The 286,311-nt window shown below is 50.7% G+C and overlaps 2 protein-coding genes across 7 annotated transcripts; one reads left to right on the forward strand and one right to left on the reverse strand.

Annotated features, from left to right (window-relative positions):
- Positions 1 to 8,451: 8,451 nt before the first annotated feature.
- Positions 8,452 to 182,386, forward strand: NRG2 (neuregulin 2; the record flags this gene model as incomplete). Of its 6 annotated transcripts, none has more annotated exons than XM_080804012.1 (11): positions 8,452 to 9,220; positions 147,778 to 147,949; positions 152,897 to 153,015; positions 160,252 to 160,372; positions 166,307 to 166,383; positions 171,539 to 171,562; positions 175,366 to 175,468; positions 177,570 to 177,693; positions 178,022 to 178,149; positions 178,948 to 179,175; positions 181,382 to 182,386. In XM_080804012.1, 11 exons carry the CDS (start codon positions 8,452 to 8,454, stop codon positions 182,133 to 182,135), a joined length of 2,619 nt encoding a protein of 872 aa, XP_080660138.1. In that variant the 3' UTR covers positions 182,136 to 182,386. The 6 variants fall into 6 exon arrangements, with proteins under 6 accessions (XP_080660138.1, XP_080660140.1, XP_080660139.1 ...); XM_080804014.1 differs by lacking the exon at positions 166,307 to 166,383 and adding an exon at positions 166,760 to 166,818; XM_080804013.1 differs by lacking the exon at positions 171,539 to 171,562.
- A 5,164-nt stretch (positions 182,387 to 187,550) lies between these two features.
- On the reverse strand, positions 187,551 to 241,823 carry PSD2 (pleckstrin and Sec7 domain containing 2; the record flags this gene model as incomplete). Its single annotated transcript, XM_080804478.1, is given in 17 exon segments — positions 187,551 to 187,760; positions 192,053 to 192,196; positions 193,525 to 193,669; positions 194,595 to 194,752; positions 195,182 to 195,252; positions 195,428 to 195,618; positions 196,708 to 196,751; positions 198,668 to 198,757; positions 209,407 to 209,465; positions 210,194 to 210,306; positions 214,202 to 214,282; positions 217,099 to 217,293; positions 217,703 to 218,167; positions 219,701 to 219,751; positions 219,753 to 219,785; positions 221,244 to 221,668; positions 241,788 to 241,823. Coding segments are annotated over 16 exon segments (2,424 nt in total). The 5' UTR covers positions 221,618 to 221,668; positions 241,788 to 241,823.
- Positions 241,824 to 286,311: the final 44,488 nt, after the last annotated feature.

Here is a 286,311-nt window from a genome sequence, read left to right on the forward strand (position 1 = left end):
GTGTCCTTTACGTGTGGAATCTTAAAACAAAACAAACCAAATCAAAATAAAACAATGAAATTCAAGTCAGACTCATGGAAACAGAATAGAATGGTGGTTGCCCAGAGCTGGGAAGTGGGGGAAGTGGGGGGAGTGGGGGAAGTGGGGGAGAGATTGGTAAATGGGTACAAACTTTCAGTTATAAAATGAATAAACTCTTAGGATCTAATGTATGCATGGCAACTATAGTTGATTACACTGTATTATATAATTACAATGTGTTAATAGAATGAAACTTAAATATTCTTACCCCCCAAAAAAGGAAATATATAAGGTGGTGGATGTGTCAGTTAACTTGATTATAGGTATCCTTTTATAATGTATATGTGTATCAAACTATTGCCTTGTACACTTAAAATATCTTACAGTTTTGGGGAAGAGCAAGATGGTGGAGGAGTTGGATACCTAAATATCATCAGGTCCCAGGAGTTCAGCTAGATAGTTAACCAAACTGTTCTGAACACCTACAAACACAACAGGAAAGAGAAGAGAAGAAAAGCAGCAATTCTAGGAACAGAAAATCGACCACTTTCCAGAAGGTAGGACGTGCGGAGAAGTGAAGCCGAGGTGATGGGAAGATAGACTACGGGGGGGGGGGGGGGGGCGGGAGGGGACGGCTCCCGGCAAGCGGTGGAGCAGCCAAGCACAAAACCGGAACTTTTAGAAGTTGGCTCCACTGAGGGGTGTGGCTCCAGAGGCTAAGCGGGGGGAGGAGGTGGAGCCCTCGTGGGAACAGTGTGGTCTCAGGACCCGTGGGGTCACAAAAACCTGGGGGTGCCTAGGTGTGACAGAGCTCCCAGGTATCAGAGCGGCGAAGCCGGCTGTAGAGACGGAGCTGAGAAGTGGACTTTCAGCTCAGGGTTACCTTAAACCATGATCTGGGGCTCAGTTGGGCCATTGCTCTTCAAAAAGGGACCCCACCAGCAGCAAATCCTGGGAGACTCACTTTCCTTCTCCGGGAGGGCTGGTGTGGGACTGTGCTGTAGGAATCTGTTGGGTTTGGAGACTCCAAACAGGACTGTGTGCCAGAGGCAGAAAGGCTGGGTCACAGGCCGGGTGAGTTCCAAGCACAGCCGGAGACCAGGGAGACGGGAGTGATTGAATGCTTTTCTCCAAGGGCGCACTGATCAGTGGGGCCGTGAGCTCTCGGCCGCCATTGGGATTGGGAGGCCGCCATTTTCATTCCCATCCTTCAGAGCTCTATGGAAAGCGTTCAGGGAACAAAATCTCCCAAGAATGAACCCAAGCAGACTACTTAGCCTGGCCCCTGGCAAGGGTGGTGCAATTCCGCCTCGTGCAAAGACATTTGAGAATCACTACAACAGGCCCCTCCCACAGAAGATCAGGAAGAACATCCAGCCAAGACCAAGTTCACTGATAGAACCGCGGAACTTCAGAGCAAGGGGAAAGCAACACATAGAATTCATGACTTTTCCCCCATGATCCTCTAGTCTTCCAAAGTTAAATTTTTTTAATTTTATTTTTTTCTTATTCTATTTTTAAAAAATTTTCCTCTTTCCTATTTTAATGTTTTTTAAACTATTTTATCTTACCAATACCTTTAAGAATCTTTTAAAATTTTCATTGTTATAGTCATAGTCTATCCCTTCGTTGTATTTAACTTTATTTTCTATATACATATAGGTTTTTTTTTTTCTTTAAAATTTTGGCACACAGGGGCACCTGGCTGACTCAGTGGTTTAAAGCCCCTGCCTTCAGCTCAGGTCATGATCTCAGTGTCCTGGGATCGAGACCCACATTGGAGGGGGGGGTCTCTGTTCAGCGGGGAGCCTGCTTCCCTTCCTCTCTCTCTGCCTGCTTCCCTGCCTACTTGTGATCTCTGTCTGTCAAATAAATAAATAAAATTTAAAAAAAAAATTTTGGGATACAATTTCTTCTAATAGATCAAAATATACCCTAAGTCTAGCACATGGCTTTGTTCTAGTTTCCAGCCTGATCACAGTCTTTCCTCTTTTTTTTCCTTTTTCCTTTTTCAACCAACTCCTTATCTTATCAATTCCTTTTTCAGAATCTTTTAAAATTTTCATCTTTACAGTCATATTCCATCCCTTCATTGTGTTTACATGAATAGCCAGAGGAATGTTGAAAAAGAAAACCAAAGTCAGCAGCATCACAATTCCAGACTTCAAGCTCTATTACAAAGCTGTAATTATCAAGACAGTATGGTACTGGCACAAAAACAGACACATAGATCAATAGAACATAATAGAGAGCCCAGAAATGGACCCTCAACTCTATGGTCAACTCATCTTCAACAAAGCAGGAAAGAATGTCCAATGGAAAAAAGACAGTCTTTTCAACAAATGGTGTTGGGGAAATTGGACAGTCACATGCAGAAGAATGAAACTGGACCATTTCCTTACACCACACACAAAAATAGACTCAAAATGGATGAAAGACCTCAATGTGAGACAGAAATCCATCAAAATCCTTGAGAAGAATGTAGGCAGCAACCTCTTTGACCTCAGCTGCAGCAAATTCTTCCTAGAAATATCGCCAAAAGGAAGGGAAGCAAGGGCAAAAATGAACTGTTGTGACTTCATCAAGACCAAAACTTTTGCACAGCAAAGGAAACTGTCAACAAAACCAAAAGACAACTGACAGAATGGGAGAAGATATTCTCAAATAACATATCAGATAAAGGGCTAGTATCCAAAATTTATAAACAATTTATCAAACTCAACATCCAAAGAATAAAAATCCAACCAAGAAATGGGCAGAAGACATGAACAGACATTTCTGCAAAGAAGACATACAAAAAGGGTACCTGGGTGGCTCTGTGGGTTAAAGCCTCTGCCTTTGGCTCAGGTCATGATCTCAGGGTCCTGGGATTGAGCCCCGCACCAGGCTCTCTGTTCAGCAGGGAGCCTGCTTCCTCCCTCTCTGTCTGCCTGCCTCTCTGCCTACTTGTGATCTCTGTCTGTCAAATAAATAAATAAAACCTTTTTTTTTTTTTTTAAAGAAGACATACAAAAGTCCAACAGACACATAAAAAGTGCTCCACATCACTCGGCATCAGGGAAATACAAATCAAAAACACAGTGAGATACCACCTCACACCAGTGAGATACCACCTCACTCCAGTCAGAATGGCTAAAATTAACAAGTCAGGAAACAACAGGTGTTGGTGAGGATGCGGAGAAAGGGGAACCCTCCTGCACTGTTGGTGGGAATGCAGGCTAGTGCAGCCACTCTGGAAAAAACTATGGAGGTTCCTCAAAAAGTTGAAAATAGTGCTACCCTATGACCCAGCAATAGCACTACTGGGTATTTACCCTAAAGATACAAATGTAGTAACCCAAATGTTTACAGCAGCAATGTCCACAATAGCCAAACTATGGAAAGAACCTAGATGTCCATCAACAGATGAATGGATAAAGAAGATGTGGTATTATATATACAATGGAATACTATGCAACCATCAAAAGAAATGAAATCTTGGCATTTACGACAATGTGACTGGAACTAGAGGGTATTATGCTGAGCGAAATAAGTCAATCAGAGAAAGACAATTATTATATGATCTCCCTGATATGAGGAAGTTGAGAGGCAACGTGGGGGGTTTGGGGGGTTGGGAAGGAAAAAATGAAACAAGATGGGATTGGGAGGGAGACAAACCATATAGACTCTTAATCTCACGAAACAAACTGAGGGTTGCTGGGGTGGTGGTGGGGGGGATAGGGTGGCTGGGTTATGGACATTGGGAAGGGTATGTGCTATGGGGAGTGCTGTGAATTGTGTAAGTCTGACGATTCACAGACCTGTACCCCTGGGGCAAATAATACATTATATGTTTATAAATAAATAAATAAGTAAATAAGTAAATATCTTACAGTTTTGTCAATTATACCTCTCTAAAGCTGAGAAAATAAAGGTAAATGAAAGAGAGAGAAAACAAACAAACAAACCAAAAAAACCCTTCCAAATGTGTGAGCTTGAGTTTGTGATAAACCTTGGCCCAGCCCTTGACTTTGTGATCTTGGGAAAGTCACTTAAATTCTCTCAGTGTCTCAATTTTCCTCATCTTTTTGTAAAGTGATGCTTATACCCCTTGGTCTCTGGTGGCATAAATTTCAAATAGTCTGCCACTGGTGGAAGTGGTTGGGAGAGATTAGAGCCATCTCAGGTGACCACGTGGTGAGGCAGAGGGCTGGTGCAGTGGCACACACAAAGCAGGTATTTTGGCCATGGACAAGCCTGCATGGCAATCCCAACTCTGCCTGTCATTTGGGTGAGTTATTAAATCTCCAGAAGTCTCTCCAATTTGTAAAATGCAACGTTGTTGAGATACAGATATACAAACATAAGCTCCTGACAGACAGTAGGCCATTAATAATGGTGGCTATCATTATTTTTATTATCAATTACTGAATCATGATGAATAGTTAGCAGGTTCAGAATATGAAGGTTTATTTTCTAAAACATGCCTACTCATTCCCTAGGGAAGAGCCAATACAGAATTGGGTTATCCAGCTAGGAAATTAAATCCCATGTTTCTCTATACTGAATGTTTGGGGCTAATTCCAGAAGCTTATCCTCATACACATCACACCTTGAGAATACCTGGACAGGTACTTCTCTTCTCCTCAGAAGCCTCTGCATTAAGTCACCACTCCTGTGACCACAAGAATTCTGGTAGTCTGTTGGGATCTCAAAATTTACCTGTTCTAAAGAGGGTAAAATTATCATGCACTAATTCCCAATGCTTTTTAGCATGAGAATCTCATTTTTTAAAAAAAGATTTTATTTATTTGACAGAGAGAGGTAACACAAGCAGGGGAGTGGGAGAGGGAGAAGCAGGCTTCCCGCTGAGCAGGGAGCCCAATGCAGGGCTCGATCCCAGGACCCCAGGGTCACGACCTGAGCAGAAGGCAGATGCTCAATGACTGAGCCACACAGGCACCCAGAGAATCTCATTTTAAGGTAAAAATAATTTAAAGGAATCCCCAAAAGTAACAGTTCTATTTTAAGTAGCTTTTGATTGAGAACATACTTGATAAAAATTTAGTAATGGTGAGAAGTTAGAGGATCCTCCCAAACTTTTTTTTTGAGTAGGTAGTATACGAACCTGATGGAAAATGCACAAGGTACAAAGGGAACAGTCCTTGCACTCCACGCCTCAGTCACTCAGTGTCCTTCCCAGAGCCAAGTGTTGTTTCAATTTCTGCTGTGTCCTTTCAAAGGTCATCTATGCTTTACAAATACTTACATATTTATCACTTAAAAAAGACAAAAATAATAGATTTTTCCACTGTTCTTCATACTTAACAATGTCTTGTTATACTTTAAGCAGGGTACGTGAAAAAAAGAGAGAAGAATGTGCATTTTTATTCATCACAGTGGCATCTGCTATTGAAAAGTTAGACTGCATTTATTAATATACAGAAAGTCCAAGTGTACATCAATTACAGAGCACCTAGAGATTCTCAGCTCTAAGTTTGGAAACCAGTAGTATAAGAAAGTTATCAATAATATTCAACATTAATTTTGGCCCCTACTTTGGATCAGGCATTGTTCTCAGCATTTTATATTTGTTATCTCACATAATCCACATCCTTCGAATCCTTCTCTTTCAGCTTAAATGTTATCTCCTTAGAGAAGCTTTCTATGATCCAAGGATACCTTCTCTCTTCCCTTTCCATTATTCCCTATCATTTCATCCTGTTTATTTCCTTCAGGAGATGAACCACTCTATTTAATTAGTTACCTATCTATCTGCTTGTTTACTGTTGTCTTCCCAACAGTATGTGTTTTACAAGCAAGGACAGAATCAGCTTGGCTCCTTGCACTATATCCAGTGGCCGGTACCATGTCTCAGAGGAGCCATTCATTGGATATTTTTTAAATACATCATGAGCAAAAACCAACTTGATGAAGTAGACCCTATTATTATTTCTGTTATACAAATGAGGAAACCAAGGCCCAGAGAGAAAAACAAGCTCATCCCAAAGTTAGTAAATGACAAAATTGGTTTGAAACCCAGCTCTGCTTGACCCCAGAGCCCAAGCTCTTTACCACCATTCTGTTGTCAGAAATGGAAGACTGAGTACAGTCTTGGCTGTGTGTGATCTTGAATAAGTCACTTTTCCTCCCTTGGACTGTTTGCTCCACTGGAAAAGGAGAGGGTGGAATTAACAATATTCCTCACAGAGGTGTTCTGTGATGTAGGAGATTGTGATCCATGAAAATGTAAATGGGGACATTGAAGGGACCAAGAAGACAGGCCAGATGCCTGTAAGAGAGATAGATGACTTCTGATTCTTTTCTTCCTTCCCTCCTTTCCTCACAGAAGATTTGCTGATCTTTATTCTATGGCAGGCACTGTGTCAGACATCCCTTTGGATAGGGCTCCGAAGACTAATAGGACATGGTCCCCGCTGTTAAGGGACCTGGCCTGATGGGTCTAATGCAGACCCACTAACAGCTGCTTTTAGTGTAGGTCAGTGCCATAATAGTAACATGTATGAGGCACGTGGTTACACGGAAGAGGAAGGGATTAATTCCATCATGTCATATGTACAGTGCTCAGAATGGAACTGGATGTAAGGAAGGGAGGGATGAGGTATAATGCTGAGCTGGGCCTTGGGGGAAAGAATAGTCTTCCAGATGGACAAGGCTAAGGTGAGGCTTCTGGACACAGGAGACATTACAGGCAGAAACACAGGCACATTGTGCTGGGTTCCTAGGGTAGGGGGTTGGCTCCCACGGTGCAGAGCTGGTTAGGTAGAGGGAGCCCAGACTCTTCAGCCTGGACTGGACTCCTGAGAGCAGAGGCATGGCCAACTCATATTTATATTTTATTTTTAGCAGGATGACTCTGACTGTGGTAGGACAGGAGGAGGCTGATGAGGCCAATAGTGGGGAAACTGGTTAGGAGGTTTTGCAGTGGTTCAGGTGAGAGATGATGAGCACTTGGAACCTAAGGCATTCACAGCAGGGTGGGAGAGGAGCTAGATACATTGGAGATTTTTTTAAAAGGTAGAACAGAAGGACCTGGTGATTGATTGGATGAGGGAGAGTAAGAGGAGACTAAGGGACTTATTGGAATGGATCAGATGGCCAAATACAAAACACCGCCATGAACAGTTACAGGGAATTTGGAGTGGTGTGGGAGAAATAATGCTGTTGGCTTTGGATATATTAAGTTTGAGGCAGCTCTTAGACAGCCAGCAGGAAAGGTATAGCTGTGTCCTTCCTTTACAGAATAGCAGTCCAAGCCTGAGCCAGACATCCCTGGGCCCATTTCCTGCTGGGCCCAGGCAGGGATAAAATTCTCCAAGACCTGAGTAGAATTCCTGAGCTCCACATCCTTCAAGGATATAAGCTGGAAATTGAAAACTCTCTAGATCCTTATTGATAGGAGGAGAACAGATTGTGGATTTGCTTTTTAAAGTCGGACGTTGGCTCCAGTGGATCCAACTCTCTTCTCCCTTGCAAGGACCAGACTTTAAAACAAAAGAAACCATTTCTTCTGGAGCAGCCTCTGGCCCTGACAGACTCTGGCTCTCGAGTTGGCTCCCAAGAAGCCCCCACTTGCTTTAGGGAACAGCTTTTCTAAAGAAGGTGAGGTTGTACGGCGTGTAGCCCGTCCAGCCTGGCCGCTGCTGAAAGCCCAGAGTCTTGGGCACTGGACCCTCGCCCAGCCTCAATGGGCGTCCTCAATGCAGAGAAAAGACTTCACGTAGCCCTAACTCTTTCCAAAATGACGCGTCTGGAACCCTTCTCCACCTCAACTTGGATCCCTAGAGCTCACTAGGCGGTGGCAGGGCCGAACACGTGGGCCCCATCAGGGACCGGCCTCTAAGGTCCTCCCCGGGAAGGGGATAACCTAGGAGGCGGAAGGCTGGCCCGCCACACCGATCGTGGTAATCTCCCCGGCTGCTCCAGCCCCTGGCCAAAGGCAGGGGCACGCCCTGTGTCCCACTCCCACGTTCATAGGACGGTGCCAGGATCCCTTTTCTCAATTCCGCCCTCTCCTCCCGCACTGTCCCACTGTCCTGCCCATAAATCGCAAGAGCAAAGGTAGCAGGATTCCTGCGGGCCGCGACACCGGGCGCTAAAGCAGTGCAGTCCCGAGCTTCCCCTGCAGAAGCCGCGCTCCTCACTCGGTCCGGGTAGAGGGGGCGCGAGAGAGCAAGTGGGCGGGCGTCCTATTCTCCGCATCCTCCTCCAGGTCCTGGCGCGCAGGGTGGGAGCGCCGCGCCACTCCGCGCTGCGCATCGCGGCCGGCTCGCCGCCTGCCCCCTGCCCTAGCTGGGCCGCCTCCCCCGGCTGCCGGTGGAGGGCTACGAGGCGCTAACGTTACGCTGTTTCCGGTTTTCTAGCGGGCTCTGTTTCCCCTCCCAAGGCGGCGGCGGCGGAGCGGCGGAGCCCCCCAAATGGCCTGGCCAGATGCGGCAGGTTTGCTGCTCAGCGCTGCCGCCGCCGCCACTGGAGAAGGCTCGGTGCAGCAGCTACAGCGACAGCAGCAGCAGCAGCGGCAGCAGCAGCAGCAGCAGCAGCGAGAGGAGCAGCAGCAGCAGCAGCCAGAGCAGCAGCAGCAGCAGCAGCAGCAGCAGCAGCAGCGGCAGCAGCAGCGGCAGCAGCAGCGAGAGCAGCAGCAGGAGCAGCAGCAGCAGCAGCATCTCCTCCCGTCCCGCTGCGCCCCCAGAGCCGCGGCCGCCGCAACAGCCGCAGCCCCGCAGCCCCGCAGCCCGGAGAGCCGCCGCCCGCTCTCGAGCCGCAGCCGCCGGCGGCATGAGGCGCGACCCGGCCCCCGGCTTCTCCATGCTGCTCTTCGGTGTGTCGCTCGCCTGCTACTCGCCTAGCCTCAAGTCGGTGCAGGACCAGGCGTACAAGGCACCGGTGGTGGTGGAGGGCAAGGTACAGGGGTTGGCCCCGGCCAGCGGCTCCAGCTCCAACAGCACCCGCGAGCCACCCGGCTCGAGTCGGGTGGCGCTGGTGAAGGTGTTGGACAAGTGGCCGCTCCGGAGCGGGGGGCTGCAGCGCGAGCAGGTGATCAGCGTGGGCTCCTGTGCACCGCTCGAAAGGAACCAGCGCTACATCTTTTTCCTGGAGCCCACTGAGCAGCCCTTAGTCTTTAAGACGGCCTTTGCCCCTATCGACACCAACGGCAAAAACCTCAAGAAAGAGGTGGGCAAGATCCTGTGCACTGACTGCGGTGAGTCGCCCCCTCCCTCTGCTGGAGAAAGGGGGGAGGGGCGAGGTGGTGGAGAATGGGGGTGGGGCGGGGAGGTGCTGCAGGTGCCCAGGCCTGGCAGTGCCCGGCTGCTGGGGTGGGGGGGTGGGGCCGCCCCTGGGCAGGGCACCTGGCGCGGATGGGTGAGGTGGTGGGGGTTGGGGAGAAAGAGGATCAGGCTCAAAGTGTGCCAGGGGCGGGGGGGCGGGGGAAGGCGCTGGCCTGTGCCAGCAGCGATCTGCGGCTGATGTATGGCATGTAGAGCTGGAAAGCTGCCATCATAGCCCAGTAGCGGCAGGAAAAACGGCGAAGTCCGGGTGGTGCCGGCCCGAGGCTCGGTGAGTCAGGAGTGACCCTCGGAGGCCTTGCCCGCTCTGCTCCCATGGGCCTGCCTGGCTCCGGCTGGCCAGGGTCTGCAGGAGCAGCTGGGCAGACTCCCAGGTCGTGAAGGTCTCCGCTTACAAGTTCTCCTAGGGAATGACGGCCCCCGCCCCCTCCTTCCTCTCCGGGGCTCCGGTTCTGCTCATCCCCACCGCTGGCGCAGGCAGAGTTGGACTTTTTCTGCTACTGTTTTCCGTCCTCCATGTGGCTTGGGGTGTTTTTTCCTCCGTGATTACCTGTCTTTTCTAAGCGGTTAGCCCAGTCTTCTCTTACCCTCCAGGACCGGGGAGCGGACACCTTTTTTGGCCGTTTCATGGAGATTTGACTAGGTCTGTTGATAGGGATGACAATGAAATAGAGTAACTTACTTCTGCTGAATGCCGTAAGCTCAAGCTCTGACATCTTACTGGCAGGATGTGTGGACTGCATCTGCCGTCTTCATGATGTTGGGGCTGCACGGGAATGCAGGCGCTCAGAAACAACGCTGAAGTGTGTAGATCTCTGTAGCCGAGAGTGGAGGTCTCCCATGTCCAAAGTCAAAGAAATATCTGTTTAAGAGCTTTTGTTTCTCCTCCCTGAACGCACTTACTTCTTAGTAATATATTTCAAACCAAATCGCCCCCATACTGGAATATTTGGTGTTGGCTGGTCTTGGGCTTATTCCTGTTGGGGCTTCCTTTTGTCCGGTCTCAGGCTAAATTGGGTGCTTGCTGTGTGACTCTGGGCTGTGTAATCACTGAATTATGACAGATGTCCCGGAGGTCATCGAAGTTGGCATGTTTACCAGGTTACCAATTGGTTCTAGATAGGCTTTGGGAAGCAAAGAACGTGGAACAGCTCATGGGAAGTTTTGCTGCCCTCACCTTTTTAGATCAATGCCTTTTTGCGTTTTGGAAGCCTTCCTCCTCCCTCCCCCTCCCCCACCCCTGTCCTTCAAGAGACAAAATTTTAATTTAGTAGTAGTGGTTGCATATCCAGGCATTATGTTAAACTGTGGCCACTTTAATCAGAAGAAGCTTGAAGTATCTTAATGAGGAGGGAGAAACTTGGGTGGTAAGAGTGATTTCTCTCTCTGACATTGTTCTGAGGAATACTGTTGACTGCTCCTTCATGTTGGTTTTATGCTCTTCCCTGTTTTATGATGACAAGTTGAGAGCAGTTAAGAATTTCTGATTTTTTGTTCTGTTAGGTATTTTATGTGAGATCCCATAGGGAGCTGTGGAACTGTATTGTGCAGCGGGAAATAGATAGTAAAAACATTTATTGAACCTTGTCCAAGGACAGCTTCTGTTTTGGTTCTCGGTGAGTTGCTCCCGCCTATGTATGCACAGTGCACATCACCACATAATCCCTGGTCTGGTCCACTGAGACCCAATGGTCTTTGTCAGATAATCCCCTGTGTTCCTCCACCTACTTTCCCCCTTCCCTCCTTTGCAATTATACCTTGTTTGTCTTGGTGAGAGTTGAGGAGTTGAAGAGTTGAATGTAGAGATCATGAGAGATGTGGGGGTCAGAGATATTTTCTACTTTCAGGTTATGATCACCTCATTTGATGGAAGTGGCATATGTGGGTCTAGTTCTCAGAAAGTGCCCAAAGAGATCCCTTCTGAAGAGAAGGCCATCACACGCTGTAAATTGTCAAGAGACAGGAATAAGCATGGAAGTAAACACTTCAGAATGCAAACAATTTGGCTTTGAGTTGATAGCACCTAAGTCGGTGTCAGTTTGTGGAGGGGGGAGCTTTATGTAAGGGGATTCAAAATTAAAGGACATATTTGTGAGAGGAAATTTGTGGAACTGGGAATTATGTGCCAGAAGAGCGTAAACTGCATTTTCTTATTTTCTACCATGGGGTTAAGGAAAACATGCCCTGGCGATGGTATATTAAATAAGGAAACAAAATCATCCTAACTAACCACAACACCTTCCTTGTGCTCAGCAGGAAATAACTAACAAATTCATTTTCTGTTTTCTATCTCTAAAGAAAGCCCTCTGGGCCACAGGGTCATTGGGAACATTTTCTCCTTGGAGCAGATTTGCCCATTGCAAAATAGGGAAACTGGCACTCAGAAACTGTCATCATGCCCGTTATATTGAGCAACTGTGGTTGAATTGTTACTTTGTTTAGCCAGTTTCAGCTCTGAATGTGTCTGGATTCAGAGAGCTGTGGTTCCTGGAGAGATCATCTAGAAAGGTGTGTTAGCGTGGGTTAGGACTTTGGGACAATGTATCCTATGGAGGGATTTTGAGTTTAAAAGTTAGCACATGCCTCAGTAGCATCAATGAGGGGTCATGCTGGACCCTTTGTAGAAGGTCCTCACGAATGGCTAATTTCACTGCTACTGTGTAATATTGATTTGAAGCCTGTGAAGTCTGGCTGGAATAACAATATCTGTCAGAGGGGTATTTTTATAGATCTCATGTGTATCATTCATCCAAAATTACTACCTCTGGTGGTAAAGAGTTGAGTAAAATCTTTGCATTTCTAAAAAGCTTGCATACAGGGAGGTGTTTTCTGTGCCTTTTGTGGAGAGGAAAAAGAGGAAAAAGAGAAAGCAGTCTTCAGGATTGGCAACTCTGTACAATGCTATAAAAGCATCCTGTTCTGCAACCAGTTCTGCATTTTAACGATGGTTGCACATATTTTGGTATAATCACACCCTATCTTGTTGCTTTCCTATATATATGGTTTTAAGCTGTTTCCTTGTTGCATAGACACAGCAAATAGCTTAAGGAAAAAAAAAAGATCATTCTTCCTTTAGGACTTTCTGATTTACAGTTTTCTTCCAATGTATAGTGTTCTTTGTTGTTAAAGATGGAAAAGGTGTATTCCCCCGGGGGGGGGGGGGTGGTGGTGATGGTGGTGGTGGTGGTGGCTTTACATCCTTTAGGATAGTTTTATTTAATTTGACAACCAGAATCACATATTAGAGGAAGGTGGTTCACAAAATTCAGCATAGCAAAAGCGACTGCATATTTTTAAAATGCTGTTTATTTAAAGAATCTTTTCTTCCCCAGCCAGCTGGAAACCCAGCTGTGCTGCAGCTTAAAGATGGGAAAGTGAAACTAGTCTAGAAACTGACCATTCCTAGCTGTGAGGAGGAGGCTTGGCCATTGATTTAGGGGTAGAATTACCATGATAATATCATTAGTTCTCTTGGTGCCTCCTTTCCTTAGCCATTGCAATTCTTGGGGGCGGGAACCATATCGTATCTTTGAGGTCTTTTTCCTACCTCTCCAGCCCCCCTCCCACCATGTTGTTACTGTGTCTGATGTGTACAGGGACTCTCAAGTGTCTTTTGAAAGGATGAAGTCAAGTGAAGTTAAAAAAGCAAGCCTCCCGATTAATACTAAAACAATCTTAACTCTCGGATCTGTGACACCAAGTCTTAGTTCTGAAAAGCTGAGTTTGATGATAGCCTTTACCTGTCGCTATGGGAACCTTTTTTCCAAAGGAGTTGTTATCAACTAGAGTACTTAACCACAATGTGCTTAATCATTGTGCTGATTAGTGTTAATGGGATTTGAGCCACGAAGACTAAAGGTCTTGCTGGAGAGGACCCTCTTTTTTTTTTTTTTTTTTTTGAGAGTAGATTACCACTCCCTCACCCTCAAGACAAAAATAAAAATAAAACAACTCTCCATTTGAATTAACAAATATTTTGGGAGCTAGAGAGGGTGTTATATTAACTAACTAGGCAACTAACTTCTTGGTCCCAATCCTCTTTTCCATTTTTCATCATCTAGGACGTTTTCATTCTATTTCCTAATAGCAAATGCACCATTAGGGTGTTTTTTTTCCCCTTTCTAAAATTGTACTTACTTTTCTGAATGTGTTATATATTTACATGCCTCAATCCAGAAAGTGCATATGAATATACGGTCAAACGTCTCCCTCTCACTCCTGTCCTCAGCTACCTAATCGGTAAGGCAATTGAAAAATAACATATTCTTGAAATGTGTATTTCTCTAAAATCAAAATGTTTGTCAAAGTAGTCTTAGGTTTTTCTCTTAACAGATGGAGAGTGTTCATTTTGCCATTAAGTCAATTTTATGGTAAATTCTTCCCAAGCAATATATATATGTATATATTTGTATAGGTACATACATATATATGTATCTATCTACACATAAGTATATATTTGACTTAACCCAAGATCTTAATCACTACCCTACCTCACAAATATAACCGTAGGCTCAAGAATGAAAATACCAGGTGTTTTTCAGATACTTTGCTGTTAAGAAGTTTTGTGTGACAGGAAATTTTGGAAGGAGTCTTCACTGGGATGCCCAAGAGAGAGATGCAGTGATTTGTCCCTGAGCTTAGGGCAGCCCCTCTGCCCGTACAGCGATTCTTACTGTTTCACTCTCTCAATAACCTCACAGCAGAATCCATGTGGAAAATCACATGCTTCCATATGTGCAAAGAGAAAACCCCATAGTGCGTGATTGCTTTGATTTTCATTTAGAAGGCAAACCCAAAGACTTCAGTTGCTGATGAAGAGTTTGATTTTGACTGTATTCCTATAGGCTGGTACAATTCTAGGGGGAATTATCCACTTGAATCTTGCTTTGAAGTACGTTTAAGATAATGGATTTGAATGCAGTGTTAAAATTTCAGACTGTCAGGGAATTGCCACTTGAATACTGAGGGGAAAAAAAGGCAACAGTGGAAAGTTTTAACCCTCTAAATCCTGGTGGCTTAGTGGCATCTGGCAATTTTGCCCACTGATTTGGAAAAGGAATGACAATATCAGTGAAGTTTTTCCCTGTGTCATCTTCAAAAACTGGTTCTGGGTTCTTTGTTTTGAAGGCCTGACGTGGTGGTGGTATAATTTGAGCCAAAGGTAAGAGAAATTTCGCTCCAGATTTTGAGTTTGGATGCATGCATATGAAATGGGGATTTTTGTCTTACTCGTTTCTAGTAATTAACCCTCCTTTCCCACTCACATACTGGAATTAGTATATAGAAATAAAGTGAGTTTATGAATTTCAAGAGATGATATAGAGAACGCTTTAGTAAACTGAGGAAGGTAGGTGAATTGGCTGGTGGAAGTGTTGAATTGTGATAGGTTTGTGATAGACTTTTATTTTTTAGAAGATTTTATTTATTTATTTGACAGAGGGGGAAAAGAGAAAGAGAGAGAAAAAACAAGCAGGGGGAGGGGCAGAGGGAGAGGGAGAAGGAGGTTCCCTCCTGAGCAAGGAGCCTGGTGTGGGGCTCCATGTGGGATATTGGGATTATGACCTGAGCCGGAGGCAGATGCTTAACCAACTGAGCCACCCAGGTGCGCCCCTAGACGCCTTTAAAAACAACAGTGCACCCAGGTGAATCTTGGTGAACTAGAGCTTGGTGGAAGGCTGTAGGAACCGTAGCAAACCTAGAGGCTGATTAAAAGGTGTTAGGATGACCTGCGAGAGGACATCTTGTACTCAGTCAAAGAGCTGGGAAGCTTCTGGGATCTGGGATCAAAAGACAGAGATTCACATTGACAGAGAGCATTTGTTGTTAATCAGCTGTGATATTTTTCAATAATTATGAAATGAGGTTAAGTTAAGGAGCTTTCTTTCTCTGGCTAGCTGCCTCTGGCCAAGTGTGGCATATGAGCTCCATTCTGCAGCAACGTTCCCTTCCCACTCTGCTCGGAGTGAGCTCCAGGTAGCCTCTCCAGGGACCTTCTCTGGGACAGAGCTGGTTAGTTCCTCCCTGTGCCTCTGCTCAGGACCTGCTTGTGCTGCTTGCCTCCAGAGCTGAGCTGGATGTGGTTAATACTCCATTTACCCTTGCAGATGTTTCCAGAGTGGCAGAGCGTCCTAGAGGTTTCCATCTTCCACTAGCAACACAGACCCCCAAGATGTGGTGTTCGGGTTGCTCTTTATCCTGCCTTCAGAAACAGAATCTTTAATGCTCCTCTTTTGCTCTCACAGATTTCCTGCCTTGTGCTGATGACATTGGCTTCCCCCCTTCTCTTTCCCTCCGTGATCTGTTTATTCAGACTGAGGATCTGTCTTTGTCCTTTAGGCTAGGATGTTTTACTTGGTCTTGATCTTGATATCGGTCCAACTAACAAAAGCCAAACTGAGCTAACATTCCTCTGGACTGAGTGAGAGGGAAAGTCACCGCATGGCTGAATACCTGGTCCAGCCCCTGGGAGAGTCAGGACGTCATTAATTCGATTATGACAATGATGCCTTTTGGTGTCCCTGAAGTCGTATTACTAAAAGAGCTTTGCTTCAAGTCCATCTTTCAAATGTTTGCTTCCACAAATAATTCAATGTAGGTGCTCTGCTTCAAGAACGAGGTGTTTCGGGTAGTTGTATGAGACACAGTCCCTCTCATCAAACAATTTACAATCTGGAGGTACAAAGGAAGAGTGCCACTTCAATCCAGAATGTGATAACTGCCATGAGACACACCATCAGGGGACTTTGGGGAGCAGGGGAAGCCTCTCAGAGGAAAAGAAGATCATATTTAGAGGATTAAAGGAGAAGTAGTTAGAGATGGGATTCTAATACTCAGAGATAGTTGAGGTAGAGGTGGTTTAGAGATAGAGAGGGATGAAATGATTGATTAAATTGATTGCATGGGGAGAGAGCCACTTTCTCTTCCGCAGAGGGGCATACTTAAAGTATACAAAATAACCAGAATGACAGGGAGAACTGGATAAGGAGTCTGGAGAGGAAGATTAGGGTAATATTTTCGACTGTCTTGAATGCTAGGCTGATGACTTTATTTGTAATTCTGTAAGTAGTATTCGAAGGCTTACGTTAAAAGCAATTCAGTAATGTTTTGTAGTTACTGGTGGATGGGTCTTGCACATATTTTGTTAAATTTATCCCAAAGTATTTCATGTTTTCCTGATGCTACCGTAAAGGGTATTTTCGTTTAGTTTTGCTTGCCAGTTATTAATTGTTAGCATATAGAAATGTAATTTATAAAACAGTGATTTTGTATCCTGTGACCTTAAGACATTTGCTTGTTAGTTCTAGTAACTGTTTTTGGTAGGTCTCTTAGGATTTTTTTCTATGACTACGTTGTCAGTGAAAAAAAAGACAGTTTTCCTTTTCCCGTTTGCCTTTTTTCTTTTTTGCCTTTTCTTTTTTTTTTTCTTTCCTTATTGCACTGGCTAGGACTGCCAAGGACAGTGTTGATTAGAGTGGTGAGGACAAACATCCTTGTTCTAGCCATGGTGGAAAGGATTCAGACTTTCACTATTATGTACAACGTTAGCTGAAGGTTTTTCATAGATGCCCTTCCTTAAAAAAATTTTAAAAAGTCTACTTAGTGTGTCTAATGACCAAGAATTTGGGCTCTATAGCCAAATGCGCCTGGATTTGGAAACCATCTTCTACATTTTCTAGCTGAGTGATGTTGGGCAAATTACTTTCTGAGTCTTAGTTTCCTATAAAATGGGGATAATGATAGAACACTTAATAGGATAGCTGTTCCTATTAAATGAGATAATACATGTAGAATGATTAACATAGGGCCCCAATAATAAATGTTTAAAATAGTTAATTATTAACAAAATCTGACTAGACCAATGTGAGCAGGAAGCCTAGTAAATGAAAATTTTAAGTTCTAGAAGTGGACTGAAGGCAGGCAAGGGGAAAATTTTCACCAACAACTCTATTTTTAACCCATATGTTCCTATTTATCTCCACTTGAGAGCCCCTGGGCTGGGCTGGTGGGGGTGGTGATGAGAAGGGCGTGGGTTATGTGTGTGGTTTCAGTGTAGGGAAGTTCATGTGAGTTTAGGGTCTGAATGCTGGTCCTGTGAAGTCCCAAGTAGGCTATCAATCTTCATGTATCCGTGGGTCTCTGTTGGTCAATATTCTGAGAAGCCCACAGATAGATACTGCTGCTCTGTTTCACAAATGGGATGACTAAGGTCCATACTCCAAGTTTTCTTAGGAGGAGCTGCTCAAAGTCCCTGGAAAATAGCTGGAAATGTCCATCTCTCTTTTTCTTCCTTCCTTCCTTTTCTTTTCTTTCTCTCTTTCTTTCCTCTCTCTCTTGCTCCCTCTCCCTCTTCTTCCCTCCTTCCTTCCTTCCTTCCTTCATCTTTCTCTTTTTTTTTTTCCCAAAGAAAGCAGGTTTCTGGTTCATCCTGCTTTGATTTAGGGGTTTCCAACTCTGGGGATAGGTTCACACTGCATCATTCATATTCTTTCTTTGTTTCTATATTGGGTTGCTGTGGATCTCATGGCTGACCAGGGACAGAGGGGTACAGGTGTGGGCATATAACCTGTATTTTTGGAGTTTGTGGGACTGAATTTTAATTTTACGTAATTGATTGATGTGTGGAACCTGATGAAAGTATGAATTTTTGCTCCTTAAATGTTTGTAGGACAGAGACTCCTTGCTTTGGCTTCTTCCTCTAAATATTTGTTGGGTATTATTAACCCTCAGATTCTGGGCTTGCCACATATCCCCAAGCTCAAGTTCTCCTGTTATTTTCTCATTCTTAGAGTCTTAGTATTTATGGCCTGTACCACGTATATGACACTTATCATTTAATGCCATGCATTGTTAATTACCTTTTGATGGGCCAGGTCAGTATCTTATATCCTTCCCCTGACTGGAAGATCTTTGGAGGGCAGTAACTTAATGTATGATAAAGTAAATATCTGAGTAATGGCTATTGCTGAGAAAGAAGGGAGAGCGGGTATTTTTGCTTTCTCTACTGCCCAGTTTGGCCCTAGATAAATTTCAGGTTTCCTCAGATGACAGCCTAGACTAAGTAAGGGACTAGAGCAACCATAGAAAGTATCCTCAGACATTTTGATAATAGGCAGAATTTGGCTTCTCTGTCATGTTTCTGTTCGGGTTTCCCCCCCCTTGATAGTTCATAGCGTTTTGCGGGTAATTCTTCTCTTTTCTCGAATTTTAGAATTATAACTGGGTGGTTTCCCTCACACATGTTAATATTTTGGCTTGCGTTTCCTTTCCGTCTTTTGGTTAGTTGGCATTCTGCAAACAATTCTCCAGTTTCACTTTGCCGTGGGAGCTTTTGGGATGTTCCCTGTTCGGGTTTCTCCCTGGAGTGTCCAGTTGGACACGGTTACTTGGAGCTGCTCATGCTGCAGGCTGAATACCTTGAGACGGAAGACGTATGGCCGGGTGTCATCTATAGTAAGCGGAGACCACAAGTTAGGCGTTGTTGTACCTCTTTGCCTCATAGGCAGCTTGGCCGCTTCTGGAGGCCAGGACTGGTTCTTACGTTGTGGTGTTATTTCCTCAGAGGGTGGGGAGGGGGATCCTAGTGTTTCTTCATGTCTCTCTTTGGCATGTTCACCCTCTACCATATCACTGAAATGAGGCATTGTCTTCCATCTGCTTGGCTAATATATTGGGTAAGGGTTGGGGTGGCTTTCAAGGGGAGGTGCTCCTCTAGCTCAGAATGCCTAAGGACCACCCGTCACCGCTTTGCACAAGGCCATGGCATGCAACTCCCTGGAGTCAGTCCCTTCCACCCGTGCCTGTGGCCAGAAGTATAATCTCAGTACAGGGCCTCACTACAGCTCCTTAGGCCGGTGATGAACTTGACAAACACTGCGCCATTGAGGACTCTCTTTTGGAGGAGCTTTGTGTGGTTTCGGAGAGGAGAGTTTATTTACTAGTCAGGACGGAACAGGTAGATTAAGGAGATCTGACATGTCTGACTTCCTGTCTCTGAATGAGAGAAAGAACAGCAGGCCTGCCTCCGGTGTAGCTTTCCCAGGATGGTCATTGGTTGGTTGGATCTCAGGGGACAAAATAATAAAAAGAAGAATTTTTTTTTTAAAGGAAGAAATGAATCTCGGACCACAATGCGATCCAACTGTCCAGAGCGAAGCTAAGGAACCACAACCAAAGAGTTTCTTTCAAAGGGCACTGGGGCTTCCAAAGGCAGCCTCTCTGCTTACTCTTGGTTTCCTTTTCATCGTTCATTCATGTGGATTTCCTTCTGAGAACCTCTTACCTGGGGTTTCCAACTCTCCTACCTTGCCCTTCTATGCTCCCTACTTAGGTCTCCTGTCATACTTGCTTTTTTGTCATCACCGTAATAGCTGGTCCTCAGTATTCCCCAAAACCAGAGAAATTTCCAGAAATTTCTAGTGCAAACTTTCCAACACTTCCTCAGACTTTAGGTCTGATGGACCTAGTGGAAAGATAATGAACAAGGCCTGGGACGGGGACCTTGGGGGCTAGAACTGCTTATGACAAATCTGGCTGAGTTCCTTTCAGGTCCAGTTCTTTTAGGTAAAACATTTAGCTACCACCCCCCTCCCCAAGAAAGCCTCTCCCATATTCCAGTTTTCATTTGCAAAAGGGAATGCTTTCTCCAAAAAGGCTAGTAACATTCACGAGGCCCCCTAGTGATGTGCATGTTAAATTGTCTTGGCCAGGTACTGGTTTTTGGATGGCACTTCCCAGAGCTCGGCCCAAGTGATTCAGGCCATTATTGGGAAGATCCTAGGATGTGGAGGCAGGTGGAATCATAATCTGGGCCAAGCAAAACATTACCACTTCTGAGAGAAGCTTCTTGCTACTGGGAAAGAATCTAACTTGTAAGTTGAAGGGAGGCACATGGATGGCCCCCAGATTAGGAGGGAGCTTCCTGTCTTTGTTTCTCATTATGCAAATTATCTGAGTAGGTTTCTGCTGTGCGTGGTATGCACTAACAGGGCAAGTGGGAGCTGGAGCTGAGACTAGTTCCCTTGGGAATATTGTTTTCACCTCTGCCGGTGATCCCCCCCCCACCCAGCTTTTACTTTGCCCACACTAGTTGTGGGCTCCTTGCTTCTTCCAGCCTCGGGGCCTCTGGTGAATGAGCCTTAGGCCCGGAGCTTGTTGTACAGAGTATGGATTAAGGCATTGGTTTTAGATTCGTCTGTGAAGGGATCATGTCAAGTGGATAGAAGGTCCCAGAGGTTTGATGGTCTTCACTAGGCCAAGCTCACAAACTATATTTTTTTAAAGTAAGTACACAATTTTACTTTTCTTGTCTCTGAAGTTAGATAATAGCCTAGTCATTCCAGAGGAAGAGTGCATGTTGTCATTATTATTATTATTATTATTATTGGATTTTATTTGAGAGAGAGAGAGAGAGCGCACACACAAGTGGGGGGAGGGGCAGAGGAAGAGGGAGAAGCAGACTCCCCGCTGAGCAGAGACACCCTCCAACCCTTCCCGCCCCCACCCCACGCTTGGGGCTTGATCCCAGTACCTGGAGATCAAGACCCGAGCCGAGATCAGACATGTCACCAGCTGAGCCACCCAGGCCCTCTGGTGCATGCTGTTATCAGACCAGGAAAGTAGAGAGGCACAATAGTGCTTCTCTGGCCCTGTGTCTCAGAGGGTGATCCTCTGTGAGTGCTACTCTTTATTCTGTGGGTCAAAGATTCCTTTCTTTGGAAGGCTTTCTGACTGACAACTGTGAGTTTGGAGAACGGGTCATGGCTGGATTGCCGTGGACCCGTTCACCCTTAAAGACTGAGGCTGAGCTGTGGCTCCCGCCTGTGGTTCCTCCAGTGATGTGTGTGTTCTGTTTGGTTCTTTCCCCTCCCACTTCCTTCTGTTCCGTCACTGGCTCTTCTTTTGACCCCTTGGAAAGGGTACAGTTCCTAAGGGGCTATCCTTGCTTCTCTTCTCTTGACGCAGGGAGTCAGTGCTGAAGGTTCCACCATGTACGGCATCGTGGTTAAGAGGCCACGCTCTGGAGCAGACTCTGAAGGGTGGAACTCAGCTCTGTGACTTCCCAGCTCTATGACTTTGGGCAAATTTATTAACCTCCTTTTGCTTCAGGTTCCCCAGCCATAAAATGGGGCTAATAAGAATACTTGACCTCATGGAGTAAGGTTTCAGGGAACTCTTCACGTAAAGTGCTCTGAAAAGTGCCCACTTGGAGAATGAAATGGCAGGCTAGCTGGAATTCCCGTTAGTGACATGTCTGTTGTTGTGGAAAGAAAATGGCTTTGGATTCATCCTGATATTTGTTAAAATCCTGGCTCTGTTCCTCACAAGCTCTGGAGACTGGGGAAGGTCACTTGATTTTTCTGAGTCCCCCCATTTCCAGCTGCCTGGGGCACATTGTTTCAGGCCTCTGTCTCTGCCTGATGAAGCACCCCAAAATGCGGTGGCTTCACAAAGCAACAATTCTTTGTCATTATCTCTCACAGTCCTGGGGATTGACTGGGCTCAGCTAGGAGGTTAGTATCTTTCATGTCCTTTTTGGTCACAGGGTGGCTAAGCAGTTAGACGGTAGCTGGGACTGGGTCACTTCAAAGTTTCCTCTTGACCTGTCTAGAAGTTGTTGCTGGCTCTTCTCATCTGGGAGCTTAGCTGGGGTTAAGGGCCAAGGACTTTGCCTGGGAGGATCCCCAGAGGGGGCCAGGAAAATGCTGAGTCGTCTTCTATGATCTAGCCTCAGAAGTCACTTCTACCACATTCTGTTTGTGAGAAGAGAGTTAGTTACTAAGCCCTGACCAGGTTCAAGGGGAGCAGACTTAGACTACTTCTTGGTGGAGGGATTGTTGAAGACTTTGTGGATATGTTTTAAAACCAGTACAGTCCGCTTTCTTTTTTTCTTTACTTTTTATAATTTATTTGAGAGAGAGACAGAGACAGAGGGACAAAGGGAGAGGGGGAGGGAAGAGAATATCCCAAGCAGATTCTTTCCTGAGCGTAATCTCATGACCCTGAGACCATGACCTGAGCCGAAACCAAGAGTTGGAGGCTTAACTGACTGTGCCACCCAGGCGCCCCTACAGTGTGCTTTCTGGTCACGATCTATTGATATGAAAAATACGCTCATCCTCACCCCAAATCTTACTCCTTCAAAAAAGGCTCATCTATGCTGGCACCAGGCTCGGGCTCGGGGGCCAGGGTCTCACCCTCTAAATCAGGTGTAGGTGCCGATGGGGCTTCTCTAAGTCAGTTCCTTGGATACAGCAACTTGAGCCTTGTTCCTCTTGACTTGAAGAAGTGAACTATAGAAACAAGTTCTCTGACTACCCTCCCCGCACCCATCTACTGTCATACAATGCCGGACTAGATGTAGGGGAACTGCTAAAAATGCCCCCTTTTAAAAATTGGTAATATGTAGGGACGCCTGGGTGGCTCAGTTGGTTGAGTGGCTGCCTTCGGCTCGGGTCATGATCCCAGCGTCCTGGGATCGAGTCCCACATCGGGCTCCTTGCTCGGCGGGGAGCCTGCTTCTCTCTCTGCCTCTGCCTGCCACTCTGTCTGCCTGTGTTCGCTCACTCACTCTCTAACAAATAAATAAATTTTAAAAAAATTTAAAAATTGGTAAAATGTAAACATTGTAGAGAACTTGAATTTTGAGATAATTTTAAGCTTACAGGAAAGTTGCAAAAATGGTACAAAGACACTCCTTTGCCCAGCTTCCCCAAATTATGCAACCACATGAATTTATCAAAACCAGAAAATGAATAATAGTATCGATGTAATACTATTAACTAATCTATAGACCTTATTCACGTTTGGCCAGTTGTCTTACTAATGGCCTTTTCCCAGTCCAGGGTCCAATCTAGAATCTCCTATCACCTTCAGCTGTCATGTAGATATTCTAGCTGAGGTAGATATTCCCATTTAGAAAGGGGGAAAATTGTGTCCACTGGTACATTTCATGGTTCTGAGATCCAGCCCGGCATGTGAATAGGTTCATGTCTGGGAATGATTCTCCACTATTCTTGGTTTGATCCTATGGGCTCCACGTTTTGCCCTCTAAATTCGCCTTCCTTTTCCCTGAAATACGGCCTGTGTCTGCAAGCTAAGGACTCGTCTCAGTGTTCTGTGTTCTTTCAGGTGATGGTCAGTCAGGTGCAGCCCCACGAGGAAACCCAGGAAAGGCACAAAAAAACAAAGGTTGCTAGAGTCACTGGTCCTAGAGAAGGGGTCACCACATGCTACACGGGGTCAAGAGAACTTGCCACATTTCGGTCAGATGGCACAAGACAGAAGAGCACAGACAGCATTAGGCCCGAGACCTTATTGGGATTTCCTTGGGAAGAGAGAGCCAGGGGAGGTGAATTGTTGAGGACTGGTTAGTGTGAGGAATTCTGGTGGACTCTAAGCTATAGGGGTGGTTGGTGCCTGCCTGCCTGGGCCCTGGTCCTGGGATGATTAAGGGGCAGACAGAAGAGGGATGGCTCTGCATTGGTTATTGCATATCAAAGGCTTGCTCCTGATTGAGTGCTTCCCTATCTCTAAGAAGTGGCTAGCCCTGATGGTGCAGTCTCTCCAGACAGAAAGGGTTTTTCAGATGTCCAGGCATCCTATTACATAGAAAAGGAAAACTCTATAGAGTACACTCAGCCAGCTTCCTACTTATAGATGTTTGGGGACCCAAAAGCCTTTTCATTTTGTAGTGCTTGGTCCCGGCTAGTACACTTCTTTTTAAAAATGTGCAGTTTGCCTATGAATCTTACTGGAGCTCACTACTTTAGATGAAAGTCACACTCTCAGATTTTACCAAGCTAAGCTCTTCTCTGCCTTGAGCTCCCTGTGGGCTGCTGTGAGATGACACCCTCAGATTAGTGGAATTCCTGTTCTTGAATGGAAAGGACCTGGGAGGCATGTCCTTAAGATCCTTAAAGGGCCTTTTGTTTAGCTCAAAGGTTCTTTGGGACGTAGCCTTTTGTCCTAAACTGTATAGGACATCCCCGTCTTAGGTAGTGACATTGATCTAGACTTCCAAACCACTGGGAACCTCAAAATCCATCGTCTTTGGTTCCTTTCTTATCTTCATCCCCTATGTTCAGTACGTTGTCAAGCTCGTGACAGTTTTTGCTACTGCAAAGTTTCTTCAATCCAATTCTTTCCATTCACGTTGCTCTAGTTGGGTACTTGTACGTCACCTAGACTATCACAGTCACTGCTAAATGGAATTCCCCATTTTCAGAGTCTCTGCTCTCCTCTATCATCTCTCCTGGAATTCGCTTTCTAAAACAAAGTAATTACGTTTGCCCAAAACAGCAGTCTTCATTAGCTTCTTACTGCTTAGAGAATAAAGTGCAAATGCCTTCACATGACATGTGGGGCCTTCCACAGTTTGACTCCATCTGTCTTTAAGCCTGCAGCCCACTCTGCTACCCTTACTCTTTGCTGCAGCCAGGATGGACTGTTCTGAAAATTCGGGAAACATTTTACATTTTTCTTCCTTAGCGCTTCTATACATTCTGTTTCCTTGGCTTGGTGTGCTTTTCCTTTCTTTCTCAGTCAGGCGCTAGCCTCCTCATCCTTCACAGTTCAGCTCAGATTCCACTTCTCCTCAAGGCTTTTTCTGATCCCCTCAGTCTGAATGAATCATGGCATCCTTTATGTTTCCATAGCCGTTCGTAGCTCTTCTGTAATCGTACCGGTCTATTCTATCATTTAGTGTAGTCAGATCGGGAAGCAGCGCATGTGTGTGTGGTCCCTAGACTATGAGCTTCTTGAGTGTGAGATGGAACTGCAGCAAAGGCTGTCTCTGACTTACTATTTTTGTGTGTGCCTTAGTTAAGTTAGATGGCTACCAATTGTCTGATGACTTGAAGAGAGAATGAATTTTACTTTAGGATTAGAACTGGCTATTAGGGAAAAGAAGGGCCATCTGTACCCCAGTGTTCATAGCAGCAATGTCCACAATTGCCAAATTCTGGAAAGAGCCAAAATGCCTTTCAACAGACGAATGGATAAAGAAGATGTGGTCCATATACACAAAGGAATATTACTCAGCCATCAGAAAGGATGAATACCTACCATTTGCATAAACATGGACAGGCCTGGGAGGAGATTATGCCAAGTGAAATAAGCCAAGCAAAGAAAATCAATTATCAAATGGTTTCACTTACTTGTGGAACATAAGGAATAACATGGAGGACATTATGAGAAGGAAAGGAAAAGTGAATTGGGGGAAATCAGAAGGGGGAGACGAAGCATGAGAGACTGTGGGCTCTGAGAAACAAACTGAGGGTTTTGGAGGGGAGGGGTTGAGGGGTTGGTAGGGCCTGGTGGTGGGTATTAAGGAGGGCATGGATTGCATGGAGCACTGGGTGTGGTGCGTAAACAATGAATCTTGGATCACCGAAAAAATAAAATAAAATTAAAAAAAAAAAAAAAAGAACTGGCCAGTAGAATAAGCATCTGGTTCATGGAAGGAGATTGGCCTGGGTGTATTATACATTGGCAGAGATACACAAGGGGGTAAATTGAGGCAGCTGCTTCAGATGCAAATAGGGGTTGGTTTAGTTAGAGTGCTATGCCAGACTCTTGACTGTTCTTGTTGCTGCTGTTGATAACAAAACAAAATCTCTGATGTGTGGCCTAGAGTCTGTGTTTTATTAGCCTCTGTGGGAAACGCCTTGATTGTTGGGCATGCTAATTACTAAGTACCTGAGATTGTTCAGGGATAGGAGAATTTGGCTCTTTTGTATGCCAGCATACACCACGGTACTTGGCATGTTATAGGATCTCAGTAAATATTATTTGAAGCGAAGAGTGAGTGGAGAAGTGACTTCTCCTCAGCGACTCTAGGGTACCTGTGTGTGCCATTCCCAAGGATCCCCGCTTGGAGAGCCAGTTCAAAATCGGCCTAAGTTAAGAGAAGGCTCAGTCCTCCCAAGTGATTTATTCAGGATCCTTGTGATCCTCAGAGCTTCCTGCACTGCCACCGACAAGTGAGGGGACACTGGGGCATTCAGATGTAGACATAAGCGATCCGTGGAAAGTGAATGGCAGAACTGCGATCGAAATCAGGCGGTCAGAAGGGACAGGAGCTTCTTTTAGGCAGCCAAGAGGAGAGTCTGGGCTGTGTCCTTAGTCCAGGAAGAGGAGACTCTTCAGGCATTGTCAGCTGTTTAGTGGTTGTTTTGCTTTTAAATGATGAAAGCCCTTCCTGGAAATCAGTGTTCCTGGGCCCAGTCTCAGCCCACTGCTTTCCCCATGACCTTGTGCAGCCTGTGCTTAAACCCTGGGCTTTGTCTTGAGCTGACAAATGCTGGGTTCTCCTTCGGCTGTGAGAACTGGGGTGGAGAGAGTGTTACAAGCCAACTAGGTAAGTGGCATGGCATCAAAATAGAGCCTGCATGGGTTTCTAGCTTTTCTTTGGAAATTTTAGCAAAATCCCAGACTGAGGGACAATCTGGACGTCTGCAGTGCAGAATTTCTCCCTGGAAGCTGGACTTCCCTGTCTGCCATTCTGAGTATCAAATCCGAGCAGCCTCGCTAAGTCTGTGATTGTGGTAATTGGATGGGAGGGGTTGGGGCAATTTAGGAAGATGATGGGGGCCTGATCTCTTCCTGACTTTGAAATCCACAAAGGGAAGAGAAATGGGGAAAATTATAAATAGTTGATCAGAAAATGGGGAGTGCCCCTCCTAAATTAGGACAGCTGGCTGAGTGATACAAATGTTTTGCTGCCAATGGCCCTCAGGACCAGATGCTGTGAAAACAAAAGTTCAACTCTGGCTTTGGGCAGCTCTCTCCATGCAGGGAGGGCAGTGTAACCTCTTCACTGCCCTTGCCCAGCCGTGGGTTCCTCTGAGGAAGTCTCAGGGTCTGGAGAGAGGGGACTCATTGGGTCCAGGTTACTGGATTCCAGGGGAGGGGTAGTTCCAGTTGACAGGGGCCTCAGGGCTTGTGGGTTTTTCTGCTTGACCTTTGGCTTGTCCTTGGAGACTCTGCTGGCCTGTTTTTGGGAGGACTGGCTCAAGGTGACCTGCCTCTGTTCCTTAGATAGGAGAGTTGGCCTGCTTGGTCTCTCCCTATCCCCGAGAAGCTGATTTCGCTACAGGACTGGGTGAACCATATGGCAGCCCAGATTACAGGGATTGTTGGCGTTTGTCAACAGAGAGAGCAGGCTTTTTGGCTCTAGCAGATCCCCCAGGTAGGGTTCCCACGCCATCTGTGAGCACAGCATATAGGATCAGCCTGATGGGTATACAGTCCCATGCTCATTCACTCCCTGCCTCCTAAACAAAGCGAGAGGTAAGTTTGCCATCAAATATTGGCTAATAGATACATTCTTTAGCTGCTTTATTGTTAGTTTATTTGAAGGAAGCTAGAGAGGTCTGGTAGTCATGTATCTTACTCTTGAGAGGTTTATAGTCTAGTTGAGGATATCAGATTAACATGAATCTAGAGGATGTGACATAAAGCAAAAGATACATAATAATTGCAAATAGGGAAGATAGACTATAGAATTCAGAAATGGGGAGGATCCGTTGGGGCTGAAATTTTCCAGAACAGGGTTAGGCTTGGAGGTTAGTCTTGAAGAATGAATAGGTTTGGGGGATTTAGGAGGATAAGGGAAAGGCTTCAAGGCCCAAAGAACAATATGAACAGAGGTAGAGACAAGCAAGACGTCTTTACAGGACCATGAGGAGATTAGTGTGGTTGGGGTAGAGATACAGGGGAGATAAGATTAGGAAAGCAGGGCCAGACCAGATTAAAGACGGTCTCCAGAGACAGGCTAAGGAGCATGGACTTGGTTCTGGAGGTGATATGGCCCCATTGTAGGTAGCGGTGCAGATATGATATGAAGAGAGGAATGTTTGCAAGTACATTGTATACACAAGTCAGAGTAGACTGGAGTTGTGGAGAGATATATGTTCCAGAGATCAAGGAGGGAGTTATAAAGTCCTTGAAGCCATGGAAACTGGGTGGGGGGGGGGAAGAGGCAGGTAAACTATGTTGTTTCTTAACAGAATCTGTAAGATTTGATCGGGAGCTGGGTAGCCCCTGGGAGAGGGGTCAAGGTTGAATCTTGGAAAGCTGGAAAAATAATAGGGCCATTGACAGAAATGGAGAAGTTGTGAGGAAAAAGTCATTTTAAGGAGGAAAATGATGAGTTGGCAATGATTTTATTTACTTAACAAACAGTTCTGTGACACTATGAACTTGGCACTGTACTAACCACTTCGTAAGTGTTAACTCATTTAGCTCTCATCAAAACCACATAAACGCAATACTTTGCTATTATCCTCTTTATCACAAAGGGGAAAACTCAAGCATGGAAAGGTTAAATAATTTGCCCAGCATCACAAAGCTATCAATAAATGGTAGAGCAAGCATTCTGAACCCAGGCCATCACTCTAGACTCCCCCTTGTTAATGGGAGACCCAAGTAGAAACTATAATAGGCAGTAGGACATCAAGTGCTTGTTAAATGCTGCTCTTGTGAAGAATTCTTTGTAGGAAATGTAAAAATGGGGGCATGACATGGTTATATCATCCAGGAGCTGGTACTAGGGAGGGAAAGGCACTTGCCCAGTCATTGTTAAGGGGCACTATGTTTAGTGCTATGAGAAGGGGGCACATTAAGAAGTGGGGGACAAATGCATATGTGGTTAAGAGATACCAGAAAAGACTTGAACAAGAAGGAGATGGGATTGTAGATTGTAGATATACCTTGAGAGATGGGTCAGGTTGGACTTCGATAGTTGGTTGTAAGGGAAGACCATCCCAGATAGAGAGCAAAGCTTGAATAACATCATGGAAGAAAGAAAGTTCAGAATGTATTTTGGGACCAGCATGGGCCACAGCACTTAGCTCAATAAATGTTTGCCCTGGGATGGGAGGAGGTTTAGTGGGACTACAACACAGAATTGGACAGAGAGGACTGGCTCCCTGGAGAGAGGCCTGGAGCCCATGAGAGAGGAGCGCACATTGGAGACATCCGAATTCCAAATCCACAGCTTACAAATGAGGAGCAGGATAGCTGATGCTATGAGGACAGAGGACTCCTGGAGGGAAGCAGAGAGCTGAGGATGGAACCTTTTTGTTTTATGCATGCGGATATGTCAGCTAGTCTTCCTTTGGGATGAGCCCGAAGAGTTCCTAAAAAGAGTCCTCGTTGGCTTGTGGGCTGTGGTTGTTTGTGTCCTAGATTGGGACACCATTTCTGGCTCTTGGCCTCTGCTCTTCCAGGGTCTCCGAGCCACCCGGAGTAAGTGCATTATTTCTCATTGTCACAGTTCCCTGAGTAAATGTAGACCGGGATCCTAGGCCCTTCCTGTCTGGACTGAGGAAGGAATGAAGATATGACACCATAGGCATGTCATGGGTACAGAGGTGACATTTCAGGGACACGCGGCTTCACGTGTTGTAAAACTTGATGTGGTTGAGATTGTGCTCTCTCATGTCATGGGCAGTGACTTCCAGTATTCCGTAGCCCCTGAGATCTTCAAGGATCATTCTAAGGAAGACAGTGTTGAGTAGGGACAGAACTTAAAAACACCGAGGTCAGGCACGACTTGTGGACAGGCTGGGAGGATCTAACCTCACGCTTCATCTCATGAAAAAGACAGCACAGTCCTAGGAGCGAGATGTCACTTTGAAGTACCCGATTTGCCACTCACTAGCTCTGTGACCTTGGGACAACTGACCTTTATGAGCCTGTCTCCTTAACTGGAAAATAGGGTTAATGGTATTGGCTTTTCTTTCCTAACAAGGGTATAAAGCCCATCTGTGAAAGTGCTTTGAGCTTACAGAGTGCTCTATGAGAATGTGCTGTTATTATTACAACTATAAGCCCTTTGCTCAGGGCTTAATGATTTAAGATTAATGTCCTGAGAGGGCCTTTTGCATAACCTCTTCATAGTCCCTCTGCCAACGACTGCAAGGGCAGGGCCACAGAGGGGGAGTCTGAGGCACGGCATGGAGTGTTTCCTCGGGCAGATGTGTCCGACTCCATCTGCCCCGTAAGGCACTGCCCCTACCCTGAACACCCAACATCTGGGAAACGGGGCTGGACAGCGGATGGCATGGTGGATGGGAGGAAACCATCTAAGTCTTTTCTTGGAACCAGCATGAGCCACACACACAAACTCTTCTCTTTTTTTTCCTCCCCGACACAAAAAGCTCTTTTATCTCAACCTTTGCTTGAGAAGATCTCCCTGAAATGCATGGGGGCATTGTGCTGCCTCAGCGTTCCCGACCCCTCACTGCCCTTAGCATCTCGCCTGGTGTCATGGTCAATCCTTTCTCATGGCCCAGAGCTCTGCAGGCACAAGTTTGGCTGGGACACGTCTCTCCTGATCTTGCCGCGTCTCCTGCTTCTTGATCTCTGACGACAGTTTTGCCATCATTTCCTGCTTCCTCCAAAAGTGGAAGGCAAGATGCTTTTTGGCTCATGGGATGGTTTACATTACCCTGGGCTGGACTGTGTTGGGCTCTGGTGAGTTAGCAGCTGAGGAGCCGGGTCCCCGATCTCTGTCCCACAGATTCCTAGCCTAAACCCTTCCCATCCCCGGGACAACCAGCACACCCTCCCTGGAGCTTCTCTTCCCAATGAATTCTGTTCTGTTTTCTTTCACCCTTTGGAAAAATCTTCAGATTCAACTGCAAAGTCAGCTCTGCTTTCTTAGTGCCGGCTCTTGTGGTTCCAGTCTTTTATTTATGGTGTGGGGCCGGACTTCCCACCTGTCCCAGGTCGGGGTGGGGGGACAAGGAGCTGCCGCCCTTCTGGCTGGCTGCTGCAGGCTCCCGGGAACAGGCACCGCCAACTTGCAGTGACGAACGCAAAGGCTCAGCTAAAGGTGGCTGAGAAAGAGGCTCTGACCTTTCACAGACACGACTTCGTTGGATTCTCCCGACAACCTGCGAAAGTGGCCTTCTCTTCCAGATATTACATCCTGGAGCCAGAGGCTCAGGACCCTTGGCCTCACTAGTTAGGAGGGATGGAGCTAATCTGAACCCAGGCTCTTCAGGCTGAGCCAGTCTGGAAACAAAGAGCAGCGATAAGGGGATTACTGGCACTTACTGATTACCTGGCTATCCCCCGCCCCAGCTAACATGGAGATGCAAGAGATGACTCGATAGGGTTCTTTAAAAAGTTCTGGGTTTTTTTTCCCCCTGCCCCATTCTGGGAACGGCTGGTGACTTGGCCCCTGGTTGGAGCTGTCCTGGGTGGCTCAGCCTCTGATTGGCCCTCCCGCCTCTGCTTCCAGAGCCTCCCGATTCAGGTCAGATGCTGCGTGGTGCCCTAGAAATAACGGGGTTTCTAGCCCAGCGTGCCTCCCTGGAGCCCCCCGGCCTGCTAGGCCAGCGTTTGCAGCACCTGTCCCCCCTGCCACCTGACCCCCCCAGCTGTCTGTGTTTATTTCTATTATGTCATTTGCTTATTATAGGCAGTCTGCTAAGTGTCAGCTATCATTTCCCCGTGGTTCCCCTGCATTTTCTTCTCCCCATCCTCCCCAGTGCTTTGGAGACTGTGGGCGACAGGGACCCAGGAGGCAGCATTCTAAATAGGTTCCTTGTAGGGTTCTTCATTAGGAATTAAGCTTTTCTGTTGATTTTCCCTCAGGGGCGAGCTTTTGTTAGAAGCCTGGCGTTGTCAGTGAGGATCCTCTCTGTGGTCCTGAGAAGCAGCAGCCTCAAAGGATAGAAAAGAGAGCAAACTGCAGGTGGGAGGGCCTTTAGGGGGAGGGGTGGGGTTGGAAAAGGGGGGGTGGTGGTCAAGTGCTGACCCTGGATCTGGCAGCTTCTGTGTTTTGGTCTTCTGCTTCCTGTGACCTTGGCAAGCACTCTTCCTTTTAAATCTTTGTGTCCTTGTGGTGTTTCTGCACTTTGCACTAAGCGATGCTTACTGAATTCTGGTCCCAGAGTCATAGCCATAGTTACAAGACAGCTAACTGGAGAAACTGCCCCAGAATCCAGGCCTGGGGTGGGGAGAAGCTGGGAGGTCAGGTGCCTGGGCAGAGACTGAGGAGGCATCGCACTCTGGACTGCAGTGTGTGAAACAAGGGGTCCGTCTGTTAGGCCGCGGGGCAGCCTCTGTCCCCTTCCAAAGTTACCTCGGGAAGAAGTGGGGCTGTTTTTCCCTCTGAACCCATCCCTCTGACCCCTCTGTCTGTATGTCGGTGCTTCAGGACTTCTCTTCTATCCCATCGCCGTTTTCAGTCATTTCCCTGGATTGGACCTGGTTACACGTGGGCCATCTCCCAGAGATCCCTTGGCATCTCCAGCAGACCCCTTGGTTGGAAGCAGTGCCCATTTGGCCTTGTTCTGACTCAAGCCGAGGGCAGAGGAGGGTGCGTGTTTCGGACGAGGTGTCAAGATGGGGCCCGCAGAGGTTGTTTGCTTCCTGGGGTCTCCATTGCTCACTAGCCAGCCGCACATGGGCCTCTAGCTTCTGGGGATTTTCTCTAGAAAGCATTAGCAGGGCTGACTTGATGGCTGCGTGTTTGGAGGGTTGAGGAAAAACAGTCGTGCATACTTCCTCGTCACCCCTTCCCTCCTGAACCACAGAGGAGCCGCCCTTGGTGTCCAAGGCCTGTGCTGCCCCCGAGTCCATCCCTCCCACGTTCTTGGGATCCACATACTGTCCCCTTTTCCTTCTTTTCACTGTCCCTTCTCTGGCTTCATCTCTGCTGAATCCTTTCTATCCACTTTTCAACATACTGACGTCTCTCCCATCTACAGCTCCTGCCCAGCTTTCTGTTCTCTCTTCTGCCAGACTTCTTGGAAGAACAGTTTCTACACCTTGTCTCTGTTGCACGAGCTCCCCTGTCCCCCTGTTTGGCATCCTTCCCAATCCCCGCCCCACTAGAACCGCTCTAAGTGAATTCCAGGTCCCTGAAACTCATGTCCACGGTCCTTCCCCGTCTTATCTCCCCTCTCAGCACATTGACCCCAAGAACTGACCCTGGCTTCTACTGCCGTCACCCTTACTTAGTTTTCCTCCTCCAGCTCTGGTCATCCCTTCCCAGTTGACCGGGTTTCTCCGATTTTCAGCCCTTTCCTTTCCACCACGTTTTTGAATGTGGGAGTTCTTCAAGTCTCCATCCTAGGTTCTCTCTGTTTCCCCTACTCTCTCTCTGTACGCAGCTTTCCTGCCTCTGGTGAGTGACTGCCAGGACCCTCAAGGTCATGTGTTTAGCTGGAGCCCTTTGAGCATGAGATTCTATTCATCTTCTTACTCATCTTCTCTATTTGACATGTCACAGTGATCTCAAACTCCGCCTGTCCCAGACCGCACTCATAATGTTACCTCCTTCCCGAACCTCTAACAGTGTCTCCTTGTTTAACCACTTGGACTTTCTTCTTTGTCACTGGAACACAGCACCTACCCCCCACCCCCCACTTCTTGTTACTTTCCCCTCCTCAGTCTTTCTTGAATCTGTCTCTTCACTGACATCACTCATATCTAATACTGTTTGTCTTTCACCTATTTTACGAGAGTTGCTTCATTACAGGCCTTTAAAATATTTATTTATTTATTTATTCGTCAGAGAGAGAAAGCACAAGCAGCGAGAGCAGCAGAGGGAGAGGAGGAAGCAGGCTCCCCTCTAAGCAAGGACTCTGAGCAGGACTCGATCCCAGGACCCTGGGATCATGACCTGAGCCGAAGACAGGCGCTTAACCGACTGAGCCACCCAGGCGCCCCCATTACAGGCCTTTTATTAGCGCTTTTTGCCCCTTAGAGTCATTCTTCACATAGTGGGCTTTTATTTCTTTTCAATTTTTTTAAAAATTAAAAAAAAATTTTTCCCTCACATAGTGGGCTTTTAAGAACAGATGTCTAGTCAGATTTCACTCTGCTACCCCTTCAGTCCCTTTCTTTAACCATCACATATATGACAGCCACATCCCTCTCATGTCCTACAGGCCTGTGTGGTCTTGCCTATGTGGACATCACCAACGTCATCTCCACCCCCTTCTCTTCACTCTGCGCTTGGGTCACACTGGCCTTGACCAGATGTGACTGCTGCCTCAGGGCATTTGTATGTGTTCTTTCCTGTCTTGGAAATGCCCTTCCTTCCATCCTTCTGCACTCTGCTGAGATGTTACTTCCTTCAGGAAGGCTTTCTGAAACCCAGACTAGGCGACAGGTAGGCCACATCTGCTCACAGATGCCACTATCATTTCCTGATCCTTCTAGTACTTCCTCATGGTAATAACCAAGACATCATTTGACGTGGGATATCTATCTCCCTGCTAGACCATCAGCGTCTGAGGGCACAGACTGTGTGTGTCACGTTCAGACAGTCCTTGCACAATGCCTGGCGCAGAGGTGGCCCCAGGATTGGTTCTTCTTATGGATGAATGACAGCTGAGCTGGGGAGGAGGGGTTAAGATGAATTTGCGGGGAGCTGTATGCAGACAATGTTGTCCTCCCAAACTCTCAAGTTAGAGAAGTCCCTAATAGTTCAGTGTGATAAGAATCACATAGTTAGCTTACCTGGTTCAGAATATGGGTTTTAAATATGAGGAGATGAAGGCCCAGAGAGTGAAGTCACTTGCTCAAGGTCAGAGAATGAGATAGTGAGAGTTCAAACTCCTCCCGCCCAAATTCCAAGTTGGCCCTCGCTCTCTCCTGCACCACCCCCTTCCTACCTCTCATACAGGTGACAGCCTGTACGTTCCCCAGTTGCTGAGCAGGGCTCTGGAATCAGGAAGGCAGATTGTTTCCTCCCTGCAGTGAGTGAGGGTGGCAGGTGGGAGCAGCACCCCCCTTCCCCCCACCCTTGCCTGTCACTCCCCTCCCCCCAGGGTTAACAGTGAGTGATGGGCTGCAAAGGCATCTGAGCAGAGGCCAGCCAGCCCTACCTGTTGAGATGCGAAGCCCTGGAAGGAGAAACACAAGGGATGTGTTTGTTGAAGTAACTTGATTTTCCAGTTTATAGGTTATCAGAATTTGGGGACTGGAAGCCTGACATTGGAGCTAAAGCTTCTGGGAGCCTGGTTTGTGGCTGTGACTTGTGGGTTCACTGTGCACCTGCCTGGGAACCCCAGCTGTGTGGTCTGAGGCTGAAGCCTTCATTAAGGCAAGCGTGGAAGCGCGTCTGCAGTGAGACGTCCCTTCCTCCATTGCGCTTAGCTGCCCCAGTCCTGCTCATCACTGAGAGGTCTGTACTGCAAGATCTAGAGAAGGAAAGCTCCAGGCTGGGAGTGCAGGAAACAGAATACTTACAATATAAACTGTAGAATGCTGGCACCTCACATTTCCAGGTTCCCCTCACTCATTTTCAAGTTTTTTTTTTCCCCTTCCTTTTTTTTTTTAACCATTAAATCTCCCTGACTGTCCTAGGTATGAGGATGCAGAGGTAAGTCACATCTCTGCCCATGGGAAGCTCATAGCTTAGTGATTGGCCTTTCATGTAGTCATTCACTCATTCATAAAATATTTGGTAGGCATTTGTCACGTGCTACACGTTATGCTGGACGTATTCACTCATTTGGCAATATTTGAGTTCTTCCTGTATCTCAGGACTCCTTCCAGGTGTTTGGAATATTGAACAACAAGCATCTCTGCCCTTATGGAATTTACTCTCTAATGGGGAGAGACCGATCATATAGACTATCTGTAATAAACCAGTAAATTGAATAGTGTTTAGAAGGGGTAAATATGATAAAAAGGAGGGAAATGAGTAGAAAGGGAGTGCATGGCATGGGTTGCAGTTTTAAGCAGGGTGGGTATGATAGACCTAACTTCCAAAAGTGACATTAGAGCGGAGACTTGAAGGAGGCGAGGGAGTGAGACATATGGCTATCTTGGTGAAAGGAATTTCAGGCGGTGGAACCATGCTTGGCATATTCAGGGAACAGCAAAAAGGTCTGTATGTCTGCAGCAGAATGAACTGAGGTTAGAGAGGCAATGGGTGCCAGATCACATAGGGCCTTGTAGGCCATTGTGAAGATTCGGGTTTTTCTTTTAGTGAAAACCAGACCCACCAGAGGGTTTTGAGTAGAGGAGCTGTTTGATCTGATGGATATTTGAAAGGGATCACAGAGTCTCCCATATTAAGAGAGACTTTTGGGAGCAGGGGTGAAAACAGTAATCAGGAGGTGACTGCAAACTTCTCGGAAAGAGATGGTCGTGGCTCTGTGTATTGTGGAAGCAAAGAAGGGGATGTGAAGAGGTCGGAAGCTGATAGAGGAAGTGGAATCAGGAGGGGTTTAATTTTATTATTTTTTTATTAAGGTGGCATATACATAAACTTGACTCTTTTAACCATTAACAAGCATATAGTTCAGTGGCCCTAAATACCTTCACATTTTTGGGCAACTATCACTGCCATTCATTTCCAGAAATTCTTCATCTTCCCACAATGAAATTTTTTTTTTTTTCTTTTCAGGAGGAGAGAATTTGTGTCATGTTTCTGGGCTAGGTGGGAATGATTCAGTTGAGAGGGGGAAGTTAATGATGTAGGAAGGTGAGGGAGGGGAGATTGTTGGAATGATTTCCTAGAGTGGGGAGGGGCTGAGATCTGGAGTACAAGCAGAGGGGTTGGCTCCGGGACCACAAATAGTTCATCTCAGTAACAGGAGGGAAGGCAGAATTGTGTGTGTGGGTACCAACAGGTGCTGAAATGCTGTGGTGAGCCTCTGTGAACATTCTCCTCTGGTTCTTCCCATTTTCTCAGTGAAGGAGGAAGCAGAGTCATTGGCTGAGAGGATGGGGAAGAAGTATTTCAGGTTTGAGGAGAAAGAAGGCAGAAAAAAGTCATCTAGGTGAGAGGATAAACTAGGGAGTTGCAGTATAACTGTAGGATCCACTATAATAAGGGCCCATCTTTGGGTCATGGTCATGAATTTAAAGGGAGACCACCCTATGTGGTTGTGGGCTCTTCTCCAGCTGCATTCAGTTGTGTGGAAGCCAATACTGGGTTGGATTTAACTAGGACTGTGGTTTAACAAAGTGAAGAAAGGGAATTATTATAATAAAGATTGATTATGAATGTAAGCAGGGAGAGAAGGGAAGAGGGGGCACTATATTCACTCTGAGGACCAGTGAAAAGATGGTAGTATCAATGGGCTGGAGATTCTGTTAGGATAAAAGACTTGTTGGGATGCCAATCCTAGAGGCACTGAGCTGGAAAGTGGTTGGAGAGTGGGATGTGTACATTCAAGATCATGGAGGGGTTGTAATTTCTGGTGATGACAAGGATTACAGTGGGTGAATGAGTGAGTCGCTAGAGAAGAGAAGAGGACAAGGTCACTGGAGGGGAAGAATGCAAGGAACCCAGAAGCCAAGATATTAGCAGGACCACTTGCTCAGTGTAATGACATTTCTGAAAGTTAAGGTAGGACTAGTATACATACACATATATGAATAATAGACATGTGTTCTGCCTCGAAGAGCTTACAGCCAGAGCCCAGGAGATAACCAAGTTGAAGGCATTGACAACATAATGTGGGAAATACCATGACTGGAAACATGCCAGGAAGGGCAGCACAAATGGAGGACACCCAAGCCCAGCCTTGGGGGCTAGAAAGTTTTCCTGGAGGAAAGAGGTCTTTGGGGGACTTTGAAGAATAAATGGAAGTTAACGAGGGAGAGAGAGAGGAAGAAGTACTCCAGAAAGGGGGAACAGCATGGGCAAAGGGCTAAATATGAGACCGGAGTGTGCTGGGGTAAGTGAGAGAAGATCTGTGACTGCGGGTCCAGGTGCAGTGGGGCCGGATGAGATTAAGAAGGTAAGGGAATGGAGTCATCATGTTGGGCCTTGGGGGCTGCGTAGGGAGTTGGGCTCTATCCCATGAGCAGTGGGAAAGAAGCAGATGGACTAGGGGATAGAAGCTGGTGTTGAGGAATGCTTAACAGATGAGAGAACTTTGAGCTGGGCCCTCATATGAGCTGTCTGTGGCTGCATAACAAATTACCCTATAACTTAGTGGCTTAAAACAACAAACATTTTTTTCTTTCCTTCTTTCCTCCTCCTTCTTTCTTTTTCTTTTTTTAAGATTTTATGTATTTACTAGAGAGGGAGAGAGAGAGCATGTGCACGCACAAGCAGGGAAAGGGGCAGAGGGAGAGGGGGAAGCAGGTTCCCCACCGAGCAGGGAGCCCAACACAAGGCATGACCCTGGGATCATGACCAGAGCTGAAGGCAGATGCTTAGCCGACGAGCTGCCCAGGTGTCCCCAACAAACATCTATTTTCTCGAAGTTTCTGTGGGTCAGGAGTCCAGATGCAGCTCGGCTGAGTCTTCAGACCCAGCAGTTTCACAAGACTGCAGTTAGAGGGGCGGCTGGGGAGGCATTCACTTTGAGACATGATGGGAGCCTTCCACACTCACTCTCACAGCTGTCCGTAGGATTCAGGTCCCCCACTGGCCGTTCACCACAGACATCAGTTCCTTGCCACATGGGTGTCGTCACAGGCTAGTTCACGACATGGCCCCTGACTTCCTTCAGAGCAAGCAAGGGAGAGGGCGGGAAAGAGTAGGCAGGTTTTAAGTTGCAGTCTTTTTATGACCTAACTACAGACATTCACGTATTGCTCCTTCCGCCGTATTCCATGTGGTAGGTAGGAGTATGTCACAGCCCACATTCAAGAGATCCTAATATGAGGAGGCAAGAGCATTAGGGGGCCATCCCAGGGGCTGCAGTCACAGACCAGAAGGACAGCTAAGCCGTGGCCAGAGAGAGATGAGGAACAACTCAGAGAGGATGGCACAGAAGAGTTTTAAGGAAGAGGGAGTAACACAGGCAGTGACATGCAGGCACACAACGCACTAGGTGTCCAAGTGGTGGAAGATACCTCTGTTAAGACCCATTGGAAAGTGTCTTGTGTGCTATGCTGAGGAGTTTGTTCTGTCGTCTTCCTACAGGGAGAAAGTCCCTTGAAGGCTTTATGTAGGAGAGTGACCTAATTAGCTTTTGGTCTCCAGCTGTGTGGGGGACCTTTGGGACTGGGAGGGACGGGTGACCGAGAGCACCCTCCAGTGGGTGAGAGGGCCTGCATCCGGCAGGAGGCCTTGAGAAAGCAGGTGGGGGGCAGGAGAGCCTCCCCATGGCCCGCTCTGCAGCAGCAGCACGCTGAGATGCCACTCGTTTCTCCAGGGGTCTTTCACGACAGGGGAAGCCTCACAGTAGCGAAGGACTGCTGAGTTTCCACTCCCGTTGGTGTGGTAAGGGCTTTCATCCCCACCTTCCCCCCTTCCAGAACAACCTCCCAGGACTGTTGGGTCAGGCAGCATCAGCCCAAGAGAGCCCTGGGCTCCAAGTTAGAGTTTGGCCCCAGCAGGGTTCCTGGTGCCTGAGCGACACAGTGGCATTAATGCACACCGCAGTGAACTCTGCAGGGGAGGGAAGTTTGTGTGCCCTTTTGCTAGGATCTCCTGGGAGAAGAGTAGGATCAGATTGGAGGGTAAGCTCTAAGTGGTGCGTGAGTGCCAGAGAGAATTGCTATGGATGGTCCCAGGGCTGTGTAATTGTTCAGCACACATCTCACTCAGTCCTCACAACAGTCCTAGGAAGTTGGTATTATTGCTATTATCCTATATCTAGATCCTCTATTTCCCCTACACGGGGAAGTGAGACTCAGAGATGTTAGGTGGTTTGCTTAAAGCCACACAGCGAGTTAGAAGTACAGGCAGGCCTGTCTGACTGCAGAGCCCATATTCTAACCCTATTACCTTACCCCTGTCTTCATGCTTTTATTTATTTGTTTGTTTTTGAGCCCATCAGTCTTCAGTCTTGTCTCTGATCCTATCATTTGTCAGAAGATTATTGTTCCTCTGCTGCTGGGGTAAATAGGCTATGCTTCTTCTTTGTAGGTTTTAGTTTGGCATTGAGTGCTGACCCATCTGGAATTGATTGTAGTATATATAAATTTCATTTGGTTGTGCTCCCTTGGTCACAAGTTAGATTTTCCGAAGCTAGCTCAGGTAAAGATGAGTTCCCCGTGCGCCTGGGGGGCTCAGTTGGTTAAGTGTCTGCCTTCGGGTTAGGTCATGGTCCTGGGGTCCTGGGATCGAGTCCTGTGCCTGGCTCTCTGCTCAGTGGGGATCCTGCTTCTCCCTCTCCCTCTGCCTGCAGCTCCCCCTGCTTGTGCACTCTTTTTCTCTCTCTCTCTCGGTCAAATAAATGAATAAAATCTTAAAAAAAAAAAAAAAAAAGAAGAGCTTACTAAAGGGAACTGTGAAGTGTTGAGGAGTAAGGGATCTCAAAGCAATCCATAAATAAGGCTGATCTATCACAGGGCTGGACCTTGCAGAGACTAGATCAGACCCAAACAGCATGTGCCCAGCTCAGTTTCTGGAATAAACTAGGTGCTCACTAAATATTTATTGAATAGGTGTAGCGAAAGTTGAGAGGCCCACTGTCCAGTGAGAGGGGCCTGTCGCAACCCAGTGGGCCACAGCCTTTTGGTTTCGGCTGGAATCAGGTTCTCTAGGCTCCTCGAAGGCTATGGCAGTAGCGACACTAGAGGTTCACACTTGTTGTGGGACCCAGCTCTGATTTCCAAACACACCTCCTGCCTAGACTCAGAGCTTGACCTCAGTGGCTGGAGCCAAGTGGGAGACATAGATGACCTTCTGCCCACTGTGTCTGCATTCCTGCATGGGTCCCTCCACATCTGTTCTCATGTGAAATGTCACCAGAGAGTAACAGCGTCCTCTGACATGACTGTGATCTCCCAGCACTAGACTTCCTGGTGACTAGAAGAAAGGAAGGACTAGAGGGATGGAGGATCTGGGTTCAGGTGTTGGCTCTGTCAGAGCTGTATGACTCGGGCCTGATACGTCGCTTCTCTGGGACTTGGTTTCCTGATCTGCAAAGGGCAGAGTGTGATTGAGGTTCCCCCCTGCTCTTGAGTCCTGTGAGTTGCTAGTTGGGGCCCAAGATCACAGGGAAGGAGATGCTGGGATCACATTCGTCTCCCCTGGAAACCCATCCATAAGACGAAGCAGGTGACGCCTTTGATGGAGGACAGTTCCCAAGAGGGGTAAGAATCTTTCTCAGGGTTTGGGTGAGACTCTCTCCTTTTTGAGTACCCCTAAAGACACTTGACAGCTAAGTCTGGCATGGTCAGCTGGGACTCTCGAGGTGCGGGAAATGAGGACGCAGAGGAAGGACATGGCGGACAGGCCTCCCCTGCTCTCGCTCTCCGTGCGCCACCTCTGCCCCCTGCCTTCCCTGGGCTCATCTCATCTGTTTGAGTTCTTGATCCTGAGCTATATGTTCCGTTGGTGTTTGTTATGGCTCTGGAGTAAAATACAATTTATTTTTCTCCAGCTGGAAGTGCAAGGTTGCTTAACATAAGTAATAATGTCCTTGGTGCTCTGCCCTCCGGGGTGCGTTAACTGCCAAGTCCGATCCTGTTTGAAGCCGGAGGCCCTACCACTTCCACAGGTTGGGGTTCCTGATGTATTTTTGAGCTACCTGAGCTTTTCCAAAGTGCATTGGTGAAGGAATTGCCTCGTAAGATGCTAAGCAGCAGTTGTGCCCTGCCCCTCCTCCCCTCCAGTTAGGACAACCCAGAATGTCTCTAGACCTGCCAGCTGTCCCCGGGGGGCAAAATCGCCCCAGTTAAGAACCACTGTCCTCAAGCTACTACCGCACGCATGCTGGTACCTTGTGACCCAAGCGAGGCTTTTGAGAATCCTGGTCTTTGTTTTTGGTTTTACTTCTGACTCAGCGAAGGTTCTGGGGCGATGAGACTCTAACTCTGTTTATTCACCTATAAAATGGGGCCGCCCATTTTCCTTATCAGGATAGTAATAGATGTTTGTTGAAAACAATTTAGAAGCAGCGTTAAACTATAAAGAGGACAATCTAAAAAGATTTGTCAAGCATCTCAACTACCTAGAGATAACTACTATGAAGTTGTTTCCTTCCTACATTTTTAATTTGCATACCTCTCCCCTCCCATGTCACAGAGAGACCAAATCAGGATCATGTCAGAATATATGGCAAACCGTTCTTGGGAAACATGATTCCTAACAGACACATAGAAGGCCATCTTATGAATGCCATGTATTTTATTTAATTTTTTGGTTTATGACATGTATCATGTCAATTTCTTATGGCAAGAGCTAATACCGGGATAGCAACCTCATGCGTGAATCTTTGTGTGGAACTCTGATTTCCCTTGGATAATTCCTAGAAGTGGAATTGCTGGGCCAAAGGGTGGGAACATTTTTAAGGCTTTGGGTGTATATTATCCAGTTGCCTTCCAGAATGGTTGTGCCATTTCTTACCAGCAGTGTATGAGAGAGCCAAATTGGGGCAATCTGTACTTAAAAAAAGCTTTCTTCAACACCTCAGGCTTCTGCTGAAGCTGAGCAATCCCCATTTTGTTTGTGATTTTGCACAAGAGCCCTAGAAGCACAGTGATGGTCTGCTCTCAGGGTACAGCTGGGCAGAATGTGCACTGACCAGGATGGGTGACAGATGCGTATCTTAGAATTACGGACGGAAATAAGACCAAAGACAAGAGGGCCCACAGCCATATGAGAATCCTGTCATTTTGGCCCCAGGCCATTCCTGGCCCCAGGAATGGGGTGTTGTGCACCAATGGCCTTGTCCTAACCAGTGTTCTAAAGGGACCGCTGATTTTAGAGCCTCTGATCTAGACACCATTAGTACATGGTTTTCTACAGTAGGAGTCCAGTGGGCTATGTGTAAGGCTTAGAGGGTCACATCTGAGGTGGAGCTGGCTGGAAGGAATTTTACTAGTGTCAGTGTTCCCTCCCTGCCTCCCTCATTCCTCCTCCCCACCCCACCCCTAGCCTCTTAGAGGCATTCTGGGCACTCTTAGTAAAAGAACATGCAGAAGGTGTAATTTCTCATCTTGACATGCGCCGGAGATGCTTGAGATGCTAGGGTAGATGGGGCAATGGGGTGGGCATGTGGCACCTGAGATATTGGGTCTGTGCAGTTGTAGGCATGACCTTAATGGCCCTTCCGGTCTTGGCAACCCAAAGCACTCCTGCCATGGCTGCCTCTGTCTACGAATGTAGTCACTGTGGGACTGGAAGGTAAACAGAGGCAGGCAGTGATGCAGTCAGAGAGAGAGAGACAGACAGACAGGTTTTGAGACCAAGCGCTTGCTCCTTTGTTATAGGGGCAGACGCCTGGAGGAAGGTTGGCATTGGCTCTGCCCCACCCCTGGGGTGAACGCGTCTGGGCAAGCACCAGCTTCGAGTCTTTGGCCACCTTTTTCTGGCCAGTGGAAGAGAAGGTGAAGGTGGCTGGTAACTGTTAACTGGTGCTCATTAATGATGATTTCACCTCCGTCAGGGCCTTTGGTATTCATGGGAGGAGCCCTCTTACGTGGGAAGAGGGATATTTAAAGCTTGGGGATCTTTCCTTTCAAATTCCTACTTCCGCCCCTAGGGAGCTCAAGGTCTAATAGACCTTTTTTGGGGAGACCCACCCAAGGCCACATTTCCTGAGATGGTGTCAGATTCACCTTGCTCTACAGTAAAACCAAGGGCAAGGTGCCTGAAGTTAAGGGGTGGTGTTTAGTCAATGGTAAATCTAGAGACATAATCTGTCTTTTAAAATTTTGTATTTTGAACTGGTTTTAGACTCGTGGAAAAGTTACCAAAATAGTACAGAGAGATCCCTGTACACCCCTCACTCAACTTCCCCTATTATTCACATCTTACATAACCGTAGTAAAATTCCCAAAACTAGGAAATTAATATCGGTACAATACTGTACACTGCAACATAGGCCTTATTTAAATTTCCTCCGTTTTCCATTCAGATCCTTTACCTGCTCCACGAGCCTCCCTAGGATCCTACCATGTTGCCTTTAGTTCTTATCACTCTGTCTCCTCTATTTTTTTTTTAAAGATTTTATTTATTTATTTGAAGGAGAGCATGAGAGGGGAGAGGTCAGCTGGAGAAGCAGACTCCCTGTCAAGCAGGGAGCCCGATGTGGGACTCCATCCTGGGATTCCAGGATCATGACCTGGGCCAAAGGCAGTCGCTTAACCAACTGAGCCACCCAGGCACCCTATTTTTTTTTTTTTTTAACAGTGTTTCAATCTCTGCTGGTTTTTTATGATCTTGACATTTTGGGTGAGTGTTGATCAGTTATTTGGAACAGAAATGAGGTTGTGTCCTCAAGTGCATCTTACAGGGGATGGTAACCTGGATCACTCGGTTAGGTGGTGTGTGCTGAACTTCTCCACTGTAATGTTACTATCTTTCCCTTCATAGTCAATAAATATCTCAGAGATATACTTCAAAACGATGCGTGTTCTTTTGCTCTTCCCACTTTTGACTGCTAATTTTGGCATCCATTGGTGGATCCTGTTGGCAATGGTTGTTTGTGGTGTTTGCCTGATGGTGCTTTTCTATTTTTGCATTCATGAGCTGTAGAATACTATCTACTCTGAAGCAGAGCTAAAGACATAGTCTGGATGGCATAAATTATTCCTTGATTAAGTCTTCATTCAAGGGCAGTAGTTCTTTCCAAACCGTGATGTGTTTATCTTTATACCCCTGTACATTAGTTTCCTGTTGGCACTCACAGAAAATTTGCAAAAATAGTACAGAGGGTTTCTGTACACCCCTCACCCACTCCCCCGTATGGGAAGACATTACGTAATCACAGTAGAATTAGCAAAAGTGGGAACTTAGCTACTTTATAGGAAGGCTATTACAACCACTAAGCAGGAGAGACTGGTGGCTTGGCCCAAGTGAGTCATGGGGGAGGAGCAGAGAAGTGGCTGGAGTCGGAATATATTTCAAGGTAGGACATACAGGCTTCATGAAAGGACTGGACCCGGAGCAAGAGAAGAGAGGAGGGGGCACTTTGGCGCCGAAATGTTTGACCTGAACAACTGGTCCTGCCATTTTTTGAATTGGGGAAGATTACAAGAGCCTGCCAGACGGTTGCGCCCATCAGCTGACAAACTCCCCTTTTCCCATCACCTCCCCAATTATCCACTTGATCCAAGCTGTCATTTCTCGCCTCGTTGTTTTAATAGCCTCCAAACTGGTCTCTCTGCTTCCACACTTACCCCCTCTTCAGCTGCTTCTGCACACAGCCACGAGATGGACCAAAAAATGAAAAATAAGCCAGCTCAGAGGATTCTTCTGCTCGGAGCCACATCTGGCTCTCTTTGTCACTCAGAGCAAGGTGACTAAAGGCCCGCGTGCATGTGCTGGTCCACTGTCTCTGACCCCAGCTCTGCCTTCTCCCCTCATTTCTCCTCTTGTGCTACTCAGGATCCTCCCTGTTGCTTTCTGAGCCTGCCAGGCTTCTTCCAGCCTCTACACCTCGGTATTTGGTGACGAACTGCTCTGGGGTTGTGTTCGCTGTCTGCCTCCCCTAGACATCTGCAGGGCTCTTCCCTTACTTCCTTCATGCTTTAGATGTTACCTCCTCAACCAGCACTTCTCAGACCATCCTCTCTGTCGTAGCGTCTCCCGTGTCACTCCCTGTCCCTCTTTCTGTTTTATTTTTTTCCTTGGCTCCTACTATTACCTAACATTCCCAGAGATTTCTACCGATTCACCCTCTAAATGTTGTCTGTCGCCTTCCATTAAGTTTACGGACTCCAGGAGGACGAGGATTTTTGCTATGCTATATAGTTAAGCAGATAGAAAGATTTTAAGAGCTGCTCTCGGTCATCACGTTGTTTAGAATTTGTTTGGGGTAATAAGATACCCATGTGTGAATAGATGACTAATGGTACCATCCTCATGAGATATCAACGTATATTAAGTACGATGTAGGGCTCAGTGGTGGGGACAAGGGCAAACAAATATGTAAGACAGCTTCTCCTTGCAAGCTCTTCCAGCCTAGTGGTGATGACCCAAAGGAAGAGCTCTACCAGCTGGGTGAGCCAACTACCCTCTGTGCAGTGTGGATGCCACCTGAGCAGCAGCGGCAGTGGGGACGGGGGCTTTCGTCTGCAAGACCAGCAGCCACAGGCTTCATGGAAGGTCTCGCCGTAACATCTTGGCTCTAGAAAATCCAGGGAGTCCGAGCAGTCTCCTGTAGCCAGTTGACGGGGTGCGAGGGTGGGAAAAAGGCAAAAGACGAGGCTAGCAAAGTAGGTCACGGAAAGTGATGAGGGACCCTGAGTGCTGTGTTCAAGTTTGAACTTCATTCTGTAGGTGATGAGGAGACTTCCCTCTCTCCCCAACAAAGGGCCGGAAGAGGGGATTGGCGTGGTTCCCTGTGACATGGGAGCACATCCCATGACAGTTAGAGAGGACAGAAGGTAGGGAGGGCAGTCCAGGAGCTCTCCTGCAGTAATCCAGGAAAGAGGATGAAGCCCAAAGGACAACAGAAGGTGTAAAAAAGGAAGAAGGGAATGGATTGGAGACCCCTTTGAAGGGAGAGTTGGTACATCTAAGTGAAGATTTATGTGGGGGGTTATGGGACGATTTGCTGAAGGTAATGGTGAGGCTTCTGACTTGGGTGACTGGATGGTTCTCAGAACACGGGAAGGTAGGGCTAGAGGTTGGGAGTGCAGGGGTGGGGAGGGTGGAGGCGATGGGAGAGAGGAGAAGGCCCAAGTTGTCATCCTGGGAAGTCTGCCCTGACCTCTCTGAGTCCCCTGATGTGTGGCTTCAGAATTTGTATGGCTGCTGAACCAGAGAGATGTGAGTCTGTCTGCCTGCTGACTCCATGAGCCCAGGTCAGAGCTGCTATTCTCCCTACTGCCTCCAGGTTCAGAGCTAATCCTGGAAGCAGGCAGGAGGAGGTGTGGTGCCTGGGGAGCATCTCCGGGGCCTTTGAAGGAAGCCAACAGGGAGCGGGAAGGAGGCTTGCAGTGCCTGGGAGCCAAGTTCAGCTCAGCTCTATTTTGGGTGACAACATTTACAATGTTCCTTCACCCAGAATCATTCCGCCTGCCTGCCCGCCTTCGGTGTTTCCAGCTGATGGGTTCTCGCGCCTACTTAACAACTGGCTTGGTTCAGAGGCTCCTGGGCTCATTGGCTGCTGCCCTTCAGACCCCTCACTGTTCAGCAGGATGGCCGAGGCCCTGGGGTGACCAGAATACCAAAGTTGGTCACCCCAGGCTCTTCAGCAGGGGAACTGAAAGAGAGGTGCCAAAGCTGGAAGCAAAGACAGGTGGGGAGGGCGAACGTTGAGTTCACGCACCGAGGTGGGCAGGCAATTGACTTGAATTTCTGTGTTTTGCTTCCTCTGAGAGACCAAGTTATGGGGAGAGGATATGCTTGCTAAACGAGAATATTCTGTGTTTCCACATCTCTTGTTTAAGAACCTCCTGGCACAAGATCTGGAGTCTGCTGCTGTCCCAGATTATCCCCTTATCAAATCCGTGGACATTTATAGGTCATGTTTAGGGCTTTGCAGATAGGATGTGCAAGGGACAAGCATCATTCTTTTGTAATTAAAAACTTAAGGGTGTTACACATATACACTGTAGGAATATGTGAGAGTAGTATAAAGAAAAGAGTCAGAGTGGCCTGAAATCCCATTACTCTGAGAGAACTATGGCTAATGATTTTGATCACCATCTTTTCCTGCACACCTATGTGTGTATTTTCCTGTGTGTGTGTGTGTGTGTGTGTGTGTGATACGTGCATGTCGCCTTTCCCCAGGCTTCCTCGAATGGGTGCAGAATGGGACACACTCTCTCAGCTCCAAAGTACTCTCACCCAGAATGTACTTCCCATGTCGTCTGGGAGATTTCCCTCCTACGACTCTCCTCCTTTTTCCAAAATGAAATCATGCTCCTTGTAAAAGACTGTTGGTTCTTCCAGGAAGGGGTGATTTTGGCAGAGCTCAGCATGGGATGGTGTGCAGTGGGGAAGATGAAATTGAAGTTGTATCATAATCTCGCCTCCTGAATAATGATTCCAAGGAGGCACAGAGCACCAGCAATGTTTGGGTCCCTTCCCTCCATGTTCGAGCCTTGCTTGGGAGGACAGCAGTGAGCTACATTCGCATCCAGTTGAGTAACCAGACCTGGTGGTGAGCAGAGAGCCAAGAATTACGAGAAGGCTTTTTGGAGTAATGTGTCATCCCTTGAATAAAAGATGCCAAGTCACCGCAGAACTCTCTAACCAGCTTGTAAGCACCAGATTCTCTGCTGATGTTTTTGGTGTGGATTCACCTGAACCTGAGAGGAGGACTTGGACATGGATAGTTTATTTGAGAGGAAATGTCGTGAAGCAGGAATGAGGGGACAAGCCTGAGTGGGAGACAAGGCAGGAGAGCAGGGAAAGCCAACACAATGCTATAGTTCTTGGGGATCCTACTATGGCCAATGGGGACTCAGTTCTAGGACTTTCTGGATACCATAGAGTGCCTCGTGGAACTATCTGCTGGCAGGATGCATGGCTGGGGCATTTACCCACTAGTTCCCATTTTCCCTGACTGAGCATTGTCCTCATGTGTCAACAAAGGCCACAAGGGGCTATGTGCTTCAGGTAGGACCCTGTCAGCAGGAGGTAGGCCTGAGCACACACAGAACAGGAGGGCAGAAATCAGAGGTGGACTGAGGGGGTGTGGTGTGGAGCTTGAATGGCTTCTGCTACAACCTAGAACTCTAGAATCCTTCTTGGTTTCACTGATGTGAGCAAGTTCCCTCAACTTTCCCCTGACCTATCTCCTCTTCCTATCTTCTCCGTTCTTCCATGTCTCTGTTCTTATCCCATATTCCCAGTGACAGTTTGTTTCTTTGACTCTGGATGGTGGATGGTATTTGTTTGTTTTTTAGTGGCTCCCAAATTCTGAAATCGTTAGCCCTAATTCTCATTGAGCCTTGTCAGGAGCAAGGGTTGGGCCTTCTGAGAACCTCTCCCACCAGGGGTGGTGGGGCCTCCTGAGGTTCCCCACAAGGGACTGAATTCTCCACTTCTTGCCGCATCACTGCTAGAGACCAGACTTGGAGGAAGACAGGGATGGGGAGAGTAGAAGGGGGAGACAAGTTATCTTGAGCTGCTGTCCTCGGCTGGGGGAGGGGGCTCCATTTCGGCTATGAAGCAGTTACTGTGGGATTCTGCTGTGGGACTGGTCCGCCAGGAAATCCTACCAATACCTGAGTATACCTGAGATGGAGGGATGGCTGGCCTTCCAGGGCTTTCTTGGCTTCTCGTTTGGTTTAAATGTTTAAGTATTGACCACAGTGAAGACATTTCTGCAGCCCTCTGAGGCTTTTTTAGAACCACATTCTGACCTGTTAGCTTTTTTGTGGGCAGTATTGGGATTGGTGTGCCATTCTTTGAGCATAAAAACTAGAGGCCCAAAGAGATTAAGTGATTTACTGGAAGCTGTGTCATTTTTCCCTGGTGGCAGAATGCTCTAGAACCTGGGCCTCCTGGCTTCCTCCTGAGTTCTTGACTCTCCACTCCCTACCTCCTACCCCAACCCCTGCCCACCAACACAGAAACACAGGGTTTTACTCCTGGCTCTAACTTCAGACCTCTAGCCAGATTGTAGCTCTGTGGGGACAGGACCTATGCTTTATTCCTCACGTAACTCACTGCTCTTAGCCCAGGTCCAGGGCAGCACAGGCATTTAACAAAAACTCCCTCATGTCCCTGGACGTAGAATGCTCTGAGTCAATGAGCACCAAAAAGGGGGACTAACTTAGGTCCCTCACCATGTAGGATCTGGCCCACCACACAATGTAGGGCTGTGTAGAGGGAACCCTTGCCGGTAGTTCTGTCTTCTTGCTAAATAGGATTCAGCTGCTACCTTTTTTGGGTACTTTCATTTCAGGTTCTGTCAAGGGCAGAGGGAGGGCACCCTCATGGACCCCTGAGCTCTTACTCCAGGGGGCTGACTTCTACCTGTCTCTGCTGTTCGGCACGTGATGGCCCACACAGAAGAATGGCTCTGCCGCACCTGTCCTTTGCCCAGGATTCAGCAATGCTTTGGTCCGTTAATATTTGGGGCGGGTCTGCTTTGTTAACCTCTGTTCTCCTCCCTCCTTCCCAAAAGCGCATGGGAAGTGCTGATTGGGGACGGAGGCAACTCACCGCTTAGACAGACACCCTTAGAGCAGTGCTGGCAAACCAGGCATTAGATGGGCTTTGTGAGATCACTCCATTTATTCCTGCTGGTCTTTGAGTTGTCAGAACTGTGAGTGGTTAGGGCCAAGGGGGTGAGGCGGGGTGCTGAGCTACAGCAGAGCCTTTCAATGGGAAAGGAAGGGTGGGCTCTTTCTCCTGTTTCTCATGCCCAGGGACTATCCATTACCCCTGATTAAAATTAAAAGAGATCCTGCTGCCACCTCCCCTCGTGCCCCCCCAACACCATTTCCCATCAGACTTTTAAATGAAATAATTTAACAAAGATTATTGAGGTCCAGTTGCAGGTCCCATCGTTTGTGGACTACAAAGAAGTGTTCAGTGTGTTCTCTGCCTTGGAGCAGCTTCTGGTATAATTGGAAAGACAAGGACACACGATGAAGACCAGGCCAGGCGGGTTTGGAGTGCCAAACGAAGGGCACGACTGCTGAGCAGATCAGAGTACTTGGAAGGGAGAGGAAGCACTTTGGATTGACAGGGACCAGAGAAGCTTCCTGGCAGAAAGGAGATCTCTGGTCCCTGAAGTCACACACTTTTCTTAAAATAAGTGTTATAGGTATATTCCTTTGGAGTAGGACTTTATCACACATTTTTAACACATTCACCACCAACAACAATGTTAGGTTGCTAGGGATGAGCTTATTGAGTTCCTAGGTAGTCACCGTAGTATTGTTCATAATAGCCAAAGATTGGGACCAGCCTTGAACAAGGGGACATTGATTAACTAGACGGTGGTATCTAATATTCCCCATGTTGTGGAAAACCAGGCAACCATCATGCATCATTTACGCAGAATTTTACTTATTTACATCAAAAAATGTTCAGTGGATTGCTCAATGAAAAAAAATTAGGTTCTAAAGCAGTATGTCCAGTATGAGTCCATTTTATGTTTGTTAATGTAATAACGTGTTAAAATATGACCGTTTCATTCATCTTCTTTTTGCTTATCCATTTTCTGATTTTTGCTACATGAGCATTAACTAGTAAATAACTTCTGATGTATCCCTTTTTTTGAGGTAACAGAGTTGGAATGTCCTATAGCCTTTGGGGGGACAGGTCCACGAGGGTCACATGTCCCTTATTCTGTGGGGACAGGCCCTTGGCTCACACTGGTCCTCAGTTCCTGAAAAGGCAAGTTAGCCAGCTGGGGATGGGGGGCACTGGTTCAGAGAGCCATGCCTGGGAGGAAGTGCAAAGTGTTCGCTCTAGTTATGGAAGCTTGTGTAGTTCCTAGGCACGCGGCCACTGAGGCTGGGTTGCCCTGTTGGCCTGTGGGGGCGCCATATTTTTTAAAATCCAACCCTCTTTGTGCTTTGTATTTTTTTTTTTTTTTTTTTTTTTTTTGTGCTTTGTATTTTAGTCAGGGAATCACTGCTGCCCACTGTCTAGCTAATTATGGTGCTGGGAAGAAAAAGGTGCTTTTGAAAGTCTGAGCCTCTGTGGGAAAAGGTTACGAGACGAGAGTGACAGAGTCCATCTCTTCGCAGCAGCGGTGGGGGACAGGGTCTCTGTTCCCGGAAAAGCTCCTTCAGATGACCTATTTGGTCTAGACTCTGTTTGTATTAGCAATAGCTGTCATCTGAATGTCACATTAGGAGATTGGGTGCTTCCTTTTCCTTCCCTTTCAGCAGGTTTGAGATTAATGTGTACTGTATTCTAATTTGAATGCTCATTAGTGTTTCTAAAATCCCCTTTTTATCACCTCATTTCCCCAAACTAAAACCTTCCCTCTCTTCTCATTGCCTCTAGGCTCAAGTCCAGGCTCCTCCGCCCTGCATCCAAAAGCCTTTCACATTCCCACCTACCCCCGCTTCATACACCTTATTCTAACCACTGACCTTCTTAAACCCTCTGTAGTTCCTCAGAGCCAAACCATTTACACACCACAGCCCCCAGTATATTTGCATGCTGGCTCCTCTCTGCCTCATCTCCAAACTGTTCTTCCTTTTGTTAAAGCCAGTTAAAACCCTTCCTTCCCAGGCCAGCCCCCGTTCTCCCTCCCCAAGTCTTCCCAGACCCCTGGGGAGCACAGTGATCCCTCTTGGGCCAAACACTTTCAGCCAAGGGTTTGTACTGCTTTGTCTGGCATATTTTTAGGAAACTGTGGTAAAAACCAAATAACGAGATTTACCTTCACAACCATTTCTACATGCAGTTCAGTAGTGTGAAGTCGGCTCGCGCCATCGTGCAACCCATCTCTAGGACTTTTTCATCTTGCAAAATTTAAACTCTATCCCCATTGCACACCAACTCCTCGTTTCATTTTGCTTGGCATTTTATCAAGGACCATGTTGTTATATCAGAGGTGCTGAACTATTTCTTTCAACTAGCATTCAGTGGGCACCAGTGTTCCCGGCAAATCCTTAGAATGTTCTAGGGAAATATGAAACTGGAGGAGATACAGCCAGCAAATGTGAAGAGTTCACTTTATCATTTGTGTATGTCTCCTCCCTCCCTCAGCAGGTGGTAAGGGAGGGACCTTCCTGTGAGCCACAACAGATCCTTTTTTTTGGAACAAGGCAGACTATTGTGACTAAATACACGCAGACCTAAATACATGCAGGAACTCGGGTTCCTGTGATACCCATGATAGGGCTGGGTGTACCCTTACTCCGTGTTATTTGCTAATCGCACATGCTGGTGCTGATTCTTGAGGATTCGAGCGGTCTTTATGTACTTTTTTAACTAGACGGTGAATTTTTTTCAAGGAAAGAATTTTGTGTGTTCTTTCATCATAACAAGGTTACTTTTATTATTTTGTCTTATAATAAACACAATATGCGCTTGTCAAAGAAATTTTTAAAAACCAGAAAACACAGACAGGCAAAGAACATCAATACCAGTAACAAATAGAGTTTTACTGTCCCAGAGATAACTGCTGCTAATTCTGTACTTCTGTCCTTCCAAATTTGACTTTTTCAGACACACATACAGATGTACTTTTTAGCCAAAATAAAATAGCATCACGGATACGTACTTCTTTGATCAGCTTAATATTCATGGCTTGAATATCTTAATCTGTCAATAAATTCCTTTAACATGCCAGGCACCAGTTTAGACATGAGGAATAAGCAAGGAACAAAACTTGCTTAAAGCTTACATTGTGAGGGACGCCTGGGTGGCTCAGTTGGTTAAGCGGCTGCCTTCGGCTCGGGTCATGATCCCAGGGTCCTGGGATCGAGTCCCACATCAGGCTCTTTGCTCAGCAGGGAGCCTGCTTCTCCCTCTGCCTCTGCCTGCCTCTCTGTCTGCCTGTGCTCACTCTCTCTGACAAATAAATAAATAAAATCTTAAAAAAAAAAAAAAAAGCTTACATTGTGGGTTGAGATGAGGAGTAGGGCCAGGGGGAGTGACAGTAAAATGGACAAATGAACAGAATAATACCAGATGCTGATAAGGGTTGTTTAAAATGCATGAGAGTAACAGAGGAGCTTCCTATGTGGAGATCAGGGGAAGAACATTCCGGAAAGAGAACAGCTAATATAAGGACCAAAGCTTGGGAATTAACTTGGCTCGTTTGAAGAGCCAAAAGAAAGCTAGGGTGGCTGAAACAGTGAGGAAGAGGGAAATCTGTGTATTGAGTCAGAGAGGTAGCGTAGATGGAACTTTTGATAGGGTCCTTGTGGGGCCTGGTAGGCTATGGTGGAGTTTGGATTTCATTCTAAGGTCAGTGAGAAGCTGTTGGAGGAAAGGGGCCTGTTTTAGGAATGTTGCGCTCCATAAATGTAATTTATCTCCTCACCAGATTAAAAGAGACAAAAACCCCACATAATCATTTCATTAGATTCAAAGAAAACTTTTGATAAAAGCCAACACCCAGCAGAGAAGAACAACACACAACGAGTGATCTTGTGTCTTCACCAAGTGGGTTGTGAGGGGGGCAGGGGGCAAGGATTCCAAAGACCTATTTCAAAATTAGGTAAATGCATGTTACTAAGTGAAAGAACCCAATCTGGAAAGGGCACATACTGCGTGATCCAACCATGTGATGTTCTGGAAAAGGCAAAACCAGGGAGGCAATAAAAAGATCAGTGGTTGCCAGGGGTTGGGTGGGGAAAGGAATGAATATGCAGAGCACAGAGGATATTTAGGGCGGTCAAATACTGCGTACGATACCATAATGATGAAAACCTATCCTTACACATTTGTCCAAACTCATAGGATATACAACACCAGAGTGAGCCATCATGTAAACTACAGACTGTAAGTGATAAAGATAGGTCAGTGTGGGTTTATCACTTTAACGAATGTTCCGCTTTGGCGGAGGATGGTGATAGTGGGGAAGGCTGGGCATGTGAGGGGGCAGGAGGCAGACGGGGACCCTCTGTACCTTCCCCTCCATTTTGCTAGGATTCTAAAAACTGCTCGAGAAAAGGAAAGTTCATAAAAAAATAAAAACTGAAAAGATTGAAAAAAATAAATTGGACAAAACTTGGGGCACCTGGGTGGCCCAATTGGTTGAGACGCCTGCTTTTGGTTTTGGCTCAGGTCACGATATCAGGGTCCTGGGATCAAGCCCCACTAATAGGCTTCATGCTCAGTGGGTAGCTTGCCTGTGGATTCTCTCCCTCTCCCTCCCCCTCTGCCCCTTCCCCCTGCGCGCTCTCTTTCTCAAATAAATAAATAAATCTGAAAAAAAGATGAGGCAAAACTAAACCATAGTGTTTACAGAGTCACGTTTTGGTAATAAAACTACCCCTCAGAAATTAAGGAGGTGATTATGAAAAAGTCAAGAGAACAGTTACTCTTAGGTAGGAAGAGAGAAGGTCTATAAATTGAAGAGAGACACGTGGTAGGCCTTTGGGGTGGTCGGTTTTGTCTCCTTTCATGAATGGTGATTACAACGGTATTAGTCTTATAATAAGTAAACTGTATATTTGTTTTGTGCTGTTTTCTATATTTGTGTTATTTTAGCTATTAAAAAAAGTTTTAAAAAACTCAACAGCCACCCATGATAAAACGGGATAAAAGGGAACTTTTTTCCACCAGATAAGAGTGACTATAAAAATACTAGAGTAAACATTTTCCTAAATGGGGAAATGTTGCAAGTCTTCACTTTAAGACCAGGATTGAAGCAAATATGCTTGTTATCGCCAGTGCAAAAATTCAAGAAAAAGAAATGAGAGGCATAAGAATTAGAAGAGAGGAAACAAAAGTCATTATTTGCATATGTGTCATTATTTGCAAAGAAAACACTGAACAATATACAGACTATTAGAAACAGAATTTGGCCAGTTACCTTGATATAAGATTAATATGTGAAAGTCACTTGCATTCTATATATCAACAACAAGCTAGAAAACATCAAGAGAAGATGCACCCAAAATACTGTCAGAGAACTTTGAATACTTAAGAATAAATCTAACAAAAAGTATACAATTATCCATGGCGGGGGGGGGGGGAAGTGTGTAATTTCATTAAGAGGTATTAAAAAGAGAACAAAATAAATGGAGGGAGATACTACTCTCCTGGGCTTGAAAACGTGATACCATAAAGATGGCAATTCTTCACTTCTCCTCTGTTTGACCTCCAGATTCCAGTGAAAACCCCAACAGGGTTTTTCCTATTATTTGATAGGGATTCTGAAATTTTAAAGACAAAGTGGAAAGAAAAGACTTGCTCTGCCAGCCACCAGGACTCAGTATGAAGCTAAGGTGGTCAAGACGGTGTGGTCTTGGCAGGAGAATAAACAAAACCACCAATAAAATAGATCACAGGGCTCAGAACCAGACTCACACAGTTAGGGAGCTTTGGTGTATGACAGAAGTAGAATGTCAGAGCAGTAGGAAAGTAAAAAACTGTATAATAAATGGAATTTGAAAAAAATTCATATGCAAAAAGGTGAAATTGGATGCCTGCCTTACACCATATGCAAAACATCAACTCCAGATGGTTTAAGGATTGAAATATAAAAAACCCCCACAACTTTAAACCTTTTAGTAGGTAACGTAGGTGATTCTCTTTTAGAATTTGAGTAAGGAAGGATTCTTAAATAAGACACAGGAACTATTGACTACAAAATAAAAGTAGACGGGTTTGGCTCTAGTAATATTAAGAATTTTTATATATCAAAAGACACCTTAAAGAAAGTGAAAAGGCAATTTATAGACTGGGAAAAGGTCTTTGTTGCACACACTGTCAGCAAAGGATTAGTGTCAGGGATGCACAGAAACCATATCAACATATTAATAAGAAAAGGTATTTGAGGTAGCGCCTCAAATTGGGGCGCCTGGGTGGCTCAGTCAGTTAAGTGTCTGACTCTTGATCTCAGCTCAGGTCTTGATCTCAGGGTTGTGAGTTCAAGCCTGTGTTGGGCTACATACTGGGTGTGGAGCCTCCTTTAAAAGAAAAAAAAAAAAGCCCAAATGATCCAGGTTTTTAAAATGGGCAAATGACATAACAAGCATTTCATAGGACAGGAAACACTTGAGATCAACAGGAAGAGATGTTCAATGCCATTAGTGATCAGGGATGTACAAATTAAGATGACAAGTAGAATATTTTTAGCACCCATTTGGTTGGCAGAAGTTGAAAAGTTTTATAATACCAGGTGTCAGAAAGGAACTGCAGCCACGGGGTCTTCAAAATTCCTGATCAAGTGTAAATTGTTGAACAGTTAAAATTCAACATTCACGTACCCTGCAATGCAGACATTCTGCCGCTAGGACTATATCTAAGAGGAACTCTTGCACATGTACAATAAAGGACACGGACCAGACTATATTGTTTACAGTAATAAAAACCTAAAAAGTCTTCATGCCTATCGATGAGAGATTGAATAAACTAGGTCTATACAAACAATGGAATATTAGACAGCAATGTAAATGAACTATAGTAATATGCAACAATAAGCATAAATTTTAGTAGAAGATTTTATCTTATTATTGCATGCCACATGATGTCCTTTTTTATTAAATAGCTTTAATAAAAACATACATAGTTATGCGTTCTTATAGATGCAACAACCCTGAATATAAAGGAAAGCAAAGGAATGAGGATTCAGGATGAGGGCTGCCTAGCATGGGAGGAGGTAAGGAGATAGGGTTGTCTAGGGAGCCAAATGTCTGGATAGATGTAGATGATCATCAAGTTCCTAGCTTTTACTTTAGGTAGTAGATTTATGAATGCCTGTGTTACAACAGTTATCTACGTAGCCGGTCAGCAAGGTAGCCAGCTCTGGCTGCCATGTGGAGAATGGGTTGAAGGGGGTAAAAGTAGAGGCAGGATGACCAACTGGAGGCTGGGGAAGGGTGGTGCCTTGTGCCTGGATGGTAGCAGTTGCAATGGAGAGTAACAGACAGGGTCAGAGTATATTTGGGAGGTGATAGAGGACTTGCTCTGATGGCTTCGAGTGGGGAGGTAAGGAATATTCTATTATATGAAGCTACCAAAATTTATTTAACAATCAGCTCTTGTCATTTCGATTGTTCATAACATTTTTGGCTCCATGAAAAGGTCTAAAATGAATGTCCCTGCAGCTTAGTCTTCATATATCTAAATTAATTTCTTAAGTGCACCTTCCAGAAGTGAAATTGTTATACCAAAGCATATGTGCATTTGACACGGCTTATGATACGTATGACCAAGTTGCCTTCCTGAAGGGTTGGAGTGCTTTGACTACCACCAGCAGTGTGAGGCCATACCCATCCTTCCTTTTTTTCCCTCCATCCAGAGCTCTGTATTCAGAGTGGTCTCACTGGCAGTTGAGGGAACGTGTACTGTCCTAGCAATTACCGCTGGAATGATTTCTGTGGTTGTTCAGTCTTCCTCTGGCCTGGATCCTTACCACCCAGAGAACGTTCCTCTGCTTCCTTCGGTGGCCATTCTTAGAGCTTTGGATTCCTGCATTGGGTCCTTCTACGGAGCATACAGTCTAGGATATGAGATGGCATAAGCTCTTCCTTGGGAAAGGCTCTTTAACACGTGGATCAGAGAGAACTCTTCCCTTCTTTGATGCCTAGAGTCTTCCACTCAGACTCTGCCTACCCCCAACCCTGAAAGAGTCCTGGGGATTTCTAACAAACCTGGCAGTTTTTCTGAGTCATTTGGGTAAAGGTTAAGCAGGCATATAAAAGAATTAATCAATTAATTACTCAAGTTCATGTCCCCTCAGAGCATCTGGAGCTGCACTATCCAAATATAGTAGCCACTAGCCACTGGAGGCAATTTAAATTAATTAAAAATAAATAATTTTAATTTCAGTTCCTTGGTTACACTAGACATTTCAAATGCTCAGTAGCTCATGTGGCTAATGGTTACCATATTGAACAACACGGATCTGGGCCATTTCCATCATCATAGAGAGTTCTATTGAACAGCATTGCAGAAGCTGGGTTACTCAGGTTATGTTCTCAGGGGTCCTTTTATTTATTTTATTTTATCTTGTTTATTTGGTGGGGGAGAGAGAGAGAATGAACAAGAGCGTGCATAAGAGTGGAGGGGGGTGCAGAGGGAGAGGGAAAAGCAGGCTCCCCGCTGAGCAGGGAGCCCCACTCTGGGCTCAATTCCAGGACCCGGAGACCATGACCTGAGCCGAAGGCAGACACTTAACTGACTGAGCCACCCTGGTGCTCCTTCTAGGGGTCCTTTTAAATGTGGGATTGGAATGCTCAGTGAGGGTAGGTGGAAGTAATTGGTATCAGCATGACTTACTGAATAGATAAATCCTTGCTGATCTGGAAATCAGTTCTTATTATATCTAGGTTCTTTTTACTTTTTCCTCTTTGTCCTTGACCTGGGGACTCTAGTTCTGTGCCAGTTATGTCTTAAGAACTGTGTGTATGTATATTTTATAAGAGAAATCTGATTGCTAGTTCATGACATTGACTGACCTAGGCCAAAGCCATTTTCCTCCAGCGCAAGAGCCTGGAAGGGAAATCCCAGGGGCAGTGCCTGACGTGCGGGCAGGCCGTGGTTCTGCCTGGGTCTGCAGTGGCTGGAGGGAAGAACATTATGGTGGAGCCAGGGACTCTGAGTTCTTCATTCCTTCCTGTCACCTTGGTTTCTTCTTGCCCAGAATGAGGATGACACCACTCCTAAACATTCTCGAGTTGCAAGAAAGGGGTGCTTAAGGGTGATGGAGCTCCAGATTCTGTCTTCTTTCTATCATTCTGGGGCCATGGTTCATTAGCATCTGCCTCTGTCCCTTCCCAGTGACCTAAATATAGCCCTGGGAGCCCCAAACGCCATATTCTAGTCTTGGCTTGTGCACTGACTCATGGTATGAGTCTATGTAAGTCACTTCCCCTCCCCTCCCAATGGGTCATCAGGGGTGGAGGAGGGATAATGGCCCTGAGTCACCTCCCAGAGAGGAGCTAATTAGGGCTCATGGAGGCAAAAAAGTGGCAAGTTGAAAGAGCAATGGAAGGAGTGGGACCCGAGTGGGGCTCTGAGAAGGGGCCTGGCTCTCTCGCTGCCTGGGCACTCTGCCTGCTCAGACCTGGATCCATGGTTAGCTTCAGAAGGGCTGTAAACCTTCCCGAGTGAGGTTGGTTTCTGTGTGGGCACATCCCAGAAGACAAAGGTGGAGTGCCTCTATGCCCAAGGAAGGTAAGCTGAGCAAGTGTCCAGGCTGGAAGTCAAAGCCTGAGTAAGTTACAGGAATATGGTCCTCTAGGGAGTGCAGCAGAAGGGTCATAAGCTAGGTCTGAGGACACCTGGGTCCGGATCCTGCTGTTGACCTTCAGCTGCTCTGTGACACTGGCTGTTGCTTTGTTTCTCTGTGTTTACTGCACTATCTGTAAAATGGGTTCACTCCCCCTGTCCTAAATACTGACAGTGGCTGTTACGGAAAATAAAAAGAATTGAACAAAGAGTAGCATTTTTTGTTTTCCTTTTTTGAAAGTATAAATGCCCATTGTCAGAAATGTTGAAAACCCAGAAACACATCGTGAAAAAAAGAAAAATGATTCACAATTTTACCACGCCAAAATATATCCTCTTGGTAATTTTCCTTCCAAATTATTTTTCCATGCATATATTTTTTTTCTCCTTACTAGATCTTAATGTTATAATTTTACATATTACTTTTTCTCATTATTATTATTATATGGTGATTATTTACCCATGCCATTAATTGTTCTTCAGGAACCTGAATTTTAGGGACACCTGAGTGGCTCAGGAGGTTAAGTGTCTGCCTCTGGGTCAGGTCATGATCTCCAGGTGCTGGGATCAAGCCCCACGTCGGGCTCCCTGCTCAGCAGGGAATCTGCTGCCCCTTCTCCCTCTGCCTTTCCCCCCTTCTTGCATTCTCTCTCTCTCTCTCTCTCAAATAAATAAATAAATAAAACCTCCCCCCCCCCAAAAAAAACACCTGGATTTCAATGGGTGATGTTCTATCATTTGAAAGAACCAAACTTTATTTAACAAATACCCAAGTGTAGGCCATTCCAAATATTTCCTTATTACAAATAAATGCTTTGTTGAGCTACTTTGTATATAAATCTTAGTATTCATTTCTTTCCTTATAATAAATTCTTAGAATTGAGGTTTTAGGGCCGAAGTATAAAGCTGATACAGTTAAACACACACACACACACACACACACACACACACACAGAAGGTGTTGATAGGAATGGTGGTGAATTCATGTGGACTTAATATCCTCATGTATCTATTGCAATTGCGGAATTTCTGGGTGTGTGAGGTAGATGTCTCCATGACCCTGGTGGGGATCTAGAAGTGGGGATAGAATTTTACAATAGAATTAGTGCCCCCTCCTCTCTTGTAGAATTGTCTAATGCCAGGAAAACAAATCACTGATGGTAAGAAAGTTTTCAGTACAAGAGGGCAGGGATTTTAGGCCACATACCCTTAAAAAAAAAACCAACAAACACACTTAAGTGTTTGAAACTCTGGAGTCCAGTCAGTACCCTCATAACTTGTTAATAACATGAGCAGGTCACATTATTTCCCGGGCTTGGGGAGACGAATCCTTAACCTCTGGGACATGAGGGAATGCTGGGGACATGTACTGAAAGTGGGTGCGTGCGAACTCATTGAACCACAACGTGGTAAAGGTTGTTCTTTTGCCTTTCTCATCACTAGATGGAGGGCTGACAGGCTGACAAGACAGACAGAGGTGATGAAAACAAGTTATCTGAGGGACCAAGAGGGACGTGAGGCTAGGGAGCTTCAGGCGGAATGTCCTAGAGCTCCACATGGAAAATCCTTCCAGAGCAGAAGCCTCCGGGTGGGCCAGGCCTTTCAGCTGGGCCTGGCACGGGATCCACTCTGTGCTGGGGACCATTCCCGGACTGAGACACTGATGCCTCCCACGAAGCGGAAACCTTGTCTTTGGACACTTGTTACCTTGGGATTCAACTCTTTGGGAGGCAGCTTTAGTGCTTTGTCTGGGCACACTCACAGCCACCTTCCCTTTTAGATCTTAAGATAGGCTGGCTGCTGCCCTGTGGGAATGGGGCAGAGGAAAGGAGGAGGCCACTCTGACCCATCTGGTTACCTTCAGCACAGAGACTGTGAGAGTCGTGACAGAACATCTTGCCTGAAATGGATCCTCCCTGTCCACAGGAATGTGCACCCCTCCCCAGTCTGCAGCAGCCAGAGACCTCGTGTCATAAACAGAGGCTGTGGTACGGAGCAGCCAGGCCAAGTTAATCCCCAAGACGTCAGAGCTTGGCCTGGCAGAGATGGGAGCGGGGCTGATAAGGCCTCATGAAGGGGAGCGTGAGAGCAGAGGCGTGGCGCTCAGGCTGGTGTGTACCCCTGTGAGGGCGGTTGCTGACTGAGGCAGATGATAAAAGCCCACCCAGGGACAAGACCCCTTCTCAGCATATTTAGAGTACCGCGCCAAGGGGCCGCTCTTCAGAGCCCGTGCCCCAGCTCGCTACACCGGGGGAAAGCAAGGCACCTTGCCGGGGCTGGGAGGAGGATAGTATCTGAAACCCAAAAAGAAATGATACTGGCATTTACTGAGCCCACCCTGAAGCAGGGGACAGGTAGATCAATCCTGATACATCCCAACTCCCTGAGAACTTGAACCTGGCCATGCGGTCCTGAGGGGCGCTCTGCTGGTCCCCCTGCAGCTCTTTTGTTCTCATTGACTATGACTAGAAGACAAGCCGCTGAGGAGCACTGTGAGCTGCTATAAATGGGTGGGGTCATGTGGTGCAGGCTAGGAGCGCTGTAGGAGTTCCGGAAAGGCAGAGGTCGGTGTGGGCTGAAGCGATTAAAACAGGTTTCACAGAGAATGGGGCCAGGACCTGGATCCACCGTGAAGAGGGAGGGAGGAGGCAAGGAGGGCCCTTAGTGGGGATGGGAACAAACAGGACAGCAGTGAGGGGTCCTGGGTACCCTGGATGGAGCAGGAGGCTAGGGGTAGAGGAGCAGTGGGAGGGCAGGGAGGGAGCCAGATTGCAGACTGTTTAGAATTCCAGGCAGAGGAGTTTCAACTTGATTCTATAGCAAATAGAGAGTAGAAAGAACCCCTAGTGTGAGGAAATGTGGGAAGCCATGCCTTGCTGATTACTCCCACTGAATTAATTCCTTTTTGCCCTCAGTGAGGCCTGCTAACCCCCTCAAAGGCCTCTTCTGAGAGCTGAGCTGTACGACTCTGGCTCCGTTATGCTCTGTGGCTGCCTCGGCCTTGGGGGAAGTTGCAGACCCTTCCTTCTCCAGCAGTGCCTCCGGACCCTGCTCTGGTCCTCATTTTTCTCCACACTAGTGTCTCCTCCACGCTGGTGGCCTGGGGCTTGTCAGCACTGGGGGCAGAGGAGAGAACAGACATACTGGGTACTTGCCCTGGTCCAGGCTCTGTGCTGGAGTATGGATCTGAGCAGGACCCAGCCTCTGTCGTCAGAACTCACAGTTTGGTAGCACCAGATGAAGTACCACACCAAGAGAATGCTAGGCAGCTGCCTGCCTCCAACGCTTAACAGAGTCTTCCTCACAGCACACTGGAACCATGGAGCCCTCGATGAAGTCGTGGGAGTTCTGAGACCTGTCCCTTGAATTCTTTACTTCTGAGGCACCTGGACTAGAATCAGAACTTCAGCCTGACTCCACACAGCTACCTGGGCTCTCTGGGTTAGCACCCTTGTGTTGAGGGAAGCGGGGAGGGGGCAGTGGCATGACTGACACCATCCAGCGAGGTAGGTGAAGGTTCTAGAAGAGTCCCACTCGAAGGCGATCCAGAGCAGGGAGGGAAATGGCTGCTGGGAAGACCAGTGCTCTCCCCCATGGCTGTGTCGGGTGGGTGAGCTACACTTTCTGGTCTACAGAGTCTGTAGCCCTGGGTTTGGGAAGAAGGGGTCAAGCCACCTCTGGGAACAGGGATGGCCAAGGGGGCATGGCCCAGGCCGAGATAAGCAAGGCTGTCAGGCTGGGGCTGGGTGTGAGCCGTGGCCACAGCTCTCTCTCTGCCAGGGCTGAGAGCACATGCAGCGAGCCCAGCCTGAATCCTGCTGGCTCCCCTCTGGGCCCTCATTTCTGGATCAGTCACACCACAGGAAGCCCTTCTGGGGAGCTGCTGCCGCCACTGTGGATGCTTCTGCCAACTCCTCCCAGCCACGGCCGCACCCCAGGAGCTATGGCTTAGCGTCTCCATCCCTCTCCGGCCCCCTCCGAACAGCATCTACAGAAACCTCTTTTCTGCACAACCGGCTGCTGGTGGGGGGTAATCAAGTTGGGAGCTGCAGAGATTTCAGCCATTTGGGAAAGGCAAGTAGGAGGGAGATTCCCCAGGGAAAAGGAGCCACCTGGCGAGCCCAGAAAGTCTGGGGAGAGGAGTGCTAGGAGGAGGAGACAGGGAAAGAAACTGGGAGGCCAACTGTATCGAAGCCAAGAGACTGTGGAGGTTGGTGTCGGCATTACGTAGAGTCCTTCTAGTCTGAAGAGATGGTTTTCTCCCCACAGTGACCCTGCCTTTCAAAACCAATCTTTCCCCACAGAGCTCTTTGGGATTGGGGGTGCCAAATGGCAGCCAGAGAACTTGGACTTCTCTTGGAAGATGGATGGTCTTCCTGTTCCTCCCCACTTCAAGGCTCTCTGCCTAGGAGTAGTGGCCTTGGGAGTAGAGTGGCTGGCCTGGAGGGACTATACTGCCTCCTGCCTTGTTCTGGGAGTAGAGCTTCTTTGCCTCTTCTTTCCTGTGTGTCTGAGGGTCTAAGGGTCTACTTTCAAGAGGTTCACTTTATCTTGGAGACAGCCTTAGAAGGAGGACAACAAGGTAGAAGGAAGATAGAATGGGGGCACCTGGGTGGCTCAGGCAGTTAGCCGTCCAACTCTTGATTTCAGCTCAGGTCTCAATCTCAGGGATGTGAGTTTGAGCCCCATGTTGGGCTCCATGCTGGGCATGGAGCCTACTTAATAATTTTTTTTTAAAAGAGTGAATATTTGGGGAGATACAGTGAACATGCTGTGAATTAGAGAAATCCCCCCAAATTTCTGGGGCTGACAACTGTTTGGCTCGATCTGAAGCCAGGGCCCCGCCTCAAGTCAGGGGAGAGTTAGGCTGCCTCACATGAGTGTCCCTGGACCCCCCTCAATGGCTGGATTCTTCCCCGTGTGGGGAGAGTTCAGGGGCTACTGTTACCAAACCCACCCACCGCCAGATGTTCAGGGAGCGGGAGGAAGGAAGATAGAGTGATAAGCAGAAATGTCCTGGGAGGTGGCTGTGTGGAAGGGCTGCGCTGGTATGTGATGGGCCTTAGGATTCTGTTTTGTTCTGACTTTCCTAAGCTTTGTAGTTTTCCATAAAGTATTCTCACATATAATCTCTTATATTAGTTATATAATATTGCATTACAAAATTACCTCGAGGGGCGCCTGGCTGGCTCAGTTGGTTAAGCCTTTGCCTTCGGCTCAGTTCATGATCTCAGGGTGCTAGGATCGAGCCCGCATCGGGCTCCCTGCTCATCAGGAAGCCTTCTGCTCCCGCAGCTTGTGCGCTCTTTCTCTCTTGCTCACTCTCTCTCTCAAATAAATTAATTAATTTAATTAAATTAAATAAACTACCTCAAAACTTAATGGTCCCAGATAGCAAAAAACACTTATTAACTGGCAGTTTCTGTGAGAATCTGTGAGAATCCAGATACAACCAGGCTGGGTGGCTTGTGGCTCAAGGTCTTTCGGATGGGGGCAGTGCTGTGGGCATCCAGCACCATGGGCATCTCCATGTCCAAGTGGGGCTGAAGGGTCTGCTTCGCAGCTCATTCATTTGTCATCAGGAGGCTTTGGGAGATCTGCTTCCAGGCTCACCCAGTGAGACTGTCCACAGGGTTCCCTTACACCATGGCAGCTAGATTTCCCTAGGACAAGAAGGAAGCCTGGTCTATTTATACCCTAATCACAGACCTGACATCCCATCACTTGCCATTTTCTGTTTGTTAGCAGCAAGTCACTAACTCCAACGAATACCTATGGGGAGAAGATTATATGAATGCCAAGAGGTGGGATTATTGGGGATATTTTATTTTTTCATTTTTTTAAAAAAAGATTTTATTTATTAGTGAGAGAGAGAGAGAGCGCGAGAGCCTGCGCAAGCAGGGGGAGGAGTGGAAGGAGAGGGAGATGCAGACTCCCTGCTGAGCAGCGAGACCTATGCAGGGGCTCAGTCGTGGGACTCCGGAATCATGACCTGAGCCCAAGGCAAACGCTTAAGCAACTGAGCCACCCAGGCACCAACTGGGGGCATTTTAGAGGCTACCTGCCACACCTCTCGTGTCAGCCCCACAACACCTCTACGCTAGGTAGGGAGAAGTGGTCCACAGGTAAGGAGGAAAGGAGCTTGGGAGGGGAGGGTCTCTGCTCAGGACCACAGAGATACTACACGATAGATTAGAATTGGACCTTAACCTTTGTTTCCATCTGACTTCCAATTTAGTAGTGTTAACCGGATACCTAGCTGCCTATTCATCCCATTGCCTATTGGTATTCCTGCTTGGGAATGGGGACAAGCTTGAGTTGACTGAGCGTTCGGGTCTTTGGCACTGTGCGGCTGGCCGCTTGATGCTTCCTGGCTGTTTCCAGAGTGTCAGGAACATGGCTCGCAATCATAATCAATTTCCTTCAGTAGCGGGCACAATTTCTCCTATACTCCCCCCCCTTTTTTTTTAAGTAAACACTTTATTTTAGAAGTTTTAGCTTTACAGAAAAATTGTAAAGATGGTCCACTGGGCCCCATATATTGCCCACCAGTTCAAGATGTTATTTTTAACATCTTACGTTTGTTACAATTAATGAATCAATATTGATGCATTAGTAACCAAAGTCCATCCTTGTATTCATATTTTCTTATTACTCTTTCATGGTTGAGCCAGGCGCTGGGCTAGACATTACCGCGATGAATTCTTAGACCAGTCCCGTAAGGTTGGCACTGTTATTATCTCTATGTTGCAGAAGAGGGGAGCGAGGCACAAAGAGATTAAGTCAGCCGGCAAGATCGGTTAAGAGCACAGAGACAAACATTTGAACTGTGTTCTCTCTCACTCCTGAGTAGCTCTTAACCATTTATACTTCTCTTCCTCCCTCTCATTCTCGGATTCCTGCTCCTACAGAAGGAATTGTACATGTAAGCACTAACATCTGGCTCTACCCTTAGGGCCTAAGCTTATGGGAGCGATAAGAAGATGTCAGGAGACTGACAGTCTTGTAATGACCTCCTGCAGCCTCAGCCTTCTCATCTGTGGAATGATAGGATTAGATAAATGAGCCTGGGTCTCCTCTGCCTCTGACTTTCTGCAACCTTGTCGGTCTGTCCAAAAACCTTCGTCCAGGGGATCTGGGGGCTTCCAGTGGGAAAACTGGGGAGGAAATGGGCCCTAGCTGCTTCCCTGGGCACTGAGTGTCTCTGGCATCTGGGGAATGAGCCTGAAGGTTAGCAGGATAGATTCGCCTTGGCATAGAATCGATCACTTGGCTGCCCTACACGGGAAGATCCCAATGCTTACATTCGAGCTTACTGCCCCTCCCTGCTCTGAGAGCCTTCCAGGCTAAGGCTTCTAGAGAAGCCACTCTGGGCAGTATTTTTTCCTGAAACATCAAAGAGACCCACTTTTTGAGGAGCATAAACTCTACACAAAGAATTCACGTATTCAGGGGTGAATACCCCTGAATACCCCTGGGTGGCTCACTGGGTTAAGCATCTGCCTTCGGCTCAGGTCATGATCCCGGGGTTCTGGGATCGAGCCTCCCATGGGACTCTGTGCGCAGCAGGGAGTCTGCTTCTCCCTCTCCCTCTGCTACTCCCCCTGCTTGTTCTCCCCCACAACCCCATCAAATAAATACAATGTTTTTAAAAAAAGAATTCAGGTATTCATAAAAAGGGTGACTTGTCGGGATCCCAGAGGCAGCCAGAGTGGTGAAGAACACAGACTTGAAAGTCCTATAGACCCAGCCTTCCTCTCACAAGCTGGTGACCTTGGACACGTCTCTCAACCTATGTGTCCGTTTCCACATGTGTAATGTAAGGAAAATATAAGGATAGCTACCTCAGGGAGCAGTTTTTCAGATTAAATGTAATTTATGTAAAATGCTTGTTACTTAAGCCCATGATAAATACTTAATAAATGGCAGTTATTTTTAGGATTTGTTTGAATAGATCTATTTTACTTGCAGCTCCAAAAATTATTCTTTTTTGACTCTGGGGTCTGGTGCCCCTTGGGAGTTCCAAGGAGTTAGAAAGAACCAATTGCTGAGATGCCCTCCAGCTCTGGGATGTGGAGGGCTTTACTGGAACGTGCTGAGGTGGGGCTGGGGGGTGAGGCTCTACTGAGCCCCACCGACTGTTTCCTTCTCCACCAGCTGCAAATAAAGCCTGAAGCCTTGGCCGGACAGTCCCGGCCGCATCGTGACTGCCCCAGCCAACCTGCCTTGGCTGCCTGAAATTCCCCAGATGGCCCTTGGGCTTTGGAGGGCCACCCTCCCCTGTGTAACGAGGTGGGCAGAACTACTCACAGGGTTTCTCCTGCAGTGTACCTCCCAGACATGGCACCTGGCTCTGTGTCAGCCTCTCTGACCTTGCTCGAGTGCTATATACTGGCCTGGGGTCCTCGACCTCATGCCCAGGAAGGGTAGCAGACAGCAGACAACATGAGGGCAGGACCAGAGCCAGGGTGGAAGCCTGGGCCTAGCTGGGCCACACAGCAGGGTCTGCTCCTCGAGTGGGAGGCTCCCATCTGTGCCTCTCCAGCCCTGGGAGCTAGTGGAATAGGGACAGAGGGACCTCACTGCAAGTTCTCTCAGAGCCAGGAAAGGTGTTTAGACCAGCTCTTTTTTATTTTCCTTCCTCTTCCTTTTTACCAGAAGGTAGAGCATCAGAGAGGCTGGACCTGATTTTGGTTCCAAGTTCAAGATTGCTTGGGTTAGCATTGCCTGAGTGATTGCAAGAGGTTTAAGAAGGAAGAGGTACAGGGACGTTCCTAAGTTACTGAGGGTGGCCTACGCATTCACACACATGTAGTGTGCATGATAAATAGACATCCGTGACACACACGAGGCACTTGTGTAGCCGCATTTTCCAGAAACGTCTTTTCCAGAGATGGGTTGGCTGCCAGCCCCCATAGGAGGCCCGCAGCCCACATACAGACCAGGAAATGGGTTTTCCACATCCAGGGAACATTTACGGCATTGAAGGAGTCATTATCTGGGTCTGTCCCCTTCTGTGTTTAGGGTGGAAGTGACTGGGACCTGTGAGGTGGCCGCAGAGGCCCTCTAAGGGCAGGAGCCCCTGGCCGGGTCCCTCTGGAGATCTGCTGTCCCCAGGCTGAGTGCTGAGAACAGTGGGTCCTGAGGTTGGGGTGGAGGAGTAGGTCATTTCTGAGGCCTCTAGCCCATGTGGAGAAGGGGTGGGGGATGGCAACAGCTGAAGTAGAGGAGAAGTTCGGGGTTTTAAATATTTAATAATTTAGACCTTGGCTGGCAGAAAAAAAAACTCCTGGTAAATTATTATATTAAGAAATATGTAATTTTGACCCTCATTGAAAGTGTGTTTGTCCTGCTTCTGTCCCCAAGCCCTCAGGAACCCTGCCCCTTGCTCTTTTATGGTCTAGATGGCCACTCACAACCCTCAGATCCGTGTGCTACCAACTTAACCCAGATCCCCCTCTTGGCTGGCCCAGGGCCTTCTCCCCTTCACCGGTTTGGTTGAAGCGTTTTGGAATACCCCATTGCCTTCCACAGCCGATTTTGTCCCCAGTTTGCCAGGGACAAAGAGATACCCACCTTGGGGGTGGGGGGAGGAAAAGAGTAAAGGGGGAAGCTTGAATCGTTTTCACATTATAACCTCTTGTGGCAGTTTTCTCAATGAGGAGGGGAACCTGAGTGAGGAATTGGGATGAAAGCTTTTGGGGTGAGGGCATGTATTTCTAAAGCCACGGGATCATTTCTCCTTCGTGAAACCTTTTTATCCCCCAGACCACACCAGGCCAGGGAGGACTGTATATCTGGGAAATGCTAGCTTCTAATTTTTCTTTTCCTTTTTTTTCAATTTAAAGTTTTAATTTAAGAATTACACAAGAGGGGCGCCCGGGTGGCTAAGTTGGTTAAGTGTCTGACTCTTGATCTCGGCTCAGGTCTTGATCTCATGGTTGAGAGTTTGAGCCCCGCGTTGGCCCAGCATGGAGGCTACTTTAAAAAAAAAAAATTTTAAAATAAAATAAAATAAAAATTACACAAGTGCTTAATTGAGATAAGTTAAGAAGTATGAATGATGAAACAGAAAAAAAACCCCAGAACATTCATCATCTGACACCCCCCCAGTGCAACTGGAAACGTTTTGGAGTAAATTCCTCCAGACCTTTTGCTGTGTTTTAAAGACTGTTTTTAAAACGGGGCAATACTATACCTACTGTCTCATAGCCTGTCCCTTTTTTCATATAAAAGTATGTAGGAACATCTTTCCTTGCCAACAACCGTCATTTTTATGCCATCATTTAAAAAAGTCACATAGTATGTCATGGTATCATACAACTATAATTTGTTTTGTCAATTATTTATTAGAAATTTAGTTTTTAATTTTTTGTTATTCCAGTTGTGCTTCCAGATGCCTTTTTTTTTTTTTTTTTGTATATTCTTTCTTCTTCAGGATGAATTCCCAGATGGGACTGTAGGGACTAAAGATGTACACCATTGAAGGCTTGTGATGCTTGTGGCTAAATTACAAATCGGAAAAATCATACCAGTTTATGATTCACCACCCGTGTTGGTCTATTTGTGCACACCTTACTAGGTTTCCTTTATTCCCTTTAATATCTGATATGCAAAATGTTATTTCATTTTAATTTGTTTTGATTACCATTTAGACTGAACATTCCATTTATTAACCTCTGTGTTTATGTCTTCGTGCATTTTTCTCTTGAAGTATTTGTCTCTTCTTACTGTTTTACAAGTTTCTTCCTTTAGCAAGTGTGTTAACCTATCTCGTTTAGCAAATGTTACACACAGTAGTTTTTCCAGGTCGTCATTTGTGTTTGGCTTTGTGACATTTTTTTGCCATGAAGATTTACCTTTTTTTAAAGTGGTAAACATCTTAATATTTATTTTAGGGCTGCCTTTTGGTCCATGGTTAAAAAGACTTTTCTGTTTCTGTGTTACGTAAACATCCACCTAAGTGTTCTAGTGTTTTATTTAACATTTAAATCTTTTAACTATCTGCAATTGGTTTTTGTGTGTTCTAAGAATGGTATTTTAAAAATCTTAATTTTTTTATGCCAGCACCTTTTTGGACCATCCATCTTTTCTCTCTTAATATGAAATTTCACTTGCATTCCATATGTATTTATAATATGACATTTTAAAGATTTTATTATTTGAGAGAGAGAGAGAGCATGCACGGGGTGAGGGGCAGGGAGAAGGAGAGAAAGAATCTTGAGCATACTTTGCAATGAGCTCAGAGCCCAACATGGGGTCCAATCTCACAACCCTAACATCATGACCTGAGATGAAACCAAGAGTCGGACGTTTAACCAACTGAGCCACCCACACGTCCCTATAATATTACATTTTATACAAGCAGTGGCACCCTTAATGAAGACATGATTGTTCCTTGCCTTTATAATATATTCTACTGATCAATCTATTTGGATGCCTCATCCACACTTTTTTTTAAAAGATTTTATTTATTTATTTGACAGACAGAGATCACAAGTTGGCAGAGAGGCAGGCAGAGAGAGAGAGGAGGAAGCAGGCTCCCTGCCGAGCAGAGAGCCCGATGTGGGGCTCGATCCCAGCACCCTGGGGTCATGACCCGAGCTGAAGGCAGAGGCTTCAACCCACTGAGCCACCCAGGCGCCCCTTATCCATACTTTTAAAAAAAAAAATCCAGTTGGTTAACATACAGTATAATATTAGTTATAGATGTACAATACAGTGACTCCGCACTTCCACACATCACAGCAAGGGCAGTCCTTCATCCCCATCACCTATTTCACAGCCCCCCTACCCACATTCCTTCTAGTAAACATCAGTTTGTTCTCTATAGTTAAGAGTCTATTTCTTGGTTTGTCTCTCTCTCTCTCTCTGTGTTTCCCTTTGCTCATTTGTTTTGCTTCTTAAATTCCATATGTGTGAAATCATATGGTATTTGTCTGACTGACTTATTTTGCTTAGGGTGATACTCTCTAGCTCTGCCGTTGTTATAGCAAATGGCAAGATTTCCTTCTTTTTTACGGCAGAGTAATGTTCTACTGCATATATATACCACATCTTCTTTAACATTCATCAATCCATTGACATGTGGCTGTTTCCATAATGTGGCCATTATAGATGATACTGCTATAAACATCGGGGTGCATATGTACCTTCAAACTAGTCTGTTTGTATCCTTTGGGTAGATACCTAGTAGTGCAGTTATTGGATCATAAGGTAATTTGATTTTAACTTTTTGAGGAGCCTCCATACTGTTTTCCAAAGTGGCCATACCAGCCTGCTTTCCCACCGACAGGCTTCCCCTTTCTCCACATCCTTGCCAACACCTGTTGTTTCCCATATTGTTGATTTTAGCCATTCTGACTGGGGCAAGGTGGTGTCTCGGGGTGGTAGTTTTGATTTACATTTCCCTGCCTCATCCACACTTTTTATATTATTGTAGCTTTATAGTACATTTAATTATTTAGTTATTTAAAAGATTTTATTTATTTCAGAGAGAGAGAGCACAAGCGAGCACAAGCAGGGGAAGCGGCAGGCAGAGGGAGAGGGAGAAGCAGGCTCCGCGCTGAGCAGAGGGCCCGATGTGGGGCTCGATCCCAGGACCCTGAGATCATGACTTGAGCCGAAGGCAGAGGCTTAACCCAATGAGCGACCCAGGTGCTCTTTAGAGTACATTTCAATATGTGACAGTGCAAGTGCCCTTTTAAAATTTTTCTTTGCTTTTCTCAAATATTTATTCTTCCGGATGAGTTTGAGAATCACTTATGCCCTTGGGATTTTGATTGGAATGGTGTTAAATTCAGAGATTAACTTGGGAAGCTTTACATAGTAGAGCACTACAGTTTTCTATCAATTTATGTCTTTCTGTTTGTTTCCTTTAGCAGAGTTAGAGCCTGGTTTCCTGTTGGTAGATCCTGTACATTTCATAGTGACTTTATTCCTATCATTTTATAGTTTTACTGACACTGTTCGTGGAATGGGTTTTTTTTTTTTCATCCTATCTTCCAAGTGCACATTGCTTATATACACAGGGATTCTTGATTTTTGATGTGATGATTTTGTAACTGGAAGGGAAACATGCCATCTTCCGGTTTTTCCTTCGGTGGGTTTGTGCCAAAGGCGTGTTTGACCTAATTTAAGGCTATTTAATTTCCTTCTGGATCTGGGCCCTAGCTCCTCCCTGTCATTCCCCGCAGTTGCAGCACAGAGTTTGGGGAAGGAACGGCCGGCACAGTTGGCTCCTTGTCAGCTGCCTCCTGAGGACGGGCGTGTTGGGAACCAGATGCCCACCACATTTTCTCCTGACTCTGGCCTCGGCCATGTGGACGCCGGGGAAGAAGGGACTTAACCATCTAGTGAAAAATCGGCGCACGCGTCCAAGCTGCGGTAGGCAGAGAGACCCTGGAGGAGGTAGTATTTAGATTACATTTGGTGCCAACCCTGGGAGCTCTCAGGAAACGCTCCAGGGCCTGTAAATGCCATACGCTTGGCATCTGGGGTAGCTGAAGGCATCTGAGGTGGTTTTGACTGTGACTCAAAGGCAGGGGCGGATCAGCTTCTTTTCTCATCATGTTGGAGAAGCTGGGGTCAGGCCGACTGAATGGACTCCAGGATGGTGCTGGTGCAGCTGTGTGCTCCCTCTGAGGAGGAGGGAGACTCGGCGACGTTCAAGATGCAAGGCAAAAAGGGAAAACTGGTTGTCCTCATTTTTATGTCTGAAGCAAACAAAGCTGAAAGATTTTGTGGAGAGTGTTAAGGAATCCCTTCAGGTTTTACACATTCTACTTTGGTTAAGTGTAAAGACGGACAATGCCATTTCTGTTTGTACCGCTTGGGGTTATTTCCCAGTGATGAACCCACTTTCAACCCTCTTACCTTTGCCCCCACATTCCTCCCCCCTCCCCACCGCCTCACCCTCTTTTCCTTGCTCTCTGGTCTTTTCTGCATAGGCTGATGCCAGAGAAGACCCCAGAGCTACCCTAGAGAAGGTCAGCCAGCAGTGGGATACAGGGGCTAGAGTGGTTAGCAAAAGATGGGGAGGGATTTGGGGAGGGGAGCACAGATGTGGACATGGACATGGATGGCTAGAGTGGGGAGTGAAACTTAGAACTCTGATTTGGGGCAGGGGCCCAATAAGGCTTGCCTGCATTTTCTGGTGCCTGGCTCTGAGTGTCCCTCTAGCGGGAGGTGGGGACATTGCTCTGGTCCTTATGGCCCTATAAAGGCCATCTACTTATAACATGGAGTTTTAACAGCCTGGCCTTCAAGGTCCAGTCATGTGCCCAGACCTATCTGGGGCCCAAACCAGGTCCTTTTCTCTGTTCCCTTTCCGTTTACCACCAAACCCCACTGGAAATCCATGTCGTTCTCCCAGTCTTCCAAAGAAGGAAACACCACAGCCTTGGTTGGTATTTTACTCCACTATTTTGAACCATCTTGTTCCCAGAATGTGCTATATTAGAGCTAGCATAGTCTTCTTACAAAATAAAACCGTCATCCTGTGGCATGACTTAGACAATGTGGAGAACAGACACCTTTTTTTTTTTTTTTCGTAGAACCCTTTAGGGACTTGAAAGACTAAGTTTGCCTTTGAACTTTTGCCAGCACAATTAAGTAAAAATCATATTTGTGAAGTGACGGGAGCACTGCCTGGCGCCAAGTAAAATCACGTCGGTTGTTTTTATTTATTGCCATTATATGTACTATTGGTCTTAGATCACAATAGCACACCCAGTTTTTGATATTACTTAAGTTTGCATGTCAACTGGAGGTAGAGAATGTCCCAATAAGGACAGAAAGGAAACGTGTTCCTCTCTCCCTTCCTGTTTGAAAAGCAAAGGTGGCCTAAGCCAAAGGCCATCACCCATTAGTCAGGGTGGGCCTCGAGGCTCGCCAGCCCCCTAACGTCTAAAATCTTTGAGGGCAAGTGTTACGTCTGACATTTGCAAACCCTGTTACCTCGCAAAGGGCTGATTCAGTAAATTTATAAAGAAAGGTAGAGAGGGAGAGGGATAAGCTGTTGTGACATCTCAGCCTTGGAAGGCACAGTATGATCTCTGTACAGAAAATAGCCTTCTAGCTTCTCTGCCAACTAGTGATTCTGCCTTGCTTGACTGCAACTACTGCCTGAAAGCTCACTCTCTTTGAAGGCTGCTGGGGGAGGTGGGGGGACCACCTCTAATTCGTAGGACTATTCCTTCTATTGAGATAGAATCTGCTTCCCCTTAACCTCTACCCGTTCTTCTCATGTCTGTCTGTTGAACTATGGGCATACCTTTAGTCCTTCTTCTAGGTAGCAGCCCTACAGATATTTGAAGATAGCTCTCATTCCTTACTTCCTGCCAAATCTAGAATTTGCTTCAGGAAAGCTGTAGGAAACTTGGTGTCCGTCATAGTGGGTTATGAAAAAAAGCCTAGCAAGTTGGCCCTGATCTAGGAGATTCAATGAGAATGGTCCTTTCTGACCACTGCCTTGGGGTGGGGGTCTACTCCCTGGGTCAGAAGACCATGACCTGTCCTCTGAGCTTCAGCACCTTCCCCTCCTTCTACCCCAGGTCCGTCCGGCAGCATGTGTATCATTCACGATAGCCTTAGGGCCATACAGCTTCATGGTCAAGGATGCAGGCTTTGAAGCCAGATTACCTGGATGGGTGCTATCTTGGCCCTGCCAGTTAGTTAACCTCTTTCTGGTTTGAGCGCCCTCACTTGCAATGTGGGGTTAATGCTCCCTACCTCACTGGGGCCTCAGGGACTTAGTTTGTGCAAAGCACTGAGCACAGTGCCTTGCATCTGGTAAACACTCAGGAGACATTGGCCAGTACTATTATTTTTACAACTGGAGCCCTCCTGCTGTAGAGAGAATCTTGGGTAAACTTCTACATTAGCCTTGCCCAGTATCCTCTGTGCTTACCGGTGTCTTTGTCACTCACCAGACTGGGAGTACCCCTTGGGGAAAGGACATTTCTCATTCATTTCTGTTGACACAGTGCCTGGCATATATTAAGTACTAGAGGAATGTCTGACAAATAAAAAGCCCTGGGTTTGTGTTTAGACTTCCGTTCTTACCAGCTGTGAGACTTTGGACAAGTCATTTAACTCTTTGGGGCTTGAATGTTTCCTTGTACAATGTGGAAACACTACACACCTCTCTGGGTTTTGGAAAGGTTAAGGGAGATGACAGATGTGAAAGTCTTTGTTAAAGAGGAAAGTCCTAAGGGAAAAAAGCCTTACTCAGTTTAGGTTAATAGAGCTTAGCTCCCTGGGGGCCGGGACTGAGTCTTGTCATTTACTCCCTTGGCAATCTTCACAACGCCTTATAGAGAGTAAGCCATTCTGGGTACTGGGCTGGTTGCACAAAGGAATGGGTGCTTGGATGGGTGAAGGAACTGAATTGAATATTTGAGCCTGTTCCACTGTATTCTTTAACCTTTCATGTAAATGAACTCTGTTTCACCCCCAGATGACTGTGAATCCTCAAGAACCAGGGTCATGCCCTCAGTGCCTACATCCTTCATATTCTGGCCTCTGACAGCAGGCAGCCGAGGGGCTGAGTGAGTCCGGGTAGCCAGCAGTTGGGGCTGATAGTGTGTGTGTGCACGCGCGCGCACACGCACACCTGCGCTCCAGATCCTCCGCCCCTGCTTTCCACCAGGTGGCAGGGCACCTGTCGGAGCCTTGTCTCCAGCACCTTCCTCCTCTCTCCACCAGGTGGCGAGGCAGGCTTTGCATCCCGTCTTGTACTGCCTTCAGGAAGTGGGCTCCCTCCTCCTGGGCAAAGGCGACAGGGAAAGCCCAATAGGGCTGAGGGTGCTCCTGGAGGTCTCCTGCTTCCCTCTACACCTAGGCCCAGCTGATGCCTCTGGTGCCCCGTGGGGGCGATGGAGCCAGCTCGTGGTGGCCTTGCTCATCAGGGTGACATCTAGAATACGGCTGGTTGGGAGCAGGCCCTAACTGCAGGTCGGCTAGACAGAGATCTCCTGCTGTGGATAGGCGGCTGCTGCTCCAGCTCAGAAGTCCCCCTCCTCCCTTTTCAGCCTTCCTCCCCCTTTCCAAATCCCTGCAGGTCTTGGAGGGCAAGCTGCTGCTGTCTTCTCTGGCCCTCCGTCCTCGGTGCTGATCTACCGGATTCCTGACTTCACGCAACTCGGATAAAGGCCAGTCCTGCGGCAGGCTTACTGGATGGGACATAAGACAAGTTCTCCTGGGCTCTTCGCTGGGGAAGGTGTTCAAATCCTGGGCTGCTTCTAAACTCTTGGGGCTCCAAGTCCCAGCTGCCCCCCTCAACCAGGACAATCAAGGGCAGGGTTGAAACGTGTCAGAAAGCTACATGATAGGCTGGGGCTGATCTCTGACTGGAGCTCAGGCTTTCCTCGTCTCCGAAGGAACTTAAGTTACCAGATTCTCCTTGGAAGTGTCTCTGCTTTTCCTCGCACCAGGTCACCAATGGTCTCCCAGGCCCACGTCATACACAGCAGGATATTTTTGGCACTTTTGTTCTCTGGCCTGGTAGGAGGATGCCTTTGGCCATGTTGGCCTTTGTGGACTGCAGGACATGGAAGAAGGGTAGGGCCTTGTTTTTCATCTTCAGTACAGAGACTTTCCTGACCCAAGGGGAGTGATCTATAGCCCGAGCCTGCCTGAATGGACTTCTCTTCCTCTGCCCAGGAGGAATGCTTCTCGGGCCTCTACCGCGTGCCCAGGGCTGAGCAGGACATGAGCTCAGTGGCAGTGTTTCCTGGAGGTGCTTGGAATTGAGGGAGGAGGCTGACTCAGAATCACCTGGGCATCTCCCATGGTCCTGGGCCCAACACCACTCTGTGCCTCCTCCCCACTCCAGGCACTGCCATTCACTGTGCCCCTGTTCCCATGGGCTGGCAGGGTGGAAGCCCCTCTCATGTTGCCCAAGGGACTTATTTGTTGGGTCTCCTGCCAGCCGTTGGGGGTGGAGGGTGACCTCTCAAAGCAAAGGATACTGGAGTAACCTATTCACCTGGAGCCATTGGCGTGGCCTGGGTGACCCCATCTTTCTGAGCAGCTCCTGCTCTCCTGCCTTCCCTTAGACATGGAGGAAAGGCTACCCTCACTGAGCAGCTGTGCTGAGCTTCCATTCCTGAGTACTTAGGGAATTTTCTAAATCCCAGGTTACATTCTTTTACTTTTTTGCTTACAGCCCCTCGGTGGCTCTCCGCACCAGCCTCCAGGGCCTCCTGCTTGCCTTTCCAGCCCTGCCCGCATCCCCTCACCATCACTGGCCACACTGAACCTCCCTTCTCTCCTAGTGGAAGCCCCATGGCCTTTCCCTTCTAGACTCTTCCATGCATTCGTCCCTCTTTATAAAATCCCCTCCTTCCCTTTTCCTCCCTCTACCTTTGCTGGCTAATTCATACCACTTGTTAGAGCTCATCTTAGAAATCCCTCCTCCAGGAGACCCTCCCAGCTCGCTACAACTGGCCTCAGCCCTCTCTTCTTGCCTCTCTGATGACACTTGTCACACTGAGTTGTAACTGTTTCCTGATAGGTTTTCTTACCAAATGCTATGTCCTTAAGAGAAGGGGCCAAGGTTTTGGGTTTTATTTTCAAATGTGGTGGAGGTGCCCTCAGCTTCCAGGGTCACATAATGGATGCTCAGGATTGATTTGTGGAATCTGGTAGGAGCTGATGGGTGGATGAGGAACAGGTAGGCCTTCCTTGGAAAACTACCTTCCATTCCCAACCTGGATTATCTAGGTCTTTAGGTACTTTGCTCCTGTATTTCTGGACAATGGAGTTTCTATGGGCAGAGACCATTCATTCATTCATCCATTCAGTAAATATTACAGACCCCCTCGTATGTGCCAAGCACCATGCTAACACTGGGACGTAACAGTAAAATAAGACACAGTCTTATAAGTTCCTAAACTCACAAAGCTTATATCTTAGTGAAGGAAACAGATAACAAACAAGCAAATATGAAAACACAATTACATATAGTGATCAGTCCTAGAAAGGACTACAGAGACTGGTTTGGGTGCTAGGACAATCATAGGAGGGACTGTGCCCCCAAACCTCTCTCCCCCAGGGGGCTAGCACGCCTCTTCCTCTGCAGAGACCTTGAGCCCCCAGAGTCCCCCCCTCTGCTGGGATTACATCAGTGTCATTCTGTTTTCATCCAGAACTATGCTGCTGAGCACTCCCAGGACCTCTTCCTTTTAGCACTGCCTGCCTATGGGGTGAAGGACTCTCCAGGGTGGGAAGGCAGATGGGTCTGGGCAGAAAGGATAACCCCTTGCTTTGCTGTGGGAGGGCCTGGACTCATCAGCAGAAGGGGCAGGGTCCTTCCATCTGGGGTCTGGTTAAGTGCCATGTTCAGGCCCTACTGACACACTGGAGCAATGGTGGGGTTGGTGTGGGGCTAGCACGAGAGCTGTGGCCTCCTGGTGGCACACAAAGCCACTGCTGCCAGTGCCACTGGGAAGCCTCATGTCACTGAGTGGGCAGAGGCCAGGCCAGGCAACACTGTCCCTCTAGGCCTGCTGGCAGCTCTGTGGGCTTGGGCTGCTTTCTCCTCCGAACAGTCGTTTGCCTTGTTGGAAAACTGGTGGCCTGTGCTTGGGTGAACTCATGTGAAAGAGTTGGGGTGTCCCTCTGGGGTGCTCTCCCCTGGCTTGGAAATTAGTGCTGATTACTGGGGTTCTGGGGTCTTAGCGGGGAGCATGTGCTAGCCTGTGTCCAGGGCAAAGGGAACTTCACTTGGAGCAGGCGGGGAGGCTGGAGCAGCCACCTGGGCAGTGGGGTTAACAAGGAGGCGGCCGAGCTCCTGCCCTGGGGCAGGGCTGACGAGGCCACCACCATCTATCCACGGGGTCCCGGCATCGAGGCACCTTTGTTTCCCCTTCAGCCGGGAGAGTGGAGGCCAGCTGCAGGGTAGAGGCTCCGAGGGCCTGAGGCCAGAAGCACTGCTCTCTCCCCGGGAGACACAGTGGCGTCTCTTGACACTCAGACATAAACCATCCCTGCTGGCATCAGCTTGGCTTCTGCTGGCTCAGGGTGGATGGGCCTTGCTTTGGGGAAGGGCCCTCCCCACTTCCTGGTCTGGACAGGACCCAGCCAGTCGCTAACTTCAGAGACTGCATGGAATGGAGGTGGAGAACTAGAGGTTCCATAAACTTTGGGGACCTCCCAGATGCAAGGGTCTGGGTCCAGCCTCCTTTGTCCTTTGGTCCTGTCCACAGATGCCTGTGCCAGAGAGCTGGTAGGCACTCCGGGATTGTACACGTGATGATGTTTGTGCCTGAGAGAAAGGGCATGTTGATGGTAGCGTCTGGAAACATGAGATCGTGAGTGCTTGTGCCCATGACTGTGTGTGTCTCAGCCTCAAGGGGATTTCTGTCCCTTGAGGCTCTGAGTGCCTCTGTGAATAAGACCAGGCTGGGATTTGTGTTTATGACCATCTGGTGTGGGCACCCACATGTGTGCGTGTCTTTGTTTCTGTGGAACTAACCACACGTTCTCTCTGGAGCTGCTTCTCTAGGCCAGGAAGGGGACACACGGCAGAGTCCCCAGAGAGGAGGGTACACAGGGCAGGGCCAATGTGGGAACTATGCCTTCCCTCGATCTGCTTTCCATCCCATCCTTTCTGGCTCTCTCACCCTAGTCTTGGCCTGAGGTAGGGGAGGGGAGGAGAAGACCCTAAAAAGACTTTGTGACCAATGGTCCTGCCAAATTCGGGGGCTAGGCATGGCTGGGCTCATCTGAGAGTCAGAGAAGTGAGAAACTGGGCAGCAGAGAGAGAGAGAGAGAGAGAGAGAGAGAGAGATCAGTTCCTGGAACAGAGCTCCTTTTTTTTTTTTGCCTTGTTCTTTTTTCCTGGCTTGGAAATAGGTCTTCAATCTGAGATAGGAGAAAAGGAAACAACCAGAAAAGGAACCAATTTGAACCAAGATGAGCTGCTGGATGCGGACCACACCCCCACTGTTGCTGAGTGTTCTTCCCCAGATGCAGTTCTGCCTGGGTGGTGGGCAGCGGGGGAGCAGGGAGCGGTGTGGGGAACATTTGACTGCCCATTCCCCACTGGGCCAGGGAGAGGCAGGATGACAGGCGAGATCAGGGGGTGGGCTCTGAAGTCAGGCAGACCTACAGTTTAGCAGCCAGACTTCACGTCCGCAAGTCTTGACTGCTTCTTCTGTGCCCTACACGATGATTGTGAGGACACAATGAGAACACACACACTGGACAGCACCTAGCACGTTGTAAACATCAGTGGTACACATAGGGGTGGAACTCGGCTCTTCTCATATATTGGCAGCATAGGCATGAAGCTGAGGACGATTGTCGGCAACATAGATCGTAACTAGGACTAGAGGTAGAAGCAACCGTCTATACCAAAAGATGCCAGCAGAGATGCCAACCGGGCTGGGATGGGGATGGGTTTACTCACAGGGGCTGGTGCCTGTACTTGATATGTAAACACGGGTACACACTCATGTGCGAGGTTCTGAAGATGCAGAAGCACTGGGAGGGATAAGGAGGGAAGATACCCGTGGTGTGTGTTTGTTTGTTTGTGTTATTTATTTTTTTGGATACCTGTGTTTCAAAAGTAAGACTATGGCCTGAGAGGCTCTCGAGATGACCTAAGCAGCCAGTGTCTGTCCATCGTGTCAGCTGGTTAAGGGGGTTCAGGTGTGTCGGGAGAGGGCCGTTTGGGATCTTTGTCATGGAGGTCCAAGTGTTGTGCTCTTCTGGAAACCAGTGGTTTGTTTGCTCATTGACTCACTCTCCTTTTATCGATTTGATGGCTGTGGAGCCCTTGGGGGTATGCTGTGTCATACCCCCGTGCCGTGTGGGCCAACAGAGAAGGAAACTTGAGATTGGAACTGGGGAAGAGATCTGGGGGTGGGGAGCCCGAAGATAAACTTCTAGTCCATAGAGGGCTTTTAGAGGACTCCACCTTGCCTACCAGCCGGAGAAGTTGCGGATCGAAGCCGCAGCAGGAAGGATTCAGGCTAGATTTGAATTTAACAAATACTTAAAGAATAGCTTCCCGACGTGGTCAGGCATAGTCAGATGCCCCATATGTTGGGATCTGGCCTGCCTGGGGCAAGCGGTAGAGTAGGTGACCTCTTGAGGACCCCTCCACACCCGGCGTCTAGAATATTCCACCAGCTTGGTTGCTGACTTAGTGTAAGACCTTGGGGAGATGACTAAGCCCTAATGAGCCTCAGTTTCCTTCCCTGTTAAATCGTGATGGGAGTGTTTCCCTTCAGTTCCTCCCTGCCTTCCGGGGCTTGGGAAGGTCAAGGAGCCCACCTCTGTAGGGTTGCTCACATTTCTGAAGAAGAGGCCCCTATTTCTAACTGCGGAGAGTTTCTGTGAGCTGACTTCACTGGCTATCCTCACACTGCACCCTGAATCCGTGTGCTCCCTTCACTGCCCAGGATTCCCAAAGTGTTCTCCCATCTCCCCTAAGCCTATGTGCCTTATAGGAACAGATCCTTCTGGACATGCCAAGCAACTTCCCTCTGTTTCTCACTGTTGCTGTGACCCCTGCCTAAAATGCTCTCCCCAGTCTGCTTTAAACCTGCTGGGTTTTGGCCAGCCGTTTTTCCATTGGAGGTCCAGGTTTTACCCCCCTGCATCCTCCATAGCTGGTCTCCAAAATAGCATTCCTCTTTCCATGCTTGCTTTAGCTATCCCCGGTCCTGGCCATCGTGTGTGCCACTGGGTCTGCTCTTGGGGCTTAGCAGCACTGATGGAAGGACGGTCGGGAACTGGGCTTGTGCACAGCAGGAACCTGAAGCAGGTAGAGAGGCGGGTTGGGTCCCCAGGAGGTGAAGGACTAGTTCTTGGGACCAGAGAAGTAGGTAGATTGGAAGAGGCCTGCTGGCGACCCTTGCTGCCCGTGCCTCCTGCCATCTGGCCTTGTGGCTCTCCGGTGACCTGTTGCTCTTGGGGTTGGTTAGGAAAGCCAGAGCTCTGGTAAGGGGGAGATACTTTGGGAGGACAGCTGGCATCTGCCTGGGGCTGCCTTGGCCCCACGTCATCCTGGGACTTCAGAGAATGAGTTTGCAGGTCCCGCAGGCCAGGGCTAAGGTGGGGACTGAGGCTACTGCAGAGGCTTCCTGGAAGTGGAAGGAGCTGCCAGGGAGAGAGCGCTCCTTACAGGGGGCTGGGGACATCAGCTGCTGTTCGGCCTCACCAGCCCCCCTTCTACCTCCAGGTCCCAGAGGGACCAAGAGGCCAATCCCAGTCTAGAAACTAAAGTGCTGATACAAACCAGGAGTGGCCCATCAGGAGCTCTGGAGGGGGGCTTATTTATGAAAGCTTCCCTTCCCCGCTCAGCCTCCCGTTAGAAGCTCCCCAGGGGGAGGGAGGAACCTGCAGCATCTGACCAGATGTGGAGGTCACAGAGGGAGTCCAGCGCATGCTGACTGTCCCCTTCTGGGTCTCTGTCCCTGGGCTGGTGAGAGAGGGAGGACCTGGCCTTGGGGGAATGTTTTCTCCTTCTGGCAGCTGCAGCCCAAGACCATGGCTTCCACATGTTTCTAAGCGGGCTTGATTGTCCTCCGGAGTGATGGGTCACACACATATCAGAGTCCTGGCAGAAGGGGACAGGGCATGGGGGGCGCCATGAGGGTGAGGGGGGCTGGGATTCTCCGGGTGACCTGGCAGTAGGGGTTCAACTCAGAGAGAGGAGGCCTGCGGGAAGCTTGCTCACAGCGGATGCACTAATATAATAGGGCAGGTGAGGGCACTAGCCAGGGCTCCCTCTTCTCCCCAAACCGCGGACCCACTCAACAACACCCCCTTCCGCCCCTGGCGAGGCCTAGAACCGTAAACAGCCTGAGTCAGAGCTGGACAGCAGCTTACGAGCGTGCTGCTTCTGTCATTAGCCGTAATAGCAGCATCTCAACCAGCTGCTGGTGCCTTTCATCCAGGCCTCTCAAAGAACTTGACAGAACAGCAAAGGGTTCTATGATCCCCATATTACTAATGGGGAAACCAAGGCCCAGACGAGCCTGGCAACTTTTTGAGGCTTAACTGGAGGAGGTGGCAGGATGCTACAAACGGGCAGGTTCTGTCCGGCTCAGGAAGGAGTTTCTGGGTTCTCACTGGGTTATCCACTTGTTTATTCTTTCTTCCCTAAGTTGCCGATGTCGAACAGCTACCAGCAGTAATGAGAGCTACAACGTGCATAGCACTTACTATGACCCAGCGGAGGGAGGTGCTGGTATTATTTCCATTTTACAGATGAGGAAACTGAGTCATAGAGAGGTTAGGTAACTTGCAGGTCAGACAGCTAGTAAGTGATAGCGTCAGGATCCAAACCCCAGAAGTCTGGTGCCAGAGTTTTAACCTCAGAAATATATTGCCATTCTGGATCGTACCTAGGCCAGGCCAGTCGTGCCAAGGCCGAACTCCAGCCTCAGCTCTGAGGAGAGGAGAGCCCCTGGGAAAGTTGGTCTGGGGAGTGACGACGTCCTGGGAAACTCAGCCTGAACCGCAGTTATAGGGACGTTGTAGCAGAGGTTCCTGATATGACCTTGTTGCTGGTGAATCAGAGCCTGGGACCCAGGGAACGGGGCGTAACCTCACCAACCCCTCTGCCTTCTCCCTCAGTGCCAGCTGTCCAGGAGCTTGTGGGGGGGTGAGGGGGTTGGAGCTACTTGGGGCAGTGGTGGGTACAATGAGTGTGTTCTTGGAGGAGAGCCAGCTGCCTTCCCCATGTAAGACCGGGAAGGAGTCTTTGTCCTTGTCTCCGACCCTCCCGGCTCTGATGCCCACCTTCTTCTCAGGAAGGTACGGCCACGCACAGCCCCAGGTGGCTTCCCGTCCTGGCTGCCCAGAGGCCCAGAGACCCTGCTCCAATCTTCTCTGCAGCCTTTCTGGGGCTGGGGGTGACAGCGGGATAAAAGCCAGCCTGGGGATCAGATTCTGCCAGAGCTTGCTGTGGGGGCTAAGACAAGTCATTTATGCTCTCCGAAGGGCCTCTGTTTCCTTACCTGTGAAACGAGCATGTGAGTCCAGTACTGTGCCTAGCAGCCTGATTCTTGGATGTCCAGAAGAGAAATCTCTTGGGAGATGCCTGGGCACCCTGCAGACACAGGCAGTGGGCGGGGGTGGGGGCAGGAAATACTGGGAAATCATGCTAGGCAAGGCTGCTGGCCATTTCTAGTGCATGCTTCCATTTCAACTATTTGCAACTTTCTGAAAAGTTCATGGTTTGGGGATTTGTATTTTTTTTTGGTCATTTTTTCCATATTTGGTCATGGCCTGGAGCAATGATTTTTGGAAAGATAGAGTAAAAAACCCCTTCAGCTGTTTGTGAGCATTGCAAACACCCACAAAAAAATATCCTTTTTCCATTTAGAAGAAACAACAACATAGTTCTGTTTTCTTTTTCAGCTCAAATAACTCACAAACAACTCCAAAGACTTCAAACTTGGCTAGTAATTAATCCTTAATGAAGGGGACTGTACAGTGTGTGCTTTGCAAAGTTGGGGAAAGAGTGGTTTCAAATTCAAAAAATTACTGATGCTTGAAAAAACTCAGCATTCTTTTCTTGCTTGCTGGCCCTCATCCCTAGACAGCAGCCCCCTCTTCATCAAGCTAGAGTGGACCCCAAATCTAGAACCATAGCCCCTGTGGGAGTGATTCTGGAAGGAGGTGGCCAACCTTCTGCCTGAAGATGCCGACCATTTCGTTTCCTGCGCAGGGTGCTCTTTGCCTGTTGCACAGACTGATGGACTGAGGCTGAGCAAAGTGGGAGTCAGGCCTCACCCTGCTTTGCAAGATGAAGGGAGCCGGTCTTTGGAAAGCTTATGTTTGAGGTCCTTATCCCAGGAAGTTTCCAGGAGGTACCTTATAGTCTAACAGTCACTAGTTCCCGAGTCATGGGACCCGCCGGGGGAAGAATCCAGAAGGGCCGGCCTCTAAGAAGGGAAGTGATGACGGCCCACGTGCCTGGAGGAAATGGGGGGCTCTCTATTGTGTGAGCAGGGGAGCCCTCCCCCATCAAGCCACATCCCTTGGGCTCCATCCAAAAACCATCCCAAAACATCCAAAGTGTTGGGGGCCTCTCTCCTTTCAGCTACCCCTCCCTCAATCCCTCTTGGCTTCTTTCAAACTCTCTCTAGCCCCACCTACTCCAGCTTGGAAGAGGACATGCCAGTCTTCTGGCATGCAGTCTTCTGACTGCTCCTGCTCACTCTGCTATTATCTGTACATCCACACCTGCCCCAGAGGGCAGCGAGAGCCTCGATTCCTGGAAACGGGCTCTCTTCATCTTGCAAACCAAGACAGTGACTGGAGCTGGGTGTTCTAGGAGTGGAGTTCCTGGAGTGGTGTTCCTGGAGTGGAGTGACAGGAGGTGGCCGTGTGGAAAGAAACTTGGAAGCCTGATGCCTGAGACCTAAGTCCGCCAGATCCACCACCTGCCTCCCACCTGTCCCTGACAGACCTCTCCTGTCCTTGGCTTCCTCACAGGACTGGTGCCCGGGTGGGGCTGCACCCTCTCCAGAGCCCCCTTCAGGCCCAAGGATCTGACTTGGCCTCTTGCTCTCAGGGCTCTCGATGTGAATGGGCATCCAGATATATGCATATGTACACACACACACACATGCACGCACACACACACCAGATTTTTTTTTACTGATTTTGGACATTTGGGGAATGGGGACCTGTGAGTTCCTAACCCCAAGGAGCGAGAGAATAAACCGATTCTGGGGTGGGCCACATCCAGACATAAGGAACCCCTTGGCCAACCCCCAGAGTCCTGCAGCTAGGCATCAGAGACCAAGGGAGTTAAGTGGGCAGGGGCCATGGATAGAAAGAACCACAGAAGGTTCTGCCAGCTGGGAGAGTGGAGGATGGACCCTGAACTTGTCTACCAGCCAATGCCAGGATGTCATTTTCTCACATCTGGTCCCACATCTGGAACCAGCCAGATGATCCTTTCGAAGTGCTGATGAGGCCTGCCCCGTTTGCCTCAGGGAGAAGGCCATTTGGTGACACTGTCTCCAGACCTCGTCATCTCCAGATGGTAGCCCATATTTCAGCTGGGATCCTCTGGGCACACCCACGGGACCCTGCAGCTGGGAGTGGTTCACGGCAACTGCCTGGAGCAGGGGCTTTGCCTTAGCCCCTTGTCAGGCACTAGAACCTATGGTACATTTCCATTTCCTGCTAGGCAGCTGTTGGCCTCCCACCTTGCCTCCTGGAACTCGCACATTCTGCCTGCTGCCATTCTGGCCCTTGGGGCCCAGCTCCCTTAGCCTTTCCATCTGACGGCCATGTGACCACGGCTTCTAGCTGTTGACCTCTGACTGTGGAAAGCAGAGGAGATCTATGTCAGGAGAGGCCATTCTTCCCCACCTCTCCGTCCCTAGGACCCAGCTCTGGCCCATCTGGATCCTCCAATTCTCTCCCTCAGCTTCACAGAGGAAGCAACAGGAAGCAACAACCTCATACTTTTGAGAGGTCTGCCCTATGGACCATGGAGGAGAGGAAACAGGAAGATCCTGCCCTCAAGGAGCTTAGAGTCTTGAGAATGAGAGGGGGCTTCAGAGGACTGAGAGCCCTTAGTGAGAAGTCATAGTCATGTACTTCATGAATGGTATGCCTGAAGGTCCAGAAAGTCAGAGATGGGAGCGGGCACTGTGAGTTGGGGGTCAGGGGAGGCTTCCTGGAGGAGGTGTGGACTGGTCAGGACGAGACAGCCTGGAGCCTCCTAACCTGGCTTCTAGTGGTCCCCAATTACTGTGTTAGGGCCAAGGGTGACTGGGCGGCCTCCCAGGCTGACAGTGGTCCCCATGAGCTGGGGAGAGCCAAGTGGACACAGAAGGCGCTGTGGATGGGCGGGAGAGTTGCCGAAACGCACACGTTTGTTTCTGGTTCTTCTTGGTTTAGGCTCCATTCCTCAGTCTCCCGAGTCAGCCCTGAGGTGGGGTGCAGCGCACTCCTGTCTCTGTCTCAGCCTCTGCTCCGCCTTTGTGGTACCTTTTCTGGACTTTCGTTCGCATTCCCAGGTGTGGCCTGATTCTCAGTTGAGAGAGGAAGAAACTGAGTGTCAGGGCATCCGAGTACTTGTCCCCAGGCTGCCCGGTCCCACCCCCCTCTCTCGGGTACAACAAGCTCCTGTTACACCAACCCCCCCCACAACCATCCAGCTCCATGTGGCACAGTCCACGATCTGTTCTAGGAGCCTCTCATAGATACGTACTTCTTTGTAGATCGAAAAAAGCCATGTGAGGAGGCAACAGATTATGGATCCAAGACTCAAGTCTCACAGATGTGAAACAGTTAAAATAGTTCCAGGCACATATGACGACGGCCAGAGTGAGCAGTGCGGCCCCTGCCACGACTCCCTGTTGCGCACAGGCCTTGGCCCCAGTGTCCCAGTCCAGTTTACTCGGCCTCTCCAGATCCCGTTCCTGCCAAATCTCTCTGGCCTCTGCATTCCCGGTCTTTCTCCCTGTCATAACCCTAAGGAACTCACGGCACTTTCCAAGTCGCTCTTCCTCCCTCCCCTTATGCTGTAGCTACCTTCTGCAGTACCTCTCCTTCTGTGCACCTGCAAACTCCTATTCAGCTTCTAGATGCCTGCTTATTTATCACCTCCTCCAAGAGGCCCTCCCTGATCCTCAACGCTGGTCGTACTTCTGCTCCCATAGTGCTGTGTGTGTAGGTACCCTGAGCGCAGCTCCTGCACACCACTTTGTAACTGCCTTATGCTTTTCTGATTCTCTCTGGACTGTAGGTTCTTTGAGGGCAGGACAGTAACCATCCTATTCCCCATTTGTCCCCTGCTGCCTAGCATGGTACTTAGCATCATGTAGGACACCTGACACATACTGTCGGAATACAAGTAAGCGGAGCTGGTGAACACACGAAGGAGGGGGATGATAGTCATTGGTGGGAGGATGAGGGAGGTGGTGCTATATCAAGAGAGTAGATCCTGGGCTCAGACCGAAAGGAGAATGGAGAGAACAAGGATCACTCTACTGATAGCTAATGTTTACTCTGTGCAAAGGTCTGTTCCAAGCACTTTCTAATTTTATCTTTACAAAAACCCTATGGGGTGGGCACTATTACGGTCTGGATTTAGGGATGAATGGAGTGGGAAAGGGTAATAATCATGAGTTGGTAGAGACAAAAAGGCATTTTATGTTAGGAAAACAGCGTAAGGAGAGATACAAAAGCACTTGGTAGGACACATGCAGGGACCTTCATGGAGTGGCTGGAGCCGAGGACTTAGTTGAGGAAACCATGGGAGTGAGAATTGATGAGGTCCAGGGGAGCTAAATCACAGAATTCTTTACATTTTGGGCTCAGAAGTTTGTCTTGATTTAGGCCTTGGAAAGCCACTGCCACTCTCTCAGCAGGAGACTGGTGGGGTTGGATTTGGCCATGATGTTGATGAATGAACAAGAAGGGAAAAAACAGGCAAGCCAGCCAGAAGGAGGGCATTGGCATACTCCCCTCCCTTCCTGTTCCTCCGACCATTTGGATTCTTCCCTTTCATCACTGCCCACTCTAGGTGCTGACATAGGTGGCCTGGGGACCCCAGCGGCGGGCCTCCCGCGGCTCCAGACTGCCTCCTCTCTGGCTTGGCTGAGGCTGGCTGCTCAGGGCTGTGACCGTGACCTGGGCTGGGCTGGATTTCTCCTCCACAGTCACTCCTGCTAATGAGAAGCAGTTGTGCTTGCCTCGAGCATGTAGGAGGTAGAGGGAGAGAGGATGGCCCAGCCCCTTGCTCACTCCTGTGGGTCTCCCCCACCACCCTCTGGGTCTCATTCTTCAGCAACTTCTAACTAGTACCTCCTCTTTCCCCCCAGGTCAGCAGCCTGCCTGCCCTCAATGCTGGTCCGTTCTTTCAAGGCTCTCTTTGGGGTTCCAGGACAAAGATGCTGCCTGGGGGTGGGGTTCCCGAGTGGCTGTAAACCCATCATCGGGGATCCCTGTCACAACTTCCTCTTGCTGTCTGCCTCTTTCTTTTCTTTCTTCCTGTTGTCAGATGAAAGGGCTTCGGCCACATGGGCTCTGAGGTCCTTCTTGTTCCCATGTGATTTTTCTCTTGCATCCTTGCTTTCTCCATTTTCCCTTCTCTACTACAGTTTCTCAGGGGTCTGGGACCCCCTTAGCTGAAGAGAACATGTCTTGTCCTCTTCTCATCCCCTATCATTTGAGACTCCTCCTCCAGGAAGCCTGCCGTGACCACCCTGTCTTGTCAGTGCTCCAGAAAAAGCCCAGGCCCAATGCCCCTGGGTAGGAAGGCAGTCCAGCCTCGATATCCAGGCTTTGCAACTTCGTGGCTCCTCTGGACTGTTCTCTCAGGTTGGGGAGGGTGGGGGAAGGGGTGGAGTGCAGATGGGAGTGGGGATAGTGGAGAGGGAATGAGGACACAAACATTCCAGCACTTTCCCTGCTGGAAGCATCCAGAATACCTAGTTTTAGGAAGGCTGAGGAAAGAGGCCCAGAGTTGTTCTCTGGCTCACTTCTAGCTCTTCCCGGATGCAGGCGCCCCCTTCCCTCAGGTCCATTAACCCTTAAAGCTCAGTCATAAAGCCTCCTTTGGGCCCTGACCCTTGCTCTGGGCTTTCCTTAGCTCCACTGCCCGGCTGGGAGCCACCCCTCCCCGCTCAGCCCGCCAGGCCGCACAGGCCTGTGCACTGCCAGGGCCCAGGGTTAAGTGCTAGCCAGCCCAGACTCTCTCCCCAGCTCGCCCCTACCCCACAAAGTGTGTCAGAGGCCTGCTGACACCCCTCAGGACCCTGCTCTTTCTTCTTTTCTCCTCCCTGAGGCCTTTTTTTATGGCGATGCTGTGGACGGCGCACGTCTTCCAGAGTAATATGTTCGGGATTAGGCCGCACAATGAGGTTATGACTCCCTCCTGTGCAGCCCCCACCCAGGGGAGCTTGCCCTACATCTGGTCGGTGCACATCTGGCTCAGACTCACAGCTGGCCAGATGTTGCATCCCTCTGAACCCAGACCTGCAACCTGCTCTGCTAGTGGCTGGAGCTGCACGCGAGTGCGCGCGCGCGCGCGCACACACACACACACACACACACACACACCCTTCTCTTTGGAGCATGAAGGACTGAGATCATCTGGTCTCCAAGGGGAGCTTGACCTTGGTGCGGTGATTCCTCCTGCGCCTGGTGGGGCAGGCGGGCTGTTGGGACACATCTGTGGAGGTATGCACATATCGGGTTCCCTGCTTCCAGCCCAGGCAGGCTAGTGGGAAGGACCTGCTTGAAATCGGGCTTGGAGTCTGGAGCCTTCCCCCCTTGGCCACCCCCTCCAAGGCCAGCTGCTCTCAACCAAACCTGGGGCACTGCTTTGGAGGCCCTCCAGGCCCTGAGCCACACAAGCTCTCCTGTCTCATGCTGAGGAGCCCCCCTGTGCCTTCTGGTGCTCACCCAGCTTCTTCCCACCCTTGTCTCATTTTCCTCTCTGCCACCTTTCGGAGTCCACAGCTTTTGAAAGCCCAAAGGCACAGAGAGAGACTAAGCACCTTAGGCCCTCAAGGGGAGGGCCTCACTGGGAGGTCATCTGCCAGGTCTGTTTGCCCACTGGTATTGGCAGAGGCTGTCCAGGCAGATCCAGGGAGGGAAAGGAGATGGGCAGTGACTAGGTGCCAGCTGTGTATCAGACACTGATCTAGGTGCTTTCAATATATTATCTGACTTAATTCTTGCAACCACTTCGCAAGGCAGCTATTAGTGTCTCTGTTTTACACATGATTGGGAGGCATGGCTCAGAAAGGTTAGATCTCTCACCCAAGGTGACATGTCTAGGAAGAAGCAGAACCAGGATTCTAAACCTAGTCTGTGTGACTGCAAATTACGTGCCCTTGTGCCATGCCATCTCCCTGGCAACCTCACCGGTGAGTGCCCCTAGCCATCCGCAGGTCCTCCTTCTTGGCTGCTGTAGTCTCTGGATCTTCAGCAGCTGAGACACTGAGGCTGTGAGCTTTGGCCTTCCTGCCAGGCCAGGCAGGGCTGCCGGGGAGCTGGGGGGGGTGGGGGGCAGGGGAGTGTAGCAAGGGGTGCTGGGCTGAGGTTGTAGTGTTGTTTGTAACCAGTGGGTTTTCTGCCTGGTTGGTCAACGGCCTGGGGACTGAGGTCTCACAAACACAATTAGGAGTTGAGAAAACTGGGTGGTGTAGGATGAAAGGCAGGCAGATGGACCAAGGAGGCATCTGTGGGGAACTTGGGAGCGTTCCATGGCTGTGGGGCAGAAGGCGCCTCATTAGAGGGAAAGAGAGGGCCACAGAGCCCAGGCTGCTATTGTTGCCTTATCATTCCATCAGCCTCCAAAGGGCTCCCAGCAGATGGAACATTCCAGCAGCACCTCCTGGGGGCCCTTCTTCCTGACCGCAGAATGTGGGACCCTAGAGGGACAGCAGTTGTGGGGGAGGGGGTGGACAGGCAGCCTTCAGCTTGACCATGACTGACTGGGTCCCATGGCAGCTCTAGTACTTGGCTGCCTTGGGCTTGGAGAGCAGGAACAGTGGCCTCACCCCTCTCTCACCTGATCCCAGTACACAGCCACAGACATACACACACACACACACACACACACACACACAAATTCCCTCCCCACCCCCGCCCCCAAGTAAAACCACTGTTCTGTATCTCTGCCTGCCTGGAACAGAACTGTCACTGTAGAGACGAAGTCGAAGCACAGAGAAGGCAAGTGACTTGTCCAAGGTCACACAGCCAGCAAATTCACATGTTATCATCTCAGTCTGCATCCAGAGCCCAGCCCACCCTAGGGAGACATCACAGGGCAGTGGGAACAGCACAGCCTAAGGAGTCATCATCCAGACGAGATTAAAAACCCAGCCCAACCTCTTCTCTGCACTGTGACTGAACATTTCTGAGCCACAGTTTCCTCTTCAGTGAACTTCCGCATTTGTGGGCAGGATGAGAGACAATGTAACAGGTGCTTAATAAAGAGGAGCTGCCATTCCCAGCAGTGGCCGGGATATTGGCTGGGTCCATAGTTGGAATGCAGCTAAGATGCTGGGCTGGATCAGGGGCAGTGATATTCAAAGGGCTGGTTATAGTGCTTTATGCACTTCTGTTTTGGGGACAAGAGGGGTCCATTCAGCTGAGGTCTCTTAGGAAGTCCAGAGCTGAGTTCTTCCCCACCTCTACGTGTGTTGGTGTAGGGTAGCCCCGAGGTTGGATGCAACCAGATGTTAGGTGCAGTGAGATGTTTGGACCCTCATTTATTTCTGACTGTGGAGAGTAATTTGCCCCAGGAAAGGAGGCAGCTGTGCTTGCAGGCATCTGCGGGAGGAATGGTCAGCCAGGGGTTGTCACAACTACCCCTCCTCCCCTGTTCCCCAGCTTTGGGACACCGCGGCAGAGCTCTGGGACCAGCACCTTTCTAAAGAGCTAGGAATGGGGAGGTGCTCTTAGGTTTTAGTAAAAGGAGAGACTTCAGCTCGCTCCACTTCGGGAGTTTTCTACTTGGAAAGAAGCTACGTGTACTACAGGAGGCATATTATACCCCTGGGTGTGAGGGAAATATTGGTACCTCTAGGGCTGCATTCCATCTCCCAGGGGCAAACTCTCCAGCTCTCCCCCAGGGCAGGTCAAGAAGGTTCAGCCAGCCAGGGACAAGGCCAGCCTTGACCATCTGTGTCCCCGGCATTGGGAGTCTGGTCTCTGGTGTGCAGCTCACTCCAGCTGACCTTTTGGGGGATGTATTAGAAGTGTTGAAACAGTCTGGCTCAAAGGCAGTTCTACCCTGGGGAGCCTGAAATTCTTTTTCTACTAATGATCCTTTGTAATAATCCTTTTAATCAGGTTTCCCCTAGGAAGAGTCTAGAACACCACTTTCTTAACAAATTTTCACTTGTCTCTTTGTCACACATGGGGCAGGCCTAGCAACAATTTGCTATTTAGACAGAGCAGGAGCCGTGCAAAAAATTTAGCAATTCTAGCTACCCTTTGGGAGACCTTCCCCACTGACTAGCCCCCGCCAGAGCATTGAAGGTGTCTGCTAGCTCCTTTTCTTATGCTCTAAAACTGAGGTGGGCAGGGCTCGCGTAGAGGAAGCTGGTAAAGAGGAACACACAGCCATGGCCAGATAATCAGCAGCACCTCATGTAGAAACAATCACGTGTGCTGGAAGCCTGAGAGGTGGGACTTTTGAGAGCTTGAGGAAAGCTCTCTGCACCATCTATTAGCCATTCTGGGTCATTCTTTAGCCCAAGATGCTCTGAAGTAAAATGTAAGTTCCCTAGTTAAAGTAAAATAGAAGCCTAGAAGAAAAATAACCTAGAAGTCTGGCAAGACACTGAGCGACATGTTTATAATGCTTATTATCTTCAGGTAGTAGGAGTTCTAGTGATTTTTATGTCTTATTTGTATTTATCTGTGAACTACTTTAAGACTTACTTTTATTTGAGAGAGAGTAAGCACAGGTGGGGAGAGGGCAGTGGGAGAGAGAGAAGCTGTCTCCTGCCAAGCAGGGAGCCCCATGCGGGACTTGATCCCATGACCCTGGGATTGTGACCTGAGCGGACGGCAGATGCTTAACCAGCTGAGCCACCCAGAGCCTCCTGTGAATTACTTTTGAAATACGAAAAGAATTTATTTCAGATAAAGGAAGATCACATTATGACATCATTCATTTGTGCTTCAGTAAAAGTTAGCTCTGGGTCTTTTCCTAAGAGCAGGATAAGCTAGAGGGATGAAGATCACTTCTGAAGCCTTAAACCTAATATGGTATACCATACCAGTAGATAACAGGACCATCAAACGTCTGTGGAATTAACTGATCAATGGATTTTTAAGGACTGATAAAGAGGTAGGAAATATAGAAATTTGATAGAGGAAAAACTGAGCCTGGAGGTCCTCTGATAACGCAGAGTAGAGACCAGTCTCTTAAAGGGAAACGGGAGACAGGAGACCATTTCTCTGGTGGTCAAACATGTCCTATCACTTCCATTCCTCCTGAAATGCCTGCATTATGGATCTTTGGGGAACCCTATCGATAGACTTGAGTGGTCTGGTCTTGGGAGCCTTAGTCCCAGGAGGACTCACATACTTTGAGAGTCAGTGGGACATGGATACCCTTGACTAACTAACTTGCCTGTGTTGGTAGAATCTGCAATCAAATTCTATATATTCCACTTTCTGAACATCTCTCCGTTCTACCAGTTCTCTTTGTCCTCACTGTCATCACCCTTATCTCACCTGGAATTATGGCAGTAGCCTGCTCACTGGTCTAACTCTAGTCTTAGCATCTATTCTGCAGGCTACTGTCAGAGTAAATTTTAATATGCAGCTATGACCTTATCATGATACTGCTTCGAACTGTTCATCAGCTTCTCACAGCACTCAGGATAAAGTCCAGGCTCCTGGTGTGCAGGTCTTCGATGAACATCAGAGACAACATAGCAGGTGCACAACAAATGGGAGCTGCTGTTGGCAGGGGTGGCCAGGATATTGGCTGGGCTAGTGGTCAGGACATAGGCTGGGGTAGGGGCTGAGATGAGGCGCTTTAATGATCACTTCCACCTTTCCACCTTCCAAGGTGGAAGTGATCATTAAAGGGATGGTAACGGTGATCTGTGAAGCGAACCTCCAGTTTAGGGTCCAGAGGGGTCCACTCAGGTGAGGGCTCCCAGGTCATGCTCAGGTGAACCTCTGCCCCACTACCAGAAGCACTGATATGTGAGAGTCCTGAAGCTTGGTGTGACCAGATGTCAAGTGCAGTGGGACTGTGTGGCTCCTGGCTCCGTTCTGGCTTTGGAGAGTGTTGGCCCCAGGAGAGGGGTCTGCCGCCTATTGTGGTACAGCCCACCAAGCTACGGTTTCACACTGGGTAGAGTGGGAAACAGCTTTATTGAGATGTAATTCATGTACCATGCAGCTCACCCATTTAAAGGGTAAGATTCAGTGGTTTTTAATATATTCACAGAGTTGTGCAACCATCACGAAAATCAATCTTAGAGCATTTTCATCACTCCGCAGAGAAACCCATACTTTTTAGCTTCCTATCCACACACCCCCCTGCCCTAGGCAACCACTAATTAGCTTTTTGTTGCTATAGATTTGTCTATTCTGGACATTCCTTGTAAGTGGAATTATGCAATATGTGGTCTTTTGCGACTGGTTTCTTTCTTAGCGTCATGTTTTTAAAGTTCATCTGTGTTGCAACTTCTATCAGTACTTTGTTCCTCTTTATTGCCAAATAATATTTCATTGTATGTCTTTGTGTGTATATATACACATTTTTTTATCCATTCATCAGTAGATGGACATTTGGGTTGTTTCTACTTTTTTTTTACTATTATAAATAATCCTGCTTTGAACATTTGTATATCAGTTTTTGTAGGAATACATGTTTCCTTTTCTCTTTAGTGTATACCATAAGGTAGTGGGATGGCTCAGTCATATGGGAACTCTGTTTAACCTTTTGAGGAACTGCCACACAATTTTCCCAAAGGAACTACTCCCTGCAGTGGTGTGTGAATGTTCCAGAAGTTTCTCCACATCTGTACTAGTATTTGTTATTACCTGTCTTTTTTCTTCTAGCCATCCTAGTGGGGGCGAGGTGGTGTCTAACGGTCTTGATTTGCATTTCCCTAATGACTAATGACGTTAAGCATCTTTTCATATGCCTATTGGCCATTTGTTTATCTTCTAGGTGAAATGTTTACTCAAGTCCTTTGCTCATTTCTTAAACCAGTTGTTTGTTTTTGTTGTTGTTGAGTTGCCCTTTGCCCGTGTAAAAATTTTTTAAATTTTGGCCAATTCAAAATTGAGCTGTTTACCTTTTTATTATTGAGTTGCAAACATTATGTGTACATTTGGGGCATGTTGTCATCTTCACAGTATTAAGTCCTCTGATTTAAGAGCAGAGGGTGTGTTTCCTTTTAGTATTTAGATCTTTCATTTCTTTCTGCAATGAATTTTGTAATTTTGAGAGTTTAAGTTCTACATTTGATTAGTTACATCTATCCCTAGATATTTTATTCTTTTTGATGATATTATAAACGAAAGTGTTTTCCTAATTTCATTTTTGGATGATTCATCACTAGTATATAGAAATACATTTATATATGTATATACACATATTATTACAAATACAAGGAATCTATATCTTGTACCTGTAAAGTTACCGAACTCATTCATTACCCCTAATGGTTTTTTCTTAATGGATTCCTTAATAGATTCCTTAGGATTGTCTCTCCAAAGTCATGTCATGTTGTAAATACATATTGTAAATACATCAGTTCAGATAGATTTACGTCTTCCTTTCCAATCTCGGTGACTTTCATCAAATTTTCTTGCTTATACATTTTTTTTGTGGTCAGAAAAAAATCTAAGTGTACTATTTGTGATGTGTGAAAATATTACAAACTTCAAATTTTAGTACCTATGAGTAAAGTCATTTTGGAATGCCTAGCCATGCTGCCCGCTGGCTCACATACTTTCCCTGACCATTTTTGCCCTACAGTAGCGGAGTTGAGCCCCTACAATACAGACCATATATGTTTTTTATTTTTATTTTTTTTTTTAAGATTTTTTTAAAGATTTATTTTTTTTAAAGATTTTATTTATTTGACAGACAGAGATCACAAGTAGGCAGAGAGGCAGGCAGAGAGAGGGGGGAAAGCAGGCTCCCTGCCGAGCAGAGAGCCCGATGTGGGGCTCGATCCCAGGACCCTGGGATTATGACCTGAGCTAAAGGCAGAGGCTTTAACCCACTGAGCCACCCAGGTGCCCCAAAGATTTTATTTATTTATTTGAAAGAAGGGAGCACGAGCAGGGGGAGGGGCAGAGGGAGAAGCAGACTTCCTGCTGAGCAGAGATCCTAATGCAGGACTCCATCCTAGGACCCTAAGATCATGACCTGAGCAGAAGGCAGAGGTTTAACCGATTAAGCCACCCAGGCACCCCCATTTTATTTACTATTAACAGTGCACACTTGTCACGTCAAAACAAGAAAAGAAAAGAAAAGTGACCTTTGAACGTCATACTTTTGAGGCCACAGTGGACTATGGATTATTTTGTTATCGAATTAAATGATGAAGGATATTTATTATGCAATGACATTATAGCTATGCTAAAAGAACACAATATACATCAATGTTATCAGACTAAATATTCCTCACAAGATCCCCAAGTCACAGGAAAACAATGGTTAGAAAAATTAGAAAATTTAAAATGGAATATCTCATCACAGCAGAATTCTTCAAAAAATAAAAGATGAAAATCAAGCTGCAACCAAAGTTTCCAAGAGGCTCATTTGTTAGCAAAGAAAGCTGTTTACAAATGGCAAGTTAATTAAATCGTGTTTGATTGTAGCAACCGAAGAATATGTCCAGAGAAAATAAACACACTTAAAGACTATTAGCCTTTAGGCAAGAATAGTTGTTCAAAGAGCTGAGGACATTGAGAACAATGTAACTAGTAAACTTAGAGACAAGGCAAATGATTTCAAGTGGTTTTCCTTGGCTCTGGATGACTTGACAAATGTTAGTGATACTGTCCAGTTATTATTGTTTGTTTAAGGAATCAATGCCAAGTTTGAAGTGACTGGAGAATTGGCCCCAAAGAATAGTCTGAATAGAGCAAACACAGGTGAGAATAGTTGAGGAAACACTAATTCAGTGCAACCTGAAGTGGAATCTGCTAAGATGTGTTATAACTAATGATGACAAAAATATGTCTAGAGAAGGGGCACCTGGGCGGCTTAGTCAGCTAAGTGTCCAACTCTTGATCTCAGGGTAGTGAGTTCAAGCCCCATGTTGGGCTCCACGCTGAGCATTGAGTGCACTTAAAAAAAATTTTTTTTAAATATATGTGCAGAGTCTAAATAGGCTTAGTTGAGCTAACTCACAAAGCTTGTGAAAACGGAAAAGGTGTTTAAAGCCTGTAGTTACTCATTACATTATTCACTGGCAGGTACTTTGAAGAAAGATTTAATCTGTCATGTGTTAATCAACCAGTTGTGTCATACGCATATTTATCTATATAGGTATAAATATAGATATTGATAGATAGGATATTGGCACTCTTGCGAGTTTAACCATTGCCAGTTCTGTAAATTTTCATCAGAAATAAGAGCAAAATCTGTAACCTCTCCTATCATACAGCAGTTAGATGGCTACACAGTAGTAAGGCTTTATTGTGATATTTTTGAGTTTAGAGCTGAGATAGAAATGTTTCTGAATCAGAAAAACTGTCTCTCCTGCCGCCCCCCCACTGTTATCAAACACTGAATGGCTTTGGAATTTAGCTTTTGCTGCAGACTTGATAATAGTCATTGGTGAATGGAGCCTAACATTACAAGGCAAAACAATAGTTATCTGTGAGATTTTTATTCTGATAAATTGATTTCGACCACAACGACTGTTGGTTGAATCGCAAGTAATGTCAAGCTGCCTTATATACTTTTCGTGCTATCAGAAATTTGAAGCAAGATATCTCCATTCCCACGCAAATGTGCAGGAAAGTATTTTCTGAGCTCAAACTATAGTCCCATCTGTGTTTCACCGAACATTGATGCAAGCGCAAAGGAAATTTCCATATCTCAAAATTCATTTAGCAGTTGAGGAACTTCCACCTAACCTTCAATTGGACGTGACTAACCTGCAATGTAATGACAGGCTAAGAGGCAAATAGCAAGATGAGAGTCTCAGAGAATTCTATAAATACCTTCCAAGTGATGAATATGCTCAAGTAAAATCAAATGCTCATGAACTGGTATCAATATTTGGCAGTACTGATCTGTGTGAAAAGACGTTTTTGAAGATGAAATACATCAAATCTCATTACAGACCAGCATCACCAGGTGAACATTTGCAATCAGTTTTGATGGTAAGACCACTAACTTCACATCCCAATTAAGGGAAGTGTTATTCCCCTATCCCACCCCAGAAGAGTTCAATCATTCTCCTTAATAGACCTGTGTTACCAAATATTGTACTCAATTGTTATATTTTGAATTTCATCACTAAAAAGTATGGTGGGGCGCCTGGGTGGCTCAGTCAGTTAAGGGACCTACTCTTGATTTCGGTTCAGGTCCTGACCTCAGAGTCATGGGATCGAGAGCCCTGCCCTGGGCTCTGTGCTAGGCTGGGATTGTACTTGAGATTCTCTCTCTCCCTCAACCTCTGCCCCTCTCTCCATTCATGCGCATACTCTCTCTCAAATAAATAAACCGTTTTTTAAAAGCATGGAAATTAATTTTTTTCTCTTCTTCTGTAAATACCTATAATATATCATTGATTTTGCCTCTTGGCCCACGAAGTCTAAAATACCTACTCCTTGGTGCTTCATAGAAAAAGTTTCCCGACCTTTAGCTTTAGCTTGCAAAATGAAAACCCAGCCCCCTTCTATTTCCCAACCTCATCCTGTGTTTTTTTTTTTCTTTTAAAGATTTTATTTATTTATTTGACAGACAGAGATCACAAGTAGGCAGAGAGGCAGGAAGAGACAGAGGAGGAGCATGTAGGCTTCCTGCTGAGCAGAGAGCCCAATGCGGGGCTCGATCCCAGGACCCTGGGATCATGATCTGAGCCAAAGGCAGAGGCTTTAACCCACTGAGCCAGCCAGGTACCCCCTCATCCTTGTCTTTAAACCTTCTAGGCTTCTACCCTGTAGTTGCCTGATGTCACTTTTTTTTCTTTTTTAAGTAGGCTCCATGCCCAGTGTGGAGCCCACTGTAGGGCTTGAACTCAAAACCCTGAGATCAAGATCTGAGCTGAAATCAAGAATCACAGACTTAAGCGACTGAGCCACCCAGGTGCCCTGTTACATTTCCTCTCTTAAGATCTTTGCACATGCTGCTCCTTCTGCCTGGAATACTCCTCCACTTCTCCCCCCACTTCTGTTGGTTGACTCTTTATTGTCCTTCAGGTCTTACCCTAGATTTGTCTTTTTCAAAAAGTATTTACTGACATCTCCCACCAGTGTGAGATCAGTATCTCAGGAACTTCCATAGCACCCTGTATCTCCCCAGTCCAAGTAATCTTTTTCAAATTGTACATGGCAGAAATTACAAGAACGCATGATGGAAAAGAAAGTTTTCTGCCTGTTTCAGACTCCAGACACTGAATTCCTCTTTTTAGAGGCTGCCACTATTACATTTTCTTGGGGGTCCTCCTAGAGATTGTCAGCCTATGTAGGGCATGCATTTATGTTTTTTATTTGTTTGTTTGTTTTGCCAGTGATAGCATACTATACACATCATTCTGAATCTGGGTGTTTTTTCACCCACCTGCTATTAACTTAGAAGTTTACTCCATATATAGAACTGCATCACCCTTTTTAAAAAAATGTAAGATAGAAAAAAAATTGAGATAGAATTTGTATACAGTAAACACCAATTGTAAGTGTATGATTCTATTAGTTTTGGCAAGTGTACATGGCCACGTGAAACACTACCACATCATGTTATAGAACATTTCCCTTACCCCAGCAAGGTGCCTCATGCCCCAGGCAATCCCTGATTTGCTTTCTGTCACCATAGCTTAAATTTTTATCTCTAGAATTTCATTTCAGTAGAATCACCACATACAGATTACTTTCTGTCTGCTATCTTTTGATAAGCATGTTTCTGAGACTCACCCATGTTATTACATGCATTACATTCCTTCCACTTTATTGCTAAGTAATATTTCACTGTATGGATATGCCACAATGTGTATCCATTCACCTGTTGATGGATATTTTAATTGTTTCCAGGGCAATTAAAAATACCATGAATGCATGTGTACAAGTTTTCTTTTTCTGGGATAAATATGGAGGAATGGCATGCCAGGGTGTCATGGAAATAGTTTGATCTTTTAGGAAACTACCAAACTGTACCATTTTCCTTTCCTGGAAGTTCATGAGAGTTCCAGTTGTCCTCCCCAACCTTTTCTGTGATCATTCTTTCTAACTGTGGCCCTTCTGGTGGATGTACAGTATTATCTCACTATGGTTTTTCGTTTGCAGTTCCCTGATGGATAATGATGTTAAGCATCTTTCCATGTGCTTCTTTGCCATTGGTATATCTTTTTTGGTAAAGTGTCTGTTCAAATCTTTTGCCCACTTTTTAAATGGACTTGTCTTTACATTAGTTATAAGAATTTTTCTATTCTTAATATAATCCCTTTGTCAGGTAGGTTTTGTAGATTTTTCCCAGTCTGTGGTTTGTCTGTTTATTTTCATAACACTGTCACTTGAAGAGTGGAACTTTTTCATTTTAAAGTCCAGTTAATTTTTTTCTTTTGTATTTTACACTTTTGAGTCCTGTTTAAGAAATCTTTGTCAAACCCAAGATCACTAAGAATCTCCCCTGTGTTTAAGTTTTATAGTTTTAGCTCTTATACTTAGGTCTATGATCCATTTTGAGTTAATTTCTATATACATGGTGTGAGGTGAGAATCAAGGTTTGTTTTTCTTGTGTATGGCTATCCAATTGTTCTAGCACCATTTGTTGAAAAGGTTATTTCCCCCAAGAATTCCCTCGAATTGCCTTGGGACCATTGTCAAAAATCTATTGATAATACATGTGTAGGTCTATTTCTGGATGCTTTATTTCATCTCACTGATCTATAGCTCTGTTTTTATGCCAATATCACACTGTCTTGATTATTCTAGCTTCATTAAAAGTCTATAAGAAATCAAGTAGTATAATGTTTTTTCCTTTCTCTTTCTTTCTTTTGTTTTTTTTTTCTTTTCCTTTTCAGACTGTGGCTTTAGCTATCCTGGGTCCATTGCATTTCTACATACATCTTAGAGTCAGTTTGTTAATTTTTACTAAAAAGTCTCCTGAGAGTTTGATTAGGATTTCATGGAACTGATAGGTCAATTTAGAGAGGAATTACATTTTAGCAATATTAAGTCTTCTGATCCATGAGCACAATCTTTTTATTTTAATTCCAGTGTAGTTAACATACAGGGTTATATTAGTTTCAGGTGTGCAATATAGTAATTCAACAGTTCTACACTGAGCACTCAGTGCTCAGCACAAGTGTCCTCCTTAATCCCCATCACCTACTTCCCCCATCCCCCTTCACCTCCACTCTGGTAATAATCAGTTTGTTCTCTATAGTTAAGAGTCTATTTCTAGGTTTGCCTCTTTTTTCTCTTTCTTATATTTTTCTTTTTCTTTTTTAAAAAAGATTTTATTTATTTATTTGACAGACAGAGATCACAAGTAGGCAGAGAAGCAGGCAGAGAGCGGGGGGGTGGGGGGGGAAACAGGCTCCCTGCTGAGCAGAGAGCCCGATGTGGGGCTCGATCCCAGGACCCTGGGATCATGACCTTGAAGGCAGAGGCTTTAACCCACTGAGCCACCTAGGGGCCCACTTTTTTTCTTTTTATTTTTTAAGTAATCTCTACACCCAGTGTGGGGCTCGAACTTACAACCCCGAGATCAAGGGTTAGATGCACCACCAATTGGGTCAGCCAGGCACCCCTTCCTCTCTCTCATTTTTTTCTCTTTGTTGGTTTTATTTCTTAAATTCCACATGTGATTGAAATCATACAGTATTTGTCTTTCTCTGGCTTATTTTGGTGAAGATTTTATTCTCTAGCTCCATCCGTATCATTGCAAATGGCAAGATTTCATTCTTTTTATGGCTGAATAATATTCCATTGCTTATCTGTATACACCACATCTTCTTTAACCACTCATCAGTCGATGGACACTTGGGGGTTGCTTCCATACTTTACCTATTGTAGATAACGCTGCTATAACCACAAGGGTGCAGGCATCCTTTTGAATTAGCGTTTCTGTATTTTGGGGGTAAATAGTAATGTAATTACTGGATTATAGGGCAGCTCTATTTTTAAACTTTTGATCACCCTCCATGTTGTTTTCCACAGTGACTGTACCAGTTTGCATTCCCACCAACAGTGCAGGAGGTTTCCTTTTTCTCTACACCCTCACCTACATGTGTTGTTTCTTGTGCTTTTGATTTTAGCCATTCTGACAGGTGTGAGGTGATATCTCACTGTGGTTTTGATTTGCATTTTCCTGATGATGAGTGATAGGTTGATCATCTTTTCATGTGTCTGATGGCTGTCTGGATATCTTCTTTGGAGAAATGTCTGTTCATGTCTTCTGCCCATTTTTTAATTGGGTTATTTGTTTTTTGGGGGTGTTGAATTGTATAAGTTCTTTATATATTTTGGATACTAACCCTTTCTCAGATATGTTATTTGCAAATATCTTCTCTAATTCTGTATGCTGTCTTTTAGTTTTGTTAATTGTTTCCTTTGCTGTGCAGAAGCTTTGTTATTTTGAGGTAGTCCCAATAGTTTATTTTTGCTTTTATTTCTCTCTCCTTGGGAGACACATCTAGAAAAATGTTGCTGTGGCTGGTGTCAGAGACATTACTGCCTGTGGTCTCTTCTAGTATTTTTATGGTTTCAGGTCTCATAATTAGGTCTTCAGTCTACTCTGAGTTTATTTTTGTGTATGATGTAAGAAAGTGGTCCAGTTTCATTGTTGTGCATGAGGCTGACCAGTTTCCTGAACACTATCTTTACTATTTCTTTTTTTTTTTCTATTTACTTTGGGTTTAACCTGTGTTGTGGTTTTTTTTTTTTCCTACTTTCTTAAGGTGGGAGCGTAGGTCATTGATTGAGACCTTTCTTCTTCTCTCATATAAGAGCTTAATTCCATAATCTTTTCTCTAGGTACTGCTTAAGCCACATCCCACAAATATTGATAGGTCATATTTTTATTTTCACTTGATTCCAAATCTTTTCTAATTTTCCATGTGATTTCTTCTTTGACTCATGGATTATTTAGAAGTGTATTATTTAATTTATAAGTATTTGAGGATTGTCCATATAACTTTCTGTTACTGGTTTCTAACTTAATTCTTTTTTTAATTGTACGATTTGAATCTTTGTATGATGCAACTCTTTAAAATTTTTTGAAATTTGTATTATGACCCAGAATATGACCTAGCTTGGTAAATAGTCTGTATGCACTTGAAATGAGTATGTTCTGTGTTCAGTGGAGTGTTCCATGAATTTTCATTAGGATTATTGGGGTTTTGTTCTAGTTGATCGCTCTTTCCAATCTTTTGCTATTAAAATTATCACTGAACATCATTAGTTCTTGTAAGTGAAAAGTGCTTGATCAAAGGGTATGTGCTTTTCAAGTTTTTGTAGCTATTACCGGATTTCCCTTCATATTGGTTATACCCATCTACATCCCACCAGCAAGGTATGACAGCTAGCACGGTACCCATTCTGTGGCTTGCTTTACCCACTAGACTCATGGTTCATCACTGTACCCCCGACACCTGGCACAAGGCGTACAAACCTGGTTTCTCCCTACTTTGTTCTTCAAAATCACTTCATTGTTCTTGGCCTTTCAGGCTTCCCTCTTTAAACTTGGCCCCAGCATTTCCCCTATGGCCTGGGAAGAGGGGAAGGGCCTCTGTCGACTTTTTGCCTTCATACTCTGCATTCAGGAACCTACTTACTCTCATCCCACCTTGGCCAGTTTAACTTTCTTGATGACTGTGACCACCCCCCCCAGAGATCTTATCTCTGAACTGCTACATTTAAAGTTCTGCCCCGCAATCTTGTGCTTGATTATATGCTGTTTGCTTGCTAATGCTCATGTAATTTGTATTTCCAGCAAGATTAGAATAAACTCCTTGAGGACTTGTGATTATATATATTTTCCCTCTAGAATATCGGCAGATTGAGCTCCTTCTGTGTGACTGATCTTGTGCCAGGAACTTCATACTATCATTTTATTTCATCTTCACAACAGTCTTGTGAAGTATCTTTTTCCTAGTTTTATGTATGAGGAACCTGAGGCGCAGCGAGGTTAGAGGGGGGGATCTTAAGTTATCAGCTAGTGAGAATGAATGACAAGCCTGCCATTCAAACTCAGGTCCGTCTGACTCAAAGCCCGGGTGCCCTTGGCTTTTTATTCCAGTTGGATTTGTAACCTGCTCTCGTTGCCCACCAATCTATCTGTCACCATGTGGAACAGACCCAGATAAATTGGGGGGGTGTCTGGTGACCCCAATATTCTCTGCAAACCTCTTGTCACTGCAGATAGAAGCCCGTGGCCTACATGTCTGCTTTCGTCCAGAGTACCCTTTCCATCAGGATCTGACCATGGCCTGCCCCTCCCTGAACCCCTACTGGGTAGCCCAGATGGCCTTTGTTGTCCCCTGGTGGGTTTCCCCAGCCATTTTTGGCAAATGGGGCCTCAGGCAGGGCCAGCAGCGGACAGTGAGGATCTGGAAGTCAGTGAGGCATGCATTTTATCATCAGAAGCACAAGTGTGATCTACAGAGACAGAAAGCAGACTTCCTGCCAGGAGAAGAAACACAAACCAAAGGAACCTGTCTGAAAGTTTGAACTGAACTCTGCTACTTTTCTGTCTTTGCAACCTGGAGGACTTTTGTTCTCTTGTTCAATCCTTTTCCAAACATACCCTACACGTGGCTACAACAGATAAAACATAAATGATCTCTTCGCAGAGAGCTTCCTAAAGAGTAGGAAACACCCTGCTTTCAGTGCCGAGTACATGTGATCACCTCTTCACTGCTTAGGCAAGTCCTTTGGTTTAAACCAGCAAATGAAGAGAAAACCTTTTTCTTTAACTCACTCATCTCGCCTCCTCCAGGGAATGCATGAAACAGCAAATTTGTAGAAACAGGCCAGTCATGCTTTGGGCTTCGGTTTGAGGGGGAATAAAGCCAGTCCTGGCTGACTAGGAGTGGGAAAGATTTAGGAAAGGGGGAAGGTGCTATGGGAAAACACTCTAATCCTGGTTTGTCCCACAAACAACCTTATTAAATTGTCAGCACAGAAGCCCTCTCTGAAGCTAATGGCATATCTAGGGTTAAGAATTATATTGAAATGGTTCAACTTAAGTGCCGTGATATATTTAAGAAATGAGCAGTGAATGTCCCAGTTGAGGATGCTCTTCCTTTGTCCCCAGGGTAGAGTAAGAATTGGCTAGAATATTAGTAAATAGTCTGTATGCACTTGAAATGAGTATGTTCTGAGACGACTCTTCTCACTGACAGAGAAACCTAGCAGCCGATGGGAGACTTGACCTATGAGGGGCTTTTGAGGTACCCAGTCCCATCCAGAGGAAGGAGGCTGAGTGTTGGAGGGTTCCTTGAGAAGATATGGTACCCAGTTTTTGACAAGGAGATGTAATTCTGTGGTTAAAAACATTTAGCGAAAAACTTATAAGTAGCCTCCTGTGGGTACCATTTCTTCTGTACTCAGATGGAAGTGTGCCTTCTCTGCTTGGCAGACATTTCAGTACAACTGGGATGACTCCTCACACGTTCCTTCTGAAGAGCTCATAGCCCACACCCAATCTCATGTATTCCCTTGCATTCCGCCAGAAACAGAAATTATAAATTCAATTTGACAAGCACTGTGAACACCACTAGCCACTACCCCCCGCCACCGGCCCATGTAAGGTGCTAATAGTACAGTGAAGAATGAGGAAAAGCTCCTTTAAGTTCAAGATTATAGTCTTCTTAGAGCAATGAGGCCGCAGAAATCACTGTAGTTGAAGGCAAGACATGCTTCATTGGAGGGAAGAACTGCTGACCCTATTCTCCAGGGATGGGTAGGCTTAGAAAGAGCCAAGAGGGCGTAAAGAGTCTAGGGATCAGGAATAAGCAATGTTGGGAAGGCATAGGGTGTGTTTGGGAACCACATGGCCAGAACAATGAGAGAAGACACAGCATGGGTGCCTTGAATGGCAAGCCAGGATATGGACACAAGAGGGCTGATGGAGCAGTCAAAAATGCTATTGAGCAGAGGAGAGTCAACAATCAGAAGGAACAGGCTCCAGGAGAAGGTGCTAGGTTCTGTTTGTAGTATCTGACTTCATCTCCAGGTCAAGTACTCAGCTGGAGTTGGGAACACAGGGTTGACCATCAGGAAAGGCCAGAGTGGGAGACACACTTGGGTTGTCCTAGAAGAAGTGGTGGTTATTGCTGTGGGCTTTGAAGAAGTCCTAGAGAGGTGGGGGTGTGAAATAAATGGCCAGTACCCAGCCCGGAGCAAGGCTGAAACACTTATGCAAGGGAGGAAGAAGTGAATGGGTGAATGGGCCAAGGGCAGAATCCCGAGAAGCACTTGCATGGATAGAGTAAGAGGAAAAGGAATAGTGTATTGTGAAGAAGAGAGAGAATAAGCCTTCAGAAAGCTAGTAGAACCAGAGGAGTAGCCTGGGAGAAGAGGATGTGGGAGGGGACATTTCAGGAAGGAGGGGACCCAGAGTGTTCATCGTTGCAGAAGAGTGGAGGTCTTGGGAAGCCTGGCAGGGTGGCTGGCTTCGTTTCTATGAAGTGGACAAGTCTCAGCGCTTGCCTCATTGATGGGACTCAGGGCCTGGACATTCATACTCCTCTTGTTATCTTCCCTGTTTTGTCAAGATGGCTGCCCCAGGCATGAGCTCTTCTAGGCTCCTTGCCTCTGCCAGTGGTGGAGGACTATAGAGCAAGCAGGGGGTGATAGTGCGAGGACAGGGATGTTCCATTTTTTAACACAATGAGGCTTTTCCTAGGACAAGGGACAGAGTAAAAACATAGCCCCTATCTCTCAAAGTCCCATATCCTGGCATCCCAGAGAGAGGGCAGACAAAGCTGTGAGCTGGTCGCCATCCTATCCAAGGCTAGTAAAGTCATTCTGGGGATGGTTTTCTCTGGACGTGGGAGAAGCGGGAAGTGGGGCCAGAGAGTATCCAAAACTCATTCTACTGCCTTTGCCAGATTTCTTTTTTATAATTTTCATTTTCCTATCTGCTGTGTTCTTTAAAGAGCAATCCCACAGCCTCTGAGCAGGGAGTGGAGGACTTCAGGTACAGGAGGGAGATTGAAGGTGGAGTGAGGGGAAGGTGGTGGGGTGAGTCGTTGCTTAGAACTCACTGCAGCAAAGGCTCCAAATAGGATGGGGCAATAGGGCAGGGGTGAGGCATCTGGGCCCAGAGTGAGCCAAGAAAAACCACAGTCGGGAGCAGGGTGGGGAGGAGAGACTGCTACTCCCACACACCAGTGTCCCAGTATGGTCTCCCAGAGAGGCAGCTGTGACCCCAGCGAGGTACCACATCCTTTTATTGGGTTCTTCTCGGCCTCTCAGAAGAGCCTTGTATGAAAATTTGACTCTGCTGAAGCAATGAAGGTCAGACGGCAGGAGGGACGTCCCAGCAGTGGAGTCCTGCTAGAGGGTGGCTGGCATGAGGCCCTCGGCTCCCTCCCCCCGGGAGCTGAGCAGCTTTTCTTTCTTCCATGGTCACAGAAGGTGCTGTGTCCAACTGTCTGGTGGAAGACCTGGATGGAATGTGCTTAGAAGGCGAGCTCAAGTCGTACACCCGATGGAGGGGGCCCACTGCATTCCCTTTGGCATGGAAGTAGTTCTGACTGGTGACTTCAGACCTCCCGGAGGAGAGGGAGCGGGGGTTTCATCCTTGGAGGGGTTTACTGAGCATTCATAGGTCACCTCTGGGCTAGAGGCCACCTCACCTGAGCACAGAGTCCGGAGGCTGACCACTTCTAGCAGAATGACATGAGAGAGTAGAACAGCACAGTTAGATGGCTTTCCCGCCCAGAGGTGTCCCTGCACAGGAGCCCTGCTCATTGCTGCTGGCAGTGCAGCCAGGGAAGGCCGTGCCTGTGTCCTCTGTAGAGAGCAGACAGGGGCCACACTCCTGAGGTCATCGGCAAAGCGCCGTGGCTCACCACAGCCAGCCCGGGCTCCAAGAAGCAGGCAGAACTGGGCAGGGGTGGCTACCCTGGGGGGCAGGCTTCTATGATCACACGTGACTGGGCAGAACCACGCCTGCCCTGTGTGCATGGTTCCCTGCAGAGGGCTCCAGGGGCCTGGGCTTCCTCCCCCGCTGCCTCTGTAGGGTCCTCATTCCTGGGTGACACCCATGCCAGCCTCAGACGGCAGAGGGAAATGTTGAAGGCTGAGCAAGATGCCCAAACCCCTACAGATGGATCCTGGCAGGGAAGCCAGAACACGTGGGACCTGGCTTCTTATCTATTGGGTACTGAAAGAAGTCAATCCCGTGTGGGTGGTTATACTCTCTTCCTGTGTCAGAGGAAGGCCTGGGCCCTCCCCACACCCTGCGGCCACGGTAGGGGTGATGGGATGACTCAGAGGCTGCAGTGGCCACATTTTCTGTACCTGCTGGGCATGTGGTGGGGGGCAGGTGTGGGGGGGTGACTGAGGCAGAGGGAAACAGGATAAAAGTGTGTGGGGGCAGCGAGAGTGGGCCCTGCCAGCAGGGGTTGGGGGTGCTGATTAGCCCTCCTGCGTCCATGGATGGGGCTTTGGAAGACCAGTGGAGGGGTGGAGTGGTGGGGCTGGCTGGGCTGGCAGAACTGTGCCCTGCCGTCTCCCTAGAGTGGCCCTCAGGAGCCCAGCTATAGGCTTCCGCCTAAAACCTCTGCCCGCTCACTTCCTCCCTTGGCTGGGGCTGGCTGCAGGGCCCTTGTTATGGTCCCTCAACCTCTTGGCTCAAGGGCTGGAACTGCTCTATTCTCAACCGCCCCTGACATATTCCAGGGGTCTACACCACAGAATAGAAGGACGTCTGGAGAGGCTTATAGTCTGGATGGTAGCAGAAACCAAAGGAAATATTCACCAGGAGAGAGGAAGCTATTCCTGGCCCCTTGGCTAGGGGGCTCCCTCCCCACGACCGCCAGGGCCAGCACATTCAGTGGGCCCCAAACCTCAGGATCTGGGGTTGTTAGTGTTTAGGGAGCACTGTCTCAGTTTCCCACCCATGTAGGAACTCCCTGAAGGCAGGAGTGGCATCCCCCCAACTCCCCCCACACACACAGTGGGAAAAGCTGTGCCGAGTTTGTGTGGAGCAGATGGGTGACCCGTAGACCTTCAGTGCGGCATCGTTTCAAACACAGGGCTTTCACTCTGCAGGAACTTTTCTATCTTGACACTGGTTTATAGTCAGGATTTAGCTCCTGACCAAGAAGACGAGAAAGAAGACCCCAGACGCCAGAGATTTTTGACGAACTGACTTGGACTACACCAGCCCTACTTGCTCTGGACACCTGGGTTAGCCTCACACCTTCCTTGGCCTCTGAGCCACCCCCTTGTTCCTGCCTCCCAGGGCCTTCCTACGTGTGCCTCCCAGTCTTCATGTAGCCTACGGTCTCCATGTCTTCTCAAGATCCCCACAACAGTGTCATTTTCGCTCTTCTACCTGAGCCCACACCAAGAAGGGGTGAGCAACTTAGTGCCCTTGCCTTCTTCCGAGGGATGGACTCCAAGTGAGCCACGGTCTTTGTCCCAGCAGCAGCAGCAAGGAGACATCAATGAGGCCCCGGGAAGGGAGGTAGCCGATGGAAACCGTGCCAAGCCCCGGCGGCCCAGGGAAGCCTTACAGAAAGATTCTTTCTGGAGGAAAGAGGAGATTAGCTGAGCCTCCCCAAAGAAGACAAGTAAAGAAAACGGAGAAATATTTCCTTTAAAAGGGAGTAAGAGCAGATGGAAAGAGGGTTTATATTAATGAAATCTCCGGATATTAAGGATGAAATGAATGCCAGAGAAGGTTATTATCATTTCATTAGAACACAAAGGAAGAAACAAACACGTTATTATGTGAAACCAAGAAGTTATGAACAAGGGAATCCAGCAGGGAAGTTATTAGCTGGGTTAATTAAAACAGAACAAGCCGGTTGAGTAATTCCGTCTGTAGGACACAACAAGGAAGGCATAATTCATCGCCCTTAAGAAAAATATTCAGGGTTTTTTTTTTCTTTTTCTCGTTTACCAGAAATTCTGCACTCTTGATATTGTCTCGCAAACCAAGAAGATTTATTCTTGTCAAAACTTAATTGATGTAGCACTAGGATATTTTATTAAAGAGAGTTCGGTTCTGATCAGAAGACATGGAGCTCCACCAGAGGCCCTTGGGCCCCCACAGCTCTGGCTCCTCCCCTTTCCGGGGTCCCGGGCCCCTCGAAGAGCCTTCCTGTGCCAGGGCTATAGGGTTATGGAAGGTGGCAGCAGAAGGTGCAGTGAGGCCTCCCTCACCCATTCCAGGGATGGCAGGCAGGGCTGGACCAGGCCTGATCTGCTTGCCGTCTTTTCTCTGCTTCCTCTTGCCATGCTGCAGCTGGGAGGCCTTGGCATGGCCCATGTTCCCTGGAGCTGTCAGAGCCAGTCTTTCCAGCCAACCCTGTTGGCAGCCAGCTCCAAGGGGAAATGACCAGCGGGACTGCTGGGCAGCATGGAGCTCTCTGCTCAGAGAGGCATGGGATCTGCTCGTTGGGGCAGAACTTATGTATGTGAGCAGCTGCCCCCTTCAAGGATCTCAGAGGTCCCAGGTGTGATAGTCCCTAGCAGGCCCAAAGGATCCTATCAGCCCTTTGGGTTTTGCTGGTCTCTTCTTGGCCTTGTGAATGACATGTGGGGCTCTGCGTTTGGCTGGGCCCGTGGAGGTGGATCTCCAAGGTCTTTTTCTCCAATTAAGTACTAGAGAGCCAGAACTCCCAAGATCTTTGGCACAGGCATGGGACTCGAGAGCTGGAAGGGGCCTTGCCAAGGGGATAATCCATCCAAACTCTTTGTTGGGGAGGAGGCAACTGGGTCCCAGAGAGAGAGAGAGAGAGAGAGAGAGAGAGAGAATGGGAGAGTCTGAGACCTATCTGAGGCCACAGAGCTAATTTAGTCAGTGGCTGAGCAGGACAGGCACCAAGGTCTCTTCCCAAGTCCTGGTCACTCACTTCTGCCCTGTGCTCTGCCCCTGCTCTGTCCTTCAGGAATGTCTACCACACACATGCCCAAAAGACCACTGGGAGGGGTGCCTGGGTGGCTCAGTGGGTTAAAGCCTCTGCCTTCGGCTCGGGTCATGATCCCAGGGTCCTGGGATTGAGCCCCACATCGGGCTCTCTGCTCGGCGGGAAGCCTGCTTCTCCCTCTCTCTCTGCCTGCCTCTCTGCCTACTCGTGATCTCTGTCTGTCAAATAAATAAATAAAATCTTTAAAAAAAAAAAAAAAGACCACTGGGAGATAGAAGATACATTTTAATGAAAGATAAGGTGGTACCAACACTGTTTCCTAATTGTCATTTGCTTTAGGTTAACAGACTTTACTTTTCAAAGCCGTTTTAAGGAACAGCAAAACTGAGCAGGAAGTACAGAGATTTCTCTTATGTCCCCTACCCACATGTGCAGAGGCCCCCTCACTACTGACATGCCCCTCTACTCTGGTATCTTTTGTTGCAAGTGATGGACCCACACGGACACAACGTTGTCACTCAAAGTCCATAGTTCATATCAGATTTCACTCTTGGTGTTGGTCATGTTTGGGATTTTAACAAAGGCATAATGACATGTATCCACCATGTATCATATGGAATAGTTTCACTGCCCCCCGAAATCCTTTGTACTTGGCCTCTTTGTCCCTTCCTCCTCCCTACCCCCTGGCAACTCTGGTCTTTTTACCACGTCCGTAGTTTTATTTTTTCCCGAATGTCATATAGTTGGAACCAGACAGGGTGTAGCCTTTTCAGAGTGGCTACTTTGATTCAGCAATATGCACTTAAGCTTGCTCCGGGTCTTTTCATGGCCTGATCGTTCATTCCTTTTCAGCACTGAATAATGTTCCCTTGTCTGGATAGGCCAGTTTACTTCTGTGTTCAGCTACTAAAGGGCATCTTGGTTGCCTCCAAGTTTGGGCAATTATGAATAAATCTGCTGTAAACATCCCTATCCTGGTTTTTGTGTGGACCTAAGTTTTTAATTCATTTGGGTAAATACCAAAGATCACGATTGCTGGCTTATGTAGTAAGAGTATATTTAGATTTGTAAGAAACAGCCAAACTGTCTTCCAAAGTGGCTGTATGGTTTTGCATTGCCACCAGCAGTGAATCAGAGTTCTTGTTGCTCTCCATCCTTGCCAGCATTTGATGTTGTCAGTGTTCTGGATTTTGGCCATTCTCACAGGTGTATAGTAGTACTACAGTGTGTGAATTTGTAGTTGCCTAATGACATATGATGGTGAACTCCTTTTCATCTGCTTACTTGCCACCTGCATGTCCTCTGTGGGGAGAAAGCTGTTCGGGTGTTTTGCCCATTTTAAAAATCTTCAAGAGTTCTTTGTATATTTTGTGTAACAGTGCTTTATCACATGTGTCTTTTGCAAATATCTTCTCCCAGTTTGTGGCTTGTCTTCTCATTTTCTTGACATTTTCACAGTTTTGTTTTAATTAAGATATAATTCACATAATATTGTGTAAGCGTAAGGTATTCAACATGTTGATTTGATACATTTATATATTGCAATATGCTTACTGCTGTAGCATTCGCTAACACTTATCACTCCACATAATTATTTTCTTATGATGATAACACTTGGAAATTTTTAACATTAATGAAGTCCAGCTTATCAATTATTTCTTTCATGGATCATGCCTTCGGTGGTATATCTAGAAAGTCATTGCCAAACCCAAGGTCATCTAGATTTTCTCCTGTATTATCTTCTCGGAGTTTATAGTTTTGCATTCTACATTTAGATATATCATCCATTTTGAGATCATTGTGAAGGGTGTAAGAGCTATGCTTAGGCTGATTTTTTTGCATGTGGGTATTCCAACACCATTCGTCAAAAAAAAGCCAAACTATTGTTTTTCTGTTGTATTGCCTTTTTTTTTAATTTGTCAGAGACTATATTTAATGGGTTCTGTTCCATTGATCTATTTGTCTATCTTTCACAGTATCACACTGTCTTGATTACTATAGTTTTATAGAAAGTCTCAATTTGAATAATGTCAGTCCTCTGGCTTCGTTCTCTTTCAATGTTGAGTTGGCTATCCTGGAACTTCTGCCTCTCCATGTAAACTTTAGATTCAGTTTGTTAATATCCACTAAATAACTTGATGGGATTTTTTTAAAGATTTTATTTGTTTATTTGACAGACAGAGATCACAAGTAGGCATAGAGGAAGGCGGGGGCGGGGCAGGGTGGGGGTGGGAAGCAGGCTCCCTGCTGAGCAGAGAGCCAGATGCAGGGCTCTATCCTAGGACCTTGAGATCATGACCTGAGCTGAAGGCAGAGGCTTAACCCACTGAGCCACCCAGGTGGCCTTAGATGGGATTTTTTAAACTGGGACTGCATTGAATGTATAGATGGAGTTGGGAAGAACTGACATCCTGACAAAACTGAATCTTCCTTCCCATGAACATGGAACATCCCTCCATTTATTGGTTCTTCTTTGTTACTTCTCAGAGCTTTGTAGGTTTCCTCACATAAATATAAATCCAACAAAAATATGGGCAAGATTTAGGTTTTTCATTTTGGAGGGGTGTGAATGTAAATGGTTACATGTCTTTAATTTCAAACTCTATTTGCTCATTGGTGGTATAGAAGAAAGTGACTGACCCTTGTGTATTAAGGAACCCTGTTTTCCTGCAACCTTACTATAACCATTCTGTTGTTCTTTTTTTTTTTTTTTAAGATTTTATTTATTTGAGAGAGTGAGAGAGAGAGAGAGAGTGACTGTGAGAGAGAACACGGGCAGGGGGAGGGGCAGAGAGAGAAGCAGACTCCCCGCCGGTGCGGGGCTCAATTGCAGGACCCCAGGATCATGAACTGAACTGAAGGCAGATGCTTAACAGACTGAACCACCCAGGTGCTCTGTCATTTGCTTTAAAAAAAGAAACCTTCTCAGTGGATGGTAGCTAAACTTTTTTTTTTTTTTCAATGTGCTTTCTCTTCTCTTTGAGCTTTCCTACATGCTATCTCCTCTGCCTGGAACAATCTCCTTTCCCACCCCCTTCAATCTCTGCTCTAGATATCCCCTTCTTCATACTTGATTTATGTCTTCAAGTCTCAGAGAAGCCCTGCTTTACATTGAGAAGGCTTCCCTTACCCTGGTGAGTCTGGGTTCACCCCCCACTTCCTTCTCTGAAAAATGGAATCCCTGCCTTCAACAGACTTATGGTTTACTTGGGAAACAAGCCACAGAGATGAAAATAATGATAATAAACAAACATTCAGCGCTGATCTAAAGACTTTGCCTCGGAATGCCTGGGTGGCTCAGTCGGTTAAGTGTCTGCCTTCAGCTCAGGTCATGATCCCAGGATCCTGGGATTGAGCCCCAGGTCGGGCTTCCTGCTCAGTGGGGAGCCTGGTTCTCCCTCTCCTGCTCCCCTTGTGCTCGGTCAAATAAATAAATAAAACCTTTAAAGTAAGTAAATAAATAAATAATAAAGACTTTGCCTGAATTAACTCATTTAACCCTTAACAAAGTGAGGATTGATGAGAATCAGAATCCTCCTCACCCTATAAAACAGAATTCAGACACCTTAGGTTGGCACAGAAAACTTGATGTCAGGATCCCCATCTCCTTTTCCAAGCTAAGCAAGCTGAATTTCTCACTATGCCTTGTTATAGTCTGCACGTTCTTCTCTCTGAACCCTTGTATATGCTATTCGCCCTGCTTGGAATACGGTCTACTCTCCTCGGGTTGGGTGAAATACACCCATCCACAAGGACCCAGCTGTAGTCTCATTCTTCCACGACCACTCCATTCTCCCTCGTTCTACAGCACTCATTCCCCAGACCACTTATTTTTATTATGAACCTAAGTCAGTTTGCAGGAAGAAAAAGAAACTTACAGAACACCAAACATGTAAATCCTTACTGCCCTCCACAGCCCCTCTGATTCTGGCTGAGAGACTTGAGTGGCTGTCTCTGGTGTGGTCTCTGCCTTGTTCCATTGCCACATTTTATTTACAGTCTTTATACATCGACATAGCCAACATATTTGCCATTGAAGTGGTCACCTAGTATTCCATGGTGTACATTCATTGCTTCTCTTGTAGAGCCCTGCATTGTGTATTCTAATTCAATTTTGTTTTCACAATTATGTGCATGTCAAGTATGTGCAAGAGACCACGACTCTTGTCTGTGAGTATGGCAGTTGCAAGAGCCTCAAGACCAGGCTCGTCTTCAGCATCACCGTATCCCCCCACCCGCTGTGCTGAGCTGGCGTATGCTGAGTGCTCTGAGAGCCCTGCTCGGTGGAAGTAAACGCTCATAAAGCCAGGCGTTTAGCAGTGTAACTTAGCCCCCACCTCTACCCTGATACACACTAAACCCACAAGGGCTGAGAGGGGGAACAGGAGAATACCCAGTCCCTTTGCCAGAAGCTTGATCACTCTAACATCGCCTCCCTCATCTTGTCACCCCCCCATGCCTCCCCACCCCCAGAGTATCATTTAGCTACAAGAATTCAGGAACCTTGAAGATCATTTTGTCAAGCAGCTAATGCATGCAAACCAAACATGAGGACCAGGTCCCTGGCAAGTGCTTCTGCTCCTAGTAACACAGAGCCATATGGGGCCCAGGGGGCGGGTGGGGGTGGGCGGCGGGAAGCGGGGATCTTGGGGAAGGGAGAGTCAGTGAGCCCATACCTGCCATTTCCCTGACTTTGAGCGTAAACTCCAAAGTCAGAACTGCCTGCTTCTTCTGCGTCTGCACTCAGACTGAGGAAGCCCGCCCTGAGCCCTTCTGCCCCCGGGAAGCATTTTGGAAACACATTGTTGTCTTTCCACGGACAGGCGGAACTAGCTTTAAGCAAGTTTTCTGTGAAAACTCACTTTGAGAGAGAGGAAAAGAGATGTTAGAGAGCAATTATTTGTTTTACGGAACAATTCAAGAAGGGTTTCCTTCAAAGTAATGCAGTCCCATGGGGTGCTGAAGTGTGACCCAGGGGCCAACTTTTGAGAGCAACCATTTGTGGTCTTCCTTTCCAGCCCCTCTGCCCACCCATCCCCTTTTGGAAGTTTTCACCCTTCTGGCCATTTATTCAGAGTTTGCTACTAGTCGACACAGTATTCTCAGAGAATTCTTCTAGCGCTTTTCCTACCCTCGGTTCTGATTCTTCCTGGCCTCTAAATATGGGCCTGCTTCAGTCTTCCCTTTCTCTGTCTGCACTTTCTTCCCAGCAGGCTTGCTTCCCCTTTAATGATGGTCATCGGTAGGTAGTCCCTTCTCAAACCCCTCTGGAGCCCACTCCAGAGTCTTCTCAGAGGTCTGCTACACATGTCCTGGGGACAGCCCAAATTCGACCTCCTAAACAGCTCAGGCAGCTCTGGTCCCCGTTTCCCCAGCTTCCATCAGTGCTCTGATCACCAGCCTCTAGGCACAGCGCAGGCCTGGGCTGCTGACCTAGCCGTCTTGGACACTCACTTTCCCTCTCTACCTCAGTATGAGGACTGAGTGAGACAAGGGATGTGGAAACATGTCTTGGGCACACCATGAAAAAGTCTGATCGAGGTTTTCTCATCTTGGGTTTTTTATGGGTCACTACAACCACTCCATCACCTCTGTCACCGTGTCCTTCTATCATCCATTCTTTCTCTCGTTTCTTGATAGGACTGCCTAGGTTAAGCCCTTTCACGCACTGCTTGGCCTGGCCCTCTAATGCAGAAGTCCTCAGACTGCCAGCCACCTAAGAAGCACTGAGAGGGACTGATGAAAAAGGCAATTGTAGCATCTTTAACAATGATGGGGGGACACTGGATATCCGCGTACAAAGAATACCTCATGCTATACACAAAAACTAACATGGATAGGGCACCTGGGTGGCTTAGTGGGTTAAAGCCTCTGCCTTCGGCTCAGGTCATGGTCTCAGGGTCCTGGGATCAAGCCCCGCATCAGGCTCTCTGTTCAGTGGGGAGCCTGCTTCCTCCTCTCTCTCTGCCTGCCTCTCTGCCTACTTGTGATCTCTTTCTGTCAAATAAATAAATAAAATCTTAAAAAAACTAACATGGATCAAAGCTAAAAGTATAAGAGCTCAAAGGACAAGACTCTTAGAAGGACCTGGATTAAGTAATGAATGGTCTCTGAGACGTGACGCCCAAAGCACAAGCGACCGAAGAAAAAAATATAAGGTCTATGCACATGCTGGAATATTGTTCGGCCATGAAAAAGAATGACATGCTGCGGTGTGGATGAACCTTGAGAACAGTAATGCTACATGAAGGGAGCCAGTCACAAATGATGACGTGGGATGTGACCGCATTTCTGTGAAATGTCCGGAACAGGCAAAGCTATAGAGACAGATAGTTGATCTGTGGTTGCCTAGGGCTGCAGGTAATAAGAGAAGAAAGGTACTAAAGAATAGAGCCTTTCTTTGGGGAACGGTGAGAAAGGTCCTAAAATTGAAGGTGGCGATGGCTGTACAACTCAGTATATATTCCAAAAACAGTGAGTTGTATGCTTTAAGTGGGTCACTTATATGGTATGTCCGTAGTATCTCTATTAACTTTAAAAATACACTTACAAGGGGGAGGAAAAGTTGCTGGGGAGAGGTTACAGAAAGCTTTAAATGCCGAACAGAGTGGGGACTGGATGATCTCCACATACCATCTGCATCAGGATAGTTACAGAGACTGAGTCTGGCCTCACCCCAGAGGCTGTGATTCAGAAGGTATTGTGTGGGATCCATGTTCCGGGTTTGCCACGAGCGCCCTAGTGAAGCCGTGAACGGCAGCTACCATTATGAACACTGGTGCGCCCATCGAGCTTGCTGCCTCCAGCCTCCCCCTGCTGCATTCGGCCCTGCACGTTGCTGCCAGATGAGCCTCCAAGAAAACTCCAGTTGGGACCCCTTTGCTTAAAAACCGTCCGTGTCCTCTCCTTTTCTTGGCATGAGCTCTGAGAGCTCCAAGCCATCTGGTCCCCATCCTCTCGGCCCAGGCTTATCTCCCATGACTCCCTACACGAGTCTTTTATGTCAGGCAGGCTGGAACGTTTATCATCCCGTGACCCCACTTTGTGGGCTCCCGCTCGTGGGCCCTTCCTCGGCTGTGCCATATTCCAGGAATGCCTTTCCCGTGCTCCCTTCTGGTCTTTTGCAAAACAAATGTTACCATGGTCCTTTCCCTTTAGCCAGATGATCATCTGGAATTTACCACCCAGCCTTTTGTAAACATTAAAGCTATGCAATTCCGCTGGTAAGTCGGACAGCACTACGCGGAGCTGTTGCAACAGAGCACACGTTGATCAGGCCAGCTGAGCATGCGGTAGGAGTGTGGGGCCGACAGGTGGCACGTGAACCAGGCTTTCTGTGCAGTCGCTGCAGTCCACAGAGGTGGGAGCACTGGCAGGCTGGGAGGGGCACTGAGCAGGGCAGGGTCTCCTGCTGAGCTCAGGGTCCTCCCTGGGGACCCTGGGGATCAGGGGCCCGCCTCAGACACCACTGTCACATGGGCAGGACCTGGGAGGCCCCGGCCACCAGCACGCCTGTCCAGCCTTCGTGGCTCAGCTGGCGCCGGCTCCTCACAGTAGCTGGAAATGGCAAAGCAGAATCCTTGTTTCAACCAGTGACCCCGAGCACAAAGTCTCCCCACCCCATTGTCCACCAAATCACCCCGTCTCTGCGGCAGGAGGGAGGGCTAGAGAGTGAATTATAGCCTATTTGTTAACGAGCTCTTAAAAATAAAGTAATGATTGTCAGATAATTATTTTACAGTGCAAGAGCCCCCTTGCAACCATTTCAGTAATTACATTAAGCCGTTCTATTTGTAAGAAGCTAATAGGAAACAAACCATTAATTAGCATTTTGTCTTTCCTCCCACTGCCCTGTCCCCCGCCCCCCCCCTTGAATCAGAGCCAGGGTGCCACCATGGGGGCTAGTGAAGACTAAGAGATACAAGACCCAAGGCTCCCTGGGAGTGAGGGATGAAGAGCGATGGCAGGCACAAGCATTTTGGGGACTCCACTGTGACCTGCCCCAGGGCCTCTCGTGGCCTAGGACCCATGTCGTAGGGCCCCGGTAGGGCTCTGCGTCAACTCCTTTGGTCCTGGAGTCGAACAGCCAGTAGCTGTGGAACTAGCTGAACCCAACGTGGGCATGTTCCCGGGGCCTCGGAGCCCGTGGGTGGGGCGGGCGGGCACCTGGGCAAACAGAGCTAAGCAATGAGCAGGAATGAATCAAGGACAGCTTAAATATGCAGAAATGCAGCTCATACCTCTGGGCAAAAATAATCCCGGAGTTATGTAATGGATGGGAGGGATAGGAGAGGAGGGGTGAGGTGTACACCAGTTTGAGTGAATGAGATGGTGAGGGAGAGAGGGGAGAGGAGAGGATGGAGTGGGAGGATCCTAGGGGATTTGGCAGAGGAGCTCCTGAAGCTGCTGTCTTTGGTGTGTGTGTGTGTGTGCAGATCAGGGAACGGGTGTCACTTTTCTTTGTGGAACCCTGCACACAGCCAGAGGAAGGGAGCTCTAAGGGATGCTGAGTTCCATGCCTGGGGTGGCCTTAAGGTGACTCCAAACATGTGGGCTCCCTGTTCCTGAGTCAGGAAGGAGAGGGACACGGCACAGGTGGGCATCTGAGGCAGCAGTCTCCCTCACAAGTCAGTGCACCTCCCACCTCTCTGCTCCCACCCCACCACCAGCCCTTCCTGCTAAATGGAATATTCCCCTTCTTTTTCTAGAAAGCCCGCTTTGGCCACCCCAGGTCATTCTTAGCTCTCTTCCCAAGGAAATTCCAGGGTATCTGGTCTCATCCTTTTGCAGAAAATTGTCCGTAAATTGCTGCTGCGGTCTTAGGCTGTGATCTTTGTCCATCCTTGAAAGTGTTGTCCTCCCTCTAGACTGTGAGCTCCCAAGGACCTTTGTAACCCTCAGTACCCAGCACCATGCCCATCACATAGCAGGTGCCGAGCGAGCAGTGTCTGACCAAAGTGTGTCTGAGCAAAGGCAAGTCAGAGGAGAGGGCACAGAGGCTCCAGTGGGATTCCCCTCGGGCAGCTGAGCTGTTGGAGCCTGTGGCTGCTAGGTGAGCCCCAGAGACGAGGGGGTGGGTTGGTGGTATTGGAGCTGCCCACCGATTTAAAGGGGAGGATTGGGTATAAAATCACATAAAGTAAGCACTTGGCTGGATATCAGTCAGAACCCCAGAACAATATGTGTAATTAGACAAAGGCTGTGGGAGACACTTCACTGACCACAGTTTCCAGAACCCACTGCTCTGGAGTGGCTGGGAGAGGGAGTCAGAATCACCAGAAGGCTGGCTGGAACTAGGGTAGGGTGTAGGAAACAGACTTAGGGCTGAATATGGGTCCAAGGGAGCCGTGAAGATCACCATGGTCTCTCTCCTTCTCTTCATCATCATTGTAGCCTGGACCCTAGAAAGACTATAGGAATTCTGCAATGTCCAATGGTCGAGTGTGGGGCTCAGAGCTCCTGAGGCCATGTGTGGGTGTGCGGTTCCCATGCACATCCCCACATGCCTCCATCCACAAGCTGGGCTTAAAAGAGTGGGAGTTTCTGGCAACCAGTCGTTGACCTTCCAAAAGTAAGAGGGAGGCTTCTAGATGACCAGCTACAAGGGCAGCAGCTCATGGCAAGGGAAGAGTTTCCCAGAGTTGGGAACAGATTTGCAGACTCAGAGCTCTTCTCTGAATCTGTATTGCTAGAACAGCCCCTTGAAGAGTACTTCGGTTTCCCTTGGGTCACAGGGAAGCGACACTGAGGCCGGGAGGAGACTGTTACTTCCCAGGAACCACTGGCAAAATCTGGCTAAGCTGAAAAGAGAACTCAAGTTTCCTGGCCCTATCTTGACAGCATACCTACTTGGAATTTGGATGTCCTGCCCCTGGGTTGAATTACACGAGTCTCAGCTCTGGGATGCTCCAAGAGCCAACAACCTAGACATTCTGGTGGTTCTTGCCTTATAGTACATGCTGAAACTTTCATAAGCTGTGAGCAGGGGCTCTAAGGAAAAGGAGAGGGCTGATTTGGGATAGTAAGAAGAAAAAGAACAGAGCCAGAGTTGGGTCTTCAGGCTCCCTGAGGCCAGCCACAGCCACCTGGAAGTTAGCATCTGTGAAGTTGTCCATTGGAAATTCCCAAGAGATCTACATGGGAACCAGTATCCAAGGCCAGGCCAGGCAAGCTGGGCTGTGGTCCCAGGACCAGCCAAGCCTAGGGTGGCAAGGCTGAGCTGGGTAGGGCTAGGCTGGGCAGGGCTGAGAGAGAAGAGAATTTTTTGCCTCCAGGCTCATAAATGCCTATATTGGGCAAGGCCTCTTGTTTCCTTGGGCGGTGACCAGGAGTCTCTCCAAATTTGCCGGCCTGGCATGAATTTTCTCCCTCTGCCCAGAAGGGGTCTGCAGCCTTCTGGAGGAGCCCCCTCAGTCCTCAAGGTGATGGGTGTGAGCGTTGGTACCCGCAGCCTCACCTCCTAGACCGGATGGAGTCATGGAAGTGAACTCGGAGTGAGAGGGCTGCTCTCCATGACCCCTGCTACACGAGGACAGGACCCCTAGGGCTGAGGACAACTGCTTCTGGGAAACGTGGTTCCCAGAGGCTGCTGATCTACGTAGTCACTGTGCCCCCCCCCACGGGGGCACCAGCGGCTAAGCCCTCGCACATGGTCCCCACAGCCCCCAGGCCAGCTAACAGTCATTATGTCGTTACATAAATAAATTACATACTTAGGACTTGGTGTGTAAGTGCCAGTTATTATTATTGCTGTGTAATTATGCAGTTAACTTGAAGAGGGAGGCTGGCAGGAGGACTGAATCACCCCCAACCCTGGGAAAGCTCCACAGGCTCCCACCTCTCACCCCAGGGGGAACGTGGCTCTGGGTCACAGAAGATGAAGTGCTGTCGTCTCCCAGGTGTTTCAGTGCAGATGGGGCAATGTACCCCCAGGCCTTATCCTGGAAGAAGCTGGCAGCAGGAACCCAGGATGGCTTACTCACCTGCAGTCGGGCCCAATACCCAGCCTCAGGCTTTCTGTCAGCACAGTCTGTCCCTGCAGCCTAACAGAGGGGCTCACAGACCACTCAGGGCTCTGCCAGGCCCAGAGGCCATACAGGGGAAGGCTGAGGGAGAGCACAGGGCTGGGAGAAGGGTCTAGGAACCTAGAATCTCTCTTCCTCATCTGTAGGACTGGGGACCACTCCCTCACCTACTCCCAGCCGTCTCTCCTCTTGCTGGCGAGCTTGGAACCCTCAGGTGCCTCAGTTCTGAGCGCTGCCTCCAGGCAGCTCTGGAGATAATCTAGTCCAACTAGATCTAGATTGACTAGTCCATCTAGTCCAACCTCAAATTTTCCAGAGGCGGAGTCAGGCCAGAGAGGGAAAGGGACTTGCCCAAGAGCACCCAGCAGGTCCCTGGGGACACTGGCAGCAGTGCCCAGCCTGCCTCCTTCCTGCCTCTCTTCAGCTTCCCTCCTTTGTCTTCTCCATCAATCGCACTCCCACCTACTACCCCTCCCTCATCACTGGGCTGCTCTACTTTCTCACTTCCTCTCCCTCTCCTGCTTCCAGCCCTGCCCAGGCCTGCCTGTCGCCTCACCTCTCCCCTCCTTTGCTCTCCCATTGCTGCCTGGGCTTTCTTCTCCCGGCCCCTGGAGCCAAGGGAGGCTCCCCACCCTCTCTTTGGCCAATGCTTTCTTCTCTTTCCCGGTCCCTCCCAGGGCTCATCTGGGTTGGGCTAGCCCCTTCCCTTCTACCTCCTTTGCTCTCCTAAGAGGGTCCAAAATGAAGGAAAGACACTAAACTCTCAAGTGGGGAGTGTGGATTCCTTTGTGGGCTCGGGGTTGGGTGGATGAGGCATGGGAAGCCTCCTAAACAGTGGGAATGCACGCCCCCTCCTCCCCACAGTCTGGGTCCAGCTCCAGCTCAGGACCAGCTGATCTGTGTCCCCTGGGAGCAAAAGGAAAGGGGTTGGGGTCAAAAGAGCATGGCGGGAAGGTGTGGCTCATCACCTTAGCACTGCTGGCATGGCCTCTGAACATCGGGAGCTGCCCAAGACCCAGCCTTGGCATTTCTAGAAGACCAGATATGCCTGCTTCATCCACTTAGTGAGATCCCTATGGGAAAGTCCTGTGGGGCACCCCTCCCCCGCTTTTTTTGAAGGAGAAATCAAGTCTTGTTCAGAATGTCACAGTCAAGGAAGGACTGGTTTGGAGTCTGAGTGAGTTGATGATTTCAAGCTCCCTACTAGACCAAAGCTCAGTGAAGTTCATGCACTAAGGTGTGAGTATAAGTGTGTGTGTTGAGCAGGTAGGCAGTTCTGAGGGGACTGTCCAGGGTGTACAGGTCTGTGTTCCAGCTCCAGAGGCATTCATGCCCAGCAATCAAGGGCTCTTCTCCAAGGATCTCGAGCCCATTACTCCTTCAGTCACCTTGATTCTTATGGTCTTCCTGGGCTGCTGGACAGAGGGATCTAGGGACACTTCTCATTGTGTAGCTTGAGTCCCTGGCATAGAAAGTGATCTGTTCAGGTTAACCTAATTTCAGGGGCAAAACTGATGTCCTAGCATCTAACCCAGCCCTTCTTGTCCAAACCTTGCAGCCCCCTTCTTTTTGGTTGCTGTGTTCTCTGCAGGCTGTGTGAGGGAGAGGGAGGCACAAGAGAACTTGTGGGAAGGAGAAGAAATCCATCAGGGGTTGCTGAAGTTATAGGGATGCTGAAGCTAGGGCCAGGGCGCAGCTTCTGCAAGAGGCACTCCAGGCCTGGTGAGTAGGGACTGGCCCTCGCTCGCTCCCTGGGGCATGCAGGGCTCCAGCCAGGGGACTGTGACTTCCTAGTCACTGGCAGTAATGGGCTTCCCAGGCCTTGCATAACCCCCCAGGGAGCAGGGATTTCTCTGGTCCTACAGGGAGTGGCATATTGATCTATTTCCTCCTCTGGCAGCCTCACTGGGTGGGGAGTGACAAGAGAGGAGCCTCAGGAGCCTCGTGACTTGGAGACACAGGGTCAGGGGATTGCGGGGGGGGGGGGGGGGTGTTGGCTGGGGTGAGGATGGCCTCATCTCCAAGGGTTTTTAACCCCCGGGCCAACATGCTGTGGCTCTGGGATAGCTCAGGGATGACTTTCCCTGGGGCAGGGGCTGGTCTTTACAGGACTGCTTTGAGGTCTCTCCAACCTGGGGTCACTGACTTGCTTCTGGAGGATTCCCACTGAGCAATGGGTCCAAAGGGAGGGGGCAAAGCCCAGCTTGGTTTCAAGACCCCTTTTCAGGAAAACGTACAGGTAATCCTCTTGGAGCCCCAGAGTCTCAGGTGGGGATAAGGGTAATATAGGGTGGTTGTTTTTTTTTTTTTTCCCTCTTTTCACTCAAAGGCATTTTTGCACATGACTCAAACAAGTCTAAACTTTCCTAAACTTCAAAGTTTGCCCATGGCACAGCCTCAAAGTAGAGGGGAAAACGTTAGAAAGGAAAAAAGTTTGTAAGCCAGTTAAACATTGTGTTTTTGCTCCTTACAGGAATTGAATTAACTTGTTATGTTACTATTAGTGTCTCATTGTGAAACCAGGGTCAGGGAGAGGGTTCTTCTCTGGGCGCTGTGGTCTCCAGGCCCATCCAGGCTTCAGCTCCTTCCCATAGGACACTGTGCAGAGCACTGTGGGAAGAGGAAGGGGTTCTCCCTGGGTCATTTTCAGGCTCCTGGCAGGAGCCCCAGTCCAGGCCGGGGGCGCTCCGGGTACCTGCTGTCATCCTTCCCCCTAGCCGCCTCTGCTGCAGGGGCACGCATGCATCATGGTACCGTGTGGAGCCCTCCACCTGCCTGTGACCTTGGCACTGAGCCTCTGCCACAGGGCTGTCGGGACTGTGCGGGTCCTGAGGCCAGTGGCTGGCCCTGAGGAGCCCTTTTTCGACTCTCTGCCCCTCTCCTCATCCTGTCGAGCGAAACCACGGACCTGTGCTTAGGGGAAGGGGCTCTGGGGACATAAATGCATAGGTTCCTAATTGCGCCCTGCCGCTTACTTGTTGTTTGACCTGGACAAATAAAGATTACTTCAGTGATCTGTACCTGTTTCCTTATCTGCAAAATGGGGATACCCGTAAACTCCCATCATAGTGCTATCATGAAGAAGTATATGCTAAGCATGTAACGTTAGCTGCTCTTACTACTGCTGTTCTCACTCCCTTTCCCCGTGCTTCAGGCCCTCCTCACCTGACTGCCCCTCACGAGGGCCATGGCCTGGTACATAGTAGGCTCTCCAGAAGGTTTGAATGGTTGAGCTGCTTAACTGGCTCCCTTGCCTCCAGTCTCTTCCCCTTTCCATCCATCCTGCACACACCAGTCAGATTCGTTTGTCTAATGCACACACCCCTTCCTGGCTCAAAAAAATCATCAGTGAAGTACCAGGATCTCCTAATAGTCCAAAAGCATCAGCCTGGCAGGCAGAGCGAGCAGATCTCTGCCTTCACACAAGCCGAAGAGGGTAATGACCAAGACATGGGCCCCAGGGAGGTGGCTACTGTGGGGCAGGTCCTTGCTCAGCAGCTTTCCCATCACACGAGACTCTGAATGAATAATCTCATCAGCCCTGGTCTTGGTTTCCTCTTCAGAAAACTGGGAGAGGAGTGAACCTACCTCACGGGGGTGTTGGGAATACAAGAGAGAAGGTGTGTATAACATGCTTAGCACTCTGCCCTGAGCTCTGGTGGACACCAAATGTCCAGAAAGTGTTTGCTGTGTTCAGCAGCAAGAGCTCCCATCATTTCCTAACATAAACATGCTCTACACATGGTCTCCTGAGCCTGCGCCCAGGGAACGCACCCTCCGAGGCTCTGCCAGTGTCGTCTACTGGAAATCCTCCCTTGCTGAAAGACCTTCCTCAAGCCACACGCCCTCCCGCAGCACGGAATCCGGACACCCTAGCCCATGGACGGTGCTTGTGCTCCCTTTGAAGTACCATGGTCTTTTTTTTTTTAAAGATTTGTTTATTTCCGTGAGAGAGAGAGAGAGAACAAGAGTAGGAGGGGCAGAGGGAGAGGGAGACAGAGAATCTCAAGCAGACTCGGTGCTGTGTGCAGAGGCGTCTCAAGTCTGGGTCTCACAACCCTGAGATCACGACCCAAGCTGAAACCCAGAGATGGACACTTAACCGACTGTGCCACCCAGGCGTCCCAAATTACCACGGCTTTTCTGACTCAGCATGCACTGAGACAAAGCCATGAGCTGTCTTGGACTGCCAGGAGAGCTCTACCCAGGAGAAGTTATCTCCATCTGGCCTATGCCTTTCACTTGGGCCATTTTGTCTTGCTGTCGCCCTTGGCCATTCTTCACTAGCAGGATGGGTCACTCATCTGTCGCCCTGGGACGTACTGCCCACCTACCAGGTGCCAGGCGCTGGGCTCCCAGCCCTAAAGGGGCCTGACTCCAGTGGGAGAGACAGAGGTCATGAAAACGAATGCCAAGTGATGTGTTCTTGCAAAGATACTCAAACATTACTAAGGAAACAGAGGAGCTGATCGTTGACCTCTCCCACCCTGCTAAAAGTTTGTGGTAGCAGAACATTCCTCTTAGGATAAAGCCCATTGCATGCCCAGGGTTTGGGTTTGTTGTTGTTGTTGTTGTTGTTGTTAATGAGCCTACAATGTCCTGTTTGATATAACCCCTGCTTGCCTCCTCTCCACGTTCCTTTCGCTTTGTGTGTGCTACACGCCCCCCTCTCCAACACACACACCCCTTAGCACACTAACTATCTTTTAGCTTTACAACGCCAAGAATGCTCCTTCCCACCCCACATCTCTGGATGTGGTGTTGCTTTGACCAAGAAGGCTCTTCCCCTGAGTCCAGCCAACTCTTCATCGTTCTTCGATTCCCATTTTAAATGCTTCCTAAGGAAAGCCTTCTCTCACTGCCCCGTTACCTCTGTAGGACCCGTATGTCAATAGAGATGTTTGTTGAATATGTCCCCATAATATTTAACACAAAGTTTAATTAGTTTGCTGTTTGTGTCATTAGTTGTTGGTCTTTCCCCCACCAAGACCGGAACCTGTGTGTCAGCAGGCCCAGGTCTGTCTTGCTCACTGCCAGTCCCCAGCACTGTGCCTGAAACATAGTAAGCCTTACTGCATATCTGCTAAATAAATGAATAGAGAGGTTGGCCAGACCAAGAAGGGGGAAGGCTATCCTGGGCAGAGAGATTAGTACGTGCAAAGGTAAGAGAGGAGACAGGTTAGTGTGTAGGCCTTGTAGGTAAATGTGGCTGGGGCATAGGATTTGGGGCTGGAAGGCTGTGAGCTGGGGCCCAGTGCAGTAGGACTCCCAGCACCGTAAGGAGCTTGGGTTGAACCTGCAGGTGGTAGTGAGTGACCTGGCTTGGGTTTTGGAAAGCTCTGTCTGATGGCCTGGAGGAGGCAAGACTTCAAGCAAGGAGATCAAAGTGTGTAGGACAAGAGGAGGGAGCAAACTGAGGCCCTGGTGCTTGGCTGGGGAGGGGTGCATAGGAGTGCCATTTTAGAAGCGGAATAAACAGAGGTTTGGAGCAGGAATAAAACCTGGGTTTGGACTCTGTCCCGGACCCCTCACTGCCCACCTCACAGGGAGCCATACTAAAGGAATCAAGATGAGTGCTACCTTGGGATATGGGAGAGGGGATAGCTCTTCTACTTGGTCTCTCTGGAACTAGCCCCAGTGGGACAGGCTCGAGGCCCCAAGAGCACCAGAGATCAGCCCTCTGCAGGGCCATTGCCTCCATTGCCTCTATCTTCTCCCTTTCTCTGTCCACTAGCTTATCCTCAGCTTGTCCTAAAGGTCTGGCCAGCACCCCCTCCCAACCTTGGAACCCCCCCACCCCCACCCCCCAGTCCTTGGCCTTGACCCAGAGCCCTAGCTTGCTCCAGGCTCTCCTAAGGAGGACACTCCAGAGAAGCCTTGGGACCCTGTCCTGATGAGGCAGAGGAGTGGCTGAGATGATCTTTGACTCGGATTCCAGTTGGGATGGCTGTAAGGGGACACCTCAGGCAGAGAGAGGCAGGCAAACCGCAGGCTCAGGCTTTCTGGGAGCCAGAAGAGGGAGAGCCTTTGCTGTGTAACCCTTTCAGCACCACACCCAGGCTGGAGCCAGGACGCTGTCCTTTCTGGCAGCTCTTGCCCAGTGGCTGGTGGGGGGTGGAGGGCTGTTAGGGTCTGAACTCACCTCTACAGGCCTGGAAGAGAGGAGCCAGCTGGTGCTGGCTGCCTGGGCTGTCAGAGTGTGTGTGTGGGAGGGGGGGCTACCCGCCACCTGGGGCGCCCAGGTTGCTTCAGGCTGCAGCCCGCCTTGGCTGGGAGGGGCTCAGGGACGCAGACTCCCGCAGCCGCGCATAAAAATTATTCCCCCAGATGGTGATATCCCATGGGGTTGAGGCCAGAGCTTCAGGGATGAGGAGGCACAGGCAAACTGCCTACAAGACTCTTGGTGGGGGCTGGAGGGCAGAGCTCAAGGCCGGGGAGAAAGACTGCAAGAATCAAGAGCGGGTCCTACCTTACTGGGGTGGCCAGTGGGCTTCATTTTGGCCCCTCTCTGGCCTCTACTCTGGCGGTCTTCCCAGCCCCATGCTGTCCTTAGCCTGGCCCTTACTAGGGGATCTCTACTCCCCCCTCCCCAATCTTGGCTCGCCCCCACCCCACCAGCCCAGCTGATTCCGGTCCTCGGTGGCGAGATCTGTGGCGCTCTGTTTGGGCACCGATCCTGCCTCGCTCGGTGGCCCGAGGAGGGGGTCCAGGGCCCAGACCCGGCTGTCCGCTGCCCCCTGTAGCCCGCACGGTTGTGGGGGGGGGGGGCGGCCGCGGGCGGCGGGCGCGGGAGGGGAAGAGTTAAGGCTGGCTGCTCCCCTCCCCCGGAGGGTGTGACCGCCCTATAAGAAAGGCTCCGTGCTCGGGCACTGGGGCTGCAGGCAGCGGGGGCGCAGCGCGCCACCGGAGAGCCGAGGCAGTCTCTGCCTCGCGTGCGTCCCACCGCTTGGGACCCCGGGCAGAATGTCGGAGTCCAGGAGGAGGGGCCGAGGCCGCGGCAAGAAGCACCGAGAGGGGAAGAAGCGGGAGCGGGAGCAAGAGCCTGAACCCGGGGAGAAAGGTAGGGCACCTCGATGCACCCAGAAAGCCCGTTTCACTGGGAGAAACCTGCCACCCGCTCACCCGCCCCCAGCTCCTCGCTGGCGAGTCTGGAGCTGTGCGAGCGCCGCCCAGGTGACAGGCACCGAAGGAGCGTGAGTGCTTGCGGGCGAGCAGGGCTCCGTGACCGGGTGGGCATGGGACTGCGCGCCCGGGGTCTGCGGGTGACTGTGCGCGCCTGTCCCCTGACCGCTGCATCCCGACCAAGGGGCGGCGGAGAGGGGCTGCCCCCCCTCCGGGGAACTGCCTGCAGATGTGGAGCCCTGAGTGAACGGCAGGATGGAGCCGGGGGCACGGATAGGAAAGTGGTCCAGTAGACACGGGGCCTGGTCTGGCCTGGCTCCGAGCGCTGAGGGAGCTGTCACTGCCTCTCCGACCTCCGAGTGTGCCTCCTGGAGCACTCCCACCCATGTGCCACACCTCCGTGAGTTCTCCTCAGCCATTGGAGCAAGGGCAGCAGCGCCTACCAGCTCTGGAGACTCAGAGGGATGCCCTGTTCAGCTGGGGAGCTCTAAGGAGTAGGGAGCCAGGGCTTTGTGGCTGACATTGCTCCCAGAACTGGACCAGGGACCAGGCATTTGTCTCTCTCTGGTCTTCAGGAGTACCCTTTTGTGCCCAGGGGTTCTGTCCCCAGGGAGGGAGTGGAGAAGGTGTCCTGGTGAGCAAAGAGCCCTGTGCTGACACCCACATTGATGCCCTCCCAGAGCAGCTACAGGGTAAAGGAGGAAAGATCCCACAGAGGGCACTGGTCTGGGAGTTGGGAGGCTTCAGTGGTGGTTGAGGATATGGCCAAATATCTTTCCTTTTCTGAACTTCTATATAATGCGGCAGGAGCTGTGGCAAGATAGTCTCTGAGGTCTCTTTGTTGGGGAGAGCCCAGGAGTCAAACGTTGCTTTCAGCCTGGTAGTTAATTAGGAGCTAGCAAAATTTAAAGGCCAGGGCTGTGTTTTCTTTATAGGAAACACCCCTTAGGGCACCCGGGTGTCTCAGTTAGGGCTCCTACTCTTGATTTTGGCTCAGGTCGTGGTCTTGGGGTTGTGGGATCAGGGCTCTGCATCGGGGTCCATGTTCAGTGGGGAGTCTGCTTGGGATTCTCTCTCCCCCTCTCCCTCTGCCCAACCACCCCCCACGCTCACGCTTTCTCTCTCCCTCAAATGAATAAATCTTTAAAAAGAAAGGAAGAGAGAAAGAATGGCTTTCTGCCCATCTCCACTAGGCAACTGTGTCTAGGAGTCCACCCTAAGGAAACGGACACTGCTGGTGTGCCCTAAGTAGTGTGTAGGTCAGCTTAAGCTGGGCACGTGTAATGTGGGATTAGCTTCCAATCTGAGACCTGAAGAAAGTCAGGGTGCCTATTTTCAGGGTCAAAATTTATGGATGTGACTCAGTGAGCCACCCATTTTTCTCCCACCCACCCACCTACACCCCGCCAACCCCGAGCACATCCTATCATGGGCAGCTTGGAAGGCTGACTGGTTAAGGGTACCTTCCCAATGTCAAGGAAGCCACTTGATGGGCTTCAGTGGGTGAGGATTATAGTGCCAGGGAAATGAGAACTCCCACTGCCAAGGGTAGAGTACGCATTAGGGCACAGGTGGGAGTGGACTATGAGTAGGAGGTTCCACAGACCTCTCAGTGTTCTCTTCCAGAACCCTCTGCCCCTGTGAGAAAGTCCTTCTTGATGTCTCACTATAATCTTTCCTGCTTTTTTTCTTCTCTGCTTCATGTTATTCCCCGCTTCCCAGTGGGAAGCCTGCTCTTCAGAATGCCTTCCTTCAGGGAGCTGGCTGGTGAGCAGATACCAAACAGAACCAAGGCCTGGGCTAGAGGGACTTTGGAGACCTGGGACATTCTGGAAGGGGGAAGCCATGGGGTAGGGTCATGCTCTAAAACAAGGTATCAAGAGAAAGGACCATGTGGGTGAGAAACAACAGTCTTAAGTCCATGATGTGTCTAGGGGGTCTGATTTCAAACCCAGTAGAATCAGTGCTTAAGTCAACAGTGGGCTATAGAACTGGAAGCCACCCTCACAGTTCCCTTCCAGGCCCACCTGAGGCTGCAGGGCTCTCTTAGTGCATGGTCAGAGCATGCCGGTAGTGGAGGACATGGGCACTGGGCACCCAGAAGGAGGGACTTAGCCAGGGTGGGGCCACAGTTGGTTGAAAGTCTAGGAGGTGCAGACATGGAGAGTGTGAGCAAGTTATCCACTAAAATCTTTAGCTTAGATGGCAGGGCGGGGTTGGGGTGGGATCTGGAAAGTGGGAGGGAGAAAGGAAGAAAGAGAAGATGATGTTAATTAATTGGCTCCCCACCCTCCCCACCCCCCAACCAGCAGCCTCCATCTCCTCCTTGGCAAACAGCAGGAGGAGTCCCCCAGACACACACACACACACACACACACACAGGCCAGCATGGGGAGGTAGACTTTTCTTCTCCCTCAACACAGGAGTGCCTGCTGAGCTGCAGGTGTGACTCAGTGAGAGTTAGTAGGGCTGAACCTGATATCCCTCACCTGGGGCCAGTTCCCCCCATTTCCCTTTGCCCTTGGGGATTGAGGAGGGGGCTGCTGGCATGACCCATGCCAGCCCTGGCAGCAGTATTGGGGGATGGGTAATAAACTCTTGTACTTGGGGTCTACCCCCTGCTCTGCCTCTGTGTGACCCCAGGCACTGCCTGCCCTCCATCTGGGCCCCTGGAAATGGGTTCTGCTCTCAACTTGTGCTTTCTCTCCGTGGCGAGGCCAGAGCCTCAGGCCTCAAGCCCTGTGCCTCTGAGAAGCCCAAGGGAGGAGAGCTGTGAGATTGAGGTGGGAGAGGAGCCAGCCCCCAAAGAAACTGATCAGCCCTGAAGGTGCTATCTGGTTTTGAAGAAGGGCTTGGGGATTAGACTCGAAGTCACTGGCCTTTTCTGGGTGCCCCCTAAAAGGCCACTCAGGGGTGGATGGAAATGTCCCCTCCATTGATCTCCCTGTGAATTGGGAAATCATGTCTGCCCACAAGAGGCCAGGGGCCACACTTTGGTCTGGGTGACCTGGAATATGAAGGTGAATTAGCATCACCAGCTGAGAACTCCGGACATCTCATTTGAATGGGGACGAAGAAATCCTTGCATCTCCTGCCTGTGGCAAAAAAACAGCACCCAGAGTTCTAGAGCAGACTACTCTTTAGGCTGTCAAGGGTCAGGTAAGAGGTGGTGACGTGCCCACAGGTGGTGATGTGGTGATGTGCCACATCTCATGGTCTGGCTGTCTCCACCTCTGGCCTCAGCCCCGGGCTGACCCTGCTAGCCAGGCACATAGAGCGGTCCTCCTGCCACTCCAGGGCTCAGCGTTTGCCTCCCACTCTGCTGTGGCTTCCTGGCACCGGGGAGTTCGTTAGGATCAATAACAACAAGCAGAGAGTGACTTTGTACTTGCCAGTGCTCTTTCATCCTAACAGCTCAAAGCAGTTTACAGACCAGGACTCATCAGCCCTCAGCCCAGGTCTCAGGAACTCAGCAGTGGGGGACGAGGGGACAGAGAGACTGGCAGGGCCAAGGTTGGAGGAGGGCAGTGAGTCACCTGGGGTGGGGGAGCTGGGTGGCCACTAGGTCTGGGAGAGAAGTAAAATCAGACCGAGGGCTTCAGGCTGCACGCATAGGGGATGTTCTCCCTTTGAGAAGGAGGAGCTTGTCCCTTCTGACCTGTGCAGACTCCAGGAGCTGGCTGCTGGAGGAAGCAGCCGCAGCTTCGTGGGCAGCAGAGGTCCTTGGACACAGATATTGGCAGGAATCCCCAAGGGACCCCAGCTACTGCCCTCTGCCCTCGGGGCAAGAGCTGCAGGGCCAAGTCAGGACAGCCCTGACCTGGAGTGGTGCCAGACTGAAATGTGTGCGGGAGAAGGGGCTGGCCCCACGTGGGCGAGCTCCAGCCCAGGCTGGAGGTGAGCTTCCCAGTGTGGATACCCATGCCTGATGCACCCCACCCACCTGTCTGCCTTCCTCTGCTCTCCAGCCCACAAGGCTTGCCTGAAAGGACCGCTGGCACAGAGAAGAGAGGGTTGGTTTGGTTTGTTTGTTTTTTTAAGAAGCTGGCAAAACATTGCCAAAACTTGAGACCTGGAGCCCATCAGAATCATATTCCCATTGTGTTTTCCCACCATTTCTGAGCCTGTAGCCCACCATTTGTAAGAGTCATTTATTAGAGTCGGGGGCGCCTGGGTGGCTCAGTTGGTTAAGCGTCTGTCTTTGGCTCAGGTCGTGATCCCAGAGTCCCGGGATGGAGTCCCTCATTGGACTCCCTGCTCAGCAGAAGCCTGCTTCTGTCTCCCTCTGCTGCCTCCCTCCCCTAATGCTTTCGGTCTCTCTGACAAATAATCTTTTTAAAAATGCAGTTTCTTAAAAAAATAATAACTTAGGAGAGTCAAATACAGTATATACCTGTCTTCCTCCAACCCTGCCTGGACATAAGCATTTACTAGGACTTCCAGGTCCCGGCCCTGGGATAACTATACAAACTGCATGGACATTCGCTCTGTTTTATAAATTCAGTTCTGCAAACTTCCACCTAGCTCCTACTCCGTGAACGAATCCTGGTCTCTGCCCTCAGCAAGCTCAGATGGCTCTTGACACAAACACCTGCGATCGGAACCACGTGTTAAGCCAGAAAAATGTACAGTGTGTGATGGGGAGAATAATTAGCCCTCCCAGAAGGGTGTAGGGAGGGCTTCCCAAAAGAGGTGCCATTTGAGCAGACTGTGGATGGTGAGCAGGAATTCTGCAGGGTGAGACAGGGCTTTCCAAGGGGTGGGATCATATCCACGGCCAACCTGCACTGGGCAGAAAGGAGGAGCAGCCCTCATGCACTGAGCACATACCATGTGCCAGGACTGCTTCTATGAAGTCTAGGTATTATTTCATCATCCCCAGTTTACCAATGAGAAAACTGAGGCAGAAGAGTCCATGACTTGCCTGGGATATGGCCATGAATTAGTGGCAGGGTCACCAGGTCCAGGTCTGCCCCCTGTCCTGCCTCACCATGCACATGTCACTTGTCCCTGGGCTCTAACAGTTTGTGTCCCTCCAGAAATACCAGTGAGGGGCATAGAATGTCCTGTTAGTCCGCTTATAGGAGCAGGTCCTTCCTGTCACATCAGCTGGTTGGGTATGAACTTCTTGGGCTCTTGGGCAGGATTTAGGGGGATCAAAGATGAGTAGGTTGAGGCCCTGCTCTCAACGTGAGCTCACGGTGGGACTGTGATGGTCAGGTATGAACAGGAACCGTGGAGCACCAACATAGGGGGATAGCCCTGAGGTCACACCCCCAGGCCATCAGAGAGAGTCCAGCTAGATCTGACACGAAACTGGGTAGTTTTCTGGTTCTATTGAGTCCCTTGTGCCAAAGGTCAATGTTTAGATCAGCAGGAGCCTGATTTAAGGCATAAACTGGGAACTTGCTAGAAATGCAAATTCTGGGGTCCCACCTCTGGCCTACCGAAACAAAAACTGCAGGGCTGGGGGCCAGTATGTGTGTTTTAGCAAATCCTCTGGTTGACTGCGATGGTGCTAAAGTATGGGAACAACGGATGGAGCTGAGCGGCTAGCCTCCTGGAGCAGAGCCACTCCGGAGGGAGACTGTCAGGCCCACAGGTGTTGAACCAATGTATCAATGACAGGCTTCATGCTTGGGGGCTACAGGCTATCCTTGGGGAATGGGTCACCCGCCACCTTGTGGGCCAGTTTAGGTGTGGACAGACCTAACTACTGTTGCAAGAATGCCCCCGGCCAGGGCTGACACAGAATAGAGATGAGAGACTCATTCCCATCAGAGGAATCTGGGAAGCTTCCTGGAGGAGGTGGGGTTTCAGTAGACTTTGAAGGATGAAAAGTAGGAGGGCTCTGAAGAGCTGGGCCTTTGGGCTAAGGAAACCACTTGAACAAATGCGCAGAACAGAGGATACTGGGAAATAACATGGAGTCCTGAAGACATGCCACCCTACATGGTGTGTGGGAGGGAGAGACCAGGCGGGCCCAGCAGTGGGTTCGCTGAAGGTCAGGCTGGGGAGTTTAGACTTATCTGAAATAGTCTTTTAATAGTGAAATAGTCTTATCTGCAGTTTCTGGGGCAGTCAGTTGAGGCTGGATCTGAGCTCATGGTGCAGTCCCTTCACTGTACAGATGGGGAAAAATGAGGCCCCGAGAGAGAAGTCCACACCCCAACGAGGCAAAGAGTTTGGTGGCTTCAGGCCAAGAGGAAGAGCAACAGCTTTGTGAGGTGCTGCCCTCTCCCTGGCCCGCTGTGGCCTCATGTCTCCACGCTCACCTATGGTGATCCAGTCAGAGAGAATTTCTCATAGTTCCTGGAGTGTGCTGTGGTCTCCTGCCCCAGTCCCTTGAACCTTTCATTCCCTTTGCCTGGAGCACCGTTTCCCTTCTTTGGCCTAACTCCTGTCATCCTTCAGCTTTGCTTTCTCCACAGAACGCATCCTGCCCCCAGATGAGGAGGGAGGGGGATGGGCAGCCTCTCTGTCTGTCCCCAGCACCTCCCCATCACAGTGCCCATCCCACTGCGTGGGCCAAGTCAGCGGATTCTCCCCCAGGGCCAAGACCACGTCAGCTTGACCCTCAGCACCAGACATGTGCCAAGTGTCCAGTTCATACTCAAGTGCAGGAATGAAGGAGAACATTCCCGAGCCCTTTCACTCCTGTCCAAGGAGACCCCTCCAGCCCCTCTCTTATTTGAGGGCAGCCTCCCACCTCTGGCCAGGGGCCCCTCGGTGGTTGGGCAGCCTGGTGGGCCGAGCAAGCATAGTCCTTGGTGTAGTCCCCACCTTATCACCTGCTCTGCTCTCCTGGGGCAGACACTTGTCTGGGCTGCAGGGGAAGGAGAGGGCAGAGTCAGGGAGCAGTGTCGGGTGGGAAGGGGCTCCGAGATGGGCTACAGAGGGACCCCACCCTCCCCTGAGTGCTTGCAGCAACCTTGTTCAGGGCCACTGTGAATCACCAGCAGTCACAGTACAGCCCTACGTCATTCATTCACTCATTCGGCCCGCGAGCACCTACTCGGTGCCAGATGCCAAGGATAGAGTGAGTCTCCAACAGGGTAGGAGATGCTTGGGGAGCCTGCGTGAGGCGGAGATTGCTCCTGGTTGGGTGGTTTAGAGGAGGGCAGTGGATCCCGGGGAGAGCCTGAGGCTTCTAGATTAAGAAGAGCGGCCAGTTAGGGAGCTCTCTATTCCCAGTACTGTGCTGCGCACTTCTTGACAGACCTTAACCCCATTTCCTTCCAGCCACAGTCTTAAGAGGTAGGTGGGAGGGTCCCTTTTTCATAGACAAGGAAATAAAGGCTCGGAGAGGTTGAGTCACTTTACTAGCTACACAAGACACTGGGCAGAGCCAGGATGTAACCGAGACCAATGTGACCCCACGGCTGTGTGTTTGACACTCTCAGCTGTGCTTGTGGTGGGGGGATGGGATGGTGGGGGAGCAGCAGAGGGCGCAGAGGCAGGCGGAGCAGAATAGGCATACTTGGGGAGCGGCCAGTGATTTGGTTTGCCTGGAATATACCATTCCTGAAGAGAAGTGATGAAGGAAAAGCAGACAGGTGTGTATGGGAAGGGGGCCCATTCGCTGACAGCAAGCTTCCCCCAAAGGGAGGGCAGGCAGGTGGCCTTTCTTCTACAGACATCATGGAGCCAAGGCAGGTTTTGGAATGGTAAAGAGGCCCATAGAGGTGACTATGTCCACTGTTAGTGGATTGGTACTGGGGCTGGTGGGAGCTGAAGCAGGACCAGGTGGACGAGGGAGGGTGAGGAGGATAAGAAGCTTGGTGGACGACGAATGGTCTTAGCCTGTGGAGAAAGTCAAGAGAAACACAGTTGTCACAGATGACAAGTTGTCACAGATGACTGAAGAGGAGACCCAGGAGAAAGGGTGGTCCTGAAAGAGATGGGAAACTGGTTTCCCACATGCTCTGTTTGAACCAGTGACTATCCAGGGAGTCGCTCATTTTGGGGTGAGTCCCTTCCAGAACCCCCTCTCTCATTAGCCTGGACCAAAGGGCCTGTATCTCAGCCCTCCAAGACCCCAGAGTGCCTATCCCAGGCTCATCCAGGCGTGTGGATGGACTTGCAAAGGAGGCGGCTGGGCCTTGGTAACCCCCCGGCCCGCACCCACTGTGGTATCTGCCTTTGCCGAGCGCACGGGCCCGTCTGTGCCTTTCTTGTATCATGCCTACCAGGACCTTTCCCCTGAAAGCCAGTGTTTCTTAGAATTCTTTTTATTTCATCTTCAAAATCCCCATCATATGTCTGTTTGCTTTAATACAAAGATGTTGCTTTTTCTTACTAATGAGCCTGGTGGAGCCCTCAGAAAGAGGCCCTGAGATCAGCCTGAGGCTTTGCGGGTGTCCCAGTCTGAGAAGCTGGTCTGTGAGCTGCCTCCCCTCTCTATACCCCCACTCCACTTCCTCGTGACCTAGAGCTTCAGAAACAACTTTCTCCAGCCAGGCTGAGGAGGTGGAAAGGGCAGGCCCTTCCTGAAGGGGATCGGGGCCCTGGGATCTCCTCCCTGGCTCTCGCCCTGGGTTCCCCAAGCAAGGGGCGGCCCCGTGGAGCAGCTGCAGGCGCCCCCCCCCCCACCCACGGCTTCTGGGCTGGGCCCAGCACTCGGGCCCAGAGCCCAGCCTTCCCCAGTGGGGAGATTAAACAGTTTGGGCACATGTAAAGGCCTTCCAGGGATGTTGTCTCTGCTCTGTCTGTCCTGCCCCCAGCAGTGGAAGGGGTGACAATGGTAAGAAGCTTCCATCCCCTCCACAGAGAGCTTGCTCTTCCTCCCTTCCTCTAAAGCGGGCAGGAAGCAGTTTACAGATGAGTCAGCTGAGGCCCAGAGAGGCTAAACCACTCACCTAAGGGCAGAAGCTAGAAAATCAGGAGACGGGGACAAAGAGCTAAAGTGCAGTGTCCCCAGCTGCCACCCTTTCCTCTGTTGATGTGCCAGCTCTGGGTGTCTGGGGCCCATGCCCCAAGGACTGGGAAGAACCCAGAGAGACCTCACGTCTGTGCGGAGTAGCAGATGCTGCCCGGCAATGGACGCCTCTGCCCTGTGACCCTGTGCAGTGTCCCCCAGACGTCGGTGACATCCCTTCAGCCCCCCATCTCTACTGCTCATGTGCCCACGTTGCAGCCCACACGAGGAACTGTGGCACGTACCTGCCTGACTCCAGGAGCTGACCATTTCTGCCTTGGCAGGACCCCAAGGAAGCCAGCGTCGCTGGCAGCAGGGAGCGGGGGTGGCCATAGCGTTGGCCCTCAGGGTCAGGCCAGGCTTGTTATAGGGGTTGGGTGTCAGTGGATGGGTGCTTCTGGGTGGGCTGGAGAACCTCTAAGGCAGTAATGGTTTCTGTGGGTATTGGAGCTCCTAAGTTCTCTCTCCTCCTCCCCCTTCCCTTCCCCTTCCTCTGCACCCACCTTCCTGGAGCAGGATCTGCCTCCCCTCTTAGCTCCTGTCCCCAGCTGGCCCTGGCCTCTGTCCTCTACCTTGTAGCTGCGGTGCCAGGTGTAGAGCTAAAAGCCCAACAGGTCTGGGCTGCTTCTCACTGATGCAGGGAAATGGTCCCATGTGAGGCTCAGTCCCCTGCCAGTGTCAGCAGAACCCTGAATGGTAGGCAGAGCCCGAGCCAAGGGTGGGAGCCATGTTGCCTTGCTCAGCACCGTATCCCTGACGTCAGGTGGGGGCCTGATACATCAGAAGGATTGCTGGAGGTGGATATTTGTTGGATGGTTGTGAGAATAAGGCAGGGCAAGCCCAGGCATCAGGCTGGGCCTGGTTGGCTGAGGAAATGTGGCTGAGGAGGGCGGGGGGAAAGCCAGGAGGCCTGGCAAGGTACAACAGCCTTTAGGAGGCCTGGCCCCGTGAGTCTGTATAGCTCTTCTGCAGGCCACGGGGAGGGTACCTGGCTGCCTGTTTCACAGAAAAGGCCTCTGTGCCCACTTACACCAGCTGTGTTTTCAGTTGTTCTTTTCTTTCCCATTTGAACTTGGAGTCTGTAATTAACCTCCAATAGGCTGCAGTCACTTTATGGGTAGGAGAGGGGTGGGGAGGGGGCGAGCCCGGAGCCCGCCAGCAGCATGCCAGTGGGAAACTTTGATGCCAGGCAGGCTGGCCGCCTTGTCTCCAGGTGTTGCCCTGCAAAGGGGACTGCTCAGCCTTAGTCATGAGGGGAGGATCATTAACCCTTTCAAGAGTCCACTGCCCCTGCCCCCTGGTTGCTGGGAGGGAGGCCGGGCCAGGTCCTCCCCGGCTGGGCTGCCTGGCTCTGTCCTGGGCGTCTGTCTTGCTCTCAGATCTCAACAGGCTCCGCGCCCACCGCCCACTGCTGAGAGGAATGAGGTCAAGCTGCTGGCAGCAGCGGTACCTCCTGGCCTCGGGGCCGGGATGTGGGAAAGGAGCAGCCCTGGTTGTTCTTGCTGTTGTTATCTTCAGCGGGATGCTTGGTGGGGATTCCCTCTCAGACAGATACAGCCTAGATGCCCTGGCTTGGCATCAGGGGATAAGGAAGCAAGAGCCACCAGACACCTCATGGGGAGCCCAGCTTGTGACAACTGTGGAGGTCTGTCTGAAGGTTTACAGGACCTGTCCCCAAGGGGGAGTTTCTGTGGTAGTCTGGGTCATCCTTTAGAGATCTTCCTCATAGTGTTATAGAGCTGCCAAAGGAGAGGTCCCCACGACCCCCCTCCAGAGAGCCCTAGTCCTGCTGCTCAGGTGGGCACTGTGCCAGGATGAAGGGAGCTGGGTGGCTGAGGAGCTCTCGGGGAGCAGGGGAGCTCAGCAGAGAGGGCTGGGTCTGAGGAGGAGACCTGAGGGAAGGTAAAGGGAGGGTTGCCCAACAGCCACCCAGGCCATCAGCTTGCTGCATGCCCTTCTACCTGTGGGGAAGGAGCAGCCACAGACAAGCAGGGTATCGGTGACAGTCGACCCCCTTCTCATGTGCACAGATCTTCCTCTTCCTTCTGCTTGACATCTCGCACCTGGGTTCTCTCCTGTGTGCTGAGCGGCCTTTGTGAGTCCCTTCTCTGTGTGGGGAGATACAGACCCTCCAGACTGGAGCTCTTCACTTTGGCTACGAAGTTGAATTTGTAGAGAAGTTTATTGCAGTCTTGTTAATATTAGATGATGTTAGAGATGACCTAACCAATTCATTGGAACGATGAGACAGGATATGGACATTAAAATGATTCAGATTTGTATTTCTAGATTCAGGAGAACGTTTTTACAATATATTTACTAAAGGATAGGATATAAAACATTTTAGAAAAGTGTTGCAGGAGACATTTGAAAATGTTGACAGTGTTTCCCCACCCCCGGCCCCCCCCATGGTAACTGGATTTAAATGTGCTTTTTCCTGACTTGTATAATTTTTCTACAACAAAAATGTATTTCTTATGTAACAAAACAGTAACAGAGAGGGACAAACTAAACTCCTTGAGGGGTGGGAGATGCTGCATCATACATGGCCAGATCATTTCTGGGACAAAGCACTGAACCTGGCATACAGTGGGCACTCAGTAAATGCATGTCAACTGACTTGCGGTGAGCTTCTGCCCACTAGGGTTGATCCAGCTCTTGTCCTAACAAATCCCTCCATCCCAGGAAGTCTGTTCCTCTGCTTGTTTTACCTCTGCCCCAAGACACTCGTGGGACATGGTACAGTGATCTTCATGCCTCACACTAGCATTGCATTCTGGGCCCTGGGCCATCAAAGAGACCAAGACAATCCCAGACCCAGCTCAGAGACAGTGCCCCGGCAGAAGTCAAAGAGCTGGCCTGCTCACGTCTTAAGCTCTGTAAGCACCACCTCCACATCCTCAAAGGTCTGCTGTCCGGGGTGTCCCCAGGGGCTGGTACTGAATCCAGTGGCCAGGAGCCACTGTGGGAGAAGCCATGGTGGCTCAGCATGTAAGAATGACCTTAAAGTGCACAGAGTAAGGTCAGGCCATTCCCCGACTTGTAAGCCTCTGAGGTCTTCCCACCCCACCTACCAGACCAATCTGGGCCATCCTTCGGAGCTTGTCTGTACCCCTCATATAGAAAGCCTAAGGAGGCTCTGGGCCCAGAAGTGAGGGTGCAGAGGTCCTCTGGGTGTTGTTGTGACTGCCACCTCAAGGGTCTTCTCTTTCTTGCCCCCTGAGCCACTTCCCCTCCCTGTCAAGGGACTTGCCTGATGCAAAACAAAAACAAAAAAACAAACCAAATAAAACCACCAAAACAAGAAAAACATGCAGCCTACTCTCAGTCCTATTCCCTTTCAAAAAGCCTGTGTTTGGCTTTCAGAGAGCTGTGAACTAAGATTTCTGTGAACAGGGACCAAGACTAGACACTGTTAGAGCGGGAGGCATGGTTTTTAGTATCTTAGATGAGTCTGGGGAGGAACTGTTAATAGATGCAAAAGAAGACTTTGTAAAGAACATGGCATGATTCAAATGTATGGTTATTTTTATTTTTTCATCCTTAAGGCCAGTCCTGTTGAATAGGAATATAATGCAACCCAAATATGTAATTTAAACTTTTCTAGTAGGCACATAAGTAAAAAAAGAAGAAGAAAGAAAAAAGGGACAAAACATCCAGATTTCTTGCCCTGGCTCACACAGCTCCACATCTATCACTGGGCCTACCCCTCCAGGCTCCCCTCACACTACCCCTGCCTTCCAGAATCTTCCAGCCACATGAGCCTCTTTTAGCCCTTGAGCTCACCAAGCTCATTCTCACCTCGAGGCCTTTATCCAGCTGCTTATTACTGCCTCATAGTCCCTATTAATCATTTGCTCTTGTCTCTCCTCACTAAAACTCAGGTTCCCTAAGAGTAGGAATCTTATCTGTCTTCTTCACTACTATATACTCTGGGCCCACAACAGTGCCTGGCATGCCATAGGTTGAATGAATGAACAAACGAGGAACAAGTGAACCAGGTGGGGTTGTTCTGAAGTGAGTGAGGAGACGATCAAGAAATGGCTATCAGGTCACACAGAATTCTCCCTAGACAGAGTGGGATCTGAAATGCAGTCCCGGATTTCCCTTTGGTCACAGGGAATGCCTCTGGAGCACCCGCTTCCTCAGGCCCCCTAACATGGGCTCATGCCTGCTGTGTCTGGGGTCAGCCTGTATGTCCGCACTCCCTCCCCATCACAGCCACCATGAGCAGCGGCCCCCGGCTCGGTGCATAGTATCATACCAGGACTCATCCCAGGAAACAAGGTAGTAGAGTGACCACCATTTCTTCCCAACTGGTGGGTGGAGGGCAGGAGGCCCCCTTGTGTCAGAACTGCAAGAAAGGTCAACACTCCCCATGCAGTGGGGGTAGGCACCCTAGAACTTGAGAAGAGCTCTGTCCCCAGCTCATGAGGAGGAGGAGACTAGTTGGAGGTCACCAATTAACCAAGAGCTTGTTAGATCACTGGGTGTCAACCCAACTTTAGAGGAAAGCCACCCATGAAGAGGTTTTTAGCTTGGCACCAGTCATTGAGCTGTATACTGACAAGAAGTGCGCGTTCCTCTATGTTATATATGTTTCTAAAGCCCACACACCCAGACCCGCTTTTACAGGTTCTGCTTCAGAACATCTAGATGTTCCAGGCACCTACAGAAATTTTAAAAGCTTCCTTTGTGGTGCTCAGTAGCATCTAAGGTTAAGAACTATTGATAAGGAGGGGCGCCTGGGTGGCTCAGCCGGTTAAGCGGCTGCCTTTGGCTCGGGTCATGATCCCAAGGTCCTGGGATCGAGCCCTACATCTGGATCCTTGCTCTGCAGGGAGCCTGCTTCTCCCTCTGCCTGCTTGTGCTTGCTCTTGTTCTGATAAATAAAATCTTTAAAAAACAAACAAAAAGAAGAACTATCGATAAGGAGTGACTAGGGACCCCAGAGCAAGCAGATGAAGGAGAGGGTGGTATAGGTAAGGGGCAAGGATACTGACGCAGGACATCAGTCACACTTAGGTTAATACACATAAAACCTCTGGGTGTCCAAAAACATACCCCTGAATCAGCATTAAAAACTGTAAGCAGCAGGTTATTGGGGAAAATACAGAGAGTAGAAGGTTAATAGCCTTAATATTTACAAAAAAAAATAAATAAATAAAACAACCCTTACAGATCACTAAGATGAGCACCCAGTAGAAAAACAGTACAGACATGAACAGACAGTTCAAATAGAAGAAATACAATGAGCCAATACATTTATGAAAAGTGGTCAGCCTCCCCAGGAATCAAATAAACGCAAACTACAACAACAAAGAGACGTTATCTTTTGCCTAGCTAATTGGCGAAGATTAAATATGTGATAACACCTCATGTTAGTGAGGGTGTGGAAAAAACAGGCACTACCATTCACTGGTGGGAGTGCAGACTGGTGCAACTTTTCCAGAAGGCAATTTGGCACTGCTTAAAGCTGAGGAGGATCGCATGCCCTTTTGATGCAGCCATTCCCCTTTTAGGAAGAGTGCCCTAGGAAATTATTGTGGATGGTAATAAACAGTAATAGCTAACCTTTGTTAAATGCTCTATGCAAGCCAGACTTTACGTGCGTTGTCTCGTGCGCTGCTCATAGCCATCCTCCCGTGAGAGAGGAGCTATTATTATCACCAGTATTTCCCAGGTGAGGAAGCAGAGGCACAAAAGGATTAGGTCAGTGACCGGAGGACACTAAGCTAATGAGTAGCAAAGCCTGGATTTGAATCTGGGCAGTCTGAGTCAAGAGCCACACTGCCCATCCGGCAGGACACACCGGATGTGTGCAAAGGGTGAGCCCTGCGTGCACACGACAGGCACGCTGCATAGATATGCTGGGCAGGGCTGGGCCCATTTGTAATGAGGTGGCAGTGGGGAGAAAACACACTGAATACGCCAGGATCAGAATTGGTTCTGTCAATTGGTTCCAATTCTGGGGCTGATAAAGGAATAGTATGCAACCATGAAAAATAAGAAAATTGTGTGTGTGAACACTTGGGGCTCATGCGTATACCTAGAAGGTCTCTGAAATGATAGAAATGCAACTGATAATATCGGTTGCCTCCTGCAAAGGCCCCCATGTGACTGTGGTCAGAAGTTAGAGGGAGACTTGTTTCTCAAGCCTTATACCCTTCTTATACCTACTTCTTGAATTTTGAATTCTGTGAAGATATTATCGAAAGGTGTATTTATGTGTACTCGCACCCATACATTATGTTACAGAGCTATTCCACGTGACTTTATTTCCTTGAAATGCTACCACAGGTTCTGAGGAAACCTGTGGAAATCTGAGGAAAAAAATTCTAAGACCCTTGCTTGGGGAATCTTTCCAAAGTCAGCGATGATATATCTTTAACTCTGTTCCCCACCCATTCCCCAAACTGGTTTGCTCATGGAACCCTTTTCTCAAGTAACGTCTATTATCGTCTCTCTGGATATTCATGTCCTGTAGAATTTGGTTTGGGAAATGCTGTCATTACTAGTTAATGCCAAGCTCAAAGGCTTACATTTCTTTCGTTAAACAAAAGAAACGTGTTACCGACGCTGACCCCCTTTATTTACACTGCATGTGTAAACGTGTGTGTACCTTACTTCTGAGTACCAGGATGGTGGATGATTGTTTTCTTTTATCCATCTGTATTTTTAAATTTTCTAAAATGAACAAAATCCTTTCACAAGCACTGTGTAATGTCATGTTTGAAGCTTCTGGAGCCCTTTTTCATCTGCTCTTGCCACCCGAGCACCCCACTCCCATCTCCTGCCTGCTTACAAGCAGCCATTCAGGGGTAGGTTCAGTGTGGGAGCCCTAGCCAAAGCCAGGCCCTCTTGGCTGCCTTCATCCAGAGTTGGCTGAGATGGGACCATTCGGTCCCCAGACAGCTACCTGGCCCAACAGACCCTGGTTTCTGCTATTGGAGGAATTTCAGTTATGTTCTCTGTTCCCCAAAAAGAGACACAGGCTGCAAAAGCAGACACAGCCCACTCTGGGCCTGACATGTTGCAAACGCAGATACCTGGGCTTCTGTCCCAGCTCTGTGACTGCCTGGCTGCCTGGCTGTGTGACCTGGGGCAAGTTTCTTAACCTCTCTGAGTCTCATCTTCCCCATCGATGTCTGCAATGACCCTTACCTCACAGAGCTTAGGGACTGAATGAGAGCATGCAGAAGGCATTGTGTAACCTATAAAGGACTGTCCTGGTGGAAATTATTACATACCTCAGCAGGGAACACAGGCTGGCCCTTACCTTTCTGAGAACAGAACTTCCCCCACCCCCGCTTTTTTAGGTTATTGTGGGGAGGGGAGTGAGGAGATGAGGCATGGGAGATCTGGGCAAGTAGAAATAGAATCCTGTGTAAGAAAAGTAGGAGAAGCCTCTCAGCTTGGCATTTGCAGGCCTGCAGCCCTAGTTGGGCTGGTGTCCCCCCAGTGGAGCCCCTGGCCTTGTCCCCAAGACATCTGCTCACCTGCCTTCCTATCCCTTCTAGCACCTTAGCATCCTTCCGCTCTTAGCTCAGGCCATTCTTCCCCCAGCCTGCATTGGGGTTGCTCCTCTAAGTTTCAGCACCTCCAGGCCTCCATGTACCATGCTATGATGTTAGTGCCAGATTGTAGCTCTCCTGCCGCCCTGAACTTTCTGGGGGCAGGAACTCTGTCCTCTTGGTCCTCCTGTGTCCTCCAGGCCCAACATAGGCCTGGGTGTCTGGGATAGGAGTTAGAGCATGAGCCCCAAAGTCAAGGGCACCTGGATTTGAATCCTAGCGCACCCTGAGAAAGTGGCTGCCCTATTCCGAGCCTCAGTTTTCCCCATCTGTAAAGGGGTTTCATCCCTGCAGTGAGGCCATGGGTTTTTTTCATAAGCCAAGGTATATAAAGCTCCTAGTGTCATTCCAGGCATGAAGGAAGTCCCATAGGTCATAACCACACTGACATCATTGCAGACCCTCTGTGACTGCTGACTGAAGCAGGAAATAACCCCGTGCCCTCCCTCCACTGCACACGCCTGGCAATGCGCCCTACCGCCATAGTGACCTTCCTGCCTTGTTCCCCACAGCCACTCGGCCCAAGCTGAAGAAGATGAAAAGCCAGACGGGGCAGGTGGGTGAGAAGCAGTCACTGAAGTGCGAAGCCGCAGCAGGCAACCCTCAGCCCTCCTACCGCTGGTTCAAGGATGGCAAGGAGCTTAACCGCAGCCGCGACATTCGCATCAAGTATGGCAATGGCAGGTGAGGAACGCACCTCCCTCCCTCCTCCCTGAAAAGGGGGGGCTAGTTCCCGTCCCCCTTCCTGACCACACCCATTCCTCCCTGCAGCTCTGGGTCCCTTTGGTTATGGCGGCCCAGTGTCCTGCAGAATATAGATGCTTAATGGGAAGGTCTCTGGATGGTTGAAGGCAATTTGATTATCAAATACAGCTTTCCCTGTGGAAGTCCCCTCTTGGCCCTAAAACTTCTCAAAGGATCTGCCTCAGGGCCTAAAAGCCCACCATTTGGCAATGTTTGGTGGGAGATGACTCCACGATGCATCTGGGAAGTCACGAGCGAGGACTTCAGCCTTCCTCTACCAACTCTCTCTCATCGCTTCCCTTATAAAAGCGTTCCCTCCCCTCACAGTGCCTGTCCCTCCCCCAGCTGCTGCCCGACCCCTTTCTCCCCTCCACCATCACACAGGGTCCTCTGACTCCTCCCTGTCATCATCCACGGCTCTGTGCCCTGCTGGCATCTGCCCTCTAATGACACCCCTCCGCTGCCTGTGGCTGTGGCTCTTGAGAGACCCTGGCAGCCTCAGAGCTTCATAGCCCCGGGCATCTAGGCCTCTCTGCAGCCACTGGCCTGGGGCCACCGGCTCTGTGTCCCTTCCCCACTTCTGGACCTTTTGTGCCTGTAACCACTCCATCAGTGCTAGAACTTTCCTGTCTCGGGGGCTTCCCTCCTCTCCTCCCTCCCTCTCCACTTATGGGTGATTTCACCCTCTTCTAGCTGCTAAGATTGTCTTTAGTGCTGCCAGCTAAGCACTAGCTCCCGGCAGGGATATGCCCTCAGACAGCTCTGACCCATATGCCCCAGTCTAGCCTCTCCCCGGCATGCTTTCTAGCCCTGCCGCACCCTCCTGTCTCCCCTCTCGGCAGTGGCAGAACCAGACTGCCTACAGCCTGGCATCAGCCTCTGTGACATCCCCGCCAGCAGGAGACACCCTGCCCTCTGCCCCGCATGTTCTTATCCTCCCTCCTGCCTCCAGCTACTTTTCCTCCGCTGTCCCACTCTTGGCCATGCCCACTCTTCCTGGGCCGCGGGTCCCTTGTGAGTTCGCTGTACGTAACATGTGCATATGGGACATCAGCTGCAAGCTAGGCCCTCTGCCAGGGGCTGGGCTTACCCCAGAAACCACACTTGGTCCCTCCCTTCCCTCACAGAGCTTCTAGTCTAGCATATAGATGCAATACAGAAGGTGGTAGAGGCCTCCACCCTTTCTTCAAAAAAAAAAAAAAAAAAATGTGCCTTATCCACCCAGTTTTGCTGACAGTTTTAGAGGCCTGCCAACCCCTGTGACCCAGGGTAGGGGAGATCTTTCTAACATAGACACATGTCCCCTCTTCCTCTCCTGAGTCACTGCCATGCTGTTCCCCAACTCCTCAGTGTTCCTGATCCCTGGTCTGTTCCTTTCACAATCCCAGACTTGGGCCCAAGCGGTTCCCCATGCTGGCAGCTCCCTGCTCCTTGTCCCTAGCAAAGCTTTCCAGGCCCAGATTAAATGTATTCTCACAACTTCCTGAACCCTCCAGGCAGCTCTTATGTTCCCTTCTCATGGTGCCTTGGATATGGTTTTGTTGCATTTGTGGGGAGGTTGTCTGTCCCTGGGGCACGAGAGCGCTTCGGAGGCTGGATGCTGCCTGTGTACACCCTTCCGCCCTATGTGGCCTGGCAGACATCTGCATTCAGTGTTGAATTAATGAGACTCTTGCAGGACTAGCTGTCTTCTCCTGGGTATAGGGTGACACTGGGACTACACAGGGCACCCTCCTTGGGTTGACCTAGACTTTGAGCCAGTTGCTGTCCTGGTCAAGCCTCAGTCTCACCTGATAAATGGGTTACCCGGTCCAGAAACAGGGCCTGGTCAGGTCTTTCTGTCCTGGGTATTGGGGATCCCTAAGAGCCTGGAGTGTCCCCCCCTGCCCTCTTCCTATTAGGGCCTGGTCCCCTTTGCTGCACCCCTGAAACTTCCTCGATCCACCTATCCCGCCCCTGGTTTCCCAGCAGTGAGTTGACGGGGTGGACAAGTGAGCCATGATGGAGAACTTCAGATTCCCTTGCTGAGGCCAAGAGGGATGCCACCCGCGCACACACACACACACACACACACACTTCACCTGGCTCGGCAGGTGCTGGCGGAATCTTCTCTTTCCTTCCACCCACGCTACAGCTTGCTCTCTGGCCATCCTAGCACTCCATCTGCCCGGCCACGCTCTGTCTTGACCTGGCCCCTCGGTCTGCCGAGGCCACCTCCCCCAGCAGGGGCTGCTGTTCCCTGGGGCTGCCACACTGAGGTGTCTCGCCCAGGCCACCCCATGCCAGAAGAGAACCAGCAGCCCCAAGCCCCAGGCGTGGGGCCCTCGCCTGCAGAACCACATGTTCCCTTATTTATGAGGGGCAAGCTGGAACAGGCCCCTCAGGCAGGCAGCGGGAGGTAGGCCCCAAGGAAAATGCACGGACGGGCAGAGGATGCAGCTGCCCAGATGCCACCCCTGCCAGCAGGAACCTGGCTGAGGAAGCTGGGGAGGGGCAGCCATCGCGGGGCCAGGCCTGGGTCAGTGTGGCAAGTGGGCATCAGGCCCACCAGGAGGGTGGGAGAGAGCCCCGGACCCTCAGACTTTCCAACCAGAGCTAGGAGTGACAAGAGAAGGTAGTAGCCCCCATTCCTTCAGGCCTGAGAGTCCCAGAGAGCCCCTTCCCTGCAGCTCTGATCCCAGGACCTCTTCTGAAAGTTTGGGCCCCCTCCCTGGCACTGGCCAGATCACCACCTGGCTGAGAAACAAAGATGCCTACAGCCAGCAAACCGAGGCCCCATGGTTTCTGTCCACTCTCACCCCTTGCCAGCTCCTCAGAGGAGAGGGCCTCTCCCCAAGCCCTGGACCGACTTTCCACGGGTCTCACACACCACAGGTGGGAAGACCTTCCTTCCATTTCCAGCCTTTATCCCTCCAGATATCTGCAAGCCTACCTCCACCTTTCCTGTTACCTGGAATGTAGTATAAGGGTAGCACCTGTGAATTCAGCTGCGGGTGACAAGGGTGGCTCTGTGCCCCCCTCCCTTGACCCTACGACCCTCAGGTGGTCCCCCGCTCTTTGCTCATCTAGTGTCAGGGAATTGCTGACCAAGAAGTGAGAGAAGCCTGGTCCTGGGGCCGCCAGGCTTTGTGGCATCAGATTAGGCTGAAGCCAGGAAGGAGATGCTGTTTTAGCCAGAGGGACCTCTGGGAATCTGTTTAATGAGGAGAATAAACTTGAATTGACAGAAGAGTGTTGGAGACAGATACCAGCAGGTCAAGGAGACAGAGACTGGCTTGTGCTGGGGAGGGCTGAAGGGACGCAGCAGTCAAACAGCTGTGGCTGAAACATTAGTGAAGACGTCGCTAGAGCAACAGGGCCTATTGACAAGAGCACCCCGTGGACCGTCCTTTGGAGGATCTTGGAGTGAGGAGGTCTGGGAAGAGCCTCCAACCCTGCCCCGAGGCAGCAGTGAGCCTGGGAAACAGGTTTCCAAAGCACAGCCCCAGTGGGGATGGGGGGGCAGTCCTCTGGCTCCCACACCCACAGCACAGCCTTGCCTCCCCTGTCCTTCTCTTGTCAGTGTCATGGCTCTATTTTTCATCCCTGGGCTTAGGGCAGCAGCAGCTGTACTACCCTACCTCCTGTTCCACCACCCCTCCAACACACTACACATATTCTGGGAATCTGGTGTCTTAATTTGGGACTAAAAAGAGGAGGTTACATCATGTAAAGAAGTTTTCATGCTACTTCTTGATCCCCCTGGGGCCCAGGCTTGGGTACTAAGATTTATCCAGAGCTCAGAGGGGCCCTTGAATAGCACTGGGGCAGAGGGAAGGATGGGAGGTGTGAATAGACCCCTCAGAGGCCAGGCATCCCGGGGCAAGTACAGAGAAACCCTGGGAAGGAAGGAGAGGATTGGCAGGGTCTTTGGAGAGAAGAGAGGAACTAGGCACTGGTGCCCTAGAGTCACTTACAGCCCAGAGTCCCTGCCCAGGTCTGGCCCCGCAACTCTCAGCATGCAGGGACAGGGTGCAAAGCCCTTCGTGGAGGGGGCTAGGCCCCCAGCCTCTGGCCCTGGAGATAGTCCATGGGCCCCTGGACTCACCAACTCCAGCTCCTCATCCACCTCTGCTTCTGCCTTGCCAGGTCCCCTTGCACAAGCCCAGAAGCCCCTATAGGACTGTTTTCCCATCTGTACTGCCCGTCCATCCCCAGGTTAGCCAGGAGGGTCAAGTCAGGCCATCTGGAGCAGGAGCTATTTGTTTCCCTGAGGGATCCAAGCTTCCAGCACACAGAAGGCAGAAGCTAAAGCCCCTGGGAGAAGCCACAGAGTACCCCATGTGGCAGGGCTAAGGTGAAGGGCGGGGAGCCACGGGTTGGAACTAGGAGGCTGGGCACAGGTGCCGTGGGAGCCCGTTAGCTCAGGGGCCCTGCCCAGGTCCCTGGGAACAGGCCTTCCATATCTAGAGTGGCAGGCTGCCACTCCGAAGGGAAGGCTGAGGTAACTGGTGAGGCAGTGGCTGCCCTGTTTTGAGGGGGACACTGGGCCTGGGGAGGGACGCTGAAAGGAGAGAGGTAGCCACATGACTTCCTTAAGAGACCACCACTTTCCTCCTCCCGAAAAAGGCTCCAAAGAAGGTCCAGCCCTGGAAAAGTGGACAGGAGGATTCACAGATTAAGACGTGCAGCTTCTAGCTCTACCCCATGTTCTCCTGAGCCCCCCAGGTCTCCCTCCAGCTCAGGGGACTCAGCATTCCACCTGGAGCCCAAAATCTACTTCTGATCCCCCCTGCGCAGCCGCTGTGGCTCTATGGGGAGAGGTGACCGCTGAGTGACCGCTGGAGAGCCCCAGCCAGCCTGGGCCTTGGCTCACGTCTCTCCCTCTCTCATCCCCTCCCTAACCAGAAAGAACTCACGACTGCAGTTCAACAAGGTGAAGGTGGAGGACGCTGGGGAGTATGTCTGCGAGGCTGAGAACATCCTGGGGAAGGACACGGTCCGTGGCCGGCTCCACGTCAACAGCGGTAGGTGGCCCCCCAACAAAGGGAGGGGTTCTGCAGGGGTTTGGTTCGGCAGGCCTGTTGCCCCCCAGCCCTTGGGAGGCCCGCACATGATCTGTCTTGCACTTGACTCCCCTCCCTCCTTCTGCTGCCATATCAAGCCCCAAGATCTGGGCCGATTCAGAGAAATGCAGTCGAAGCATAAATGTTTAGCTTTGTTATCTGGGCCTGGAAGAGCCGCCAGCTCTCATTTTAAATATCCTGAAAACTAAATATTTTGAAATCAAGAGGTGGGGGTGGGGGACGGATATTTTTAGAAGGCAATTATGGGAGGCTGGGCTGCCAAGAGCGGGGCTCCAGGGAAAGGCAGGCCCTGGGCGTGTGGGAGCTGACTGCCTGTTGCTTTGCTGGGCACCGGGGTGCAGGCAGCCATCTCCCCGGGGCCATGGCCAGGAGGCTGGGTTCTGTGGGCCCCTGCGGGCAGCCTCATTCGGGGACAGCAGACCCTTCTCCCACAGACTGGCTTCTCCCTTAAGAACATGCAAGGTCTGAAGCCCACGGCACCCACAGCACCCCTAGCTCCCCACCCCAACCATGGCAGCCCCAGTGTCGGATGCAAGCAGGCTGCTTTCCCTTGGCTGGAATGTGGCCAGAGCTGCCTGTCTTTAGGCTGCACGCCTCCACTCTAGCCCGGGAACTCCAAATCTCACAGATCACTTTCCTCTTCCCAATACCCACACATTGAGTATACCGTTTTGGCTACCTGGTTCTTTGGGTTCACTTCCAGTCCTGCCCCATCACTCTGATGCTGCAACTGCCTTCGCCTGCCTGTACTTCTACCAGACAGCCCTCCAGGACTCCCGAAATCCAGCATTATCTAAGGAGAATGTGGGAGTTCCCTGCCCCAGGACCCTCAGTGAAAAACCTGGGGCAGACCCTGTCTGTTCTGTACTGGGAGGGGTCTCTGTGTTCTCCCAGCCCTAGGCTCCTGTCTCCCTTACCGCCCTATCTTAAAGGTCCAAGCCTCCAAGTCCTGGTCTGCCTTCTTTCTGGATCTTTCTCACATGTATACCTCCCACTCCAACCCTACCTCAGAGACAACCTGGCCCAGGTTTCAGCTCTATTCACCTAACCCAGAGAAATGGCCTCTTTTTTTTTTTTGAAAGATTTTATTTATTTGACAGACAGAGATTACAAGTAGGCAGAGAGAGGAGGAAACAGGCTCCCTGCGGAGCAGAGAGCCCGATGATGCGGGGCTTGGTCCCAGGACCCTGAGATCATGACCTGAGCCGAAGGCAGAGGCTTTAACCCACTGAGCCACCCAGGCGCCCCGCAATAGCCTCTTTTAAGGTGCTTTCGTCTTGTCATGCCTTTACCCCGGGACGCCACAGAACGAGGACTTCGTCCCACTGCCCAGAGCACACCAGTGTGGCCCTAACGATCTTTCCAGCCCTGTGTCAGTCCCGTACAGTCTGTTCTCACCCTTCCTCTCGTGCTGTCTCTCCCAAGCTGCCATCCTCCCCGACCCCTCCATCCCACTAAAGTGTCATTCCCAGCTCGGGTCCGGCTCCCAGGCCACTGCTTGCCAACTGCAGTCTTGCATATTTCCTGAATTCTATTAGATCGGTCTTCACATCTCATCCTGTTGCTGCACTTTCTGCGCAAGTGTGACCTCCGCAGTGGAATTGTGAGCCAGGACCAGGGAGAGCGGCGATGATGTCTTCTCCGCAGGACTTAGTGAGAGCTGCTGTTGACTCAGAGCGGGCTCCATGCCACATTCTATGCCATCTCTCGAGCCCTGACAGACCCAGGGTGTAGCTCATAATTTAGGAGACTGAAGCTCAAAGAGCTTCATTCTGCCACACGTCTAAGTGATGATTAAGCAGAGATCTATACAATGTAAAAGTAGTTAGCAAACACTGAGACCGTGAGCTCTGGGGGGCTGTGTCTCACCTGATTGCCACTCTAGCTCAGGGCCTAACACAGTGCCTGGCTCATAGTAGGCACTTGGTAAGTAATACAGCAAAGGACTTAAAACCCACTCCAAGGCATTTACTGACTCCCACAGGCCCCAGGGGGCTACCCGGGCACTCCCTCCCCATTCCTCCCTACCTGTCCCAAGCCCAGGAAAATGGACCATGCTAGGGGGCCAGCACCTGTCACCTCCGGCCATAGTGGGCAGACATTCTTAGATCCACTTTGGGCTTGAGTTTGTTTAATTCAAGATTTTTCTTGGTTAGAACAGAGTGGGGGAGCACCCACTCAGTCGGTAGAACATGCAACTCTTGATCTCAGGTTCGTGAGTTTGTTGGGGGTAGAGATCACTTAATAATTAAAAAAAAAAACCTGACGAGACCCCCAACTTAAAACTACCTTAAGGAATGTATGTATTGATTTATAAAATGGAGAAATCCAGAGGTAGAACCGGGCCCAGACACAACAGAATCCACACGGTCTGTTGTCCTCGTTCTCTCCTTCTGTAAAATGGGCTTCTCCCATGTTTGGGGAGCAGATAGGGAAGAGGCCGTGGCCTCAGATGGCTCCAGGTTTTACATCATCCCCGTCTCCCACCCAGGGAAAAAAGACAGCTTTTGTCTGCATCACTGACTTGATCCATGGATCCTGCGGGGTTCATGGGCCCCACTCAAGCCAGTCACTGGCCTCAGGGGATTGGGGGAGCATCCTGCCAGGCTTGCATGTGTGCAGGGTGGTGGGGGATAGAGAGCAGAGTCCATGACTGATGGCCCTGCCCCAACTACACGGGGGCACTTTCTGAGAGGAGTGCTGGCAGCAGGGGAAGGGGGCAGGGCTGCAGGACCAAAAAGCAGAGTAGCAGCCTCACTCCCATGCTGGGCTTGGGGAAAGAGGCTGGAGAGCATTGGAAGACCCCTCAGCTAGGCTGCAGCCTCGCGCCATGCGGGAGCTCCTGTCTGCCCTCAGCAGCCCATGTTTCTGTCAGTTAGGGAGGCGGCCAGTGGAGGTTTGCACTGGGCCGAGGAGGGATGCCCCCAGGGTTCCTTGCCTCTCCTCCCTCCAGCTCCGCATGAGAGCAGCAGGGCCAAGCCACAGACGCCAGAGCTCTGGTCTCTTCCGAGCTCTGCAAACCTGGGAGACCTCCTTTACCTGGCTTGTCCTCCCTTTCCCCAGCTGAGGCTGAGCCAAATGATCTCTAGACTAGACTCTTCCCCCCACAAAATTCTGGGATTCTGAGTGTGATGTTGAGGTGGACATACTGTGCACCTAGCGCCCCCCCCCACACACACACACCCTACCTCTTCTGTTCCACCGGCAGAGATGCCCGGGCTCCTTGTTTACCCATGGAGCCCAGAAGACTCGCAGCAACCACACCCTGGGGAGGAGGTGGAGGGCGGGTAGCGGGCAGCTGTGCCTGCCCCCCATGACTCATCCCGAGGTGGCTTGGCTTGGCCCTCCCAGGCCCCAGGGAAGCTGGGGCTACAACACTGGGGCGGCCAGCAGAGGGCATGGGAGGACGCCTTGAGGGAGCAGTGGCCGCATGGGGAGGAGGGGGGTGGGGGGGGGACATCGCCTCGCTGTGACCCTTGGCAGCCTCCTTTGGCTCTGTTCCTGAGGATCCTGAGGCTCCTTCTCTGAATCAGAGCAGACCCTCCTTGCAGTCACAGCTCTGGCAGCTCATGAGACACTGCCTCCCTGGTTGCCCGGGAGGAGGAGTCAGCAAAGAGTTTGCGGTGCTTTGAATAAAACAGTCAATTTGGTCCAGTGCACCTTGGACTTAGCGAAACCAGCTGCTTCATCCCCAGCTGAAAGAGAACTTGGGAGCGTCCCGAGGTGGCCGTCCCAGGCCCCAGATGTCCAGCTGGACTTCCCTTCGCCCCAGAGGGGAGGCAGATTTGACCTGGGGTGTCACAGGACCCCAGAAGCCCTGCAGAGGCTTCTGGGCCTGTCCCTCACCTGGGGGCTTAGAAAGGCTCGCTGTTTCGTCACACATACACACCTGCTCTCTCACTCACCTGTCCAGCAAGGCCTTACTCAGAAAGACCCAGTTCAGAGCTCTTGGGAGTCATAGCCTTGGCTCCCAGCAAAGTCCCTCAAAGTTCCTGGCAGGACTCCCAAACCCAAACTCAAAGCATCTGCCTGTTCTGACCCATGAAAGAGGAAAGGCAGCTTTACCCACAGGAAAGCAGGCATACTGGGCAGGTGGCTGGGAGCCTTGATGAAGGGAAATCCCTTGATCTGGGCCTTGAAACAGAAGCGGAGGTTCCTCCCTGAGCTGTGGGTAGCTGTTGTAGCTGCCAGCAGCAGGGAGAGCGTCCCCTGGCCATCAGCTGCCCTCCTGGCCCTTCCCCCCTCAGAACCTCGAAAAGCTCTCGACCACCAGGATGCCAATGGCTGATAGAGGCCACCTGTACCCTTCCAGGTGTTTTTAATTTTAATTCCAACGCAATTAACGTGCACTCTATCAGTTTCAGGTGTACAGTAGAGGGAGTCAACAATTCTTTCCCTTACCCTGTGCTCACAACAAATGTGCTTCTCATCCCCTTCACTTATTTCACCAATCCACCCATCTACCTCCCCTCTGGTCACCATCTGTTCTCTAGAGTTGAGAAATTTCTGGGTTTTCTTTTTCTTTGTTCCTTGTTTTGTTTCTTAAATCCCTCAGAGAAGTGAAACCATATGGTATTTGTCTTTCTCTGGTTGTCTTATTTCACTTAGTATACCCTCTAAGTCCGTCTAAGTTGCAAAGGACAAGATTTTGTTATTTTTTATGGCTGAGTAATATTCCATTCTATATCCCATCTTCTTTATCCATTCATCTATGGATGGAGACTTGGGTTGCTTCCATAGCTTGGCTCTTGTAAATAATGCTGCAGTAAATGCAGGGGTACACACATCTTTTTGAACTAGTGCTTTCATATTTGGGGGTAAATATCCAGTAGTGGAATTACTGCATCATAAGAGAATTCTATTTTTAATATTTTCATACTATTTTCCACAGTGGCTGCCCCAGTTTATAGTCCCACCAACAGTGCATTTCTCCTCAACCTCACCAACACACGTTGTTCCTTATGTTTTTGATTTTAGCCATTCTTCCAGGCACTTTTGAAGATTTTCTTTGAGAGAGAGAGAGCACGAGTGGGAAGAGGGGACAGAGGGAGAAGCAGGTGCCCCACTGAGCAGGGAGCCCATCACGGGGCTCAATCCCAGTACCCACACTTTTTGCCTTTCTGGGCCCTGGCCAAGTCCCCATGAGGACACGGCTCTGGGCGGCACAGGCCAGACATCCCACCCAAGGGCCCATCTTCCTTCAAGAGTGGTCACCTGGTCCCAAGGCCTCCATAAGCACAGACATGCGTGTGGACAGGCCTAAGTGTACAGCTGTAGCCCAGCCGCCGTCCTCTCTGCTGTCCACTGCTCACTCAGCATGGCCGGGGGCAATCTCTGCCACCCACAGCCACGGTGGTCATCCGGCTGGGCCAAGACTTCCTGGCCTTAGCCAATGCCCACAAAAGGACCCAAACCTGCAGTCCACATCGTGTTTGCCTTCGTCTGCTCATGTCAAGCGTTGGTGCTGATATGTTCTTCCATGGTGCTATGTTCCCTGAGGCCTTGTCCCCACACATACAGGGAATCTGGACAGGACGTCCCCTGGACAGGATGTCTTTTCCTGCACTCCTCCTTGGCAATGTAACTGAAGGGCAGGGCAACCTCTGGAGTCCTCCAGAGTAGCGGATTTTGTAACTCGAAGGCAGGGTCACCTCAGCTGTTTCTCTTCTCTGGCCCTTTCTTGGTTCTCTGGGTCTCCCTGACCCAGAGAGTGAGCAGAGACCAGCAGAGGCCTCCTGTCCCCACTGAGTGTGCGGCTGTGTGTTGGGAGGAGCCCTCCGCAGGGATGGGGCTCGGGGAGCCAGAGCAGCAGCCACGGGCAGGGTGTGGAGGGGAAGGTGGGAGCTGGCCCTGCCTGCCGGGTTTTATCAGCGAGCTCCTCAGACATATACAGAGGCCGAGCTGTGTATACACTCCCAGTCCCCGCGCTCCATCTGTCTCCCACATGTCTAAACACTGAGGGCGCCAAGTGCCTGCCCTCCTCCTCCTCCTCCTCTCAACCTCATCCCCACAGGGAGGGGGCGGGGAGGGGGCGGGGAGGGACTCCGTCCCCTTGAGGAGACAGGAGCAGCGCAGGTAGGGTGGCCCTCCTCGGGCAGGAGGCCGCTGCTAGGGGGAGGGGGGAATGTGAAAGCTCAAGAGGCTGAGGTGCTACCCAGTCTGGAGACAAGGCCTCGGGCGTTAGCTCAGGGATGAAAACCAACCCTGGGGGCAAGACTTTTCCTTGGAAACCAGTTTCTGAATTCCATCCCCCGGGGGAGTAGAACTGGAGTTATCAAATGAATCTGATCTGTCAGATAGGCAGTCTGGGTCAGCAGCCTGAAAGCCCCATCCCGTTCCCCCCACCTCCCCACCCCGCTCACCCAGTGTCCACATCCCAGCTGTCCCACAGGCCTCTCTTCCCTGCCCACCTCCTGTCAAGAAATCTGACCTCCAGGATTTAGAGCCTGGGTTGTCAAAGCCTAGGGGCTCCCTTCAACAGCTGACTGGGTAGGGGAGGATGGGGTTGCCCAATGAGGGCAGCAGCAAAGAAAACCCTGGGTGCTTAGGGAGAGGGGCATAGTGGCCTTTGCAGCAGTCCTGAGAGGCTTGTCCCCTCTGGGACAAAGGAGGAACACGTGAAAGCTAGGATTCTCCTCATGCCTCACGAGATCTTAAAGAACAAGGTCGAGAGGGGGCCATTCCCCTCCAAGCCCAGCTCCCTTCCAGCCACCTCCTGGCCACCTCTAGATCCCAAGCAGTGTAGAGGTCTCCTCCCTGCACCCCTGTGACTTTGTTCCCCACAAAAGACATGATGTCTCATCCACCTATGGCGGGGAGAGCCCCCAGAAAGGCAGACAAGAACTGGGCTCTTAATTCCAGTAGAATGAACACTTGCCACTAGCTTCTTAACTCCTCCCAAATATGGAAAGTCATCCTGACCTTTGGGGGTTTGGGTACTTTGGTCCAGAGTGCAGGGGGCAGGGTGGTGCTGGGCAAAGGGTCAGAGCTCCTGGGGGCCTCCCCCTGGCCTTGCAGGTGATGGGGAGGAGCCACCAGACCTTCCCTCTCCGGCTATTGCTGTAGTTCCTGACCTTCCAGCTATGAGATGGGCCAGGAAGGGCCAGCAGAGAGGTGGTTCTTGGGGCCCAGAGGCAGTCTCAGTGGGTCACTGGCACGTGTCTCTCGTACCTCCAGTGAGTACCACTCTGTCATCCTGGTCGGGGCACGCTCGGAAGTGCAACGAGACAGCCAAGTCCTACTGCGTCAATGGAGGCGTCTGCTACTACATCGAGGGCATCAACCAGCTCTCCTGCAAGTAAGTGACCAGCGGGGGCGGGCAGGGGACCGAGAGTAGGGCGAGAGAGGCTGGGCCAGAAGCGGAGGGCTCTAGGAAAAGTGGGCTTCAAGTCACTGACAGGAGGTCCCCAAGGGGTATAGACAGGGAGGTGTGCCCCTCCCCCTAGCCTTTTCCAGGAATCGCGGGAGATGTCAACCCTGAAGAGCTTGGGGCTCCTGCAGTGCCAGTTTCGTAGGCCCCGACCCAGCCCAACCCACTCCACCCCACCCCATCTCCCAGTGGCCGCCCTTTCACCAGCACCTTCTAGGGAGATGGAGATGCCAGTCTGTGCCCTAGGCACTGGGTTCTCACTCTCTCCCCCTCTCTCCCGCTCTGTCTCCCCTTGTCTCTCACTTTCTCCCCCGCGCCATCTCTCAGCAACTCTCCAAACTGTGTTGATGAACATTTCCCAGGGGGTGTCTTCCCCAGCAGTGAAGAGCTTGGCAGGGTCAAGCAAAGCACATTTCCCAGAGCCCTGGGTAGTGGAGGGTCTCCTCTCCTTGCCTTGAGGGCCCTGCCTGGTGCCCAGATATGCCCTGGGTGCTGCTTGTTCCATTTCCGACCCTGGCCTCTCTCTGTGGGGGGAAAGGACCCCAGTGAGGCTACCACTCTGGGTGTGGCCCATTGGGAGGGCAGGGTTGAGGAGAAGCTCAGGCTGGGGCTCCTCTACCTCCAGCAAGGCAGGACTCCCCCAACAGGATCTCCAACACTTTCCCCTTGGCAAAGAGGGCAGCTGAGAGCCCAGCAATCCTCAAGGGCTTATTCAGGTCCAGCTGGGTCCTATTCCACAGCTGGGCCCACAGGGCCCCCCAACACACTCTCTCGTGGGTGAATGAGAGGCCGCAGGGTGAGCTTGGTGAGAGCAGCACAGGTTCCAGTCAGATCAAGGAGGGGTTGGGGGGGCATTAGTTAACTTTGGATTTTCAGAGGACCCCAAGCCTAGGACCCCGGCAAGGTGCCACAGTTGCCCCATTCCCATGGCATCTGGGCAGAGGCCACCATAGTACTGGGGGAAATTCAGAGAGGCGTTTGCCCCTCCCCACGGACAAAGTCAGATTCAGCGCTTCTCAGCTCTCCTGCCTCTGGGCTCCAGCTCCAGAGCTGCATCCCCCCACCACACTGACTACGGCCTTAGCCTGAGACCCCTCCACCCCACAAGGTGATAATGAGGGGCCAGGCCTCCTAGCCACTTTCCCCTCAGTGCCAAGCTGGGTGAGCCTGGACTGCCAGACTCTGCCTCTTGCCCCAGCCAGCCTCCTTTGCTGGCTTCCCCCCAGCCACAACCTCCACCGGCTGCCTTCCCCTTACTGGCCTCCCCTGTGCTGAATTTCCGGGGACTGTTCCGGAAGCAAAAGTAGGTCCCCCGGGGAAGTTCTCAGCCTGGACTCAGCCCCTCCTCTCCCTTCTTCTGCCTCTAGGAGGCTGCCACATTCACGAAACTGACCCTGGGGAATATTCTAGCCATGAAAATGCTCTGAGCTCTCTGCAGTAGATCTATAGAAACTCATAAGGGTTCTGGTATACCTCACAGACATCCCCCAGCCCTGTACGCCCCTCCCCTCTGGCTTTTACCCCCTGGCGCGCGCGCGCACACACGCACACACACGCGCGCGCGCGCGCGGGCACACACCAGGCCTTTCTGATATCCCTAGGCCCTCGGACCCTGGAACCTTGAAGGAATCCAGCAGCATCACTGAGATCAGCCCTGGCTCCTGGCAGGGAAGATTTCAGCCACCCATAATGGGTGCCGGGGCCAAGGAAGGCCATGGGGGCCCAGGGCTCGAGTGCTAGGGTTGAGTGTGGAAAAGGGTAGGAGATGAGCTATATGGATTTCCACAGGGTCCTGCCAGCAAGGCTATACCCCTAGGAACCTTGGAGTCACACCCAGCTAAATCAGAGAAGCAGAGGGCAGGAGCCTCAATCATTGCAAAGATGGTGTCCCGTGGGCAACTGGGGTTCACTGCTTAGAACTTGAACTTGGTACCCCAATTCACTGCCTCCCCATTTCAACCTGCCCTAGGTCAGCCCCAGCCAGGGCTCCTGGAACCCAACTTCCCTGACTCCCTGAGCCCTCAGGGGAGAGGGGCATCCCCTGTGAGGATCACTGTCAGGAGGGCAGGTCCTCAGAGCTGTGCTGGAGAAGGACAGGGGGGAGGGGGGCAGGGCAGAACCCAGAGGCCATTCTGGGGGTGGGCAAGCCGGGAGGGAAAGGGGGGCAGGCCTCTTGGGATTCCTGATGACACCTGAACGGAATAAAAAGGAAAGAATCTAGGAACTGAAACTCACGTCTTACCATTTGTGCTGTTTGTTTACTTTTTATTTTGATTTTTTTGCATTTCCGCTTAGCTTGGATAATGAAACTAGACTGGTCAGTTTCATTCCAGTTTCTATAAAACTCAGTTTTCCTTCCTGGTTTTCGGACACTTGTTGTTGTGTATCGGTTCAGAGCCCTGCAGGGAGTATTGGAAAGCAGGCACACTCCGTCCCTCCCGTTTTTCTGGAATTCAGAGCCAAACTAAACAGTGTCATGGATACTGAATTTTGTTTAAAAAAAAAAAAAAAAGTAAACTTAGGGGGATTGGAAAATGGGGGTCCAAATCCAGGCGACTGTCCCCTGTCTGGGCGAGACAGGGGCCTCTGTACTTCTTCTCGCTGCTTTCTCCTCTTCTCTCCGTGTTTTTGTGGAGCACGGTTGGTGCGTGACTCTTGGGGACTGGTTCAGGGGATGATGACAGAACAAGACTCTTTCCAGCCCTGTGCACATACCAGCGGCATGCCTCCCTCTCCCATCCGGCTCATTCCCCCCTACCCGCCCCACCCCATGTTCAGGCGGTTCTCCCATGCCATACCCATCTGCCTGCTCATCCTCTCCACATCTCCACATCACCCCCTCATGAGGCCAGAGACCCTCCACCCCCCTCAGTGCCCGGGGCACACTCTCATCCTTCATCCTCCCCCTACCCCGGGTGAGGGCAGCACACATGGCATTATCCCCAGGCTACCAAAAGGAGAAACTGAGGCCCGGGAGGTGGGTGGAAAACGGGGAGGCAGAGTTCCAACCTCTGTCACCCCAGATACAGCCCATGGGCTCTCCTCTCTGCCCCTGTCTCACCTCTGCTCTTCTCCAGCCCTGGGCACAGACCTTCCCATAGTCACAGCAGATGACTCAGGGGAGGGCTGAGAAAAATGACCTGCCGCTCCTTCTTATCCGTACCCTGGGCCCCTGAAACTCAGAGGGCCCATCCCTGTGTCCATGGGAACCTACCCACTACCAGCCAGCTCCTCACGTGGTGTCAGACACCCCCCCGCCTTGTGGTGGATAGGTTTCTGTAGCCCCCACCCCGTTACCTGGTCCTGAGCACAGGGTGGCAAGGCTAGAGGCTCACCCCCAGAACCTTCCCCAGAGAGGCCCCAGGCTCCTGAACGTGGCTCATTCTCAGCAGGCTGGAGTAAGGAGAGTCCAGGAGCCCGGTGGAAAGATCTAGTACCCAAACAACACTATGGGTGTCAGTCCCCCAACCCCTGCACTATACCCATCCCCCACTGCTTTTTCTTTTGTTCAGTCAGTGGGGAAGATGCTTTCCCAGGGCACAAGATTAGGACCATATTACATAACTCCAGGGGGCGCACTTGTGTTAGACACTGTGCCCATGGTGCCACCTGGAGTTCTGTGCAACTCAGTGGCCATGAAGGATAGGAGATGATAGTTGGGTTAGTCCAGGCTGGGTGTGGGATCAGGGATGCAGGAATGGTCTCCAAGAGCCATAGGACAGCATCCCTGATGGTCAGCAGTGGGAATCGACTTCCCCTTCGCCCCCTCCTGCCCCTGCATTACCCCCTCTCGCTCTTAAACACACACACCCTCGAGCCGGGCTAATCTCAGACACTGGACACAGTCAAACCTATCTCTTTCCTATTCCTCTGTGGATTCCGAGAGTCATTTTGGCAACTTCCTGGGTCTTTATCCTCCATCCCCAAAGGTGCTACTGCTTTAATAGTCACTTCTCCCCTCCAGCCCTCATCCCAAGTGGACAGCAGTCTGAGAGCTGAGGAAGGAGAGCTGAGCCTGACTGGAGCTGGTTGGGAAGCCATAGCAACTACCTCCATTTTCCTGGGATGGGATGCTTAGACCAGAGCAGGGTGTACTGACAAGGTGCGAGCCGCCGCCACCGCCTCCTCCTCTGAGCCACCCTGTCCAACAGGATGAGTGTCCCTCAGGTCCCACTGCAACCCTCACCGTCTTCTCCAGACACACTTCCCAGCCCCACACTGCTACCCCCTGGCGAGGCATGCCTGCACACACTCCCACCACCGCAGGGACCAGCCTCCTGCCTCCCCTGCAGGAGACACCCTCAAGGCCCAGAGAAACTCCAGTTGCCTATCCACCAACCACTCCCAGTCCCCCAGGCTAGACTGGGGCAACAGGGGCTCTGTAAGTGTCCATCACAGCCAACGGCAGCCATCCCGTTAGCTCAAGGGGTTGCTGATGGTTGGGACACACCAGAATGCTAAGAGGTAGAGTACACTCAACCTCTTGAGAAAGTTTACTGATTCATGTGAAACAGTGACCAGCATTACCGAGGGCATACTGGCGATGGAGTTACTCAATTCCCCAACAAGGAAAATGAGGCAGAGGCAGAGGCAGCCCAAACCCATCTTTGAGTAGGGGGATGGGGAGTGGGATGGTCAGTCTGGCCCGGTCTCTAAAGCTTCCCTCAGGTATCTGACCTTGCCAGGGTTCAGAGGATAGTACAGGGCTAGGCAGGACTCCCAGAAATCTGCAGGACAGGGACTCACTTGAGAGCAGAGTGGCAGCCAGAGAGCAGAAGACAGTGTGGCGTGGGGGTAAAGACAAGGTCAGGGAGCGTGGGTGCTGCCTTGCGGCTACAGAGGACCCAACACGGGAGAACACGCTCCCACCTGAGCCAGGCAGTGATGGAGGAGCAGGGCACGGGGAAAGGACAGGTGGCCCAGGCAGCCAGGAGAGCGCCGGCTGGAAGAGGTTTCAGGGTCCTCCGGGAGCCTGCTTCGGCCCTCCCCCACCGCTGTGGTTCTTGCCACTGAGGGCTGATGTGAGATGCTGGTAATTCCGGCTCCTCTCCAGCCTCACCTGTTCCCCGCCCATGTGTATTGCTCCAGGACAGCCTTCCCCAAACCATGTTCACAAGTGTTCCTCAAAAAAAATCTTCCATGGTCAAATAAACTTGGGACCTACTGGAATATTCAGCTCTTTTCCTCCTACGAAACTCTTCTTAGCCTTTCAGATGCCAGCGCGCACTGCAACTCTACAAGGAAACCTGGGGATGGATTTCCTAAATTTATTTGGCCACAGAACCCTCTTTGAGAGAACAGATGAAACTGCTCCAAGGTCACTTTTGTCACAGGCACACAGTCTAGAAACAGTATTCCGGAGTTCTCTTTGAGCTTTCTGGGGGCTGTTTCATGGATGAGAAAACCTGCCCAGGGCCCTGGAGAGAAGCCATTGGTAGGGCCTGGAAGGAGTGGTTTCCCAGAACCCAGTGTTCTGGAAGGTTCCCAGCACCCTGCCTGCCTGGCACTGAGGGGCTAATGTTCTGGCTTCACAGGGTCCCAGGCAGGTCAGAAGGGAAGTGTCACCAACCACAGGACAATTAGGCATGAGGTTCCCAATCTTCCCACCCACTTCTCCCTAAATCATCCTCCTCTCCGCCCCCACCCCCGCCCCCACCACCCACCCACGGAGCCACATCTATTAGAGAGATTTGGAAGATTTCTGAGCCCTTCCCCCAGCCCTGACTCCAGCCCCTGCAGCGACGAGTGTACCCCAGCGCCCGACTTGGTTTTCTCATTCATCACTGTGCACTTTGATTTCTAACCTGAGCCTCGCGGATGATGCCAGTTTGTTCTGTGATTTTTCCCCTTTTCCTTCTCCAGATGTCCAAACGGATTCTTCGGACAGAGATGTTTGGAGAAACTGCCTTTGCGATTGTACATGCCAGATCCTAAGCAAAGTATGTTTGAAGATACAAACACAAGTCCCTGCTCCTTAGAAAGCTTCCGGGTGCAGTCCCCCCAATGTAGGGCATAGGGCCAGGGGTGTTGGTTGTTTTGATCTTTGGCTGTTTTGTTTTGTTTTCTTTTTTTTTTTTTGTATTTTGGTTCGTTAGTTCTTTTGTTTTGTTTTGTTTTGCTTTGTTTTTCATTTTTGGCCTAATCCTTGGGTTGCGAGTTCAGGGCTGCAGGTAAGGGGCAGAGTGGCGAGGCCAGTGCAAGCGCTAACGGTGGCAAGGAACCCAGCTGGCACCGGCAGGAGCCCGTGCCGGGGTGTTGCCGTGTCTGTGGCTCGCTATCCTGGCTCTCTCTTTCTGGTTTTCTTTCTTTTGGTAGGTGTCCTGTGGGATACACCGGGGACAGGTGTCAGCAGTTCGCAATGGTCAACTTCTCCAGTATGTCTCTTTTTTCTATTTCTTTCCTATCCTGGTGACTGACAATCTCCCCCCCACCTCTGGAGCGGGCGGGCTGGGGCCTTGCTTAGTGAGACTTAGCGGGGGACCGAGGGATGGGGGTTGGGGAGAGTGGTGGTGGTCCTGGGCTCCTTTTGGCCCTCAGAGCTCATTCACCTGGAGCCTGCCTAGAGGAGAGGGATATGTTTCCTTGCCCCAACCCCAGCCCACCCGCCTCTTCCTCTTTTGGGGGCACTGGGCGCGATAACGCTGCCTTCTCTGTGATGAACAACATGCTTCCCCCCCTCCAAACCCCACCCGCTTCTTCCTCTTTTCAGGGTGCTGGGCGCAATAATGCTTTCTCAGAGGCAGATAAGCTTCCCGCCCCACCCCCCTTCTCCCTCTTTTTGAGGCACTGGGCACAGTAACACTGCCTTCTCGGAGACGAATATGCTCCCCCCACCCCACCCCACCACCCCCATCTCCCTCTTCTTGGGGCACTGGGCACAATAACCCTAACCTTCTGGCCCAGACAGCGGCAACCGCACTCAGGTCTGGGCAGCAGTAAGGGAGAAGCCTGAACAGAGCCCTCACCTGCCTTTTAAGGCCTGTTTGAGGAGGTCACGTGCTGCAGGGCCAGGCTGCAAGTGTGTGCACGTGTGGGCCAGTGCGTTTGAGAGAAACAAGTTCTTGGAGAGCCTGTCTCTGGGTCTGGCCAGAGTTTATCTGGCTTTGATTTGGGGGTGATGGGAGACAGTGGGGAAGGGGGGTTGAGGGAGAACAAGCCCCAGGGCAATGGTTTCCATGGAGGCCAGAGACCAGAGGCATTTCTGGCTCCAGGGATAGGGTGGGATGGGGATTTGCTGCCTGCTGCAAGACAGAGGGAAGGAGGATTCAAGGGATAATGGGTGATTCTCTCCAGGCCCTCTCTGGTCTCAGTCCCCATCCAGAAGTCCATTCCCTTCCTTTCTTCTGTTTGTGAGGTTGACGCTTTCAGTTTGATGGTTAACTGAAAAAAATATGAGCCCTGCAGCAGAAAGAGGAGACCACAACTCGGGGGTGTTTTGAGGCTGGGAGCAATTTCTTCAAGTGCCACCAGGTGGAGGTGGAGCAGAGCAGAAAGCCCCGGGCGGGCCTGTGGACTCTGGGACTCCGTGTGGGGCCCACTGGTCCTCCAGAACACTCCAGGCCCCTGCTCGGCCCACCCCCACCTCCTCTGCTTCAAGGAGGACATGAAGAATGCATGGGCACGGAGAGGTGGAGCTCCAGAAGAGGCTGAGAGCAGGATGGGGGGAGGGGCAGAGGAGCATTTAGGTGGCCCTTGAGAGAAAAGGGGTGTGCTGGTTTGGGTCTCAGGCTGGAGTGAATGAGTCTTCCCAGTCTTCCTTAGGCCACAGCACAAAAGCCTAGAAATCATCTCCTCCCTCTCCCTGCTAGAGTCTGGGAGCCAAGACTCAAAGAGGAAAGTAGAGGCCCCAGGGAGGGGGGCTGGGCTCCCCAGATGGTCAGCTGTCCTGACGAGGCAGCGCTGTCCCCAGGGCCCTCCGGTTGGAGACCAGGGAGGAAGGGTGTGGGGCTAAGGATGCTTTGGGGCTAACAGAATGCTTCGGAGTCCAAGCTCCCAGAAGAATCACAGAGTCCAATCCAGCCCCACTGGAGGACCAGAGGTCAAGAGGGGCCTTGGGAGGGAACAGAGCAGCAAGGCCGAGGCTAAGGACCAGGGGAGAGAGGCAGTGGAGGACCTATTCCTTTGCACCCTCAGTCCCAGAGCCTCCCTGGCTTACAGGACTGTTCTGGACAGGGAGTCCCAGCCCATTGTGAATCAGAGGAGCAGAGCCTTCAGAACTCAGCCATTGGCCAAGTCTCTCTGCCAGCTGGGCTGCTTCAGCTTTCAGTTCAGAGCATCTCAGAGGGTCAGCAGGGCCCTGGGAGCCCAGAAAAAGCCTAGAAATGCTGCCACAGGCGTTTCTGCCTAGTGTTACCAGGATCGTTGCTGTTACCTTCCCGTGGAGGATTGATATTCTTCATGCCATTGGCCCAGAGCACTTCGTGCATTGTTCTGAAAAGGAAGTAGAAAATGCTAGCTAGTTTAAGTGTTCAGGCTTTGGATTCAGACAGATCTGAATGACGATGCCGGCTGCCAAGCTTACCAGTTCTGGGGCCTCATTTAACCTCTCTGTTTGTTTTCTCGTCTGCAAAATGGGAATGGTAGCATTTATGCCTCGAGGGTTGCCGTGAGGATGGAGTGCAGTGATGGGTAGGGAGGGCTTAGCAGAGAGTCTCCTGCCCTGAGTGGTGGGAGGGCAGCTTAGCACCGCTCCTGGCTACAGTGGCTGGGTGACGGGGACAGGAGGGCCAGCACCAGCGCCCTGCAGCCCGACTCCCAGCAAGCCCTGAGCAAAGGGTCTGACCCTCCCCTTCCGCACAGACAGCCTCTAGATCAGATGATCTTTTGCAGTGGCCATGGAAAGGGAGCCTACAGCCACAGTAGCACTTTAAAGCTTCTCCTTCTTCCCCTGACGCCCCTCCATTTCCCAAGAGTCACACCTTGTGCATCCATATATCCACCCCAAGTGAAAGAACACACATACCTACAGGCATACACACATGTAAGCATATACTCACACGTGTTCACACACACATGTGCTCACACATGCTCAAACATGCAAGCACATGCCTGGACTCATGGAAAACATGCACATCTGCTCACCGCCCCCCACCCGACCCCCCCTGCACACACCGATGCAAACGCATGAGCATGTGTTCTCCTCAGTGGTCCCCATCATGGCTGCCTCGGCCAGGCCCCGGAACTGCGTGTCATTGGACACAGCCAGGATGAAGACTGTACGTTGTCTGGTAAACCTGGCCCTCATGGAAATCTGGCAGCAGGTTGCCATGGTTACAGGTCAACCCGCACACTTCCGCTCAGTGGGACCTGTCTGTGATTCAGTGGCACCAGCCCATCCTGGCTGAGGGGCAGCCTGTGAACACGATGAGCGGGAGACACCTTTGGCGGGAGCAGACTCAGCCACAGGCCCTCAGACTCCATCCCCGGTGAGAGGGAAGCAGGGCTGCCTTCCTGGAGATGGCAAGCTCTCAGGGACTTCACCAGTCCTGTCAGCCACCACTGGTCCACCCCACACGGGACTGGCTTTGACTGACATGGGAGGCCCCTTAGGAGGCCCAGACACTGCCCCTACTGCTGCTCATTGGTTCCCAGAGCAGGGAAGCCAAAGAAAACTCTCAATGGCTTTGGGACCCCACTGGCTTCTCCAGGTGGTCATTTTCCTCACGACTAGCCAGTTGGGCCCAGAGACTCAGTCAGCAGGAATGGCACAGGACTTCCTGCTCATAGCCCCCACGTCCTCCTTCCTCTAGAGAGGGAAATGTCAGAACACAATCGCCTCCCTGGATCTTGAGAGCTGACTACATGCGGGGAGGCCATAGGCCGGGCTCCCGTACACACACTGAGCCTCCTGCTGTCTAGGCCGCTCACGTCTTCCTCTCACTATGCACAGCCACTTTTGACAGATGAGGAAACTGAGGCTAGACTCGCCCACATGCACACAGCGCATGAGGGACAAAACTGAGACTCGGAGCCTGCACAGTGGTGCGGACCATGTGAGAATGGTAGGTGAGCTTTCCAGAAACACCATTGAGATTCCTGGGCTCCCTGCCGAGCCCCTGATCCCATTGCCTGGGATGACTGTGATGCACAGCCGGTGGCAGAGTTCCCGGAGATCCAATGTAACTGAGACTGAGAGGTGGATAGGCCGGGTGTCCTTGAAGATGCAGTGGATCTGGTGCAGGGCTGACCCTTGGGCAGGGCCTTTTGATCTAACCCCTCCACGGTGTGGGTGTCCACCTCACGGAGCTCTGAAAGTCCACATTTACAATAGGATCCCACTTCAGAAAGTGCAACTGGCCACCATCCCACACACATTTTCTGCAGTGGAACCCACCTGGCTCTTCCTACAAGTTGCATTTGGCTTTCCTAAGTAGTGAAATCAAGCTCAAAGCCCAAGGCCTAGGCCCTGGAGGCTTCTAGGGTATTGGAGGTGTCCTGTGGAGAAGTGACCTGCTGCCCAGAGCCTCCTCTCCCCATAAACTCGGGAGGTTCCGTGCCCAGGCTCCCAGTAGGTGGGTAGGCCAGCCACACCTTTGGGGGCAGGACACAGACAAGGGCCAGTCTGGGCCCCCATGCCCTTGTTCTGAACAGAGAAAAGGGCCCCGTGAATGAGCTCAGGGCTGAGCAGGTGGTCTCCAGAGGTGTGAGAATGTGGAAGGCCTGGTGCTGGAGCTATGGGGATGGGGGAAGACAGGGACTCCTCAGACCACCACCCCCACTCACCTTTCCTCCCTGGGGACACCTGCCAACTGACTCTTGCGCCTCTGCCTCCCCACCAGGTACTAACCCCACAACTCATCTCTAAAGAACCTGCCCTGCCTGCCGACCCTAACATTTCCTCTCTCCACCTCCCTCAGGGCTCCTGGGGACTGGGTGCCAGGGCAGGGGCTCAGGAGGCCGGGAGGGGACGCCACTAACCTGCTTTCACCTCACAGGCTGGCTGCTGGTGTCTGAAGAGTCCTGACCAACGTTTCTCTCTCTCTCTCTCTCTTTTTTTCTCTCTCTCTCCCTCCCTCCCCCACCCTCCCCGCTCTCCCATCTCTTTCTGTATCTGTCCCTCCCCCTCTCTGACCCTCCTCTCTTCCGCACTGCCAGAGCACCTTGGATTTGAACTAAAGGGTACGGAGCTCTATGTATCCGTCAGTGCCATCCACACTGCCCCCCTCCACAGCCTCTGCCACCATGTGTGCTGTCCGTTGAGTCTCCTTTCCAAAACACGGAAAAGGGATGAGTCCAAAAATCTCCCCTGGCCCCACCAAGACGTCCGATCCTAAACGACATGGATTTGGGGGAGACAAGAAGCTCAGAATAGAACACCCCAAGGTTCAGCAGTGCCCCCTGGCTTGAGGCCCATTCCCAGGGGGCCTCCCAGGGGAGCAGCCTCCTGGGCTGTGCCGCCCGCTGGGTTGGCCAGACGAGAGCCAGGTGCCCAGAGAGTGGGGGTTGGGAAGCCATAGCATCCCGGCTTGGAGAGTTGTACAGAGAGGCCTCCTCTTCAGTTCCACTCTAATCCTCCTTCCTGTTCCCACTTCCATTTCCATTGCTTTTCATTCCACACTGCCCTGGCAGCCGATCGCACCCATTTGTCTCTGCCCCCTGCCCGTGTATGTCTGCCAGGCTTTGCCATCTGCTTGAGGCTGTCACTCCCTCCATGATCAGTCTCCACAATGGCACACGTATTCTTCACCTGTGGGCAAGACAAGCGAGGGTCTAGGGTGGGCTGGCCTCTGGTGCTTGCCCTCCTGCTCCCTGACTCAGAACCTTACCTCCCTCTGGCTACCAGCCCCCCACCCTGGCCCCTGGGAGACACCCTGAGTGAGAAGGGACTGGGAGGGGTCGGTCTGTCCTCTCTCCGTGCTGGGAGGCTCCGCCTGGCCTCAGAGTCCAGACAGGTTACAGCAGGAGAGAGGCAGGGCTTAGAGGGGTTAGACCCCAGTGCAGAGCCTGCAGTATGAGAAGGCCGTTCCCGAGGCAGGACTGGAGAGGCCCCGGCTCCCTCACGGCCTTGCCCCTGTCCGCTCTTCTCAGGAGATGGAGCTAAAGTCTGTGAAGAGTGTGTCTGCCTGCGGACGGTGACAGGCTGGGAGGACAGGGGCTGAGTCTGCATGGCGTGTGTGGACATGGCAGGGTGCGTGAGGGGAACCTGTGGGGGGTGTGCACAGTCCTGGTGGATGTCACACCTCTCGTTAGGGCCCCCAGTGCATGAAGGAGTGCAGCAGGACATCTTTAAGGGTGAGCGTCATGCAGGTACAACTGCGAGGGTTTGGAGGTGAGCAGCAGGGTGCCCAGGCGTGTGTCTGCGTCTGTAATGGCAGCCAGGATGTCCTTTCATGAGCCAGCTCAACCAACATCTACCAAACCCCAGGATTGCCAGACTCTGGTGATCTGAGCGCCCCTGCCCTCCTGGCGCTCACACAGGATGAAACAGACAACAGACAGGATAGATAACAGGTGGTGGTAAGTGCCATACCAAAAATAAAAGAAGGTAATGGGAGGGTACCTCGCTGGGGAAGCAGTCACCTTAGCTGAGTGGCCAGGAAAGGCTCATGTGATGGGCTATCATCTGGGTTAAAACCTGATGGAAAGTAGGCAGCCCTGCCAAAAACTGGGGGAGAGTGTTTGAGGAGGGGACACGGCAAGTTAGTGACAGTGGGTGGAGTGGGCTCACCTGATTCAGTGCACGGAAGGAATGGCAGCACCTCCGGGCACAGCAGACAAAGGGACCAGACCAATGATGAGATATAAAGGCCAGGCTGGGACCATAAGCCAGGCCTCTGAGGTTATGGTGCGTGTGTGGGCTGGATTTGAATTGCAGGGGGAGGCTGTTGAGGGTTTTCAGCAGAGGAGTTGATGATCTGCTGGCTTTGAGGCGGAGAACAGACTGGGTTGGGAGATAGGCTGGGAAGGAGTGGAAGCAGAGAAGCCAGCCAGAAGGTGCCCAGCTGTCCAGGTGAGAGGTGACATCACCCTGGACTGAGCTAGAAGCGGTGAAAGTGGTCAAATCCAGAATCTACTGGGGAGGCAGAGCTGAGAAGACAAGCTGAAGCACCAGGTGTCAGAGCCGGTGCGGAGAAGAAAGCCATCGGCAGTGATTCCAAGGTCTGGGGCCTGAGCAACAGGAGAGGGGATGCTGCCACTGATGAAACGGGAACAGCAGGGAGCAGGTTTGGAAAGAGGCTGGGGAATCAGCACTTCTGCTTGGCCGTGGCCCTTGGGCAGAGGACGAGCTCAGGGAGAGTCCGGAGCTCAGGGAGAAGTCCGGTCAGGAGATACAAAGTTGAGAATCACCTGCATACAGATAGCATTTAAAGTCTGAGCTGTGTACGATCATGAGAGGAGAGAGGGCAGGTGGAGGAAAGAAAGAAGCCTGAGAACCCCTTCTACCTTGTGGTCCCAGAGAAAAGTAGGCAACAGCAACTTAACATGTCAGCCAGTGAGGGAGGAGGACATCCAGGGGAGAAGAGCCACCCAGGGGGAGTAGATCCAACAGGGGGAGGGAAGCAAATGACCAGGGGACCTGGCAGAAGGAGGCTGTTGGTGACCAGGACCAGAGTGGTCTCGGGGCAGTGACGGAGACAGATGCCCCATTGGAGAGGACTGGGGGGTGGGCAGGGATGAGAACTGAAGGCAGGACGTGGACCACAGAGCCCCGAGGTGGTGGGTCCAGGGTGGAGGGCTATTGAAGACTGCATGATCGTGTGTGTGTGTGTGTGTGTGTGTGTGTGTGTGTGTGTGTGTGTGTGTGTGTGTGTGTGTTGTTTCTCCGGACACATGCAAGTTTACCTTTGTGAAGGCGTCTGTCTGCATACAGAGAGACAGAGTCCAAGAAAGGTGTGTGTTTGGAGGGTTTATACTCCCAGTGTTTGCTGATGAGTGTATGCAAGGGCTGCTGCAAGCCCCGGGACTTAGGAACATTTCCCAGGGCTCTACCTAGGTCTTGGGGTCTAGCCTCCACGTGTCCCTGTGCTGGGGAGAGGGAGCCACACAGAGGGGCCAGCTGGCAGGTGTGGGGAGGGGCTGGGGGTGTCTAGGCTGCTGCTGTCACCTTTTTCCTTTTCTTCCTCCTGGTTTTCTCTGCTCTAGAAGGGCAGGGGTTGCCCTACCAAGAAGTGGGAGGTGGAGGAGATAGTTGGTTCTTTCTGGAGGGTTCTGAAGCCCAGCCTAGCTCAGATCCTCAGAGAGGGTGGGGGCTTTGCCTCGAAAACAAGGCACCAGGGGTTCTGCTGCCTCTCGTGGGCTTCTGGAAAGCAAAGGGAAAGGCTCGAGTGGGCCGGGGCCACGTGCTATCCAGGCCCAGGGACAAACCAAGGCCTTTCGCTCCATGCCCCACTCTCTGGATCTGGTCTGCTCTGTCCCTGCTCCTGGCATCCCTCCTGGGTTCACCCTCTGGGTCAGATGTCCTGTCACCAGCCCAGAACAAGTCCTCTCCAGCTTCTTGGCAAAGCTGAAATGGCAAGCCAGGCCTTTGCCCAGGGTCCACGGTATGCTGCTGTGAAGAACAGCTCTCCCCCACCCATCCAGGCTCTTTGAAGCCACCAGGCCATTGTGGAGTAGGGCAAGGCTGCTCGTCAAGCTGGGTTGCCCTCCCCTGTGGCATTTGGAATTTCACCTCCATCCCATCCACCCCCATCTGCCTGCATTTGTCATTCATGTGCTCTGGGCAGGGTGTATGGTTTGGGAAGGTGAATTCAGGGGTAGTCCCTTGGGACCAAATCCATGGATGGGTAGACTTCAGGACAACAGAAGGCAATTCAGGAGGGAGGGGCTAGCTGGGAAAAGAGGAGATGCAAAGGAACTGGGAGGCCCTGAACTGGAGGGAGCCTGAAGCTTTGGGGGCGGGGAGGGAGGCGTCTTTGCATCACTGTCCCCACAGATCTGCCTCCTGCCCTGCCCCCTCACCTCCTCTTTCTCTGCCTCTGCAGAAGCCGAGGAGCTGTACCAGAAGAGGGTCCTGACTATCACCGGCATCTGCGTGGCTCTGCTGGTGGTGGGCATTGTCTGCGTTGTGGCCTACTGCAAGACCAAGTGAGTGTCAGGCACTCAGGCCAGTGCCTCCAGGATGGCCTTTGTGAGGACAGTCTCTCTTCCTCCCCCTAACCCTCCTATGCCCCAACAGCCTCTTCAGGGGCCTCTGTAGCTGATGCAGGGCCAAAGGGCTAGGCCAAGAAGCAGGAGCAGAGAGGGTGGAAGAGACTGGCCCCAGGGGAGTGAACAGAATCGTCAAAAGCACAGATCTGGGTTCAAATTCAGCTCTCCCATGTCCCACGACCCTGAGCAAACTGATGGACCTCTCTGAGTCCTCATCTATAAAGTAGGAACAATCCTATAGGTACCTCGGAGGATACATGTGGAGGACAGATATAAAGGAGAATCTGGCCTGTCAAGAAGGCACCACAGGGGCAGTACTGGGGGTAGGCAAGCACAGAAAGGAAGGCTACATTCCCAGGGGCCAAAGAGACCTCAGGAGGCACTGTCTAGTCCCATGTGGGAGAGGTCTAGGCCAGAACACAGAGAAGATGAGGCCAGGTCACCTCTGGGCAGAGGAAACATGAGGGCAGAACCTCAGGGCAAGGGAAGAAGGGTGCAGAAAGGGGACTAGGGCAGTTCCCAGAGAACAGTGGGAGCTGACAGGCAAATGCTGGAAAGGATTGGTTTCCTAGAGCATGAACAGCCCAGACTAGTTGGAGCAAAGGCCTGGGGTCAGCAAAAAGAGAGGCATGAGTCTAAGGAGATGGCTGGAAACCAGATGGTACCATAGGGCACTGAACCCCAAGCTAGGGGGCCTGGGTTTATCCTGTAAATGATAAGGGAGCTCATGACATCTGTAGAGTGATGTAGTGCAGAAAAAATGATAGGTCTGTCCCGTCCATTCTTATCTGGAAAGCAAGGGTCTGGGCATAACCACCATTTAGTGTACTGAGTCCCTCCATCTTGACTCCTGCTGTGCCTATCTGTGGGATCTAAGGCCCTGCCAGCCTTGGGAGTTAAGGGTCAAAGTGCCCAGAGGAGACTGAGCCCAAAAAGGAAAACTGAGATCAAGAACTGGGGGAGGGGAGGCAAACCCCTATTCTAACCTCCAGTGCATTTATGCATTTCTTGGACAAACTTTCATTCGATGCCTGCTGGCTACCAGGCCCTCCACCAGGCACATGGCCAGTGCTCTAAGCAAGGTGTCCAGTGTAATGGGATACGTTTCAGGGGTGCCTAACCTCAGCTGGAGGCCAAGAAGGGTTTCCCTGAGGAAGGAGCTTTTAGGCTGAGCAGGGGAGAAGAGCAGGAGCTGGCAGGTGAGGAGGCTGAGTGCGTTCCAGTGGGGAGTCGGAGTACACGTGCAGAGCCACAGAGGCCAGAGGAGGCCGGCACTGGGGAGGGGCAGGAGCAAGCCCTCCAAGGACACAGCACACTGGGGTGCAGAGAGGGCCGTGAGCGAGGGCCCATGGAGGGTGTTCAGTGGGGGAGTGACATGACTGGGCTTAATCTCTACAGAACAGAGGTACTGGGCACTTAATATGGCCACAGTAAAGTAGTCCCACGAGCCCCTGACCACAGCTCCGTGTCTGATTGTCCTCAGTGCCCTTGACTGAAAGTACCTTGCTCATTAATTTGTTTATGTGTCCATTATCTGCCTCCCCTAGTGGCCTTTGAGTTCCATAAGGGTAGGGATTGTGTCCGTTGCCTTCTCTGTTCCAAAACAGCATCTGGCACATAGTAAGAACCCAAGAGAGAGTAAGTGAATGAATGAATGGACCAGTGCTTGAGTATTTTATCAGCTCTTAATTCTCAGTGGACTTTGCACTGGGTTAGGGGTCACCCAGTTTAAGATGAGGAAAGTACAAAGTGGCGAGAGTAAGTAACTGGCCCAGGATTACACAGCTAGGAAGCGGTGGGGTTCTAGTCTCTCAGCTGAGCCAAAGCTCAGAACCGCTGGGCTCAGGTGTTGCCAAATTGAAGCTGGTGATGACAGTGGAGGCGGCAGGGGGGTGGTGTCCTGGCTGAAAGCAGTAACAGGAGACTGCCCCGGCATCCTGGGGCCAGCGGTTAGAAGAGTTCCCCTGGAGGGTCAGCTCCAGAATATCATCCTCACTGTGGGGGGCACGCCAGGTTAACACCACCTTCTTCTATGCAGAAAACAGCGGAAGCAGATGCACAATCACCTCCGGCAGAACATGTGCCCTGCCCATCAGAACCGGAGCTTGGCCAATGGGCCCAGCCACCCCCGGCTGGACCCCGAGGAGATCCAGATGGCAGATGTGAGTGGTGTTCCCAGAACCCCCTTGGAGCCCTCACTGGAGAGCCAGCCTTGTTCTGTGCCCTGCCAGGCCAGGGCAGGGCAGCAGCAGGCCCACACCACGCTCAGCCTTGCCTGCCTGCCCAGCCTCACCAGGAAGACTGGCCTTGCTTTGCCCACTTTCTCAAGGCATTGATTTGCTGGGGCCTTCGCTGTCCTAACATCAAGTCCCTCACCCAGTGGACCGCTCCCCAGCCTGAAACTGAGTGTGTCGCTTCCCCATCCCCACCAGGAAGGAGGGCCAACTCAGTAACCCATCACTAACTCCCACCCAATTGTGTCTGTTGCAGTACATCTCCAAGAACGTGCCAGCCACGGACCACGTCATCCGGAGGGAAACCGAGACCACATTTTCTGGGAGCCACTCCTGTTCTCCTTCTCACCACTGTTCCACAGCCACCCCCACCTCCAGCCACAGGTGGGCACCAGCCAGGTGCACGTCTGCCTGGGGACACACAGAGAAGCCCCCCAGCCAGGCTCGGCTCTGTGTTGAGGGTCCCTCAGAGTCAGAGGCAGGAGGTGGAGCACCTCAGACAAGAACCCACCAGCAAACATTCATCCAGATCCTCGGCGGCCCAGATTCCCTTTTCCAGTCTAAACTGACCCCAGAGGAACAACAGCATCCCTGGGCTCCCACCTGACACTGAGTGTTGGCATCACGTTATCCGGCGTTAAGTACCTCCTCATTCAAACACCCACACCTATTTGATGCCCTCTCTTGGGTTTGCTCATATGAACCTAGTTCCCCATAGCTTCCATTCCTTTAGAGTGGGGAGGTCTGCCTGCCCAAGCACAAAGGTCCATAGAGCTCAAGAAATACCATAGTTGGCCTTCTTCCCTCGGGAGCAGCATGGACTAGGCAAGGGCCCCCAGGTATTGGCCACGAGGGCTGTGCTCCTGACATAGGTGGCCAAGGACCATGGGAGTGGAAGCGTCCCCCACAGGGAGCCCCGGGCCAAGGCTAGGGGGAGGATGGTGGCACAGAGGAAAAGAAGAGGCTCGTGCACATGGCAACCCACCCATCCACAGGATACTTGGCCGTCCCTCCCCACTAGATCATGATGTGACACGTTGGCTCAGAGTGGAGAAGGGCAGTAAGCTGAGGGTGCCTGAAATGCAATGAAGAACCAGGGAGGGGGCGGGCCCTTGGACCACACCTGCTGGGCTGTCCTGCCCCTTCCTGATCCCTCACCTCTCCTCCACCCACCTTCTCCAGGCATGAGAGCCACACGTGGAGCCTGGAACGTTCTGAAAGCCTGACCTCCGACTCACAGTCAGGCATCATGCTGTCTTCAGTGGGCACCAGCAAGTGCAACAGCCCGGCATGTGTGGAGGCCCGGGCACGGCGGGCAGCAGCCTACAGCCTGGAAGAGCGGCACGGGGCAGCCGTGCCACCTTACCATGACTCCGTAGACTCCCTGCGTGACTCCCCACACAGCGAGAGGTTAGTTCCTGCCTCATGCCCTCTGCCCCACCCTGGCCAGAGAACTGGCACCACTGGCCCAGGGCTGACCCTTTGGCAACTCAGACACACTCAAGAGATTCTCAGGTCCATATTTCAGCTTGGCCAGCAAGGTCCCTGAGAGGTTCAGTGATCTGCTCAGGGTCCTCAACATGTTCATGACAGACTGGGACTGTAGCTGAGCCAATGGACCCTGGTGTGGAGTGACTGTCTAGTTTAATTGTCCTACTAGGACACTTTTCAAAGTAGAAGGGGTTGTTAATAATTAATTGCACTAGAAAATCAGGAACAAACACAGGCTGTTCCAGACAAACCAGAACATACGGTGACCCTACCCTGGTGTCACCCAGAGGCCCCATGGCCCAGCGGGAACAGAAAGACACCAAAATGGGGCAGATTGGAGGGTGGGAGGGGAGGCTGTCTGCAAGGAGACTGAGCAGTGCAGGCTGGGCACAAACCAAGAAAGACTACAGGCCCTGGCAATATCAGCAACAACTACAGCCCAGGGATCAAGACACCATTGAGTTTCCAAGCACTGGATAGGGTGTGAACCAGGAAACTCCCCTTCTTCCCTGACTCCACGCAGGAGTCACAGGAGGCCAGCCCTCCACCTTGTTCTGCCCTCCAGTGGCCCTTAGCAAGTGGGATCTGTGGGAAGAGAGCAGAGGAAGGTGCAGAGTACTGGAAATTCTGGAACTCAGAGTACTGGAACTGAGTACTGGAACTCAGAGCTGGAGTAGAGGGAGAGGAAATGTTCTCCTGCTCTAACTTAGCCTACTCCATGCCAGCCCTCGCTGAGCAGACCTGCCTGGGGACCCAAAGATGGCCCACCTGGTTCTTGCTCCGGAGGAACTCCGAGCCACGGACACAAACTACTGAAGCTCACAGCCACCTAAGGAACGTGCTTAGCACAGGCCATCCTACCAGGGCAGAGAACCAGTCTGACTCCAGGCTCTAGGAAGCAGCCAGGTTTCTCAGACCAACCTTTCAAAGCCCATCACACACCACCTGTGTGATTTGGAGAGGATGGTCACCCCTGTACCTTGTTTCCTCAGCTGTAAATAATGAAAAACAGTACCTACCATGCATGGTTCCTGAGAAGGCCATCAGAGATCATATGCACGGAGCCCTCTGCCTCCTACCCAGCTATACTAGGTGCAGCTGTTGTTTTCAGTCTCAGTAGGACTTCTGAATGGTTGGGAGGTAGAGACAAGAAGAGCACTTCAGGCAAGGGAAGCACTCTGAGCTGTTCCAGCATCCAGTTTCAGAACATGGCTAGTGAGTGAGGTGCCCGGAGCCAGGGTGAGCTGTAGGGAGAGTGGAGCTGGCTCTAAACAGGTAGGCCAGGCCAAGTAAATGGCAATGGCCCTGGGCTCTGCTTATAATGGGGGCCTTGAATGGGTAAGCAGGAATGGCCTCCTTAAGCAAAACAGTGACGGTAAAAGATTGCTCTGGAAAACTGCATACCATGAAGGAGGTGCCCTGGAGTCCAGTAATGACCGGAGCGAATAACTAGGCCCGGAATGGGATAGAGCAGGGCACAGGGTGTGTTCCAGGAGTTGGGGAATGGTAGCTAATTGGATGTACTTGTGAGGGAGGACAGAGAGGTAAGTGAGGCGATTCAAAAAAAGAGTAATGGGGACTCTGAGAGCACTGAAGTGTAAGTCCTGGTTCCTCCCTGGCATCGGTTCAAATCCCACCTCTACCACTTCCTGGTTTCGTGAACCCTGAGCAGGTCACTTAAATGTTTTGAGTCTTAGTTTTCCTCATGTGCAGTATGGAACTAACCTGAGGGTCTTAGGGTATTGCTGTTAGATGAGATAGTACAGGTAAAATGCCCCAATCTGAGCCTGACCCAAAGTAACTATTCAGAAATCCTGGTGACTGTGGGCATCCCCCACACGGAAGGATCATTCGGGGAGGATCACCAAGCAGGCACCTGCATTCCATTTGATACATTTATGGAATCATCCCAGCGACGCCACGGAATGAGCATTGTGGTTATCCCCGCTTAACAGATAAGGCAACTGAGCCTGGTAGAGGTTAAGGAAATTGCTTAAGGACAGTAAGGAGGGCCACCATGATTCCTAGCCACGGAGTCCCAGGCAAGACCGCTTCTTTCCGTCAGGATCCACCCCTTTCACCCCACCCCGTAGCCCCCAGCCCATGCCTCTGCCTCTCCCCGCAGGTACGTGTCGGCACTGACCACGCCCGCGCGCCTCTCTCCCGTGGACTTCCACTACTCGCTGGCCACGCAGGTGCCGACTTTTGAGATCACGTCCCCCAACTCGGCGCACGCAGTGTCTCTGCCGCCGGCCGCGCCCATCAGCTACCGCCTGGCGGAGCAGCAGCCGCTACTGCGGCAGCCGGCGCCCCCCGGCCCGGGGCCCGGGGCGGGCGCGGACATGCAGCGCAGCTACGACAGCTACTACTACCCCGCGGCGGGGCCGGGGCCGCGGCGCGGGGCCTGCGCGCTGGGCGGCAGCCTGGGCAGCCTGCCAGCCAGCCCCTTCCGCATCCCGGAGGACGACGAGTACGAGACCACGCAGGAGTGCGCGCCACCGCCACCGCCGCGGCCGCGCACTCGCGGCGCGTCCCGCAGGACGTCGGCGGGGCCCCGGCGCTGGCGCCGCTCGCGCCTCAACGGGCTGGCGGCGCAGCGCGCACGCGCGGCGCGGGACTCGCTATCGCTGAGCAGCGGCTCGGGTGGCGGCTCGGCTTCTGCCTCGGACGACGACGCGGACGGGGCGCTGGCGGCCGAGAGCACGCCTTTTCTCGGCCTGCGCGGGGCTCACGACGCGCTGCGCTCGGACTCGCCGCCGCTGTGCCCGGCGGCCGACAGCAGGACTTACTACTCCCTGGACAGCCACAGCACGCGGGCCAGCAGCAGACACAGCCGCGGGCCGCCCCCGCGGGGCAAGCAGGACTCGGCGCCCCTCTAGGGGCCCCCGCCGCCCGCCGCCCCCTCCGCCTCGCCTGCCCCACTGTCTTTAAGGAGGACAGAGACCACCGCCTGGAGAGAAAAAGGAGGAAAAAAAGAAATAAAAATATTTTTATTTTCTATAAAAGGAAAAAGGTATAACAAAATGTTTTATTTTCATTTTAGCAAAAATTCTCTTATAATACTAGCTAACGGCAAAGACGTTTTTATAGGGAAACTATTTATATGTAACATCCTGATTTACAGCTTCGGAAAAAAAAAAAGAAACAACAAAAAAAAAAGAGAGATGGGCCAATTTTTTGACTCTTTAATAGAAACCTATATTGTGGTGCCTTTTGCTGTACGCTAATCTGCGGCTCCTGGAGAGAAGTCGGGTTGTGGGGTGGGGGTTAGGGGAATGTAGGATCCCAAGCTGGCAGGGGTGAGAGGAAGCTGGCAAAGAAGAGGCTGCTGGGTGCTGGTGGGGGCGGGGAGGGGACTGGCCCTGAGGAAGAAAATGAGAACAGTAGCAGCTTTGCCCCCAGGCAGATCTTGAGTCCCCCACCCCCTGAAGAGAAGGCAAGGATCTAGGCTTGGAGCCAGAGCTGGGGTCAGGTAACATTCAGGGGGAGACTTAAGGCCCAGCGACAGCAACCAGAATGGGGAGAGGACCTCCCTGTTCCTTACAGCTGCTAAGGGAGGGGGCACTGAGACAGAGATCTTCCCGACAGTCCTGGCTCCAGGGAGGGGGCAGCTCTGCCAGGGCCCCAACTTTCCGGCTCCTCCTCCCCGTGGCCTCCAGGATGCCCTTCCGTCCTCTGCAGCACCTTCGTTTACAGGTTGTCTTTTCTATTTTATGCCTGCATGTCCTTTGCATTTCAGATTCTTTAGATTGGATGCATGGTCACGCTGGGACCGAGAAGAGCCACTCCACAGTGTATTTGATTCCCCTTTTAGCAATAAAGTAACACCATTTCTTCCAGAACCCAAGCCACCTACGACTTCCACTCCCTCTCCAGCCCTGTCCTCCCCACCCCCGCAAAACTGGGTCCACTGCTAATTTGTCAAAAAGGTAATTGTTAAAAAAAAAAAAAACAAAACCAAAAAATACACCAAACAAATGGGAACCCTGCCCTGAAATGTCCAAACACCTGACTGTTGACACTTGAACATTTTTATATTATAAATAAAATCAGAAATAACTCATGTTTGACTGTGTGTGCCTAGCCCCCTGGTGGGGAGAGAAGACAATGAGGACCTGGGTGGAGATGGATGGATGCCGGTGTGGAGACTGGAGAGGGCCAGGGTAGTCCCAGGGAGGAAGAGACAGTCCCTCTAATCTACCTGGCTTCAGCCCCTAGGACAGGCTGCAACCCTCCTCCCTTTTCCAAGAATATTCACAAGGTATCCCCCCTACCTGCCAGGGAACCTGTCCAAGGGGCTGATGTATATTACTCTGCTTTGAGCTCAGTCTCAGAACCCTGGCCCAGTTCCTGCCCTGGAGCTACTGGGACTGCACTGAGGCAGCAATTTCCGGCCTACGTGGGTGAGAAGGGAAGGCTTGTGGGGTTGGCACTGGGGCAGCTGAGGCAAGATGACCCTTGCGGCCTCAGGCATGTCACAGGCAAAGCCTGGACATGCAAGATGGCATAATGGGTACCCTTGGCTGCCAGGAAGACCACAGCTGCTGCAGCTTGTAAGCCCACAGGGTGTTGTGCTTCTCCCAACTTTATAGCCCCTCAGAGCCAGGGCCTGTCTAAACCTGCAGTCCCTGATGAAGGCATAGAGAAGGCAGATGGAGGTCCAGGGTTAAGAAGCCTTTTCCCTCGTTGACTCATTTATTAAACCAGTGCCCAGTGCCAGGAACCCTTATGTTCCAGCCAGACACAAAGGAGTCTTCTATCCAGAGGTCTCAGGTGGTTGACTTGAGCGTGCGCATGCACAGATGCCCCTAGAATGTGTGTGGTCAGTTTAGAGACCTACAAATGGGAGGGCCGGAGAGGCTTAAGGTTGAGAGGAGCTGAGCTCCAGTTCCAGCTCTGCCCTCCTTGGCGGTGTGACTTCTCTAGGCTGCTGTTTCCTCAGCTGTAAAGTGGTGATACTGACACCTACCTCAAAGGGTTGTTGTGGAGATTATATATAAAGCACCCAGGAATGCTTCTGGCACATGATGCCTATTAATGGTTAATTTGATGATGATGGTATCCTGTGCCTTGCATTCTTGAATCACAGAATGGCAAAAGCTGGATGAAACGGAGGTGATGAGGAAAAGTAAAGAACTAAAGTCATTGTGTTCACTGTGGGGGTGCTGGGGAAAAAAGCACCTGTTACAGAGAAACAAAGGAAAGAGTGAACTAGATGGTATATAAACCTGCAAATCACTGATCTCTCCCAGGCCCCATCTGGTGATCTCATCCAGATCCCTTTGCTGGCTCTGAGTTAGTTTACTGTTGGCTTTAAAATTTTCTGACAGCCAATAATTCCTCTATATGACTTCTGACCTCCGTGTGAACCCCAATAATCGTGAACGACTTCTTGGTGAACCCATTGACCTTTTCACAAACCCTCAGTGTCAAATTTGACCCTTCTGAGGGCTCTGAGTTGCTGTTACCTTCTAAATTTTCAGTCAGAAACCACCTCTGACTCCAGCGAACCCACCTGACCTCTATGTGAACCCCAGTAATTGTGACTGACGTCTTGGTGAAACCCCCCCCCTGGATTTTTCATGACCCCAAGTAGATGTACTGAATAGTTTGGTAGCTTGGTTTTCTGCTCTGGATCCTAAAACACCCACCAGGAGTCTATGGCCAGAACCTAATGGAATTCACCACCCATTCATTTCACAGGTATGAATGGGACCTGGGAGAGGTGTGGCCAGAGAGGCTCATTTCCCACTCTGTCTCTCAAATTTCTGCCTTGGGATGTCCTTAGTATGGCCCATCAGGAAGAGGTGTAGCCCTGTTAAGAGACTTTCCTACTACCACCCTGTCCTCCAGGAGCACTCAGGACATACAGGTGGTTTCCTGAATCAGAGTCTTCTTCTCCACTCCAGTTCTTTCTTCTCTCTCCGCCAGGTCAGTTTTGGCTTTCTCCCCAGTGCTCCCAGGGTTCCAAATGGTAATGGTGACTGCTTGTCCCCTCTCCACTAGACTGTGAGCCCCATGTGGACAGAGAGCTGCTCGGTCCTTTCCTCACCACACTATCCTCAGCACCTAGCACAGTGTGCAGCACTGGTGACCTTCACTGAATGAGAAAATGAAGGTTGAAGAAACACTGTGGTCAAGGGTCAGCCCCCAGAAGTTCCTGAGCCCACAGCCACTTCCCAGGACCACCAGGTGGCGCAAACCACTTATTGCATCTCACCCGCGGTCCTCCAGACCCTGGATTTGGACAGTCCTGGAAAATGGGCATATTACGGGCAGAAGTTGGGGGAAATATGATGGTCCATTAGAATGCAGGAAAAAAAATATTAGAACTTTCATTTAGGTTTATTTTCATCTCATCTTTTTAAATTTCTATTTTTGTGTATGTTTTATAATGTACATAATATTTTAGTACAGTAGTACATGTATATAATTTACAATAAATAATTATACAATTAAGAAAATGAACTAAAGATTTTTTTTACTGATGGGAGACATCACTAGTGCTCAGGGAAGCCTGTCTGCAGCAGACAGAAACTTGCTCCTCTGCTTTCACTCACCCACCCTCATGAGGTGGAGGGTGGGAAGCTGACCCCCAAAATCAAAGACCTTTGAGCCAGCATGGAGAAAGTACAGAGAGCTCTGTTATGTTACATTGCTCTTTCAAGTTCATTTAAATGAACACTTACTTCCCCTCAGCAAAACGAAGGGCCCAGATGGTTTGGGTATAAAATACACATCAGCTAATCCAAATTAAATAATCTGGATTTAAATCACTATATATTTCCACAGACTCATACGTACCTTGCATCAAATGTGAGCGTGCTTGTACATGTTAGGTACTTAATAAGATAACCCAACCTTGCCACTAACTAAATATGTTACCACCGAGGTCAAATTGCTGCCCAAACTAATCTATTTTAAAAGTATAAAGGACCTGCTCATCATAGCTCACTGAAGGCCCATCACCTCCACCGCTGGTCCGTCTGAGGAATTCAGGGTTTACAAGATACTAGTCTGATCATCACGTGGCAGATTTTTCCATTCTTCTCAGGCATGTCCTTAGCTAGCATTTCTGAGTCACTGGAAGAGTGAAAGAAATATCAGCTTAAAAACCAATCAGCAACTTCTTACTCCACCTTTTCCCAAGACCAGGAATTAATGGCTTCTGTAACCTTCCTCCACCAAACATCTTTGGGCTTGTTGACAAGTGGCTGTTTGCAAGGCAGAGTGTCTTTTATTCCGGGAGCAGTAGATCTGTACAAGAGGCCACCTCTGGAGCTCAGAGACCTGGCAGCACCAACATAAAGACCAAAATATAAACAAGGCCATGGTCCCATCCCACTAACACCCCAGAATGCCCATGGGACAGATGGGGTAACATACACACACACACACACTGTCTATTTATTCCAAACATCAACTGTAAGAGCAGTGTAAGTCACAGGTCAGCCGGAAGAGGGGAAAAGGGAGTGAGAGGAGGTCAGCACCTTCTCTCCCAGAGTGTCTGGGCCACCAAGGGGCCAGGTAACAGCTTTCCTCACTAACAGGTAGAATTCTGAAATAGGCTTTTCCTTCATCTTATTTCATCTTGATATCAATTCCAAAATCATCTTTAAAGAGGTTCCTTATATATATATATAATTTTTATATATATACACTTTTGTCCATATAAAAGAAAGTAGGAGTGGCCTCCATGAACGGAAGGTGAGGTGGACACACACATGAGTAGACAGCTTGACATCAAGAGAGCAGGCCCGGGTCCTGGATTATTGCAAAGGGAGGCAGGAGAACAGGGCGTGGTTCCAGAAGCTACGGGTAGGATGGTGCTGGTGGTCCACAGACCTGCTGCTGTTCAAGTCTGAGGAAGGTGGATGAGAACAGGTGGGGACCCAAGCTGACAGCTGGAGTCCAGACCTGCCCTTGGGAACAAGAGAGATGAGGGAAGGAACTTGTGAGAAGGGGAGGAGAGCCTGCAAAGCCAGCTGCCCTTCCTTCTCCTCCAGTGAAATCGTGGCTAGAGCATGCACACAACAGGCCTAGACAATGAGGCTTGGTGGTAGAGAGGAATGTGAGGGCTGGAGAGAAGGTCTGAGGCCCAGATCAACCCCAGGAAGCAAGAAGATCAGCGCCACAAAGAACATCTCCATCTCTCTGGGCCACAGGGCTCTCCACACCCCTCTGGCTGCCTGTCAACTGCCTGGAGCTGGCGCCAGTGGCCCCTGGCTGGAATTGTGCTCACTGACCCCTCTAGGGACATTTGCCTGCCTCTGGGGCCTGCCCATCCACACCAGCTAAGTGTCAGGCCCCGTGGTATCCTTTGTAGCTCTGCTGCCAGTCACAGTCCCGTGGCCCTGACTGAGGGCGGGGCTTGAGTGTGTCTTGCGCAGAGAAGGGTCATCCCCTTCCAGAGTGGCCAGTCGGGCCTCAATCCGCTCCAGGTCGTCTGAGCCGACTTTGATTTTCACAGCCAGGAGGTGGATATAGGTCTCATAACGGCTTTTCTAGAAAAAAGGCAGAGAAAGGCCAAAAACAAAGTCAAAGGACAAACAAGAAAATGCAAAAAAAAAAAAAAAAAAAGTATTTGGACCTTATGTGACAAAAGACTAATTTCCTTAATATTCAGAGTGCTCTCACAAATCAATAAAAAGGAGATAAACAATCCAATTTAAAAATAGGCAAGGGGTGGGGTGCCTGGGTGGCTCAGTGGGTTAAAGCCTCTGCCTTCGGCTTGGGTCATGATCCCAGGGTCCTGGGATGGAGCCCCATATCAGACTCTCTGCTCAGCAGGAAGCCTGCTTCCTCCTCTCTCTCTGCCTGCCTCTCTGCCTACTTGTGATCTCTGTCTGTCAAATAAATAAATAAAATCTTTAAAAAAAAATAGGGAAGGGGCATACACAGAACTTTAACTCCTAATTTTAAAAATTCAAGTTAAGGGGCAATGATGAGTATGACAGCAAAAGTACAGACAACCAAAATAAAAGTTGACAGATGGGATTACAAAATTTAAAACTCTTGTGTATCAGGGCACCTGGGTGGCTCAGTCAGTTAAGGGTCTGTCTTCAGCTCAGGTCATGATCCCAGGGTCTTGGATTGACCCACCCCCATCAGGCTCCCTGCTTCAGTGGGGAGTCTGCTTCTCCCTCTCCCTTTGCCCCGCCCCCTGCTTGTGTTCTCTTTCTTTCTCTCATAAATAAATAAAAAAAAATCTTTAAAATAAAGGTAAAAGTGCCCCTAAATAAAATCTTTTTAAAAAAAATCTCATGTGTATCAAAGGACAATCAATAGAGTGAAAAGGCAATCCACAGAATGGAAAAAAATATTTGCAAATCCTCTGATAAGGGTCTTCTATCCAGAATATATGAAAAACTCCTACAATTCAACAACAGAAATACAACCCAACTTAAAAAGGGCAAATACCTTAGACATTTCTCCAAAGAAGACATACAAATAGTCAATAAGCTCATAAAATGACATTCAACACCACTCATCATCAGGGAAATGCACCTCAAAACCACAAAGAGATACCCTCTCACACCCACTGGAACATCTACTATAAGAGAAAAGTCAGAGAGTGAGTGTTGGTGAAGGTGTAGGAAGATTAGAACCCTCGTGTGCTGCTGGTGGGAACCATGGCCCACCGCCGTAGGAAACAGTCTGGGGGCGCCTGGTGGCTCTTGATTTTGGTTCAGGTCATGATCCCAGGGTCAATGAGATGGAGCCCCCCACAGGGCTCCGTGCTCACTGGGAAGTCTGCTTGAAATCCTCTCTCTCCTTCTCTCTCTCTGTCATACTCTAATAAAAAATATTTTTTTCCAAAAAAGGAAACAGTATGGTTGTTCTTCAGCAAATTAAAAATAATATTGCCTTGTACTCCAGCAGTACCACTTCTAAGTATATACCCAAAAGAATTTAAGGCAGGTCTCAGAAATATGTGCATATCCAAGTTCATAACAACACTATTTACAAAAGCCAAAAGATGAAAGCAACCCAAATGTCCAGCAGCAGATGAAAAGATAAAGAAGATGTGGTATCTACATACAATGGAATAGTATTCAGCCTTAAAAAGGAAGGAAATTCTAACACATGCTGCAACATGGATAAACTTGAGCATAAGTCAGCCACAAAAACACAAATTCTGTATTATTCCACTAATATGCAGTAACTAGAGGAGTCTGGAGAGACAGAAACTAGAACACTGTTTGCCAAGGATGGGGCAGGGGGAGCTGGAGAAGAGTTGCTCTTTGATGGGTACAGAGATTCAGTTTGGGAATATGAAAAAGTTCTGGAGATCGGAAGCACAACAGTGTGAGTAGGCTTAATACTACTGAACTACACATTTAAAAATGGTTAACATGATAAATTTTATGCTATGTGTATTTACAATTTTTAAAAATTTTTTAAGATTTTATTTATTTATTTGAGAGAGAGAGACAGAGATAGAGAACATGAGCAGGGACAAGAGGGAGAAGCAGTCTCCCTGCTGACCCAGGGCCCCAGGATCATGACCTGAGCCCAAGGCAGATGCTCAACCAACTGAGCCAGCCAGGTGCCCTGTACAATTAAAGAATTTTTAATTCAAATTAAAATAGCAATGAGATACCCCTTACTAAACCTATAAGTTTGGTGATTAAAACATTCAGGAGTGTCCACTGCCAGTGAGTAACATGAACAGAGAAGTACATTCATGAGCTATTTAAAATATTATAGGGACGCCTGGGTGGCTCAGTTGGTTAAGCCACTGCCTTCGGCTCAGGTCATGATCCCAGGGTCCTAGGATCGAGTCCCACATTGGGCTCCTTGCTCGGCAGGGAACCTGCTTCTCTCGCTGCCTCTGCCTGCTTGTGTGTTCTCTCTCTCTCTCTGGCAAATAAATAAAATCTTCTCAAAAAAAATTTTTTTTAAATTAAAGTATTATAAACCTGGGGTGGGGAGGTGCTGGGTGGCTCAGTCATGAACCATTGGACTCTTGATTTCAGCTCAGGTCATGATCTCAGGGTTGTGAGATCCATCCCTGTGTTGGGCTCCATGCTAGGTGTGGAGCCTGCTTAAGATTCTCTCTCTCCGGGGCACCTGGGTGGCTCAGTGGGTTAAAGCCTCTGCTTTCAGCTCAGGTCATGATCTCAGGGTCCTGGGATCGAGCCCCGCATCGGGCTCTCTGCTCAGCAGGGAGCCTGCTTCCTCCTCTCTCTCTCTGTGCCTGCCTCTCTGCCTACTTGTGATCTCTGTCTGATAGATAGATAGATAGATAGATAGATAGATAGATAAATATTCTCTCTCTCCCAGGGAGGTGGGTGAGGGTATGGGGTACTGGGTGACAGGCATTAGGATGGCACATGACATGATAAACAGTGGGTGTTACATGAAACTGATGAATTAGTGAACTCTACATCTGAAACTAATAATGTACTATATGTTGGCTAATTGAATTTAAATTAAAAAAAATAAAGATTGTCTCTCTCCCTCTGCCCCTTCCCCCACCCCTCTCTCTCAAAAAAAAAAAAAAAGTGTTATAAATCGGTAAACATTTAGGAGGGAAATTTGGCCGACTGTAACTGAGGGCCTGACTCTGAGCTTCCAGCCCTCACACAGTCAGGAGAGGCTGAGGTCCTAGAAGAAGCAAAGACGAACAGTGAGAACACACTGTCCTCACCGACTCTGCCACATGAGCAGAAAGACCCTTCACTGCTGGGCTTCACCTCCCCTCCCTCCACACTCCCCCAGTTCAGCCAGGGTAAGTGAGAAAGACCAGAATGCCAGAGTCACACTCAGTCGTTTAGGCTAGGATCCTGGCTCCTACACTTCTTAACCGTTACCTCAAGGAAGTGGCCTGCCCTCTCCAAGCCTCAATTTTCCCATCTGTAAAATGCAGATAATAACCCATTTCTACATGAGGATTAAATCAATCAGTACAAGGGAATCGTGCTGACAACTGACAAGAGATGAGTTCACTGTAGCTTTTGTCATCTCTCTCTCTCTCTCTTTTTTTTTTAACATTGCAGAGAGAGTGGGTCTGAGAAGATTTTGAAAGCTGTACCGCTTTGTTTTTTGAAAGGTCAGGATCTTCCCTGGGAACTCTCCTCTCTTCCTCACACTTCAATAGAAAATAAATGTAGAAATGCAGAGACTGAGATCGGTGACTTCCTGCCTTTCCTGCCCCAAAGGTTCAGTCTAAGCCTCTATATGGTCCACGCCCCCAGCAGGTTAATACAAAGCCCAGTCCAAAAGGGACAAGTGGTTCCTGCCTCCCTCCCCAAGGCTGGCCCCCTCTCGTTCACCTGATGAAGGCTATGCTCCATCAGCCCCATTTACAGAGCATCAGGAGGCAGAATCAGGGTGGGGGCCAGGGAGAGGCAAGATGGAGAGGAGGGAGAACTTAGTTGCTGTGCCTGATAAACATCTGTGGAAAGGAAAGGGAGACAAAACTGGGATAGGTCGTGCAGGTGGGCTTGAGCTGTTTATGGTTTTGTTGTAACAGCTCTCTGAGAGGCTGGGTCGTGGGGGGGTATGGAAGTGAGGAGGGCCTTGGAGAAGAGTGGGGGCCAACTTGTGCTCTTTGAAAGACACAAGTGAGGCACAACTGTTTGATGAACAACTGGCAGCCAGACTGCACAGCCTGGCCCACAGGAGGCCCTGCATGGCTCATGACTGCCTCAGGAGAGCTCCCAAAGTGGAGAACCCTCAAACCAGGAGCCCCCAGCTGCAGAATGATATCGGTGACAGGAGAGGGAGGAGAGCTGGCTTCCTCCTTCTGCCCCCGCCCTGTCCTTCGCAATAGCCCCCAAGTAGAACCCACCTCAAAAGTGAGATAGTGCTCCTTCAGCCGGTTCTCCTCAGCCTCCTTGGACTTGATGCCCTTCTCGATGGGGTGACACCTGTGCTCAACCAGCTCCGCAGTCACCTGCCTCAACTTATTCTCATGAGAACGCAGCTGCTCCTCCTGCAAAGACAAGTCCCGGACTATGAGGTCCCACTCTCAAGATGTCATAGACGTGAGTCTGCACCTGTCATGCTGGATCTGCTTCCGCAAAGGGAAACTGAGGCCTGGCCAGTGTCATCAAGTATGTGGGGGACCTAAGGGAGTGGTCCTCCACCTTCCTCCTTCCCGCCTTGCTTTCACTGGCATCCGCCCTCCTAAATAAATCCACAGCAGGCTCGGGAGATGAGAGACCATCACGCTAGAAGGCCCACACGGACACCTGACACAGACACACCATCCCACCAGAACCAGCCCCCTGCACTGGTTCATATGGACTCACACATGCACACACAAACACAGTGGACTAAGGGACAGTCTGGCCATGGCTACGCCTGGCTCCATACGAGGCACACATTCTCTTGGATTCTTGCCCAGGCACACATGATGGTCAAAGTCCCAGAGTCACACGCAGACAGTCAGAGACACTGTCACTCACGGACAAGTGCGCACATATGTCTCACCCACCAAAGTACAGGCAGACCACTTGGTTCTGTGTGGGCAACAAGCTGCATGTGTGTGCATGTGTGTGATGCATGTGTGCAGTGGGGGTGTGTGTACCCAGCAGGTGTGCATGTACATGTGCACACCAAGTCCCCATATGGTAAACGCATGCGTGGGCTGTGTGTGTGTGGGCACCGTCTGCACGCGCACAGGGGCTCTGGGCAGAAGCTGTGGTTGAGGGGCTCAGCAGAGAGACCCAGGACAAGGGCCCGCTATGAAAGGGGCTCTGACAAAGACAGGAAGTATGGAGCTCCTCCTGCCCTCCGCCTCCCAAGGGGTGCTCCACCATGTATCCTCTCCTCTCCAGAAAACCCCTGAAAAACTCAAGTACTGATGAGCAAGAGTTTTTTTAGGATTACAAATAAAATACTTGAGGGTAAGTTAGAAGAGCAAAAGAGCCCTAGATGAGGACCCAGCCTGTCTCCCTGTGACACAGCCCATCCCTGGTTTCCTGTGACACACACAGTCTCTCACATCCAAGCTCAGACATGCACCATGCCCAAGACCCACAATGACATCGATAGGCTATCACACCATTGGCAGAGAAGAATGCAGGCCTCTGTGTGGTGCCTATATTATCCACCCCACTGAGGGTGGCCTCAGTCTTCCCATCTGTAAATGGGCATGGGGTGCAATGGGAATGGAGAAGATCTGTCTCTTCACCCTGTCTCTTAGCCCAAGACCAGGCACCATATAGGAGATGAGGTAGAGACTGCTGAATGGCGCCAGGGGGGAGAGGTGCTGGACGCAGCCTGAGGAGGTGGTGTTGGGGTCCCAGGAGATCATACCTGGCAGAGGCGAGTGGTGCAAGAGGGCAGCAGGGGCCGACAGAACTTCTTCATGGAGCTGACAGCAGCAGGGAAGGAGGGGGCTGAGAAGATGGCAGCTACCAGGTTGATCCTAAGAATCCAGGACAGCATTTCTTCCTTGCTCCTGGGGACAGGAGGAGAGGGGAGAGGGCACCAGCTCCTCACAATAGGACTCCCTGTCCCCCACCCAGCACCCAGGACCCACTGCTATCCTGGCACAGGGTGGGAGTTACTCCTTTCACAAAGGGGGACAAAGGAGTGAGGGGAGATGGCAGAATGGGGGCTGGATGGGTCCGGTCAAGTCTGTGTAGGGAGCTCGCCTCTGTCCCAGCTTCTGGGTTAAGACCTGGATTTTCACATGGAAAGAAAGTTGTCCAGGTCCAGAGTTAACAGTCATGGGTCAGTGGGCCCAGACTGATCCCTGGATCTCTGGGTATCCTAGAGGCAACAGGCAAGGGGTATCCCCACTCAGGCCTCTGGTCCCTGCCCCACTACCTCGCCCACAATGCCCACTCCCATCCTGAGAGGTCATCTACCAGCCTCTCTGCTTTTAAGGTCCTCTGACATATGAAACTCCAATCTCAAGTCACAGAATAAGGTGTAGAGGAGTGGACAGAAGGCCTTCCAGGGACACTGTAAGCCGAGTCTTTCCCATTCATTTCCCCACCCTGATTTACAGTGAGGGAAGATTCATTACGACCCCATTTGCCCTGATGTAGGGACTTCAGTGTGCACCAGAATGTTTGGCCTGTTAGAACACAACTGCTGGCCCAGCCCCACAGCTTCTGATTCAGTAGGTCTATGTGGGGCCAGAAAAACTGCATTTCTAACACGTTTCCAGGAGATGCTGACAGGCCCACACTTGAGAACCTGTACTTCAGGGGACCCCAGCTGTCAGTCTGTGCCACGCAGACAAACTCACTCTTATGGCTGACATGAGGGCAAGCCGACAGCACCTCACCTAAGGCAGGTGAGGAGCAGGGTGCAGTCAGTCAAGGCTGTAGGCCCTGAGCCCAGGGTGGGAGGGAGGGGCTCCCACTCCTACTTACGGTGCCTGGAAGAGGAAGACCCTCCAGTCAGCTGTCTTCAGCTTGAGCACATTGGACTTCTTGCTGTAGTCGGAGGCCCTGGTGGCCAGAGCATGGTGCACGCGAATGGCATTCTTCAGGTCGCCCTCGGACAGAGCTTTGTCAGGCCTGTATTCATCCTGGACAGGTGGGCCAGGGGCAGGCAAGCCTCTGTCATCACCAGGCTTGGGTTCACTAACCTACACTTCCTCCACCCTCGCCATCCCTCCCTCGTGCTGTCACTCCTGTCCCTTCACTCCCTCCATTCTTTAGCTCTTGCCACTGTGGTACCGTGCCCACCCCAACAAAGCCCACCAGCCACGCCTCTCCACAGCCTGGTTTGTCCCAAAGCTCAGAGCTTCCACTGTGTATCTTCTGAGCCCCTGGGTATTTGAAAGATTCCTCCCGGAAAACCCGAAGCTCTGTGAGCCCGAGTCAGGCTTTAATGGGGGAAGGACTCAGCATCTGCCTAAGCCCCAGGTCCTGCCACTCTGGGCACCACTAGACAGGGGTCGGTTGAAGGACAGCACTGACCCTTCCTGGGTAAGGGCTCTGGGGCAGTCTCTCACCTTCTGTAGATACAGGATGGTCCCTTTGAGCACCGCGTAGAATTTCTTCCAGCCACGCCTCCCACGGGGTGCTAGGGATGGGGGTATGGGTAGTGCAGCCACAACTATGCAGCCCGATATCTCCTCCCCTGCATGCCCCTACATGTCTACCAGGGTGTGCAACCCTAGAGCAGTGACTATGGGAACCAGCACCTCTCCCCTGAACTAGCATCCCTCCCCGTGCCCCTTCCCCCGCCTGACACCCACTCCTCTTGCCATCCATGTCGGCGTGAGTCTTCCGAGTCAGCACACCATGCTTGTAGGTGGTAGCACTGAGAGCCTGTGGGACATCCAGGAAGGGGTTGCCACCATCCAAGATCCGTGTCACTTTCTTGGTGCCTGTCCCAAACTTGTCATCCACCAGCTCAGACAGTGATTTCCTCAGCTCGTCCTCATCACTAGGAAAATGCTAGGCCTGAGCACCATCTCCATGGAAGCCTTAGCCCCACATGGACATGTTCTCTCCCCACCAACCCATCTCTAGGAAAGAGTCAGAGGTAATGAGGAGAGATAAGAAGGTTCTGATTCCAGATCACAGATCCAGATCTTTGATCCGTCCCCTCACTCTTCACTTCTGACCCAAGTCCTCTGAGCTGTGATTCTTGGCCTCCAAGCTCTCTCTAATGCTTACCATTGACCACAAAGTTGGAGACCTTACTAGTTTTATTCCTGGTCTTTCTTCTCCTCTTTCCAACCCTGAAAGCCCAGTCCCAGGGAGCAGTGACCCATAGCCAGACTGAAGTGGCTGCCCAAGCCCCACAGACACTGTCTGAGCTGGCCCTGGGCCAGTAGATGAGGGCCCTAAAGTTTAGGTTCCCAATTAGAGCCCTGGGAGAAAATGTCAGCTCTTCCCAGGGTTGTTGGGCTTCCTAACAATCCTTACATGTGTGACCTCTACATGAACCCAAAGACCAAGGTTGCCCTGGGGAACACAGGAGGCTGGGGCAGCCACTTTCCCCAGGAGCCTCTCAGTCTCCTGACCCAGCAAGGTCACCACACCTCTTTCCAGATGGCTGGGCACCTCCAGGTCTCACTGCCTTTGCAGGGGAAGAAGTTGGCAGACAACCACCTCTCTCTACTGCCAAGAACAGTCACTACATAAATATGGTCATATTCTTAGTGTTATAGGGGGATTCGTGCCTCCTGTCTGCCTACCTCCCAAAACGGGAAGAGCTATCATCATTGGAATAGTGCCAATATCCCCAGTACAGAAAATAAGTTGTGGACATCATGAAACTAAAGTCACAGTTTAATTAATTCCATACAAGTTTAACATTGTACACTTTTTATCAAGACAGAAAATGTACCCTAAGGGGAACTTAACACCTGGTGCTGGCCAGCTGGACAGGGGTCACCAGAGCTGTGGGTTGGGAGAAATCAGCACCATGGAGAGTGACAGGCGTGCCCTCCAGGCACCGTCAGCCACTCCCCCTTCTCCTTCCCAGTGATTCACTTTCCCTATACCTGTGCCCATGGGTACTACTCACATGGCCCATTCCAGCTTTTCATTCTTGATAGAGTTGTAAAGGGTCTGGGACAGAGGAAAAGAGAAAGAGAGGAGTTCAGATGAAGAGTCACAGAAATCTCCATCAACCTTTAGTAATGTGGTTGCAGTGAGGAAGCAACTTTCTAGTCAGTGGGACAAAATAAATGTATGATTCACAACTGTTGGATGGGCGAATGAATGAGGGATGGGTGGGTAGATGATTGTTTAGATGAATGGGTGTATAGATTTGAGGAAGAGTTGGATAGATAGGTTGGTGGGTAGGTAGATGGGTGGGGAAATGAGTGGGTAGGAGAGTGTTCAAGGGTGTAGGAGATGTATGTGTGGATGATGGGTGAATGTGTGGGAGGAGGGGCAGGTGAATGATTTTCTGGATAGGTGAATGGATAAAAGGATGGGGGCATGTGAGGTTGGGTGAATGGGTAGATGGGGAGAAGTGAATAGGTGGGTGTTGGGACTGGGATTATTTAGTCTCACTTACAAATACATTCTTAACAAGCCCTTCTTGATGGTGAAGAAGATAATTATGATAAGAAGAGTGATGGAGACAATGTCCTATTTTTTGGCCTCCAGACCCACTATCCAACTTCCTACCTGGTATCATCATATCCTTCAAACCCACTATCTGAAACTGAACTCATCAGGACACCTGGGTGGCTCAGTCAGTTGAGTATCTGACTCTTGATTTCAGCTCAGGTCATGATCTCAGGGTGGTAAGAGCAAACCCTGCATCAGGCTCTGTGCTGGGTGTGGAGCCTGCTTAAGATTCTCTCTCTCTCCAGGGTGCCTGGGTGGCTCAGTGGGTTAAAGCCTCTGCCTTCGGCTCAGGTCATGATCCCAGGATCCTGGGATAGAGCCCCACATGGGGCTCTCTGCTCAGCAGGGAGTCTGCTTCCCTTCCTCTCTCTCTGCCTGCCTCTCTGCCTACTTGTGATCTCTGTCAAATAAATAAAATAAATAAATTTTTTAAAAATTAAAAAAAAAAAAGATTCTCTCTCTCCCTCTCCTTCTGCCCCTCTTCCTGCTCACTCTCACACTCTCTCTCTTAAAAAAATCTTTAAAAAATAAAACTGAACTCCTCATTTACCCCCCAAAAAACCTGCCCCTCTTCCTCCAAGGCAGAGAACCGACCAGGCCTAAGAGGCCAGAGTTCCACCCTGGGCTTCAGCTTTAGGGGAAAACTAGAATCCCTTAATTCCTGGTGATGTTGGAGAAATGGGTGAGTTTTTCCCTGTGATGATGACAATGACATTTGTGGTGATGGTGGTGGTGGAGATAAAGGTAGTGATGATGGCAGTGGCAGATATGACAACTGTTGGTAGCTTTGAGGGTTACTGTGACAGCAATGAAGAGAATGGAGTATTAAAACAAATCTCATAAAGTGTACCCCTCTGTCTAACTCAGGGAACAGGTAACAGTCAAATGTTGAACTGGATGGTCACTAACTCTATCCCAAAGTCATGGTGGCCCTGACCCCAGTATTAAAAACGTAGACTTCTGGAAGGGCCTGGCTGGTTCAGTCAGTAGGACATGTGACTCTTGATCTCGGGGTCATGAGTTCGAGTCCCATGTTCGGTGTAGAGATTACTTTTTTTTTTTTTTTAAGATTTATGTATTTATTTGAGGAGGGGAGGGGCAGAAGGAAAGGGAGAGAGAGAATCTTAGGCAGTCTCCTTGCTGAGTGTGGAGCCCAAAGCAGGGCTCGATCTCACAGCCCTGAGATCATGACCTGAGCTGAAATCAAGAATCAGACACCAAAAAAAAAAAAAAAAAAGAATCAGACACGTAACCAACTGAATGACCCATGTGCCCCCGATGTAGAAGGTTTTTTGGGTTTTGGTTTTTTTTAAATCTAGACTGTCAGGATGTAGTAGAGCAGAGACCTCTCTCCTCCCCACGTGCTCCAGGTACATTTCGGGGAATGGGAACTCAACAGGTTTTACCTTCAGCAGGTCTTTGGCAAAGTCTTGGCCATCATTCAGCTGGTCCAAGTTGGCAATGAATTGCTGGCAGGACATCTTTTTGCCAATGTTCTGTAACGGAGAAATGGTTCTGCCTGAGAACAGGGTTGAAGGCAGGTATGATCCCCACACCCTGCCCTGCCCAGCCAAAAGTGATGAAGGAGCATCAAGGGTAGTAATGAAAAATACTGCCTAGAATTCCCTTTGTGTCCAAGAATTCACGAAACTCTTTTTCACTTTCAAGATTCTATGTGATCCTCAATGAGAAGTTGGGAATTTTCCTCAAACCCAGATGGAATCAGGTTGAATTAAATAACATAACAGATGACATCTGCCAGGTGCCTAGAATGTTTCAGGTATTGTACTTGACATGCATTATTTTATTTCCTTTTCATAACAAGGAGAAAGTGAGGTGGGTGTTACTATTATCCCCATTTGACAGGTAAGGAAACTGAGATGTAGGAAGGTGAAGTGATGTGCCCATGATCACACAGCAAGGAAGTGGAAGGGCTGAGTGTGTCTGACACCAAAGCCCATGCTCTCACCCGCTACTCCATGGTTAACTCTCCCAAGGTCACACAGCACCAGGACTTGAACCCAGGCCTCTTGGCTGCTGAGCAGAAGCTCTGTGTATTCCGTCACAATTGTCTCACCCTCTCACCTGTACAGAGGGGCGGCAAGACCTCCAAGAGGTAGGTGAAGTGAGGGAGAGGTTTGTCTTAAGAGAATCAAAAATCAATTTCCACCAATACACATGGGTACCCCATGCTGAGCTGGGCTGGGACCGAGGGAACCCGAGCAGATGGCCTCACTCCAGAAGGCACAAAAAGACAAAGAGCTGTAAATGACTATACCCCAAGTTCTGCATTTTTTAAACCACTGAATAGCAGAGGGGCTCCAGCCCTCCAAACCCAACACCTGATGTGCATACTTTCAGATTCTTCTTGCAATATCCATGTCTCAGGACACACTGAGTGGCACTTCACCTTTGTGAAGACAAAGACCCTTGAACACTAGATACTTATTGGTGTAGGAGTTTGTGGATTTAGGTTGGCTATAAGAGACTATTTTCCAAGACCTAACTACAGATGGGAATAGGTATTGGCCCCACAAAAAGACTTCATAATAAAATAAGTTTATTTACATGTTTCAGAGTCTTTAATATGATTGTGTGCATTGAGAGTCTCCAAAGGAAGGATTCCATGTACAGCCTCTCAAATTCATTGACCTTGTCAGCATTTTAACAAGGAGAATCTATTAACATCATGTGGGACATTCACATACCACAGAAAATAATCCAGGAAACAAGGATATAAGGCTTTATCAGTAGCTGACAAGCAAGAATTTTCTACACCTTTCCAAAAGGTTAAGGAGACATCCTACCTGCGCCGTGATATAGTATATTTCATATATTTATGTGGATATTTTATACATACATATATGTAATATATGTATTTTCATATGCTGCCACTTATGTGTGCATTCATAATAGAGGGATATGAGGCAATAATGTCTGGGTTCCACACACTGAACTTCCCCCAGCCACCTCAGGAATTCAAAATAAAAAAAAAATTACCAGGCAAGATTTTCAATCCCAGAAATGACAGGCTAACTTGCTGCAAATGAATGTTCCTAACTGAAACAAGTGCTGGTCAAAATATCAAAACTTCTGGGTGAAGGCACTAAAGAAATGTAAGAGCAGTGGGAACTTCAAGGGTAAAGATCCTGGAAGAAGGGAAGCATGGAGATGTGAGCCCCATAAGGAGAAGCTTTCCTACCTGAAGCATTTGCTGGTTCACAAGCAGTGGCCAAAAGGGTGAGCAACTGAACAGTCAGCAGGACTGAGGAACAAAAATGGGAATTCAGAGCCCACCAAGGATGAGGGGCCCTGGGGAAACACCCCAGTCAGACTTTAATACAAATGTTGAAATTAAGAAAGGAAATACTAAAGGGATTTTTCTGGCAGAAGGAAAATTATCCCAGATGGAAGCATGAAGAAGCAGAAAGGAATGAAGAGTAACAAAAAGGATGGCTACATCCAAATGAATACTGATTATATAAAACAATGATATGATAAGAAAGTTTTCTGGGGAAGGGCACCTGAGTAGCTCAAACGGTTGAGTGACTCTGGATCTTGGCTCAAGTCTTGATCTCAGGGTTGTGAGTTCAAGGTCTTAAGATTGTGTTGGGCTCCATATTGAGCATGGAGTCTACAGAAGAATAAGAATAGGAATAAGAATAAAGGAAGGAAGTTAGTTAATTAGTTAGTTTTCTGGGAAATAAAGTATAGAGAAAGATCTAATAGTTTAAAAGATGACAACAGTAATATATAAGTAAGAGGGCAACAGTAATATACAAGTTAAGAGGGAGAAATGGAGTTAAACTGTTTTAAGGTGATTTCATTGCTCAGGAACTGGAAAAAATACATTAATAAGTTAGGATGCACTGAAAACAACAAAAAGAAATCATAAAGAATGAACTAACAGGCTAAAAGGATAAAAGGGAATTCTAAAAAATGCTTAAATAATCCAAAAGTAGGCAAGAAAGGAGAAAAAAAGGAACATAGAATGGTAAGTCAGAGAAAACAAGTTGTATCCTGGTAGGTTTTAATTTAATTATATTAGTAATTCATTAAATGGTCAAATTAATGGGACACCTAGGTGGCTCAGTCATCATATGTCTGCCTTTGGCTCAGGTCATGATCCCAGAGTCCTGGGATGGAGCCCTGTGTCAGGCTCCCTGCTCTGCAGGGGAGCCTGCTTTTCCCTCTCCCACTCCCTTGGCTTGTGCTCCTGCTCTCTCTCTCTCTCTCTCTCAAATAAATAAATAAAATCTTTTTTTTTAAATGGCCAAATTAAGAGGCAAAGATTATCAGATTTGATTTTTTTTAAAAGTGTATCATAAAAGACATACCTTTTAAATATAAGGAGACAGAAAACTTAAAAACAAAGGATGGAAAGAGATATACATGCAAACACTAACAAAAGAACTCCAGTATAACCACACTAATATCTGAGAAAATAGACTTGAAGACAGGAAGCCTTACTAGAGATGAAAAGAGACATTTCATAGTGATAAGAAGGCCAGATGATATAAGCATCTGAAATGTGCATGCATCTAATAACATAGTCTCAAAAAATAAAAGACAAAAATTGTCAGAACCAAAAAAAGAAAGATACTTTCACAATTTTGGTTGGAAATTTTAACACTGCTCTCTCAGTAACAGAAGAACAAAAATACGAAACAATTCATTAACAACAATTAGATAAAATGGACGAATTCTGGAAACACACAAACTATTAAAAATGCTCAAGCAGAAATAGAAAATCTGAATAGATCTGTAAGAAGTAAAAAGATTGAAGGACACCTGGATGGCTGAGTAGGTTAATCATCTGCCTTCGACTCAGGTCATGATTTCAGAGTCCAGAGACCGAGACCCGCATCAGGTTCCCTGCTCAGCAGGGAGTTTGCTTTTCCCTCTGCCTCTCACCCTGCCCTGCTCATGCTCTCATTCTCAAATAAATAAATAAGAACTTAAAAAAAAAAAGTAAAAATATTGAACCAATTATCACAAAAACCTCACAAAAGAAAAGCCAAAAGCCAGATGACTTCAGTAGTAAACTTTACCAAACATTTAAAGAACAATTAACACCAATACTCCTCAAACTCAACCAAAAAATTGACAAAGAAGGAAAACTTCCTAACTCCTTCTTTAAGGCCAACATTACCTTGATAACAAAACCAGAAAAAGAAGATCACAAGAAAACTACATAACGATATCCCCCAGAAATATAAATACAAAAACCCTCAACAAAATACTAATAAACAGAATCCAGCAGTATTTTGAAAGGATTATATACCATGATCAAATGGAATGTATCCCAGTAATGCAAGTGTGATTCAACAAAGAGAAATCTAACAATGTAATACACTACATTAATAGAATGAAGGGTGGGGAGGAAAGCCACATGTTCATCTCAATTGATGCAGAAAAAAATATTTCACAAAATTCAACACTCCTTTCATGATAAAAATAAAAATAAAACACTGAACAAAGTAGGAATAGAAGAGAATTTCCTCAGTATGATAAAAGGCATTTATGAAAATTCACAGTTAACATCAAACTCAATGATGAAAGACTGAAAGCTTTCCCCCTGAGATTAGGAAAAAGCAAGAATGCCCACTTTCCCCAGTTCTCTACATTGTACTAGCAGTTCTGGTCAGAGCAATTAGGCAAGCAAAAGAAGTAAAAGGCATCCAAATTAGAAAGAAGTAAAACTATCTCTATTCATAGATGGCATGACCTTGTATACAGAAAATCCTAAAGGACACAACCAAAAAATGAACACATTCAGCAAAGTTGCAAAATACAAAATCAGCATATAAAAATCAATGTTAAGTAAAGAATAATCACAAACTGAAATTAAGAAAACAATTTCGGAGCACCTGGGTGGCTCAGTGGGTTAAGCCTCTGCCTTCGGCTCAGGTCATGATCCCAGGGTCCTGGGATCGAGCCCCACATCGGGCTCTCTGCTCAGCAGGGAGCCTGCTTCTTCCTTCCTATCTGCCTGCCTCTCTGCCTACTTGTGATTTCTCTCTCTGTCAAATAAAAAATAAAAAAAAAAAAGAAAACAATTTCATTTACGGTAACATCAGGAAGAATTATACACTTAGAAATAAATTTAACCAAGGAGATAAAAAGACTTGTATACTGATAACTACAAAAGATTGCAAAAAGAAATTAAAGACCTAAATAAACAGAAAGACCTCTGGTATTCATGGATTGGAAGACTTAATCTAGCTACAATGGTAATACTCCCCAAACTGATCTATAGATTCAATACAATCCCTATCAAAATCCCAATGGCCTTTTTTGTAGAAATGTAAAACCTTATACTCAAATACGTATATAATTGTAAGGGTTCCCAATACCCAAAAGAATCTTGGAAAAGAACAAAGTTAGAAGACTCATACTTCCTGATACCAAAACTTACTAAAGACCTACATAATCAAGACAGTGCAGCACTGGCATAAATATAGACATATAGATCAATGACACTAAATTAAGAGTCCCTAAATAAAGCCATACATCTTTAGACAATCAACTGGTTTTTACTGAAAAATCTGACATAAAACACTGCATCCGTTTAAGGTATACAGTGTGTTACTTTGATATATTAATATATTGTAATATTGTGGTCAATTAATATGACCAAGACCATCTAATGAAGAAAGAATGGTCTCTTGAACAAATGGTGCTGGGACAATTGGATATCCACAGCAAAAGGATGAAACTGGACCCTTACCTTACTCCATTTATAAAAATTAATTCAATGGGGCGCCTGGGTGGCTCAGTGGGTTAAAGCCTCTGCCTTCGGCTCAGGTCATGATCCCAGGGTCCTGGGATCGAGCCCCGCATCGGGCTCTCCGCTCAGCGGGGAGCCTGTTTCCTCCTCTCTCTCTCTGCCTGCCTCTCTGCCTACTTGTGATCTGTCTGTCAAATAAATAAATAAAATCTTAAAAAAAATTAATTCAAAATGGATCAAAGATCAAAACATAACAGTCAACACCATAAAACTCTTAGAAGAAAACATAGGAGTAAATTTTCATAACCTTGGATTTGGCAATGGTTTCTTTCTTTTTTTTTTTTTTTTGGCAATGATTTCTTAAATGACACCAAAAGTACAAGCAAAAAGGAAAAAAAGAACAGAGAAATTGAATTTCATAAAAATTAAAAACTTCTGCACCAAAAGATATATCAAGAGAGTAAAAAGACAACCCAAAGAACAGGTAAAATTTCTGCTAACCATATATCTGATAAGAGTACCATATCCAGAATATATAAACTCAACAACAAAAACACAAACGATGCAATTAATAATGAACAAATCCATTGGGGCACTTGGCTAGCTCAGTTGGTGGAACCTTCGACTCTGGATCTCAGGGTTGTGAGTTCAAGCCCCATGATTGGTGTGGAGATCACTTAAAAATAAAATCTTCAGGGGCACCTGGGTGGCTCAGTCATTAAAGGTCTGACTTCAGCTTGGGTCATGGTCCCAGGGTCCTGGGATCAAGGCCCGCATCCGGCTCCCTGCTCAGCAGGAAGCCTGCTTCTCCCTCTCCCTTTCCCCCTGCTTGTGTTCCCTCTCTCGCTGTGTCTCTGTCAAATAAATAAAATCATTAAAAATAAAATAAAATAAAATCTTTAAAGGGCACCTGGGTGGTTCAGTTGGTTAAGTGTAAGACTCTTGATTTCAGCTAAGGTCATGTTCTCAGGGTCATGAGATTAAGCCTCCCATTAGGCTTTGCACTGAGTGTAGAGCCTGCTTAGGATTCTCTCTCTCTTCCCCTCTGTCTTCCCCAGCCTCTTCACCCAACCGCACTCCCACATGCGTGTGTGCTCTAAAAAAAACTCTTAAATAAAAATATTTTTAAATCAAATCTTTGAAAAATAAAAAATAAAAATGAGCAAAGGATTAAGGATTTTATTTATTTATTTGCGAGAGAAAGCACATGGGTGGGGGGGTAGGGGAAGGAGCAGAGGGAGAGGGAGAGAATCTCAATCAACTCCCCATAGGGTTTGATCTCACAACCCTGAGATCACGACCTGAGCCAAAACCAAGAGTCAGAGGCTTAACCAACTGAGCCACCCAGGTGCCGCTAAGGATTTAAATAGACATTTCTCCAAAGAAGATACACAAATGATCAATAAGCACATGAAAAGACACTCAACATCACTAACCATTTGGGAAAGGCAAATCAAAACCACAAGAAGATATTAAGATGGCTACTATCAAAACACAGAAAACAAGTGCTGGCAAGGATGTGGAGAAATTGAAAACTGGTACAGTGCTGGTGGGAACATAAAAAGGCTCAGTCACTTTGGAAAACAGTACGACTGTTTTTCAGAAAGTGAAAAATGATATTAGCATATGATCCATCAATACCACTCCTGGGCATATACCCAAAAGGAATTTAAAGCAGGGCCTCAAAGAAATACCCACACATCCATATGTCCATAGCAGTATTATTCACAGAAACCAAAAGGTAGGAGCAATCCAAGCGTCCATAAGCAGACAGAAGGATAAACAAAATGTGATACATACAGACAATGGAGTATTATTCAGCCTTAAAAAGTAAAGAAATTCTGTCACAGGCTACAACATAGATGAACCACAAGGACATTATGATAAGTGGCATATATCAGTCACAAAAATATAAATTCTCTATGACTCCTCTTGTTTGAGGAATCTAGAGTAGCCAAATTCACAGAAGCATCGAATGGAACAGTAGTTGTCAAGCACAAGGTAGAGGGTGGGTGTTGTTTATTATCTAGAGAGTTTCAGTTTGGGGAGATAAAAAAGTTCTGGAGGTTACTTGCATAGCAATGTGATATACTTAACACTATGGAACTAAACTACATAAGATGGTAACTTTTATGCTCTGCATATTTCACCACAAATTAAATTTTTTTTTACTATAATTGTTACATAAATTTTTTTAAATCCAGAAAAAAAAAATGGGCAAGTTACTCAAGTAGACATTTCTCCAAAGAAGTCGTAAAGATGTCCAACAAAAACATGAAAAGATGCTCCAGCATCACTAGTCATCAGGGGAATGCAGATGGAAACCACAATGAGATACCGCCTCATACCCACTAGGATGCTGATCCCTAAAAATGACAAGGAGTGGGGTTTTCTATTTATTTGTTTTAAAGATTTTATTTATTTGACAGAGAGAGACAGCCAGAGAGGGAACACAAGCAGGGGGATTGAGAGAGGGAGAAGCAGGGAGCCCGATGCAGGGCTCGATCCCAGGACCCATGACCCTGACTTAAGGCAGACACCCAACGACTGAGCCACCAGACGCGCCCAGGAAAGGCAGTGTTAATGAGGATGTGGAGAAACTAAAACCCTCACACACTGGCGGCGGGAATTTAAAACGTCTCAGCCGCTATGGAAAACATTTTCACAGTTCCTCAAAAAGTTAAGCACAGAATTCGCATGTGAGGGAGCTAGTCTATTCCTAGGAATTGAAAACAAGTGTTCAAACAACAACAACAATGGTACACAAATGTTCACAGCAGCATGATTCACAATACCCAGAAGGCGGAACAACCCAAATATCCATTGGCAGGTAAACGGATAAACAAACTGTGGTGTATCATGCAGTGGAAGGTTATCTGGTCCTAAAAAGAATGAAGTATTGACACATGCTAGAAAGTGGACGAACATTGAAAACAAGTGCAAGTCAAAGAAACCAGGCACAAAAGGCCACATATTGTATGACCAAATTCACATGAAATACACAGAATAGGCAAATCCAAAGAAAAAGAAAGCAAATTAGGGTTGCCAGGGGTGGGAGGGATGAGAGAATGGGGTGTGACTGCTAATGGGCACAGGGTTGCTTTTGGGGTGATGAAAAAGTTCTGGAAGTATAGAGTGGTGATGATTGCACACCATGTGAATGTACTTAATTCCACTGAATTGCATACTTCAAAATGGCTAAAATGGTATGTTATGTGTACTTTGCCACAATAAAAAAAAAAATAACTAAGGATGTACAAGACTTGCATGACACAATTAAAAGACTTGACCTTATCTACACATACAGAACATGACAAGCACCAGCTGCAGAATGGACTTCCTTTACAAGCCCACATGAAACATCTATGAAAATTGTGCATCTGAAGAACATGCACCTAGCCCCTCTGCCAGCTGTTTTATTCCCTCTCTAACCGGAGCTGTTTCTGGGGCCCTCGCAGGCCCCACCTTCCCGAGATGCCCACATCCACCATGGAGTGCAAGGGGGACAGCTCCAAGCAGGGGAAGCCGCTCCCGTGGAGAGCCTCTGGAGAGCTCATGGAACTGCAGCCAGGCCCCGGGCTAAGTGCCATCTCCTAAAGCCACAGGAAGCATACATGGCAAATCAGAGATTTAGTGAGGTAAGTAACTTGCCCCAGGCCATACAGCTGTCATGTGAGGAAGTACAGGGGACTCTGGCCCAGAACCCTTTCCCCTGATCCTTTTGCAATAGTGCCTCAAGAGAGAACACCGGGATCCTAAAGGTCTACTGCCTGCAGATACCACCATCCTGTCCCTCCCACGAGAGCGCCGGGAAGGGGCTGGTGTTTCTCTTCAGCCACCGGCACTGAGGTGGGCCAGCGGCAACGAACCACCCAGCTTAGGGGTATCCTCAGCCTAAGGGGTCACTGGACAGGGGCTACTGCCATTCGTAACCATGGAGCAGGCCTTCTAGAACTTGGCACGGCAGGGTCCTGAGGTTGCCCTGAGGCTCAGCCACGGGTGCGCCATCTTTAGTGCTCTTTCTAAAGTGTGCTAGCAACACTTGCTCTCCGTAAACAGAGTGAGCGATCTGGGGGGAGCATTAGCTTGACGGGCACTAGCTCTGGTGACATTCCCATGGAATATACTTGTCTTCTCTCCTGTTCCACGCTCAGGCTGCCAGCCCATGACAGCTCTCTATGCCAAGGTCAGCAAGGCTGTCACCCTTCCCAGGCCAGGCGCCCCAGTGTGCCTACCTGAGCCAACCTGCTCAGGCTGCCATCAGGCTGCAGTCTTCATATTTGTGACCCTCCACAGATCTGCAGGCTAGGCCTTGGGGGCTCTCCATCATTCAAATGTTAATATAAGTAATGAATACCATTGTCATTCTTATGTAATGACATTATTCATAATAAAATCCTCACTAGGTGCCAAACCCTGACAGTTGGTGTTGTGCATATTAATTCTCTCCATTCTCCCCAGGACACTAGTCAGAATATCATTATTCCCACCTCACAGGGGCATAAGCTGATGCACAGAGAGGCCCAGAGTCTTGCCCAGCATCACAGAGCTTCCATGCGGAGGCAAGAGGAGGATCTGCAATTGGGTGTGTCCTAGCTCTTTCTTCCACTCTATGCCCTGGGCTTTCTTGGTTAACTCCAGAATGATACTGGAGGGCCTCTTGTCCCCAGGAGTTAATGAAAGATCCCCAAATCAACAGAGGGACTCTGAGCTCCACTAGGTGAGAAATGATGGGGCAGTGACTGGTAGGGCCAGATGAAGTGATGGGGAACACAGAGGGGAACATGGAGATGGGGGGTCTGGGCTCACAGGCATGCACACCGCCAGCTACACTTACCACCTGAAGGAGGGCAAGAGAGCCCAAAGAGGGGAGTCCCGGGAGCAGATGGAGGAAAGAAGAAGGAGTTACTGAGCCACAAGCAACACTCAGAAAGCCCAGGGCTAAGAGAGCATAGCCTCATAGCCTGGAGCACTCACCTGTCAGTCACTGCCTGGTGGTGGGTGGGGGTGACAAGAATGCCCCTTGAGGGCAACCTACCATTTGAGGGGTGGGGGCTGCCTGGGGCCAGACAATGTAGCGGGGTCAAATTCGGACTTGCAGGACAAGGATAGGAAGAGCACGAGATGTTTTAGCAATGCCTGGAGTCGACACAGATGGGAGGCACATCTTATCCTGCAAACCCTAATTCCCCTGTGCCTCAGCTGTTCTCATTGTCCTGCTTGGGGATAGGCAGATCTCAGAGAGATAGAGACAGGGCCACATCTAGAAGCCAAGTTGCCCAACTCCCAGGTCTGCTTAAAGAACCATGGCCAGCAAGCAGCTGTTAGGAAGGGGGCTGGAGAAAGGAGGAGCCCCAGGACATGGTGGGGAGGGTCAGTGAGAAGACACGCCCCTTTCCTGCCTCCCCGACTCACATGTCCATGCAGGTCCGTGTTGAGCAGCATCAGAGCACAGGTGAGTGTATGGATCCCATCTAAATCAGAGATGGTGGCACCCTCAGTATGAGGACCCAGTTCTTCAGCAAACCCAGCCACCCAATTGTCTCCTGACAGAGTCAACCTGGTGGCCTTGGAGACAGGAAGAGGCCAGCTACCAGCCAAACGCACCTCAGGGCCCAGGACCTATGGGATGCTCCCTGCCCCATCCCCACCAGAGTCACTTGCCTGTCCCAGGGCAGGGCCAACCCCTCCCCTCAGAGGGCCCCCGATCACCCTGGGCCTGTTCTAGGCCAGACTCCTGCCTCCTGTGACCGAACTAATCTTGACACTCAGACCCAGGAGCGGCGCTGGGTCCTGGACTATGTCCCTACCATGGCCTGTGTCTCCTCCAATAACTGGCCTCATCCCCCAGGTTCCTGGGACTCAGGTCCATCCACAGGGTAAGTCCTGCCGCTCAGTGGACTAAGAGGGCCCCGCCCCAGGACTCCACCCCAGCACTCCCACCGCACCAACAATCAGCACTGCGATGGGGGACCGGGGAGAACAGAACACCACAGGCCGGAATCTAGGACAGCCGACTCCCAGGCACGAAGAATGACCATAGGCAAGACATTCGGAAGGTGTCTTGTCCAGCAAGCAGACCTCATTCCAGGTGCCATAGTTCCTGTGTTCCATGTTTAGCGAGCAGAACAGAAGCGGCTGTTGGCGGGGTTGGGGGGAAGCCGGGGCCCCGCGGAGCAGCAGGTAGGGCAGGCGGCTGTACCTTCCGAGGTGCTGTCCTCCGGGTTGCACTGGCGGTACCGGCGGGAGAAGTGCGTCAGGACCCGCTCACGCTCCTGCGTCTCCCCCATCAGCGGGAAGGCCTTCAGGAAGGTTCTGGAGGGCAATTTAAGGATGCTGGAGACCTCTAGAGTCCCTCAGTATGGATCCTCACCCGGGGAAGAACTCGCTGCTGCCACCACCACGCACGCGCGCACACGCACACGCACGCACGCGCCACAGAAACCCGTCGAAGGGGGCCGGGGTTCCAGTGCACAGGCACCTTCCCCAGGACAGCTTCTGGAGTGTGGAGGCTAGGGGGCTTTAGAATTTCAGCCCTCAATGCCTTCCAGGAAGCAGACAGGGGACAAAGTGTGAGGAACAAAGGCCCCTCAGTGCTGCCCTGGGCCTGCTTCAGAATAAAGGCCCACTTCTCTCTCCCTCCTCTCTGACCAGGCCTGCATGGGCCACACCTGCCCCCCACCCCCCAAATCCCCCCACCCCACCCCCAGCTCCTCCTCAGTCATTCCTGTTCCTCACCAGATGTGCCACCAGCTGAACCCCAAGCCTCACCTTGGCCTCCCTCACCATTCCCCCACACCAAGTCTGAACTGCCAGTGACTTGTTCCTCACCCTTGATCTCAAACCCTCCTCCTCCTCTGCCCTCATCATACACCCAGCACACTCACTGTGGCCTCCAGACTAAGGCACCCCTGCGCCTCTCTGATACATTCCCCCTGCAGACACGGAGCATCCTTTCTAAACACACATGCAGTTGAGACTCATCCCTGCTTAAAACCTGTCACTGTCTCCCCAGAGTGCTCAGGATAATAGCCAAGCTCCTCATGTTCTGGCCTTCACAGAACAAGTTCCCACCACCCTCCTGTCCCTCCAACCTCACCCCCATCTGCCTTCCACACCATATTCACACCCCGGGCAGGACAGGCACCTTTCCAGCTCCATGCCTCTGGGGAGGCTGAAGCTGTCTGAAAGGACCTTCCCTCCTCTACTGGGCACCTCTACCCACCTCTCCTGGCCCACTTCAAAAGCCACTGGCTTTCAGGGGCCCTGGGAGTTGATCCCAAAACCACAGGGGCTGGGAGATGGGGCCTAGGCACCCCTCTTCTTAGGAAGAAAAACTGCAAACTGAGCAAATTCGAGCCTCTATCTGTGCACGGTTCCTGAGACTAGTTCATTCCTAATTTTGCTATGGTTCATTTCGTTTCTCGAAAGTCTACTTTGCTTTATGCTCTCTCATGCTGCTCCTGAGGCCCCCTGGGACCTGTGAGCACATCTTGGCCAGTCCTCACCCTCTGAGGCCTCTCAAGGCATCCAACACTATAGGCCATGGTCTTCTTCAATCCCAGGCAGTCAACTGCCATACAAAACACGCTATCTGTCTAGTCTCCCCTTCCTTCCACCCCCGGTCTCTCCTGTTCCCTGTTCTCTTCCTCCCATCTGGCACCCAGCTCTGCCCCTCCTCCTCTAACCACACTCCGCTAGGACTTTTTAAAACCCATCCCCCATCCCAGCCTTGACCTGTCCTATCTACAAGCCACCCATCCCTCCCACTCCCCAGGCCAAACACTCCTCCGGGGTCTTCCCCAAGCCCCAATCCAATACAGCCACCACCAAACTCTCAGGTGGCCCCCAGGCTGAGGCTCACCACTGCCTACCCTCTCCCCTGCACTTTGGCCTCACCCATCCCTCTACTCAATCTTCTGGGGGACCCTCACACCAATCTTTCCTTTAGCCCCACTGCCCACCTCAGGCCTATCCTCTCCCACCAGACCCTCTTCAGAAGCCTGCATACCTCCAGACCGAAGGCTGCCAGCACTACCTCCAAAATAATGCTTTACATCCAGCAATTTCTGTGGCTCTCCAGTGCCTTTGCAGTTGAGCCTCAATCTACTGGGCTGGCATACAAGGCTCTCCAGCACAACACCCAGGCCTCTGATCGTGACCTGACCCACCAAACATCTTCTCCCACCACTCTTCCTCATCCCAGTGCAAACTTCAGACTCAGCTCAGGACAGAGCAACTTGCAGCAGCGCAATACATCCCCTGAGAACCTGAGATAAGCCAGACAGAATTCATCTCTCTTAAGCTCTCAGGAAGCCACTGGGCCAAACTTCCAGAGAGGAGAGAGTGGAGGTGAGGGGTTCATCTACAGATAATTTTTCCTTGGGGGCATTGCTGATTATGTGCAAAGGCAAGAGGCAAAAGGCTTGGTTTCAGAGAGCTGAAGACACAAACCTGGAGACCTGAGGGGTTGTAAATATACAGCCAGTATTCCCTTTGAGAAGTCTGCCAAATTCTGAAGATGTGAGGGGCAGGATGCTAAGAAGCTAAGCAGAAAGCCTCTAAGAAGTAGAAGGACTGAGTTTGTTTTGTTTTGTTTTGTTTTGACACTCTACCCATATTGAGGAGACACAATTAGGATTCAGGACCCACCAAAGGGAGAGGCCCCAGTGAACACACTAGGCTTCTAGTGGAAAGCCATGCGGGCCTCCACCCTGTGATGGGAGATCCCTGAGTTTACCAAACTTTGGTGCAGCCTTTCCTCAGCTCAGCCGTGGTCAGATTAAGAGTACACCCCCTGCCCCCGCCTCTAACTGCCTAGCAAAGGACAAGGTAAACTTTCGCTGGAGGAAAATACAATTATCTAAAACCTCTCTAATTTTATACAAAATGTACAGCATCTCATAAAAAAAATTACTGAGCGTGCAGAGAGACAGGATGTATGATGGAATACCAAGAGAAGAACAAGAGACAAAAGAAACAGATGAGATGATTCCAATGATACAGATATTGGGATGAGCAGGCTTTGAAATAAGGACTTTGAAATAACTAGGATTAGTATGTTCAAAAAGAGAGGGAAAGATGGAGTAAATGAATGGAAAGATGAGAAATTCCCCCCCCCAAGAATTAGAATCTATTTTTTTATAATTTAACAAAATGAAAATTTTAGGGGCTCCTGGGTGGCTCAGTCATTAAGCATCTGCCTTCAGCTCAGGTCATGATCTCAGGGTCCTGGGATCAGAGTCCCACATTGGGATCCCTGCTTAGCTGGAAGCCTGCTTCTCCCTCTCCCACTCCCCCTGCTTGTGTTCCCTCTCTTACTGTGTCTCTCTCTGTCAGATAAATTTAAAAAATCTTTTAAAAAAGACAGAAAGAAAGAAAGAAAGAACATTCTAGAACTGAAAAATATAATAATAAAAAGTAAAAAATTCAATAAATGGATTTAATAGCATATTAGACACAGAAAAAAGGGTAAGTGAACTAAAGGCAGGTCAACAGAAAATATCCCAAGTGAAGCAGAGAAAAAGGAATGGAAAATACATTTCTTTAAGTGTGGGAGACATGTGGGACACAGTGAGATCTACCATCTGGGGACCACCCCCCACTTAGCACAGAGATTGCGAATCCCCCTACGCCCCAAGGGCTGTGGCCTGCTGTCTCTCCGTGGGCCCTGCCTGTCGACTGGCTAGACACTGGGCTGCCCTCTATTCCCTACCCTCCACCCCCTGGAGCCTGCACCTGACCCTCCTGAAGGCTACTGTCTGCATCCAAACACCAGAGGACCTGAGATCAAACCCCATTTTTGCCATCTCCTCCATCAGGGACAGAGGGGGAATCACTTTACCTAATGATTGGCTTCTCATTTGTGAACAGCAGTCCTAACACCTACGCTGCAGGGGTGTGGTCAGGATGAAGTCCAAAGGGTGTGGAAAGACCCATCCTGTCTGGCAAACAGGAAGTGCTCAAATACTGGCAAGTCCTTTGCCCTTCAGCTCCAGAAACCTCGAGATGGCATTCCCACCTTCCTACGCTCAGCCACCCACCAATTACCGGGGGCTGTTGTGCTCATGGCCCCTTCTCCACAGCCTTCCTGGGAGGGTCCAGAGACTCACCCAAGGTTGCACAGCAAGTTTATGACAGAGCTTGCATGAGAATCCAGATGTGTGGCCTGTATCCCATGTGGATACCCCCCCATCCCAGCCCCACTGACCTGAGCGCTCGGTCCAAGGTCAGGCCCGAGAAGTCGAAGAAGCTGAGATACTCCCCGGCCACCAGCCTGCTGAACTCATTGCTGTCAGGAGAGCATGGGGTGTCCGTTAGAAGCAGGGCACAGCCACCAACAGGAGGCACATGGGCAGTGAGCCTTGGGGGACCCAGAGCCACCCACCTGACCTGCCCTTCCCTAGACTGCCTCCCCCTGCCAGCCAGCTGGGCTATGACAGTCCATCCTTGGGTTGGAGGGGGTCAGGAAGGCTTCCTAAAGGAGATGAGGTCTCTGTGAAGACAGCAGACCTATAGGTGAGAGCCAATGAGGTGAAGGGAGTAGGGTGTCCTACTTGTCCTACACGCAGTGTCCCCAGGAAAGGAAATTGCACATGTCCAAGTAGCTATCAGCAGGGCCCTGTGGCCAGAGCCAGAGAGCAGGAGCAGCGGCAGCAAGAGATGAGGTAGGGAGTGGGGCACAACAGCCAAGGGAAGGATGTGTAGTGTTCAGGAAGGGGGTGAAGAAGGGAGGGGTTGAGTGAGTGGGTCAGATCTGTGTGTGGAACACTGTCCGCTGAGTGGAGACCACTAGGGGCTGCAGGGGCTGCTTCCTAGAGAGACAGAGAGTTTGGGGAGGAGGGAGATTTCCGAAGCAGAATCCACAGGCAATGGAACGGTGCAGCGCATGGCCCCAGGAGGTGGGCTGTGGGGAGGTGTCCAGAGCTGGACAGCAGGTGGGGCTGGATGTCCCCATGTGAGAGATGGCAGCTGGTTAATGACTTGGAGAAAGGGGATGACCCCAAGCGAGAGAAGGGTGCAGACCTAGGACAGAGATCAGAGGAAGCCCCTCTTAAGGGTGGAGGCCAACTGAGGAGAGAGAGGGTGCCCCTGAAGGAAACAGAGAAACACAGCCAGAGAGAGCCAGGGGTGCAGTGTCCTGGAGGCCAAGGGAGAGTTTCAAGAATATTGGAGAGATGAATTCTTGTCAGAAAAGAGAACAAATTTCCACCTGAACCTATCCAAGCCCCAAGCTCTCCCCCATTTACAGGACACTTGGGACTGGGGAAATAGAGAAAGTATGACATAACTCCATGGGGACACCAAGTTCAAATCATGGAAAATTCTTCCTGACAAACGGCTCCATTTCTTCTACAGATACATGGCCTTAGAAAAAGGAGACAGCCCGGCAGCCTATTAAGAGACTTAAGAGGAAAAAAAGAGAGACTCAAGAGACATGGTGGCCAAAGGTAAAGCATGGACCTCGTTTGCATCCTGATATGAAGAAGCATTTCTGAGACAGAATATTAAACTAAGACTAAATGTTAGAGATTCTATGGAATGTTGGTTAGTTTTGTTAAAAGTTATAATGGAATGATGATTATATTTAAAAATCCTCATCAGTTAGAGACACATACTGAAGTATTTATGGATCAAATGACAGAGTGTCTAAAATATGCCTTAAAATATCCCAGCAAAATGGGTCGGGGGTGGGGAAGGGGGATGTTGTTAACTTTGAAGCTGAGTAATGGGTATGTGGAGATTTCATATATTTTCTCTGTTTTTGTGTATGGTTGAAATTTGCAAAACAAAAATTGTACTGAAGGAAAAAGAAAGGAGTGAGGTATGTCTGCAATGTTGATCAGGGATAAACTGAGGCCAGGTAGCAGCCCCTGAACTCAAAGACAAAGACTGCTAACTTGGCCCTGACCTGGAAAGTCTGCTGAAGGCAGATGGTGGGAGGGGAAGCCTGCCCCAGGGGTTGAATGTGGAGAGGGGGAGTGCACTGAGGCCGACCAGGGCAGAAAACTTGAGAATTCTGACTGCCAAGAAGCTGGGGAGGAAGTGCAGTTGTGGAAGAATTTTTGTTTTCAGATGGGAGAGACTTAAGCGGGTTAGGTGCTGAAGGAAACTCTTGTAGAGGAGGAGCTGAAGGACGGGAGGCTGCAGATCAAACATAACCTAGGCACCAGGAGAATGTCATTAAGTTGAAGGTGGGGGTCACAGTCCAGCAGGAGAGGTGAGACTTCAAAGTCATGATGTAATGTCTGGGCTGGGGCTGGGAGGCAGGAGCAATGGGGAGGCTAAGAAGGGTAAAGGAGGAAGCAGGGAGAGAAAGGAGGGGGAGGGGGGTATTGGGGGTGGGGAGGGAGCGTGGGTTGGGGGAAGGATCCCAAGCAGAGCTGGCCTCCGCTTTTTCAGTCAGTTTCGACTTGGGGCCTAGGGGCTAGACTGCCCCTTTGACTTGAGAGCTGCGACTGCCTCCCCATCTCAGAGCCTAAATGTAGGGATGAGAGGCCCCCTGGAGGAAGGGCAAAGGCAGGTGGCCATGCTGATAGTCAGAAACACATGGAGTATGTCTGCTGATTCCCTCAGTCCCTGCTGGTCCCCCCATCCCCACACTGCCCCCAGCACTCCCATGTGGCTAGTTCCCTCTCCCCAGTCCCAGGGCCAGGGTTGTGCTTTGGTGGCTTCAGCCCCCTTAGCCAGTCCCAATAGACTGAGAGTGGGGCTTAATGAGAGCCAGGAACCCCTTCCCAGTTCCTGGGTCCCCAGCAGTCCCCCCCCAGGCCCAAGTTCTCCTCTCCCCAGCCCCGCCCCCCTGCTCTATCCTCACTACCATCACCACAGTCCCATAACCACAGGCCACATTGCACTCCCCAGCCCCAAGGGACCGCCCCACCACCACCTCCCCTCCCTGACAGCATGGGCCTTCGCCCAGGCAGCCCAGAAAGGAAACAGATTTAGGGCAAGGCCAGGAATGAGGACAGTAGCAGGAGGAGGAGCTCTTGGGGACTACTGGGAACCCCCCAAGCACCAGCCACCCTTGACAGTAGTCACCCACACCTCCTTCAGGCTGAGGAAGACACTGGGTTTGCCCCGGTAGGGGGTATGCAAACAACTCACTTCTTGCCTAGCTGCCGGGCAACGTCACAGCGCTGAAAGCCCTCGAGGTGGTAGAGGCGGCGGGCCAGCCGGCGAGCAGCCTCACTGACGCCCTGGCACCCGTTGGCCAGTGGATCTGTACTGCCCGGCTCCAGCCCCTCCGAGCTGCTCAGTTCTGAGTCCGAGTCTGAAAAGCCATCCTTTAGGCTGGGGTTGCTGCACAAGGAAGGTGGGGACAGAAAGAAGGGGACCAGGGTCAGAGCCCCGGGAAGAGGCTGGGAGGTCTCCCCAGGCCTCTGAAAACCACCCAGGTACCAAAGCAGGGGCAGAACTCCACTGTATCAGGAGGGAATCTAGTCAGACTTTTAGAAGAGCCCCGCAGTGAAATCACTAGAAGCTACATGACCCACACAGCATGGCTCTCTGGCCCCACCAGGGCTAGAAGGGCATAAGAGGGCAGCAGGGAACCTGAGGACCGGGGTGGGAGGTCTGGGACACCACGACCATAGAAAGGGCTTGTTCACTCTGGGCACTGGCTGGCCCTCACCTGCGGTGCCTGCTCTGGGTCTCAGTTTCCCCATCTGCCTAATGGTTCTCCTTGTTCCCAACCTAGGCTCTGCCTCACCTGGCTGAGTTCAGCAACTTGTCTGTGTCCTCCTCCTCCTCCTCCTCCTCCTCCTCCTCCTCGTCCCCACCTGGACCCCGGGGTCCATCTTCATGGAAGCCATTGGGCACGGCTGTGCGAGACAGGCGGCTCAGGACGTTCTCTGATCGGCTGCTGGAGATGGAGCATCGCAGGGGGCTGCCCAGCTCCCCATCACCACCAGCTGCTCCCATGTCCCCCTCAGGCCCCATGTCCCCAGTGCCCAAGCCGGCCCCCGGCTCCGGGCTATCACGGGCCCGCTGCTGGATGAGGGGTGTTAGGGGAGCCTCGAAGCTGACGCAGCTGTCACTCTCATCCGTGAGGCTCAACACGTCCAGGGAGTCAAGGCTGCTGTACTGGGTTCCCCGAAGCAGATCTGACTCCACGATCTTCTCAAACGTGGCACTGAAGCCGTCCCGCACATCCGGCTCTCCCGGGCCACCTGGCCTGTGGGATGCAAGGACCAGTCACCATGCTGCCAGGGAGCCTCCCTTTCCACGGGCTAGGATGGCACCCATCCACGTCTGGGAGCTCCACGGGAGCAGGCTCGGGCATGGATGGTGTCCTGTTTATTCTTTCAGCCCAGACTTCCTGGGCGCGAGACGCCAGATGCTGGGCTGTGTGCTAAGGTACAGCAATGAAAAAGGATGGGCGTGGTCCTCCCCAGAGCCCACCCTGTGCCTGGCCCAGAGTAGGCATTATTTATTTGTCTAATGAATGAATGGGAGGCCTCTTCCTCCACTGTGGCCCAGGGGCTGCTGCCTCCAGGCTTCCCAGAGCCGCGTGGGTATCCCCCACCAGAACTAGGGTCATGCTGGGTCAAAATTTTGCCATCCCCACAGCCTGAGAGGCTCTTAGCTTAGCCAACCACACTGTAACTCTCAGGCTTGGCCTTAATGTCACCTCCTCAGAGAGACTGAGGAAGGCAGGAGCACACCACCCACCTCACCGGCCCCTCTCCTCATCCTCCATCCTCAGGGTATCTCCTCCCTAGCTGCCAGCCCCTGTCAGCATTTCCCATCTGTTCCCCAGTCCCACCCCTCACAAGGCCAGGGAATAGCCAGCACACAGTCCGTGCTCAGTAAACCCTGCTGAATGGCAGGCGGGGTGAACCTACAGGTGTTTGTCAGCCCCCTGGCCTCCCAGTGTGCCGAAGCCACTGCAGGGCCTTGTCCTGTCCCTGCAAGAGGCCTTTGGGCTGGCAATTCCTCTGCCACAGGGCTCTTCCCTCACGCTGAAGCCCTCCTTCCTCATCCCTTTCTCCATGAGGTCTGCCCTGAGTACCCTCTTTATAATTGGGACCCACCTCCAAACACCTCAGCCATTTTTTCCTACTTGATTTTTTTCCAAAGCACTTACCCCCCTTCCTACATACTATATAATTATTACTTTCATGATTTATTATCTATCCCCCCCCAGACCCTAAGCTCCATCATAGTAGGAATTTTTGTATGTTCTGTCCACTGAAGTATCCCCAGCACCTGGAATAGAGCAGCACACAGAGGTAAACTGAGGCATCCCGGGAGGATTCTTACCCACTGGGGATACATAGGGAAGACAGGTAAGGAAAAGGAGACACTGATCAAGAGATCAAGAGAGATGGAACAAAAGAGACACAAGAAAAAAAGAGAGAGAGAGGAAAAAAAATAAGAGAGACAAGAAATAGACTGAGAAAAAGAGAAACAGAGAGGAAGAGACAGAGAGAGAGACAGAACATAGAGACAGCGAGAAGAGACCCAAAGGAAGAAGCAGGCTGAGTCCAGCCCATTTCAGATACATCAAGGTCCGCCTTTGCAAAGTGGCACACCCCTCATTCCCCCTGTGGATCGGCCACACACTGCTTCTCCTCCCAGCCCCTGCGGCCTCAGAGAGTCCAAGCTCTATTTGGAGGACTGGGAAGTACCCCCTCCCCTCAGACACCTCCTTGGACCCCAGGTCTGAGTTGTGGTCCTACTGTGTTCCCCGCAAAAGCATACTGACCTGAGAGAGGAACTGGAGTCCCAGCCTGCTGCCCCCTGCCCAGTTCCAGCAGACTGAGACCTCAGCCTCTTTAGGCCTTCTCTTGCTGGAGAAGCAAGTGGAGAGGGGGTCAGGAATCTAAGAAGTAGCAGGACACCTGGCAGTAAGCTGGAGTGGAGTTGTCTCTGGTGACCTCCAGGAGGAAGGGAAGGAACATAAGGGTCACTGCCCTGATTACTAGAGCAGATGCCAGACACCTGCCCAGCAAAGGGACCTCTGCTAGGCCTGTGCTAGATTCCAGAGACATCTGAATAATACAGATCTCTGCCCTTGGGGGAGCTCTCATCTCACTGTCAGAGCCTGAATGGTCTCCCCCATCCCACTATCTCCCACCCTCTCATGCACCAGAGCGGACCTGAGAGGTGGTCCTGACAGAGGCTTGAAGACCATTAGCCTAATCTCCAAACTTCCATCTGCCCCTACCTTTAGCCATCCGCAATAAATACACCACGTAAACACAAACAGTATGCTCCAAGAAGCCCCAGACCCTTGTGTACACCCCACTGCAAATAAGGTGGCTGTCCTGGGACCTTTCTGGATGGAAACACTCCCAGCCACAGGATACCTGGTTCATGCAGGCACCCAGCCTCACGTACTTCCATTCCTATCCACAGAGCTAGCCACACTCAGCCCTAGACCTAGACATGCCGACCCAAGTGTGTACCCACAGATGCACAGGCCAGGCACACACAACCTCCCCCCGCACACATACACAAAACCACACAGACCCACGCATATCCATGTGTTCACACATTCCTATACCCACAACAATGCACAGGCCAGACAGACACGTGTATGCCACCTACGCATACTTGCTTGTCCAGGCCAGGGCCCACAACTGTGCACACTAAGACTTCTGTACCACACTAAGACTTTGCTTTTCTCAGCCCCCCCTGAGGTCTTCTAGACATTCCCTGTCCCATCCCCATGCCTCCCACCCACCCCCATCCAACTAGCACCTCCAAGACATGAAGGTTTCTCCACCTCCTACTGAGGATAATAGAAATGGGACTGTAACTGCAGTTAAGTAGGACTGAAGTGAGATTCCTAGTAGAACCTCCAGAGGGCACTCAAGTGAGGGGCAGATGGCAGGGATTAACCCACAAAGTCTACTTTTTTGAGGTCAGTTACAGAATTGGGAGATCTTCATCTCCAGAAAACAGAGGGATGGACCAGATGACCTTCTACATCAAAGCATTTTGGAACTCAACTCTACTGCCCATCCTGGGATGGAGGGTGGTGTGTGGTCCTCCAACCCCACATGGATACAGCCCATGATGGTTTGGGAGGCTTTGGGGGTGGGAGGCACAACAGGCCTGCTGGATTTTGAAATCTAATGGCTCTATCCTTCCAAAACACTCAGAAGCTGGGCAAAACAGGGACATGAAATTCCCATTGTATGGAGGAGAAAAACAAACACCTGAGAGGCTAAGTGGTTAGACCCAGGCCACACAACACTGGAACAGCCAAATGTAGTGAGCCCCCAACCCAAGACCCCACTTACCCCAGCTGGGTGTCCTCAGTGTCCAGACAGAGATTATTGGAAACATTGTCCCCCTCTGCCAGCCCACCAGCCCTCCAGGGCCTGGACTCTGTAGAATCTTCCAGAATATTTGAGTCAGGTCCCAGAACTAGGCCATTGGTGAAGGAAAGGCCAAGGCTGAGACCATGGAGAGCCATGTCCGGGCCCTGTGTGGGCTCCTCAGTGTCCACCAGAGTGCCCCTCATCTCATGTGCTGGGCTGTTGTAGCTACTGTTCAGGTCCTGACTGTATGCCATTCCATTCTGGACCCCAGGTTCTTCCTCAGGCTCCAAGCTGGGGTCCCAGGCAGCACCACTTTCCCCAGGTAGTACAGATGGAAGCTTATCCTCATCCATGGCCGCCACTACTTCCTCCCCGTGCTGACTGCTCCTGGAACTCCCGTAGACCTGGAGGGGAAGGAAGAGATGAAGAGGTGAGTCTGACAGGACAGGTGCCAAGGGGTCTAAAACCCAGCAAGACCAGCACTGGGAAGCCTGCCTGGGGACAGGAGGATGGCGAGATGATCTTCTCAGGACCTCCTGGCTGGAATACGGGTCAGGCTGTGGCACCCTAGGGCAACAGTCCCACTCAGGCCAGCTCATCTCTCCCCTGACCTGCATTCATCCTGTGTGCCCAGTCCTGCCTTCCCTGTTACCTCTTACATGTCTCTGTTGTGCCCTCCAGAATCCACCAAAGCCCTGTGAGAAAAATCCAGGTTGGGAGGAACTAGGAAAGGGGTCCAGGACTTCTCCAAACCCCCTCCCTTTCCTGCCTGTGTATGAGGTAAGCAAAACTCCAGGCTGACGGCAGCCGGTCCCCTTGTTTCTTTCCAAGTTCTCACCCTGACTCCAGGAGCCAGAGAAGAGTGAATCTGTGGGTGAATGGAGGGAACTGAGCTGGGGCTGCCTTCAGAGGGAGATTTAAGAAAGGAGGCAAGGAAGTCAACAGAAGTGCAGCTTCATCAGAACCTTACACCAACCCAGAGAAACCAACCTGAGGTCCCAGGGCAACTATCCCAGGCCCAGCACGAGGCGCTGTCCAGGGTGCTGGGCGGGTGAGTCTCCACCCAGGACCCTCACCTACACAGTCTGCCTGTCTTCTCTGCCCAGCACCCAGAGCCCTGGCTGTGCGAGGAGAAAGGAGGAGCGGGACCTGGGGATCCTCTCCACACCAGGGCCCCCAGAGCTCGCCCAGCCTTGAGGAGGGATGCCATGGAACATTCTGGGGAGAGCACCAGAAGGGGAGCTGGGCCCTGCTCTGCCCAACTCACTGAGTGACCCCACGTGGGTCCAGGTTGGGTCTCCTTACCACCCCAGCCAGGCCTGCCCCCCACTCCCCTCTGCCCTTCTTTGGGTCTGTACCTCCTCTTAAAATGAGGAGATGCATTTCAGCTGTTATCTCCATCCCTACCCCCTTTTAAAGATGAAAAACCAGCCCACAATTCCCAGAGGCTTGCTGCCCAAGCTAATCTCAGACAAGAGGACAGATGCAATGGGCTAGTTCTAGCTCCCCCTCAACCCTGTCTCTGCCCCTGGCCCCACCTAGCCCCTAGGCTATTTCTGTATCACCCCACCCCACCCCATGACCTTTGTTACCAGGGATATAGACTATTCCCTCCAAACAACTTCCTTCCTTCCTTCTTCAGGCCTCAGCTTCCCCCAATACCCCCAGGCTCTTCTGGAGAAAGGGTCCTGAGGTTTCAGGGGAGTCTGGAGGAGAGAAACTGATCAGCCTTCTGGGCTGCAGTGGAACAAGTTGCAAGTATTGCAGTAAGAATTTAAGTGAGACCCATTCTTCTTCTACTTGCCTGGTCTGAAGTGTTGCCTGAGGGACTTGTTAAAATAGATAATGAGGCCTTCCCCCCAAACCTCCTAAACCAGAACCAACAGGGATCAGATATGGCAATCTTTTATTCCTTTAAAAAAAAAACCATGAGTTAGACTCCAAGAGGAACTTCCCACATAGAGAAGATGAGCCTGGATAGGAAGGTCAGTCTTCTTCTCTGGGGGTTTCAAGGCCCTGGAGGGGGTATCTGCCACCACAGGACCACTTAAGATTCATTGAACCCTCGACTTTCACACATGGAGAAAAGAGAACAGGGTAGACAGGGATCTGGGGCCTCCACCCACCACTCTGAGCATTTCTCCTAGAGTTCTGAAGACTGCAGGAGTGTAAGATTTTACTTAAAAACAAATAAACAAACAAAAGAGCAACAAAAAAACATCTACAGATTTAAAAAAACAACCACCACCACTACCATGAAGATCCAGGCGGTAGACTATCTGGGCCCTGATCCTAGAACGCCAGGGACCCCAAGGGGCTCGGCACTAAGTAAGGGTTCCGTCTGGTCTGCCCTAAATCCCTGCTGCTGCAGCTGCTATTTCAGTCTGCTCCCTCTGGTTGTGTGCTGGGAGCGGGGAGAACAGGAGGTCATCTCCTCAGCTGAGACTTCTGGGTGGGGGGAGCATTTCTAAAGGAAAGAGGAGGGAGAGTGGGGACTTCTGGCTTGCTGCCTGAGTTCTAGTCCTCTGGCCTGCTTTCTGGTCCAGGGGCCTGGATGCCCATTGGATATGGGGCACAAGGCTCCAACCCAATTCCACCAGGGTGCCTCAAGCTCCCACACCCACACATGGAGGCTGAGCCCAGCAGGACCAAGTACCTCCCCTTTGGTCAGGATTCTGTCTGAGGTCCCAGTGAAGGCTGGGATTTGAAAGCATAAACAGTTTCCCCTTATGCTCATGCTACAGCAACCCCAAAGCCAAGGTTATAAACAAACCGAGGACATCTTGGGAGGCCCCTACTTCACCCCCCCCAACTTTCAGCAGCTGCCTCAGGCTGGCTCCAACCCTACCTGCCCTGCCTTGTCCTCCTGCAGCTGGGAGTGGGATAGAGGTTCTGCCAACACCGGGCACTGGGCCGTGTCCTCAGTTTCAGGGGGTGGGCAGACAAGGGGCAGCATTGAGCTCCTCTGGGCGGGGGGCCCAGAGTCCCTGCCTGGGCTGAGGGCCAGCTGAGCCCAGAAATAGCTGAGCCAGGACACCCCCTCTCTTTCTGAGCCCAAGAGAGGGGTGCATAAAGGGGGGCTTCAGGTCAGAAGTGTGAAACAATACCCCAAGCCTTCACTCTGAACCATCATGTGCCCTGAGATGCCTCACTGTCCCCTCTGGCCTTTATGAACCTATCTTCAGAATGGGAGCATCACCTCTGTTCTCCTCCTTCCCCAGGGCTGGTGGGAGAGCTTGAGATCGTGAATGCAAAGAAAGCAGAAATTCAAGGAAGAACAAATTCCTACAGGGATCAAGGGGAAAGGTAGCTATGGTTCACCCTTCCCACCACTACATTTGACAAATGGAGAGACTGAGGCACAGAACCAGGAAAGGCTGTGCCCAAGATTACACAGTTGAGGCGCTGGCGCTACAACTCAGGGATAGCTTCCTTCTGGATCAGCTGGAGGTGCAGGAGGAGCCCCCAGTTTCCCAGGCCCTCTGTCAGATCCTCCCACAAGATCAAGGGCTCAAATATTCAAGCAGGAGATTCTACCTAAAGCAGTGACCCTGCCCCCTCCAACCCTGCTGGCAAGACCAAGGGAGGAAATACAGCTGGGCCACAAGGCACTGATCCCAAGCAGAAGCCTACAAATGACAGGCTGGCAGTAGCTAGATCCCCTGCATTCTCTCTCAGCATAAACCAGGCCCTGCTCCAAGCAGGGGCTCCTACTACCCATTGCCCTTGAGATGACCTTGGGATCAGTGGCATCTTTTTCAGCTCCAACTAAGGTGGACCCAAGATAATAATGGAACACTGGCAGGGCCAGGGCTAAATGCCAAACCAGCCACTTTCTGGGTCTCAGCTGTGCCTAAGACAACCTTGTCCCCCTCCTCACTCTCCCCATGACAGCCTGAATGAACTGTGAAAACACAAATCACATTATACCCTTCTCTCACTCATAACCCTCCATTGTCTCCCACTGCTCTTCGATTAGAACTCATCCTCCTTAGCATGGCCTAAAAAAGCCTTGTCTAAGCTGGTTCACTGCCCTCTCCCCATCCCCCACCCCATCAGCCACACTGGCCTTCTTTCTGCTCCCTGAGCTCATTCCCACCTCAGGGCCTTTGCACCAGCTGTACCCTTGGCCTAGAATGCTCTTTCCCTAGATCTCTAAATGACTGCCTTTCCTGTCACTTAGGGCTCAACTCCAATCCTGCCTCCTCAGAGAGGCCCTCTCTCAGCACCCTGTACTCTCACACTCCTCCACTGAGCATCCGATCTGCCAAGCATCACTTAGCAGAACTGAAACTCCTTTTTCTATTTTCTTCCTTATTTCCTGACGTCTCCCTCAGTAGGATGTAAGTTCAGGAGGGTGGGGGCTGGGTCACGTTCACCACCTCCCCCAGAACCTAGCACAAAGCCTGGCAAACAGCGGGCACTCTTTTAAATATCTGATGAATGAGCAACCTGGAGATTTTCATCATCACTGTTATGGGCAGGGGCTAAGAGACGTTGAGGAATATGCTTAGGGTCACAAAGCTAGAAAGAGGCAAGGCTGGCATTCTGCTTGGAATGACATTGGACTATCACAGGAATACCTTGTGTGGTGAATTCCATGTAGAGATCCAAGCCAGGAACTATGGGAAGCCCAAGGAAAGGTCTGGAGGAGGGTGCCCAACAAAGAGGGTTCCAGGGCCTGACACACTCTATAAGATAGAGGGGAAAATGCATGGGTACTGAGGCCTGTGCGCATGTCTGTGAGCAACCATATGTGCATGCATTTTTGGGCACAAACATACATGCACACACATACAAACACACATGAAGGGAGCTGGGCAGCCCCTCATGTCTACCCTGCATACCCCTAGGTGATGGGGTAGAGATGAGGAGCCCACAGGCCTAGGGATAAGGTTCAGGCCAGCTAGACCAACATCACTAGGCAGCTGGGATTAAAATCATTCTGCCTTGAGAGAAGCTGGGAACCAGAAACAGACAACTCATTGCTTCGGGTTAGGGTGGGGGATTGGGAAGATAGGCACCCATCTAGGCATCAAGGTGACCAAGATAGGCATCACGTGACTGCCTGGGTTTGGGAGGAGATGGGGGAATACAGGCCCACTTGGTAGACGTGGGGATGCAGGAGGCAGAACTGAAGTGGGGAACCCATCGTGCTGAGTACTACCCAGACCAGGCAAAATCTAAGAGCCTGTGGGATGTCCAAGGGTACTTAGAGGCCAGGCAGGCTACACATAGAGGGGAGTGGGATCAGAGAAAATCATTCTGGAATGTCATTATTGAAGCAAATCTGAGACTCGGGTTTTGCCTCCAACATGCTAGCAGAGTTTGAGGAAATGAAACCTCTCTCTGGCCTCATTTCCCCATATACATCAGAGATTCCAAACCATTGCCAAGTCTTGGACTTTGATCATATGATGGCGCTGTGGATCCTACCCAGACTCTCACATATGTGCACAACATTTTGAGTATTTTTGAGAGGCTCAAGGACCCCTGAAGCCCATCCATATGCCTTGGGTATGAACTCCACAAAAGGGACAGTCTTCGAAGATATCCCACCTCTGCACACTGGACACTCACAGTGAGTTCAAGTACAAGCAAGGGCTACTTGCAAGGCAAAGGAAATGCTGGAAGCCTTTCACTGTCAGAGCTATTCCATGCCCACTGGGAGCCCACTCTGGACATCCCGATTAGTCCCACTATCCTTCCCAGAACTCTTACTACATGGACTCCTTAGCTTACCCAGATTTTTGCACATGAGCTGAGATTGTCACACATACACGAAGAATTAAATAACATGATCAGTGAAAAGAGCTGGTGTGTGCTAAGTGCTCAGAATAGGCTTTGGCCAGTTGTGTCCCATGCTATTCATGGGGCCCCAGTTAAGTTTCAGGACTCCCCCAGGAAAGGGCTGGGCCACTGACACCAGGAAGCTCACAGGCAGACCCCTCGGTGGAAACCCTGGTCCCCCATGCTCACCATGTTCACCCCCCAAGCCTCTGCCAGTCAAGGAGTCTGGAGGTCAGAGCTCTAAGCACTGTAGGCTCAGACCAGCCTGGTTACATGACTTTTAATGTCCCAGCTGCTTGGGGCAGGCAGAGTAACCAAGATAATAGGAAGGGTTGTCTACCCAGGAGTCTTGGGAACCTCCCTGCCTCCATTCCTCAAGGTGATCTTAATCCCTCCAAACCCACTGGGTCTGCCCAACTTGGAGCACCTCATACAGCAACAAGGGTCTCAGACTGGGAGTCCAGGACAACGGGTCAGTGTCGTAATTGTACAGTCAGGAAGACCTGCCTTCAACCCCCGGCTCTGCTGCCCACAGGCTCTGTGACCTCGGGAAAGCTGCCCACCTCTCTGAGCTTCAGCACCCTCCTCTGTAAAATGCGGGGTACTAAGAGCATCTGCCTCGCGGGGCTGCAGGAAGACTGGAAGAGATGGTGTGGGTGCAGCGCTCAGCTCAGAGCCAGGCACAAGTGCTCAGGGAGAGGTGGCAGTCATTGCTTCCCAGAACCCTCTCTCAGGCTGCAGAGGAAAGGGTGGGCTGCCCCCACTGGGGATGGAATGTGCAGAAGAGCAGCACAGAATGTTCGGTGGGCCCTGCAGACATTGGCTCCTGGCAGCCTGTCAAGTGGCTTCTGAGGCAAGGGCTTCAGGGGCCCAGCCTGAGGGTGGAGGGGTCCAGCCTGAGGGTGGAGGCAGGAAAAAGGCTCAATCTGGGGCCCAGGAGGCTGGCCAGATAAAGTGCCCTACCCTTACCTGAGGCAGATGAGGCCCCTCCAGTCCAGACCCCACCAACACTCCCAAACCCTGGGCGAGGCTCCCTCTTCATGTCCACCTCCAGGCAGAAGAGCAACTCTAGGTGCAAGGCCAGGGCCAGGGCCCTGGACTTCCCCGAAAATATGCCTGAGCCCTTCAAGGGGGTGCCAGCCCATGGTTATCAAGGAGCCCAGCATCACCCTGCTTTCTTCCACTCAGTTTGGGCCCTTGGGGAATCAGCTTTGCCTTGGGTAGTGAGCATCTGGACGGCCTTCTCTTTCTCATGGGTGGGTAGGCAGAGGTCCCCAGGGCCGGGTGCACATTTGCATCTTATCTGCATGTACCCCTCAGCCTGCTGGGATTCTCAGGGGCCTCAGGGCCCAGCTCTGTAAAGGTCCTTCCTTGACATCTTCCAACAACAACATGCTTCCCTCCCCACCCACCAGCCACTTGGCACCCTCCTTTGCTTAGCATTTGCATACATCTGCATACAAGTTTGGAGGCCCCTCAACCCTGATGAAATTCCTGTCTGCTGTCAAATCCCAAGTCAAGTTTATAGCTGGGGCTCAACCCCCAGCTGACTTCCAGAGGGGTGAGCCCTCTGCTATCTGGGACAACAAGGGACTCGGCTGCTCTAGCTAAGAGATCGGCCATTGCTCCGTCTTCCTGAAGCTTCATAGGGTACCTGGGACTCACTCAGCTTCTTGAGCCCCATTTGACCCATGAGCCTGCAGACCGAGAGCAGAACACCAAGAACTATAATGGACTAAGCGAGCAAAGTCCTCCCAGTCATCCCTGCATCAGCTAACACGCCTGACTGAGGGTGGATCTGGGGCCTCCATCTCTGAGCAGCTGATGCCCACCCCAGCCCCCAGTCTGGCTCAACAGCCAGGAGAGATGAACCAAGAAACTTCATCCTCCTTTCTCTCTGCCCAGGTTTTACTTAACTCCTACTCCCTAGATCCTCACATTCTCTGTCTCTCTGCATCTTCCCCTCTGACCTTTCCCCCACCCCCTCCCCAACCTCATAATGCTGTTGCCCCACTTGACCCCACCCCTATGGGGTACCCCATCATCCTCCTCTCCCCCTCTCCTCGCCTGTTCCTGTCTCTGCTTTAGGACTTCAGCACAGGGTCTGACCAAGGTTGTGGTCTCCTTGAGGTGAGATAAAGGCAAGCAGCATGTGCATGAAGCCAGCAGGTGTGAAATGGGCTGTAGGAGGCCATTCTACTGCTACCGCCCGAACCCATCGTTGAGAGAGTCCCTCCTATTCAGCCATAGCCCACTGCCAGAAGATGTGGGACCTGGTCAACAGCCTCACCCCTTGATGGCAAGCACAAGGGGGTAGGACAGAAAGAGAGGAGTCAGGAATGACAACAGCATCTGGGTCCTGAGCTCTGGGAAGCTCAGAGCCATTCCTGAGATGGGGAAGACTGGGCAGAGCAGGTCTAGGGAGGAAGATTGGAATCTCCGCTTTGGACAAGTTGAGTTTGAAGGGTCTACTAGACACGACGGTTGAGATGTTAAAAAAGCTACTGGAGCTCAGAAGAGAGCTCAAAATTGGGGGTACAAATGTGGGAACTGGCAGCACATGGAAAGGTGTAGCCACAGGATCGGACAAGGTCGGCACAGGAGTGGAAGTAGAGGGAGACAATGGGCCGTGCAGGGACTGAGTCCTGGGACACCGCCATGTGCAGAGGTGGGGGCAGGGTGGAGCAGAAGGAAACTGAGTAGGATCAACCACGAGGCCAGAGGCAAACAAGAAAGGATATGTTGGAAGTCAAAGAGAATATTTCAGGAATTGGGAGAAAATGAATGTGTCAGATGCTTCAGATGGGGACTGAGACTTGGCCACTGAGGTAGCAACATGGAGGTCCGTGGTGACCTTGAGAAGAGCAGTCAGCAGAAGGGGGTGAAAGCCCAGTTGGAGTAGAGTCCAGAGAAAGAGTGGAAGGAGAGGACCAGGAGATAATGAGTCCTGACAACCCTTCTGGGGAGCTTGGCTACGAAGGAGAGCAGAGATGCAGCAGCTGCTGGACGGAGAACACAAGAGAGCCACCTTGTAAGACAGGAGAAACAAGAGCAAGGGTCTGCAGATGGAAGGATCCAGTACGGGAGGAAGTGACAAGACAGGAGGGGGCCCTGGCTGCAGCAATGCCCTCGAACAGGCGCAGTGGGGGACAGTGTGTAGTGCACAAGGAGAGGGGCAACCTTAACCAGGGAAGGCCTCACCCCAGCGACAGGAGGCAGGCCGAGCCATGGGGGAGGAGCCAGTAGAATGTCACACTGCAAGTCTGAGAAAATCTCTATTGCTTCTGTTTTCTCAAAGAAGTAGGAAGCAGGATCATCAGCTGAGAGGGGGGATGGGGAATGAGGGGCAAGGATTGAGGATAGCAGAGAAAGTGTGAAATAGTCAGCTGGTAGTGGGAAAGGAGATGGCCTCAGGACCTATGGTGGGAATGCCGGACAGCGCTAAGGACTCACCTGAAGCTCACAGTTTTGAATTTCAAGTAAGAAAGGTCTGGGTTGTGGTTTTTCTCAGCCCTGCTCAGCTGCTCAGGGGCAGATGTAGAGCGGGCTGGGTGGCTGGGCATTGGATTTAACCAGGGCTGGGGTTTCACCAAGAAAGTGTGAAGAAGGGGCGCCTGGGTGGCTCAGACGGTTAAGTGTCTGCCTTCAGCTTGGGTCATGGTCCCAGGGTCCTGAGATCAAGCCCCACATTGGGCTCCCTGCTCAGTGGGGAGTCTGCTTCTCCCTCTCCCACTCCCCCTGCTTGTGTTCCCTCTCTTGCTATGTCTCTCTGTGTCAAATAAATAAATAAAATCTTTTTTAAAAAAGCGTGAAGAAGTGAATGAGGTAAGGGAGTTGGGGGTCCACACAGAAGGGGTTATTCTGAGTTTTAGAGTGGCCCCGGGCCCGTGCTCAATCTCCTTCCCCTGCTGGTACCTGAAAGCCCCCCACCCATTCCCTGCTGTCAGTCATGAGTGGCCTTCCCTCTGCCCTCATCCCAAAATGAGCTTCTGAGAGGGTGGCCACAGGCAGCCACCAACATCTGAGGAATGAGCTTCCCACACACCGTTCCTCTGACCTGGAGAGTAACGTGGATCCCACATACTCAAAACTTCATCCTCCGTCACCCTTCCCAGGCCATCACAACACAGCTCCCTACTTCAAGTCAGACGCCAGTGCCTGTTTTTTCAACCTCCTCCATCTCTCCTTATCCTCCTCTCCACCTCCCTCCTGCCACATCCGGGTCCCAGCAGGGCCATGGCACCACCGACTCCATTCCCACCATGCATTCCCTCTACATGCCATACAGAGCAGCCCCAAATTCAGTGTCCGCCCTCTCGTCCTGGGCCATGTCATGGCAGCCGGACTGGTCCTTATCCACCACGCTGGCCCTGCCAATTCCCCTCCATCCTTTTCACACACACCTGGCCCATTACTCTCCTCTCTAAAGACCTTGGTGGCTCCCAGTTCTTTGGAGAAAGGGCCAACTCATCAGCCCACATTCCAGGCCCCACTTCCTTTCTTCCTCTCTTGGACCCCTCCATCCCCTCTCCCCTCACTACTTCCTGCCCCCAGTTGTGGCTCACCCCCACACCACCCCTGAGGTTGGGAGAACCTTGAAGGCCTCATCAGTGTCTGCTGAATCACCCTTCTCCAGTACGTGGTCTGAAGTACTAGCTCAGTCAGTTTTGCTGACCTGGTGTGTGGATGACCAGGTGGGTGAAGCTTCTGGAAGTGGAAAGAGAGGAATGGAGTGAAACAAAGGGATTCTTTAGCCAAGTGACCTCACTTAGCTGACCGCCTATTATAGGACTCCTGATGAGAGAAGCACTGAGAAGGAGGCAAACATCGCCTATGTGATACTCTTGCCAACAAATGTTTAAGGTGGTTCTACTCGTGAGCAGGCAACAAGACAAATTCAGAATGTGGGACATTCTATAGGAAGAGTGTCAATTAAAAATGACAATGTGACAAAAGACCGGGGCAGGGGAGGGAAGGCAGGGCAATTGTTCCAGATCAAAGGAGACATAACTAACTGTGATGTGTGATCCTTGAACAAAACTTGTTTTTAAAACAGCTATAAAGGATATTACTGGTACAGCGAGAGGAATTTGAGTATGGATTATATACTAGGTTAAACTGTGTCATGGTTAAACTTCTTGAGTATGACAATATATAGTCATTATGTAGAAAAACGTCCTCGTCTCAAGAAATTCATGCTGAATTATTCAGAGGTGAAATGTTAGGGTATCTGCAACTTACATTCAAAAGGTTCAGAGAGAGGGCGCCTGAGTGGCTCAGTGGGTTAAGGCCTCTGCCTTCGGCTCGGGTCATGATCTCAGGGTCCTGGGATCGAGCCCCACATCGGGCTCTCTGCTCAGCAGGGAGCCTGCTTCCTCCTCTCTCTCTGCCTGCCTCTCTGCCTACTTGTGACCTCTGTCAAATAAATAAATAAATAAATCTTTAAAAAAAAAAAAAAAAGGTTCAGAGAGAGAAACACAACCGTTGGTAAAATGTCAACAGTGGGTAGATCTAGGTCTCTAGGGGAAGGGTATATAAGTGGGTGTTCATTGCACTACCAGGTGTGATGAGACAAAAAGTTAGGGGGGAAGGAAAGGAGTGGAGGGACACACTCCAAAGAGGGGAGCTCAAGGCCCCGCCTGCCTGGACACAAGGCAGAGAGGCAGTCCTACATTCCAGCAGGCCATGGCCGGATGCTAGGGTTAGCTGGGGCCAGGCAGGCACAGCCCTGGAGTGGCTCACCACCTAAAAAGGGTGACTTACCAGCACCCAAGGAAGACTTACCAGCGAGCAGACACACTTAGAAGGATGAGGGCCCTGCAGGAAACAACCAGGTCCCAGGGAGACCAGCAAGGCAGCCCTGCCCTACCTCTGCCTGAGCTGTGGCAAGAAGCCAGATACAGCCCAGGCTCACCACTCCCCCCCAGACACCCCTCAAGGGGCGACAGTCTGAGTGTATCCTCCTGTGTGAGAGCCAGTCTAAATATGGAGCCCCAGACATAAGATGCCTCTCAAAACAGATTTTCCTGGAAAAGACCATCTGGCAAAGGATGTCTAGAACATCTTCCGTCATGGGAGCCAGTGTCATTTTCCTGCAAGCAAATGTCCTGAATGGGAATGCCTTGATCCCACCCCTCTAGAAGACCCTAGCTTAGTGTCTCAGTTTCCCCCAAGGTCACTCCCTTGCTCCAGACCGAAAGGCACACAGTCACCTCCCTCCTAACTTGCATCTCAGGGAAGAAGAAAATGAGACTGGGTACAGACGTCCAAGCAGCAAACAGTTCTTCTCAGGTACGAATCTTCATTCTGCCACTTACTAAGTGACGCTGAACAGGCAACTTCTCCCTGAGCTTCAGTATCCACCTCCACAAAATGGGAATACTAGCAATATCTCCCTCTAAAGCCGATTGTATGCGAGTACTTAGCCAGTGGTAGTGCTCCATATACAGAAGCTCGGCGGGGTCATGTCCCCTGCTCGGAGACCCTCTCACTGCTCTCAGTATATTTCCCTATACATTGGGGAGAGGGAGCTCTGGGGTGGGCAGGTCCCTCCTCCAGAGATAGGAGGTGAGCAGGGGAGGGCAGCTGGCCCCTCTTATTGATTCAGAGATCCCAGGTCACAGAACTTGTAGCTTCCCTGGGAGGCAGGGCTTCTAACCTTCCAGGTGGGGGGTGAAGAATGACTATTTGCTCAGGGATAGGAGTTGGGCTTGGAGGTAGTCACAATGCCCCTTACCCTCTCTCCCTTAAGCTGCCTGAGTACCCCCCAATAAGTTGCTCTTGCATGCAGGGTCGCGAAGGAGCTAGGGGAACCTAAGAAAGTTCAAATGCCTCTCCTTAGACCCAGGCTGCCCATCTGCCCTGGACAAACCCTGAGCCCTCTCCCTGCTCTCCATTCACCCACCCACCAAGCTCAGCCTGGCTTATCCCGAGCCTGCCAAGAATTTCAGACCCACTTCCATTGTGGCTACTGCTTCTGTTCCTAGTTTCCTTCCAGGATCCCCCCCACCCGCCAAGATGGCCCCAAGACAAAGGGGTAGGCTGGGCCAGTGCCCCCCCCCACCCAGCCCGGGCCTGAGTGGAGACAATGTCCCTAGCCCTGATTCAGGGAGTCCCCAGATTTCTCCAGGGACAGCAACAGTCAGAATACCTCCTCTTAGGAGGGGGCCAGCTGGGCAGGGTGGTCCCCACATCTGGATTCCCTGCCCCACCCCAGCCCCAGCAGCAGGCTCTAAGGACCCCTCCCTCCCTGCGGCTGCCACGGCCATTATGGGCCTTCTCAGCCTTGCCCGCTGTCTGCCACGCCCCCACACAAGCCCCTGTTCTAGCAGCAGAGTCCAGAGCTGGGAAGGTCTGGCCGACAAGCCAGGCTGTCAAAGTTAGGAAACTGGAAACAGAAATAAATCCTCAAAGCTGCTCCGTGGTAAAGGTAGCTGCCAGCAGGCCCCGGCAACCACCCAACCCCCTGGGTCCCCTGCCACCAAGCTGCCATTGGCACCCCATCAACACACACATGTAGCTCAGATTATACAAAAGGGGGGGATCGGGAGGCAGAGCCCAGAAGGCAATCACCCCGCCTGGCCCTGACTGGCCCTGCAGGCTGGCCTGGGGTCTCTGGTGGCTCCCCCTCTCCCTGGCCCAGACCCGGCCATCCCCGGGCTTCCTCTCCCAGCCCCATCTCCATGACAACCGTATCCTTCGGATGCTCCAGCCGCCACGGAATTGATCTCAAAATGTAGCTTTGTTAGCAGACCCTGGCGGGCATGGAGGGCGGAGGGCGGCGCCCTCCAGCATGCGTTTCCCCCCAGCATCCCCGCCTGGACCCCAACCCCACTTCGGGAGAGGCGGGTCCCGGGGAACGAGGGCCCTTGGGACCAGGTGGCCCCGCGGCCCCACTCACCGCTCCTGGTCCCAGTCGCTGGGTCCAGCCTCTCACGGTGGGGCCATGCGGAGGCCTCTGCTGGACTGACCGTCCCACTCCGCCGCCGCCTGTCGGGACTCCCCGCGCCCGCTTCAGTCCCTTCAGGTGTCAGAGCCTAGGCTGTTGGAGAAGCTGAGCAGAGATGGGGGGACGGAGGGCAGGAGGGAGGGAAGGAAGGAGAGAAGGAGGGAGGGAGGAGCGGGAAGGGCGGGGGAACTGCAGGCGGGGCGGGTAGCGGGAGCAGAGCTGGCGGCTACAGCGGCCACTCTGGCTAGCCCGCCGGCCACGCCTCCGCTCCCAGGTCCCCACTGTGTGCCCTGACCCGGCCAGGGAGGGTGCGGCCAGCCCCTTCCCGCACAGCCCCGCGCCCCGGCCCTTTAAGAAAGTGGGGGAGGGGAGAGCTGCGAGGTTCCACACCAGCCCCCCCTCGCCCAGCCGGGCCCCAGCTGTCCTCTAACCCTGGGTCAGACCCAGCCACCGCTCCCCCCGCCACCCCTGCGCTGCAGGACCCTTAGCCTCAGACCCTCAGGCTCGGCTCAGCCCTCCTCCAGCTGAAGGAGGGAACAGGTCCTTGTCCTTCTCCAAAGGTCTGTTCCTCCACTAACTCTTTGCCCTCCTTTCCCCACACAAGTCGGGAGACATCCTATCTGGAGTGGGGGATGAGGTGGACCATCTCAGAGATCGGTAAACTGAGCCTGCCCTACCTACCTACCTACTGAGACAGACAGAGGGACAGACAGACCTGAGCCATGAGGTGAGAAGGGGGGGGGGCGGTCAGGACAGAAGATCAGACAAAGCAGAGAGAACCTGAGGGAGGAAGAGGGGAAGGGTGGATCCAATCAAGAATGCAGACTCCCAGCACCACGTCAGGGGGATAGGCTGCCTAGGCAGAGAGATACAGATGCTGTGGGCTGTGAAAACCATCTCTGGAGGGACCTGCCCCACAGTTCCCCCCATGCTGGTCACCGCCTTAAAGACACACCCCCACCCTGCCCAGGATCCTAGCTCTGAAGAAGAAGGGTGAGAGGAATGCACCTGGACTAGACACCCAGAAGGACTTTCTGGCCTTGAATCTCTTGCAGGGCAAGAGGCCACCTCTCACATAGGTAATAATGGGCCCCTCCTGTAGGGATCTACAGAGACCAGAAGCTGTGGGAACAGGGGAGGGTGAGTAGGTCCAGTTCCACTAAAGAGGGAGATCAGGGTAGAGTCAGCCCTACCACAGAAAGCCACTTTCTACAACTTTCCTTCCACTCCAGCCCCAGGAGCTGTTCACTGCACTGGGCTCCTTGCCATCTCTAGATCTTTGCAGGTGTTCCACCCTCTGCCTGGTCAGGCCTTGATCCTGCTCTGCCTATTGAACTCCTACCCAGGCCTCAAATCCCTGCTTAAATGCCCCTTACCCAAAGAAGCTTTCTCTGACCTTCTTTTTAACCCATACACACACGGAATTAGGGGCCCTCTTCTTAGGGAGCAGAGGGTAAGAGAGGGGAGAGGATTTGCTGATCTATTAGGGGTGTCTAAGCACACCCCTAAGTGTGGAACACTTAGAACACATCTTAGAACTTAGAACACATCTAAGCAGGATGGAGTAATTGGAGATGCAGGGTGCAAGCTGTGATTAGTCTCCTCCCTCTTCAAGCTGGGCCGCAGCTGAAGCTGGGGTTTCACCAACCATGGTGACATGGTGACACCTCCATTATTAACTGTACATCCACCATGTGCCAGAGTCCACAGTACATGCCTTCCATGTGTTATATTTAACCCTCAGAACAATCCTATAAACCATTTTACAGATGAGAAAACTGAGGCCCAAAAGTACTGGCTGCTTGCTTAAGGTTTCAGGAAGTCTGATCCTGTGGACACAGCTGGGCAGTTGAGAGAACACTCGGCCCACAACTCTTTGCTGCCCATCAAACCCAAGGAGATTGCCACAGAGCCCAGAAACAAGGGGCCACTCTATTTCAAGTGCCCAGGATCTTCTTGGAGGGCACAGAGGGAACATGGCTTCCCTGCTGTCCTGCCCTCTAACCTTCTGCCCTCTGCTACCTGTAGGTAGGGATGGGGGGCAACCAACAGGAGCCATGGGCAAAGAAGGAGTCACAGGGCTTTGTTTCCACATTCCCCATGCTCAGGACCCATGACCTCAAGTCACAGCTGGACAACATTTCTGAGCCTCCACTTCCTCAACTACCCAGTAAAGATGGTAATATCCCTCTCTTGTGGGGCTGGGGTGGGATGAAAGGAGCTGTTATGATCAGTGCCCACCCACCCACCCAAGACCTGGCACCCAAGGCACTCAAAGGGCTGTGGTTATTCCAGCTGTAATGAGGGACTTGCTCATGGAATGAATCATTTACTCTCTGTCCACCTAGATGGACTGTGAGCCCCCTGAAAGCAAGGTCGTTCTTGTTCACAAGGTATGCTCAGTAACTAATGCGATAACCCTATGCGGAAGGAAAGAAAGGAGGCAGGGAGAGAGATAGAGCTGTCTCCCTGCTTAATTTGCCACACAGAACCCTATCCCTCGCCTGGGTCTGCTCCCCATGATTGGCAGCTCTGGGAGCCTGTTGCGCTGGGCACGAGCTGGCCAGGGCCTGAGGCCTGGATTCTGATATAACCCTGCGGCTTCCTAGCTGTGCAACCACAGGCAGCTAGATCTCCTCCCTGAATCTCACTTAACTGTGTAATATGCAACTAGCCCAAAGGGCTTGAAGGGCTGTCACAAGCCCAGGGATGGCCTCTGTGTGAGAGGAGCACTGGACACAAGAGAGAGATTTACTGTGTAGCTACTTTCCCGTGTAGCTACTTTCGCCTCCTGGAAAAGTACAGGGTCGGCTAAAAGCACTACATTCCTCAGCCTCCCTCCAGCCCAAAAAAGAATCAGCAGCTCCTCCCGCTCCCTCCAGGTGATGCCCTTTCCTTATCCCCCGCTCCCTCCAGGTGATGCCCTTTCCTTATCCCCCACCTTTCCCCGCCCACCTGAAGGTGAGTCTCAGGAAGGCAGGTGCTAGAGGCTGGACAGGGGCAAGGGGTCCAGTTCCCAGCCCATGCAGCCCAGCACAGCCCGCCAGGGTGAGGCCTCTACCTGACCTCCTGCCTCCCCAGACCCAGGCAGGGCCTCCTCCTCTTCCTCACCCCGAACAGAGTGGTGCATCCAAGGAAGAGAAGAGGCCAGGACCTGAGACCCAGCACCAGAAGAAAGGCATATGGGTCCAGAGGGGGTTTGGCCCAGAGAGCTCCTGCAACACCCAGGGCTCCCATCTTCCAGCTGGTAGACTGAAGCCAGGGAATGAGAGGCTGGGTAGGGATTCCGCAGGCCAATCCTGGAGGACTCAGTGAGCACCTGCTGTGCACCCAGCCATGCTCCAACCCTGCCCTTGCCCCTTCGCCCCCAAGATAAAGCCTCCAGCCCACCTGTCCAGTATTCTCTCTTGATACCTCACACTTCAAATGTGATGCTCTAGGACCCCACCCACCTTAGACACCACAACCATTTCTAATAACCTCACTTTGCTTATGCTGGTCCCCTGCCTAAGATGCCTTCTCTTCATTCACTCTCTCTTGCTAATTCCTCCCAACTTTCCAGCCCCCTCGAGCTATTGGGCCATTTGTTTTCCCCCATTACAGCAAAGCTCTTTGAAGAAGTTGTCCATGCTCTCCAATTTCTTTCCCATTCTCTCTTGAACTCACTCCCACCTGACTCTCATCCTCTCACCCACACTTATTCCACTGACGCTGTTCCTCAAGGTCACCAACACAGCTAATGAGTATAGATGTACAGGTTGGACACTGCACCAAGGCACCTGGGGTACGTAAAGGGTGAAGGAGTGGAAATCCAGCTGTGCCTGGTACAAGGCTACATCATGCTGGGAAGAGACACCTTTTCTTTTACAATGAGGTATCTCCCTTTTGTGAGCCTGCACACTGGGTCCACCTAGAGGAGCTGCCTCTTTCTCCTGTTTGTACAAAGGGACTAGATATACTGACTGGGGCCTGGTCCCTAGTGACCACTGTGATGTCAAATCCAAAAGTCAATTCTCACACCTCATCTTAACTTATTGGCAGAATCTGCCACACTAGATCACCCTCCCTCCTTGAAACAGTTCCTCCTGCTGGCTTCTAGGATGCCTGTTGCCCTCCAGTATCCCTGCCTGTACCTTGTTTTCAGCTGATTCCCTATGAGATCTACTTTTAAAACACATCTCCAATTGTCCACTGCCCCTCAGCTGACAGCAGCCACCATCGTCTCTCACCAGGATTGTTATTGTCGTCTCCTCAGTGGTCCCCTGCTTGCACCCCATCCCACTACTGACATTCCCAACATGTCACTAAGAGTTAAAGCAAAGCCTTACAATGACTACAGGTTCCTACATGATCTGGGCCCCTCTACCTGTCTGACCTCACTCCTTTCTAGCCACAGGGGCCTCCTCGCTGATCCTCTAACACATCAGGCACATTCCCACCTCAGGGCCTTTGCACTTTTTATGCCCTCTACCTGAAACTCCTCCCCCAGGCAACTGCATGGCTTACCCCCCACCTCCTTCAGCTCCCTGCCTAAAATACCACCAGTCTCCCCTTAGCCTGCTTGCTTTTCCTCCAGAACACATATTTATATCCTACATACCTACTTGCTTATTCTGGTTATCATCTGTCTTCCTACCACTACTATCATCACTAGACCGTAAGCTCCAGGAGAGCTGGAAATCTGTTTGCCTCTGTACACCCAGGGACTAGAACATTTCTTAGCACATAGCATGTACTCGGGAAAATGCTCAGATAATGAGCACGCCAGCAGATAAAGAAAGAAAATAACTACAGATACTAATATGTACTCTGAAAAAAAGAAAATGGGGATGTGATGACCCCTAGCTAGAAGAGTGGGAGCGCCTTCAGCCAAGTGGCCAGAGGAGGCCTCGCTTAAGGATGGGCCCCCAGACTGGGCGCATGCCCTCTGGACTCACACAGCATCACCATCTCCCACATCACAGCACACATCACTGTGCCATTACTGTCCAGACTGGATAGTCCATAAGGGCAAGGACCCTTTCCACTCTTCTCTGGGTTCCCACTTCCTCCAGAGCCCAGGGCTAGCACTCAAAAGGATGATAAAGCCAAAGAACGGATAGATGAGAGGTCATGGTCAGATCCATGCATGAGTCACAGGACTGTGACGGAGCCCACGGTAGGGAAGCTGTGCGGTGAGGAAAAAGCAGGAAGCCACAGACGCCTCAGGTGGAATCCTCGGAACCTCGGGGTCTTCTCTGTATAATCCCCCATATTACCTATGACTTCTATGTTAGCTGAGAGGGAGTGTGGGGAGGAAAAGCCATTCTCACTGGCCATCCCATGGCCAGGACGATGATGATTCACCCATATGTTCAACAAACCTTTACTGAGGAACTCCTGCATGTCCTGTGCCAGGCCCCGGCGGGGGGGGGGGGGGGGGGCGGGGCAGACAAAGTCCCTCCCTCCGCAGCTCACAGCCTATCAGATGATTTCCCAGAGGAAACACCCCTGTAGGTTGAGCTTCCAGGAGCAGGCGACTTCTCTGCTTCAACCTAATCATCACAAAATGAGATCAATTTTTAAATACGAGTTTTAGGAGTCTCCTACCTACTACCTCCCCGGACTGTGAACTCCAAAGAGGACAGGAACTGGGTCTTGTTACTGCTGGATCCCTAGCATCAAGCACGGGCCTGGAGCATTGTTGGAGCTCAATACATACTTGCTAAATGCACGGATGAATGAAGAAATGAGTGGGAGGATATAAGCAGGACCTGCGGAGAGCAGAGATTTGGGCTTGCAGCCAAGTGAAGGACACGTGGGGAAAAGGCCACAACATCTGAGCAGGCCTGAGATGCTGGAAGGTCTCCCGGAGAAGAGCAACGCCAGGGGCAGGAGGGAAAGGAGAGGGGAGACTGCTCAACCTCCAAGAGTTGCCTGTCCTACCCCCACCCCCCAGCAAACAGGGCCCTGCCAGCACTGGTCCAGGGCTAGTGGACAAAACCCCATAAGGAGTGCCAGGGACTTGGAGTACCTAGAGCCAGCCGGCTGTGGGCCCAGGGCACAGGCAAAGCCTGGCCCAGAACTTTGTCTGAAGGCCTTTGTGGGCCTCTGGGAGCCTGTCCAGGAGGATGCCGGGAACTGGCTAGGGTGCTATGGGGTGAGCACTGTCCTGCTTCCGGAGGTCCAGCTGACCCTCCAAGCCTGGGTTATGGGGATTAGCAAGAGGATCCCTGTCTGCCGCCCAAATCCTTATCCTTGGAGAGAAAACACCACCTTAACCCAGGAAGTCCTGGCTCCTAGGATTACAGTGGCTAGCGGATCTCATCCTGGTAACTCAGACCCAGGGAAGAGGAAGCTCCGCTAGAGGATGCAGAAAGTTCGGGTTGAAGCTGACCCTCCCCTCACCCAGCTTTCGTCACCAACCTCCCCTTCCCCGCTCTCAGGAAGCCCAGCGGCAGAGAAGAGGGAACACGCGGACTCCTAGCCTGGGAGGCGCCTCCAGCCGCAAGCTCCCGGGAGGGCGTGCTCGGGACTCGTGCGAAGCCCGGGAGGCTCTCTGCTTCTCTCTGCTGGCCGCATCCAGAATTACCAGAGCGTCCCGCGTCACCAGGCCAAGCCGGGTACCTGGGTGCTCCATGGCGGGCAGCCCCCCTCTCAATCTTTCATCAAGAGAAGAGACTAGAGGTCATATGGGTCATCCCCCTGCCTCAGCACCAGGCCCAGCCGTGCCCCGAGGTCCAGCCGCAGGCCCTCTCTAACCGGCCTCCGTGCTCGTATGTTCGCTCCTTCTGGAAGTCCTTTACCTGGTCCAACCTGAGTATTTTCTCAACTTGACCCAGGCTGTCTCCGAAGGCCACGCTCTTCCAAAATACGGATGGAAAACTGAGGCTCCACTGACTATGCCATGGTGACCCAGGCCCCGTCTTCTTTGGAACTGAGGGGAATGCAGATACCTCCCCCCACCGCAGCCGGGAAGGCTGGAGTCTAACCAGCCGAGATCCGACAGGCCGCCCTGCCCAACCCCTTCCGGAGCCCTTATTTAAGCAGTCCAGCCGAGAATGAGCTCTCTTGGGTCGGGGCGCCACCTGCTGGTGGATATGAGAACTGCACCTGCCCCGCTAGGCACAACCACTGGCCAGGAAAGACCTCCGATAATAATCCAAGCAGCTGATTTTTATTAAGAGTGTTCCGTGAGCCAGGTTCATACTGAGTTCTTGGCATTATCTCACTTCACACATTATCTCATTTCATCCACACAGAAACCCGAGGAGGTAGACAGCATTCACTCCATCTCACCTATGAGGACCTTGCACCTGGGAAAGTTAAGTGTCCTACCCCAGAACATACCTCTAGCAAGTGGCAGAGCCCAAGCGGACCTCGTTCACGTGCACTGGGGCTGGAGGGAAATGACAGACCAGGAGTTAGCTCTTTGGGGAAGAGCTCCGCCTTCCTACTTCCCACTCAAACTTGGGCAAAATCCATTTCAGCCTAGCTTGCTCCTGGCAGAGCTGGATCCGTCTGTCTTGCACCAGTAGGGTCCATGCCCCTCTCCCCTGACAAAGTGAGAGCTTGCGTAGTGCAAAGCCAACGCAAATATGCTCCCTTTTCCCCTCCATGCAGCACTAATAATTGACTGCTCGCCCCGCCCCCCACTTGAGACTGCCTCTGGGGCCACCCACTCCACACACGTTGCAGACCTTACTCAGCCCCTTCCTCACTTCCCAGTTCATGAGCTGCAGCAGGTACGGTGTAAGTGGTAGCAAGGGACAAAAACCAGCTTCCAAAAAAAGAGGCTTAAGTGAATGAAAAATCCCAGGACCAGAGCCAGCTGCAGGTAGTACTGTCTCTCGGCTCCCAAATGTCTTTCTCCAAACCTGTAGCCCAGTATTCCTCTATGTTGGCTCCACTTCCAGGCAGGCTCTTCCCACAAAGTAACAAAATGGGTAAGTAAGGCACCTCTGAGCTTATGTCTACCTTTGAGGGAAGAAGCCTTCTCTATCCCAAGGATATAAGCCAAAGTCTCAAAACTCAATCTCATTGACCCAGCCAGTGAAATTGACCCAGGCCTGAATCAATCACTGTGGCCTGCAGGGTCCCTGCTCCCCTGGGAGTTAGGAGTGGGTACAGCCCAGGAGATCCATATGCCCTGGTCAGGGGAGCAGAAATGTCCCAAAGGCAAACAAGGGGAGAGTTACCAGGAGCAGGCAGATGGCTGCTGCACAGCAAACGGCATTCATGTCCATGACCCCCAGCCACACCAGAAGCCCACCCTTTCTTGGTTCCAATGCCTTTTTAGATTGCAGACCACTTCCCAAATTATCACACTTTCTTTCTTCATTCCTTCTTTCAACAAATTTTTATTGAGCCCCTACATGTCCCAACCACTATACTAGGTGAATCAGAGAGGGAAATCCATGGCCTCCAGGAACACGTCTAGCAGAGGTGAGACTAGAAAAGAAACAATAAATACAATAAATAAATAAAAGGTATAATAGAGACAGTGGCAAGTACTACAGGAGGAAATACGGCAGCATAGAGAGGATAAGGAGGGTGGGCAGGGTGACAGCTATCACAGCTTCAAACAGAACACTACCAGAAGACTCTGAAAAAGTGAATTTGAGGAAAGACAAGAAAGGGGTAAAAGAATTGGTCATGTAGATATGGGGGGGAGTCCAAGGACCAGGAATAGCCAGCACACATGCTCTGAGATGGGAGCGTGCTTGGCTTGTTCTTGGAACAGCGAGGAGCAAAGGGAACAAGCAGAGCCTGTAGGGGGTGAGGTACAGAGATGACAGGGACCCGGTGATGTAGAGCTGTGCCACCTGTGTGAGGGTTACGGCTTTGACTCTTAGTGACATGAGGAACCACCCAAAATCTGGGGCAAAGAACTGACCCGATCTGAGTTGTATTTTTCTTTTAAAAGATTTATTTATTTATTTGTTTATTTGACACACAGAGAGAGAGAGAGAGAGAGAGAGAAAGATCACAAATAGGCAGAGAAGCAGGTGGAGAGAGAGGCGGAAGCAGGCTCCCTGCTGAGCAGAGAGCCCGATGTGGGGCTCGATCCCAGGACCCTGAGCCGAAGGCAGAGGCTTAACCCCCTGAGCCACCTAGGCACCCCCTGACTTATATTTTTAAGGGATCCCTTTAGTTGCTGTGTTGGGGATAGACTGGACGGGTCAGAGCTGAGCCTAGAGACCAGTTAGGAGGTTACTGCCAAACTCCAGGACTGGGGACGTAGTCGTGGAGCTGGGGAGAATTAAGCAGATTCTAGATGTATTTCAAAAGTAAATCCAGTAAGATGAGTTGAGGGATTAGGTGTTGGGTATAAGAAAAAGAGAAGTCAAGAGTGAAGGAAAATCTGAGGGCCTGAACAATGAGAAGGACAGAATTGCCAGGAACTACGGTGCAGAAGTGGGGAAGACCATGTCTGAGGGAGGAAAGCAAGTGCTCTGTTTTGGACATGTGGAGTTTGAGCTTTCGGTCACCCAAGTGGGGATGTCAGGTAGGTGGATAGAGCCATGAGAAAGGGCTGGGCTAGGCGTACATTCAGGAGGAGTAATGAGGCCACCCAGAGGTGGGGTGGGGGTGTGTCAGAGGGCCCAGGATGGAGCCCTGAGAGCCTCCTACATTCAGAGGTCGGGGAGGAGAAAGGGGAGAAACAAGAATGGAGACTGAGAAGGAGCATCTGGGGGGAGACAGAAAGCAGGAGAATGTGGGATCCTATAAGCCAAAGGAAGATAGACCAAGTCAAACGGTCCTGATGGATCGAATGAGATGACCATAGAAAGATGACCACTGGATTTAGCAACATGGAAGTCACAGGGGTCTCTACAAGAGCCATCTGCATGGGAAGAGTTGGGGTAACCTAATTAGAAAGAGACCATGAAATAACAATTAACAAGCTTCACAGCAGCATTATTCACAGCAGCCAAAAGGTGGAAATAACTTCAGTGTCCATTGACAGATGAGTGGATAAACAAAGTGTGGTGTCTAATGCAATGGAATATTATCCATCCTTAAAAAGGAAGGAAATTCTGGGGCGCCTGGGTGGCTCAGTGGGTTAAAGCCTCTGCCTTCGGCTCAGGTCATGATCCCAGGGTCCTGGGATTGAGCCCCGCATCGGGCTCTCTGCTCAGCAGGGAGCCTGCTTCTCCCCCTCCCCTCTCTCTGCCTGCCTCTCTGCCTACTTGTGATCTCTGTCTGCCAAATAAATAAATAAATAAATAAATAAATAAATAAATAAATAAATTTTAAAAAGGGAAGGAGATTCTGGGGCACTTGGGTGGCTCAGTGGGTTAAGCCTCTGCCTTTGGCTCAGGTCATGATCCCAGGGTCCTGGGATGGAGCCTGGGGTTGGGCTTCCTGCTCAGCAGAGAGCATCTTTCTCCCTCTCCCTCTGCAACTCCTCCTGCTTGTGCCCTCTCTCTCTGTCAAATGAATAAATAAAATCTTTTTTTAAAAAGCAGGGAAATTCTGACATATGCTAAGACAGAGATGAACCTTGAAAACATGATGTGAAGTGAAAGAAACCAGACACCAAAGGACAAATATTGTATGTTTCTGCCTACAAGAAATATCCAAAATAGGTAAATTCATAGAAACAGAAAGTAAAATAGAGGTTACCAGGAACTGGGGGACAGGGAATGGAGAGTTATTATCTAGTGGGTGCAGAGTTTTTGTTGGGATGATGAAAACGTTCTAGAAATAGTGGTAACAACTGCGCATTTTTAACACACCTAATGCCACTGAATCGCACACTTAAAAATGGTTAAGATATTAACTTTCATGTTATGTATATTTTACCACAATAAAAAATAAGGTGGCCTTCAAAAAAATAATCATAAAGAATTAGTTAAGCATCTGCTGTGTGCTATAGACACTGAGCCAAGGCCTGGGGGCTGTAAGCACACTGGGTGCCCACATGGGCTCCAACAAGAGATATCCCAGCTCCACCTTTGTTCTCTTTGTTCTTTGGGCCCCTGGGCAAGTATCTGGAGGACTGACTTGAAATGCTGGTTGTGTGGGGATTCCAGAGACTGTTTGATGAGTGCTGTCCTGAGACCATGGTGGAAAGCCCAGCTGGATCCAAGTTCCATGGCTTTGCACCTGGTGGAGTCCTCACCATCAAAGATTATGGGCCAATCAAATAGGACAAAGACAAAAGGAGATCTTCAGAAGCATGCCACCAAGCTCTGCCCTTGGGCCTGGACTTATCTGGTCCATAGGTTTTTTGTTTTTGTTTCTATTGTTGTTGTTGTTGTTTTACCAATAACTTGAATGAAGACCTAGAGGCATGCTCAACGTGTTTGCAAAAACTGGAAGATGGAGGGAGATGACATTAGAAGGCAGAAGGAGGCAGAAGAGTAAGTAGTTAAGATTATAATGTCTGGATCCAGACCACCCGGGTTCTAATCCCAGCTCATTTATGACTCAGTGAACTTGGGAAAGTCACTTAACTTCTCTGTGTTTCCATTTCCTCACCTCTCAAATGGGGCTAACAGCAGCTCCCTGGTAGGGTTGTTCTGAAGTCTGAGTGGGGCAGCTCCGTGTCTGGCATGGGGTAAGTGTATGGGGGTGTGCTACTCTCTCCCTTATCAGGCCTGGCTGGAGGGTTAAGTCAAAACTAACAAGATGGAATTTAATGAGAACAAATGGAAAAGCTGATATTCAGATTCCAGCAAAGCAATTGTACAGATTCAGGGTCAAGAAGACTTGGCTGGGCATCCATCCATTCATCTGTCCATGAGAAACAGCCCAAGGTGTCCAGTGATTTCCAGGGCAATTGCAGCCAGCCCTGTTATTATGACCTTCAGTGGTATTCACTGAGATACAGCATCCAAGACCAAAGAGGTGACAACCTCATCGGGTTACAAGCTTCGAACTCAGTGGTGATCACCCTTTGTCAGGGGAGGGTGGGGGCGGTATGCAAGCATTCTGTAGAAAAACAGTTTCTTATAAAACTAAACACACAACTATCCTATGACCCAGCAATTCCACTTCTATTTCAAGAGAAATGAAAACATATGTTCACACAAGGACTTGTACTGGAATGTTCATAGCAGCTTTATTTACAATGGCCGCAAACTGAAACCAGCCCTGGTGTCCATCGAGAGGCAAGAGGATTAACAATCTGTTACACATCCATACAATAGAATTCTACTCGACAATAAAAAGGAACAAACTACTGGGGCACCTCAGTTAAAGGTCTGCCTTTGGCTCAGACCATGATCCCAGGGTCCTGGGATCGAGCCCCACATACGGTTCCTTGTTCATCTGGGGGGCCTGCTTCTCCCTCTCCCTCTCCCTCTGTTCCCCACCCCCCTGCCAGTTCATGCAATCTCTCTCTCTCTCTTTCAAACAAATAAAATCTTTAAGAAAAGAAAGATGTGGGCAAAGAGGTAGCTATGAGGGTGTTCACTACAAAATCATTATAATGGCAAAAGTTGTAAACAACTTCTGTGTCCTAAAATAGGGCACTGGTTGAAGAAATCATGGTGTCCTTATGCCCCGGACACAGCAATTAAAATGGTACATCACAAATATCTGCCGAAATGGGAACACATTCTCACTACATATATAGTTGAGAAGGAAAAGCAGGTCTCTGGGGTTACCGTGCCCCTCACTAGAGGCCTCATCCTAATCCCTGGAGTTCTCGGGGGCTTTAGTCTCTCCTTATCACAGCTGGTTCTTGCTGTCCTCTTTCCATGGAGATCTCCATTTCCCATCTGCCCCTCACCTCCCCACACACAGTCCCATTTCCCCCTTGTGCTTCCCTGGGGGTACACCCCCTTATTCCTTCACACCTCCAATGCCACCCGTCGAGGCAAGAGTAAGGGGTAGCTCATGGTGTAGCTGGATTTTGCGGGGGCCTTCTCTGGGGGTGCAGGATGGCAGACTTTACTCCTCCATTCTGAAAGGGGCCGTTGCCAACAAGAACCTGGGTTTGCCTTGCTCCCATGACACCGGCCCCAAGCATCTGAGAGGAGGAAGGTGATTGAAGGGGAAAGGAAATGGCTGTTGGGAGCTTGTGGGAGGGCAGAGCTCCAGGAAACTTTCCCCACCCCTCTAGCATGGCTTTCAGAAACTCAAAACTCTTCTTTACTATCAGAATTATGTCATTCTCAGAACACCTGGGTGGCTCAGTCAGTTAAGCTGCTGCCTTCAGCTCAGGCCATGATCCCAGGGTCCTGGGATCGAGTCCTGCATTGGGCTCCCAGCTCCACAGGGAACCTGCTTCTCTCTCTGCCTCTGCCTGCCACTCTGCCTGCTTGTGCATGCTCGCTCTCGCGCTCTCGCGCTCTCTCTCTCTCTCTCTGACAAATAAATAAATAAATAAAATCTTTTAAAAAAAAAAAAGAATTATGTCATTCTCTTTGTCTCTCCCCTTACTCTTCCAGAGAAAACCTGTCTTCATAGCCAAATGACCCTGGAAGGTGTTAAGTTAAACAGAAACTACCTTCCTCCCCTAGGGGGCCTCCCCTCCCACCAGCTTTTGCCTCCCACGTTATTAGCACACACTGGCAGCAGTCTGGAAGGACCGTCTCCGAGGAGCTAAAAGGAGCAGGCTTTGGGCAGTGGGACTGTGAGCAATTTTTCCTTGGGTGTGTTTTCTAATTCCCCTATAACAAACATATGTTCTCTTCTGTATTGAGGGAAAAAACAGTCACTACAGAATACCCACCCAGAGTATACCCAGGGGAGAGCTGCTCAGGGGATGCAGGTCTGGAAAAGGTGTTTATGGGTGGTTGGACCCATTTAAGCTAAAGTGAAGGCTAGCCGGGGCTGAGAGGGTAGAGACCTCTCTGAGGCCCCCTGGAGCTTACAGGCAGCAGATGCACATGCTCTGTGCTCCACAGGGGGCGCTAGTTCCAACACCTGGGCAGCACAAGAAGGCCAGTTGTCACTGAAAGGAGCTGCCCTACAATGGAACAGGCTGCCTTTTAAAGCAGTGAGCGCCCTGTCATCTGAGGCACGCAAGCAAGATGGGAAGCTGTCTGCTAGGAGGGCTAGAGAGGGGATTTCTAGACTGACCAAGAGAACAGCCTGAATGTCTCTGAGGTCCCTTAAACCAATTCAGACAAGCTTGTCAGTCACCCTGACAAAGGGTCAAGGGAACTCTGAGGTCATTGCTCACATTGGTGGCAAAGGAGGTGGTCAGGGAGGATTTCCTGGAGGAGAAAGCCAGGTCACTGTCTTTCTGGGCTCCTCAATCTCCAGCCTGTGGCTATATATTTTACTGACTCCCTTTTCTGGAGTTCTTTAGTCCTTTCTGGATAAAAATGAATAGGGCCTCAGTCTCCAACTTGTTGCAAGATCCTGGATGACTCCCTGCCCCTCTCTGGGCCTCAGTCTGCCCCTCTATTCAATGGTCTCAGTTGAAACCACCCATGTTTTGTTTTTTTTTTTTCTCCAGGGATGGTCAAACTGCTAGTCACACACTTATATGAAAAAAGGGGCTTGGGGGTTGTGTATTTTTTTAGAGAGAGAGAAACTGAGAGAGAGCGTGCGCATGCGAGTGGGGTGGGTATCAGAGGGAGAGGGAGAAAGAGAGCCCCAAGCAGAGCCAGAGCCCAAGGTGGGACTCGATCTCACAACCCAGAGATCATGACCTGAGCGGAGATCAAGAGCTGGGCACTTAACTGACAGAGCTACCCAGACGCCCCTGGCTGATGATTTTTTTGAGTGGACTCTGGTTGTATCCCAGCTGTATACAGTCTGTATGTATGGACTGTATACTGTCCTTGGGACTTCTTGGGTCTAATGCTCAGAGGAAATTCAGAAGAGGTGGCAAGGGCCCCAGAGGCAGGCCAGGGGTGCAGCTGGGTTTTCTAGAACTTCCCAGCTCAAAGCATAGGGGGAAGGTCAGGAAGAGATCCGCTGTTACTATGCCATTGTTACCTTGGTGATGGGGGCATACACCTGAGCTCACCTTAGAGCCCCTGAACCCCTCCTCCCCAGGGGCCTCAGGGTGGGGTCTCAAGCCTCAAGCCTCAAGCCCTCAAGTCCCAGCCCGCCTCCCCAGCCTGTAAGGCCCTGCGCAAAGCGGGAGGGTGCTCTGATGAGCGCTGAGGGCCAGGTAAAGCCAGGAGACAGATGAACAAATGGACACCATTTGAGTTGAGGGAGTATTGAGGGCCAGGTAAAGCCAGGAGACAGATGAACAAATGGACACCACACATGCGGATGAACTCATTAACGGTGGGGCAGCGTTAGAGCAGAGGGTCAGGCAGGCTGGGTCTGAATCCCTGTGCTGAGAGACCCTGGGCAAGTTATTGCACTTCTCTGGGCCCGTGAAGATAAAACGCAACGCCTCTGGGACGGCGATGAGCACCTGGCTTCATTTTATTATCTCACACCTGGCCACCTGGAAACAAACCGCAAAGCCCAGCCTCTCTGCCCACCCTACCCTTCCTCGCACAGCCCTTGGCCCGCCCGCCTCCTCTCCTCGGCTCGGAGTCCTCGGCTTCCCCCGTGCGGCCCTTCTCGGTACTGCAGCAGCCTGACTGGCGGGCCCAGGCCTTGGCCCGTGCGCCCCTTGCTCCGGCAGACAAGCCCTCGCCTTCAAAATGTCAAAGACTGGTAGCCATTCTCAGAAACGAGCCTCAACCCCTAGGTATGGCTCTGCATCCTTCCTGCTGGCTCCAGGCCGGTGGTAGGAGCCTGGGAATCCACATAGCGCCCTACTGGCTGCGACGGCCATTGGGGGCAGGAAGGAAGTGGACACAGCACATTCTTGAGACAGATCACATAATGATCCGAAGCTTCGGGGATTGTACACACACACACATGCACACACATACACACACCCACGTAGGTCAGGCCTCCATGTGCATATGTGAGCACACAGCCACAAATCCCATGCACCCGAGCCCACACTGTGCATGTGCATTGTCCCCATACACACACAGCAATATCACAGCCCAATCAGCCCCTGTCTTTCTATCCATCCATCCCTCTGTCCCACGTCTCCCCTCCTCCCATGACTTAAGGAAACTGGCCATACTCAAAATTGCAAATATAAACTCCTCTCTATGGCCTAAAGCCCTCCCCACCCCTCAGACCACATTTCCCACCACCATCCCCTTGCCCATTATTTATTCATTATTTCCCAAGCAAAAATATGCGGCAGTCACTCACACTCCAGGTCCCCTGCCCTGACTGTTCCCTCTCCCTGAAATGTTCTTCGTCCAGATCCTCCACTGGCTGCCTCCTTCCCTTCTTAATTTAAACACCGCCTTCTTCCAGACCACCAGAGTTAAGAGGGTCCCTACCCTTCATCCTCTCAAAACCTGTTTACTTGACGTGGGTATCCTAATCACTACAGAAATGCAAATCAAACCACAGATACCACCTCACACCCATTAGGGTGGGACCACTATTAAAAAAAAAAAAAAAAGAAAGGAAAGAACAAGGGTTGGCAAGGATGTGGGAAAAAATGGAACCCTTGTGCCCCATTGGTAGGAAGGTAAGGGTGCACAGCTGTTGTGGAAAATAGTATGGTGGTTCCTCAAAAAGCTAAAAATGAAATGACCAAACAATCCAGCGGTTCCACTTCTGGGTATAGACACAAAAGAATTGAAAGGAAGGTCTAGAAGAGACTTTGCACAGCCACATTCGTAGCAGCAGTATTCACCATAGCAAAAAGGGGGAAGCAACCCAAGTGTCCATCGGTGGAGGAATGGATGAACGAAATGGGGCATATACAGAAAATGGATATATTATTCAGTCTTAAAAAGGAAGGGAATTCTGATATGGGCTACATGATGACATGAGGACATGATGCTGAGTGAAATAAGCCAGTCACAAATAGTTTAAACAGTCAAACTCATAGAGACCAAATGTAGAATGGTGACTGCCAGGGCCTGGGGAAGTGGAAGGAATGGAGAGTTATTGTTTCAGGGGGACAGAGTTTCAGTTTTGCAAAATGAGAAGTTCTGGGGATGGACGGTGGTGATGGCTGCCTGTCTACGTGAATGTGCTTAACGCAACTGAAGTGTATACCGAAAACCCATTAAGATAAAAAAATAATTATTAAGACAGTAATCTTTTTTTTTAGATTTTATTTATTTACTTGAGAGAGAGAGCAGGGGAGCAGCAGAGGGAGAGGAAGAGGCGGGCTCCCCACTGAGCAGGAAGCCTGATGCAGGGCGGGCTCCATCCCAGGACCCTGGGATCATAACCTGAGCCCAAGGCAGAACCAAGTGAGCCACCCAGGTGACCCAAGATGGTAATTTTTATGTTATGTTGTATTTTGCCACAATCAAAAATAACAAAGAATAGGTAGCAAACAAGGGTTTGCTTGTTCAACCATGCCTCATTCGTTAAACTGGGAACTCCATCAAAGCAGGGCTCTGTCTGTAGGGTACACCTACTACATGCTGCTGCTTACTGACGACACAGGGAGCCAGAGTGACAAGGGGAAGGCCTAAGACTCACAGCCTTCAGGGAGAGGAGAAAGACATCAAACAAACAAGGAAACAAAATCACCACCTCTCAAGGACTGTGAGGAGAAATACAAGAGTGAAATGTCAGAGTGGCTTCACTGGAGACAGGTCAGCTGGCCTGGGGGGCACGCCATCCTGGAGGAAGTGACCTTTATGCAAAGACCCAAGAAACAATCAAGTCAGTCATCAAGTATCTGGGAGACCCCAGTTACAGACAAAATGAAAAGCAAGTGCAAAGGCCCTGAGGTGAACATCAGCCTGGTGTGCTAGAGCAACAGCAGTGAGAAGAGGGGGGAAGCAGAGTAGAGAGAAAAGAAGGAAGATCTGGGAGAGGAAGAGGCAATGGAGGGCGTTCCTGGGGGCAGAAGAGGGAACCCCACCAATTCAACAACCTCCTCCTCAACCAGTGAGCTTCTGTGAATGGCAACCTCAAAGTGCACAAAATGCTTTTTGCAGGGGTGCCTGGGTGGCTCAGCCGGTTGTGTCTGCCTTCAGCTCAGATCATGATCCCAGGGGCCTGGGATCGAGCCCCACATTGGGCTCCCTGCTCTGCGAGGAACCTGCTTCTCCTCCCCCACTTGTTCTGTCTGTCTCTCAAATAAACAAAATCTTTAAAAAAAAAAAAAATGCTTTCTGCAGATCAGCTCAGAGAATGTTCACACCAGAAGAATCTTAACTGCCCTGTGCTGCCCGCTCCTCCCCAGCCTTCCTCAAGGACCGAGTCAGGGAGTCTCCTTCTTCCCACCCAGCTCCCCCTCCCCTTTCCACCTCAGGTGTGAGGGCAAGCGACAAGGCAGCAAGCTGCTGGTGGATCCCTGCCAAGGGGTTTTTGTTCCTCCCTTCTCTGTCCCTCAAAAGCAAGGCAAGTAGTGGGGCAGCTGGGTGGCTCAGTCTTTTAAGCCTCTGCCTTCAGCTTAGGTCATGATCCCAGGGTCCTGAGATCATGGTTCCCTGCTCAGTAGGGAGCCTGCTTCTCCCTCTGTCCCTTCCCCACTTGTTTTCTCTCTCTCTCTCTCTCTCTCAAATAGATAAATAAAAATCTTAGGGCGGGGGGAGGCAAGACAAGTAGAACCTCCTCTCCCTGATCCAGCTGGAGACAGAAACCCATCTCCAGCTTCTGACACAGCCTGTTTCTGAGGCACATCTGTAGGCCTTGACCTTGGAGAGCCCCATCTTAAGGGAAGGGACCCAGGAACCCATGGGGCTTGCCAGGTTGGAGGGCAGCTTCATAGTCAGTGAAGATGCCCTCCAAGGCCAGAGATGGCATCACCTTCAGGCTTGAGGGGGCTGGCTTCCCCCAAACGCCTCCACTGTCCCAAATCCTGAACCATGACACACCAGGAGAGAGCAGGACCCCAGGGAGGGCTTAGGTCTTCACCAGCTGGGAGACGTTTGTACAAAACGGAGCACATCCATTCCAACCAGCAGTCCTGGGCTCCGGGAATGGAGGGCCTGACCCACCACAGTGGCTGCACCAGAGAGGGAATGCCCGGGGTGCACACCTCCGGGTCCCACCTTCACAGGTCCACACCCTAAGGTGGACATGAGGTGTCTTCCACCCAGGACCGTTCCATTGCAGGACCCAGCACAAAATGCAAATACAGAGCCCGCACTCGGGGCACTCAGATATGAAACTAAATATGGGAGCACCTGGGTGGCTCAGTTGGTTAAGTATCTGCCTTTGGCTCAGGTCACGATCCCAGGGTCCTGGGATCAAGTGCCATGTCAGGCTCCTTACTTGAGTGGAGAGCCTGCTTCTCCCTCTTCCTCTGCCCCTCCTGCTGCTCATGCTCTCTCTTGCTCTCTATCTCAAATAAATGAAATCTTTTTTTAAAAGACAAAATATAGGGGCGCCTGGGTGGCTCAGTGGGTTAAAGCCTCTGCCTTCAGCTCAGGTCATGATCCCAGGGTCCTGGGATCGAGCCCCACATGGGACTCTCTGCTCAACAGGGAGCCTGCTTCCCTTCCTCTCTCTCTGCCTGCCTCTCTGCCTACTTGTGATCTCTGTCCGTCAAATAAATAAATAAATAAAATCTTTAAAAATAAAATAAAATAAAAATAAAAATAAAAAACAAAATATATAAAAAGATTTTTCCTTGCCTCTGTGGTGTCTTAACTTGCCATGACATTTTTTTGATTTGTTACATGATTAAAAATTTACACAACAAGCATGAGTATTACTGTTTGTCTTTATATTTTGCAATGTCAGTTTTAAAATGCAAATATAGGGATGCCTGAGTGGCTCAGTGGGTTAAGCCTCTGCCTTCAGCTCAGGTCATGATCTCAGGATCCTGGGATCCTGTTCACCAGGAGCCTGCTTCCCTCCCTCTTTCTGGCTACCTCTCTGCCTACTTGTGATCTCTCTTTCTGTCAAATAAATAAATAAAGTCTTTAAAAAAATAAAAATAAAAAAATAAAATGCAACTATAAGGGCATTTCACTTGTATGCAGAATCATCAAAATGACAAAATTTGTGTTTTGAAGTTTACGCATGCACGTGTATTTCATTCTTACCTGAGCAGTGGGAACATGGCACAAACTAACTCCATTATTTTTATTTCACTCGATTCGCGCACATTCTACCAACACTCTCTGCCTTTGGCTGACTGTTCGGTAAGATGGACTGAAAGGAAAAGGAACTGTGGGTTGCTTGATCTTTCCCTGTGCTTTGGCTTCGTGGTTAGAGTAAGGTGTTGGTTTTCCAGGTAAGGGAGGAACTTTGGCAAAGAAGCAGGTAGGAAAACCCGAGGGGTTACTAGGGGGCTCTGTTGCTCCAGCAGGCCTGCTCCCCATAAAAGAGCCATGAGAGATGAGGGCACAGAGGTGGCAGGTCACACGGAGGCCCTGAGTGCCCTCCATTGGGCCTTATTCCAACTCTCACCATGCCATACCTGCCTAAAACCTTCTGTGGCTCCCCAGTGCCTTCAGGATGAAATCCCCAGCCCTATCCCTGAGCACCCAAGGCCCTGCCTCCCTCCCACCCCTGCTCATTGCCACACCTTCTGCGGCAGCCCAGTTCTCCCTGAACCACGGGCTCAAGACCAGCGCTTCATTCTATCTAGAACCCTCTTCTCCACCATACCCCTTCTTCTGGCTAATGCATACTCATCCTTTGGGTCCAGACATGAATAGCATCTCCTCTAAGAAGGCTTCTCTCACCTCCCAGTCTAGGACAACCACCTCCCCTGGCCTGTCACAGGCTCTGTGCTCCCCCCATCACTGCCTGGCCTGCATCTCCCCATCACATCCCTTCCCTCACTACCAATGGGCTCTCCTAAGGCAAGGATTGACTTTTACTCAGGTTAAGAGCCCCGGATGCAACACATAGTAGGCATCTGGTAGCTGTTGTCTAGCAGATGTGTGAGTTCACAGCCAGCGGAAACCCTGGAGTCCACTTGAGCTATTGTCTCCCAGGTCAGGCAGCCGGGGGAGCGGACAGACCTGAGGCCCCTGCTCTGTTCCAGGCCCTACCTCCTTCACATTCTGACAGCCAGCCCAGGAAGACAGTGTTCTTCTACCTATTACACAGATGAGGAGTCTCATCCTCTTTTCTGCCCCCCACCACCCACACATCCAAGCCCCAGCCAGGGTGACCAACCCTGCAGCCTCAGCCCAGCCAGTGCAGATGGCCCCTTTCCTTGGCCGGTCTCAGAGAGAACTCACTCCCAGCTGGGGCCTGTCCCATCCTTTCTCCCTCCCCTCCTTCCTCCCCCTCCCCTCTTCCTTCCTTCCTGTTCTAGGATATTCCCTCTGCAGGAAAGGCCCCAGGTTCCGGGGCAAGGCCCCTAGGTCCAGCTGCCCAGGCCAGGACACATGCTTCTTCCATCACCTAGTCCCTTCTGCCCTCCCTGGGGGGGCAGAAATCTGATCCAGGCCTAGGGAACATGGGAGGACTGTGCAGGAGACAGCCCAAGTTCATCTTGTCCCTCTCCCTGCCTCTAGCCCAAGCACTAGCCGAGGAGCTCTGGACCTCATCCTGGAGGCCTGGAGTCTGGCACCAGGCCTGGTAGGGGCTTTGTCACTCTGACTGTGAGCTGGTCATTCCCAAGAGCCTCTTCAGGAAGACCCTGAGACTTTGTCAACCTAGAATAATAATGTCTTGGATCCCATGTGCTCAGTCAGTTTACATGGCACCCAGCACAAAGCCCTGGGCCACCAGTGCCTATAACCATTATAATTCTCCCCAGCATCATCATCATCAGAGTCCTCACAACGATCCTGGGAAGACAATAGAGTGGTTATTCTCCATTTATCAATGAGGAAACTGAGGTGGGTTTTGTTGTTGTTGTTGTTGTTTTTAAGATTTTATTTATTTATTTGACAGAGATCAAAAGCAGGCAGAGAGGCAGGCAGAGAAAGCAGGGTTGGGGGAAAGCAGACTCCCTGCTGAGCAGAGTGCCCGATGCAGGGCTCGATCCCAGGACCCTGAGATCATGACCTGAGCCTAAAGCAGAGGCTTAACCCACTGAGCCACCCAGGTGCCCCGAGGAAACTGAGCTTAGAAAGAAGGGGTAGGTCAAGCTCCTTCAGCAAGTATCAGAACTGACCCCAAACCCAGACCAGCCAGCGCTCTTCATCACTTCACCACCAAACCCTCTGTTCTTGGTAATCCTGGAATAATTCTTTACTTCCCCGGTGCCTCAGTTTCCTCATCCATGCAATGAGGAGGAGGAGGGAAGAGACATCTCTAAGGACTTCACTCACGAATCCATTGAGCAGAGGCTCAATGAGTGCTGTCCTGATGCCAGACCTTATATGGGCACAAGATGACAGACCTGACCATGGATGGTCCTACAGACCAAGGTCACCCCCAATAGACTGCGGGAGTCTAACCTGGGTCCCTCCTTCTGTAGCTCCATCTATTTACGCAATACACAGAGGAGAGAGGAAATCCCACATTGTGGGGAAGGGGGAGAGGGTGCCCCCCTTCCTGTACTACGGAAGATTGGGGAACAGGCCCAGACAGGTGGGCAGAGGACTGAGGACTGGCAGGTGGGCAGAGGCCATAATGGGGTCATTTGGGAATAGGCCAAAGCAGATGCAGATGCTATGGGTGTAGCGCCAGGCAGGAGCTGCCAGGCTTGTAATGGAGACACCTCACCATACCACCACCACCATGTGATCCCCCCACACTTATGCAGGCAGCAAGTGAGGATAAAAGCCCAAGCAGCTTGATCCATGAGTAGAGATCCATTTCTTGGCAGACTCAGTGCCCCCCTCCTCCCCCCCCACCATCCTGCTCCCACAGTCCCTTTTCAGGGACCCTCAGTCCCAAACTCCCTAGCTAATATTCTCCCTTCATCCCAAGTTCCATTCCCTCTGTCTTGCCCCTACAGAGGGGCTGGAGTAACAACAATCCCAACACTCCGCTCCCCCTTCGCCCCAACCCCTCTGCGTATCAGCTCAAGGGCAGGCCTAATAAACTAGGACGTGGAAGAGGGAGGGAAGGAACGCACATCTCCCTGTCCCCGCGCAGCAGCCCGGAGAGCTGAGCAGCTTCGTGGCCACCAGAGGGCGCGCGCCCCCTCCCAGAGCCGAAGCCACGACGGCTGTGGCGATCACCCAGCGGGGCTAACAGAGGACGGGGAGGGGGTGGCCCGAGGTGCGTCACTCCTGGCAGAACTCCCCCGAAATGCAGCCCCATCCTGGTCTTGGACTTCGGCTCCGTAAGACAACAGCCTCGGATGCAGCTCCTCGACCTCCACCCCGGTCGCGCCCCGAGCTTCCGTCTTTGGCTGACCGTTCATGCGCCCCCTCCTGGCCTCAGTGAGCACGGCGGTCTGACGGAGCTGGGGCTGGGGAAGTAGGGGAGCGGGAAGATAAGGGGGATTTACTAGGAAGCAAGAGAGTAGGGTAGGTACTGGGCAGACTAAGGTTGTAGTGGCACTGGGTGAACAGGAGTACTGCGAAGGTACTGGGATCGACATTGGATATGCAAGGTACTGGGTGAATAACAAGGGGGCTAGGGACCATTAGGAAGGTCCTAGGGGCAGTGGGTCATCTCTGGGGAATACTAAGGGGCACCAAGCCTAAACTGGAAGGAAAATACCATGTGGTTACTGGATAGTAATTAGGGAGGGTGCTAAATGGATATTTGAAAATACTAAGTAAGCATAAGGGGGGAGTGGACAACAATTAGACAGCAAGTGGGCACTCGGAAGTACTGGGAGGCACTGCAAAGATGTTGGGGGAGTACAAGAGGCACTGGATGGGAACTGGCGGTGTCACTGAGGCCACAGTGGGAAGCTTTGAGTGGGTTTCGAGAATATGGCATGACCAAGAGGGTAAAGGGCCATTAGGACAGTTCTTGGCAGGTACTGGGAACTTGGGCATTATGCGTAAGAAGTGGCGATAGTGGTGGACATAGAGTGGGTACTGTAAGTCACCAGGTTTGCACTCATACCATGGAGCAGGGTGGCACTTCCCAAGCAGGACCTCAGTGCCCCCTCACAACAGCCCCTCGAACCTGGATCATTGTGTCACATTCACTGCCAGAACTCAGATCAGAGATGTCCCTTGCCCAGTGAGGATCTCCTGCCCTAACTAGGACCTGTTCCTGATTTCCTGGCCAGACACGGGGGAAGGGAAAGGAGGGGCGCTGCACATGGACAGAGGACAGAGCCCTCATGCTGTCTACCTCCCCCAGATGGAGAGGGAAGTAAAGACAGGTCAGCCCTTCATCTCCAGAAAAATAAGGAGCCCCCTCCTCAGTCCCTCCCACCAGGCTTCGGCCTCCTGGCCCAGCTTGCTGGCTGCTGGGCCGGGAGGGGCTGCCAGGCTCGGCCTCCTGCCCACAGCGGGGCGCCGGGGGAGGGCGGCGCGCGGCTCGAGATGCCGCGTTGCCATGGAGACGCTGCCGCATCCTGACTGCTCCTGGCAACGGGGTCCCGCAGCCAGGCAGGCGCTGGGCGGGGACCCCAGGGAGCGGGCGCGCCAGGCAGCCCACGGCGCCGCCAGACCCCCGGGACGGGCACGGATACGGCTCCCCCACCCACAGATACCCCTCACTCACACTCCCACCGCACACACATGAACACAGGCGCCCCAGCTGCAGCAGCCCAGGCGGAACTGCAGCCCAAGCCCTCCCTGCAGCCCCCACTCATTAATTCAGCAAACATTTGCCGACCGTCTCAGTGCCAGGCGCGAGCTGGCCACTGCGGCTGCGGCGACGAGTCACACGGGGACGCAGCGCCACCACACAGTGCCCCCCCATCTCACAGCCCACAGAGGAGACAGACACAGAAACAGTGTGATCAATACCGTGACCCCAACAGCGGCCACCCGCTGACTGTGTGCTAAGCCCTCCTCTTGCAGGGGCTCACTCGAAGTTTACCACTCTTAGGAAGCCACTGTGGGAACCTCTTTTTACAGATGAGGAAACTGAGGCATAGGAGAGCTCATTTATTCACCAGAGGCCACATAGTATGAGGCAGAGTTGGCCTTCCAATTTGGATCTTAACCACTTTCCCACACTCCCCCTGCCAGAAGTGTTTCCAGAGCATAGATGAGGGAGGACCCAACTCAGCTGGGGAAGCAGCCGGGAGAATTTCAGAACCTGGGGCCTGGGAACAAATGCAAGGTGGCCAGGCAGAGCCAGGGGACCTCCCTCAACTGAAAGGCCAGTCCGTGCAGAGACCTGTAGGATCAAGAGTGGCGGGCTCGGTGTGAGGGAGAGCAGGTGCAGATGCAGTTAGCAAGCTGCCTGGAGGAAGATCCAGCCGGTTCCATGTGCAAGCCAAGGGGCCTGGACCCCATTCCTAAAGGAGCAGGGAAGGTGTGAACAAGGGAGGACACGTATGGACTGTTGCTCTGGCAACCATGGGGAGGGGACTGGGAGGCTGGAGAGCAGGCCACCATGGTCATCAGCCCAGTGAGGGACGAGTGGAGAACCCAGCCCCAGGAGTGGGGTTCAGAGAGGAAGCAGGACACATCCTTCTTGCCCTCCCAAACAAGGAACCTTCTGCCTAGGAATGACAGGGAACCCAGGGAATGACAGAGGTAGACAGATGCATGGTAAGGTAGGGGCTTCAGGGAGAGCAAGGCCTTCAGGAGGGCAGCAAATGGGAACATGCTTCAGGACATAAGGAAAGATCAAGGCTAGACCCCAGGAAGAACTTCCAAGAGGAATAGGATGGAGTTCCTGAGAGAGGCCAGGGAATCCTTGAGAAGAAAAGAGCCCCTCACACATCCGGGCATGGGGTAAACAAGCTGTCCCTTCCAGACCCCTCCTGCCAAGATTATTCCTTCCTGGACCCTTTCCAGCATATGGAGTCCAGGGCACCCCTCTGAGGAGGCCCAGTATCCAGCCCCAACCACCACCCCCCCACCACCCCCACCCCCGCCAAGGTTAGCCTAATTTTTTCCCTTCCATGGATTCAGGTCATTGCTCCCTGTCCTCTCTCCCAGGCGCCGCGGAATGTGACTAATTCCCTCCCTTCATTTACGGGTCCTGTTACCTGGGAGGTATTTATAGCACGACAGCCTCCCACCCTCCCCAGCGACTCAGCGGCTCTCCCCCCAGGCCATCTCTCCCCCACTCAGCCAACCTTTGGCTCCCCTCTCCTCTGCTGTGGCTCCACCACCTCCCCGCCAGCCCTCCCCTCACTTGCCAGTCCCCCTGGGCAGCAGCTGCCTGAAAGAGAGGCAGCCCAAGTGGGAGGGGGCTGACCCAGTGGCTTTCTGAGTAGAGTGCTGTCTGCAGGGGGATGTCCCCTGCTCTTGAACACCCCCAAAAGGCAACTTAGGGGCCAGGCCAAGGGAGAGTGCCTTGGTGATCTCACCACATACACTTACACTAACAATAGGTAACAGTTATTGAGTACTTAATGTGGGCCAGGTATTATTACTTCCGGTTTGCAGATAAGGAAACTGAGGCTCAGAAGGGCTGAGTGACCCTCTCAGATCTTCACAGCTGAGCTGGGGTACTCCTGCAGAGACACCCTCCAGAGCCCCACCTGGTGTGTGGGAATACCAAAAAGGCAGTTTGGGTAGAGGAAGGCCCACAAGATAGCTAGGGGGTGCCTGATGGAAACACCTCTCAGAAAGCCAGCTGTGTCCCTGATGATCACAACCCATGCCTCATCCACTCAGGGGGTGTCCAGGGAGAGCATCAGACGGAAGCCACTAGGTCCAAGATGCTGCCCATGCCACACACAGCCCCTCCTCCAGGCAGGGGTCCCTGAGGAACTGGAGGGGGAAGGCTCCGAGGTAGCCAAAGACAGAGAAGAAGGGAACCCTGTGACCACAGAGGATGAATGAAGGGAAACTGCAGCAGAGGGGAGGGAAGTCAGACTCCATGAGGGACCTAGAGTTATGGAGAGCTGAGGCAGGGATGAGCTGCCCTTCTACATCCCCAGTCTCTCAATTCCCTCGGCCTCCTTTTCACAGCAAGTGAAGAGACTGGCTCAGTTTCTCCCAGATCTTCTGACCAGAAATTCTACAATACTGGTGAAGTGGCTTTGACAGGATTTCTAGGAGACAGGAGGGGACAGAACAGGAGACAGAGTTCAAATCCCAGCCTTGTACTCATAACTTCGTGACACAAGGCGAGTGACTCTGCCTCCCTGGGACTCAGTTTCCCCATCCATAAATTGGGCTAACATCACAGGTGATCATGAGAACTTCGAGCTGTAAAACAGGCCGAAGACTGAGCCCGGGGCCTGACATATGGCAGGAGCTCCATAAACCTAGCCAGGTTTGTATTTTTCCCTGCTTATTTCTTCTCTCTCTGATCTGAGCAAAGGGACCACACCTCTTCCTTGAGACTGGGGCATCCTGAGGATAAGGGCTTTGTTTCTACCATCAGCGTTTCATCAGCTGTCCTTGGGACCAGAAGGTACCCGAGCAGGCTGCTGTCGGGAACGAACATTCACTGCCCTTATCAGTACTTTCATTATCATCAGTATATCACTCTCTAGGCTGTAGCCCCAGCATCACACATCCAGCTAGGCTCTTGGCTTTTGTTTAAGGAAGTCATCCCCCCTCCACAATTGCAACAGAGCCACACCAAAGTTCCCACATGAGCCCCAGCTCGGGGGGCCACGCTGTGTCCAATGGCCCCCATTGTATCCTTTTCACCGATACCCCCCATCGAGGGGTGCCAGGAGCTGGCCTGGAAAAAGAAAGACTCTGAGTCATTCTGATTCCTGCTTCAGGGAGCCAGAGCTGGCAGCAGCCCAGCCAGCCCCTCCAAGGGGGACCATCAGGGGCAGAGTCAGGCCCCTGGAACTCTCCTGGCAGCCCAACCCAAGGGGTAAACATGGTGGCACTGGGAGCCAGATTTGGGAGTCTGGGCAGGGGTAGAATATATAGGACACTGCAGAATAGGAAGGGACAGCAGGAAGCCTCTGTGAGAACCCCTATGGATCTGGCATAGGGCCAGGTCTCCGTGATCCTGGGAGAGAGAGGGCCCCACCCAACTCACAGATAAAGGCTACAGAGAGGTCCCATCAACTGCCAGTGGTCACCCCTGGAAGATGGGGGCCTGCTCAGATGCCCACAACCCCGCATGCTCGTGTCCTGAGTGGACAGGCGGGCCCGGGGCGGGGAAGGGGAATGGAAGCAGGCAGCAATCCTGTCGGTGCTGGCAGATGGAGGGTGGGACCAGCTTTCACAGGAGACTGGGCACAGAGGTCAGCGAGTAGGGCAGTGAAAGGGAGGCGCTCCGAGCCATTCTTCAGCAAGGGGGAGCATGGGGTACAGCCTAGGACTAAACATTGAAGCCTTAGTCTTCAGCCTGGCTCCCCTGAAGCTTGCCACGGGACCTCAGACGAGGCCTGGCCTCTCTCTGAGTCTCAGCTTCCCTGGTGGTGCTGCCATAACTCCAAGCTCCCATGTTCTCCCGAGCAGCTCGGAGTCAGGCCTCACCAGGCATACCAGCAGGGCCAAGAGGCCGAGGGGCCAAAGCGGGGTCTTCGCCCAGGCGGCTGTCCTCTCCCCACCCACAGGCACAAGGGGTCCTCGCTGAAGAAACACGGTGTATACAAATAATTAAACAGAAGAATTGGAGTGATTAGGGCAGATGATTATTGTCAAATTATGATTTATCTTGTAGTGGAATTAGTATTCCCCCAAAGGGCCCGGCGTGGCGCGGCGCCCGCCACGGCCCGTGATTAATCGCCGTCTCCAGAAGGTCACCTCCAGCCACTGCAGATTAACTCAGTGGGGAAACTTCTTTCCGTAATTCAAGCTGTTGTTCCCACAACCTGTCATCCGCCGCCGCGGAAAAGGACGATTTCGTCAGGGAGCCCAGGGCGGGTGCCTGTCCGCTCCCCCCGCCCCTCCCGGCCGCGGACATGATATATGGTGCGTCCCGACACGGGTGACCGCGAAGGGGGGCAGCGTCCGCTGTGGGGTGGGCGGCGGGAAGCAGGAGTAGGGGGAGCGTGGGGGACCAGGCGCCGCCAAGCAGAAGTAGGCTGTGAGGGGAGAGAGAGCGCGGGCGGTGGCAATTAGGAAGAAAATTGGATTTTTCAGCGTCCAGAGGCAGCTGCGATCTGCGATGTACGGCACAGCCACTACCCCCTTCCCCAACACACACAGGCGCCCCGCTCCAGCCAGGCAGGGACTTCCCAAGAAAGGTGGGGGCGCGGGGGGCCGTGGACCTCCTTCAGCAAGGTAGGAGATGTAGAACCAAGAGAAGGCAGAAAGAACATGGTCAGGTCTGAGGCCGGCCCTGCCCTCCCGGGGAGAGCAGTTTTCCTGACCTGAGAGCTAGAACCAAGATCCCATTTCCTCAGCAGTAGAAACTGCCAAAGTCACATGCCCATGTCACCTGGGGCTGCTAATCATGGCCACCTCCGTCTGGCAGTCTACATCAGGTCCAGGAGGGGGCTCTGGATCTCCCGTTTGTCTCCTTGTGCATGGAGAACAGTGGGGACAGAGCCCCCCATCCCTGCCTCCTCAGCCCACCCCCTGCCCCTCCGTTACTTCCCTGAATGGGAAGGGAATATGAGAGCACACATACCTCTCCTTCCTCTCTTTCATTTACCTTCCATCCAGGCCTTGGGGTGGGGGGTGGGGGGGACAAGTGTCTTATACCCACAGCACAGATAAAGAGGCTGAGGTAGGGTGGCTTTCTGCCCTGAAGCTGCCCTGGGTCCCTGGCACCCTCAAGATTATTGCCAAGTTTCTTCAGGCTCTGCCCTTCCCAGCCCATTCCCCCTGCTCATCCTCCCTACCTCCAGAAAAACTCACAGCGCCCTATTCTTTCAGGCCTCTAGGTTTTGCAAGTTCCCGAAACATGCTTCCTGTCCCCAGCCCTCATCTGGTAAACTTCTATTCGTTCCTCTCAATCCAACTGTTTGTCCCTCCATGAAAAGAGGGTACTCCCATGTGTAAGCACAATGCTCTCACAGGCCTCCTTCTACATCTTTCTCCCCAGTGCCAGTGCTCATCCAGCCCAAGCAGCTACTGGGGGTGGGGGTGGGGGTACTATTTAGAAGGGGCCAAAGACTCAGGGCCCTGACTTCCCACCCCCTCAGCTCCCAATGCCCACTTACCGGACCCAAGATCTGAGGGTTGAGGAGTGGAGAGCAGAGGGGAGAACCTTGCTGGCTGGTACCTTCTCTATCCAGAGGCCTGTGTTCAGTTGGGAGCAGAAGCCTGTATTATGTATACTGCGGTTTGCTCAGAACATTCTCAGGTCTGATATATACTTAGAGTTGTGAAGACCCAGTACTATTTGGGAGAGAAAAATCTATTTCTCTGTGTCTCAGGTGTGGTTCTCTCCAGAACCAAGAACTAAACACTGACATTTGCTTTGAGGGAGAAGGGGGCTTTCCATCCTCCATGGGGACTGTCTGGCAAATACCCACCCTCCAAGTCTTTGGCTGATGGTGATAATGAAAACTCTGATTTATTCTGCATCTTACTTTCAAAGCACCCTTTGCTGACTTCATTCACTGACTCCTCAGGGACAAAAGGAATCTGTTAACCCCATTTTACAGATGAAGCAGACTTGGGGGAGGGGGCAAGTGACTTGGCCAAGGCCAAGGGCTGTAAACGATGGGAGTGGCTGTGGGTCTGCAAAGGATGATTCTGGTCCCTCTCCTCACCCAGCCCACTGTGGAACCATTGTCTCCCCACACAGGGGGCAGATGGCTCTAAAACCTTTCCCCCCATCCTTCCCCAAGGCCCAGGTGGGATGGGAATAGGGCAGAGAGCTGGGGCAGGGCCCCTCCCAGGGGATGACCGCTTCCTGTGAGCTCTGGATCTATAAGCCTGGTTCAAATCTCAACCATGACCTTCACCAGCTACAGAACCTTGAGCAGGTCACTTTAGCTCTCTGTGCCTCAATCTGCGGTTCTGTAAAGTGAATTACAGCCTTGTAGGGCTGGTTATGCAGATGAACCCAGGCTGGGAAACAGTAAGTGCTCAATAAATGTGAGTTGCATTTGTTTGATCATATTCACCTTCTCACCGATCTCTCGTGGAAGAGGTGGAGGGAGCTGAGCGCTTCCCCATTTCCCAGAGGAAGAAACGGAGTGGGCAGAGCTTCCAGCGAGCAGAAGACATCAACAGATAAATTATCCTGAAGGCCACCTGAGATTCCCTGCCTCCCCTCTCAAGAACCCTCCGTTGCTCCGTGTCCACGGAACACAGCACAAATGCCCAGCCGGAAGAATTCTTCTCAATTCCTAAAACACTGCTGGTGCCTGCCCTCCAGCCTTTGCCCAAGCAGGTCCCTCCGCCTAGAATGCCATTTCCCTACTAGCTCCTCAATTGTTACCCAACTCTTCCAAGGCTCCGCCTAAAGGCCACGCCCTCCAGGGAGGCACCTCAACCCGCAGCCCACGAGCCGCCCCGGACCCCGCGATCCGTCCAGGGGGCTCCGGTCAGGCCACCCAGCACCTCGTCATCCCCACGCGGTTTTCTGACACCCCCCACACACAGGTTGGGCGGGGCCTCCGCCGTCTGACCCTGGGCGCTGGAGCGGGACCCACGGTGGGTGCCGCGACCTCGGGGGAGCACAACCTGTCCCCCACCCCACTCCTGCCAGTGCCGCGGCCCGGTCTTTGATCCGGCTGCCTCCGCGCCCCAAACCTGATTGGCATCGAATTACGCCGCGCGGCGGAGATAGATAATGGCGGGAGGCGCGGCAGACATGAAAGGGGGGGGCGCAGCGGCAGTCCGGGCCGTTGTTAATGACCCAATAAAAAGGAAGAGGGGGGAGAAATAACCCTCCCTTCCATCCCCGCCCCCAAGACAGCGGCCAGTGCACACAAAGCCGCCGCCGACTCGGAAATTACCGCGGCTCAGCCCAGCGCAGCGTGACTGGAAGGGGGGTAGGGGGGGCGGTGGGATCACCTGGCGGGGAGTGGGAGGGAAGACACACAGTCACAGCCACACACACTGTCACGCAGACGTGCACACATACCGATCCTGTCTTTAATATTTGTGAATTTGTTCATCGAGCATTTTCTGCATTGAGATTTTTTTGGAAAGATATTGCACTAAAATAATTTTCCTGATTACTGAGAAATTTTGTGCCCACCCTAGTCCCAGCTCTGAAACACAGTTACAGACAGTACTGTTCAGTGACACGCACACACGGCGCCTCATACACACAGATACAGTAAAGACAGCCACACACAGAGATATAGACACACAGACACAGAGTTACTCCTTAAGTCATTGGCAGAAACCAACACGGAACAACACGGACAAACACCCAGCAGGGCCTAAAGAGATACTCACCTAGAGACACACCCAAAGCTGGAACAGAGACAGACACAGAAAGATACACACACACACACACACACACACACACACACACACTGAAGGAGCAGGAGGAAACCCACAGAAATATACAAATGCAAGCCATGCAGAGAGAGACACACTGATACACCCTGAGATCTACAAATACAAACATGCATAGATACACAGCCACGCAGCACCCCAAAACACACAAATAGATCTGGGCCACATTAAGGGCACACGGTGACCCATGTACCCAAGCACAGAGTCCCTGACACATACCCTATACCCTCAAGGCCACCCATCTCACACCTTCACTAACAACTGTTCAAATGTGTTCAAGTGGGTTCAGGAGGGCCAGGGGCTGTGTTGACCCATTGCAGAGACAGAGATGAAGTGGGGTCACTGGCCCACAGATGCCAGACAACATGGCAGTGGGGGAAGGGGTGGGGGTGCAGCTGCCTTGAATCCCGGAGGCTGGGGCAGATTGTTTAAACTGTCAGATTATCAGTGTTATTCATCTCTAAAATGGGGTTCACTCCTCTCCAAGGGATTGTGTGAGTCAATAGACAATAGGAAAGTACTAAATGTTGAATACCATTACCATGTGGACTCCCTTAGGGGCAGCCCCGACTCCACTGCACATCTCCCCAGCGCCCGCTAGCACGCACACGCGCACACCACCCCCCCCCAGCTCCCAATCACCTTACTGCCAGGGAGGTCCCTCTTAAATCTAATCTGAGTCCCTCATGCTGTAAGCTAACTCCAATTCTGAGAATGGAGATGGATAGCCCCTCCAAGAAGCCTCTCCTGCTCCAAAACCCAGCACTCTGAGCACCAGGAGTTCTGGTGGGAGCCAAATAGGGCTTCATCACAAAGTCAGGCTCTGGGTCAAACAGGCTTTGCTCTGTTGTCTGATTTCAAATTCCAGTTCTGCCACGAACCAGGTGTATAACTTGGGCAAGGACTTGGCCTGAGTCTTGGGTGCCTTCACTGTCAAATGGGTTAACAGTATCAGCATCCAACAGGAGACTGTGGGAGGAGGAAATAGCTCTCAGGGTGAGCTAATAGGCCAAGGTAAAGCGGCTAGTCTATGTTGGGATCAGAGGTGAGGGATCAGGGTTCATACTCTCCTCCATGCACCAGGACAAAGGCTTTCCCTGCAGCTTCTTCTTAGGTGGACATGGGGACTTTATGAGCCAAACCTCAAGGCCTAATTAATGTGATTAATCACAAGCCCAGCCACAGAGGCCATGGGGACAGCAGGGAGGGGGGTGACAGTCACTTCAGTTACCCAAAAGGATGGGGAAGCAGGAAACAAGACTCTCAGTGGCTTCTCCCTCCCCCATCACCCTGAATCCAGGCTCCCCCAGCCCCTACTGACCAAAGCTCACCCCACACCTAGCTTACTGGGTGGGGAAGTCCCTCCTCATATCTAAATCCAGTTTCTCTTGCTGTAGCTCAGGAAGCACATGGGATCTGCTGTCAAGGTCCTGGCTATCCCTAAACAGGCAAGTTAGAAAGGCTGGGGTCAGTCTCCTGATAGTTAGGCCCTGTAACGGGTTTGGCAGGAGGGAGCCTCTCAGAGCCCAGTGGATGGCCTAGGAGCAAGGTAAGAATAAAGAAAGGAGCTGGTGGCTAGAAGGGAAGGTCCCCTTCTCCCTCTAAGGGGCCTGTGTGTGTGATCCAGTGTGATGAGGATTGGGGTGGGGGTGGCCAAAGGCTCTGGCCAGGGCTGCAGCAGGAGGGGGCAGCCCACTTGGGCAGGGGCGCTGCCGTGTTATAAATCACCCTTGACTCAATTAGAGCCTGTGAAAGGTTGTGCACACCCAGCAGAAAGCGCCGAGCTTGGCGGACAGCCAGCTCCCTGCAGGGGGCGGGGGCTAGAGAGCTGGTGTGTGCCTATGTGTGTGTACACATGTGTGTGTGTGTGACATACTGTGCAGACACGCTTGTGTCCTTGTGTGTGTATCTCTATGTACCTGTTTGTGCCTGTGCATTCCACATACGCATGTGTAGGGTGGTGAGCACATATGCCTGTGAATTCTTGTGTGTGCCCTATGCTCGCCTATCTTTGTGTGTTTGTCGCTGAGTGTGTCTGTATGGACCTGTTTTTACTGATCTGTGTTGTGTGCACAGCTGTGTGTGTGTGTTGGGGCAGACACCCTCATGCCCGCATGTACTTGAGCACAAGGATGTACATGGTTTTGTCTCCCCACCACTTTGCAGCTGTGCATGTCCCCTTGCCTGTGTACACCCAGGTGTGAGGGCCTATGTTTGTGACTGTCATGGGTTTGGCCTGAGAGCTGAGCTGGACATGGGGGTGGGGGCAAAGGGATATTCTTGTGTGGGGGGAGAGCTCTATGTTTGGGGGGAGACACGGAGAGATGGAATTAGGGGCAGGCAGAGAGAAAGGGAGAGCCAGGCCTGGCCAGGAGGGAGAAACAGACAGATAGGACAACTAAGAATGGGGGTCTGTGCAGTTCAGATGACCTGCCAAGACCAACAACCTCCAACCCCAAACAGAGAGGCTGGAGGCCAGCCATGCCATGGAGGGTGTGCCCTAGTGTGGCCAAGGAATGACCCGAAGTTCCCACCTCCCTACCTCTCTAGTAACTAAGAACCATGAGCAGTCACCAATAGCTGAGTCCTGTGCTACAGTCTCCAGCCAGAGTATCTCCCTGAACCCTCACAGACACACTAGGAAACACAGGCTACTAGAATTCCCACTTTGCGGGTATGGAAACTGAGGCCCATTGACTTGTTCATGGCTAACAAGTAATAGAGCCAGACTCTGAACCAGGGTGGGTTTAATTCCAAAGGTCTTACCACATTCATTATTGCCTCTTCCGGAGTTACCCATGGTCATACTCTGGTAGAAAAGGGGAGGGGAGTGTGTATGTGTGAGTGGGGTGAGTATGCCTCCCCATGTACCTGAGTACTCTCTGAACCCCAAGTTAACGTGCCCCCAGTGCCCAGCATGTAGCAGATCCAAAGAAATATCTATCTGTTGGAGGAAGCTGAGAGCCAAGACATCCTGTTCTGTTCTGAGGCTAAGAGTAGCTGAAAGGTGTTGGGATGGGGTTACCTACAAACCACAGGATGGACACTGGCCACCTCGCCTCCCTCCCAGGAAGGAAGGACTGCCCTTGGCTCCTGAGAAGCTGCAGAGTAGAGGCCTGAGGGGTTCCCAGAACCAGGCTGGGCCCTGCCTCATCTCTAGCCACACACAGAAGTGGGACTACTTGGATGTCTTTCCAGATCAACACTATGTCTCACTTGTCTCTCCTCTACCCAACCCAACCAGGGACAAAGATTTTCACACACACACCCCATTCCCCTAGCAACACTTGGGTCCCTGAACCAGGACCCCTACAGGAGAGGTCTGCACAGGCACCCTTACCCAGGAGCCAGTTTGGGACCCCTGACTCAAAAAAGTTTCACCCATCTACAATGGCATTGCTCTGAGGAATGCAGGGGAGCTAAACCATTAAGTCCTGGGCCTCCTACAGCTTGGAGAACCAGCCATGGATTCGCCCCCCCCCCAACAGTCTGCCCCCCATGGAGGGTAAATGCAAACTCATAATGGATTCAGCTTCTCTCCTGCCCCAGCCTCCTGGGAGACCTCCTCCCTAAACCTCGTTCTGCTCCCATTTACTGACCAGGTGCCAGGAAAGGGAGGTAGATGGCCCTCCCTCAGGGCAGCCTCCAGGAAGAAACCCAGCCATGTGCCAAACATCACCCTGCATCTTCCACCCTGCAGGCCTCACATCTGGAACCATTTCAGGCAGGAGAAGCATAGGACTGAGCTGCCCCTCCTTTGATGCTGGGGCTGTGGGGAAGGGTCATGCCCTTTGTGAGGTCGAGGGTCACAATGCATGGATGGCACACCTCTTGAGGATAGGAAAAGGGGGCAAGGTGGGGGAACAGGAATGGGCAGGATGGGGTTGAGGTATTTATGCCATGGTGCCCCTTCAACATGTAGGATCAGGGGGACCCCAGAAAGGATCCAGAAAATGAGGAGCATTTTATTTTTTAAAGATTTTATTTATTTATTTGACAAAGAGAGATCACAAGTAGGCAGAGAGGCAGGCAGAGAGAGTGAGGGGGGAGCAGGCTCCCTGCTGAGCAGAGAGCCCGATGGGGGGCTCGATCCCAGGACCCTGAGATCATGTCCTGAGCCGAAAGCAGAGGCTTTAATCCACTGAGCCACCCAGGCGCCCCGAGGAGCATATTTATTTATTTATTTATTTATTTTTAAAGGAAGCTTTATTCCCAATGTGGGGCTTGAAATCACAACCCTGAGATCAAGAATTACCGACTGTGCTCTACCGACTGAGCCAGCCAGGGGCCCCATGAAGAGCCTTTTAATCCTGGAGAAAAGGGCAGGGCCAAGTTTTACCCCAGCTAAGCCTCAGTTTGCCCAACGGGAATATTACACGCAGGATTCTGGGAAGGATCCATGGTGAAAGGATGTTTTAGCATGGGCCAGCACATAAACAATGCTCAGGGCAGGGCAGTAGCTGCTTCTGTTATCATTATTTTGTTCAAAACCTAGCTGCTGGGCGCCTGGGGGGCTCAGGTGGTAAAGCGTCCGCCTTCCACTCAGGTCATGATCTCAAGGTGTTGGGATCAAGACCACATTGGGCTCCTTGCTCACCAGGGAGTCTGCTTCTCTCTCTCTCTCTGCCTGTTGCTCCCCCTGCTTGTGCTCTCTCTTGCTCTGTCAAATAAATAAATAAAATCTTTGGGGCACCTGGGTGGCTCAGTGGGTTAAAGCCTCTGCATTCAGCTCCGGTCATGAACCCAGGGTCGTGGGATCGAGCCCCACATCGGACTCTCTGCTCAGCAGGGAGCCTGCTCCCCCCTCACTCTCTCTGCCTGCCTCTCTGCCTACTTGTGATCTCTGTCTGTCAAATAAATAAACAGAATCTTTAAATAAATAAATACATAAATAAATAAAATCTTTTAAAAAATAAAATAAGGGGAGCCTGGGTGGCCCAGAGGGTTAGGCCTCTGCCTTTGGCTCAGGTCATGGTCTGAGGATCCTGGGATTGAGCCCTGCTTTGGGCTCTCTGCTCAGCAGGAAGCCTGCTCCCCATCCCCCGCCCCCACTGCTCTGCCTGCTTGTGATCTCTCTCTGTGTGTCAGATAAATAAATAAATAAAATAAAACCTAGCTGCTCCCTACCAAAACTCTCCACCCAGCTGAGGAGACAGGGTGAACACCCCAAACCAGTCAGGCTATATGGGATCAGACACTGGAATGTCAGGAGGGCAGGACGCTGGAGGGCTGGGCAGTCAGGAAGAACCTCCCAGAGGAAGTGGTATAGGGCTCATCCTGCAGAAACGGGAGAGCCAGGCAAACTGAAGTGGAAGTGAGAAGGGTGTTCCAGGGGAGAGATGAGCTTCAGCCAACCCCTGGAGACAAGAGGGAGCTCTACAGGGCAAGGGGGCCTGATTTTGTGAGAAGCAGAGAGAGGTCAGACAGGGAGTAGTGGGCATGGGAGCTGCCCTGAGGAGAAGAATGAAGAGAGGGGATAGTACCCCTTGCCACCTCTGGGGAAGGACTCTTCCCTGAGGTCCACCCCATCCAAACCTGCTTAGCATCCCAAGGAAGCCTTTAGGATCTGCGGGGAACCAGTGACACCCACCCCAATATATTCCCCCCAACCTAGGGCTCTGAGAAATCAGGTGGCTGCTCTCTCCTATGTTTATTTATTCCCCTGTTTTGTTTTGGTTTTCTTTTTGTTTTTTTTTTCCTTTTCAGGAGACGATAATTATTCAGATCATCGCGGTGATTTACTCGGCAATCAGAGCCGCTCGATGCAGTGGCCGCGGAGCTGAGACAGACGAGCATCGCCAAGGAGGATGAGGCCGGGGGGCTTAGCCCCCCTCCCTCCTCACCCGCCCGGCCTTTGTTCTCTTTGAGGTCTGCACCCAAGCTGCCTAGCAGGCAGTGAAGGCGCCCACCCTGCAGACAGAGCAGCAAGCTTGGGGGGTCATGGGAGCCAGTGTGCACCTGTGCATGTCCTGGGGAGTGGTGTGGTGTGGGCTCATGTGTCCCTTGGTACTGGCTGACAATGGTGGAGCTCCGGTGTGCGTGTTTGTATGTGTGTTTCGGGTGGCGGGGGTAGGACTGTACCACTGCCTGAGCATTGAGGTCAGGTGTGTAATCAGAATGTATGCACCTGTGTGATTACCTGGGGCCTGGGGTCACATGTCTCTGCAGGCTTGCTCAGAAGTGCAATAGGCAGGTACCCAGACGTTTATATTTTAGTCACATAGAGGGGAGTGGAGGGGGTCTGGGATTCCTATGCTGAAGCTGTCTGAGGTGATCACGGATGGGACAGGGAGTGAGTCCTAGCTTGGTGTCTCTGACTGTGCTAGTGAGAGTAGGGGGGCTGATGATCAGCTCATATCCAAATGCTGAGTTCTCCTGGGTCAGTGCTGGGGCTTCAGGGGTTACGGGGATACAGGTGTGGCTGTGTTCACAGGCATGTACACCCTCAGGGCCCCCCCGCCCCGCCCCCGCCGCCCGCAGGCTGGCGCGGTGACGGTGACCTCATTACTGCCTCCGCAAAGGCCCCTTGAAATCCCTGCGCCGTCGCATTTGGCTGCTCTAAGTGATGGGAACGGCCTGCGCTTCCTGATCAATCGCTTAAAATTCAGGGTCGGCTTGCTCGCCGGAGAGGGCTGCCTGCCAGCCCCACGCACCGCGCTCTACCGCCTCCCCCTACACCCCCTCCTTGCTTTGGGGTGGGGGGGGCTGCGATACTGCCGTATTGGAAAACATCCCCGCGCTGGCTGGGGGGCCCGGTGGGGCCAGCGCTGGAAGCCGTTCCACTCGAGCAGATGGCTGTGAAACTTTGGCGGCGAGATAAATTGGGTCTGACGGCGTGAGGCCGGCTCACAGATGGGCGGGATTCTCACGCCGGCCCCCACGTCCGGCCCGGCCGCGGGCAGGGCCGGCGCCACTCAGAGCCCCCTTTGGGCACCCGCCCGGCCAGCAAAAGCCATCGGGAGGCCACTCATCCGCCAATAGCTTCTCTCTGCCGGAGGCGCCCTCCGTCACACTCCTTCCGGCCCTAGATCTCCCCAGAGACGAGCGCAGAGGGAGGGGCAGCCCCCAGCCCCCGCCTGGTCACCTCCGCCAAGCTGGCAGCTGGGCTTTCCCCCTCCTCTGCCATCCGCAGAGGCCTGAAGCGTGAAGGTTAACAGCTGGGGGGGAGGCTGCGTCTCCTTCCCTCACCCCCTCTCTGCTGCAGCCTCGCCCACCTGCCAACCCTGGGGATGTCGTAAACAGGGATGTGAGGTGTGTGTTGGGGGGGGGCGAAGGGAGGGAGAAAAGACAGACAAAGAGAGAAAGCGAAAATGAGCAAGATGCGAGAGAGACCTAGGGACAGAGACAGACAGGCAGAGAAAGAAATGGAGACTGAGATGTAGAGATAGAGACAGAGACACCCACAGAGAGAGAAGGGAGGGAGAGACCTCGGAGCCAGAGAGGAGACACACAAAGAGAGTGGGAGGAAGGCGAAGGACGAGGGGACCAGATACAGGCGGGGACCGCCTCTAGCCGTGGGCGATCGTGGGGGTAGAAGAGCTGAGTTGGGGAGCAGGGCGCGGCCCCAGGCTAACTCCGCCCCCACTATGAGGGCTGCGAGCCACAATGACAGTCGCTGCCCCGGGCCGCGCACTCCATCCCAACACCGCTTCCTCGCCTCGGTTTCCCCAGGAGTGCGGGCGAAGTGGATGGCGGAAGGGGGAAGGCCTGCACGGCCATCACTCTGCCGCAGAGCCCACCCTGTCGAGCCGACTCCCTGGCGCATCAGTCCAGCGGGCAGATATCGATCCGGTCCAGCCAAGCTCGATACCGGCGGCCTGCCGCCCGCTCTGCAGCGGTCCTACAGAGAGGAGGGGGCTCACTCCCCGTGCCGCCCCCGCGGAAATTCTGTGCCAGAATAAATCCCCGAGAGCCCCGCCCGAACGATGCACTCGCCTCCCCCTGTCCCTAAACGGCCCGGCTTGGCGGGCCAGGCTGCCTGAAGCAGGGAGATGGCCCGGGTGACCACCCCCAGCCCCACCTCCTGCGGGGCACCGGAGGCCAGAGGAAAAAAATCTTTGCTGAGTTGATGAAGTTGAAGTTTCGTAAAGGGCGTGAAGGAGACAGCCAATCAGCGAGCCTTCATTTACATAGGCTCTCTGATTGGCTCTCACGGTGCCTCTTTAGAATGTTACTTTGAAACCTTAAGAAAACGAAGAGGAAAATCCCACTGATGAGAGACAGGGGGAAGCTCAGACCCCTCTGGTTCATGTAGGGCCCCCCAGGCCAAGCTCTAAGGAGAGGTAGGGAGCTTAGACATGGCGTCACCCAAGCCTCACAATACATATAACCAACTTGAGGCTGTATGGTTAGGGAGGTGGAGCTTGGCCTGAACCCAGCTCCTGGGCTCCCCACCCCCCCACCCCCGCACCCTTGCATGTCCCCTGCACCCTTGCATGTGTCCACCTCCAGATACCCAGATGGGTGGTCAGAGGTCATTTCAGACTCGAGGTGGAAAGGAGAAAGGCCTGGCTTGGCTTGGGAGAGTGAAGCCTGGGGTGCAGAAAGTCTTGTCTGTGACAGGTACAGTGTGGGTGGTGTCACCAAGTTCTGAAGGTTCTCAAATAATGGAGCTTCGAAGGTAGGCCGAGTTGGTTCCCCGGCTGACCCCCAGGCCAGCCTGACATTGAATCCTAGACAGGCACACATGAACCCATGTGTGGTGACCGGCTGAAGCCTGAGAGGCCTAGAGGAGTGGGTTCACTCCACAGAGAGTGGGACCAGGCCACCCTCAAAGCATTGCACTGCCCAGGATCCATGCTCCTGGGCCCAGCATGCCCTGAGTCACTCTAGGGGAGGGAGAGGAGGTCTGGACTTTGGCAGCATGAGTAGAGAACCAGTTTCTGTCCTGAGGCCTCCACTCTGGCCTCCCCCTCCTGCCCATGCTGGGAAAAGGGTCTCCTGGGGTTACCATGTGCAAATCCAGCCCAGCCCACACCCCTCCCTGGGGCCCAGCATAGATGACTCAGACCTGGGGGGAGGGGAGGGTGTCTAAGATAGGATGGGGTGGGGGAACAGAATCTGTGGCTGCAGCTGGAGAGAAAGCCCCACCACTGTCTGCCTATGGCAAATTGGGGAACAGGTGGGAGAATTCACTCTGGTAGGGCCCTAACTCCACCCTAATTCTTTCCCAGTGACATATCCTGGAGACCCAGCTCTGTCACTCATCTCCAAACAGCCTTCACCAGAGTCTGAAGTATACATGAAGGACAGGCTGTGCCCGAGTCCCCAGTATAGTCCTACTCCTACAACAGGTTATGCACATACCCCTGTGGGCCCTTGGGCAGTAGAAAGAGCTGGTTTTCAGAAGACCCAGGGACTGAACAGCCAATGCACAGACACCTGCCAAGCCCCAGCGCTCAGCCCGCTGACATGCCAAACTTACTGTGTGACCTTGGGCACAGCTCATCCATCTCTGAGCCTCAGGCTCTTCTGGAAGGCTATGCTTTCCTAAACATACCATTCTTGGTGGAGGGCAGTTGCAGAGAAACCCTGGCAGGAGGGCAGAGTCCAGGAGGGGCCTGGGAGGGCCTGCTTAGAGGCCCTGCCGGTCTACGAGTCAAGTGGGATAGGGACAAAATTGCCAAGTCCCACAGTTCTCCCCAATTCTTGGAATCTCATCTCTCCTCCTATCTCCCTGCCTACCTCATACATATCAGGAGGCCAGGCTGGGTCTGGGCAGGAGTGGGGAGCTGTATGTGCTTGCGTGTTTTTGTGAGTGTGCATGTATACACACATGGGGAGAGTGTGAGAGCCTCCCTCCCACCCCCCCAACCGCTGCCGCCATTGCCCTCTGAGAAGCGGAGATAATCCCTCGCCATCTGTCTTGTGTTGCTAACCCGCTCAGCCCTGTGGACAGCTGCCCGGGCCACAGCTCCGAAGAGGAGCGGGTGTGGGGCGTCAGGGGAGCTAGCTAGCTCTCAGGTCCTGGCAGCAGACACACTCAGTCCTCCCACTCCACTCACTCTACTCACTCTACTTTACCTGCCTGCCTGTACATAGGGGAGAAAGTGAGGCCAGAGAGAGGACAGACAGGACTTCCTCCATTCCAGCTTCAGACCACGAGAGGAGCAGAGGACTAGAAAATTCTCCCTGGCCTGGGTGCTGGGGACTGACCCTCCCAAAATGCAGGGGGAGGGCCAGGGTGACCTGCTGGCTTATGTCCTATGAGCCCTCTAAAAACGCATGCATGCATGTCCCTCTGATGGAAAGGGGTTAGTAGGAACAAGTCAGGCCTTCTGGGCCTGGGAAGAGGGAGGAGGAGCCATCTCCCCAGCTTTTGGCAGGCCAGTGGCCAGGCCTCCGAGTGACCCACTTCCCAGGGCCACAAGAGAGCTTCATAGGATATTTGGTGGGTAATGCTTAGTGTGTGGGCCCTGCACCCCAAGTTCTCATGACCACCATAATCTCCATTGTTTTCATGAGGAAATTGAGGTTCAGAGAAGGAAGTGACTTGCCCAACTCACTCCAGTGTGGGAAAGAGCTTGGACTTGGACCCAGGCATCAGGCTCCAGCAACCCTCCCTCAGTACCCAGTTCTATCTAGCCCCTGCAGCCATCAAGTCTCACTTGCCTCAACTCCCCTATATGTAGCTCTGCCCCATGCAGCTCTGAGATTCTTCCAGCCCAAGCCAGGTGATCCCCTTCCCAGGGGCATGGTCCCTGCCCGTCAGAGGGGGTGTCAGGCCATGCCAACCAGAGGCCGAGGGAGGATGAAGCTGTGGGGTTGAGTGTGGCCCCCACCCAACCCTCTCCTGTCAATCAGCTCTCACCCCCCTCTACACACACCATGCCCCAACTGAGAGGGCACACACTCGGCCAGCCACACAAACAGGTACTCAGGCACACATGAGTAGGTAAACACAGTCACACATACAGTGCTTATATACATACAAACTCTCAGATACAAACACAAACTCCGGCAACCACCCACATCCTCACACTGGCACACAGACCTCACCACGCATAGCAAAGCTCACACACAGACCACCGCCAGCCTCCACACTGCAGGCTCCTAGTTTGTCCTTTCCACTCCCGTCCCCCAGGTGCCCCACTTTGCCACGCACCAGACAGTAACCTTCCAGGAAGGCCAGTGCGGAGGGAGGAGTGGGGGTCAAGCAGACAGAAGTCTGCCCTGTCTCTCCTGACTCTTGGGGGGAGCTCTCCAGCAAGAGTGTCAGTGGACACCTGCCCCCTCCCCAGGCCCCCTAAGACTTGGAGGGCTGCCATCTGGCCACAGATCTGAGAGAACAGTCTCCCACCTCTCACCTCCAGGGCCTTCCAGCTTCCCCTGGCTCAGGGGGAGGAAAGGGAGAGTGAGACGGGACTGCCTGTCCTCTGAGGGTCTCAAGTCGTCAGGAAATGAGACACACCAGGAATAGTCTGGCACTGGTCTGAGCCCCACAAGGTAGTGGACTCCAGCCCCCGTCCATGACCCAACCTCTCCCAAACCTCTCCCCCTTGTACCCAACCCTTAAGGAACTCTGGAAGTAGAGGTGAGCTGCCTCCTCATTCTCTAGGTTGGAATTTGACTCCCAGGTCCCTGTGTGCTCTTAGCCAGAGGGACCCCAGCCCTGAGCCTGGCTTCCCTGTGCCTGAGGGGGGCCCAGTTCCAGGCCAAATCACACACTCCATCGCATGCTCACACCCACATGCTTGCACACTCGTGTGCAACCACACACTCTCTCTCATTCTCAGCCACATTCATACTCTCGAATGCTGTCACACTCACGGCCACACCTGAACAAAGCTGAAGTTCTTGGGGCCCTGAGTCAGCAGAGCCCTGGCAGAGGCTCAGAGGCTGGTGCTGACAGCCTGGTGTGCAGGGGGAGGGGAGGGGAGGGGCTGCCACAGAGGCCTGGAGGGTCCTGAATAATTCAGGGTGGTGGCTGCTGTGGTGGCAGGAGCCTGTCAGCTGCAGGGAAATCTTGGTGGCTGGATTGTTCTGGGAAGATGGCTCCTGGTGTTTTCAGGAGAGTCAGTCCTGACTGGAGTCTCACTGAACTCACAGAGGACTTCTCATACCTGCTTTCACTTTGAATCCTCTCCGGGAGCCTGCACAGCACTACAGCCCCATTTCACAGATGAGGAAACTGAGGCTCGGAGGATAAAGAGATTTACAAAAGATTGTAAAGCAGGGGTACCCAGGCGCCCGCCTGCAACCCTCTCCCCAGGTACACACACGTCCCCACAGCCTGGAGAGTTTCTTCTGGTCATTCTGTCCAGATGCAGATGAGAGACAGACCCCAGCCATCCGAGGACATTCTGGAGCGTGCGTCCAGGAAGTACCCAGGCTCAGAGCACAGCAGGTGCTCAGCTGCTGCCTCGTGAACGGGGACACTGTGTAGGAGTGGCACACTATAACTCAAGGCCATGCCTCTACCATTAGAGAAGAGACATCTCTGAGCCTCAATGTCCTCATCTGCAAGACGGGCATGAAGCATTATCAACCTCACGAGATGTTGGTAAGGACTGACTGGGAAAACACAAGTCAAGCAGTCAGCATGGGATCAGGCCTGCAGGAAGGGCTCCATGTTACAGCGAAGACATGCGAACCCTTGCCACAAAGAGACAGCGGTCCGTGTGTTCAAAGTCCCCTCTGCCTGAGGCACCTTCCCCTCTCTCCTCTGCTGTCACCGCATTTCTCCCCTTCAAGGCTGAGTACATCTGTCACCTCTCTAGGACAACAGCATGGTTTCCTGTCATACCCTGCCCCCCCACCCCGTTCGGTGACGTTCCCCCTCCCCCCTCCCCCTCCAAGGCACTCAGGCTGCTGGCCTTAGGTGCTTAGAGTGGTCCCAGGCTGTTTGAGCTCACAGCCTGCACATAGTAGGCCTCGAGGGCCTCCTGCCGGACAGACAGCCCCGCAGTGTCAGCACACAGCAACCGGCAGTTAGGGTGCTTCCGCAGTTAAAATAAACCTCTGAGGTCATGGGTCTGTTCTCTCTGTAAAAACAAAAATATCCAACGGCTCGTGTCTGGTGAGACCCGCAGCAAAAGACCAGACGTGACTGCTTCACCAGCAGGAGGCCAAGCATCAGGCTCCAGGCCAGGTCCCAACGCAAAGAGGCACCTGCCCAGGCCCTAGGGTACCAACACCCAGAGGCAGTTGGCACGTGACTCCTGTGCCCCGTGGGAAAGGCAGACACTCCATCCTCACAACCCTGAGCTCTAAGGAGAGTAGGGAGCATTCTCCATATTTGATTCAAAATAAAAACCACAGTAAACCATAGACCCAAAACTTATACGTCGGCTGAAATTAAAATAGATTCTTGCTACGTTTTCTGGTTTCAATATTCTGGATCAGTTCATGGAAGCTGAATCAGGCGATTTGTCTGTCCCTCCTGTTTTGTTTCTGTTGTTGCCCCTGCTTTACTGGGATCTCAGCACATGTTCCATCTCCCCTCTGGAGCAGAGCCCAACTGGGTCCGGGGGGTCCCCTAGCCCTGCGCGCATGAGACTGATCCCCCCCAGGAGACTGCCAGCACCCCCTGGCCCCTCCCTCTTCCGGGGAACCTTGCGGCTGGGCCCGTGCCTGCGGCGAGTCTCACCCCAGTATTATTTTAGTCGCAGACAGACACGAGGCAGATGGTGACAACATCCCTTCCCCGCTCCCCACTGACGAGCTGTTGCAGCCCTGAAGCCTGAGGGTTCTTCTCCCTCAGGAATATTTCAATCCCGACTCGGTGGCTAAATGCGGCTGCTCTTGTGAGCCATGGGCACATCTGCTCCTCCTCCTCCCTACCCCCTACCCATTTTCCTGGGACTGAGTAGAGAGCCCTGGGGAGGCCCTGCCAACTTCCAGCTCTGCCCAGTCCCCCCAGCTGCCCTACTGTGCGCCAGGCACCGGCCCGTGAGCACTGTACCACTGGGAGAGGCAATGATTGTGCCCACTTCACAGATAAGGAAGCTGAGGCTCCGAGTGAAGGTCACAGAGCCAGCAATGAGGTGTCCCCTTGGGTCCCATGCATCCTAGATACACAAGGCGTACCCTCCACTCCACTCCTACACCTGACTCTCTACCTGACCACCTTTCTGCACAACCTTGAGGGACCACCCAGGCAAAGCACCTTCCCTGCGGAACAACTAGGAGCCGATTTAGTTGCTACACCTACTCTCCCACATCAGCCACTACAGCCTGGAGCTCAAGGCTAGCCAAGCATCATTGGCCCAGCACCTCACCCTGCTGGTCCTAGCTCACCAGACACACAGACTGTAATGGTGAGAATCAAGGGCAGGGGGAGGGGCTCCGGCATGGGATAGGCCTGGTTTCCAATCTCAGCCTTGCTGTGACTCTGGGAGTATCACTTAACTTCCCAGGATCTGCTCCACCATTTGTGAGACACACAGCAGCGGCCTTTCTCTCCCGGCTAATTCAGTGAGGCGACTGCTATATTCCCAGCACCTAAAGCCAGGCCCAGAACAGAGCACACGTCCAATAAACATCTGCTGAATGAATGACACATGGAATGAACTTAGCACCAGGCCTGGGTCGTTGGGGCTGGTCCTCCCCGCAGCCCTAGCCTTGGGCCCAGCAGCACCTGGGGCCAGCTTTGCCTCTGTGGTCCATTATGAGCTGAAGTTGGCCACAAGGGCCAACCTGAGTGTGTCTCTGGCAGGAGGACAGGCCCAGGGCACCAGGCCACCACCACTTGGCTCGAGTGCCAGCAAGGTGTGGAAGGCGGGCTAAAGCTGTTTGGGTTCCCTCATGCCCCTTTGCCAGCCACCCATCCTGCCTGGCCAGGGGCAGGAAAGCTGGACAGGGGCTCTTTGAGGGTTTGCAATGCTCTCTGGGCCAGTGAGGACATGTCCTTTCCCAGTCAGACCTCCGGGCTGTGGTCTCCCTGTCCAGGCACGGTCTTCACCCCCAGCGCCTCAGCGGGTCTTCTTCTGGGGCTGGGCCAAGATCTACAGACAAACCATGGCACAAAAACACATGCCTACCACAGTGACCCTCGCACCCCCAAGAGATCTACAAAACTATACACACATACATGCCACCCAATGAAGACAAAAAAGCAAACACACGCATGACTCAATGTACGTGGCAGGTTATACAAGCTCACAAACACGTGTGCTGCAGTCACAAACAACACAGCACAAGACACACCTACACACTCCCACAGCACAGCCGTGAACACGTGTGTGGCACAGCCATCAAGGCCCAGGCCCCCACCCAGGAGCACAGATGTGCACGGCAAGACATGGAGGCCTGTCTCGCAAGAAACTGAGGTCCAGCTCCTTATGTCAGACCTGGCCAGGACCTGAGTTTCTGCAGCTCAGGGGGCCAAGGGAGGGCAGGGACACGGGCCTGCTGGAGGAGAAGGGCAGGCTAGGCTTGGAGTGGGGAGAGGAGGCAGTCCTGTGTCCAGTGTCAGCTCTGAAGACCCCACTTTCACGGCACTGGGGCCAAGGCCCTCATACCGCATGGACACACCCCCAACACCAATCCCTCCCCTCCGCAGCCACCTCTGCCCAAGTCACCGACACATTCATGCCTGGCTCAAGAAACTGGGTGTGGCTAGTCACTCTCACCACAAAAGCCAAACCAAAGGAAAAGAGAAGCTGACTGTCAGTGCAGAAACCCATGGAGACACTCTTCAGCAGGGAATTCTGGTCAGGAGACCACACTCTGCCAGTCATGGTCACGAAAGGTAAGTCTGTCTGAGTAGCCCTATGTTAACCCTACCCTAAGGACACAACCCTGAGGCCAGCTGGCTTGCGAAGGCCAGCTGGTGAGGCCCAGGGGCCCCCTTATCTCTGGGCACATCTCGTCTGCTGCTTTGCCTGTCCACCCATCCGCATGTTAATGGTGCCGTTGCCTGGGGCTGGCATTCGAGGCCCTTGTTATCGGGCCTCACCCTGTGTTCTTTTCCCTAGGCTTTTGCCAATGCTGTTCCCTTCACCAAGAATGCACTCCCAGGCGCCCACCCCCCACATTCTGGCATTCTGCCCACTCATCAGATCTATGTCACCTCCCTTGAGAAGCCTCCCCAGTGCCTGCCAGGGGAAAAAAAAATTCTCACTTCAGTGCTGGAATGAGAGATGAGGACCCATGTGGGCTTCCACTGGGCCTCAGTGTCCTAATCAGTGAAATACACATAAGACGTGCTCATCACCACCGAGGAACAAAGTGAGGCCGATAGTCTAGTGCATCAGTTCTCAAAGCAGGGTCTGCGGACCCCTGGGAGTCTCCAAGATCTTCTCAGGGTAGGTGAAGTCAGAATGATTTTACCAATAATACTAAGACATTAGTTGACCTTTTTACCGTGTTGAGATTGGCACTGATGGTACAAAACCAATGGTGGGCAAAACTGTTTACTGCTTTAGCCCAAATCAAGAGGGTAACACCAAATGATACTAGGAGTCATTATATTTGTCAGTATTAGAAACTTCCATCAAAAAAACAAAAAATAGCTAGCTTTCACTTAGGAATGTCCTTGTTGGGGTGACTAGCTAGCTCAGTCTATAGAGCATGGGAAGGAAGAAAGAAAAAGAAAGAATATCTTTGTTGAAGTGAAGCAATAAAATTAGGGATTGTATTAAATCTCAACCCTTTGATGCCCAGGTGGCTCAGTCGTTAATTGTCTGCCTTCAGCTCAGGTCATGATCCCAGGGTCTTGGGATCGAGCCCTGCATCGGGCTCTCTGCTCATCCAGAAGCCTGCTTCTCCCTCTCCCACTCCCCCTGCTTGTGTTCCCTCTCTCGCTGTATCTATTCTGTCAAATAAGTAAATAAAATCTTAAAAAAAAACTCAACTCTTGTGTACACATCTATTTAATGTTGTGTGGGAGAAATTCACACAGAGGACAGTAACATACCAGAGCAAGATTTTTGCCTTCAGGAAAAGCAATTGTGCAGTTGTTTCGGTTACAAGCTGAACTAGCTGCTTTTTTAATGGAACCCCATAAAGAAAGACAGACAAACTTTAGACTAGGATATTTTTCCAATATTCTCTCAAAAGTAATCAAGTGAGCCTGTCACTTCAAGGAAAATAACTACAGTATTTATTGCCAATGACAAAATTCTATTTTTTTGTAAGTAAAAATTTGAATTTGGGAATACTTGTATAGGTCAGCATAAGCTTGACCACTTCTTGATACATTTCCGATGAAATTTGTGGTGTGACTATTGTGGGATGTGACTATTAAATATCATATAATGAAATGTGTTAACCTTTGAGAGATTTGCATAATCCAGCAAACCCATGTTCTCTAAATGACCACTGCATGATGTTATAAAATCATGCGTGGGCAAGAGATCCACTTTAAGTGCAGGATAGACAAATGGACCTTCATGTAACAGAATATGAAAAGTTCATTGATAAGGTTTCAGATTCTACATGGCAACTAACCTTTAAGAAACTCCCACCTGTCAAGTTTTGGTGTAGTATCAAATTATCTGAAAAGGCTAATAAAATACTCCTGACTTTTCCAGCCAGAGATGTGTGTGAGGCCAGATTTTCCTCATGCATTCAACAACAGAAAAACAAACATACCACAATAAATTGAAAGCAAGAGCAGATACTAGGCTCCAGCCCCAAGGGGCCTGTTTGTTCTATTAAGCCAGATATTAATGAGATCGCAAAAATGTAAAAACAACGCCACTCCTCCTGCTAATTTTGTTTTGTTCCAGAAAATAAAGTTATTTTTCATGAAAGTATATTATCTATGTTAACACGTAATGAACAGCTACCGTCATTTTAAAACAAATGAATAAATACATGTTCTTCGATTTTCTCAATTTTCATTTCTAATTTGGCAAATCTTTTTTTTTTAAGATTTTTATTTATCTATTTGACAGACAGAGATCACAAGTAGGCAGAGAGGCAGGCAGAGAGAGGAAGGGAAGCAGGCTTCCCGCTGAGCGGAGAGCCCGACGTGGGGCTCGATCCCAGGACCCTGAGATATGACCTGAGCCGAAGGCAGAGGCTTTAACCCGCTGAGCCACCCAGGCGCCCCTAATATGGCAAATCTTGATGCCTAGAACCCACTTAAACAAAAGCTCTTCGGGGCCCTCAATAATTATTAAGCCTATAGAGGGGTTCTGATAACAAAAAGGTTGACAACTGCTGGCCCAGCGCTTCCACAGCAGGAAAGACTAGGGGTAGATGTGAAGAAACATCTGGATCAGCAGACATAGGCAGCAAGCAAAAGGAGCTATCAGAGATGGTTCCTTTGAAGAGGTCCCAGCCCGGGGCCTTGAAGTCCAGGCAGAGGGGCGGAAGGTGGGGACTTCAGGGTGAGGGGTTCTGGCAGAGGTTTCTGGGAGTCCCTACTTCCCTCTGCTGCCCCCGTAGGGCTTGTGGGTATGTGGGGGAGGCCGCAAACACCCAACAGACCTCCCTGCACACAGGCTGAGACCCGCCTAGAAGCTCTAGCCCTCCCCAAACGCCTCCAGCCTCCTCCACCCCCACCCCCACGAAAAGGATTTAGGCCTTAAAATTATCGTCACCGCTTCACAGCAGACAATACAGAGGGGACATTATGTGCCAAGAGAGAGGCCTCGTTGTTGCTGCTGCCGAGGGACAGCAGTGCTCTGTTCTGAGCAGGCCAGGGGCTTCTCCTGTGTAGTGGTCCAGACCCTCACTCAGAAGCACATCCTCACCCCAGCGTGCACTCACAGACTCACCCAGGGTACCCCTCAGGCACATGCTTGGGCCCACAGCAGCCTTCCTGTACACCCAGCTCCCACCCACTACCTGCCTTGGGTCCTTACTGCCAGCACCACCCCCCCACACACACACCCATGTGCTCCACAGCGCAGGTATCCTCCCCAGGGGAACCCTGGTGGGGGTGCAGGGGACAAAAGGCAGCCCCACTAGGAACCCTGAGGACGCCCAGCTCACCCCGCCCTGCACCGCCTGGACAGGATCACAGGGCACTGAAACCAGCAGCCTAGGCTGGGCCAGACCTGCCTAGACCCACGGAGGGACACAAAGGCTGCCTTGTTGCTTTGCCAAACCCTCCTGGCTCTGGAGAGGGAGGGAGGAACCCAGGCAACTGGCACCCCTAACCCCAGCTTCTGGGCTGGCCCTGGAACAAGACTGGACTTTAACCCTAGAGGCCACCACCCATGCTGGG

This window comes from Martes martes (genome assembly GCF_963455335.1).
Source record: "Martes martes genome assembly, chromosome: 5".
Classification (NCBI taxonomy): Eukaryota; Metazoa; Chordata; class Mammalia; order Carnivora; family Mustelidae; genus Martes; species Martes martes.